The sequence below is a fragment of the Nyctereutes procyonoides genome, unplaced genomic scaffold, assembly GCF_905146905.1.
Source record: "Nyctereutes procyonoides isolate TBG_1078 unplaced genomic scaffold, NYPRO_anot_genome, whole genome shotgun sequence".
In the NCBI taxonomy this organism is placed as follows: Eukaryota; Metazoa; Chordata; class Mammalia; order Carnivora; family Canidae; genus Nyctereutes; species Nyctereutes procyonoides.
The window spans coordinates 12,812,806-13,101,163 of NW_026575037.1; the positions used below are offsets into that span (position 1 = coordinate 12,812,806).

The 288,358-nt window shown below is 36.8% G+C and overlaps 1 protein-coding gene, 1 non-coding gene and 2 pseudogenes across 2 annotated transcripts; 1 reads left to right on the plus strand and 3 right to left on the minus strand.

Moving 5' to 3' along the window:
- Positions 1-2,421: 2,421 nt before the first annotated feature.
- Positions 2,422-230,727, minus strand: XPR1 (xenotropic and polytropic retrovirus receptor 1). Its single transcript, XM_055319354.1, has 15 exons — positions 230,466-230,727; positions 200,749-200,800; positions 93,793-93,894; positions 81,225-81,448; positions 78,856-79,005; positions 78,506-78,589; positions 74,028-74,109; positions 65,150-65,340; positions 64,759-64,938; positions 60,883-61,054; positions 59,542-59,736; positions 26,600-26,766; positions 21,685-21,824; positions 14,583-14,804; positions 2,422-8,326 (listed from the first exon to the last, which is right to left on the minus strand). Exons 1-15 carry the CDS (start codon positions 230,532-230,534, stop codon positions 8,266-8,268), a joined length of 2,091 nt encoding a protein of 696 aa, XP_055175329.1. The 5' UTR covers positions 230,535-230,727; the 3' UTR covers positions 2,422-8,265.
- Positions 135,194-166,141, minus strand: LOC129505769 (cullin-4A-like; annotated as a pseudogene).
- LOC129505770 (60S ribosomal protein L37a-like) lies at positions 214,183-214,452 on the plus strand (annotated as a pseudogene).
- Positions 230,728-270,996: 40,269 nt separating the features above from the next.
- Positions 270,997-271,113, minus strand: LOC129506103 (U5 spliceosomal RNA). Its single transcript, XR_008663696.1, has one exon. It is a non-coding gene; the product is annotated as a U5 spliceosomal RNA (small nuclear RNA).
- Positions 271,114-288,358: the final 17,245 nt, after the last annotated feature.

A 288,358-nucleotide genomic window follows, 5' to 3' on the forward strand; every position in this document is an offset into this window, starting at 1 on the left:
TCAATATAATATCACTGATGTAATAGGTACATGTGATGTTCTATGGATGTCCAGCTGGTACAAATATGTTTGAACTTAGTATGACCTTGGAGCTAAACTGTTAATGTATATTATTTCCATGGAAATATGAATTGTTCATCGTTTTGACTGAAAGAATGCCTTCTCTCAGTCGATGGCTGCATACTATATGCTTGAGGTGGTATTGATTTGGTCTAATGAAGATACCACATCTGGCACTCTGCCTGCAACTAGGGTTATTATCTTGAGATTGTGATTTGGTGTCCCTTCCTATTCCATCTGGTTTCTTCAGGGACCAGAGTGGTCAAATTAAGGATTGAGAGGAGGAGATGAATAGAATATGACAATAAATCTCTATTCTCTTCTCTCCACAATATGACTTTACATTTATTTATACCTGGGGGGGTGGTGGTGTTAATTTGAGACTTCCACTTGGCCTTTCCCAATATGATAGCTCTTATTTTGCAGACCAAGGATGCGGAGTGGGGCTTGGGCCAACTGCCAAATAGGTCATTCCAGTTATATATTGGCAGACTGAGTAACTGGCCACTGAGTAGGTCCATGGATGCTGAGGATCTCTGTAAACTGGACATCAGTCAGGACTACACTTACTATCTGGCCCCCATAGGATCCACTCTAACAAGGGGGCCATGATGATTCAGGCCTTGGGCCATCACTGACAACTCATGCCCTATGTCCAACCATCCTTAAAATATCTGGGTATTCCCTTTCCACTAATGCATAGTTTCCTAATCATTATTGTGTATACTTGCCATGATATTGCAGTGTTTTTCCTCCTATGGACCCAGCCATCTCTTCTGTTAGCAGCTCTGGTACTGAAAACTGGTTCAGGTTCAGAAATTGGCCAAGGGATTGTGACTTAATTGGGGGCAACTGCCCTCAGCTTTGAAGTTGTCCATCGTTGACTTCTACTAGTGTTACAGGCTCAGTAGCACAAGTTGGGTGACTGCCCATCTACTTTGTCTCTAGGGACACCGTTCTAGGAATTATTCTTGTAATTCTGACCTTGCAGTCATGACAGTTAATTGTGACTTCCTGGCTTTGGATGGTTTTGTGCTGCTACCTGGCTCTGTTGTTTCAGAGTCCTACCATCCCTATTGTTATCAGCCAACATTGTTCTGTGGTGGAGTCTTTACAGAAGAGTCACCTCCGAGTTTTTAGTGATGCTAGTGTATTCCTCAGGACCTTTGTCCATAGTGTGTTCTCTTGACCTTCCAGCCCTAAGTATATCCTGCATGCCTCTCCCCCCCTGGGAATTTTTAGCTCCATCCTTCACTGTCTGCAAAAGCAATTCTGGAAATTTAACTGCTTTGCATGGGCCATCACTCTTTCCATGTTTCTAGGAACTGGGCTAGTAGCAAGTTTACACCAACTCCTGGAATCTTTGCTAGGGAGTTAAATTCTGTAACTTGGGGAGCATTTCCAAGTCAAACATTCTTCTCTATTCACCCTCAGGATCTCCAACTCCTATCAGTATCTGTATATTGTCTTATGGCTCTTTTAGTGTATAGTCCTTATCTTCCCTTAGCTGGCTCAGTATGTCCCCAGCTGAGTTAGGAGAATCCTGAGTGATGCATATGTTATCTTGCACAAGGGTCTTTAATGTCTCCCATCATGGAGTAGGGGTGAGAAGTGCTAGTGAGGATTATGGGGAAATAGGTCCATAGACTCAGATTTTTTTCCCAGGGGCTTATGGAGTCAAAATCTTTTTTGGGGGCTGGGGGGTCCAACTAGATGTTACATCTGATGTGTCTGATTTTCCCAATGAGGACCCTGATGTTGCATAACAGACATGCCTTTGTTGTTTAACCATATTTGAAATTCAGCTACACTATTAAGTCCTGGCTTGGCCTTCACTTTCTCTTCTTTCCCTTTGTCTCCCACTGTAGGAAATGAGAATGCTGTATGCAACCAGAGAGGCTGTTTCCACATCTGGCTGCCAATTAATTGCCTGGTACTTGCCCTCAGCTGTTCATTATCCTTCTATAGGCATCAGTGACACTTAGAAAAGCCATCCAATCTCATTGCTCTATAGCTACTGTTTCCTCTCTACATGGATATGCAGTAATAACAGAAGTCCAGCTCTTCAAAATACAACTAAACATATCATTTCACCTAATACTTGAGATTCTGTGTGAGTGGAAAAAAATGAGCTGTTGCATCAATCCATTAGATGCCTAATACTACCTAAAAACAAAAGGCCATTTAAGATTATTTTTTAATTTAGTGAAAAGCTAACAAATTTTCCACCCTTGAAGTATATTTGCCCTAAACTCATACAAGTTAGTCCTAAGAAGAATCATGTCCAGGAAACCAAGAAACCCAAAGAGAAAAACACTCAACCACACAAACCATTTGCCAATGACAAAGGAGTCAGCAAACTGTTGTAAAACAGAGCTTGTAATAATGAAAAAAGGACAGAGTTTGTAACCAATCACTTATTTTCTTAAAAACACATAACCACATTAACTTTTTGCTTTATACAACCATCTAGAAACTATAAAACAGTACCACATTGTGCATTTAACCTACTTATCAAGAAGGGAACTCCACACATTGTAAGAATTCTACCCATATAAGAAGGAAAAAGGAGACAGCTAATAGCATAGTCACAGATACAACATGAGTCCAAGCAAGCATCAATTCTTTGACGTCACCTTTTCCATATACCAGAGTGGAGAGAGTAAGAAAGAAAGCAAGGGAGAAAAAAGAGGGAAAGAAGCACCCACAGAGGACTAATCACATTCCATAGTTACTTTTGACAACTATAGTTCAGGGTTTCATAGAGTAGTATCATTTGACCAACACAATGTGGTAGAGGGTGAAGGAAACATGAGTAGAGGGAGAAGGTTTGAAAAGACAGATACGTTTTACACCCTATTTCCCTCCTAAATAGTCTTCACTGATACAAGCTTCTGTGCTAATCCAGAATATAGCAAGAAATTAAATCTTAACAATGTGATAAAGCTTGAATTCTTCTCTTTTTGCAAATGTGAGTGGCTCACAGTTTTACTTTACAGTTAAAAAGAATAACAGTATCAATGACCAATTACAGGTTTCTTTCAGGATTCCCCGACAATCTTTCTTCCTATTCCCACCATGCTGGTGTTGTTACAGGACAATCAGGGAAGTCTGGGTAGGAACTTCAGGAAGTTTGGGTAGTAAGATGGAATTCTTGCTCTTTTCTTAGAAGTCCACACCTTTCTGGTAGTAAGTCTTCCCTCTGATTTGTGGTGGTACAGAGGAAAGGGCATAGGAAGAACTAAGGTAATATGGTGGGAGTTTAGTCAAGTAACTGGTTTGAAGGTTTACAAGATGAGACTGTAATTAGCAGACACACTGAATCCAAGGCAAACAATTGGTTATTTGATTGTCCTCCTTAGGTTGATGGCACCATAAAAAAACCAAAGGTGGCTTTGAAATACTAATAAAACAAACCAAAGGTCTGCTACAAGGAAACATACTTTAGATGAAAATTAGTATAATGCTTCTTTTCACTTCAGGGGAAACTCTCATCTTGTCCCTCTCACTTCCTCTTCCACCTTAAGTAAGCAAATACATTCTGGAGGGTTATTTTTAAGGAGCAACTCCGTATCAGAGTTTTGCCCATTCATACAAGGCCATTATGAACTATACCAATCAGCAGGCTCATCTCCATTTCCAGGCAAACTTCTCATATTGCTTAAATTAAACTCTTTACAATCAAATGAGATGATTTTACATTTTCATGTGTGGTAGAGTGTAGTTTAATGCCAGCTAAATTACTGGTCTGTAGCACTGACCATTACAAATTTCTTATGCTCTAATATAATCAATTCTACACATTACTTCAGTGCTCTGACATTAAATACATTGAAAATATAATGCAGAAAGTTAGCTTTTAAGATTTACTATCAAGATTGATACTTGAACATAGAAATATATTTAAGTAATTTTTAAAATCTCATTTTAACTCTCCTAATCATAAGAAATAAAATTTAGATGCATCATAAAATGAACTAAGCTGATAAATTTATCCTTCTTCACCTCTTTCTGAAATTCCACAACTTGTATTGTCCTAACCTAGTGACTATAGATCTTGTATGTAATGATGCTGGCTCTTTTCTTAGGTTTGAAAAAACTGTGATTTTGTAGTTGAAAAAGCCATAGATTCAACATGATTTTTTTTTTAATCTGAAAAGCAATCTTAATTTTAAAAATTTAAATATATAGCAAGAAGTCCTTATTTTCGGAGTCAGGCAAATTTCATGCAAATTAAGGAGAATTATATTCTGAAATTGTTTATCAAACACAGTGCAAACACTTCAGAGAATTTTAAGTTTTTGAATAAAGTAATGCCATGGATAGGGTTATTTTCTAAATTAGTTTCCTTAGATTAAGTTTTCCTGGTCATCACTTAGCAAATTGCATTTGGGTATTATTTTCTGAATAATGGAAAGTAATGAAAAATAAAAAGGGAAAATAAAGGCAGGTCTCTACCAACAACATAACCACTGGAAGGAGAGACAGTGAGGCATGACCAATGTCACTGAGTTCACACAATATTTAACTGCCCAGCTTCTTGGTGCCAAAATCCAATACCTTCCCACTCTTCTCTGCTAGCTCCACAATCACTTTATTTTTCTTCAGCTAAATATTTGTTAATCCATACAACTCCATACAACTCTGTAAAAGGTCACTTCCCCCTCCCCCCCTTAACTTGGCTTAGTTCACTTCTTAAGAAAGGGTGAACTGCTTTCTTTAGTTATTATAAATGTACTTTGGTCAAACCATGGCAGAAGAATACCGTACATCAACAATTTAATTCTAGTAAAATCTGTTAAAAGCTTAAAACTTTCATGTTGTAAGTTTGGGGAGTTGCGGATCCTGGAGGCTAGGCCCCATTTTCCTTCTTTAAGGGTACATATAGGTTACTGATGAGTTGACTAGCATTCTCTCACATCATTGCTTCTGACTCTAAAGTGAAGCAGCTTTCTTAAGGGGAAAAATGAGAGATTCTGGAAAAGAAAGTTGCATATCGGTTTCTAATCTTAAAAATTACCATTATAACCTAATTAATGATGACTTAAATTTGATCATTTTATTGTCTCTCTGAATGGTAAGAAATCATCAATGATTCCATTAGATAGTCTTAAGTATAGGTGCATATTTGTGAGTAGAAAATAAACCATTTTTCTTTGTCTTCTGATTTCTTTACACACATCAATGAACTTTATTAGTATTTTCTCTTCATTCATTTGGGGAATATTTAAGCTGATGATATTAACTGATTCTCAAATAAAACTAGAATTTCTAAACCTAAAATTAGATAAAGTTTTACTTTTGGTTAGATTGCTCTCCTTTAAAATGACTCCGTGCTATTAATTTCCTAAAAGTTCTGCAAGTTTTGGTGTACAGATATCTCCAATAAAATATTAGGTAGGACATAGCATTGGCACCTGCTAGGGCATTTAAAACTTAGAAGAGAAAAATGCACATTGCCTTTTTTTTCGAGTTAGAAAATTTAAATGTATACTCTGTCTCCCAAACTGTTTCCTCTTGAGGAAAATCCTCTTTTCTCTTTATAACTTTAGGAGGCACATAGAGCTGTGTGTTTAAATACTTATTTGAGCATCTGTCATCATAAGATGAAAGTTACATAAGCCTTATTCTTGAATAGACTATGCTAACAGGACAAACACATCAGAAAAGGAACAAATTCTAACATTGTATTATCTATGAAAAAATAATACTGATTAGGGCCTAGAATCATAATAGTTGAAAAAAGACCAAATTGGCCGTAGGATACACTGAAATAAAAACACCAGGGAGTTCAAATACCAGAAGTCAACTATATGATTTTATGTGTGTCATTATATAGTGCTATTAATAGAAAATGAAGTTGACAATTCAAATTGCTCTGGATACATATTAGTACCACCAGTTTTATTTGTACAAGAAATGACTGGTCCACTGGACTTATCTAACTCAGTAATAATTACTGCTATTTCTTGACAGACCAGTGATACTTCCCCCATGGTTTAAAAGTACAAAAACAAAATAGTTAGAAAAAAAACCCCAAGTATAAATAATGCAACCTTTAATCTATTAAGGGTTACTAAATTGTTACCACTGATTATTATAAATGATTTAACTTATTTAAACTAAAAAAGAGTAATTAAACTTTTCTTCCTCAGTTTTTGGGCCAAGGAACATGCTTGGCAAAACATAAAAAAACGATAAAAGCCAAAAGTTTGTATGATTTTTTAGGAAAAAAAAAATCTCAATTTGGAAAGAGAAAAAATTTTCGAAGCTTGTCAGAATAAAAATGGAATAAACTCCTTTAAAAATGAACTATTTGTCAGTTAATTGGTAGAATTTTGGTAGTAACAGTAACTTTAATCTACTGGAACCATGACAGGAATGAGTAAAGACTAGCAATACATGGCAGTAGAGTTGCTGACAAAAGGGGAATATTAACGGTCAATAACCACTTATTTTTAAGACTAAGTACGTGATAATACTGCCCTTCCACTCATTTGTCTCTTTATCTAAGATTAAGCTGAAAATGACAGAAGTAATTTACTTTCATGAATACACTGATGTTGATGCTAGAATCCTCATTTGGATCTGGGGGGTTGGGAGGATTAAAACACACTTCATTAAAACACATTAATTTTGTTAGATAATGAAATGCTCAATATAATGCCAAGCACATTCAAGGGAGGTAAAATCCTTTAAGGTTTTAGGGCTTTTTGGATGACTTAGGAACATAGGAAATAAATTAGACAAAGAATTTAAAATGGGCATTGTGCACAGACCACAAGAGTCTGAAATGTCTAAGAAATACACCTTTTGTTTACGACCAAGTTTAGACCCAAAAAAATCTTTTTTTTTTTTTTTTTTTTAGACCCAAAAAATCTTAAAAGCAGGTTTTCTCTCATAGGAGGGCATGAAATCCAATGTTCACCCTTTAAAACTGCTGGGAGAAATGGCTACCAAGGTCTGTTTCATTCATAAAATGTGAAAGAGGAAGGAGAATTTGTTCTTTGCTCTCAAAAATATGGTTTCCCCAAGACAAACTTTTAATTTGATCAAATTCTGGCTAAAGCAAGTGAATCCAAAACAAAAACTACCCAGTAAGGGTGTAGGGACTCTGAAATAGCTTCATCTTCTCATCAGAGTCAGTAAAGGCTATATACTTCAATTACCCTAAATGCTAAAGCTTAATAAGGCATAACTTCAGTTGTTATGGTTGGAGTATGGGCAAATGTATTCCACATCTGTTCCTTAAAAAAAAAAAAAAAAAAAGTATTAGACCTCTGAAAAAATTTTAACCGGTTGTGTGGAAGTATACAGATGCTTTGTTATGAGAGATGCTCAGGATTCTAAAGCAGCAGCAACTTAAAAAAAAAAATCAGCAATAAAACTTTGGCTTAAAATTAAAAAAAAGAAAGAAAGAAAAGAAAAAGTCAAACTGGTGCAAGTTGTCTCATGAAAGAGGTATTGTGGACTAAACCCTCAAATGCTGTCCAACATTAGTTTCCCCTGTCTTCTTTCACTGTTACCACCTTCATTGCACAGGAGTTCTATCATTCTTTTATGGTTAAGTTTCATAAATAATGAGAAAACTATATGCAACAAATACATCATATTTCCCACCCACCCAGCAACCCTCCCCAAAATAAGAAAAGTTACATCAAATTAAAAAGTAGCTTCGTGAATGAAGGTACTGCTCTAAGTTGCACTTTCCCTGCAAGTGCGGCCAGTGCTTTTGCGCTGGGTATGAAGGAAAGGAAAAAATTCTCCACATAAACTGACAAAAAAATTTAAAAATCAATGTCCGGTTTCAACCAGTCAAAACCGGGCCCAGCAGAAGCCGAGGTATCTCAGTACCGTCCCATCAGAGGGTCCTTGCAATGCCTGTTCTTCATCCTGATAGGTATCTGTGTCCTTGTGATTGTAAACAATCCATAAGATACTATGTTTTTGTTCCTTAAAATGTCCTCTGATTGGCAAAATGAAGTAAATATTTGTTTTAAAAATAGAAAATGAAAATTAAACCAGAAGAAAAGAAAAGAAACACAGTGAGCTTGTTTGGAGTCCATAGGATCCGATCTGGAAGAGCTCGGAAAATGTGTTATGTGTCTTCTCCTGTTTTCGGCTGGAAAGGTACTAGAGGTTGCGTTGGTCGAGGAAAGGATTGTAGAGTAGGAAAACCAAAGATGTTAATCTAGACTTGAGGATTCAAGTGTTAGCTTCGTCATCTGTGTCTTCTATCAATACCTTAGTGTCACGAGCCTTGGATCTAGTGGAATAAGAAGAAAAAAAGTACTTAGTCCATTATTAAAATACAAACAGGTCTATGGTATTAGGTACATTTCCCATCTTACCACCATTAAAAATACATTGTAAAAGGCTATTATATATTGCATCAGATGGACTATTCTGGAGTTTCACACTCAATTTCCAGGATTACTAGAAAAACATTAAGAAACTAGAGTGCAACCAGAGGAAGTTAACAAGAAAAATGGCTGGGCATGTGTAAAACAGGGAGAAGTAATCTAGAAGAAGAAGATCTCCATTTGATCAGCCATAAAACATAATGAAATCTTGCCATTTGCAACAATAAGAATGGACTTTGTATAATAATACTAAGTGAAATAAGTTAGAGAAAGACAAATAGCGTATGATTTCACTCACGTGTAGAATTTAAGAAACAAAACAAGTTAACAAACAAAGGGAAAAAAAGACAAACAAGAAAACCAGACACTTATATGCGGTGAACAAACTGCTGATTGCCAGAGGAGCTGTGGGTGGGAGGATGGGGAAACAAATGAAGGGTTTAAGAGTACAATTACTGTGATGCATGTCGAGCAATGCATAGAAATGTTGAATCATTATATTGTACACCTGAAACTAATATAACACTGCATGTTAATTATATTTGAGTAAAAAAAAAAAGGATCTGAGCACTGACTTTGTATGATGTACCTTTCTAAGTGTTAATTTTTATCTCTATAAAGCAGGAATAATAATACGTATTTCACATAATAGTTCTCTTACCTCATGGAGACTGTGTCAATATCAAGTGAGAAAATAGATGTAAAAATCATAAGTATGAAACAAATATACGGAATTATGATGAGCATGACAGAAATACTGCCATTTGAGGTACGCATGAAACTAGATGAGTAAACCAGTAGAAGATAAGACCTAAGACTGTGATGAGCATGAGAGTTGTAAAAAAATTGACAGGGTATGATGTAGAGGACAGTGGAGACTAAGTTATGAAAGCCCAACTAGGACCAACTGGTTAAAGTTACACTGAAGCATATTTCAGTCCAACATAACCTATCTACCACGATAACCATCCAACAATAAAATTAGGTGCCCCATCTTGTTATAAACTTCATTATCACTAATCAGAACGCAGCAGAAGAGATTCCTGTACCAGATGAAAAAATGGGATGTGATAATCTTAAAATACTCTGCAATTCATAAGCCGTATGCAGTACAAGTGGTACTCTGTGAAGTGGGTATTATTATTCCCACTTGATAGAGGTGGAAACCAACATTCAAAAGGTAAAGGATGTGCTAAAGGCTACAGGAGTCACAAAGTCAGTACTAAAATTCACTATTTTAGACTTCTTGCTTTCTCCATTGCACATAACCTGTTTCTTTGTTCTAAACACCTTTCTCTGGTTGCACTCTAGTATCTCAGTGTTTTTCCACTTAACACCTGAAATTGAACATCATAATCTAGTTCAAGAGTTTCTATTTCTGAAGCAGAAATAGTGTATGTTTAGATTGCCCTCTGCTGGTGACTAACGAGGATAAGACATTCAAATTGAGCTTAACGAGAGTGTGAGACAGCCTCCTACAGTCTTCCAGGCCTTTGTGGCACCTGTGGACCTTCTCTCCCACTGGTCGCTTCCTGCTTCTTCAAACTCTGCTTCCTTACCACAATAGTCTCCTGCTTTGTTTTGGTGTTCTTCCCAGTGACCTCCCTGGCCATTCCTTTCCTGTTCCTTTTGTTTATTCCTTTTTTCTCTTTGCCTGTGTTTCCTCAGTCTTAGCTCTCTACTTTTCTGCTTTTCTTTTCTCTACCTTGTCCTTTTAGAGAACTTCCAAATTCTATCAGAAGCTTGGGCAATTTCTATTCTACTCTCCAATATCCATGGGTTACTACTACTACCTCTTATTTTTTACTTCCTTTAAAACATCTCCTTAGGTTGTTTTTTAGTCCTACTGTAAAACATCCTAGCCCAAGTCTTCAATGTCTGATACTTCAGAAAACTGCAGGGGCCTTCCAGTTGCACTTCTGGCCTTTACTGTTCCCTTCCCCAACATATCTTGCACAATGCCATTAAAAACCTATGAAAATACTACTTTCATTCTTCCATGAAAAACATTATTGGACTCCTTCCTGGCTATATGATCAAGGCATTTGTATTATCCAGCCTTTTATAATTATACTTCATCTATTCAGCTAAATTTTTACTAAGGTTCTAGTCACATGGGTTTTCCTTGTACCCCTTAATTCCTGACTGTGCCTCTGACCTAGTCAAGCACTCTCTTATCTTTTAGACAACTGCCTACTTCCACTTAAGTCTCTTCTGCCATTCCGATCCACTGTGAAATCTACTGTTTCTAAATTCCAAATGCAGCTGCAATATATTTATTGTTTCTTTTAGGATCATACAAAGTTAATGATTTATAAAACTACTGTTGTGGGTATTTTGGTAAGAAAACAGAAATAAGGAACGCCTGGGTGGCTCAGGGGCTGAGTGTCTGCCTTCTACTCAGGGCATGATCCTGGGTCTGGGGATGGAGTCTCCCATCAGGCTCCCTGTGAGAAGGGCTCCCTGCTTCTCCTGCTATGTCTCTGCTTCTCGGTCTGTCTCTCTCGTGGATAAATAAATAAAATTTTAAAAAAAGAAAAGAAAAATAATAATAGCTTATATTTATATAAGGTGTTTATATATAAGAACTCTTTCTGTGAGGAAACTAGTCTAAATCCCGTGTCATAACTACTCTATAAGCAGGTGCCATGTTAATTCTAATTTTCAGATGGACAATAAATATAAAGAAATTAGGTAATTTGGTCAAGGTTACACAGAGGCCATGTGGCAGAGCCAGAATTCCTAAAGTTTATAATTTGAAAATTATTTGTATATAAATAATATATACAAATAATATATACAAAACTTAGGGGGGAGGGGCAAGATGGCGGAAGAGCAGGGTCCCCAAATCACCTGTCCCCACCAAATTACCTAGATAACCTTCAAACCATCCTGAAAATTTACGAATTCGGCCTGAGATGTAAAGAGAGACCAGCTGAAATGCTACAGTGAGAAGAGTTCACGCTTCTATCAAGGTAGGAAGACGGGGGAAAAAGAAATAAAGGAACAAAAGGCCTCCGAGGGGGAGGGGCCCCGCGAGGAGCCGGGCTGAGGCCGGGGCGAGTGTCCCCAGGACAGGAGAGCCCCATCCCGGAGAAGGAGGAGCTGCACCAACCTTCCCGGGGGAAAGGGGCCCGCAGGGAGTTGGAGCAGGACCCAGGAGAGCGGGGATGCCCTCGGGCTCCCGGGGACACTAACAGACACCTGCGAGCGCAGGGGAGTGCTCCGAGCTCCCTAAGGGCTGCAGCGCCCACGGCCGGAGCAGCTCGGAGCAGCTCGGAGGGGCTCGGGAGCGGCTCCAGGGAGGGGGCTGCGGGGCGGGAGCGCGAATCCCACAGCGCAGGCCCCGGAGCACAGGGCGCCGGGACACAGCCCAGGATCCGGCCTCCCCCTGGGACAGGCAGAGGCCGGGAGGGCCCAGGACAGCGAGGACGCTCCTGCCCGGAGCTGAGCAGATCAGCGGCCCCGCCCCGGAGCCTCCAGGCCCTGCAGACGGAGAACCGAGAACCCCGAGCCCCGAGCCCCGTAGTTCCTGCGGAGGCTGAATCCAGGCTTCCAGAGTTGCCATAGCAACTGCGGCTGTTCCTCCTGGGGCCCCACGGGGTAAACAACCCCCGCTGAGCCCTGCAGCAGGCAGGGGCAGAGCAGCTCCCCCAAGTGCTAACACCTGAAAATCAGCACAGCAGGCCCCTCCCCCAGAAGACCAGCTAGACGGACCAGTGATACTCCCCCGTGTTCCAATACAACTTGTTTTTGGCCACTCTGCACTGAGCAAAATGACTAGAAGGAAAACCTCACCTCAAAAGAAAGAATCAGAAACAGCCCTCTCTCCCACAGAGTTACAAAATCTGGATTACACTTCAATGTCAGAAAGCCAATTCAGAAGCACTATTCTACAGCTACTGGTGGCTCTAGAAAAAAGCATTAAGGACTCACGAGACTTCATGACTGCAGAATTTAGATCCAATCAGGCAGAAATTAAAAATCAATTGAATGAGATGCAATCCAAACTAGAAGTCCTAACGACGAGGGTTAACGAGGTGGAAGAACGAGTGAGTGACATAGAAGACAAGTTAATGGCAAAGAGGGAAACTGAGGAAAAAAGAGACAATCAATTAAGGGACCATGAAGACAGATTAAGGGAAATAAATGACAACCTAAGGAAGAAAAACCTACACTTAATTGGGGTTCCCGAGGGCGCCGAAAGGGACAGAGGGCCAGAATATGTATTTGAACAAATCCTAGCTGAAAACTTTCCCAATCTGGGAAGGGAAACAGGCATTCAGATCCAGGAAATAGAGAGATCCCCCCCTAAAATCAATAAAAACCGTTCAACACCTCGACATCTAATAGTGAAGCTTGCAAATTCCAAAGATAAAGAGAAGATCCTTAAAGCAGCAAGAGACAAGAAGTCCCTGACTTTCATGGGGAGGAATATTAGGGTGACAGCAGACCTCTCCACAGAGACGTGGCAGGCCAGAAAGGGCTGACAGGATATATTCAGGGTCCTAAATGAGAAGAACATGCAACCAAGAATACTTTATCCAGCAAGGCTCTCATTCAAAATGGAAGGAGAGATAAAGAGCTTCCAAGACAGGCAGGAACTGAAAGAATATGTGACCTCCAAACCAGCTCTGCAAGAAATTTTAAGGGGGACTCTTAAAATCCCCCTTTAAGAAGAAGTTCAGTGGAACAATCCACAAAAACAAGGACTAAATAGATATCATGATGACACTAAACTCATATCTGTCAATAGTAACTCTGAACGTGAATGGGCTTAATGACCCCATCAAAAGGCGCAGGGTTTCAGACTGGATAAAAAAACAGGACCCATCTATTTGCTGTCTACAAGAGACTCATTTTAGACAGAAAGACACCTACAACCTGAAAATAATAGGTTGGAGAACCATTTACCATTCAAATGGTTCTCAAAATATACCCTAAAAACTACAGAACACTTCTGAAAGAAATTGAGGAAGACACAAAGAGATGGAAAAATATTCCATGCTCATGGATTGGCAGCATTAATTAATATTGTGAAAATGTCAATGTTACCCAGGGCAATTTACACGTATAATGCAATCCCTATCAAAATACCATGGACTTTCTTCAGAGACTTAGAACAAGTTATTTTAAGATTTGTGTGGAATCAGAAAAGACCCCAAACAACCAGGGGAATTTTAAAAAAGAAAACCATATCTGGGGGCATCACAATGCCAGATTTCAGGTTGTACTACAAAGCTGTGTTCATCAAGACAGTGTGGTACTGGCACAAAAACAGACATATAGAACAATGGAACAGAACAGAGAACCCAGAAGTGGACCCTGAACTTTATGGTCAACTAATATACGATAAAGGAGGAAAGACGATCCACTGGAAGAAAGACAGTCTCTTCAATAAATGGTGCTGGGAAAATTGGACATCCACATGCAGAAGAATGAAACTGGGCCACTCTCTTGCACCATACACAAAGATAAACTCAAAATAGATGAAAGATCTAAATGTGAGACAAGATTCCATCAAAATCCCAGAGGAGAACTCAGGCAACACCCTTTTTGAACTTGGCCACAGTAACCGGAGAAGGACAAACAGTGTATGTTCTCATTCATTTGGGGAATATGAATAATAGTGAAAGGGAATATAAGGGAAGGGAGAAGAAATGTGTGAGAAATATCAGAAAGGGAGACAGAACATAAAGACTTCTAACTCTGGGAAATGAACTAGGGGTGGTGGAGGGGGAGGAGGGCGGGGGGTGGGGGTGAATGGGTGACGGGCACTGAGGGGTACACTTGACGGGATGAGCACTGGGTGTTATTCTGTATGTTGGTAAATTGAACACCAATAAAATTAATTTATAAAATTAAAAAAAAAACAACAAAACTTACTGAAGAGTCAGTAAATTTTCCCCAGGGTACTTTTAATGTCAAATGAGTAGCATTTATGCATTAAGTAACACATTAATGACATTTTACTCTCTGTGTTAAGACATTCTATGAGTTGGACTATATGAAATTGCTGCTATTGCCATTTTTTGTAGGTGAAAATGGTTGAATGTCAGTGGTTTTGTGTGGTTCAACCTGATACCTTCCTTAGCTTAAATGTTAACCAGTGCTAAAACCTGTAGGAAATTCATCTCTGAAAAGCAGAAGCATACATACTGAGAAGCGAGGCGAGGCCGGCGCAGGGATATGCTCTGACTGTACTTCCATGGCCGGTTCTTCTGGCGGTTTCGTACCCCGTCATCCTGGTCCATCATCTGCTCTAGGAGTGTCTGATCATCTGCATTCAGAGGGGCCACAGAGATGTCCCGCACAGCACGGAATTCACCACAGTTATTCAGATGTTCATTCTCCAGGCGGAAGAAGTTCCACACAAATCGCCTTAGCAAAATGGGGTAAATAGGCAAATTATTTATAAAATCTGAACTTACTATTATAACATCTAACCCCTGCAGTATGTCAAGTTTCTACTCATGAAATAAAAATAAGGACTGAAGGGCTAGAATATTAAAACAGGAAAAGATGGTATAGTGGTGGGAGGGAAACAAGAAGGCCCAAGCAAAGGGGGGAAATTCCAGTGGCTAGATGGACATGCGTCTGCAGTTCAAGGGAGAGTCTAGGGCTAAATAGTTGCACAAAAACAGTTATCTTAAGTCATGGGATTAGGAATAATATAAGTGGAGGAAAGAAGAGAGCAGACGACTAAACCCTAGAACCTACTGACGTTTACAATTTGGGAAAAGGAAAAAGAACCAGTAAATGAGAAAGAATAGCTAGAGAGAGGTAAATGTATAGCTTCTGAGAAATGAAGTGAAAAAGTGCTTTGCTGAGAGGTAAAGTAAGGTAAGTACAGAGAACTGACTGCTGGATTTAGCAAAACAGAGAGGCAGTATGATACAAGAGATTCTGAAAGACTAGTTTCAAATCATAACTCCACCATTTATTAGGTATAATGACTTTTGATGAGTTATTTAATCTATGCTTCAGTTTCATCAGTAAAATGGGATAGTAACTGTATCTACGTCAGATTGTTGTGGGGATTCATAAGTTAATACACCTAAAGTGCTCAGAACAGTGCCAGGCACGCAGTGGGCAATACATAAGTGCTGCTATTACTGTTATTATTGTAGATTATACAAAAAGCAATTTAGTTGAGTACTGAGAAAAAAGACCTGAGTTGAATTAAAAGGTGAATGAGGAGGAATGAGAGAATGGAGATACCAAGTACAGACATCTTTTTAAGAGTTTTGCTGTAGAGGAGACAGAAATGGGCAAGAATTGAAGGAGGAAAGTAGTTTCAAAGGAGGCTTTTTGCTTTTGTTTTAAATGGGTGATAGAACATCTGATTCTACTATTTAGCAAATAATTTTAAAGGTAGAAATAAAATAATCAAGAATTTAAAAGTGAGCTTTATTTTTTACTAGAAAAAACTTTTTTAAAAATTCATAAAGCAGTATCATATGTATGGGAAGAGAAAGAAGTGGGAGTGGAGTAGGTCTTGTAGTGATGGAGAATTTCAGGTCCTAAACCTAGACATCTGGGAAAGTGAAGAGGAAGAGGGTTGACAGGTGGTTTGGAAAGAGGAGTAACAGTGACAAATACACTGTTTCCAGATTCAATCTTTATCTTTCAGGTTTATTTTAATGATTCCAGGTTTTATCTTATTTTATCAGACCATCTCAATAAATGTGCCCATCCTGACTCAGAGGATTGTGATAAACATGTCTGAAAACATCTTTATTTCATTTGTGAAAGATATTTTCAGTGGAGAAAGAGTTCTAGGTAGACAGTTATTTTCTTTCAGCACACTGAAATATTATTTTAATGACTTCTGATTTTCATTGTTACCTTTGAGAAGTCTGCAGTCAACCTAACAGCCATTTCTTTGATAAATAATCCTTTCTTGGGATGCCTGGGTGGCTCAGTGGTTGAGCGTCTGACTTCAGCTCAGGACATGATCCCCGAGTCCCAGGATCGAGTCCCACATCGGGCTACTTGCAGGGAGCCTGCGTCTCCCTTTGCCTGTGTCTCTGCCTCTCTCTGTGTGTCTTTCATAAATAAATAAATAAATAAATAAATAAATAAATAAATAAATAAAATCTTTAAAAAAATAATCCTTTCTTTTAGGCTACTTTCTTTAAAATGAGCATTTTAATGAAAGGATTATGAAGATATATATTAAAAGTGCAAATCATAAGTGTGTAACTTGATTATTAAAAAGTGACAAAAAAAACCCCAAAAATAAATAAATAAAAAGTGACACATTGTGTAATTACCACTCAGAATTTAAAAATATAACATTATCACAGATCCAAAGCTGCCTTTATGGCGCTGTCTTATGTTCTAGAGTTTATTGATATACCTTTCATATTTAGTTCTGCAATCCATGTGGATTTTGTATATAGTATATAGTAAGAGTCAAGATTCATTTTTTTCCCATATGGATATCCAGTTGACTCAATATCATTTATTAAAGAGCCTCTTTTTCTATACTCTTATTTAACCACCTTTGTCATAAATCAGGTAGTGTCAATGTATGTGTGGTTCTGTCTCTGGACTCTCATTCTGTTCCAGTGGACTATTTGTCTATGCTTTCACCAATACCAGACACTGTCTTAATTACTGTAGCTACATAGTAAGTATATTTAGAAGTATAAATCCTTTAACTTTTCTCTTTTCAGCATAATCTTGGCTATTCTACTTTTTTTTCTTTTCTTTTCTTTTTTTTAAGATTTTATTTTGAGAGCGAGAGAGAGAAAGTAGTATGGGGTGGATGGCAAGGGAGAGGGAGAGAGAGACCCAAGCGGACTCCATACTGAGCACAAAGCTTGAGGCGGAGCTTTATCTCACAATCTTAAGATCAAACCAGAGCCAAAACCAAGAGTCAAATGCTCAACTGACTGTGCTACCCAGGTGCCCCTAGTCTTGGCTATTCTTGATTCTGTTTCCATATAAATTATATAACTGGTTTGTCAATTTTTGTACACATAATCATTCATTAAATTTATTCCTAGGTATATGATATATTCTGATGTTATTCAAAATGGTGTTTTTTAAAATTTCATTTTCTAGTTGTTTTGGACTGGTTTTTGGAACATTTTTTATTTATATTGACCTTGTACTCAGGGACACAGTTACATTTCTTTTTTTTTTTTAATTTTTATTTATTTATGATAGTCACACACACACAGAGAGAGAGAGAGAGGCAGAGACATAGGCAGAGGGAGAAGCAGGCTCCATGCACCAGGAGCCCGACGTGGGATTCGATCCCGGGTCTCCAGGATCGCGCCCTGGGCCAAAGTCAGGCGCTAAATCACTGCGCCACCCAGGGATCCCCACAGTTACATTTCTAACTGCTTATTTGTAAATTCTTTGGAATTTTCTACATATGCAATCATATCATGGGTGAATAGTTTTATTTTTTCCCTAATTTTTTTTAAAGATGTATTTATTTATTTGAGAGAGAGAGAGCATTAGGAGCCAGGGGGGAGGGATAGGAGGAAAGGGAGAAAGAATCTCAAGAAGATTTGTGTGCAGAGTGTGGAGCCCAGCACAGGGCTCAATCTCACAACCCTGAGATTGCTACCTGAACTGAAACCAAGAGTTGGAAGCTTAATAGATGGTGCCACCCACATCCCCCTCCTTTCCAAGTCTTAAACTGCCCCCTCCTCACCCTCCACTACACTAGCTATACTTGCAGTATGATGTTAAAATGAAGTGACAACATACATAATAATCTCATTCCTGATCTCAAGGGAGGGCTTACAGTGTTTTACCATTAAATAGGATCTTATTTATATTTTTGTAGATGATCTTTGAATTATTCATGAACAAGTACTGACTTTTCTTGATGGCGTTTTCTATACACACATGAAGGATTTTCCTCCTTTATTCTATTAGTGTGGTGAGTTAACACAGATTAATTTTTAAAAAAGATTTTATTTATTTATTTGAGAGCACAAGCAGGGGGAGGGGCAGAGGGAGAGGGAGAAGCAGATGCCCACTGAGCTGGGAGCCCAATGTGGGGCTCAATCCTGGGACATGAGCCAAAGGCAGATGCTTAACTGACTGAGCCTCCCAGGTACCTCAACACAGATTAATTTTTAAATGTTAAATGATTTTTGAATATTAAATCTCACATTCCTAGAATGAAACTAACTTGGTTGTGATGTATTATCCTTTTTATTATGTTGGATTCATTAGCTAATACTTTCTTTTTTTTTTTTTAATTTTTATTTATTTATGATAGTCGCACAGAGAGAGAGAGAGAGAGAGAGGCAGAGACACAGGCAGAGGGAGAAGCAGGCTCCATGCACCGGGAGCCCGACGTGGGATTCGATCCCGGGTCTCCAGGATCGTGCCCTGGGCAAAAGGCAGGCGCCCAACCGCTGCGCCACCCAGGGATCCCAGCTAATACTTTCTTCAGGAGTTCTGCATTTCTGTACATGTGACAGACTGGTTGGTCATTCTTGAAATGTCCTTGTAGGTTTAGATATCAAAGCCATGTAGGTTGCACAAAACGAACTGGGAAGCGTTCCTTTTATTGCCTCTTTTCTCTGGAAGAGTTTTGTGTACAACTGATTATTTCCTCATATATCTGGAGGAATTCTTTGGGCCTACAGTTTTCCTTGTGAGAAGGATTTTTTAAAAAATATTTATTTATTTGAGGGAAATAAGGAGAGAGAGAGAGAGAGAGAGAGAGAGAGAGAGAGAGAGAGAGAATGGACACACACATGGGAGGGGCAGCGGGAGAGAGAGAATCTCAAGCAGATCTTCACTGAGTGCAGAGCAGATGATGTGAGGCCCCATCTCATGACCCTGAGATTATGACCTGAACTGAAACCACCCAAGCGCCCCTCTTGTGAAAAGGATTTTAATATGAATATAATTTCTGAGAAATCTGGGTGGCTCAGTGGTTGAGCATCTGCCTCGGGCTCATGGTGTAGTTCTGGGGTCCTGGGATCGAGTCCCGTATCAGGCTCCCCACAGGGAGCCTGCTTCTGTCTCTGCTTCTGTGTTTCTCATGAATAAATAAATAAAAATCTTAAAAAGATCAATATTTCAAAATAAATAATTTATTTTTTTTTAAGTTTTTATTTATTTATTCATGACAGAGAGAGAGAGAGAGGCAGAGACAAAGGCAGAGAGAGAAGCAGGCTCCATGCAGGGAGCCCGACCTGGGACTTGATCCTGGGTCTCCAGGATCACACCTTGGGCCAAAGGCGGCGCCAAACCGCTGGGCCACCCGGGCTGCCCAATATTATTTCTTTAATAAATATAAACCTGTCAGAGTTTCTATTTCTTCTTTGTTGATTTTTATTTTTATTTTTTATTTTTTATTTATTTATTTTTTTGTTGATTTTTAAATTTAAATTCAATTAATTAACATATAGTGTATTATCAGTTTCAGAGGCAGAGTTCAGTGATTCATCAGTCTTCTACAATACCCAGTGCTCATTACAACACATGCCCTCCTTAATGTCCATCTCTCTCTCTTTTTAAAGATTTTATTTATTTAATTGAGAGAGAGAGAGAGAGAGAGAGAGAGAGAGCACGAGTAGGGTGAGGGAAAGGGCAGAGGCAGAGGGAGAAGTGACTCCTCGCTGAGCAGGGAGAGCCTGAGGTGGAGACAGATCCCAGGACCGCGAGAGCATGACCTGAGCTGAAGGTAGACACTTAACCTACTGAGCCACCCAGGCGCACCAATGTTCATCTCTTTAGTCGTTTTAATAAATGGTGCTTTTCAAGGAATTCGTCCATTCCACCTAATTTTTAAATTTATTGACATAAAGTTGCTCATAATATCATCAGAATTCTTTTTTTTTTTTTAAGAGAAGGGGGGGAGGCAGAGAAAGAGAGGGAAGAAGAGAGAATCTTAAGCAGGCTCCATGCCCAGTGCGGAGCCAGATGCAGGGCTCAATTTCATGACCCTGAGATCGTGACCTGAGCTGAAATCAGACACTTAACTGAGTCACCCAGGTGCCCCTCATCTTACTCTTTTAAAAAAATATCTTGAGGATTTTTGTTGTGTAATTTGTGCCTTCTTTCCTTTTTTACTCCATCAGTCATATTCAGACATTTTATCATTTTTTTCATCCTTTTAACTAACTTTGGCTTGTTGATTTTCTCTATGTTTTCTATTCCATTAATTTGTTCTTTATATTTCCTTCCTTCTACTTTCATTTGGATTTTATTTGCTGTTTTAAAATTTTCTTGAAGTTGTGTATTTTTCAAATGTATACATTTAAGGCTATATATTGCCTTCTAAGCATGGTTTCAGCTGCATTTTCTTTTGTCACATTATCAGTTTCATTATGTTCAAAATATTTTAAAATTTCCATTACAATTTCAACTTTGACCCGTGGGTTATTTAGGCATGTATTACTTGATTTTGAAACACTTGGGAATTCTCAGTTATCTTTTTGTAATTTTAATCCTCTGAAATTTGTTGAAATTTACTTTATGGCCCAGCATGTGGTTATTTTGGTAATGTTCTACATGTAAATGAAAGAATGTGTATTTAGTTGTTGAATGTAGTATTCCATATATGGCAATTAGGTCAAGTTGGTTAATTGTGGACTATTTGACAAAGTTAGCAATGTCAACTTTTGTTTTACTATTTTTTTTATTTTTTATTATTATTTTATTTTATTTTTTTTGTTTTACTATTTTCAAGCTATGTATTTGGTACAAACAAAGTTGAACTTGCTATCACAACTCAATCTCAAAGTCTCTAGGTTTGGCAACTTTCTTTAGTGCAAAATTAGCTTTAATGCTTTGCTGACCTCCTGGGGTACCTGCTTTTACTTAGATTTTAGACTACCTTATTAGATAACTGATGTTTTTAGGAAGATTTAAAAAACTATTCCTCTAGCATTTTCATTGTTTCCAGTGAAAAAGCTGCCAGAATGTCAAATTGCAAATGATTCTCAAAAGATTTTCTTTTTTTTTTTTTCAAAAGATTTTCATTTCAATTTCTGTTCTAAAACTTTTTACCTCCCAATTTCTACTCATGACCCTTCCAGTGGAGCACAATTCTTAAAAAAAGCTTTTAAGCCATCATTAACATTTTTTTATAACTTTGTAAGAATTAACCTCTTAGACCTTCAAGTAAGATTTTCCAACTCTGAAGCTAATGAGAATTTTGAGAAAAGTTGGAAAATTAAAACCTTTCAAATTTTAATAAATTCTAATTTGTAAGTAGTACTGGGTGTCTTCTAGGGGAAAAAAACTTTGATAGATTTTTTGGTAGTCTGCTTACCGGAAAACCTCAAGGGGAGCAAAGACAGTAGCAATGATGTCCCCAGAATGAGGCAATGATGTCATGGAGGTACTGGAGATTTGGATAGTCCAAGCAAAGCGGAGAATCACATCCTCTATGATGGCACAGTAGTAATAGGCCTAAGGAATAATAAGCAAATTGAGTACACTTACCATTATGTTTCTCACAAATAAGCACACCTATCACAGCAACAAGACTCACCTAAGTCCCATCAACAAGCATAAAGAGCAAAAACAGTTTTATTTTTATTTTATTTTCTATTTTAGGAAGATCTCACCAATTTAGCTTTTTTCTTAAATAGCATAATATTCAAAATGTTTTATTGAATTTCATTAGTCACCTTACAAATATATGCTAAATGAGATCCTTGATGTGACTGAAATTATATATATTAATGTGTATATCATATGCTAATAATGACTCAACAGCAAAAAGATTAGCAGATTAATGTGTTATTTGCACTGTTATTCTCAAATTACCTTATTCTACATTTGAAGGACGTTTTTAACCTTGCTTTTCAAGGTCATTAAATAAAATGAGGCTTCGATATCACAAACATGGATTGAATTAAAGGAATGTTCTATTTTTACAGGGAAAGACAGCATTGAAATTCTTTCAGGTACTAGTACCCAATATTTAGGAGCCCAATTTTAGCTATACAAAAGTTTTAAGTACACAAATTGCCAATAGACTAGACCTGTAATCCATGGATTTGTTTATTATTAATCTCTGGATAATCAGTTCTTTAAATATATGTGTTTAAAGGTTGTGACATCTTATGGAAATTAGAATTGCTACATATTTACATCACAGCATTTATTTTTAAAAAACATTTACAAAGGAATACTAGTCATGTTTAGAAGGCTATTAACAAAAAAAGAGCAGTCCCCTTGCTACCTTCTTTTCATTTTCTAGAGACAATTTCAAATTTCTATCTCTCCTAGTATTTATCCACCATTATTTCTAAATAATGTATGTATGTATATTGCTTTATCTTGATTAATCAACTGGAGTTGTTATCCACTGCTTGATAATGATAAGTTTTATGAAGATTTTAACATATTTACATACCTCCCTGTTCCTTCCCCCATCCATCTAATACAATACAGTGCTAATGCAGTTTTTGGATAAATCCACATCCAGTGAACTCATTATTAGGCTTCAGTGAAGAACTGCAATTTCATGTTACTTTAACAGTCAGTCTTAAATTGATCCAAAATTGAAGGATCAATTTTTGTGGGAGCTGACGTTCCCCAAATTGTGAAAGTCTTGGGAAGAATACACTTAACATGAGATTAAGAGACAGAAAAATTGTTTTAATATGGAGATAACAAACAAACCTCCTGGACCCAGATGTGGTACTCAAAAATATGTACTGTTAATCCCTAGGAACTGATTTTAAGATGCATATAACTGTGTTCTTAATTTTTAAATGAAGCTCCACTGGACTCTACCAATAGTTCCTCTTCCCTTTTCAAGTAGAATGAATTTTTTTTTAAAGATTTTATTTATTTATTCATAGACACAGAGAGAGAGGCAGAGACACAGGCAGAGGGAGAGGGAGACGCAGGCTCCATGCAGGGAGCCCGATGTAGGACTCGATCCTGGGTCTCCAGGATCACACCCCAGGCTGCAGGCGGCGCCAAACCGCTGTGCCACCAGGGCTGCCCAAGTAGAATGAATTTTATTCCAGTTTTTGTCTTCTTAAGATTGAAAGGGATGCGATCCAGAACATTTTTCTTATAAATTTGCAAATTAAAAAAAAATTTGCAAATTACAGTGTAGGAAACCATATACTTTATTCTCTAGGGTCATGAAAATATGCAATAAGGAAACTGAAAAACTCTATTCACTAATTTTATTACAGAGAAGCCATTAAGTTAGAACTACTGAAAAGGAGGCATGAATTAACATTTATATATAAATATGAACAATTCACCTAAGCAGTCAGTATAAGAAGTAAATGTATAATATTGCTCAGTTAGGCAAGAACAATATAGGCATAATAACATTTGGTGAGCACCAAAGGATCATCATTTACCTGAGCTCAAGTTTGCTCTCTGACTTTATTTAATATTGCCGATTTTCTCTTTTTCATTAAAAAATTTTTTTAAGTAATTTCTACACCCAATGTGGGGCTCAAACCTACAACTCCAAGATCAAGAGTCGCATGCTCTACCAACTGAAGTTCTGTGATTTTCTTTTCAAATGAGATGTATAAAGGTATGTCTAGTGCCTTGGTCATATATTCTAAATTTGCATATTGGGATTATTGCTATAGCCTACATTAAAAAAATCATTGTAAATTAATATCCTCCTTTCTGTCTTCATTTGCTTATCTGAAATTACCCTACATATCATTCTTTGTATTCACTCTCCTACCATCTACCTTTAGTCCTCATACTTAAAACAGCCTTCCCCACTCACCAACTGAATATTACATCTTCATACACTTTTCAAAGTACAGTTCTGAAGTACTGGTGACATTCTGATTATAATAGTATAAAGTATTAGTGACCCAATCTATACATCCCTCATCATCACAGAATTTTAGAACTAGGAAAGGGTCAAGAGATAATCTAGTAGAAGAGAAAACACCATATATAGATGCATAAAGTTATGTAGCTAGTTAGTGAGAGACCTGGGATCAGAATTCACTGACCAGGATACCTAGTTCATTGATTAATTTCTTTCATTATCTGAGTAATGATATTCTTGGTCTTTTGACTTTTTAAATTTAGGCTCTCTTATCCTTTTATTCATGTGGAGATAAAATCTTAAAGTAATTCCTAAGGAATTATCCATATATTTTCAGACTAAATTGGTACATTACTTTCATAAAAGCTGGTTGAAATAAGTGAAAAGACAAGCCTTCTTGATGCGCTAAAGGTGAGTCAGGTACTTCCTCTCCTTTGTGCTTTTACAGTACTTGCTTATTCAGTCAAGTATTTATTCAGTCATTCCAAAAATATTAAATCTACTATATGCTAGGAACTATGCTGGGCAGTGAGGGATATGGATACCTAAGCATATTATTATAATACAATGTGATAATTGCTATAATAGAAGTTTGCAGAGGTTTGTAAAATGGGCTTAGGACAAATGGCTAAAATGCTTGGAAAAATAAAGGCTTTTTAGAGAAAGTGACCCTTGAGCTAACTTTTTACTTTTTTTTTTTTTAATTTTTTTTTAAAATTTTTATTTACTTAGGATAGTCACAGAGAGAGAGAGAGAGAGGCAGAGACACAGGCAGAGGGAGAAGCAGGCTCCATGCACTGGGAGCCCGATGTGGGATTCGATCCTGGGTCTCCAGGATCGCGCCCTGGGCCAAAGGCAGGCGCCAAACCGCTGCGCCACCCAGGGATCCCTGAGCTAACTTTTTAAAAGGAGGAACAGGAAAAGATGTGGAAAAAAAGAACCTTTGTGTACTGCTGGTGAGAATGTAATTGGTGTAGCCCCTATGAAAAACCATGTGAAGAAAAAGAAAAAGAAATACCATATTCCAGTAATTCCACTGCTGGTATTTACCCAAAGAAAACACAAAGAGTAATTCGAAAATATACTTTTGTTTTACTGTAGCATTCTTTTACAACAGCCAAGGTATGGAAGCAATCCAAGTGTCCATTGATAGATGTGAATGGATAAAGACGTGTGTGTGTATACACACACACACACATACATCTTCTCTATCTATCTATCTATCTATCTATCTATCTATCTATCTATCTATCTATCTATCTATCTAAAATGGACTACTACTCAGCCATAAAAAAAGGATGAGATACTGTCATTGGCAACAACATGGATGGACCTAGAAGGCACAATGTTAAGTGAAATAAGTCAGAAGAGAAAGACAAATATCATATGATTTCACTTATATGTGGAATCTAAAAAACAATTTAATAAACAAAAAGTAGAAAGAGGCTCATAAATACATAGAACTCATGGTTGTCAGAGGGGTGGGAGGTAAAGGAATGGGCAAAATGAGTGAAAGGAGAGCAGAAAGATACAGGTTTCCAGTTATGGAATAAGTCCCTGGGATGAAAGGTACAGCACAGGGAATACAGTCAATGGTATTCTAATAGTGCCATACGGTGACAGATGGTAGCTATACTTGTGAGTACAGCATAACATATAGAGTGTTGAATCACTATGTTGTACACCTGAAACTAATATAACACTGTGTGTCAACTATACTTCGCTTAAAAATAAATAATTAAGATAAAAAAAGGAAGAACAGGAGTTTGCAAGGCAGACAAAGGGGGGAGAAGACGGCATTTAAGACAGAGTGAACTGCATGTTCAAAATTAGGTCATAAATTATAGTAAGTTATGTATTCCTCTATTCTAGATTTTATCACATTTTAGTGCAATTTGTTTACTTAGCTGTTTAATATAGTTTATGGCCTCTTTGAGAACCAGAACTTTTATTTTTATTTTCTATAGTGCCCAGCATATAGTAAAAACTTGACATTTTTGCTGACTGAATGAATCAGTAGTTTTTGGTAATTAGTTGTGTTGTTTTTTCTAAATATATTAGGTTAGGATTAGGTATGTATCATAATAAGATTTAGCTGGTTAAATAAATAAAAATTAAAAAAAATTTTTTTAAAAATTAGGGATCCCTGGGTGGCGCAGCGGTTTGGCGCCTGCCTTTGGCCCGATTGGCCCGGGGCGCGATCCTGGAGACCCGGGATCGAATCCCACATCGGGCTCCCGGTGCATGGAGCCTGCTTCTCCCTCTGCCTGTGTCTCTGCCTCTCTCCCTCTCTCTGTGACTATCATAAATAAATAAAAATTAAAAAAAAATTTTTTAATAAGATTTAGCTGGTGATACACCGGAGTTGTTGTTTTTTGTTTTTTTTGAAGTAAATACAAGCATTCTTTGTACATACTTTTTGGGGGTATACAATTTCTTCCCGGAGAAAGGTGTTTTCTCCAGCATTCTTATCAAAGAGACCCCAGTCCATCTTCAGATCCCAGATGAGGGTATAGCAGGAACTGATGATACAAAACACAATCCAAAGGTAAAAGAATACCATGGTGTCTGAGTGACCTCGTTCTGAAGAAAAGGGAAAGGTGAAAGAGAAAAATTACTAGATTTAAGTAAAATTATTCATTAAATAAAAGTAACTTAAAAAGCAGATTCTTTACACAGCTCTATAAAGGAAGTAAGATTTTAAACAAATCTCCTAGTAGCGACACTAATAGAAATTAAATAGTAACTCTGATTCTCCTGAAGTACAAAAGAATCATCAAATATTTACCAAATACATAAAATTTGTACCAGTGTGCATTTGGAGTTTTGGAGGCTCTATGCTGAACACATAAAAATCCAAATAACTGCAATGGAGTTTTTAATATTACAAAAGATGTCATTTTAGTTTTTGCCATCAGGTGGCAGATTAGGGTCAAAGATGAAAAAAAAATTATGAAACACCACTAATAAGAAATGTGCTATCGCTTCTCGGCCTTTTGGCTAAGATCAAGTGAAATGTGCTACATTTGCTTCAAAAAATTCTGGGGTTGTTTTTACTTTAGAACCTTTCCTTCATATACTTAGATCATGTCTATGCTTATTGTGAAGGCAATCAGATAATTTTAATTCCAGATAAAATGCCAGAAAGTAAGAGACTGATTATCCCTAAGGACATATATGAAAGCAAATTTCTCTCAAATCACAAAACAAAGCATGATATTTTTGCTTCTTTTAGAGGTTGTTTATAGTTACAAATGTTGAGAGCACTACAGAGTACACTAAATCAGAATAATAAAAATAATTTGCATATATAGTTATATAATTTAGTATTTTTCACTCAAGTGCTTCATATATTCTCTAATGAAATTCTTTGGTAAGTTTGACTTATCATGATATTATTTGTATTCCCTGTTATTGTGTGCAGGATATAGGTACTAATATGGTCCTGAATTATCAGGAAAGGTATGAAACATCTAATTCAAAAAAGTTTAAATTTTGGTTAGTTTCCCAAAGGTATGGAAAATAAAGGATGTATTATGTGTTATTCACAATCCTTCCTATTAAAGTAAATTAAAGTCCTTCCTATTAAAACAAGTGTTTATTAACCATTTTTAGGTATTAAAAGTGTTAAGTACAGTATGATTCAAAGGCGCCCTTTAGAAATTTATAATATATTAAGTGGAAATAGCCATTTGTTATTGATGATAAATTTGAGCTCAAAATGAAGTTTAAACAAAGCACTATGAGAACATCAAGGAGAATGGAAATGTTTCCAACAGAAGGAAATAAGAGGAAGTAGCATTTGAGTTATTTGTAGAAGGATAAATAAATAGTGTCGCAAAAGTCAGGCAGATGAGGCAAGTACATTCAAAGCTTAAGGAAGATAAATGAAAAAGTATGAGGGTGGGAAAGTACAAGATGTGTTTGAGAAGCTGCAAATAATCTAAATCTAGTGTGGGTGAAATATGGATGATGAGTATGATTTAAAACGAGGCTGGAAAAGACATTTTGGGCCTGATCATGGAATACCCTCTTGGTACTTAGGATCAGATCTGTATTTTAGAAAAATAATTAAGCTGGCAGATAGCCTGCATCAGAATTACTTAGTCAATTTAAAAAATATGGCTAAGTTAGAGTTCCAGTATTAATCAGTTTGTACCAGGTCATAAGAACTGACTTACATTTTTAAAAACTAAGCTGTTAAACACAATTATTAAAAATTAAATTATGTAAACTTATGATTAGTTATATTAAAAACACAGGTAAAAAAACCTCAAAATTCATTATTTCCTAATTATTTTACTACATTTTGCTATCACCCGTTTTTTAAGGTTGTGTTTACTGTATCTATATGATGGAAACATTATATAATGCTGTGCTATTATACATCTTTCCCCAACATTCAATATTATCTTAGTAGCTTAAACTGTCCATGGTGGAAGTATTTATACTACTGAAATCAACAAAACCTACTATCAGTACCTACTATCCCTACTGCTACCTAAGAGCTGATTTGTTAAACACCTACCAGCAAACCACTGTTCAGCTTCTTCTGGAAAGTCAGCAGTTGGAAACAAAAACCAGTATTTTTTAAATGGTCCACAAATGATACTAGGGAACAGTCAAGCTTAGATATAAATATATTTTCAGTTTTAAACTATTTTCATTAAAACATTCCTTCACCAAAAGTAAATTGGGTTGACTACTTATACTACAACACTGCATCATATAAATTATCAGCTTAAAAGTCCTAAAAAAATACTATCTAGTTTAGTTGGATGTGTTCTGATGTTTACTTCATTGTATAGATACAGTCTGAGTAGTATTATTCAATAATTAGCATCATGATTGCATTAAATATTATAACTTGTCTACTAAGGTTTGCAAAGAATAAAGCAAATGTAGCACCTTAATAAAATTAATAGTGTTCTCATATTTTCAAAACAAGATCAACACAAAGAGATAAATGTAAGCAATTTAATTGTAAATTATATTTGCAACTCTTTTTTAAAACACTGAATGCTTACTATGAGCCAGGCACTTTATACATATTATCTCATTTGGTTTTTATAACAATAAACCATCATTTTGTTTGCTAGTAAAAGTAATGAAATGAGAATAAAGTAATAGGTACATTCAGCAAGAGGTTAAAAAAATGAAGATTTCGCAAGTAAGTATAGGCAACATCACGTGTTATTACTGAAAGCTGACTTGCTTTTCTAATTACTAAAGAAATCATCAAGTTCAAATTATTATATAAAAGGACATTGTAGGGGGAAAAGTTCAAAAAAAAAGGAATTAATAGGGATGCCTGGGTGGCTCAGCAATTGAGCGTCTGCCTTTGGCTCAGGGCATGATCCTGGAGTTCCGGGATCAAGTTTTCCATCGGGCTCCCTGCATGGCACCTGCTTCTCCCTCTATGTCGCTGCCTCTCTTTCTCTGTCTCTTGTGAATAAATAAATAAAATCTTTTAAAAAATTGGTTTAAGGAAGGAATTAATAAGGAAACAAAAATCAGTGTGCTAGTTTTCTTTAATGTCTTCTAGATTTTAATATAAGTCCTATTCTTAGAGTATAATTCCTAAAATGGTACAATGGGCCAAATGCTTCCTTCCTTTCTAAGCTCATATTATTTCCATGAAATTTCTATGAAACAAATACAACCCCTTACTGACTTTTCAAAAAGCAAGTATGTCAACAGAATATTTTGGAATAAGTAATGAATGTTTTATCATACTTTTGCAAGTAATGATTAGTGTACACCTAGTCTACCTGTGTTATACTTTGGTCTCTCTTTAATTATTACTTATTTGATCTTTCCCATCTCCCAAATGAGGAGTGCTTCTCCCTGAAATCATCTGCCTTTATTGGCATTCAGGGGATGTACTGGAAAGATAATATCACTTTAGGCAAGAAATTACATCTAATTCTCTCTTGGCTACCTCTGGTAGCCCACTTTAGTGATGTTCAGAATCACAGAATATCAAGTCATTATTATTCTACCCTAAGCTTCTATTATATACCTGTCATGTCAGAAGCATAATTCATATTGGAAATATTTATGGTAATGGTATCTACTGAATGTAAAACAAGTAAAAGTTGGCTTCTTAGAGTTTTGTACCCATAGTTACTATAGAAGAGACAAAGCAAAATAATATGCTAGGAAAAGTGCTGAGAGAGAAACTAGAAAAATTTTATATGAAAATCATCCTTGAATCATATGTCAGGGAAGATATTTTAAAAATGAAAAAAAAATGGCATTGTGTAAAGAGAAGGTGAATGGTTTTCTTTTCATCCAAAACCTGACTATTCTGATTTATTTGAGGGAAATCAGTAAACCAGGCTTTGGGGAGGGGTAACAGCCAGGAAAGGCTTCCTCAAGGAGGTACTGCTTCAGCTGAGTCTTTAAAGTTAACAATCTTGAGTAAAACAAGTTATAAGCCAGAGAGAGCCATGTCAAGCAGTGTAGAAATCATCCATCCATCCATCCATCCATCCATCCATCCATCCAATGAATAAGCACCTACTATATGCCAGATGTTCTATGTAGTAAGCACACAGTAGGAACTCTTATTCACTAATAAGCAATTTTCCTGTCCCTGTGAAGCTTATTACTTAGTGGGGGTAGATAATTATCAGATATACAAATAAACAAAATAATTTCCCACCGTGAAAAGTCACATGAAGAAAAAAAGAACGAGACTGGTAGAATTCCTTTAGCGTTTAGACAGAGAAGGTCTGTAAGTTGATTCCTTATAGTGAGTGATGAGGAGCCAGTCATGAAAAGCCAGAAGAGTTACATATGTGATATTACAGTTTCTAGTAAGCATGTTTTAAAAGGTAAAGAGAAATAGGTAAAATCAATTTTTTTTGAGAATGAGTTTGCACATATGCACCAGTAGTGGTGGGAGGGGGAGAGACAGAGAGAAAGAGAATCCTAAGCAGGATTCGCACCCAGCATGGAGTCCAACATGGGGCTTGATCTCACAACCCTGAGATCATGATCCGAGTTGAAATCAAGTTGGATGCTTAACCAACTGAGCTACACAGGAGCCCCTAAGATTAATTTTAATACTGTATCTTATTTATTCTAATATATCTAAAATGTTATTTTAATAATCAAAATGAAATTGTTAATGGGAGCTTTTACACTCTTTTTTTTCAATAAGCCTTCAAAATCCATTTCGTATTTTATAGTAAATGTGCCTAGGCACATTTTAAGTGCTCAATAGCTATATATACCTAGTAGCTGCATTACTGAATTGTGCAATGCTAGGAAGGGGGATGAGTTTGAGGGGTGAAGACTGAAAGTGCTGTACTAATAAGGAGGCTGCTGTAGTAGCCCAATGAGAAATGATGAGGACTAAAACTGAGTGGAAGTACAGGGTATACGGAGGTCAGGCCAAAAATGAAAAATATTTAGGAGCTAATACTGGCAGGAATTGGTGAATTGTGAGGTGAGATAAAGAGTAGAGTCAAGGACAACTCCTAGTTTAACCTCGGTGACTGGGTGGCGCAAGGCCATAAACCAGTAAAATAGAAAACAACATGAGGCTTGAAGGAGGATAAGGGAAAAAACAGTTTTAATCTTGAACATGCTAACTTTAAGGTACCTGTGAGACACCGAGATGGAAAATGCTCAGGAAACAAAAAAATAAAAATAAGCTTAAGATACAGATTTGAGAGTCACATATATATGACAGTGGTTGAACCCATTTTGGAACCACCAAAATAATGTAAGTGCCTTCTGTGAAAAGGGTAAGGAGGCAATCAGAAATAAAGTCTTCTATTTACACTGTATTTAACTAAATTTGGTTGAATTTATCCTGTGTTTCTTTATACCAAAGACCAAGAGGAATAAGAGCATTCTCAAACGTTATAGAGCTTCTCCTTACCTCTTTCAAAATATAAATTCTAATGTTTGTATATATTTCAAGGCTTTAAAATATTTTATATTATTATACAAAGTTACTGGAGCTATAGGAATAGAGACAGTGAGGACAGGCAGGCTACTATTTTGGAGATGTAAGAATGAGAGAAAAAGGAGAGGATCCCAGATGGCTTAATAAAATAAGGGAAGTCTTTGTAAGGTAAGAGATTCTTGAGTATGTACACAGGCTGAAGGAAAGGTGCTAGTAATGATAAAGAGATTGAAGACTTAGAAGAGAAAAAGGATAACTACCAGAGCAAGATCCTGAAAGAGACAGAAAGAAATGAAGTCAGGACTGGGAAAAATACATAGTGAGAATGGATTCCCTTCACTTATGTAGGTAAAAGGCAGGTGAAGGGAAATATCTCCTGATAGGCTCAATTTCTCAAGGTCGTAGTCTCCATGGTGGCCTATAGAGGTAAAGAGAGTAAAACTGAATTGAGGGCTTGAGAAGATCAGTAACAGTTATCATAGACCCCTTTTCAAGTTAATATTTCTGAATAACAATTTAATAATAAAAAAGAAAAAAATTATAATTTAGAAAAGGTAATCTCCCCCCCTTCCTGTGATATTCTTTTCATAAAACACTTTTTGTTTGTGCTTATATTCTTTTATTTTTATGTATACATATCTCTTTTCTCTTTCCTATAAGATTGTACCTTATCTAGCATTTTAAAAGGAATTTAACTTTATACTAGAGTGAATTGTGTATTTGTGTGTGCACCTGTTAGTCTTTTCCATTAAATTATACTGTCTTTTAGGAAAAGTAATCATGTTAGCATTTTTCCAGGGCCTATGTACTATATTCCAAGTGGTAGAAATATTTAATACCTACCAAATTAAACTGAGGGCAATGGCTGTATCTAACTCATTTTTGTATTTTCTGTGTAACACCTTACCTTCCAACAGAGTTTGGGGAAAGTAACATGATTTCTTGGCATACTTCATAGACAACGGGTCCCTGAAAACTTGTAAAAAGCTGAATATGGGGGCACCTGGGTGGCTCAGTCCATTAAGTGTCTGACTCAATTTCTGCTCAGGTCATAGGTTCAGATTGAGCCTGGCATCCGGCTCTAAGCTGAGCATAAAACCTGTTTAGGATTGTCTCTCCTTTTCCCTCCTCCCCTAAAAAAAATGGAAAAAAAAAAGTTGAATATGAAAAGATCAAGTAACAGATGTACATGTTTATGAGGAATTTGTTTCCCAAAGAGCTAAAAATAAAGAAAATAAAGCCCCTATTGTATCTCTTGTTTTTTAGACACAACCTATTTTTTATTTTTTTAAGATTTATTTGAGAGAGTGAGCATACATGAGCAGGGAAAGGGGGAGAGGGAGAGAATCTCAAGCAGACTCCTCACTGAGCACAGAACCCCATGCTGGGCTTAATCTCATGAGGATCCTGAAATCATGAACTGAGCCAAAACCAAGAGTTGGATAACCAACTGAGCCACCCAGGCACCCCAGACATAATTGTTAATGACAGTATTCCTAATATCCTTAGAAACATTCTTTGTTTTTGCCCTTTACAATAGAACACAGATAATGTCTTCAAATCAAATGAGAACTGGCACTGATGCTTAAAAGTTGCTGCTTTCTTTATGGCTAATGTTTTCCATATTTGTTTTAATTATATTAAAATTTCTTTATAATGATATGTACTACTAGAATTCCTACTTATTTTTTTAAGAATAGACAAAATACAATTACAAAGTTTCATAAGATAATTCAGAAAATGTCCAGATTTCAACTGAAAATCACTAGTAATACCAAGAACCAGGAAGATCTCAAACTGAATGAAAAAAGATAATAGATGCCAAAACTGAGATGACAGAGACAGTGGAATTATTTGACAAAGATTTTTAAATCAGCAATGATAAAAATGTTTTAATGAATAATCATAAAATGCTTGAAACAAAAAACAGAAAGCCTCAGCAAAGAAATAAAAGGCCTAAATGATCTGACATATGTCTCATTAGAGCCCAGAGGGAGAGAAGAGGTAAAAAAGTACCTGAAGAAATAATAGCAGAAAACTCCCCCAAATTTGGTAAGAGACATACAGATTTAAGAAGTTAAGCAAAGCTCAATCAGAATAAATGTAAAGAGGGCAGCCCAGGTGGCTCAGCGGTTTAGCGCCGCCTTCAGCCCAGGGTGTGATCCTGGAGTCCCAGGATCGAGTCCCACGTCGGGCTCCCTGCATGGAGGCTGCTTCTCCCTCTGCCTGTGTTTCTGCCTCTCTCTCTCTCTCTCTCTCTCTCTCTCTCTCTCTCTCTGTGTCGCTCATGAATAAATAAAATATTTTTTTAAAAAAAGAATAAATGTAAAGAAAATATCCCAAACACATGATAATCCAACTTCTGAAAATGAAAGGCAAAGATAACCATCTTGAAAGCAGCCAAGAAAAATCTGATAGGTTAGCTGTCAGGGTTAAAACTGTTTATTTTTTTTTATTTTTTATTTTATTTATGATAGTCACAGAGAGAGAGAGAGAGAGAGAGAGAGAGAGAGAGAGAGAGAGAGGCAGAGAAGCAGGCTCCACGCACCGGAAGCCCGACGTGGGATTCGATCCCGGGTCTCCAGGATCGCACCCTGGGCCAAAGGCAGGCGCCAAACTGCTGCGCCACCCAGGGATCCCAGGGTTAAAACTGTTTAAATAACAATAGATTTCTCATCAGAAATCTTCTGGAGGCTAGACGGGAAAAACATAAAATTTATTAACTGCTAAAAAGTGAACTATATACCTACAACCTTATACTCAATCAAACTATCACTCAAGAAATGGAGGAGAAACCAAAACATTCTCAGATAAAAGGAAATTAAGAATTTGTTAGAAGACCTACTCTAAAGGAGTTGCTGAATTCTCTAAAAAGAAAATTATCAATACAAGAAAAATAAACACTTTAGAACTTCAAGAAGGAAGAAAGAACCCAATCAATAAGCAAAAATATAGATAAATAAAATAGGCTTCCTTTTTTCTTTCAAGTTTTACAAATTATGCTTGACAGCTAAAGCAAAAATTATAACACTGATGGATATAGTTCTAAATGTATGTAGAAGAAATATTCAAGACCTTTACATTATAATGGGAGAGGGTAAAGAGATGTAAAAGGAGGTAAAGTTTCTAGAAGTCATTCAAACTGGTAAAATGACAACACTAGAACACTGCAATAACTTATGTACATATCCTGTATGTTAGAACAATCACTAAAAAAGGTATACAAAGAGATACACTAAAAAAAATCCTATAGATAAATCAAAATACAACTTTAAAACTGTTCAAGTAAAAACAGAGAAATAAAGAGCAGAGACAGCAGAAAACCAAAAAAAGAAAACAGCATATTTTGAGTTCTAAAGTATCAGTAATTACATTAAATGTCAACGGTGTAAATATACCAATTAAAAGAGATTAGCTGAGTGGATTAAACACAGTGACCCAATTATATTCTGTCCACAAGAAACTCACCTCAAATATAATGATATAGGTATGTTCAAAGTAAAAAGGTGGAAAAATATGTATTATATAAACAATCAAAGGAAAGCAGGGTGGCTATATTATTATCAAATAAAGTATATCTCAGAGCAAAGAAGACTACTGGAGACAGAGAGGGGTATTATATAATGATAACAGTCAATTCACCAAGAAGATGTAATAATTCTAATCGTATCTATATCAAACAACTAGCGTAGCAAAAACAAACAGAACTGAAAGAAAAAATAGATAAATCCACAATTATAGTTGGAGATGTTAAACCTCCTCAACAACTGATACTACAAAGAGATGAACAAACAAAATAAGTAAGGATATTGAACTCAATATTAACCCATAGGATCTAATAAACAGTCTTCCCAACAATACACATTCTTCTCAAGTGTCCAGTGAACATATATGTAGATTGTCTATAAAAACCAGTAACACAAAAATCTCCAAATCTGTGGAAACTAAATGACACATTACTAAATAATTCATAAATCAAAGAGGAAGTCTCAGGGAAATTTAAAAATACACTGAACTAAACAGAAATGAAAATAAAACAATGAAATTTCTGAGGCACAGCTAAAGCAGTGCTGAGAGGGAAACACATAGCCTTATATATTATACACACAAATGCATACATTGGAAAAAGACAAAAAAAAATCTCAAATCAATAATTAAGCTCCTACCTCAAGAACCTAGAAAAAGAAAATAAATCCAAAGCAGGCAGAAGGAATAATAACGAACAGAAATCAATGAAACAAAGAGCTGGTTCCTGAAAGAGATAGATAGGATTGACAAAACTCTGTACAACTGACAAAGAAAAGATGACACAAATTACCAATATTAGGAATGAAACAGGGGCTATCACTGCCAACCCTAAAGACATCAAAAGAATAATAAGGGAATATGATAACTCTACACTCATAAATTATGACAACTTAGATGAAATGGAACAAATTCCTAAAAAAGATTATTACAACCCTCCGAATATAAAATAATAATCTGAATAGTTTATAACTATTAAGAAAATTGAATTTGTAATTTAAGAACTACCCCCATATAAATCTCTGAACCCAGATGTTTTCATTGGAGAATCCTACCAATCTTTTAAAGAAGAAATCTTCCACAAATTAAAAGATAGAAAACTTCCCAATTCATTTTTGGAAATTAGTTTTATACCTATACCAAAACAAAAAATAGTACCCTTCTCCTCCCCCACAAAATACAGACAAATATCCCTCATAAATATAGACACAAAAATCCTTAACAAGATAATAGCAAATAGAATTCTGCAATGTAGAAAAAGGAATGAAACACCAGGGGGGTTTATTCTAGAGACACAAGGCTGGTCCAATAATCAAGAGTCAATAATGTAATTCACCATATTAAAAATTCACCATATTAATGGGCTACAGCTTACAAGAAAAACCACAGGGTCATATCAAAAGATCTACAGAAATAGAAATAGAGGGGAAACTTCCTTTTTTAAAAATTTTATTTATTTTTTAAAAAGATTTTATTTATTCATGAGAGAGAGAGAGAGAGAGAGAGAGAGAGAGAGAGAGAGAGAGAGAGAGGCAGAGGAAGAAGCAGTCTCCATGCAGGGAGCCTGATGTGGGACTTGATCCCAGGATCCCGGGATCACACCCTGAGCCAAAGGCAGGCACTAAACCGCCATCCAGGAATCCTGAAGGGAAACTTCCTCAATTTGATAAAGCTTCAACAAAAACACTACAGCATTAGCTGAAGAACTTTTGTTTATTATGGAGAAAAACTGAGTACTTTCCTCCTAAGATTAGAAACAAGACAAGAATATCTGCTCTCACCATTCTTACTCAACATAATACTGGAAGCTGAAGTCAAAGCAGTAAAGAAAGAAAACAGAAGGAAGTAAAGGCTTAGAGATTAGAAAGGAAGAAATAAAACTGTCTCTATTTGTAGATGACATAATTGTCTATATAGATAATCACAAGACATTAAAAAAAACCCTCTTAGAATGAATGAGTTCAATATGGTCATAGGCTATAAGATAAATAAACAAAACTCATTTTGTTTTTCTACGCACTAGCAATGACTACAATGGACACCAAAATTTAACAATACAATTTCATCCTTTACAATCACTCAAAAAGTACACATATCAAAGACTTGTACACTGAAAAGTACAAAATACTGATGAAAGCAATAAAAGATTTAAATAAATGTAGAGAGATATTCACAGACTAGAAGACTGAAAAGAGTAAAGATATCATTTCTCCACAAACAGATATATAGGTTTAACATAATTCTTATAAAACAGTAACAAGATTTTTTAAAGATATAGACCATGTTATTTTAAAATTTATATAAAAAGACAAAAGAACTAAAATAGCTCAAATGATTGTGAAAAACAAAATAGGCAAAATCAATCTGCCCAGTTTTAAGATATCATGTAGCAGTAATCAAAACTATGTGGAGTAATAACAGCATCATGGCAGTGGTTGCCTTTTTCTCTTCCCTTTGACTTAAAACTAAGTGGACATCCATAACTGAAAAAAAGCACCTCTGCACAGGGATACCAGCACACCTGACAAGTCCATCCATATATGTATCTGAAATTGGGCTTATTATTCCATGAAAAAGGCAGTGAAGTAAGGGAAATGATAGTGGAACAGGCAGTAGCAGGGAAGGCAGTGGTTGGTCAGGCAGTGAGCTAGCACAAACCTTTTTGGCAGAGAAGGTGGAGGTAAAGGCAAGGAATAGGGTCTGCTTGGCCATTCGTGCTGCAGCTAGAGGAATCAGCTGGTCTTTGATAAAAAAAACATCAGTGGCTGTCTGTGTGTTGGGAAGGAATGGAAAGAAATAAAGTAGGCAGATGAAGAGAACTGAAGGAAAGTATCTTTTGCCTGCCTCAGAAGGCAAGAGGATTACCTATGGACTACTGTGGTCCCCCACCTCCACCCCCTGAGGATACTCTTACCAGGTCAAGGGCACACCAGTCTCAACTGCTAAACACACAACTTCCCCCTAAGCTTGGGTTTTCCTTTTCTTTTCTTCTTTTTTAATGTGCATGATCCTAACCTTAGCTGCAAGTCAGCTCTATTAAGAGAAACCAAAAACTTCTGTTAGGGTCCTAATACCAACTTGTTGAACTGTTAGAATCAAAATTAAACAAAGTAAATAAAACCTTACCTAAATAAGAAATAAGAAAGGTGTTTGTTTGCTACTTCAAATGTAGCAGTAGAGACACTTTTTATCAAACCATAAAAAATCATGGTAATATAGTATCACAGAAAATGTCCATTTTGCAGCAGCTGAATCCAAAGATATGGAATAGTGCAATCTACTGATAATTTAAAATAGCTATAATGAAGAAGTTCAATGAGTTAGAAGAAAACTCAGAAAGATAATATAATGATCTCAGGAATAAAATTAATGAACAGAAGGAGTACTTTACCCAAAGGGACTGAAATTCTAAAAAAGAACCAAATGAATTCTGGATCTGAGGAGCTCAATAAATGAAATGATGAAATAGAACAGATCATATGGAAAAGAGAATTAACAAGCTTGACAATAGAAATACAGAAATAATTCGATTGGAAGAGGAAAGAAAACTAAAATTTTTTAAAAATGAAAAAACCTGTAAGACAACTATCTGAATCCATTAGAAAAGCTATCATATGAATAACGAGTATCCCAGGAGGAGAAAAGAGGAAGAAAGTAGCAGAGAATACACTTAAAAAACAATAGCTGTTAACAACCAAAACATAAATATTCTTCACTAAAAAAATAAAGGAGAAAAACCTCAATATCAATGGATGCAAAAAGAGCAGTTGATAAAACTCAATGACAATTTATGATTAAAAATCTCTTTTCAAAGAGAAGAATAGAAGGGAACATTATCATTCTGATAAAGGTAAACTTTATAGGTGAACAATTAAAGATTTTCCCCTTGAGATAATAAATGAAACAAGGATGCCTGATAATCCTATTTTTTAAGCAACATTTTACAGAAGTGATACTTGATGCAATAAATCAAAAAAATAAAATATCTTTAAGATTTGAAAGAGAACATAAAACGGTCTTTGTTGACAACAGGATTGTGTATACAGAAGATGTAAAATCTAGGTGTCTGGGTGGCTCAGTCTCTTATGCATCTGCCTTTAGCTCAGGTCATGATCCCAGGATTCCCTATTCAGTGGAGAGCTTGCTTCTCCTTTTCCCTCCTCTTCCCCCAACTCTACTCATGTTCTCTCTTGCTCTTTCAAATAAATAAAATTAAAAAAAAAAAGATGTAAAATCTATACATTATCTATCAAAATTGATATTTGAATTTATCAAGGTTACCGGATAGGTCAATATCCCAAACCAATTTTATTTCTATATTCCAGTGACAATCAATAAAATTTTGAAAAGATGTAAAAATAAAAATAAAAAACAAAAAATAATAGCTGAGAACCTCCCAAGCTCAGAGAAGGAACTGGAGATACAAGTCCTTGAAACTAATATAACACTTATTATCTCAACACAAAAAGACTTCTCCAAAACTATTACATCAAAACTATCAAAAGTCAATGATAAAGAATTTGAATGATAGCCAGGGAGAAAAAGAGTAACTACAAAGTTACCTCCACTTGGTTATCAGTAGATTTCCCAGCAGAAACTCTATGGGCCAAGAGACCATGGAACAGCATATTCAAAATATTGAAAGATAAAAATTGCCAGCCAGAAACACTATCTGGCAAAGCTATCATTCAGATATGAAGGAGAAATAAAGGCTCTCTCATATAAACAAAACTGAGGTTGTTCACCACTACTAGACCTGCCTTACAAGAAATGTTGAAAGGAACCCTTAAAGCTGAAACGAAAAGAACACAAAATTGATTAAGGTGACAGAACTGTAATACTGTAACTCTTTTTATGAACAGTATATTAAACTCTTAACTAAAGCATAAAAATTGGGACGCCTGGGTGGCTCAGTGGTTGAGCATCTGCTTTTGGCTCAGGGTGTGATCCTGGGGCCCGGGGGATCGTGTCCCACATCGGGCTGCTCCCTGTGAGGAGCCTGCTTCTCCCTCTGCCTGTGTCTCTGCCTCTCTCTCTCTCTCTCTCTCTCTCTGTATCTCTCATGAATAAATAAATAAAATCTTAAAAAAAAATAAAAAAATAAATCAGAAAGGAAGAAGTTGTTATTTGCTGATGACATACTGAAAATCCAAAGAATGGGTCAAAAACTGTTGGAATTCATCAACAATTTCAGTAAAGTAGCAGGATACAAAATCAATATATAGAAATCACCTGCACTCTTTTACACAAGTGATGAAGAATCTGAAAAAGAAATAAGGAAAACTAACCCATTCACAATAGCATCAAAAAAATAAAATACTAATAAATAAATTTAACCAAGGAAGTGACAATAGACAATAATATACTATAATTATGTAATGTGATAAATAATGCTATATCAGCAATCATGGCAACATATAAATGTATCAAAGTAACACACTGTATACCTTAAACTTACACAGTATCATACATCAAATTTATCCAATTAAAAAATCATTTGTTCAAAGTTAAAAAAAAGACTGTATAGTGAGGGATAGATACACAGATCAACAGAGCAGAACAGGGAGCTCAGGAATAGACTCACAAATATGCCCAACGAAGTTTTGACAAAGGCAAATAAGCAATTTAATACAGGAAAGATATCCCTTTGAACAAAAGGTGCAATTAGATACCCATAGGCAAAAATACGAACTTCAATCTGTCACACACCTTATATAAAATTTTACTCAAAATGGATCATGAATTTGAATATAAGACATAAAACTCTTAGGAAAAAACCACCGAAAACCTATAGGATCTAGGGCTATGCAAGGAATTCTTGGGACTTAAAACTGAAGGCATGATCCATAAAAGGAAAAACTAAGCTTAACTTCACAAAAACTTATTAAAAATTTCTGATTTGTGTAAGACTATGTTAAGAGGATGAAAAAACAAGCAGCAGACCGGGAGAAAATACTTGTAAATATTATCCAACAAGGTGATAGTATCTAAAATATATTTTAAAAACTCTAACAATTCAATAAAGAACTAAACAATCCAATTCAAAAATGGGCAAAGGACATGAAAAGACATTTTACTGAAGCGGATATACAGATGGCAAATAAGCATATGAAGAGATGTTCAACAGAATTAAAACCACAGTAAGGGGAATCCCTGGGTGGCTCAGCGGTTTAGCGCCTGCCTTTGGCCCAGAGCGCGATCCTGGAGACCCAGGATCAAGTCCCACATCGGGCTCCCGGCATGGAGCCTGCTCCTCTCTCTGCCTGTGTGTCTGCCTCTCTCTCTCTCTGTGTGTCTTTCATGAATAAACAAATAAAATCTTAAAAAAAAAAAATAAAACCACAGTAAGATATCACTATGCGCCTATCAGTGGCTGAAATTTTAAAAAGTAACATGATCAAAGGCTGGCAAGAATACAGAGAAACTAGACCATTCATAAACTGCTGGCAAGAATGTAAAATGGTACAACTTCTGTGAAAAAAGTTTGGCAGTTTTTTTGTTTTTTGTTTTTAAAAATACTAAACAGAGGATCCCTGGGTGGCTCAGCGGTTTAACACCTGCCTTCAGCCCAGGGCATGATCCTGGAGTCCCGGGATCGAGTCCCACATCAGGCTCCCTGCATGGAGCCTGTTTTTCCCTCTGCCTGTGTCTCTGCCTCTCTCTCTGTGTCTCTCATAAATAAATAAATAAAATCTTTAAAAATAAATAAAATAATAAATAAATAAAATAAAATAAAAATGCAGCTACCACACTAACCAGCAATTAATTGCACTCCTGAGGATTCAGTGTGGAAATATGACAATTTATGTTCATCAAAAACTTGTATATGAAAGTTTACAGAAGCTATCTTCATAATAGCCTGAACTTGGAAATAACACAAATGTCAATCAGTGGGTGAATGGTTAAACTAAAGTACATCCATGCCATGGAACACTACTTAGCAATAAAAAGGAATAAATCTGATTCATGCAACAACCTGGATCAATCTCCAGAAAATTATGCTAAATGAAAAAAGCAAATCTCAAAAGACTATAGGACTATATGATCCCATCTATATAACATTCTTGACATGACAAACAATTAGATGGAGAACATATAAACGATTGCCAGGGGCTAGGGAAAAAAGCAGGGGCAGGAGAGAAGAGAGTATGACATAAAAAGGTAACATGAGGAATCCTTACAGTGATGGAACTCACCTTATGGTGATACCTTCTGTACTAGACTATATCAATGTCAATATCCTGGCTGTGATACTGCACTATACTTATGTCATACATTACTATTAGAAAAGCTGTGTGAAGGGTATATGGGATCTTCATTACTTCTAACAACTACATGTAAATTTACAATTATCTCAAAATAAAGTTTAATTAAAAAAATAAAACTTGGCTGTTCCTCAAAATCCTCATTGAATTAACTACTCCTCTTCTGAACCACCTCAACACTTTACACAATACTGATAATATAGTATTACCACACTTTTTATGTGCTATTTTGTCATTCTCCCTTATCAAACTGGGAGCTCCAAGAGGGTGTTTTAAAGGCAAGATGTTCATTTATACATCCCTAGCATCAAACACAGAGCAACACACTGTAGGTGTTTTGTAAATGTTTGTTGAATAAAATAGATGTGACAGAGGTAATCAAGAAGGCAATTCAATTACTAAATTGTATTTATATTTGTAAAATTCTTATCTACTGGCTCATCAATAATAAAATGATCTCTTCGGTGATTATTAAAGATTGATTGCTGCCTTTCCCAACTCCTTTATAACCAAATAACAATAATTCTGGAGTGGATAAAATCAAGTATTTTGTGGAATATTACTCAGCCATCAAAAAGAATGAAATCTTGCCATTTGCAATGACATGGATGGAACTAGAGGGTATTATGCTAAGTGAAATAATTCGGTCAGAGAAAGAGAAAAACCATATAATTTCACTCAGATGTGGAATTTAATAAACAAAACAGATGAACACAGGGGAAGAGAAGGAAAAATAAAATAAGATGAAAACAGAGAGGGAGGCAAATCCTTATAAGAGACTCTTAACTACAGGAAATAAACGGAGAATTGCTGGAGGGGAGGTGGGTAGAAGGATGGGTTAACTGACTGACAGGCTTATTAAGAAGGGCTCTTGAAGTAATGAGCACTCAAGTAAGCAACTGATGGATGAATCACTAAATTCTGTCTCTGAAACTACTAATATAGTAAATGTTAAATTTAATTTAAAATTGTTTAAAAATCATGTTTCTGCCTTTCTCCTGCAAAGAGGCAATTTCATTTAACTAAATGGAATGCTATTTGCCATAATCACGTTACAAAGGAATGAAAGAATCCTATAAATTTTTGACAATGTCTCAAGTGCTTATTTTATTAAGCTGTAAGAAAGCTTCAGGTAGTACATTCATATGGGTAGAAACGTTTTTCTTAATTGAACTGAAAAAAAAATTAAGTCATAAACACAAGCTAAAATTATAATCAATTAAAAATGAAAATAAGATTGGGTAAGATTTCAGCAGCCATAATAGTTGGGTACAGTAATTAGAGATGAATAAAAAACAAATATAGATCACAAAAATATAATTCAGAAATATAAAAAATAATAGCAATATATATTCCACATTATGGATAATTAACAGTTTTTAAAGGGAGTGAAAATATATATAATAAGCAAGCAAAGAGAGAAAGAATGCCAAAATCTTTTCCACCATTTTTCACACAACTTGCCAATGTTCTATACTAGTTTAACATATCAGATCTAAAAATGCCTTCTGAAACAATTCTTGGTCTCAGAGTGAAACAGTCCAAGACTATAATGCCTTTGTATAGAAACCTTCATTTGATACCTTACTTTCAAATTGGGTATTAGGAGTAAAACCTGTGTTATTTCAAACTTTACCCGTACTTCTGAAACATCTATTAAAATATTTAATTTAGGAACCATCTCATCAATTGGCATCAATATACTTCGAGATAAAAAGTTTAAATTAGACTTTAGAGATAATTAGAGATAAAAAGCTTAAATCATCTCTAATGACTTGAAGTAGAATAAAAGCTGATAGGGAAAACATAAAACTTGCTGTAGGTAAGGAACCCTTGGTATTTCTTTCTTGAGTGTTTTTTGTTGTTGAAACTTCCACGAGAGTAACATTTTTAGTTAGTGTCTGTCTCTGCCCTGCTTTCTCATTTCTCCCTTAGGAACTTTACACCTATTTCCTTAGAACCTTCTTATGGAGTGCGGACGGTTACTATCAGGGAACATGTCCAAGTGCTATAATTTAAAGCCCATGCTTTCAGTATGTTCTATATCCTCCCCACCATTCATTGCTGTCCAAGATCTAACAAATAGTACAGGAGGAAACAGCAGTATTCAAACTCAGTAGTTTCCATATTTGCTCAACACCATATCCATTTGCAATCTCTACTCCTTACATTCTACCAGTATTTACTTAGTCAGCAGAAGTATCATGAAGCACATGTTGAAAAGGCAAACTTTGAAGTCATCACTCTAATCCTATGAATTAGACTAAAAGTGGGCCCAAGAAGAGTATTTTTAAGTAATAATCCAAGGTGATTCATACACATACTACAGTTTGAGAATCACAGCATCACATCTTGCTGCTTTGGAAATATTTAGAGTGTAAAAAGGAATGGATTCAAAGACTGAGAATTCTGGTTTTGCTACTTACTGCCATGTGATCTGGGGCAGGCAATATAACCTGATAAATAAATATTATATCTATATATGAACAAATATATATGTGTATATATGCATATATACACATATATATTTGTTCTACTCTCTTACAAGGTTGATATCAGATTCAAAATTAAATCATGAGTGCCAAGAACCTATGTACTGGCAAATAGCTCTGTTAGAATAATAGAATATAAGGGGCTAAAAGAGCTTTAGAAATATAGTCTAGGTCAACACCCTTTTAACTTTTTAAATGAAAATATTTTTCCTGTTTATATGAAAATTCCACATTCACCATAAAAATTTCAAAAAAAGGCAAATAAAGTGAAAGCACTGGATAATCATATTATTTATAAATGTTGATATATTTTTATTCATGCTTTTAAAATTTTTAATATTCTTACTTTCTTTTCATTTTCTTACATAAGAGCAAGAGAAGAATGTTAAATAACAGTGATGATGGCACATACCCTTAGATTAGTCCAGATTTTAATGTCTCTAATATTTCACCTTTAGTCATGATAGGTGTGTGTATAAAAATACAGTGCTTGCTGTATTTAAGATGTACCTTTACTTACTTATACATAAACACACACACACATACAGTTTTTTAATTAGTCAATGTCTCTGGCATTTACTAAGATGATCACATGGTTTTTCTCCTCCAGTATAGGATATGGTAAAATATCCCTAAAGTATCTTAGTCACAGTATATTATCCTTTTAACATTCTGGTGGGCTCGAGCTCCTAATGTTTTATTGGAATTTTTCTGGTATATTTATAAGTAAGACTAGGTTACAGTTTTACTGAGGAGTATCTTTCTCTGAATCATGCTGGGTTTTTGTTTTAAAGAATTTGTTTATTTGACAGAGAGAGAGAGAAAGAGCGAGAGCACAAGAGAGGGAGGGGAAGAGGGAGAAGCACTCACTGCTGAGCAGGGAACCCTACTCAGGGCTCCATCCCAGGACCTTAGGACTATGACTTGACCAAAGGCGGATGCTTAACCAACTGAGCCACCCAGGCACCCCTATTCTGGTTTTTTAAAGAGAAAAAAGGATGCAAAAAAAAAAAAAAAAAAGGAAAAAAAGAAAAAGGATGCTTTAAGTTTTGCAAGACTTTAAATGGCACAACTGTCATTGATGGTTTGAAAGTTTTCACTTAATAAAAACATTTTGGCCTGATACTTCAATAAGAACCAAAGGAATAAGGAAAAGTTATCTATCTATAATTTAGATTTTCTGGAACACCTGGGATGGCTCAGCGGTTGAGCATCTGCCTTTGGCTCAGGGCATGATCCTGGTCCTGGTCCCCGGATGGAGTCCCACATCAGGCTCCCTGCGGGAATCCTGCCTCTCCCTTTGTCTGTGTCTCTGCCTCTCTCTCTGTGTCTCATGAATAAATAAATAAAATCTTTTATAATCATATAATTTAGATTTTCTATGTTTTCCTACATTTGATTTACAATTTCATGAAAATAAACTCCATTTTATCCAGATACCTACTCATAATTACTTTGAATTCCTCCAAGCCTGTAGTTAAAACCTCTTTCCTAATATTTTACATGAGAGTTTTTCATACTTTCAGATCATGGAAAGAATACCAATAACCAATTACCATCAGTTATAGTATACTTACACAATTTAATTCTCATAATAAATTTATGAGGTAGGAATTATTATCTCAATTTTACTAACTTCTAACTCAAAGAAGTTGAGTCACTTTCTCAGGGTAACATAATTAGTTAAGTGGCTAAGTTAACCTAGTCTTAAGTATACCTAGCTCCAAAGCCCATGTTCTCTCCCTCAGTCAAAATTATGCCTTTCACTAAAATGGAAATCCTTATTGGCAGAGGACCTGATTAAATTGAGCAGAGATGGATGTATCTCAAGGTGGATTAACTTTCTGTAACAGAAGGTTTAATGAAAGATTTTTAAGAATTGATTTCAAATATCAGTTAAAATTATTTTTTTCAGTTCTTGAGGAAGGAAATATACCTAGTCATACAGATCTTCCTTGATTTATGATGGTTACATCCCAATAAACCCATGCTAAGCTGAAAATACCATGAGTTGAAAATGAATTTAATACACCTCATCTACCATACTCAGAACACTTATGTTAGCCTGCAAAGTTGGGCAAAATCATCTAACACAAAGCCTATTTTATTTTATACAGTGCTGGATATCTCATATAACTGAACACTACACTGAAAGTGACAAACACAATGGTTTGTGTTGGTCATATACCCTTGTGATTGCGTGGCTGATTGGGAGCTGTGGCTGCTGCTACTGCTCAGCATCATGACAGTATCATACTGCATATTGCTAGCCTGGGAAAATATCAAAATTCAGAACATATAGTATGGTTTCTACTGAATGAATATTGCTTTTACATTGTCAGAAAGTTGAAAATCATTAAGTTGAAATATCATAAGTCATGGACTGTTTGTATATTCATAACTGAGAAGGAAGAGGAAGATTATGCAACAGATCCTAGACTTGCAGTTCAACTTTCTTCAGGAATTCTGTCTTCTTTAGTATTTCACTTTGTTTGATGGATATTCATTTCCTTTAAGGAAAGTAGGGATGAAATAGTTGCAAGCAGTACAATTCTGCCTTTAAAAGAAATTTTGCCCAAGGTTATTATTCAGAAGCAACTAAAAAATATTTAGAGGCAGCCCTGAGAATTCCAATGACAGGAAACATAGAAATGCAACACATCCATGTGATATTTAAATAGTAGGTAGATGCTTTATCCTCCTTTAAGTAGCAGTACTATTTTTTTATATGTGAAGAAAATAATGTTTAATATAAGAAAAATTCCTTTAAAAATATCCATAAAAACCATACCTATACCTCATTCAAAGTATCCATAAAATGAGGTATTAGCTAACTCTTTTCTTTTAATATTTTGTTCACTACATTCTAAGAAGCATGCTGGCAACATTCCTTGTTTATTAACCATATATATTAAGAAAATAGCGAGCTTTTTTTTTTAAATATCTATTTTTTTTCTTTTTTCTTTTTTTTTTAAATTTATTTATTTATGACAGTAGAGAGAGAGAGAGAGAGAGAGAGAGAGAGAGAGAGGCAGAGACACAGGCAGAGGGAGAAGCAGGCTCCATGCACCGGGAGCCCGACGTGGGATTCGATCCCGGGTCTCCAGGATTGCGCCCTGGGCCAAAGGCAGGTGCTAAACTGCTGCGCCACCCAGGGATCCCGAAAATAGCGAGCTTTAACAAATACCTAATTGCCTCAGGTATTGCTTAAAAAGTGAATTTTAAGACCCTAACAAATAACACAACTCTAAGTAAATTATTTATGTCAAACCATTTTCCCATCACTTGAAACAACACTAAAATGTTAGTGTTTGCTTCCCTCTAATTAAAGAATGACTTTCAATTTTCTGGGCTGATCCACACTGTTCCTACTAATACAAAGCCTGTGACTATTAATGTGAAATAGTCAATTCTTGGCAATATTTTTGGCTTTCCATGACTGTGGCCATTAGGACCAAAGGATCAGAAAATGAGCCTACCCTCTTAAAAAGAACTGTTTGAATTATTCTCTAACAACATATACCCTTGTGCTTTTTCAAACATAAATTTATTTGGTACACGTAGGAATAGCACACTGTTCTATCTAATCTTTCTGTCTACAACGAATTTAACATTTAACATTAACATTTAACCTCTGGAAAGAGTTCAGAGCATTCTATAAACTGAGAAGGCAGTATGGTAGAATAAAAACAACCCAAGATCTGTATATGGATTCTAGCTTTGCCACCTAATAGCTACTTAGTTTTGGAGCTACACTGTTGGTATTCATAACCTATGTTCTTTCCTTCACTTTACAGATGTATGACTTTGGCAAGTAATTTAACCTTTCAATTTGCTTACCTGTAAAATGAGGATCAAATGCTTACCTCTGACAAAGACTCTCTCCTTACCTAACTCTAATGCTTTCTAGGCCTCAAACTTGGTTGTGTCTGTCTTTGTCAAGCCTATGTCACCCAGATGTAGCAATAATCTTACCAAGTCAGTTTAGAGAGGACCCCTTGCCCTCAATATCTGATCACTCTAGATATCAAATTCTTTATCCTCCATCCCTCATCTAATCATTCTGGTCTTCTTTTAGCAAGAATCCTGCCAAGCCAGTTTAACCAGAATCCTCCCCCTTACCCTTGATGCTTCCTTTTAGTAATTTTCCATCCACTGACCCCCACCCTTCTCCTTGGCTATAAATCCTTATTTGTCTGTTCTATATTCAGAATTGAGCCTTGTTCTCTTTTTCCTCTACTTCAACAGTTCCTGAGTAAAATGTGCTTTTGCCACTTTAATTACTGTCTGTCTAGCTCTGATTCTAATACCTCATAGGTCTGCTGGGAAGATTAAATGAGTTAATACATGGGGATCCCTGGGTGGCGCAGCGGTTTGGCGCCTGCCTTTGGCCCAGGGCGCGATCCTGGAGACCCGGGATCGAATCCCACGTCGGGCTCCTGGTGCATGGAGCCTGCTTCTCCCTCTGCCTGTGTCTCTGCCTCTCTGTCTCTCTCTGTGTGACTATCATGAATAAATAAATAAAATCTTTTAAAAAAAAATAAATGAGTTAATACATGTTAAATGCTTAAGAGTATCTGACCCACAAAAATATTCAGTAAACATTAGCTTTTAATAATATTACTATTCTTCATCTACTATTTGCAGGTGCTTTGTATTACTTTTGACAAGCCACTATATAATATTCCATTTACCATATTATTTTCCAATTGGTGGATATTTATTAGATTATTTCAGCTTTTTACTATATAATACTATAAATATAAGTTCATTTCTTTCTTTTTTAAAATATTTATTTATTTATTTATTCATTCATTCATTCATTCATTCATGAGAGACAGAGAGAGGCAGAGATTTAGGCAGAGGGAGAAGCGGTTCCCTGCAGGAGCCTGACGTGGAACTCGATTCCTGAACTCTGGGATCACGACCTGAACCAAAGGCAGACGCTCAACTGCTGAGCCACCCAGGCATCCCCATAAGTTCATTTCTACCTACTTCTCTCATTATTTTCTTAGAAAAAAGTTATGGAAAGGGTGTTATTAAGTTCAAAAGGTATGAATGATTTTAAGATTCTTGGTAAAATTACCCAACTGCTACCACTTCATTCTCTATCTTTTTTTTTTTAGAAAAAGATTTTATTTATTTATTCATGACAGACACAGAGAGGCAGAGACACAGGCAGAGGGAGAAGCAGGCTCCATGCAGGGAGCCTGACGTGGGACTCGATCCGGGGTCTTCAGGATCGCACCCTAGGCTGAAGGTGGTGCTAAACCGCTGAGCCACCCGGGCTGCCCATTCTCTATCAAGAGAATGAGTGTTCATCTCTCCACATTCTTTATAGAAATAAGCATTATCACTTCTTTGATTAAATATTTTACCTTGTATTTCTTTTGCTGTCAGTGGAGTAGAACATTTTTCTTATGTTTATTAGCCATGTTTAATTGCTCTACAGAATTGTTTATATCCTTTTCCACCTAAAAAAATCAGTTAAAATTGATTTGTTTTGTGGTAGATTAGATTACAGTTTAAAAATATTCACCACCTCCCCATCCCCACCCCCAGCACTCCTCTCTCATGATTCTTACCCCATTGATGGTGGGCCTAATAATTTGCTTTGGCTTTTGGATGGGCAGACTTCCTTTGGGCCTAGACATGTAACTTATGATGAAGCAAGCAGAGGCTTACAATGTATTTATGCAATAGGAATTGTTTCTGGGGACGCCTGGATGGCTCAGCGGTTGAGCATCTGCCTTTGGCTCAGGTCCTGATCCCGGGATCCGGGATTGAGTCCCACGTTGGGCTCTTTGCCAGGGCCTGCTTCTCCCTCTGCCTATGTCTCTGGCTCTCTCTCTCTCTCATCTCTGTCTCTCTCATGAATAAATAAAATCTTAAAAAAAAAAAAAGGAATTGTTTCTGCTAGTAACATGTGAAGAGTTTTCCTTGGGGTTAAATACTACCTCTTTAGCTGCCGCTCCAACAGGAAATACATGGAACAGACCTAAACCAAACCTGCTGGGAAAAGCCAAAAGCCCAGCAGGCACGGTGGCCTAAAACAGTGCTGTCCACTGAGTCTAGCCTAGTTCCACCAATTCCCAGTTGACCTACAGATACATAATGAGAATAAATGACCACCTTAAACTTAATGAGTTTTGGGGATGACTTATTATGTAGCAATAGCTGATTAGTAAACTTATTGAATTATACTATAAAACTCTGAAGAGATTCATATATAATCTACTACCCAAGGAAAAAGCTAGAATTCATACCCAATAATACATTTGCCTACTCATTTTTCTTTTTTTGCTGCTGAGAATACCTAGACACAATAATTTTCATTGATGTTTATACTTTCCACCAATATTCTCATGTAAAATTATATATAATTGAAATGAAAGTTAAAAATTGTTTGCAAGCGTCTTTAAATTCCTTTCCAATTAGATAAAATTGTTCCATAAGTTGAATTTATAATGTTCAACTTCTTATTTTAAACATCACAGTGCCTCTTTCCCAGTTTCTAAGCAATATACAGATTATTTTTAAACTTTAAGCTTTGTGCATGAGTACAACATAATTTGTATAGAAGCAACATAATTTGTATAGAAGTGCTAACAAACTACATGGATCAGTTGTATGAGCACTTTAGAAAACAAAAGTGACTACAGAAAAGACAACAGGGGCACTTGGGTGGCTCAGTGGTTGAATGCCTGTTTTTGGATCAGGCTGTGATCCTGGGGTCCTGGGATCCAGCTCCACATTGTGCTCCTCACAGGGAGCTTCTCCCTCTGCCTCTGTATCTATTATGAATAAATAAATAAAATCTATATGTAAAAAAAAAAAGACAACAAAAATGGTATTACCAAGGTATAAAGATATGTGTTATTTTTAAAGTTTTTTTTAACATGACAAGGAAGATACAAAGGAAATTTAATTTATTCAAAGCTATAATTACTATTTTTAAAGCAATTTAAGGTGAAAAATGAAATTGTTGGTATAACATTTATAAAGCCATTTAAAATTAGTATAATCCCAAGTAGACAAAAGCATCCTGAGAAATATTTGTAAAAGTCAAATTAACAATCAGAAGCAAATTGTATCTCGTATTTAAGGATCAGCAGAATTTAAGCCAATATTGACAAATAACAAATTTTTTAAAAAATCTATTTCTTGTCTGCATTTTTAGGCTAGAGAAATTACAGCAGAATATATCAAATTTCAAAAGGATTAAGGATTTGAGCTACTTTTAATAGTATGCCAAAAAAAGCATTTATCCAAATGAGTTGTTTTTAAAACTTTTGTGTATGTGCTTAAAAAAAAGTTAATGAAACAAAAGTTTCCCTAGAGAATTAAAAAAATTAGTGTTTCTATTATAAAATAATAATAATAAAAATAAGAATAAAAATAATTTGGAAATTCTGGCATAGTAACCTATTATTCTGGGTAGAAAGAGAGTAATATACTGGCCATACCCCAGAGAGGAAGCATTTCAGGACTATGTGTGCTCACTCAAAACAATGAAATGACTATTTGCACTGAAGGCTCTGCACTACTGCTAAGGAGTCCTCATTAGGGGGCACAGCACCCCTTACAGAATGTTAAGAAGGGATCTAGAAGGGATCTGGGCGCTGGAAAACAACCAAGCAAACAAACATAAATGAACTCAGCTTTTAAATGAGCAGAGGATATCTCTTATTTTCTAAGTATTTTTAAAAGTCTAATAGCAAATACTTGTTAGCAAATGCCAATAAAAAGTTTAAAGTAAAATATTAGGTATTTTTAAAATAAAATTTTTTCTATATATTCAGAGAATAGCAAAGAGCAAAACCAACTGAGAATTTATGAATATTTTAGAATGTTGGAAACTGTAAGTGAAAAAACAGAAAATCTAATGAAGTGCTCTCTTTCTTCCCCATTGATGGGTCAGAAATAACACAATGGCTTTTTCTATTATTGTACCTCCCACAGGCTTTTTCTTGCCAAAGCCAAGAAACCTCAAGGACACACAAAAAACATTCAAAACACTTTCCTGTCTCCTCCAATTCTAATTCCAACAAAAAACTTGTAGAAGTTGGCTTCAAATTTAGGCTTGTAATGAAATGTGAATTCTTAAAATATGGAGATTGGCTGCGAGCTAAATTCCTTTGTGTCTAAAATTAATGACGGAAAAGAAAATATACTGAAATGTTTAAAATGTGTTTCCTTCTTACTATAACAAGCAAGGACTAGCTGAAATACTATAATTAGTCTCTCTAAAATGGGTCTAAACCCCTCCCTCACTGTTAAAAAAATGATTCTAGGTACAGAGGTAACCCTTGTTGCCTCCATTTCTATAAATCATGCAGCATAAGATACAACCTTTGAAACAATTTTGAAAATGCCCCCAATAATGCAGTTACTATGGTAACTCTTGTAGGCTAGTTCTCTGAAAAGACTCAGATCCCTGAATCTGAACAAGGTTACCTCACCATCTCCTACACTTTCCTCTCCTCATAAAATTTATCTTTTACCATAACACTTACAAATTCAATAGAAAAAGATCTACCCTATTAAACATACAAAATCTGTTCTTTTGGTTCAAGGATGATTTCTAAAGTGTATGCTTTCTGATACTTTTTCTCTTGGAACACTGTCCACAACAACAACAGAAACCAAATTCTACCGTCACTCAACTGTCCCTGAGAGTTGTCTTTCCAATCCCCCCACCCCTCTGTTTTAGGCTTTTTGGAAAAAATAAATTAATGATATAAATATTTAATATGTATCAACAATACAAAGTGGGTTTTTTTTTAAATCTTACAGATATGATTAAGATATATAACCAATGGTCCCTCTAAAAAATGCTTGCTTTTTAAAAACTTGACTGTGGGACATGAATCAAGTTTAGTGAGTAAACATCTGTATTACATGAACAAAAAGCCAAACACATTCTTAATTGATACTTGTCCAGCATAACGCCCCCACCCAAGGGATTATAAGGGCTTCTCTTAAAAAGATTTTCCATAAAAGAAGACACACATATACCAGCTCTAACAGCAAGGAAAATTCTATTTCATTTACTGATAAATTCCATTTGTGTAGCAAGTTAGAGTTTATAATGTGATTCCACGTACATTACACCTTATTTAATCCTTAAAACAAATTTGGGAAGTAAACAATATATACTATAATTTTTACTTTAAAAGGGTGGTTCTGTCTGATGGGGAGAGGGAGCTGGAAGCCCTAGACTGAAGATCAACAAAAGTGGGAAACAGAAACTCTTCCACCACTCACAAATTACATAGCCTTGGGCAAAGCACATAAGGGGATAACTGAAATTCTCCTTAACATAGACAATAAGATAGCTTAACTACTATCTCTGGAAGTCTCTACTGGGGGCTGGTTTAGGACTTGTTCTATCTGTAGGCTATTTATTATGGTACCCTGCTTACTTCTTTACCCCCTATTCTAATACGTTTTTTTTCGTAGTCAAAAACAAATAGCGTAAAATTTACCATCTTAACCACTTCTAAGCATACAGTTCAGAAGTTTTAAGCATATTGACAACTGCAATTGTTGTGTAACCAATTACTCTCTTTTTACCCATTTCCCCTACTAGATTATAAATTTTTAAGAGTAAGAATAGTATGTTGTTTGTTGCTGCTCTATTTTTAGTGCTGAGCACAACTGATATACAAATATTCTCAGTAATACTGAATGTGTAATTATTCTATCTGCCTATCTATGCACTTACCTACCCATTCATCCATCTACCTTAGAATTAGAATTGAGATGTTTACAAAGGGGTGTATATAAATATGTTAATTTAAGTCAAAACTTTTTCTAATTTGGCTGACTGGTTTTCTAGTTAGGGGATATATATGCAGATATCCTCTATAAAATGGATGAGTGTAATCTGCAATTTCAAGATTTAAAAGAAAAAGAAAAACATTTAAAGATATCATAAGATAAAGCATAAAAGTATCAAAAATACCTTTGATAAAGTATCAAAAAATACTGCACTGGCAAATGCATAATGAAATTAACAATATCTTAATTTTCCTAATTGTTTCCTGAGCACATTGAGTTAAACAAGGAGCATCTCAAATAAAACATCCTATAACTGGTCCTACTCCAGCTTTTTGGTATATTCCCTATAAACAAAGAAAGTGAATGATTCTAGTGACTAGTTAGCTAGTTAAATCCTTTTTTCATTTAGTTTATGTTTAATTCTTTACTTTCTTCAGTTTATTTTCAACTCTTTGCTTCCAATAAGGAAATTTGGGAAGAACAAATAAATTACTGATGATTAACTACAATGCAAATTTTTTAAGTGTATAACTGAGGATTTGCCTAAAATCTGAGTGCCGCAGCAACAATAAAACTTGCATTCTCATGTATATAGCTATTTAACAAGGTTTTTCAGAGTTTACTTATATAAAAACTGAAAAATGGAATAGAATAAGTAATATAGGGCAGTCCCGGTGGCTCAGCAGTTTAGTGCCTCCTTTGGCCCAGGGTGTGATCCTGGAGACGCGGGATCCAGTCTCACGTCAGGCTCCCTGCATGGAGGCTGCTTCTCCCTCTGCCTGTGTCTGTGCCTCTCTCTGTGTCTCTCCATGAATAAATAAATAAAATCTTAAAAAAAAGAATAAGTAATATAAATTTATCTCAATAAGAAATGTTTATGTGATAATTATTAAAATTTGTAATATATTTGTAATGTTACTTTGACCAGCTATAAATGACAATTAGGGTAATGATAGGTAATTTACAACACAGAAAGAAAAGTCTCTTAGTATCTTCTAGTAACAGGAAATTAATAATTTACATACATATGGGTCAAACAAAAGTAATCAAAACATAAAAATACATTTTAAAAAAGTTCAATGGAAAAGAGATGTAAAATTTGACTACTGTAGAGTTGTTTTGTTTTTTTAAAAAGATTTTATTCATTTATTTGAGAGAGAGAACAGGAGAGCGAGAGCAGGGGGAGGAGCAGAAGGACAAGCTGACTCCACCCTAAGCACAGAGTGCAACTTAGGGTTTGATTCCACGACCCTGAGATCACAACCTGAGCTGAAATGAAGAGTCAGACACTCAACCAAATATAGGCACCCCAAGTTGCTTCATTTTTAAAAAAATAAATCATGATGAGTATTGTGCTTTTATATTTAGATTAGTTGGACACACTTAATAGAAATATTTAACAGTTTTTTTTAAAGATTTTTATTTTATTTATTCATGAGAGACACGCAGAGAGAGAGACAGAGAGAGAGAGACAGAGAGAGAGAGAGAGAGAGAGAGAGAGAGAGAGAGAAGGGCAGAGTCACAGGCAGAGGGAGAAGCAGGCTCCATGCAGGGAGCCTGACGTGGGACTCGATCCCGGGTCTCCAGGATCAGGCCCTGGGCTAAAGGCAGCGTTAAGCTGCTGAACCACCCAGGCTGCCCTATTTAGCAGTTTTGTCTTAAAATGTGAATATCTGGGATGCCTGGGTGGCTCATTCAGTTAAGGATGCCCTCAGCTCAGGTCATGATCCCAGGGTCCTGAGACTGAGCCTCGCATAGGGCTCCCTGCTTGCTTCTCCCTCTCCCTCTGCCTCTCCTGACTGTTCACATGATCTCTCACCCTCCCTCTCTCTAATAAATGCATAAAAATTTAAAAACACAAAAAAATGAAATAAAATGTGAATATTTGGGGTGCCTGGGTGGCTCAGTTGGTTAAAAGGTCTGCCTTTGGCTCCCATCATGTTCCTGGAGTCCTGGGATCAAGTCCTCCCCATCAGGTCCCCTGCACAGTGAGGAGTCTACTTCTCCCTCTGCCCCTCCTCCTGCTCATGCTCTCTCTCTCTCTCAAATAAATAAAATCTTTTAAAAATATATCTTTATTGGGATCCCTGGGTGGCACAGTGGTTTGGCGCCTGCCTTTGGCCCAGGGCGCGATCCTGGAGACCCGGGATCGAATCCCACGTCGGGCTCCCGGTGCATGGAGCCTGCTTCTCCCTCTGCCTGTGTCTCTGCCTCTCTCTCTCTCTCTCTGTGACTGTCATAAAAAAAAAAAATTAAAAAAATATATCTTTATTATTTTATTTTATTTTTTAAAAGATTTTATTTATTTATTCATGACAGACACAGAGAGAGAAGCAGGCTCCATGAAGGGAGCCTGATGTGGGACTCGATCCCAGCACTCCAGGACCACTGAGCCACCCAGGTGTCCCATCAAATAAATAAAAAATGTATTTTGAAAGATTTTATTTATTTATTCATGAGAGACACAGAGATAGAGAGGCAGAGAGAGAAGCAGGCTTCATGAAGTGAGCCTGATGTGGGAGTCAATCCCAGGACTCCCAGGATCACGCCCTGGGCTGAAGGCAGGCGCTCAACCACTGAGCCACATAGGCATTCCAAATAAATAAAATCTTAAAAAAGATAATAAAACGTGAATATTTAAGGGGCACCCGGGTGGTTCAGTCAGTTAAGTGTCCAATTCAGTTTTGGCACAGGTTGCGATCTCAGGGTTGTGAGATCCAGCCTTGTCTGGCTCTGTGCTCAGTGCAATTGGCTTGAGACTCACTCTCACTCTCTCTCTCCCCACCTTCTCAAATAAATATAGCCTTTAAAATCTAAAAAATAAAATATTATTTAAATTACACTGTAAACTACATTTAAAAAATTATTTAACCTTAAGATGAAAAATTTCAGATATAAACTTAAAAAATGTCAATGTAAAAAAAAAGTCAATGTAGTTTAAATAATAGTTTAATAAAAGTGGTAAAATAATAATATAGTTTAAAAATTTCTTTGAAGAATACATGATAAAAAAAAAAGGTCTTAAGATCACAATACTATCCAAACCATGCTTCCAGCTTTAGGTTATTAAATATGAAGCTGGATGCAAATTTGAGAAATTCAGATTTTCAGCTTCATAGTGAATAGTATCAGTATGGTTAAAGATAAGTTATATCCTAAAATATTCAACCAAAAAAAAACCACTGTTACTTAAGATGGGAGAAAGGCATAGGGTACCATATATCGAATCAGTTGCCTGACTTATAAATTCTCTAGTAACAACCTTGTGAATCATGATGCAGGCCCAGACTAAAGAATACCTTTCCTTAGCAAGAATTAAAATTATGGGAGCTTTGAGGATGTGTTTCTTTCACTGAGGCACTTAGTTAATTTAAATCACTTAACAAGAGTGCCTACAAAGTGATAAAATTATTGGCTGCATTATCAATATTACTGTAATTGCAGAATCTACTACAAAAAGTGGAAGTTATGTTACAAAGTGTTCTACTGGACCAAACGGCAAACCCCCCAAATACCACAGCCCTAGTCTTTCAAGACCATCACACATACTTTAGACAAGTAATCAAGAGCTACTAGCTAAGGTTCCAAAATTACAGTGTTTCTATTAAAAAAAAAGGTCACTGAAAAAAATTTACTTAAGTATTTAAAAATAATTATAATAATTTCAGTAAGTAACATTACTTTACCACCCACAGACGAAAGTGCAGCCTCTAAGGTGTGGGCTGATACTGAGTTACACAGACAAAGATAGAATGTATTTTAGTAAAAGAAAATGAGATCTTTGATTGACAGTTCTCGGAAAAAGGTTAAAAATTCAAAAGGCCCGACTGCATGTGGCTCAGAACCTAAAAGCTTTTTTCTCCTCCCAACAGAAGAGCAGTCTCAAGTAATAACTGGTTGCTATGGAGATAAGAAACTAGAGAGATCAGAGAACTCAATTTGCAGTTAAATGGGCTGGAAACAATCCTTACTACTTGGTGAAGGAAAGCGATTAAAAATATACATGATTGCCAGAGGGAATCTTTTTCACCTAGCATTTCCCAACCTCATTAATGAACAAGAAGTCTAAAAAACCAAATGAAAGCCTAAGGTGTCTAAGACCAAGCACATTAAACATAATTCAGGATTTCACACATTATCACAAATCCTTCCTATTCTGGATGACTTTTACTCTTTCTAATGGTACTTGTTAGTGAACAGTGGAATGAAACTAAAATTATATTCAAGAACACAGTAGTATAAGTGAGGGGACTAAAACTTCAATGGAAAAAAAGAGCATGACAAATGGAAAAGTAACCAGAGTAAGAAACAGACTTAAGTAGTGGGAAGTCCTTGGGCTTTGAAAATCTCTTCACAGTCAATCATAGAATACCTTTGTGAGTGCTGTAAAGGGCTGCAAATGTCACTGTGAAGAAAGTCGTGGAGTATTTCCCAGCATTAACTAAATGAGGAAAGGCCCTTTTTGTGTCTCGGTATCGGCGCAGGCACTGGATGAAACGAAGCCAAGCAGGAATGCACTGAACAATGGCCCGCACACCATATGAATATTTGTGGCAAATTTCCGGTTCTGTGAAGATTTCAAAGAAGAAAAAATTATAATTAAAAAAAAAAACCGTTCACATTATTTTGTTATATATTATAACCACTACTAAGTCCATCAAAACAAGAAGCCTGGGTTTCAGAATCACTTTCTTCTTTGTAACAATTATATTCTCAAACTTTTTAGTGATAGCTAAGCCAAGGAAAGAAAGTTAATACACAGGGTAAATCTACAGGGAAAATCTGTACAGTCGTATTTCTGACTACTTGTTCTGGAATCACTTTCACTGGAATGTGATAGAACTGGGAAAATTATTGGAGGAGTACACTAATCTAAGGAAAAAGAGTTAGTTTTATAATTTGAAATATCCAGATAACATATAAATATCACTGATGACTCTAGCCAATTTCATGAACTCCAAAACTGCCATAATATATGGCAATGGGTTGTACATGCTCCCCATCTTCACCCTTTTTTAATGAAGAGCAGAGTATGCATTTTTAAATGAGAAGAATGGAGCTGGTAAATCAATTTTTCATCAAATTCTGAGAATGCATTATAGTGCGATCAAGCTACTATACAATTGTGGTCTGCTGGCAATTGATGAAAATGTGTTGTCACTGGCTTCATTAACTTTTTTTAGTCAGAGGTTACATAATCTGTCTAAATTTGGTCTTTGTCAATAAGGCAAAATTCCTTAATAACTTGAACCTTTGGCATACACTAAGAGTGAGAAAAAGAGCCAGAACAGAAAACAAAATCCCTAATAAGAATTAAAAAGAATCTATAATAACTTTCTCAAAGCACCTGATCTAATCCTAAATAATCAGTATTTTTGCTCATTATAAAGCAATACTGTGATGGAAACTGCTGGCACTAAAACATTTGTGATATAACTACCAATGTACTAGAACTTTTTTTTTTTTTTTAAGATTTAGAATTCTTCTAAGTGTAAGTTGCAAATCTCTTGGCAAATGTATGGCTAAAATCATAGCATATAATTTAAGAGCCAAATTATATCAGATAAAGAGACTGCTAAAAGAGTGCCAAGTACATTTAATTAAGTTTGTAATATCATTGGATGAGTTTTCACCATGATCTTAAATTTCTCATTCCCAGTATTTCTTGGTTTACACTGGCAGTTTAGGGTATGGATGCACATTCATACCCTACCTTCTGAATTATTTGGCAACAGGCCCCCACTTTCATCCCATTTGAGCTCAAAACTGTAGAAGCAGATCATATATTCCAGGTCCATCAATATCACTGACAGGCTGTTCAGCTGATCGGCCAGCCAGAAATCAGCAAAGCCTACCTTATGGAAGGGGGCTGTAAATACTCGAAACTGGGAGAAAGAAGAAAAAAAAAAAAAAAAGAAACAAGAAAATTCATATTAAATTTCTCTAATTTGTGTCTGATCATGCAGCATGATTACTTTAGCTGATAAAATGGAAACCAATAAACCAATCACAAACACAGGGCGGGACCTGGCAACAGTGACTAGGTTGAGAATTAGTAGTGAAGGGAATGAGTCGAATAGATAACCAAGAAAGGAAATTAAAGCAGGGTAAAGAAGGCAGAAATAGCTATAGTTAGAAAATAGAAAGCAGAGAGGGTGGGAAGAGTTGAAGCTGAAAGCAGAGGGTGGCAGAAGGTAGAAGCACAGAGAGGATGTCTAGTGTTAGGCTCTAGGGTAAATTTTGCTAGAGACTCATGTGCTATGATAATTTCATCTCCTCCCATCTCACTAACTGAATACAAAGCTTTTGCCTACAAGAGATAGGAAGGGAAGGGTGGTACATCACCTGAGGCATGCCTGCCTCTTCTCTAACCAAAGTCACTGTCATTTCACTAATGCCATGGTAATAATGGTATTTGACTTGAAATTATGCCACAAAGATCAGTCCATATCCCACTGTTATAAAAATGATGTTAAATGAATTCAGACTAAAAGTACTGAGCACTGATCTGTGCTGTATATTTTTCTCATAATGTATTTTTCATAAACCATTTTATGAGCCTGGTACTATTCATATCCCCATTTTACAGAAGACCTACAACAAACTCATCCTGACCTATTCTGTGGAAGACTGTTTTGCACTGCAAAGTGAAATCTGGCATTGCAGAGAGGAAAACTTAGATACTAATGTAATCATCAGAAACAGGCTCCAATTGTGCAGAATGCCTTGAGAGGCCCTGAGGAAAGTGAAGATGGAATGAAGGCGCTTTAATCCTCACCCTGTCAGATCCTTTCTATCTTAAACAGGCAAAAATGAACTCCTAAAACAAAGAATTCTCACTGAGCAGCAGTTTTAAGAAAATAAGTCTAAACCTACAGCTCTCTTGCCACCTAGCTATATTCATTTAACAGACATATTCAGCATGGGAGACTAATGGCTCTTTCCCCTCAGACTTGGCTGATTCTATTTGTTCTGTAAACATTTCTCTTTATTATTTGAGGGAGATAAATGGCTATATTATGAATTCATCCTGGATATCAACTATCTATGAAAGGAATTGGGTTGTGGCTTTGGAAGTTAGACCAGATATCTGCAGGGCATAGTACAGGTTTTGCGGTGTTTTCTGGAGCTGATATATTTTGAGGCCATGGCTCAGTTTCTTGATCATTCTCTTGCTCTTTCAATAAGCCGTGCAATAAGCCAGAGAGAAAAGCTATATCATTAATACAAACAAACTACTAATTTGACATGTAAGTATCAAAAGAAATAAATTTATAATAAATTTTTTAAAGCTTTTTTGGGGGAGGTGTATGGCATGTAAATTACATAAATTTGAATTTAAATATGGATATAAGTGTCATCCAGTGCCTACCACTATGGTCAAGTGATTTGTTCTTTTTCACTAAAAATTAAAGAAAAAAAAGAAGGAAATGTACCTTTACTTTATTTTTTTTTTGTACCTTTACTTTATGATGAAACTTTTTAAAAAGCTGTATCAGAGAAACATAACTAGGGTGGAAATATTTTTGTTAATTCACTAGAAATAAGTCTCAGGTTAACTGTTCTCAGCAAGACCTACTGGTCAATTAATATTAAAATGCTCTATAAGCAACATTTTTCCTGTATACAATTGTTATTACAAATATAACAAACCACAATGCTTCTTTCTGCACTGCACTGCTTCTGATGGTACATTTTACTATTCTCTTGTTCCTTATTATATCATCACTGTCAACCTACTCCATCAGTAAGTCCTCATTTACTAACACATAGCAGATGCATTGATAAATGTCTACTGAATGGGGAATCATTCTGCTAATAAAGCTAACTGGTCATGCATGAATCATAGCTTACTATTTAAACAGAGAAGGATGCATTGGGGAAATGTTCACTTAACACAATGTACACAATGATAATATTCTGTTATTGCAATACAGTCATATTAACATCTGAGTTTTCTGAGTCCTTCAAACTATGTTTCAAAACAACTTTATAGAGATTTCACAATAATGGAAGAGACAATAGGTATTTATAATCTTAAAGTTATTTCCTTGTAACAAGAATACCACATTTTTATTCAAGTTTTAAAACTCCACAAATTCTAGCAATAAAATGACAATCTCAAAATAAAAAGGTAATCTAATATTGTACTAACTGGATATGATTTAGTTTTAAATTAAAAAAAAACTTCAAATTTTTCTTGTGTCTTAAAAAAAAATCCTCTAAAAAGCATGTTTTCTAAATGATGACAAAATGTATAAAAGGTGACTGCATACTTTTTTTTTTCTTCAAAATATTCTTGCACATCTAAGTTCCACATTTAGACCCAAAGTTAGGCTAGTGGTGCTATACTTAATGGAAATGATTTGCTCTTTTATTTATTAATACTTAATGAAATTGGAGGAAAAGAGGGATATTCTCAATTTGTGATAAAAATCCTACTGGAGGAAATAAGAAATACAAATAAATAATAATCAGCTTTGTGGGAAAAAAAAGATCAAAGAAATCTGGGCCATTTTCTTTTCCTGATTGCTATGAATACTTAACCTGTACTAGAACATAAGTGGCTTTTTACTTGCTGTGTGCTTACTGCTTTTTAATAGGAAAGCCATATTACATGTCTTCAGATAAAAATTTAAGCAATGCTAGATACAGAAAATGTATTGCTAAGAACAAAAACATTCTGCTAAACTTAAGGGCCATACAAAAGGAAAAAAGAAATTAAAACTACAGTTTTCATGGTAGTATACTTCCTAAGGTAGAAAAAAAGTAAGATAATAATAGCAAGAATTCTAAAAGTATGTAAAGAGACTAGTCAATTGAATCACTAATCTTTACTTTATTGTTAGTTATAATTCATAACCCAAGAAATAATTACAGAAGAGCATTCAAGATTAATTTTGAAAATAGAGCTGGTTTAATTTAGGAGTAAGCAGAAGTCCCCTCCCCATGCTATCTTACACTATCACAAAAAAATGCAGCTACTATTTTTCCAAGAAATTCTATATCCTAATGCTGAGACTGGAGGATTTTGAGATCATTAAGAAATAGGTAAAGTAGAAGAAATGGAATTTATTATAAATAAATTTATTATTATCCAAGTCAGCTTCTCAAGTTAAAGCTTTCTGGTAAGATTCTTGCTGATTTTAGAGAACTAATCTTTTGTAAAATCAAAATAGCTGACTATCAATTTACAGGAAAAGAACAGTTTCACCACCTCTAAAAAAAAAAAAAACAGAAAAAGAAATTCATAGAGTTCTACATGTTATCATAGCTGGTTAAATAATTTATAAAAAGTATTTAAATTGTTCATGAATTTAATATTAATTTGCAAAATCATTTCACTATTGGACACTTCATATTCCATTTTAGGAGGAAAAAATGCGTATTTTTCCCAGGGCGACTGTACTGTACAATATAGGGTGTACCAATTACACTATATTCTTTGCCCCTGGCTCTAGAGCACCATTCACATAGACTATAACCATGCCTTTTGGAGTTGTGCAATACAGCAGACTTGGTTTCGTCCTGGAAGAAGTCAATGACCAATACACCACTCTAAAAATGACAGACAAATTTCTGGACTTACCAGCAGTTTAAGCAGCCAAAACCGGGACTTATAATAGAAAGTTTTGGTGGGATTGATAAGAAAGAAAACCATAAATCCATAAAGAACAAGTGGATATACATATGTGGGGATGACACTAATTGGAGCAAAGAAGCATGCCAGAAGGCTCAGGCACCACAATATCCCAAGGAATCCAGCAATCTGATAAAGAATGGTAAAGACAAGAAAAGAGAAAAATTGTTATTTTTTTTAACCATTACTCAGAAATATCTTTAATAAAACTAAGGTTAGATAAATGTTTAGATATTATGTCAATAATCTTCAAGGAGAAGATGGATTTCAGTACCCACTAAACCAGCTATATAGCTTATGTGAACTAAATTCATGGGACTTTATGTCTTGCTTTGATTACCTCAAAAAGATGCTGATGAGACAAATTGCTTCTCGGATTAAGTTCAAAGATGAGCACATGATTCACTCCAGCCTGTCTCCAACCATATGTATTGATGCCCAGTAGAAAAAGGAATTCAATCAGAAGAAAGCCACCCCGATAGATTCTTATCAAGGGCCATATACTTCTATCTGTTTCAAGTTTAAATACAGCTGAAAAAGTATCAATTAATTGGTTAGTTAGAAAATTCAAAATGTCTCCTTTAATTGTCTTTACTCTTTAATCCTCAATGACACAGTCCCTGGCATAAAAAGTTTTTATAAATAAAACCTAAGCCTAGATCATTAAAAGAGCATGACAAACTTGCTCCCAGTTTCTTTCTCTTTTTCATTTCATTTTGCAAATTTTCACTAGTAGTTTTCCTAAAACTTGCCTTTTGGCACATTAGTCCATTGTTCCATTAGTTTCTTAGATTACAAAGAATCACAGTGAAATTGTTTAGAACCAAATGATCAGGTCTGTCAGCTAAGGATTTCTACCATGATATAACTTCCTTGGCTTTGTTCTATCATTAAATTGGTTACAATAATACCTACCTTACAGAGTTGATGTGAAAATTAAAAGACACAGTACACATGAAAGCAAGTGAAAATAAAAGTGAAAACTGTAATGTTAATATTTACAGAATACTTACTATATGCTAAGGATTGTTCTCTATTTTTGCATCTAATAATTCATTTAATCCTCAAAATGGTCCTGTGCCTTAAAAGCTACTATCTCCATTTGATTGGTGAGGAAATTAGAGCACAGAGAGGCTGAATAATTTGCTTAGGATTACTAAGCTAGTAGAGGGCAGAGCCACAATTTTAACTTAGACAGTTTTTTGCTCCAAAGCCCACACTCTTAACCATTACATTCTATTGTCCCTATGCCTATATAAATATTCAGTACCACTATTACTTTATAGCTCTTCAATAACTTTAATGTTTAAACACCTTAGCCTTGGAATTCAAGTTCCTCATCATAATATGATGTCCAACTCACTTTCCCCAAACTTATCTCACAATGCTCCTAAACATTAATTCTTACCTCCTGATGAATTTTATCAGCCTTTTCACAAGTTTGCTTTTCACATTTGCTTATGTTGTCACCTGTATCTAAAATGGCCTTGCTCTACCAATTCAAATTCTACTTAATATGTATGAGCCAAATCCTCACCTGTTCATAAATTTATTGAATCAATGTTTCATTTTGAGCCTACTATGTGCCAAACATTTCAATTTGACTGATGATTTCTCAGTTTTCTAAATAACTATAAAATTATTTATTAGACTCATTTGAAATTTATATACTATCTTATATTTAATTTAAATAACTATTTATTAGTTATCTTTGTATTCTCTATAGTACATAGCCTACCTCATAGTTTATTTATTTTTTAAAAATAAATTTATTTATTTATGATAGATGAAATTTATTATTAATTAATTAATTTATTTATTTATTCATGATAGACAGAGAGAGAGAGGCAGACACACAGGAGGAGGGAGAAGCAGGCTCCATGCCAGGAGCCCGACGTGGGACTTGATCCCAGGACTCCAGGATCGTGCCCTGGGCCACCCAGGGATGCCCCCTACTTAATAATTTAAAAATAACAGGGGAGTAAAAGCCTTTGCTTTGGAGTTAAATACTGTAGACCAGACTTCAAATCTACTTACTTTAGGGCAAATTATTTTATTTTTCCACATCTTCATTTCCTTGTTGGTCAATGAGGATGTCTATTCTCATGAATTTGTTAAGAAGATAAATATGATCAACATATATTACATGACTAAGACAATGATGAATATTCAGAGTGTATCAGTTTCTTTTTCCTTTCACTTGAAGAAACCTCGTTTTTTCCATTAATTTGACAAATATTTATTAGATGCCTAATATATCTAACACCACTCAAAGAGCTGGAGATTCAGTAATAAACAACAGAAAAAATACCTGTCTTCTGGAAACTTTTTTCTGTATAATATCAGATAACAAAAGGTGTTTTTGTTTGTTTTAAAGATTTTATTTATTTATTCAGGAGAGACCGAGAGAGAGAGGCAGAGACATAGGCAGGGGAAAAAGCAGGCTCCCTACAGGTACGAGGGATGCGATCCCAGGACCCCAGGATCACACCCTGAGCCAAAGGCAGATGCTCAACCACTGGGCCACCCAGGTGCCCTACAAAAGGGTTTTTAAGGGGGAAAAAAAAAAAAAGGAGGGAAAGGAAATGAATAATGATGATATTAGGTGCTATTTTAGGTATGGTGGTTAAGAAGATTGTCAGAAGATGACATTTGTAGAGATCCTTTTTTAAAAAAAACAAAATCAAAAACATGTAATTATTTATTTTAGAGAGGGAGGGGGACAGAGTGAGGAGAGACAGTCTTAAGCAGGCTCTGTGTTAAGCGCAGAACCCAACATTGGGGTTGATCCCACGACCCTGAGATCAGGACCTGGGGTGAAACCAAGAGGTGGACATTTAATCAACTGCACCACCCAGATGTCCCGACATTTGCAGAGATCCTAAGTAAAAAGAGAATGAATCCTGTGAATATACAGAAAAATATGGCTCCAAATAGATAAGTACAAAAGGCCCTAAGATAGGTATGAGGCCGATGCTCCAGGAACAGAAAGAAGACCAAGGCCACTATAATTGAAATAAATGAGAAGTAAAGTGCTAAAAAGCCATAGGAAAATCAGACAGGATTTTATAGTATTTTGTCAAGACTTAAACATTTACTCCAATGTATAAAGCCAATGAAAGGTTTTACACATAAGTGGCATGACCAAGTAATAACTTTAAAAGGCTATTGCAGCTGTTAAATGAAGAAGAGACCACAAAGGATCAAGTATGATAGCAAGATTAATTAGCAAATTGTAAATAAGAAACTATGTATGGTCTCACATCCTGATTCCTAAGCAAAAACCATAGATATAAAAATCAGGAAACAAAAATAATACGCCTAAGTCCCAAAGAATACACAATAAAACCACTAGAGCTAATAAATTCAGCCAAATTGCAGAGTACAAAATCAACACATGAAATTCAGTTGTCTCTGTATATACCAGCAATGAACACTCTGAAATGAAATTAAGAAAACAATTTCAATTACAATAGCACCTAAAGGAATAAAACACCTAAGAATTAATTTACTTAAGAAAGTGAAAGACTTATTCATTAAAAACTACAAAATATTGCTGAAAGAAATCCCATGTTCATGGATTTACAAGACTTGATATTAAGATGGCAACAAAGTGTTTTTCAAATTTATTACAATCCCTAGCAAAATTCCAATTACCTTTGTTTTGCAGAAATGAAAAATTGATCCTCAAATTCACATGGAATTACAAGAGGCCCCAGACAGCCAAAACATTATTGAAAAAGAGGAACAAAGTTAGAGGTCTCACCTTTTTGTGGTTTCTACATTTAGTATAAAGCAGTGTGGTATTGGCATTAAAACAGACATACAGATAAATGGAATGGAATTGGGAGTTTAGAAATAAATCTATATAACAATGGCTGGTTGGTTTTCAACAAGAATGCCAAGACCATTCAATGGAAAAAAATATTTTCTTCAACAAATGGTCCTGGGACAACTAGATAGCCACATGCAAAAGAATGAAGTTGAATCTCTATCTCACACCAGGTACAAAAATTAGCTCAAAGAAAGAAAAAAAATAGAGAAATCAGGCTTTATCAAAATTATAAACTTGGAATGGCTGGGTGGCTCCTGGTTGAGCATCTGCCTTCAGTTCAGGGCATGATCTCAGGGTCCTGGGATGGAGTCCCAGATCAGGGTCCCCACAGGGAGCTGGCTTCTCCCTCTGCCTATGTCTCTGCCTCTCATGAATAAATAAAATCATTTAAAAAAATTAAAAACTTTTGTGCATCAAAGGATGTAATGAAGAAAGCAAAAAACAATCTATACTATGAGAGAAAATATTTGCAAATCATTTATCTTGGTAAGGGTCTAGTACCCAGAATATATAAAGAACTCTTGTAACTTAACATTAAGAAGACAACTCAAATAACGAGCAAAGGACTTGGACAGCCATTCCAAAGAAAATACACAAATGGCCAATAAGCACATAAAAAGATGCTCAATATCATGAGTCATTAGGGAAATGCAAATGAAAATATTAACAAGATACCACTTCACACCCACTAGGATGGCTATAATTAAAAAGTAAACAAATAAAATGGAAAACCATGAATGTTGGTAAGGGTGTAAAGAAAATGGAGTCCTCATAAATTGCTGATGAAAATGAAAAATTGTATAGCCTCTATGGAAAACAATTTGGTGGTGCCTTCGAAGATTAAACACAGAATTATCACATAACTGAATGATTCCACTCCTAGGTATATATCCAAAAGATCTGAAACCAGGTACCCAAACAAATCCAAGAATATGCATATTCACAGCAGCACAGTACATATTAATGGGTAGAAACAACCCAGTATAGTACATGTTCGGTTTTGGTAGATACAACCAAACCATTCTCCAAAGTCCTATACTCATTCGCTTTAATCTTCATGACATTTCATTGCACTGAGCTAACATCATTTAGTTTTTTAAACAATCCATCCTCAACTGATGGAAATTTGAGTGGTTTCTAAGATTTTGTTACTATAAACAAAATGGCAGTGAATACACTTGTCTCATGTATATCCTTGCACCCATATACAAGTATGTCTGTAAAATAAATTTCTAGAAATAAAACTGCTTAACCAAAGTAGATTGTATTTAAAATTTTATATCCATTGCCAAATTATCCTCCAAAGAGATCAAAACAATTAAAACTTTTACTATTGGGGTATGAGTACCTATTTCACACGTTTTTATGTACTTTAAATGGCCAAATTCATATCTTTAGCAAACCAAAAAATGAAATATAATATATTGTTATTGTATCAAATTGAGTAAAGGTTACTAGAAATCTATAAGAGAACAAGTTTTTAAAAATCTGAATCAGGTAATTTTTCAACTTCAAGAAACTAAATATCTGAAATATGTGAATTTCAGACAAATTATTAAATATCAGGTCATATCCCCTTGAGAAACTACAGCAATTACACACATTATTTTTTTATATGAATGAGAAAAGAATCGTGCTTGTACATGCATTACTACTGCTGTACTTCTCTCTCATCTCTTAACACTGTTATCTTTTAAGTACCCGCTGGGAGATAAATAAAGATAGACAGCTGGCTTTATATTTACCCTGCCTCCTCTCATACACACACAAAGATCAAACGAAGGAAGAGTTCTGAGGTGAGAGAACATAACGCACCACACTAAATGCATAAACCACACACATTAAAAAAAATCAGACTGTCTCACAAAACAGTTTATGTTTACAAAAGAAAACAAAACCTCAATTTGTCCCTGAATTAAAAAAACTTTTCAATGCACTCATAAAAAGAATGGTTATTTTTTCTTATTATTTAGTGATGATAATTATCATCGCATTCATCTTGAAAATAAAAAACTTCATACACAAAGGTTTTTCTTATAAAGAACAACTACTATCACATACATCATATAATTTATATTGATGTAGTGCTTCATAACAATACTTCTACTTACTAACAATTACTTCTACTTCTGTTTTTTAAAAAGATTTGAGAGACAGGGAGAGAAAGAGCATGGGCTTGAGTGAGGGGAGGGGCAGAGGGAGAGGTAGATGGGAGACAGAATTTCCAGCAGACACAATCTCAGAACCCTGAGATCATGACCTGATCCAAAATCAAGAGTCGAACCCTTAACCGACTGATCCACCCAGATATCCCATGTTTACTTATAATTCTTAGCTGATATCCATGAAGTGGTCTCAAACTGTATCATCTAATATTCTCCTTCACACTAGGTGAATTTATCATTTCTCTCCATAACCCATTCCCTCCTCCTATGCCCCACCCTCTTCCCCTATCAACTAAATCTCTGCTTAACTATCTCCTTGTCTTGGAATGCTTTTCATTCCATCAGTGTCCAGCATAAATGTCATTTCTTCCATTAAGTCTTCCCTGATGCATTTAAAAGTAATCACTGGTCCTTTGGCCTGCTTAGAACATTTAACATTTTCTGTCTTGTAGTATATTACGACTGTTTTAATATACATCTTAATCTCCCTTGCATAATAAACTTCATAAGGAAAGGGATTCTCTTATCTAAAGACTTAAAAGTATCAAGCATAATCATCAGATATATCAAATTTACCTGCTGAATGAGTTTCTAAAACAAAACTATAAATCTGAGGTAGTAAACTCACCTAACAAATAAGGAAATTATTTCAGAGAAGTTAAATGATATCCTTAAAGCCAAAACAATTAAACAGTAGACCTGACACTAAAATCCAGGCAAGACCTTTTGAAGACAAGTTAGTGTTCCTTCCCTAACAGCTAGCTTGAAAATCTAGGGCTGGGTTTTTTATTGCAGTATTTCCCTGTAGTTTATATAAATAGATTGCATTCATTTAAAGAAATAGAACTAGATTAAAATATAATAAATTATACCAATATTAAATCATGAGCTTATAGTGGACCATAATTATTAGATACAACTTTTAGTAACTGGGAGGAAAGAGAATTCTAAAAACACAAATGAAAACACACTATCAGTAGGTAAAGTTCATATGTTCTCTATGAGCCATTACAACTTGGGTCATAATTTATAATTGACAATCCTAATTAAGGAGAATGTTAATGAGGAAAAACAAGTTCAGTAAATTTTTTCTTAAACATCTGCTATATGTGTAGCACTGTGTTAGAAACCTGAAATATAAAAATGAAAAATACACAGTCCCTGCAATCGAGAACGGTAAGTACGACAGTAATAGAAACTTCTTTGTTCAGGCACTATTATGATTACTCAACACTGAAGATAGAATATGATGGATATTTATACAATACCATCTGTTTATAAGTCATGTTTCTTTGCAGATTTACTGGAACAGAATTTAATTCTTTATTAATGGTTCACAGTTATTATAAGCCTAAGTACACACACTCTTGAGGTATACCAGGATTATTTGCTCTTGAAGTCCTTGAATGCAGGAACCTTTGAGATTTGTCTTTTTGCTGTTTGTGCTTTCTGTTTATCATTTAATTTTATCTCTGCCCTTCTCTTCCATCCATTCTAGCTTCCACTAATATTTTTTGAACCCTTTCTATGGCCCAGGTGGTATTCTAATTGCTAGAGATACAATGGTGAATAGGAGACAAGAGTCCAGGGATCAAAGAACTTATATTCCAGTGGGAAAACAGAAGAAATATAAATATGTAATATTATATCGTGTACTTAAAAGTGCTCTGAAGAAAACTAATGTAGGCTGAAGGGATAGAACAGACTTTTTTAGAGAAGGATAATTAGGGAAGGCTTTAGTGAAGAAATGGCACTTGAACAGACACTACATGAATATATTCACATAAATATAGTGAAGGAGTAAGCCGCACAGACATCTTGGGGAAAAGCCTCTTATGCAATTGCATGTAATTGTGTGTAAGCGGGGGGCGAGGACGAGAAAGAGGAAGAGACTCTCAAGCAGACTCCACGCTGAGCCCAGAGACCAAAAAAAACACATTTTAAAGATAAAGCCATAGGGATCCCTGGGTGGCGCAGCGGTTTGGCGCCTGCCTTTGGCCCAGGACATGATCCTGGAGACCCAGGATCGAATCCCACATCGGGTTCCCGGTGCATGGAGCCTGCTTCTCCCTCTGCCTGTGTCTCTGCCTCTCTCTCTCTCTCTCTCTGTGTGTGACTATAATAAATAAAAAAAAAAAAAAATTAAAAAAAAAAAAAAGATAAAGCCATAGAATCTGCTGATGGATTGGAGATGAGGTATGAGAGGTTAAAGAGAGGCTCAAGGTTTTGGCCTGAGAATCTGATAAAAGGTGATGATATATAGAAAAGAAAGTATATTTTGGGGTAAAAAAAATTTGTCCATGTAAGTTAGAAATGCCCACTCTAAATCCAAATAGTCAACCAGATATCATTCAGAGGATAGAGTATACATACTTCAGTCATTAGCATACAGATAATAATTATAGACATAGGCTTGAAAAAGATTGCCTAGGTAGGAAATGAGTGTCAACAGAGAAAGAGATTTGAGGATTTAGCCCAGCAGTATTGCCCAACATTTAGATGTCACAAAGAAGAGCTACCAAAGGAGATTGGCAAGAACTGTCAGCAGAATGTGGTTTCCCAGCAAAACCAAGTGAAGAAAGAGTTTCAAGAAGGAATGATCCACAATGTCAAATGCTGCTGAGGGGTATGTCAAATTCTGTTGGGAGTTTTAGTAAGATAATACCTCCCTTGCTGTTATATCATTTCTTGATGCTGGGAGTGCTTTTACTTTCAGCAATTCCTCCTACCTTTAATTCTTAACTTCTATAGAATAGGAAATTATATAAACATGTTTCTTAAAATTATATTCAAAGTAATTGCAAATACATTCTGGAAAGGATATGAGAGAGTCTCCAATAAGCAAAGTGAACGAGCTTTAGTACATGAATTTTTTAATCTTATTTATTCTCAACTGTGATCAAGGAAGCTGAGGTTCTTAATGTCTGAACTTAGAAAAAGTATGAAGAAATTGTACATAAAAAATAGAAAATGATGGGGAATAAAAGTCATAAACTAGTAATGTTTTAAAGGATAACTATATTGAAAAGGAAAAACAAACCACACAAATGACCAAACACCACTCCATCCCTCCCAATCATTTATAAGAACAAAAAACTTAGCCCTGACAAATTTCTCTTTTAGTAGTAGCTTTGTTTTGCTCTAGTTTTGATAGAGGAAAAGAATATAACAAAGGCATATCACTAAGGATAATTTAATTCCAAATTTAAACAACTTACCGGCAAGCACAAGGGTAATATTCAGTACAATGAATATTCCACAAAATAGGCCAACTCTAAAAGTAGTCCATGCTGGTGCGGGCTGTAGATAGAAAAACAGCACACTGAGTACAGGGCAAAATACTGCATATATTTAGTATATGCAACAATAAATTAAGTAGTATGAGTCCCAAAGCTCTACTATGAAAAGAAAAATAATTTATTAACTGAATTTTTATAAATCAGAACCAAGAAACATCCTTTCATTCTCCTATAATAGAAAATAGATTTCCTAGTTATTCGAATATCTTTAGAGAAATCTGAGTTACTAAATAAAAAAGAATTTAATCTTAAAAATCAAATCATATATACACTGAATTTTTCTTATAGAAGAAATCTAAGTGCAACTTCATTTTTACAATGTTTATATCTTTAAATTTTGTATGTCACTATTACTCATATTTGGTACTTATGAACCATGGAGACAATGGCAAAATTAAAAACACTTATTTTCTATATTATACTATTAACACTGGGGTAATTTAAAGTGAATTTTTAAGGTATAATAGAGATTCTCCAGAGACTCAGAATCTCCAGAGTGTGTAGGTAAAAAAAAAAAACTTTTTTTTCTAATAGTAGTTTTATATTTAGAAAATGATAAAAGAAAATCAACCGTTTTCTAATTATATAAGAAAGTGCCCTGATATTTTAAACATAAAGGGATGAGAAACAGGAGAAAGAAAATATTATGAATTTAAATATTTGCTATGTTATAAAGAGCTTCTCTTTTTAAAGGTGGTATTACTTTCAAGACAGTTTAAATGTTTTCTAAAAATCTCTTTCTTTCTTTCTTTCCTTTCTTTCTTTCTTTCTTTCTTTCTTTCTTTCTTTCTTTCTTCTTTCTCTTATTTATTTACTTGAGAGAGAGAGAGAGAGAGAAATGTGGGGCGGGGGAGGGTGCTGAGGGAGAGGGAGAAGCAGGCTCTCCACTGAGCAGAAATACCAACTTGGGGCTCAATCCCAGGACCCTGAGATCATGACCCGAACTGAAGGTAGACACCCAACCAACTGAGCCACCCAGGTGCCCCTCTAAAAACCTTTAAATGAAAAAAAGCATTGAGACTCTCTCTGACTTACACATTCATCAGTAATAGGTACCTGAATTGTTAGCTTAAGAATGAAAGCATCCAAAAAAAAAAAAAAAAAGAATGAAAGCATCCATCCAGAGGGAAGATGGTTATTTGTATTTTCAAAAAAATTTTTTCTTTTTCTAGCTTAAAAAATTGTGTAATTTATCATTTACAGAAGAATACAAATAACATATCTGGACTGTTAGGAATTGAATAATAAAATGTACCTGCACCTATCACCCATCTTCAGAAACAGAACATTTCTATTACCTTTCAAGTCTCTACCCCTGCCAGATCCATAACCTTCCCTCCTCACCAAGGATAACCATTTCCATGTTTTCTTAGCTTTACTACCTCTTCATGCATTCAGAAATACCTGAATTTTTCAAGATTACCTTTCTTATTTGTAATAGTTTTATAAGACATATACTAAACCGCACATATTTAAAGTGTACAATTTGATGTTTTGATATATGTAAACACTTAGGAAATTATCACCATAATCAAGACAATGAACACGCTGATCCCCCTACCCTGAGAGATTCCTTATGCCCTTCTGTAATGCTTTTATTCTCACCACACCCCATCTCACCCCACAACCCCTGATAATCATGGATCTACTTTCTGTCATTATATAGTAGTCTGCATTTTCCAAAATTTTAGGTAAACAGAATCATATAGTATATTCTCTTCTTTGGTCTGGCTTCTTTCATTCAGTGTAATTATTTTAAGATGCACTCATGGTTCTATATATCAATGTTTAATTCCTTCTTATTGCTGAGTAGTATGCCATTGTATGGATATACCATACTTGTTTATCCATTTCCCTATTGATATGTATTTGAGTTGTTTCCAGTTTTAGGCTATTATGAATAAAGTTGCTTCAAAACACTTGTGAAACTTTGTGTGCATGTGTGTGAAACATTTTTTAAAGGATTTTATTTAGTAATTTAAAGAAAGCTCTACACCCAACATGGGGTTCAAACTCAGAACCCTGATCAAGAACTGAATGCTCTACTGAGCCAGCTAGGTGCCCCTTTTGTATACATCTTTATATGAATATGCTTGCATTTGTCTTGGGGTTAACACCTATGAGTATAATGGCCAGATTATAAGGTAGGTGAAGGTTCAATTTTTAAGAAACTGCCAAATTGTTTTCCAATATGCTTGCATCATTTTACTTTCCACTAGCAGCATATGAAATCTCAGAGCTTTGTTCCTCCAACAATTAGTGTCAATGTTTTTAGTCATTCTAATAGGTGTATGTTACCTCCCTATAGTTTTAATTTGCATTTCCTTACGACTAATGATACTGAACAACTATTCATGTTTACTTGCTACTCATACATCTTTGATTATTCAGATCTCTTGCCCATTTCTAAGCTGGTCTGTTTGTTTTCTTATTTTTGAGTACTGGAGTTCTTTATATATTTTGAATGCAAGTCTTTTATCTACTGTATTTTTTACTAGTCTGTTGCTTTTCTTTTCATTCTCTTAACACTGTCTTCTGAAAGCAGAAGTTTTAATTTTTAATGATGTGCTTTTGGTTTTATTTCTTAGAAATCTTTGCATAAACCAGTCATCAGGACTTGTTCCTATATTTTCTTCAAAAATGTGTAGTTTCAGTTTCCATTTAAGTCTATGGTATACTTAAAATTAATTTTTGTGTATAGTATAAAAGATGTGTGGAAGTTCATTTTTTTTTTCACTTGGAAGCCAATTGCTTCAGCACCATTTGTTGAAAAGATTTTCCTTTTTCCACTTACCTGTCTTTACATCTTTATTGAAAATCAGTTGTCCATGTATTTATTGATCTAATTTTGGATTTTTATTGTTTCATTCATTGATTTACTGATTTTGACATTAATACCACATTGTCTTGATTACTGTAGTTTTAGTAAGTTTGATATGAGGTAGTATCGATCTTTCAACTAAGTTGTTCCAAAATTGTTTTGGTTGTTCTTGGTCCTCTGTATTGCCATATAAATTTTTTAATTTGCTAACCAGTTTTATATATATATATAATAAATATAAAGGACTATTGAGATCTTGAGCTGGAATGTGTTGCATTATTGATCAATTTAGAAAGAAATGATAACTTAGGTTTTCTAATCCATGAACATGATATATCTCTCATGCATTTGTCTTTTTTAATTTCTCTCAGCAAAGTTTTATAGTTTTCAATGTAAAGGTCTTACACTCAATTGTCAGATTTATCCCCACATAATTCAATTACAAATAACATTTAAACATTTTTTATTTCAAATTGTTCTTGATGGTATATAAAAACATAATTTATTTTATATATTGATCTTATAGTCTACAACCATGCTAAATTCATTTATTAGTTCTAGTAGCTATTCTAATGATTCACAAGATTTTTCTACATAGGTTACCATGTCATCAGCAAAAAACCCCACCAATTTTAGTTCTTTGTTTCTAATCTGAATGCCTCTTCCTTTTTCCTATCCTACTATACTGGCTAGACTCCCTAGTACAATGTTAAATGAAAGTAGTTAGACTGAATATCCTTTTTTGTTACTAGAGGGAAGGTACTCAGTGTTTCACCATTTAGTATGATATTGATTAGAGGTTTTTAGGTAAATGCCTTTTACTAGGATGGGGAAGCTCTTTTTATTATTGATTTCCATTCCATTGTGGTCAGAGAATACTTTATGATTTAAATCCTTTTAAGTTTATTGAGATTTATTTTATGAAACAGAATAGGTTACCTAAATATTTTTGGTATAATTACTGTGTAAATGTCATTAAATAATTTTTTTTTATGTAACTATGGCACTTTGGATGAAGTTATGTTGTAGCCCAGCATAACTGAATCTTCCCACCCAGTATCATTAAATATCTAATATTAAACATCTAGTGACCATATCATCAAATAAATCTCTCAGTAATTTGGGGAGGCCAAGAAGTTAGCATGTTGATAAGAATAAATAAGAGAAGGAATAATACAGCATAAGAAGAGAAGAGTGGGAAGACGTTACAATTCATCATGAATTAAGATCTGGTACTTCATTTTTTAAAACAAAATAACAAAAGTAACAACTATTAAAATTTGGTCAACTTTTTTTTTTTTTTTTTTTTTAAAGAGAGAGTAGCATTGAGGGGCAGAGGGAGAGGGAGTGAGAGAATCTTAAACAGGCTCCACACCCAGTGCAGAGCCTGATATGGGACTCAATCTCAGGACTCTGAGATCATGACCTAAGCTGAATTGACTGAATCATTCAGATGTCCTTGACATATTTTTTTAAAGTAGTGAAACTAGAATATTTTATCAACTAAACAAATTGTGTTGATTACTAACTAAATAGGCAAAACTAACCAACCAAACAACTGGAAGTAAATACTAACCTGAGCAGCTCCCAAAGGGGGGACACGTAATCGTTTCATAGCTTTTTGTCGGTCACCATCTTCAAGTTCATTAGTCACTACAGCCTAGAAAGACACATTCAATTTTGACACAGGTTCTACTAATCTTAAGTGATACATAAATAATTGTGAATCATTTATGTACATGGTATTCTGAAAACCTCTTGGTGAATGTATGCTGATAAAGCAAAAGAAAAAAATCATCAGTAAGAATATTTTATTCAAAGCTAGCAACTAATTACAAAAGGAGAATAGAGATGAGGAATTAATTCATTAAAAATAAGACATTAATGCTCTTGAAAATATGTGGTACATAAGTGAGATTACTGTACCTCAGTTTCAGAGATGAGCTGGTTGATTTTCTTGCATGTATAAAATGGGGCCACTTCAACATGAGCCACTCGCCAATCTGCTCCACGAGAAGTTTCCAGGATTTTGTCATGCTTTTTGAGGATTTTTCGAAACCCTGTAAAATTCAGATTCTAAAGAAAGAAATGGGAAAAACTACTATAATTTCCACCACCACAAAAGAAGAAAAATAATAAGCACTACACATTGATGAGTTGACTTTAGAGTGAGTACTGAAGGAAATAACAATGCTTTCATATAAGCATTTACTACTAAAAGATAAGATTCTTCTTTCTCGAGGTGCCTGGGTGGCATAGCTGGTTAAGCGATTGACTCTTGATTTTGGCTCAGGTTGTGATCTCAAGGTAGTGAGATAGAGCCCCACATGAAGCTCCATGCTCAGTGAGGAGTCTGTTTGAGACTCTCCCCCTCTCCTTCTATCCTTCCCCACCATGTGCTCTCTCTCTCTCATAAATAAATCTTTAAAAAAAAAAAAGAGTCTTCTTTCTTATTCCATCCATTTATTTCAAGGTAGTATGCTATCAGTAATAAAAGTACCCTTGAACTATGAATCCTATTATTTCTATATCAAGTAAATTAATGGAAGTCTTAAACTCAAAACATTTTTTTAAAACATTTTTATTTCCATTTTCTCAAGTACAAAAAGGCTAATTTATATTATTTTGCTTCATGATCAAAAGAATATTATTAGAAAATATTTTGGATTTATCATACACTGAATACATTTATTAGTTCTTTGTTTTTGAAGGACTGGTATAGGTATGTATTTTCCCTCTACTATGAGAGTATGTATGAAACAGCATAGAAAAGGGAAGATGATCTATTTCTTTTTTTTTTTAAGATTTTTATTTATTTATTCATGAGAGACATAGAGAGAGAGGCAGAGGGAGAAGCAGGCTCCCTGTGGGGAGCCTGATGTGGGACTTGATCCCAGGACTCCGGGATCACGCCCTGAACCAAAGGTAGACACTCAATCACTGAGCCACCCAGGTGCCCCAATTATCTTTTTCTTTTCTTTTTTTCTTCTTTTTTATTTATTTTTTATTTATGATAGTCACACACACAGAGAGAGGCAGAGACACAGGCAGAGGGAGAAGCAGGCTCCATGCACCGGGAGCCTCACATGGGATTCGATCCCGGGTCTCCAGGATCGTGCCCTGGGCCAAAGGCAGGCGCCAAACCACTGCGCCACCCAGGGATCCCTTATCTTTTTCTTTTAACTTTCATTTTGCTTCCATCGATTCTCAGTTTGGGGATGGAGTGCGAAAAGAGTCAGAAGCAGTGATCATACATACAGGGTTTTGTTGATAATGAGTAGGAGCTTGCACTTCTCCATTTCTGTAATATCAAAATACTACAGTTTTCTTCTTCTTTTTTTTAATACTACAGTTTTCTACATTCTCAAATTGCTGTTCTTTGATACATGCAAAAAAAAAAAAGCAGGAAACTGAATTTGCATAGTTTTTTAAACCAAGGTTTCCCAAATTTGCTGATCACATATCCCTATCAGTAAAAAAACTGAGCACTCCCTCTGAATGAGACTTTGCTTGCTTCAAATTGCTGTTCTTTGATACATGCAAAAAAAAAAAAGCAGGAAACTGAATTTGCATAGTTTTTTAAACCAAGGTTTCCCAAATTTGCTGATCACATATCCCTATCAGTAAAAAAACTGAGCACTCCCTCTGAATGAGACTTTGCTTGCTTGCTAGTTTGCTTATAATTTTTGTCTCATACTTTAACACATGATCTTAAACACTCTTAGGTGCATACACCTTGATTTAGAGATTGCCTTCAATTAAGTTTCCTTTCTCCTCACTCTCAATATATTCTTACAGAATAGCCAGCTTTAAGGAATAGCGAATAGAACAAAACTTTTATAATTAATAATTATATTATTAGTGTTAGTTTCAAGAACTTAACTGTCTAATTGCCTTTGTGAAATTTTGCTATAGGCTTGGAACAATGTAAAGCTCTTACATAGCCAGCAGCAGCTGGATAGACATATATAATTTCTTATTTCTACTTACCACTACACCAAAGATGCCTCTAAAAATAGGAAGCAAACCATGAATCAAGGGTTACTTGTGCACACTGTACAGAAGGTTTTAGAAACTAATCTTCAAAAACAGAAGTCTTATTAACATTATTTTGTCACCTTTAATACATGTTTTTTAGCCTATTAAAACATGAAATCACATTAAGAACCTAAAAAATAATGACATGCAAAATAAAGAGTTCCCTTTTTGGATTGGCACATTAGTATAGTTGAAGGTGGATTCCAAATTTCCCAATTATTTGAAAGTTCCATTCTCCAGAATAAGAATCTAAGTACCTGATAGTTCTGCAGCAGGATAAGACTGAGGTAGAACTCGCTGAAGGCCAGTTTAAGGTCTTTAATATTCCTATGTTGGACACGTTCCTCATGGGACAAGTGGAAGACTGGCTTCCTGCGCTGTCGCAGTGTAGTAACACCAGTGCTCTCTTTCTGGGCATCCAGTGATGACTGAAGCTCATTCTGAAGTGTAGCAAACCTGCGCTGAGCCTCTGCAAGCTTTTCTATAAAAAACAAAAGAACCCCAAAACCCAAAAAACAAAATTTCAAATTAAGATAAAAAAGCTGGTAAAGTTCTCACTGACTTGATTTTTTTTTTTACTGTTTATTTTGTTCTGCTTCCCTAAAACTTTTAGGAAAAAAATGTAACATGTAGTATTTAGAACTGGATACGAAAAAAAGTGTTTTTGGTATAACGTCTCATCCTACCATTCTATCCCACATTTCCCTCCCTTGCAAAACCTCAAGTGTACCTTTTTTTTTTTTTACAGATGAAGATATAGAATCTAAAAAGCCACTAAAAGTGAGAATGCAAAGTGGTACAGCCACATTATAATTTGGAAAACCATTTGTCAATTCTCAAAAAGTTAAACACAGAGTTAGTTACCTTAAGATCCAGCAATTTCACTCCTAGGTATATACACAAGAGAACTGAAAATATATGTTCACACAAAAACGTGTACATATACGTAAATTTGTATTCACAATAGTCAAAAAGTGGAAACAACCTACATGTCCATTCACTGATGAAAGGATAAGTGAAACATGGCATGCATAATATAGATATAATGGAATATTCACTCATAAAAAAGAATGAAGTACTAATACATACCATAACATGAATGTATCTTAAAGAAATCATGGTAAGTCAAAGAAGCCAGACATAAAATGCCACATATTGTTTTATTATTATCCATTTATATGAAATGTCCAGAGTAGGCATCCAGAGACAGAATGTAGATTAGTGGTTGCCAGGTTCTAGGGGGCAGGAAGAATTAGGAGTGACAGCTAATGGGTATGGGTTTTTTTGGAGGCAATGAAAATGTTCTGGAATTATACAATAGTGATGGTTGTACAACCTTGTGAATACTTATGATTTGAATCTCTCTCCTCAGGACAGATATTCTGTCTCTTTTAAGGGCTTATGTGAGTAGGTCAGGTTCACTCAGGATAATCACTCATTCTTAAAATCAATTGGTTTGGGACTTTAATTACAGCTGCAGAATTCTTTCATAGCAACACCTAGGTAGATGTTTGATTAAATAATTGGGAGAAGGTAGAGAATACACTAGAAGTAAGGGATCTTGGATTCCACCTTAGAATTATGCCATGTATTTCTGAACTGATACAAATTTCTGGAGATTCCAAATGCCACTTGGTCCAGCAGTCAAATGGAAATTTATAGTGTTCAGGTGACAGATGAAATACTAACCAAGGTTTAACTCATTATGGATCCACTTGGTCCACACACTCACATTATGATTCTTTCTCCATTCTAGAACGTATAATTGGATTAGAAACATCAGGGCACTTGTTGACATCTCCACGTTGACTATGACCCAGGCATTAAGAGCCACTATTGTAGGAAGGACTAATGGAAGTTCCTAAAACTTCTTCCTATCACAATAATAACCAAGAGGCAAAAACACATCCCTAGGTTGTGCCACCACCAGGGACTTGAAAGACACAGGGATGTTGGTATCTATGATATCCTCATTTAATTCATCTATTTAGTCTGTGCAGAAGTTGAATGGATCTTGAAGAATGACTGTGGATTAGAGTAAACTTAAGTGGTCACTCTGGCAGCTATTATTTAGATGTGGTATCATAACTGGAGCAAATCAACAGAGCCTATAGCACTTAGTATGAAGCTATGCACCTAATTATGCAGCTTCTTATCTGGCAACAGACACCTGCATGGTCTTAGCCCTAGAAATGACACCATTCCCCATAAATACTGCTTAGCCACCTAGTAGCAGGTTGGATGCATTGGATGCATTGGATGCAGGGGGCAGAGATTTGTCCTCTCTGGAATAAATGTGTTCTTGATATGGTTGTGCCTTTCTTGCTCATTAATGTTTCTGGTTAGCACTACCATCAACTGGAATGCCTTATCCATTTTCACGGTATTCTCCACAGCTTTGTTTCTGATCAAGAAACTCAATTAACAGCAAAGGTAGTAAAGCAATAAGCATATCCATGGAATAAAATGATCTTACTACATATCCAGAAATTGCTGACCTAAAGAGAGACACTCCAAAGTGAGCTGGGAGACAAATCTCAGTAATAATTGGGTTCTGTCTTATAGGATGCAGTATTAAGACTATTATACTTATTGATGCTTTCACCAACATAGCCAAAACACAGAGTCTAAGAATCAAGGGATGGAAATGGGAGTGGCTCATCTCACTACTATGCTAAAAATTCATTCAATTTTACCTTACCAATCTGTAACTTGAGCTCTGCCTATTGGTTAATTCTCAAAAGAAAATGTTTCTTTCAGAGGAATGCAACAATGGTTCTACTAAATTAGAAGATGACACTGCCACCTGGACATTTTGGACCCAGCAGGCAAAGAAGTTGTTTACTGGTTAGTGACTCATCTTGATTACCAAGGTGAAAATGAGTTGCACAATAAGAGTAAGGAGGATTGTGTCCATAACCCAGGAAACTGTCTCAAACACATCCTAGTATTTCCATGACAAGTAATAAAAGTAGGGGAAAACTATAGAAATTAAAGTCAAAAATTGAGGATTCAGACCCTTCAGGAATTTCAGTTTGGGTCATTCCATTCAGTAAAGAACCCCAGCCAGATGAGCTTCTGGCTGAGGGCACAAGAAATATGGATTGGTTTGTGGAAAAAGCAAATCATAGATATCAACTATGGCCTCTTGACCTTCTTGCTCTTTTACATAGCTTATATTTTCCTCTCTATCTCTTTCTGTTGTATTCTGGGTAACTACTTCAGCTCTATGTACAAGTGAATAAATTTTGTCTTCATTTTTACCTAATTCACAGGCTTAACTGGCTAAGATATTAATTTCAGTGATTATATTTTCATTTGAAAAAGTTCTGGTTTTAAGATTTTATTCATTTGAGAGAAAGCAAGAGAGCACTGTCATGTACATGAGAGGGGAAGGGGCAGAGGGAGAGGTAGAAGCAGACGCCCTGCTGAGCAAAGTGCAGAATGCAAGCCTATCCCAGGACCCTCGAGACCATGACCTGAGCAGACACTTAACCAACTAAGCCACCCAGGCACCTCTCTAACTGGTTATCTTAAAAAGTCAGTTTTTTTTTTAAGTCAGTTTTGATAGTTTCTTTTTTGTGCATGGTTTTGATATTCTCTTGATAGTCTCTTTTCAGTCTTTAGCCATATTAAGCATGTATTTTATTTTGTATCTAATAATTTTGCATATTTTATGCAGCATTTTACTGTTTTATATTGAGAGGTTTTCAGAATTTCTTCCTAGTCTTCCATATTATGAGAAAGAGAACTGTTCACCTAATTTTCAAATCTCATACTGAAAAGGCAAAATGAATCTCAAGGTTCTTTTTATAGAAGTCAAGCATTTCTATTGCAAAATTGTTCATCTTATTATCCTTCTGATCAAAAACAATATAGAACTTTTTGGTTTTCTTAGTTCACTGTATACTTAGTTATTCAGTATTTTTTTCATGATACTCTTAGATTAAAAGATACATCTGTCTAAAAAAAAGATATATCTAACACTTCTGTTTTTTATTTTTTTTTAAGATTTTATTTATTTATTCATGAGAGACAGAGAGAGAGAGAGAGAGAGGCAGAGACACAGGCAGAGGAAGAAGCAGGCTCCATGCAGGGAGCCCGACGTGGGACTGGATCCTGGATCTCCAGGATCACGCCCTTGGCTGAAGGCGGCGCTAAACCCTGGGCCACCCGCTAAACCCTGGGCCACCCAGGCTGTTCTCTAACACTTCTGTTTTATTAACAACTTAAGTCCTTATGTCCTAACCACTTAAAAGCCATTTGAAAAAAACAGCATACACAAATACAAACACTCCCATAATGAAAGAATGTGAGCATTTATCCAAGGTCAACTACAAATTAGTTGGCTGATTAAAAACTTTAGGTAATTAGTGAGACCTAAAATCCAGAAAATCATAAGTAATATGAACGATAAACCTTTTATAAAAAAAGATTTTATTTATTTATTCATGAGAGACACAGAGAGAGCCAGAGACGGAGAGAAGCAGGCTCCTTGCAGGGAGCCCAATTCAGGACTGATCCCAGGACATTGGATCACACCCTGAGCCAAAGGCAAAGGCTCCCTCAACTGTTGAGCCACCCGGGCCTCCCGAACAATAAACTTTCATTGTTGGGAAATTAACATATGAACTTGCATTTGTTTACCTTCCTTAGCCAGGGTTGTCAGTATATAAATTTTGTAATTATTTACATCTTTTATTGCTTAGATACTAAAAATGAAAGAAGTCCAAAAACTGGAAAGAAAGAGGAACGATTACTTCCTGCGTGCCAGCAGCAAGTCAAGAAACAAATCCTGCACCATCTGGTAAACTCCTTACTCATTTTACAAGGCTGATCTCAAATATCATTTTCTATCTATAGTCCTTCTTACCTAAAAACTCTCAGGCACAACTTGAAACTCCCTTCTCATGAGGTCACAAATACACATACAAAGCACACTGAACATAATTCTTTATGTTTGTTCACGGACTGCGTGCTCTCTAAGCCAATGCTTCTGAGGCAAAACAAAACAAAACAAAAAAAAAACTTCATTTTTTAATGGTGAGAAATTTTTTAATAGCTTTTTCGGATATACTTTGCATAGCATTGCATTCATCTGCGGTAAACATAGTTTGTCAATTTTTAGTAAATTTCTAGAGTTGTAATCATCAACATAATTTTAGAACATTTCTAACATCCCATATACTTCTGTTATGGCCACTGGCTGTCAATCCTCACTCCTACCCCTAGCCTCATGTAACTACTGATCTCCTTTCTGTTTCTACTCATTTACCTTTTCTGGACACTTTTATAAATAAGGAATCATACAATATGTTGTCTTTTATATCTGTCTGGCTTCTTGGCATGATTTTGAGGTTCATCCATTTTGTATCATGTATTAGTAGTTTGTTCCTTTCTGTTGAATCATACTATGTTGAGTGGATATACCACATTTCGTTTAAATATTCATCAGTTAACAGACATTTGGATTGTTTCTAATTTTTTTTACTATATAAATTATGCTATTAACATTCACATTTAAATTTTTGTCTGGACTATCATCACCATCTTTGTATTGTAAGAGCCTGCATACAGTAGGCTGAATCCATCTTTGCTGACTGACTGAATGTATAGGAAAAACTTCTCTCTAATAATCCAAGTTCCCATATAGAAATAGAGGAGAAATAAATACCAGGGGTATTTTGCTACTTTTTTGAACTATTGTCTTCCTTAAGGGCAAGACTATCTAGAATAGCATAGGAGGGAGAATCCCTGGTTGGGCATAGGGGAGTATAAAGCATATGTAATTTGAAAAAAAAAATCATAAAAAAAAGAAAAAAGTCATTATTACTATAATTATTGGTGTGAGATTTTTATACTTAGCAGAAGAGTTTAATACTTATCAACAGGTTTAAAAAGGATGAAAAACACTACTTTTGATACCAAGTGTCCAAACCTATGTTTCAATGACACTTCAGTTTCCTAGAGTCAGATCTTCTAAAATCTCAAACATCTAAGGCAGCACAGAATCTGGAAAAAGGTAGATGTGTACATAAAAACGTACTTTGGCCTGTGAATTAAAGTCTAAAAATATACTTAAAAAATAAAAACAAATATTTCTAGGTAATTTTATAAATGCTGATGAAAATAGCCTATATTGGCAATAAATTCCAATTTCTACTCATGCCAATATATCAAGAATGAAAGCAGATTATTACTTTAATATGTTTAATGCCATAGCTCTCAGATAATAAAATATTTGATAAAAATTTCTAAGAACCATTCAAAAACTTTCAAAGCACCTATATGTTCCTCAAAGAGCTGCTGGGTTTACAAGATTTTTCTTAGTTTTCACCAGATTTATACATATTTTATTTTTAGAAAAGTGATTTCAGAATTATAACCTATTCTGAAGATATGCTATTATACTCTTATGCAAATAAAGAATAATTCTTGATAAAATTAGTGTTTTAGAATATATTTATTTATATATTTTATTATTATTATTATTATTATTATTTTAAAGATTTTATTTATTTATTCATAGAGACAGAGAGAGAGAGAGAGAGAGAGAGAGAGAGAGAGAGAGAGAGGCAGAGACACAGGCAGAGGGAGAAGCAGGCTCCATGCAGGGAGCCCGACAAGGGACTCGATCCCGGGTCTCCAGGATCACACCCCGGGTTGCAGGCGGCGCTAAACCGCTGCGCCACTGGGGCTGCCCTATTTATTTATTTTAAATTTTATTTATTTATTTATTCATGAGAGACACAGGCAGAGGGAGAAGCAGGCTCCATGCAGGGAGCCCGATGCGGGACTCGATCCCGGGACTCCAGGATCACACCCTGGGCCAAAGGCAGGCATTAAACCGCTGAACCACCCAGGAATCCCCAAGAATATATTTATTTTTTTATACTTATTTTGCAATGCTATAAGCTTGCTAATTCAATTTATGGATCTCAGTGTTATTTGAAATAAAAAATAAGTTTGTAAGAAGGGTGAACCATATTAGATGATTCAGGATAATTTTATTATATTATGTGAAATTTTTGTTCTGCATTTATCTGGAATTTTTTTTTCAATAAAATATTTTATTTATTCATGAGAGAGAGAGAGAGAGAGGCAGAGAGATAGAGGGCGAAGCAGGCTCCATGCAGGAAGCCTGATGTGGGACTTGATCCTGGGACTCTGGGATCACGCCCTGAGCCAAAGGCAGATGCTCAACCGCTGAGCCACCCAGGCGTCCCTTATCTGGAATTATTACCTGAATCATTACACCTCAAAATACTGAATTCTAAAATCTCCATGTATGACTAGAACATAGTATTCTTTAATTTTTTCTATAATAATAATTGGATCCTTATTCTCTTACAACTCCAGCTTCAGTAGACTATTTGTTATCCTCCTCAACCCCAAATATGTCATGTATTTTGATGTCACAATGAATTGTATCTGGATAGGTGTTTCCTTGGAAAACTGCACTCCACGTCCTCTCCCACTGTTTATCCCCAATATGCTCCTCCAAGAGCATGTGGAAATGCCTCTGCATTTTCAAAGATCCAATTTAAACTTTATTTCTTCTGGAGGCTTTTCCACAATCCCTCTCTTTTGCTCCAAGTAAAGTCAATGCTTCTTCCTGTCAGTTTCCACTGTACTTTGCAAAATTCTAAAACATCAGGTTATTATAGTATACATAAACTTAAAAGAAATAGATACAACTGGTAAATAAACACATTAGATATAATCAGGTATTTTTTATTCTACTATATTCTATTCATACATATGTTTTTAATGCTTGTGATGACCCCAGGTATTTTCATTTCCTGACCTATGTATTCGGTCATAACCTACAGTTTAAAAACATTAATTTAGATGATAGTCAGCTTTTTTTATGAAGATGCCATCCTGCAACTGGGTTACTCCATAACCAGGGACATTCCCCAACTTACAGTTTTAGAAAGAAAAAAAAAAAAGATAAAATAGGAGGAAATGATAGTGGATAGTACATAAATAATTGTAATTTTAATTTTCATCAGGTATGTTAATAAGAAAGCAAGCCAGTGTGGTTGCTTTAATTCACATCCCCTACTTCTCCCCTGACCTTAACCTTCCCTCCAAACCCCATTTTTTAAAAGCTCTTAAGTAATGGATTCTGTTGTAATAAACTTAAGAGAATCATGATGTAGGGCAAAATAGTAAAACAATGGGAATTTTAAACCATATAACAGACCTATGATCAACCTGATTAATATATACTAATCCATGTCTTTAGACACATAGAGCAAAGAGCTAAACCAGCCATTAAGTCATAATTTAGCTATGTGGGTACTAGACACATATAATCACTTGTAAACTGAATATTATTTCAGTGAAAGAGATGCTTATGTTTTATTACACTCAGTGGCATAACAATATAAAATGCCTCAAACTCGATAATAAAGAACAAACACATAACAGGATTATAGTTATAACTGTAACAGAAATAGTTCTAATATACAGTTGGTCTTGCATATATATGAACCCTGAAAATATTTTACAGCCAAGAAATAAATGTTTCTATTGCCATAATTTTCATACTTACAAATAACACTACTGCAATTTCTTTCCTTTCCTTCTTCCTTCCCCCTTCTGTTTTTTGGTACAGTTTTTACTATAAGCTTGTAACACTGTTCTGAATTCATAGTAACTGAAGCCAAAAGATTAGGACAGGTAAGAAAAAACTGAGATTGTTTAGAAACAAAGGAAAAAGACTATTTAAAACATTCCAACCAAAAATAAATAAATAAATAAATAAGGCCTTGCCTGTTTTAATTGTGGAATATTAAAAGCAACAGATATATTCTAAGATTTTGTTTTTATTTAAGTACATAAAAACACTGCTTCGAAGCTAAGTATTTTGAATGGAGAAAGCAAACTGGTTCTAGCAAAGACAAAAATGTTGTAATATAAAGTGATTAATATTACCCATGGAAAAGGACATTACTGATCACCACAAAAAAGATTTCTAACACTACAGCTTTCAGGATTGACACCATTTTTAGTACTATAAGAGATCTAGGAGACTTTAGTGACTAGTAATGTTATCACCAAAAAGGAGTCTTCCTTTAAAAAACTTCCCTTTCCTCCCATGGTCTTCAAATATTAAAAGATTTTATCTGTTGGGGCACTTGGGTGGCTCAGTTGGTTAAGCTTCCAACTATTGGTTTTGGCTCAACCAGTGATTTCATAGGTCCTGGGATCAAGCCCTGTGCCAGGTTCCGTGCTCAGTGTGGGGTTTGCTTGAGGATTTTTTCCCTCTACCCTCTCCTCACCTGAGTACTCTCTTTCCCTCTCTAAGATAAATAATTTTTTTAAATTAAAAAATATTTCATCTATTAATATAAATGTTCATATTATATTAACCAAAGTTATGTAATAAAACATAAAGAGTAATAAAATGACTTCATGAGGTTTTGTGAAATACTGACAAATAGCTCTGATTCCTCACAGGTGGAACCCAAGAGGGCTGGGAATCAATTTGCTCATTTTACTAGCAAGTACATGGAAGCCTAGAAAGGTTAAATGGTAAACTTCTTCTAAAAAAAATAGTAATAAGGTTAAAAAATCCAAAATGTAACTGGTAGGTAATAGAACTGATATGAAAATAAGTATCTACATTTTAGTAGTATTCACTGTTTTGTTTGGCTTTTATAGCATTTTGTTTGGGGTATTTAAAAGTTTCACTCAAGACTACATCTCATTTAAAAGTGACCATTTTGAGCAGCCTGGGTGGCTCAGCGGTTTAGGGCTGCCTTTGGCCCAGGGCCTGATCCTGGAGATCCGGGATCGAGTCCCATGTCAGGGTCCCTGCATGTAGCCTGCTTCTCTCTCTGCCTGTGTCTCTGCATCTGTCTCTCTCCCTCTCTGTGTCTCATAAATAAATGAAATCTTTAAAAAAAAAAAAAGTGACTGTTTTTAGCTAACAATTAAATAATTGGTGAGATACAAGTGGTTGGAGGTAGGTTTATAGGCTGAACTCATCCTGTATTATTTATAGGTTTTCTGTGCCCTAGTGTCTGAGAATTGCAGTCTATGAGACAAACTGCCATGGAGAAGGTGGCTAAATAAGGAGAAAAATAATATTGTCTAGGACAAGTGCCAAATTCTATTTCTGTCAATCATGTCTTCATATTACCCATCACTTCCTGACATGGCAAAAAGTCAGTCTGAAGACTATCAATTTGTACCTACTCTGTGGTGACATCAAGTGGCATGCCCTAGTGGCCCTGCCAATACACAGAGAAAAAGGAAGTCATTTAATAATCATAGCCTCCAAATTTTTAATTGTAGAAAGCCTAAAATTATTTCTGACAACAATCAAATCAAAGATACCATTTTTCAAACTAGGGTTGTAAGACCAATATGGGGTCATTAAAAGCAATTGTGTGGATCCTAAGTCAGCATTTTATAAGTCAAATAGAAATAAATATAGAAAATAGAATATATTACACATAGAAAGGATATTACTCTATGAAAAGAATTTTAATTGTTTAAATATATTGCATATATACACATATATAGATGCATACAAACATACATAAAACACATATCTGACTAGGTGTAATGGGTCACAATTTATATACAGTTTTTACTATAACTTAACATATAAAAAATATGTAACTATTGTTAACAGTAGAGATTTCTTTTGCTGTATCTACCAAGAAGTATTATTTACTCTTTCTAAACTAAATTACCCAAGTAGAGTGGGGCTCAGAGATCCTTCCCCAAATCATAGCAAAAGAAAAATGCTAATAAACTTGACCTTGTATATCTTTCATTTACAGCCTTAGGTCATATACTACAGGCTTTTCTCAGTCTAAACACTCTTTCCCCTGCAAGTGCCTTCCTCTTTTAGCTTCCTCTTCCTCATTCTTCATTACATGGCTGACCTCTCCTTCTCTGTCTATACTGCTGGTTCCTCTTTTCCTCCTACCTCCTAACTGCAGAAATTATCTTTGTTCTTGCACACTGCCATTTCACTGTACATTTTTCCCTTGCTGAAAATCTATTCATCGCAGTTTCAAAAAATATTTCTACTTTGTCTCTGCATTCTAGGTGCTTACAATGTAGTGAAAAGGACATGCATGTATACTGTGCCCTTTCATGGCTCTGTGTCTCTGCACCTCTGCATGAACTGTTCTCTTTGCCTAGGAGTCCAGCCATAAGTAAAAGATGAGGAGAAAAACATAGAATTAAGCATTTGTTTCCTTTTCTGTTTCTTTTTTGCTAGACTTGCTAAGACTAAACCAGTAAAAAGGGAAGTCAATGATGCATTTATTTACTAATTCTTAGAAGAAATAGTTATTGGAGCAAAGTCTTAAGGAGCTAAAATTTAGTCAGTAGTTGTACAGATTTGCCACGGATTGAAGAGAGATATCTTTTCTAAAAAGATTGGAAGAAAATAAATAAGGGTAAGAATGTCAACAAGTATTTAGGGGGAAGGGTGGCATAGATATGCATACTATATCATACACCAACAGGAGCTAAAAGTCTTTATTTAAAAAAAATTTTTTTAAAGATTTATGGAGAAAGAAACTCAAGATTATGCTGAGTTCAGAGTCTGACACAGGACTTGATCCCATGACCCTGAGGAGCAGGACCTGCCTGAGTCAAAACCAAGTCGGACACTTAACCAACTGCACCACTCAGGCACCCCTGAAGTACTTTATTTTTATTTGTAGAGTAGGAGGTATAATGAGCATGATGGAGAAGATGGTAGGGTCAGAGAATTCAAGAGAATGGTGTTGGGTTTATAAAAACATTTTGGAGGAGTGCCTGGGTGGCTTTAGTCAGTTGAGCATCTGACTCTTCATCTCAGCTCAGGTCTTGATCTTGAGGTCATGGGTTTGTGGGTTTGGACCCTGTGCTGGGCTCCATGCTGGGTGTGAAACCTGCTTAAAAGTAAACAAAACAAACCCACTTTGGAGCATGGAAAAGGGCACTGATTAGGACCCATGGGCAGCTTTGAGGACATAGTTAAGAATGTAATAATGAATTTATACTAGTTCAAATTTGTTCTACTGTGATTTCTGCCCCCCTGACTATCCTAAGCAACCTGTGCATAAGCATAAAGACAGTAAAAAAAAGCTGCACTGGTCCACAGCTGGAATTTCACTAGGCAGAAGCATATAAGGCAATGAAGGTGAGGACATTAAAAAGCACAAGGGACAAGGTGCTTAACATAATTGATGGAGAAGGAAGTAACCCTGGGAGGGGCCTTATCTACTGGAATAGATGAGGGAGTCAAGAAACTTGAGCTTTGTGAGATGAAAAGAGATATTAAAGGAATAGGGTGGTATATGAATATATATAACAGAATTTTAAAGGGTCAGATAGAAATAAATGGAAGTTCTAGTATTTTCTGCTCAACTTCAATAGCATCTTATAGAGGACACTATAGAGACAATGCTCTAGAGAGACAGAAATGAATATTCAATACAATGGAAAGGCAAAGTGATGTAATTACAAAGGAACTGTGGGATTCAGCTCTGAAATAATAAAATCAAACATCTGACTCTTTACAGCTTCAGACTGGACTTTAGTGAAGATCTATCAAAGTACTGGTTCATAATGAGGTCCCCAAATCTTTGCAAATGCAAAAGAATCTAGGCATTGACCATATTAGGCTTAAATACTGAGGTGCTAGATGTATTACTACCCCCAGCTAAAGAAAATATCTCTAAGTGCAGTACAGGAGAAAAACAAGCCCTAGTTTAAAAATGATGATCAAAAAGTTAAACATGGCAGTGTTGCTCTTTCCTTAGCAGCAGAAATTGTCTCCTGTATATTGTACCAAAAACTACTCACCTGAATAAAATGTGTTGATTTTGGCAAGTTCCTTTTCACAGGTTTGGAAGAATTTTTCTTCAAACTTGGCAAAATACCTCTTTACTGTGTCTTCATCTGTAACTGAAGGCAAGGAAAAATTTAAATATAATATCCAATGGCTAATAAAGAAAACTAAGGAAATAAAATCTAAAGGTACTACTTTCTTAGTCTTCAAAATGACAACAATGAACTGTGAACCATATTAAGAAAAGAGTACTGAAAGGCCTCTTAATAAGAACACAGTTATTTTTTAATTAAGACTCGCTAAGTCTCTATTATAATAAACTTATAGTGGTAAAAAAAAAGTGTTCTAAAACTTCAGGAGAGGAAGACACTACTGTGGATAAAGGTGATCAAGAAAGACTTAAAGTGTTGGGAGTTGAAATGAGTAGGATTTAGCAAGAGTAAATATTTTAGGGAATAAATAAACAGAAAATGAAGACATGAATATATAATATGTTACAGGAAAAAATGAGTTGATTGTTTCTACTATATTATATTGCTTTCTACTCATTTTCACTTAGCTGCACCAAATACAGGAAAAAAATTATAGACTGATGGTTATAAATTACATATTCTTTTTTTTTTTAAGATTTTATTTATTCACAAGAGTCACACACAGAGAGAGGCAGAGACACACATAGAGAGAGAAGCAGGCTCCATGCAGGGAGCCCGATGTGGGACTTGATCCTGGGTCTCCAGGATCACACCCTGGGCTGAAGGTGGCGCTAAACCGCTGAGCTACCAGGGCTACCCTAAATTACATATTCTAAGACTACAGTTGCTGGGTAGGAAGATAAGTGAGTTGACCAAATGGAATATTGTACAAATATGGTGATAAACAGCAAATGACACCTTCGGGATAAGTAGTATGGATTCTGGCAAGTGAGAGCAGATGTACATCTAGTTAGTTGCTGCCCTGTGGTGACAGGGGGTTAAAGTTGTCAGATCTTCCAATTTTCAGAAGTCATAAAATCTAGATATTTTAAAAACACAGTGTAGACTAATCAATATATGTCTCTGGAGGCTTGATCCACTTTGTGAGTTCTGTTACGTAGCTGTCAATTTACTGAATACCGTAAGTATCGATATCTGTAGCCTCAGGAACCCCCAAACCTAAATGGGTACGTTTCTTGTCCAAGTGAGATCTGCCTAGACTCCAGATAGTAATCATAATTTAAAACTATCCTATTTCTGGATCTCTGGGGCAATCTAAGCTTCAAATGTGTAGAAAAATATAGGTCCTTTTATGTTCCCCCGATCTTAGAGCAATCCCAAAAACTCTTAAACAAATCATCTGTCCAGGAGGAAGAGAAACAGTATTTCCCTGAGTAATATGCAGTACATACATATACATACTAATTCTTTGTACCAGAGATAGTTTAAGAAAAAACAAAAGCTTAAAATGAAGTTCTAAAAAGCATGTCAAATCTATTCACTTATTTTCAGTAACACAAATTAAAAAAAAAAAAAAACTACACTACACAAAACCTTGAAATATTTATATATCTACTTCTATACTTCTTATGTTTTAGAACTTAACAGATAACAAAGGATTGTATTGATTTTAAGTAAAGAAAGGGTGGCCACTTTAAGTTCTTCATGTAAGCTCCATAATTTAGGTATAATAAAGGCTATAGCTGCCCAAGGTCATGGAGAATTATTTTTTCAAAGCAAAAAGCAGGTCAAAGCTTTCTTTTAAGGTGACCTTGAGTTAGAGATGAACCATGGTAACAGATGCTGCTCTTGTAATAGCATTTAGCTATAGCTGATTTAAAATAAAAGTAGTATCTCATTCTACTTTATTACCCATTTTTAAAATTTTTACTTTATTGGGTTGTTAGAGGAAAAAAGAACCCAAAAGCAAAATAAAGGCTTAGCCGTATTTACTTTGTTTCCTTATAAAAAGAACAAAGTTGTTCACCAAAGCAATTTAAATATAGCTTCTTTTAAAAATAATTTTAAGATATTAATATTTACACACAGGTTGCATATTCAGCAACATCAACTATTTAAAAGATTACTGAGGGCAGCCCTGGTGGCGCAGCGGTTTAGCGCCGCCTGCAGCCCAGGGTGTGATCCTGGAGACCAGGGATTGAGTCCCACATCGGGTTCCCTGCATGGAGCCTGCTTCTCCCTCTGCCTGTGTCTCTGCCTCTCTCTCTCTCTCTCTCTCTCTCTCTCTCTCTCTCTCTCTCTCTCTCTGTGTGTCTCTATGAATAAATAAATAAAAATATGTATAAAAAAATAAAAATAAATAAAAGCGTGGGATTTACTTTAAAAAAAAAGGAATTACTGAGCCTAGAAACCAAAAAAATCAAAGTAAGCCTCTAATAAACTAAAACACATAAGTTTGATGTATTAAAGCATGAATATTCTACCTATTAATCAATCACATATGAATCCTTCATTTCCTAGATTAAAGATTGTTTTATCTAAAATATTAGTAGTCTCTTATGTAGATTTCTGGTTCACATATAACTTAATAGTCACAAATCAGAAGAGGGTAGAGTAAGGTTACAGCAATACTAAAAAGTATAGCAAAAGAAAAGAGGAAAGAACAATACATAAAAATAGATCTGCATATACAGGTACCCCCCTTTTTTGAAAGTTCAAGTTACACCACTTTGCTTTTACAAAAGACATGAGGTTTTTTGGGGTTTTTTTTTGTTTTGTTTTTTTGCTAACTAAAAAGAAATCTGTAGAGGATTTTTGCTTTTACCCTCTCCCCCAAAAAATAGTTTCCAGCATTTGTTTTGCAGCAAGCATCAAGCACCCTGGCAGTACGAGTGGCACCCGCAAGCTCCTTCCCTGGGAATTGCACTTAGCATCTCAACACCAAGTCGCCAGAGCTTTGGACTGTGTCTGTGAGCACATCTATGCTTTATCTCGATTTATTTTGTGCATTTGTTACCAAAGTATGTCCTAAGGTATCAGAAAAGCCTAAGATAGGATATTTTTTGGTTCTGGGAACAATAAATTAATGTTTCTACATAAATTAATGTTAACTGCGTCTTCATATCATTTTTTTAAGATTTTATTTATTTATTCATGAGAGAGACAGAGAGAGACAGAGACACAGGCAGAGGGAGAAGCAGTCTCCACACAGGAGCCCGATGTGTAACTCGATGCTGGGAGTCCAGGATCATGCCCCAGGCCAAAGGCAGGCACCAAACTGCTGAGCCACCCAGAGGTCCCCTTCATATCATTTTGGCTTACAAAAGGTTTCATAGGAACAGTCTACTTTGGGGAAAACATGTACACAGGGATTTAAGATTAAGAAAAAGGGTGCTTCAAATCAGTGAGAAAAGAATGGACCATATAAAAAATAGGGTTGAGCTATTCATTTAAATAAACTCCAAATGGAGTTAAAGAAACAATGTCATAAAACACAAGAAAAATAAATAACTCCAATGAGGAAAGTTTTCCTAAACATTACACAAAATAGGCCATAAAGGGAAGGACCAACATCTCCCAAAATGAAAAATCTCCACTCCACAAAATACCATAAGCAAACTTAAAAGACAAGCAATAGACAGGGAAAACATAACTGCAACATTTAAATTAAGGATTTACATGCAAAACAGACTTCAAAATGTCTTACAAATCAATATATTTAAAAGATATTTCATAAGAAAAATGAAATTTTTAGATAACTTAAAGCAATTCATAGAAAAATACAAATGGCTAATGAACAAAGAAAAATGCTCAATATCCCGGGTATCAGTTATATGTGACTTTAAAATAATGAAATATAATTTTTAAACCATCAGACTGAAATAAACTTTAAAATATTATTTCAGCAATGGTAAAGAAGGTAAATGAACTCTCACTCCCTATTGGTGGGAATGTAAATGTGTAAAGCCATTTAGGAAGGCAATCAGAGAGTAGCCATCAAAACATTCAACGTGTTTAATCCCACATGTAAGAAATATATTCTAAAGGAATATCTCGGCACAAAAAGATGTGTATGCAAGGATGTTCATGAAACACTGTTTTTAATAGCGATAAAGAAAACAAAGTAACATCCAACAAAAGGGGAACAGTTAATCAAATTATAGTAACATCATATAACACACTGCAGCCATTTAAAAAAAAAACACATATATCCCAGTATGTATGAAAATCCCAAGACACACTACTGATGAAAAATTTAAATAAAAGCATATATACAGCATGACCTCATTTATGAAAAGATATGTGCATAAAACAATATTCATATGTACATTCAGAGAGAAGATTGGAAGGATGCATGCCAAACTGTTAGTTGTGGTTATCTCATTTGAAAGAGTAGGTATGAGAGGGAGTCTCTCATTTTGCTATCTATATTTACTGTATTGCTTGAATCCATTGCGATGAAATGTATGCACAAATGATAAACAAATTGCATTGTGCAAAGAGTATTATTAACTGGAAGAAGAAAAGAAACATGTTACATCCAAATCTTTAAATTATACATAGTAAAACCTAACCAGCATAGCTAGTTGAAAAGACTTAACTAAGAATTTATTATTATTATTATATTATTATTATTTTTTAAAGATTTTATTTATTTATTCATGAGAGAGAAAGAAGAGGCAGAGACACAGGCAGAGGGAGAAGCAGACTCACTCTGTTATGAGAAGTTGGGAGAATGCTGATTTTACAAAACATCAATCTCTATAATATATATATAGGAATGCTTCCTATAACTATAACCTGTATAAGGACTGCTTCCTATAACTATAACCTATCTGCTGGATAATGTTAGAAATCAATAACTCTAAATCGGAGAAACAGAATTTTAGTGTTCAGAAATCAACTAGCCAATTTTCCTTGTTTTAGAGGTAAGAAAATACAGGTGAAGAGAACCTAGATAAAAAAGAGGGTTTTTTCCCCTCTCCAGTAACAATTTAAGATTTATAGAAACTCACTATATTTTATTATAAAATAATGAATATAAAAGTGTCTACTATGTGTTACTTAACTGTGCAGCCACCACCTCCCAAAATTTGTATGTTGAATCCCTAATCCCCAATGTGACAGGGCCTTTGAGGAGGTAATTAAGATTAAATGGGGTCATAAGGATTGGGCCTTATTCCAATAGGACTGGTGTCCTTATAAAAAGAGGAAAAGACATCAGAGATAGCCTCAGTGGACACTGAGAAAAGGCATGTGAAAAACATCCAGAAGACCCTCTGCAAAGAAGGAAGAGAGGCCTTATGGAAAGCAGGCACCTGACCTTGCATTTCAGTCCTGAGGATTTGTGAGAACAAAAGGTTCTATTGATTAAGCCACACATCTATGGTATTCTGCAATGGAAGCCCATGTACACTAATACAATGAATTTAACATGTTCTGAATTCAATAATTAGTCTCAAAAGACTAAGTCTACTTTTTAAAAAGGTAGCAAACATATAACAAGATATATCAACAATTACAAGATTAGCATCAACAGGGAAAAAAAAAAAAAAGCAGACAAAGGGGAGAAAAGTCCAGAATTAGTGAAGAATGACTCAGAGAACCTTGCTATAGAGAATCTTTCACTGTGAGCTAAATAAATATTAATTCAGTCAGTTATACTAAAGAGAGAGAGAGAATATGATGGGGAGATTTCTTTGTCACTTCTATTATGATCAAAATTTCATCTCAAATTTATAGATGACAGAAAATTTCTTTCTCATCCACCCCGCAAATTAGTAAGTTAATAGAAAATGACTCTAAAAGTACTATTCAAGGTAAAACATTCCTATTGCATAGCAACCACCACCAAGTGCTTTTTATAGCAATTGTCAGGAATATTTTAATTTTAATTTTTAAAAAAGATTTATTTATTTATTTATTTATTTATTTATTTATTTATTTATTTATTTGAGAGAGAAGAGAGAGCATGCAACCTCATGCAACAGAAGGGGAAGAGGGAGAGAAACTCAAGCAGACTCTCTGCTGAGTGAGGAGCCTGATGTGGGGCTCAATCTCACCACCCTGAGATCATGACCTGGTATGACCAAGAGGTGGACACTCAACCAATTGAGCCACCCAACTGCCCCAGGAATATTTTTATTTTTATACCAAAAGTGTCATCTTACTTTCACATGCATTCTCTCAAAAACCAATTTCTTAAAACCATTATTAATTTTTTCACATAACTCATATGTTCCACTCAACTTTTTATTACAATTTTCAATGTTCTTTATTTCTAGATCTTTAAGATATTGAAGAACAGGGATTTTTAAAATCTTTTTAGATCCTATGCCTAAAATAATGTCTGGGAGACAGTATGTGCTTCCTACTTTTTTTTTTTAATGGCACGTGTTAAAACAATGTTAATCATTTTTTAATCATTATGATGTATTAATAAAGTTTTAAAAAATGAAATTTCAACAACTGGATATTCATGCACAAAGGATTTAATTGTACCCAACCTCATACCATCCATGATTCTAAATAGATCAAAGACCTAAATGCAAAAGTTAAAACTATAAAACTCTCAAAAGAGGCATAAATCTTCCAGACTGTAGCTGAGGCAATGGTTTCTTAGATATGACACAAAAAAGCAGAAGAAATGAAAGAAAAAGTTGATATATTGGACTTCATCAAAATTAAAAAATTTGTTTTTTATGAAAAATTTGTTACTATGAAGAAAGTAAAAGAACTACCATAGAATGGGAGAAAACCATTTACAAACCATATATCAGATAAGGTTTAGTATCCAGAATATATAAAGAACCCTTAGGATTCAACAATAAAAAGACAAATCATCCAATTAAAAAATGGGCAAAGGATCACCAATCATTAGGGAAATGCAAGTCAAAACCACAATTCTACTTCATATCCACTAGGATGGTTATGACTTAAAAAGAGACAGACAGACAATAACAAATGTTGACATAATGAGAAGAAACTGGGACCTCATACAATGCTGGTAAGAATGTAAAAATAGAGCAAGCATGTTGGAAAACAGTTTGGTAGTTCTTCAAAAAATTAAATATAGAGTAACCATACAATCTAGCAATTCCACTTCTAGGTATATACCCAAGAGAAGTAGAAACATGTTTACACAAAAACTTATAGACAAATGTCTATAGCAGCATTATTTTTAACAATTGAAAAGTGAAAACAATCTAAGTGTCTATCAACTAATGAATGGATAAACAAAATATGGCTTATCAATATAATGGAATATTATTCAGCCAAAAGAATGGATGAAGTACTATTACATGCCATAGCATGGATAAATGTTGAAAACATTATGTAAAGGGAAAGAAGCCAGGCACTAAAAACCACATATTCCATTTATATGAATTGTCCAGAACAAATTCACAGAGGCAAAAAGTAGATTAGTAGTTGGCAGGGTCAGAGAGGGGGGAATGGGGAGTGATGAAAATGTTCTGGAATTAGGTAGTGGGGACAGTTATAGAAATTTGTGAATGTATAAGAAGCCACTAAAGCATATACCTTCAAATGGTAAATTTTATAGTATCTGAATTATATCTCAATAAAATATATTTTAGCTCCAAGTTTAATCCTATAACAGAAACATAATGATAAACTAAAACATATTCATTTATTTATTCAACAAATAATTATTGTGCCTATTAGATGTTAGGCTCTGTGCTAAATGATGGGGATAGATGATAGATAGATAGATAGATAGATAGATAGATAGATATAGATAGATAGATAGACAGACAAGATAGATGTGGCTCCTGTCCCCTACAGAGTTTGCATTCCAGTGATTGAGACAGAAACTCACACAAATAAACAAAAGAATTACAAACTGAAAAATGTTGGTAAGACAACAGGGTATGAGACAGAAGGTAGGTACTAGTATGGACAGCTATCCTTTTGGCATGGTAAGAGATGATCAGAAAAGACTTCATAGGAGATGGAGTTTAATCAGAAACCTGAACCTAAAGGATGACAAACAACAGGGGCAAAATGATTCCTAAGAGTGGGAATAACATATTAGGAAAGGAATTGGGTGCTTGAGGACCTGAAAGGCAAGTTACAATGGAAGTTAATGGAAGGTAGTGATAGGAGGTAAGATTAGGGCGGTAGGCAAAGACCATGTTAAAGAGTCTAAATTTTATTCTAAGTGCAATGAAAAATACTAAAGGGTTTTAAGCAGGAACCTAAAAGTAGAATTTTTTACTTTCACTATGCGATCATTTAAAATAGCATTTTCCAGGACATCAGGTATGTAAATGAAGAGAAGAATGAGAAGGAGAAATCCAAGGAATTCAAATAAGTTTGGGAAATAGTGTAAACAGAGGTCAGCTGATCTCTTTAAGGTAGCAGTTCTCAGGGCACCTAGGTGGCTCAGTTGGTTAAGTTCTGACTTCAGCTCAGGTCATGATCTCAGGGTCCTGGGATCCAGCGTTTGGCAGGCCTCCTTGCTCAGCTGGGTGTCTGCTTGTCTACCCTTCTCTGCCTTGCTTATGCAGGTGCTCTGTCTCTGTCTCTGTCTCTCTAATAAATAATCTTAAACAACAACAACAACAACTAGAGTTCTCAATTGGGGATGGATTTTGCCTCTCAGGAATTATTTGACAATGTCTGGAGAAATTTTTGGTTGTCATAACAGAAAGCGTGTTACTGGCATTGAATGGATAGAGGACAAGGATGTTGCTATACATCCTACAAGGTCAGGGACATCATCCTGTCTCACCCCTCCCTCTCAATAAAGTATTACCTAATAGTCCAAAATGTCAACAGTACCAACGCTGAAAAATTGCTTAAAGGCAAAAGAAGCTTTACTATGCTAATATACATTGTTATTATTCTATGAGAAGGAGATATACTATATTATGCTTCCCAAAGTTATTTATAAAAATACAATCTTCCGGGGATCCCTGGGTGGCGCAGCGGTTTGGCGCCTGCCTTTGGCCCAGGGCGTGTTCCTGGAGACCCGGGATCGAGTTCTGCGTCGGGCTCCCGGTGCATGGAGCCTGCTTCTCCCTCTGCCTGTGTCTCTGCCTCTCTCTTTCTGTGTGTGTGACTATCATAAATAAATAAAAATTAAAAAAATCTTTAAAAAAAATACAATCTTCCTTTGGGGTAGAGGGTGAATGGCAGGGAAAAGATGGAAAAGGTGGAGAATATCTAGTAAAATTTCCAAGAACATTATTCTGTGGAACATTGTTTGAAAGGCACTAATTTTAATATTACCACCATCTCTTTTGCATTTTTATATTCCATATCCAATTGTTTCTATGACTTCTTAGCTTCTCAAAAACTACTCATAAATGAAAGAGCTGATGAATAAAAATTAACATGTGACCGACTTCCATCAAAAATAAGGAAGAATATTTAGCACTACTGATTTTACGTTTTTAAGAAAAAAGGTGTTTTTTTAAAGTGTGACTTACAAATTAGGAATAAATAACTTGAAATTCTATTTTTTCTCAAATGCTACTTCATCAACAGATGGGTGAATTATATAAAGCATATGGCTAAGATTTCAAAAATAAAAATGTTACTCTAAAATCATTGGTGTAGTAGAAATAGAACTAACTGGGAGTCATTCATTCAACAAGTATTAAGTCCCTTCTATGTACCAGGCAATGGGGCAGACACTAGAGATACAATGATAAGTGAAATACATGTAAACTTGACCCTCAGAGATTACACTCTACCCAAGGAAACAGACTTTAATTAAATCATCACACAAATACATAAAATGTAATATGGATTTTGAAAAAAATATAAAGATGAGAAAAAATAGCAGTGGGATCTATCTAGTCTGCAAGGACTTGGGGGGAACGGAGATGTGGGATTTTAAGTGTTATCTAAGATGAAATCTGAAGTTTAGGCATTTAGACAGAGCATAAGTGCTCTAAGCATATATATGCAAGAATAGCATATAGATGCTGTAGAAATGGGCATGTGTATTTGAGAAACTGAAGAGGTCTGTGTGACTGGAATCCAGGGAGGAAAGGGGACAAAGGTGGCAGGTAAAGGCAAGCAGGGGTCTGATCACTGACAGCTTTGCAGAATAAAGGACTAATCTTTTTCCTATGACCAAGGTTACATTTTTGAAGGATTTTAAGCAGAAGAATAATTGTGATCAAATATATATGCTTTTGTAAATGAAGAGATGTGGGGAGACTACTCAGATGTAGTACAGTAGATATCAAATGAGAGATCATGACAGCCATACCTAGGGTGAGGGATAGAGAGAGAGATAAGTGGAGAAAACTCAAGAGACAGTCTGGAGGTAAAATCAACAGGTTTTAGTGACAGATTGGATACGGTTCTATTGTCAATTACCTGTATTCGCTTGAGTAAGGGACCCTCCAACTCCCCCCGCAGCTCCAAATTTCCTATTCCATAATTAAAGGTGCTAATTTCTGCAAAATCCAACTAGGCTAAAGTGGTCTTAAACAAAATTTTCTGACCTATCTTGAGGTTTCATATCAAGTTTAACTAAATGTGCTTTTAAACTCGTGGCAGAACAACAAAAAATTCTTTTAATTCACATAGTGACATATAACTGAGATGAAATTAATCTCACTGGCACTAGCTCTGATAACAATCAAAACTGTTTATCATTCCAATGATTATTTTACCTAATGTCTGCTAGGCAAAAAACACCATAAATGAAATAGCGATAAATAATTCTAACATGAGCATAACTCAGTAGTAAAGCAAATATAAATCAGTGTTTTCAAATGTTTTTTACCCTTGTAACCTCCAAAAGAATTTTGGAAAACTCTCCTACATATATTTTTTTAGGACAAAAGATTTTGTTCACACTTAAATAGTTTAAATGTAATCTCTGGCTCATTGTAATTATTTGTATTTTAAAATAAAATGACATTGTTTTAAACGTGGGTAATAGAATGCAAATGCCATAGCAATATGGTAACTACCATCATTCATTATTGAACATAAACACAAGCTCTTCTCTAACAGTTGGAAATTTTATTATCATTTTGGTGTTTTTTTCCATTTTGTTTTCTTGAATTTGTATTTCCACTCTACTTATATTACAGAATTTATGCTAATATATCTTTAGAGTTGAATGTCATTTATTGATGATCCTATCACACTTCCTAGCCATTAAATGTATATAAATTAAAATTTAAATACTAACACTTTCCTAACCATAAAACTCTAAATATTAAAATTTCTTCTGGATTGGGCTATCATTTCAATTACTGAAGTACAGTACATCAACACAACATAAATATGTAATAAACTTTAATATTAAACATAAAAAGTAAAATCCTATTAGGACTTTGAAAATTAATTTAATTTTAAAATTTAACTAGATAGAACTTTTTCTCCCAGTTAGTTCATGTGCCCATTGATGAATGTTACATTATTGTTGGAATGGTGAATATCACATCTGGTACAATATGACAAATATTGTAGAATCAGACAATTAAGAAGTACTGATATCACTATTTCTCATCTTAAGATGTTAAGTGCTGAGAAATCCCTTCACATAAGTAAACCAATCAGAATGAAAGTCTGTTGTAGTAATGTCAATTCTCTGAACTCCTTCCAAGTGTCTTCCAAAAATGCTCAGAAATCTGTTGTAAGAAATTAGTTTTAACATATATAAGCTGTCAATTAAGTCTTCCTTCAATTCACTGAAAATAAACAATGAACGCAATTTGATTTCAAAAGAACTGGTTACCCTGTTAAACTTAGTTTCTCAGCATCTATACCAACAACTTGAGTATTTCAGACTATTTCTTTGTGGGGGGGTGGGGGGTTCCAGAAGTAAAGCATTGTAACAAAAATCAGACTTAGCAAAAGATAAAGCTTTCATTTGTAAAATCAGGGAAAGGGTATTTGAAAAGGAACTACCTGACTGCTGGCAATTACTAAGACAAATCAATTTCAGGATTTATTATATATATATATTTTATGATAGTCACACAGAGAGAGAGAGAGGCAGAGACACAGGCAGAGGGAGAAGCAGGCTCCATGCACTGGGAGCCCAACGTGGGATTCGATCTCAGGTCTCCAGGATCATGCCCTGGGCCAAAGGCAGGCGCCAAACTGCTGCGCCACCCAGGGATCCTAATTTCAGGATTTAATATAAATGGAAGATCTGGAAATGGATTCCCTTGAAGGAAATTGTTAAAGGACAATAAAGAAAGAACTTTTTTGAGGCACTGTTCTTCATTGAATCAACATGACAAAATACAAATTTGTATACACATGGTATTTTCAATAGAATGATCTTCTTTACTGAAGGATTTCCATTTGCTAATTCTGACAGCCTAATTAATTACTTCATATAATTGGAAAGTGAATGCCATTACACAAAGCCACTTAATTCAATTTATCTAGTTAAATCCACCGTTAGCTGAATTATTACTAATCAGAGTTCTTTACTTCTGCAAAGCAACAGGTCATATATATTATTAAGACTTGAGTTATTATAAACAAAGCAAATAGAAAATATCTAACTAGACAAGATTAATAATAGTATTAGTTTAGCTGAATCTTCAAGGTTTTTTAAAAATTTTTATTTTTTTGTACCACTCTGGTTAGTTGTTCCAGGAATAAAGCTTTCAAAGAACTACAGTTATGTAACTATCTCATTTCTCTCTGGAGTGCCAGGCCCCTATCTAAAAATAGAATGCATTTATGATGACTAGAACATCAATGGTTCAATTAGACATAAAAAGTGAAACACAGGTTTCTAACAAAAAAGTACTGAAAAATTAAGGTATGTTTTACTTTTTGTTAATTCCCTAAGATCTTTAAACCACATCTTTGTTGAAACATTTCCCCAATGTTCCCAAATTTTATTCTGATTTCATAGCAATATACCCACTAAAACATTTAAATTCTTAGCTCAAATTCCCTCAAAGCCAGGATCTTCTACGCTTTCCTCCTCCTCCTCCATATTCTGGGACTATTCAGTATTCTTCAAATTAGGGCAGAAAAGCAACAACCTATGAAGAGACTCTTCCAAAGATTAACAGAAAATTATCAAAACACATCCCAGAATCACACTGAGAAAGATGAGAGCAAAGGAAAAGTATATAAAACAATGAAATTAAGGAAATAACAACTGGCTACTAAAATGCTTAGTGATTTTATATATTTAAATAGAAGATTTGGACAGGTGGTAAAGTTCTATTTTCTTGAGGAAAAAAAGAACACATTCACTTCAATTACAAAAAAACTTAGCTAATTTCTCATCTCAAAATCACCTTTTGGGTTAATTACATATAAACAAATTTATCATCTAAGCAACTGAAGCATACTTTCCAGCTGCATCTCTCTTAAAACAAAATACGGATTGGTGGTTTAGTTCAAGATGGTAACATAGGAGGCTCCTGAATTCACCTCCTCCCAGGGGCACACTGAATCTACAGCTACTTACAGAGTAATTCCCTCTGCAAAAAAAAAATCCAGAAACTAGCTCAGTGACTCTTACATATCAGGCAAATGAGAAAATGCTCACACTATTCTTCCTGAAATGATCAGGAAAGACTGGGACATACTCTTGCCAAAAACCTCATTCCCCTAGCAAAGTGCCAGACAATCCGAAGGGAATTCCCAACTCCCAGCTAATCCTAGAGTAGAGCGGTGGTTGATTCCCACATCTAAGGGAGAAATAGGAAGAAACACAGTAACAGGAGACTTGAGTAACCCAGTTTCAACAATATACAGATAATCCAGACAGAATATCAGTAAGCAAACATTGTACTTAAACGACAAGTTAGACCAGATGAACCTAAAAGGCATTTACAGAACATTACATCTAACAATAGCAGAATATACATTCTTCTCAAACACACATGGAACATTCTCCAGGACATGTCATGTGTTAAATCAGTAAATAAGTCTGAATAAATTTAAGAAGGCTGAAATCATAACAAGCATCTTTTCCACCCGCAATGGAATGAAACTACAAATTCTTTTTTTTTTTTTTGAAACTACATATTCTAGGTCTCAATCTGTACAGCTATCCTGAACTGTATTCACTTTCCTGAGTCAGCTGTACTTTTCTTACCTTTTAATCTTAACACATGCTGGTCTTTTGCCTGAACACTTTCTTCCTCAGGATGCCAAAACCATCTCTTCCCCTAACCCCAACATTCCTATTCAGATTATCTCCCTTGTTTCCCGGACACTTCACTTCTTAAATAATCTTTCTCAGAAACATTATTAACCATAACAACCCTGAGCAGACTTAACACATTATATTGACTCTAAGTAGTCTATAACTCTTGGGACAAGGAGTATCAGGTAAATTTCAGGCAGAGAACAGAACGAGTACTAGGGAACTGTGCCTTGGGGACCTAAAAACAAAGAAGAGTTACGATGAACTTTATATATTGGAGTGGAATCAGAAGTATCAAAATAAATTCCCAGTTGTTAAATATATATAAATAAATAGACATAGAAATAGTTATGTGTATATGCAAGGGTTAACACATACACCCCTGACTCTATCCACTGTCAGAATGTAGGAGAAATAATACTTTAACAATGAACATATCTAGTTCTTAGATACTGATTTCTAAATAGTATTATCTAATAAAAGGAGTCAGGTCCCTTAGGAAAAGAGGTTGATTCCAGTGCTGGTGCAGGGAAAATACAAGATGAACTTGGAATGTCTTATGATACCAGAAAATAAATTCTCACAAAAGGATGGGGGCATGTCAAAATGACACAAGAGCAAGGATGAAGAAGCTTTGAAAGTTTAAAGCAATAAAACAAATGATATTACTATATTATGATCTATAGAATAAAAAAAACTATCCACAGGTCCATATTGATATAAATATAACTGAATAAGTAAATAAATGTGGGGAAAAGGATAGCTCTCCCCTACAAAAGAATTCTAATTAATAAAAGTAGAAGGAATGAGAAGAATGCAAAATCACCATTAAGCAAACCACCACAGTATTAAACTGATGCAGGTAAGATAAACCTATGGATGCTTAAATCAGTGGGCAAGTTTGAGGAGCACTAAGATATTTATCAATACAATAAGGAAAGTAGTAACTTCACAGTGCAGAATCTAGGCAGACACCCTTTAAGCAAGTAATCAAAGTAAACATCACCCAGAAAATAAGACATATCAACATCATATACTCCCTTAAATAATGCACTGTGAAGGGTATATCATTTCTGCAGTATTCTTGACAAAAACGCATAACCTGAATCTACTAATGAAAAAAATCAGACAAAAATAAACTTGTAGATATTATACAAAATAATTCATAAAAGTCTAGTATTCATCAAAGTATCAAAGTCATAAATAAGGAACTGTCACAGATGTAGAAGAAGAAACAGACAACTCAATGGACTAGGGGATCCTTATACTGGATTCTTGGAAAGAAAAACACATGAGGAGAAAATCTGATAAAATTCTAATTAGGTCTATCATTTAGTGAATAGTACTGTACCAACATGTTATTAAGTTCCTGGTTTTGATAACTGTACCATGGTTAAGGAAGCTGTCTACATTGAGGAAAACTGGATGCAGAGGATACATAAATTGTATTATTCTTGCAACATTTTAAGATTTGAGAGAGAGGAAGAGAAAGGGAGAGGGAGAGAGAGAGAAAGAGCACGCGAGCACAGGAGCAGCAAACAGGGTGGGGGAGGGACAGAGGGAAAGGGACAACTGACTCCCCACTGAGCACGGACGCCTTCCCAGAACATGGGACTTGATCCCAGGACCCTTAGATCATATAACTGAATGAGTCACCCAGGCACCCCTATTCTTGCATCTTTTAAGTTTAAAATTATTTCAAAATATAAAAGATTAAATTGTCTAGGGTTTGAAGGCAAAACAAATTAAAAAATAAAAAATTTAAACATAGATAAGAGAATGACTTAATTATAATATTCCCCATACTACTTAAATAATAGAGTCTAATAAAAAATCTTAAATATCAATGTTACATATTCAACAGCAAATATTTTTAAAATGCCAACTATTTGCCAGGGACTGTGCTATTGACGAGGAATGCAGTGATCAAAAATCTAACAGTCACTGCCTTTTTTTTACAGATTTATTTATTTATTTATTTATTTGAGACACACACACACACACACACACACACACACACACACAGGAGGAGGGAGAAGCAGGCTCTATGCCGGGAGCCCGACGCGGGACTCGATCCTGGGACTCCAGGATCGCGCCTTGGGCCGAAGGCAGGCGCCAAACCACTGAGCCACCCGGGGATCCCCAGTCACTGCCTTTTGAGAGAAAACAGATCATTAAAAAAGTAATTGTAAGAGCAATGTATATAATAAAAAAGAAAGCACAGGATGCTGGGGGAGCATAACAACAGGAACTAAGCCAGTGTAACATGATCACGCAAATCTCCCTGACGAAATGACACTTAAATTGAGATATCAAGAAAGAACTGAGGGATATGGGGCAAGAAAAAGTATGTGAGTGTTGAGACTGCTGGCTTACTTGATAAAAATATCTAGTACTGCAGGACCATACCAAGTGAAAGTAATCTAAAATAAAGCTAAAGAGAGGTATGGGGCAGATGAAGGAGCTATGTAAGATTTGTAAAAGTAATCAGAGTAATAGTATGATCTGATAAACTTTCACCAAGATTATTTTGACTTGAGGATGAAGAGATTAAGACTTCCATTTCTGGAAACAAAGCAGACTGAGAAATCTTCATGGTACAGAACACCTAAAAATGTTGGATAAAACCGAAAAACCATCTCAAGTCTTTAAATGCAAAGCTAAAAGAAAGAGGCACTTTCAGAGGCCAAAAACCTAGAGAAAACACAAATCCAAGAAAGAACTGAGCACTGAAGCAAAGGGCTACACCAAAGACGTGCAAACATATGCTGGCTAATGAAGTAATAAGCTATGAAAATCAAATGGCATTTACATATAAACATAGCAGTAAGTTCAAAACCAAAATAACTATTTAAAAGAAAGAAAACTGAATTGATAAAAGAACAGATATAGATGTCCTTCACCACAATTTAACAGACCTGTTCGAAAAGTTTAAATGCACAGGCCCTACTGCAGGGAGCACCAAAGTTTACCTGTTTTTTTCTTTGTTATTCTACTATTGATCTGGTTATTCTATTATTTCAAGTCTATGTACTACCATAATGTCCTTCAATAAATCCTTATTTTAGGGGCACATGGGTGGCTCAGTTGGTTCAGCCTCTGACTCTTGATTTAGGCTCCTATTGTCTTCTCAGTGTTGTGAGATTGAGCCCCGCATGTTGGGCTCCATGCTCAGTGCAAGGTATGCTTGTTTCTCTCCCTCTGCTCTTTCTCTCTCAAATAAATAAATAAAATCTTTTTAAAAATCCCCATTTTAGTTATTCAACTTCAATTGCTTGCAATGCAAGAACTCACTTGATAATCATTTCTGCACTTAAAATAGAACATATCACACATCCATGTACGTGACTCATTTCTACCTACATTTAGGATATCTGTCACCAGGTGAAGCATAGCACATGTTTAGGGGAGTAAAAAAGTATGAGCTTAAATTCTACATGTAGGCAACTTTATTACACAATTAAGATCTTAAAACAAATGCATATACTCCTTAGGAAAAGTGCAAGTCTCTTCAGACGACTTAGCTATTAATAAACTCGATTCATCTAAATATCTTTCAGCTCTTTTTTTAAAAGATTTTATTTTTTCATTTGAGAAAGCATGAGCAGGGTGGAGGGGGAAGAGGGAGAAGTTGATTCCCTGCTGAGTAGGAAGTCCGATAGTGGGGCTTGATCTCAGAACCCTGAGCCCAAAGCAGACACTTAGTTAACCATCTGAGGGGACGCCTGGGTGGTTCAGTGTTTGAGCACCTGCCTTCAGCCCAGGGTGTGATCCTGGAGTCCCGGGATCGAGTCCCACATGGGCTCCCTACATGGAGCCTGTTTTTCCTATGTCTCTGCCTCTCTCTGTGTGTCGCTCGTGAATAAATAAATAAAATCTTAAAAAAAAAATTCCATCTGAGCCACCCAGGTACCCCTCAGCTTGCTTTTGTGTTATGCCAAAGTCACCAAACTTTGTACAAGCCTTGGCTCCTGTATTTCTCCCAGGGGCCTGATGTAAGCAATACATTTGTTACTGAGTACTAGGAGAGATCATCATTGTTCCAATAAAGATTTCACTTAATTTGACAGTAAGAAGTATTTAATACTACCTTTGCTTTGTCAGCTTCAGAGTAATGATGTGCTCCTTTGTTAAACAGGAAGATATGCTCTGTGTTACAGGGCTGCAATTCCATATCCTCTCTGTTTAACTCTGAACATGCACCAGTACCTCACTGACTCTTAAAAAAAAAAATCACCTTTAAACCTTTTGTTTAACATTTAAAAAGCATCAAATTAAGGGGAAAAGTTTTAAAATATAAATAATACCATATATCTAGGAAGCAATAGGGTGGGAATTCTCCTTTAGAAAAGGACAAACACTATTCAGAGAGTTCCTACAACATAAAAATAGGCACAAAAGAAAATCAAAGATACCCTTAAAACTGGATTTGTAAGTAGAAGCTCACAGATCAACTATAAGGAATTCCTTCTGAAACTAGATATAAAATCCTAGGAGACATCTGTATTTTTCTTAAAATACTTAAGATGATTTATTTCCCTTACAGAAAATTAAGACCTACTGCTTCAGAATGCTAAAATTTCTCAAGGGAAGGGGACACAACAGCAAGTCTTTCGTGTTCCAGGATGCCTGGAACAAATTAGTGCAAGCAGACTGCAGTTGACTGAACTTACTGAATGTAAGCCAGTGAAAAGCATTGCTTTTTTCTGAACTTATTGAAATCTTTAGTGGTAGAATTTTTACTCACATAAAGAGAACTCCTTTTATTTGGGCAAGATGCTGAGAAACATTATAAACAACAACTTAGAGCTTAAGGACATTGATAAATGTATTTAGTTACTAAAGGAAGGAATCTGAAATACCTGAATAGGCTGGAATATATTCAGTGGAATAAGAAACCTTTAATTCTCTCTTTTTTTAAGATTTTATTTATTTATTCATGAGAGATACAGAAAGAGAGGCAGATACACAGGCAGAGGGAGAAGCAGGCTCCATGAAGGGAGCCCGATGTGGGACTCAATCCCAGGACTCCCAGGATCACGCCTTGGGCTGAAGGCAGGTGTAAACCACTGAGCCACACAGGGATCCTGAAATCTTTAATTCTTATACCAAAGTTTATGTGCTCCTTAGACTCACATTTAATATTTTCTATTTAACTTGGTTAAAGGGTAGTGTGCATAAATCCTGCAGAGTAAAATACCTGATGATTATGATTTCATTGTACAAAAGTCCTCTGCATGTTCTATCCTTCTCAAAGTCATAAAGAACTACATAAATGTAATCTTACTTATGCCTTCAATCCTTTTTTTTTTTTTAAAGATTTTACTTATTTATTCATGAGAGATACACACACAGAGAGAGGCAGAGACACAGGCAGAGGGAGAAGCAGGCTCTATGCAGGGAGCCCAACATGGGACTCGATCCTGGGTCTTCAGGATCAGGCCCTGGGCTGAAGGCGGCGCCAAACTGCTGAGCCACCTGGGCTGCCCTGTCTTTAATCTTAATTCACGTGCATTCCCCCCCAAAAAAGGTTTAATAGAATTATGGGACTTGGGAGTTTCATACAGAAGCAATAATTCTGACCACTTATTTCTGGCAAAAAAAAAAGTCCAGAAACAGACCTATGAATCTTCTATGAATGAAGCAGATCTCCCTAGAACACTATCTATGAACAGGACATGATCACATGAACACAGTATCCAGTGTTTACACAGTACTCAAACTAAATAAACTCCATAGCAAAACTTAGTTTTAGACCAAACCTCTAATCACCAGGTTTCAACAGAATTTTTTTTTTTAAAGTTCCCTGTGGGTAAGAGTAATTAGCCTTTGTTATGAAAACTCATCAGTACTCCTATCATGCATAACAATCTCAGCCACTATTTTGTCATATTTTCTCCATGAACTGATATGTATGTGTACGTGCTGTATAGAATTGGGATCATTATCTACGAGTTAAGTAGTTTTTTTTTTTAAGTAGTTTAAATCTTATGTAACATTATGTTAAGAGTACTTTCCTATGTTATTATGTATCCTTTTAACACCATGATTTTAATAGCTCCATAGTATTCTTTCATGTGAATGTTCTGGAGTTTATTTTGTTTTTGTACTATTTGGAATTTACATTATTCCTTTCAAAATTTTGCTACTTTAAGCCATCCTAGAATAATTTTATCCTCGTATGTTTTTGTTCATAAATCTCTTTTTAAAAGATTTTTTTTTAAATGTATTTATTTGAGAGAGCAGAGTGAGAGAGAACATGATGGGGGCAGAGAGATAGGGAGCAGCAGCAGCTCTGCAAGCAGAGAGCCCTGTACAGGGCTGATTCGAGGACCCCAGGATCATGATGAGAGCCAAAGACAGACTTGCTTACCCAACTCTGCCACCCAGATGCCCCTAATAAGTCTAACTCTTAAGATAAAGTCAAAGAATATAAGAACATTTAGTTTTAAGAGGGAGCCTTAAGAAATGTTTAAAAGAATACAATTACAGCTAGCAACTATTGAATATATACTATTTTCTATACTATTTTCTGGTAAATTGTGTGGATTACCTCTCTTAACATATACAACCAGAGGGCAGGTAATACTTTTATTCCCAGTTTTAAAATGGAAAAATAAGCCTAAAGATGTTAGGAAATTTGTCCATGGACAAAAAGGTAGCCAGTGGCAGAGCTAGGAGTACAGCTTAGGTCTTGGGCCCAAACTTTTAACTGCTATAAGAACCTGTTTCTCAGTGTTCAAACAGTTGATGAATGTAGAAGTACCATTAAGAAGTAAGAAATTAACCCAAATCAAGTTTTATCATAACCCAAATGCCTATGTATCCTGAAAAGAATTGGAGAAATATAACTATGCCAGACACATAACAATTCTTCTAATTCCCTATCTCCTAACACTATTTGGAAATTATTACATTAAAAGATCACCAAATACTAGTTTTTAAAAATAATATATACAATGAGAGGCCACAGGCAACTTTTACCTAATTAATATTCTATAGGAATCTGCAACAAAGAGAAATGCACTGAAAATTACCATTTAACATATTTTTAGAATTCTTACACTATCAAAACGATTAAATAGATCCATCTTTTAACAGTTCATTGTGTCTTGAAAACAATTCCCATTACCATTCAAATGAACAAAATCTCAATTATTTTCTAAGCAGTCATCCCTACGATAGCTAAATTCAACTTCCTACTGAATTTGAATAAGAGTGAAGGGAGTAGGTGGGAGCTTTTCCTTCTTATTAATATTTTTCTACTTAAACTGCTTTAAAACTGTCAGCAATTCAATTTTTTAATGCTGTATTTCAAAGCTTATCACAAAAATTTCTTTTTGAAAAATAACAAAGAGAAATTGTGTGTTTGGAACTCAATTAGTAAGATTTTCTTCTTCCTCTTAAATCCAAAAACTGATTTGTAGGGTTTTTTTTTTTTTCCTTAAGATTTATTTGAGAGAGCACCCGTGAGCTAGGGGAGGGGCAGAGGGATAGGTAGAGAATCTTAAGCAGACTCCCAACTGAGTACAGATCTGAGGGATCTGTGAGATCTGCCCAATCTCACAACCCTGAGATGATGATCTGGGCCAAAATCAAGAGTTGGATCCTTAACTACTAAGCTATCCAGGTGCACCTAATTTGTTGGTTCTAACTTGAATTTGGTCAAATGATGAACAGAAGGAGAAAGAAAAGGAACAAGAGAACTTGTTTTTTAAATTTGCTTCCCCCCCCCCCTTTTAAGCATCTGTAGCTTCAGCATCAGAAACTATATATATAGCATCATGGCTCTTTGGTCACCATTAATGGGGGAAAATTTATTTGATAACACATAAAATCTATATTAAACAAGGTTATGAAAAAATTCTGTTAAAGTAAGTTATGAAACAATAAATTTGTAGTTCATTGCTCACTGGTTCATTTTTTTCACCTCAGCATAAGAGGTAAAGGGCAAAAGATATACACGTGTTAATGTAGGAAACAAAATGAAAAACTACTGTTGATTTTTTTTTTTGCCCCTGAAATCACTTCTTCCCTTTTTTAGCTTCAAGCCACTGTAAGCTTTATCTACCACAATTTATTTTCAAATTACAATTTCACTAAAAGTTTAAAAAAAAAAAACAGCTAGAAATACTTAGTGATTCACTTATAAGTACAATGACAATTTCTTTAAAATTTTTCTGAAATTATATCCCATTCTTTTAAGTTCACATCTCAAACCTGAGCCAGAAACAATAAAGTTTATCTCTTACCTAGAATTGTATTTGACAATGAAACATACCCAACAAATGCCTACTGCGTGTCTGTTATGCATCAGTGTTCCTTTCCTTAGTGATATTATACTATGATGTGTACATCAGAAAAGTAATACAATTTACCAAAAACTATCCTCATTCCTCCTAATTTTAATTTTATTCCTTTCCATTGGCTCCAAGTTGTACAGAAAACATCTGTTATGTACCTCTATACTGTTTTTTTTGGAAAGTCATTTTTACCTCATTGATCTCACAGCATTAGGATATGTTTACAGCACCAATAAGTGCAATCTTCCTAGATATTAAGATAACATATATTAAACTGTAACCTACTAAATACTGGGAAGCAGAAAGGCATGATGAAAAAGATCATGGACCAGTAGACAGAAAATTTTACATTTTATTCTCAATTATATTAATGATACAGCTATATAACCACAGTGAGTTAAACTCTCTGTATCACAGGGGCCTTATGTTCTTTCTTTTTTTTCTACTTTCTTTTGGATTTCAAGGGTTTATTATCTCCTTGAAGACTATAAGTTAATGCCATAAAAAACCCAAAAATGATGAAATGGTAAAATCTGTAATACTATTAACATATTAAAAGTTCAGAAAAGGGGGCATATATTTGAAAGCAGTATCAGATGGAACTTGATCTGGATTTCTGAAGATTAGGAAAAATCTAGAAGTCAGAGAGAATAGAAGAAATATAAACAAATAAAGGAAATCGTTTGCATAAGGACCTGAATACTGAAATCAGCACAGTGTATATAAGATTAGACTAGCTGAAGCTGATGTAAATGTAAAGATCATTTAGAATTTGATGGACTATACTGTAACTGCAAAAAATAGTTCTGGAGGCCAGACTGTCTAGGTTCAAATCCTAGCTCTGCCACTTACCAGCTGAGTGCTTGTACAAGGTCTAATTCTTTCCACTATTCCTAGACAGAAGCAATATAGCAGTAGAAAGAGAACTGAACCAATGCAGTGGATCTATTTATCGATTATCCTGAGTAGGTGTGGTATCCAGTTATATGCATGTAATCTCTCTGCACATCCTTTGGCTAGTTAAAATCTAGCCATCCTTGAAAGTTCTTTCTCTACAAAGCATTCTGATACCACTGAAATAATTTTAGAGTTCAAAATACCTAAGATATTCCCAGATATGAAATTCATTTTAGAGATGTATATGCTAAAAAGCTACAATAGGAACATGACCAATGTCATGTTAATGCCACCTGATTGCCATTACAGCACTTATATAAAGAAAGAGTCACTCATAAAGATGATTTATTTTTAAAAAAGCACATTTATGCTAAATAACAAAAACAAAAAACACACACAAAACCCTGGCTCTTTCATTCAAGTCCACATTGAGATCAATAGGTGCCTTAGTAAGTGGGCTTGTGGACCATTTTATAAAATGTCGAATCACTCTCACAAAATGCATAAGCAAATTAAAAGCATTCTTAAAACCATTTCAATCAAATAAGGTAAGTTACCATATGAGGAAAAAAAAAAGTTGGATCTCTCTCTCTCACACCTTACACCAAAATAAATTCTGAATAGATCAAAGAGTAACCATAAAAAGTGAAATTACAGAAGCACTAGTAGGAAATACAAAAAAAAAAAAAAAAAGTTTTCCCTGTCTCAAATCCTAAGAAAAGTTTTATAAATTTGACTGCTTAAAAATAAAATCATTTTCTGGATGACATAAGAATCACCACAAGTCAAAACCTTAACCACAAATTGGGCAAAAAGCATATATAACTCATATAACAAAGACCTGCGTCTCTTAATAGACGAAGAGTGTCTCTGATAATTTTTAAAAAGCAACAATCCATCAGAAAAAAAATGGGTAGTAGTTATAAAAAGGCAATTCAGAGTAAAAAAAATGTGCAGGTATTAAAGATATGAGGATTATTCAGTTTTGCTCACAAGAAGAGAAAGCAAATTAAAACGCAGTGACCCATTTTTTATGTATCTATTGAACAAAGATAAAGTCTGATAATATAACATGTTAATAAAAGTGTGAGGGAAAGCAGCACCCATACATTCCTGATAAGAGCATAAAAAACTTCTATGGGGATGCCTAGGTGGCTCAGTCAGTTGAGCATCCAACTCTTGGTTCTAGCTAACCAAGGTCATGATCTCAGGGTGCTGGGATCAAACCCTGTGTTGAGCTAAGTACTCAGCTGGGAATCCGCTTATCCTCTTGCTCTCCCCTCTGCCTCTCCTCCTCTCATATACACACTCTCTCAAATCAATCAATCAATCTTAAAAAGCCCAACTTGTATGGATAGCAATTTAGCAATTTTAATTTCTAGAAAATTATCCTACAGACATACTTACCAAATATAAAATAACATATGTAAAATAGTCATTATAGCATTGTAATATCAAAAGACTGAAAAGAACCTAAATGTCTAAAAGATTAACACTAAATAAACAAAAGAAATTTTTACAATATAATACAATGCAGCATTTTTAACAAGGGAGTTGGTCCCTATATTTACAGAAAAGTCTCTAAAAATATATTAAATAGAAAAAATAGGAAGCAAAATATTGTGTAAAACAAAAGAAAAATTTTAAGAAATTTCTAGTAGTGATGCTTTGGAGAGAACCTCATAGCTAGGGAAAAGCAATGGAAGGAGGACTTAATTTCACTATACACATTTCTGTGTATTTTGCATTTGTATACAACCTATATATGTCTATTTAAGAAACTGAAATATCAAAAAAGTACTGCAAAAAAATAAAGCCAAGCCATGGATAGACTATCTTAATAATGTAAGCACAAGCAAACAACATAAAAGGAGTAGAGCCAGCACTTTCATTCCCAATATAATATCATAATCAGTCACACTTTATAGTAAAATTAGAAATGATCTAATCTAGACCTGACAAATTTGACTAATGAAATTCAAAAATAGCAATAAGGCTATTCTGAAATATGGGTTTACATCCATTATTATCAAGAACAAACTCTGTCCTAATTATTTATTGTGATGTGTACTTTCTAGCTAATGAAAGTATGAAGCTAGGGGTGCCTGGGTGGCTCAGTCAGTTGAGCATCTTACTCTTGATTTTGGCTCAGGTCAGGATCTCAGCGTTGTGGGACTGAGCCCAAAGTCAGGCTCCAGCCTCAGCATGGAGTCTGCTTATGTCTCTCCCTCTGCCTCTACTCCTCCCTTCCTTCATTCATGTGCCCTTTCAAATAAATAAATAAATAAATAAATAAATAAATAAATAAATAAATAAATAAATAAATCTTTTTTTAAAAAGCTATCAAGATACAGAGGCATTTAACAACTAAGTACACAAACACAGAGATAAGGCTTTATAAATTTGTCAGCAAGGACTTAAAGTCATAAGATACTCAAAGTATTTGATAACATTTTAGAAAGCATATTAAAAAAATGTTTAGAAGCTGCTTTTGTAACTTCTTCACAGTTACAAAAAGGCACATACCAGTGAGGAAATGGATTCCTCCTGCCATGGAAAGAAAAATGCTAAAACATTGCACAGAAAATATATGGAAACAGAAACACATTTGCTTTTCATTATATTCTACTGAAAAACACATAAAAAACATGGCTGACGGCTTGAAGAAATAAGAATAAATTATACAATGTTGCCTATGTGGTTGAATAAATAAAACAGATTTTCTAATATGTCTCAGCTTATGAAATTGCTATATTTTATTTAATGGTGAAATACAAGAACAATTTCTTTGGTGATACATGAAGGAAAGATATATTGGAGAAGATATATTCTTAATAGCAAATAACCTCAATAAAAGCAATGTTTCAAGAAAAAGCATTTATAAATAGATGAATCAACTTCTTTAGACTTGAAACAAAAAGAATTACAGGATTAAGGTGAGCAAAAGAGGAAGAACAGAATTTGTAAAAATATTCCACTGTAGCATTCATAAGCAAGCTATTGCAATAAAGATATGGAAGTCAGAAGTACCCAAAAGCTACACAAACTCATTGAGGTCAATAATTATTTTTAAAAAGCAATACGTTTAAAATGTAGTAGAGAAAGTGTAATGAAATCCCTATCGTAGTTTGTAATAAAATAGGTTAACAACAAAAATCATTTGTACAGGCACCTGGGTGATTATCGGTTAAGCATCCAACTCCTGATTTCAGCTCAGATCATGATCTCAGGGTCATGACATCAAGCCCCATGTGGGGCTCTATGCTCAGCTGGGAGTCTGCTTAAGATTCTCTCTGTCCCTCTGCCCCCTCCCGACTTATACACAAGCACATACGAGTGTGCTCTTTCTCAAATAAACAAATCTTAAAAAAAAAAAAAAAAAATCATGGGGATCCCTGGGTGGCGCAGCGGTTTGGCGCCTGCCTTTGGCCCGGGGCGCGATCCTGGAGACCCGGGATCGAGTCCCACGTCGGGCTCCCGGTGCATGGAGCCTGCTTCTCCCTCTGCCTGTGTCTCTGCCTCTCTCTCTGTGACTATCATAAATAAATAAAAAATTAAAAAAAAAAATCATTCATTGAATACAAAAGTGTGTTGGTCATCTCATGTAAAAGTACTTTTTAAAAACTGTTGAGCATAAAACCAGAAAAAGTTTCATATTTGCATTTGCTGACCTTTTCTATAACAAGTGACTGTCAGTAGTATAGCAGATTATTAAAATTTAAAAACAAACAAAAAAAACATTGTATCTTCTAAAGTAAAGATAACATTTCAACAATCAGGAAAAAAGCATGTGCTTTACAAAAGTGGTTTGTACTAATGGAGACAGCTTTTTGAAAAAGGATATTTAGAAATGAGATTTTTAAATTGTTATTCCTCACACACACACACACAAACATACACACACACACCCTCCTGTCTGCACACTAAAAAATTTGTAAATAATTTTATAGACCTACAGAGAGAACCATCCAAATGGAGGATATTTTGAACTCATCTGAAAAAACTAAAGATAGAACCAATCCTACTGGTTTGTAACAGCAACTAGCAGATATCAAAAGAAGATGGAAATTTAGTAGGCAAGTTTAAAATTCTTTAAATTACTGGACAGAGTTTAAAAATAAATAATTTGAATTAGTTTACACCATAAACTACTTCCATCGAAATCTACTTTTCTTTGCGAGATATCTTTTTCAAATATGATGGCCAGGAAAACAAAATATCAAAAGAAGCTAAACTTACAAAAAGTATTTTCAATATTCATATTAAAAACTAAGTGTATTCCAAATGAAATTAATAAATCGATTCCACTAACAAAAGCATCCTAAGAATAAAATATTTAGGAATAAATTTAACAAAAGAAGTGTAAAACTTTTACTCTAAAAATTACAAAACACTACTTGGAAGAAATTAAAGACCATCCAAATAAATAGAACTGTAATGTCTATTACATGTTCATGGATCAGAAGACTCAATACTGTATGAAAATACTTTCCAAATTGGTCTGCAGATTCAAAATAATCCTTATCAAAATCCCAGCCAGTTTCCTTACTAAAATAGACAAACTGATCCTAAAATTCTTACAGAAATACAAGGAACTTAGAATAGCCAAAATATTCTTGAAAAAGAAGAGTAAAGTTGAGAACTCACACTCCTGATTTCAAAACTTACTACAAAGCTACAATAATTAAAGATACAGAATACTGAATAACAAGACACATATAGATGCAGTGGAATACAACAGACAGCATAGAAATAAATCCTCACATTAATGGTTAACTGACTTTCAACAAAGGTGCCAAGACAATTCAATGCAGGAAAAGAGCAATCTTTTAAACAAATGGTGAAGGGGACAACTGATTATCCACATGCGGAAGAATGGTGTAAGAGTCCTTCTTTATATCATATGCAAAATTTAACTCAAAATGGATTAAGGATCTTATTCATTTGGCAGAGTTCCATTCCACTGATAGGTGTTAAAGATAACATTACACTGCTCTTAGGAAAAAAACAAAAAAATCTCTGTGAGCATGGACTAGGCAGAGTCCTCTTAAATATGGCACTGAAAGCACAATGAACAATGAAAGAAGAAAATTGATAAATTAAGACTTTATTAAAATTAAACCTTCTCTGATTCAAACGACATAAAAAAATAACCACAAAAATGGGAGAAAATGCTATGATTGATGAGTCTTGTATTCAGAATACGTAAAGAACTCTAAATCTCAATAATAAAAAGAGAACCAAATTTAAAAATTAGCAAAGGATCTGATAAACATTACCCTCGAAAAGACATAAATGTTGGGGTGTCTGGGTGGCTAAGTCGGTTAAATGTCCTGACTCTTGATTTCAGATCAAGTCATGATCTCAGGGTCCTGGGATTGAGCCCCCTGCATCAGGTCTCTGCTCAGTGGGGAGTCTGCTTGAGATTCTTTCTCTCCGTTTCTCTCCCACTCTTGTCTCTCCTTCCCCTCCCCCTACACCTATTGCTGGCTCATGCACTCTCTAAAATAAATAAATCTATTTTTTTAAAAAAAATATAAATGGCTAATAAGCACATGGAAAGAGGTTCAGGAGAAGAGAAATTCAAATTAAAACCACATGGCAAACTATTTGATGTCCACTGGATGCCTATAATGTGAAAATAACAAGTGGCAAGGATAGAGAAAATGGAACCCTCATGTATGGCTGAGAGAATGTAAATTAATACAGATGTTTAAACACAGAGCTACCATGTGACCCAGAATTTCACATCTAGCTATATAGAAAAGTAAACACAAGGGCACATAAAAACTTGTATGTAAATGTTAATGTCAGTATTATTTATAATGGCCAAAAAATTCTCAATGTGTCTATCAACTGATACATAGCTAAGTAAAATATGGATATTTATATAATAGAATATTATATGGCAATTAAAAGGAATCAAAACTGATATGTTATAACATGAATGAACTATGAAAACATTATAAGTGAAAGAAGACAGTCACAAAAAAACACATATTATGATTGCACTTACAGTATGAAATGTCCAGAATAGGTGAATCCATAGAAACAGAAAATAGATTAGTGGTTGTCTACAACTGGGGGAAATGAAAAGGAGGAAAGAATAGTTGCTGATGGGTACAGAGATTTGAGGGGGAGGCGCTGGTAATGAGCATGTTCCGAAATTGACTGTGATACTGGCTATATAACTCTGTGAAGATACTAAGAAGCACTGAACTATACACTTTAAATAGGTGAACTATATGGTCTATGAATTAAACTTCAATTGAAAAATGAAGCATATTCCATCACATTGTTCTGATTTTTAAAAAATGGTTTTGTACTGATAAAGTTATTTCATATGCTGGGACCACTCTAGTGGCCCTGCCCACATCATCAATCTAAACTTAAGTCAGCCTGCATTTATGGGAAATGCCTATCAAGGAAACCTAACAAACACCAATCACAATCCTCCAACTCAGTTTTAGCTAGCTTACCTTACCCTAGAAAATTCGACCTAGTAGCTTTATCAGAAAAGCCCCACCCTTCTAACCAATCACACCTTGTTTCTGAGTTGCCCCTTCTAAGGCTCTATAAAACCTGCTCTTATCCAAAATCCCTTGGGAAGAATGCTCCACTGCTTGTGAAGCACTGTGACTCCTCTAATCCATGGATCTTTCCCTTGAATAAAGAACATCAAACTCATTACTAAATTGTATTATTTTTGTCATTTCAAAATACTATTAATAAACATAAAATAAATTATTTTAAAACACACTGAAGGGGTGACTGGGTGGCTCTGTCAACTAAGCGCCGGACTCTTGATTTTGGCTCAGGTCATGATCTCAGGGTTGTAAGACTGTGCCTTGTATCTGGCTTCATGCTGGGTGTGGAGCCTGCTTAAGATTCTCTCTCTCCATACCCAAAATAAATAAAAATAAAGAAATAAAATATATTGCTAATTTTACCTCTCATCTTTATCTTAAAATTCCTGCTCTTGTATACTTTATAATGAACACAGCATTCATATTATAAGAATAAATAAAAGTTTTATTAAAGGTACCTGTACACAAGAAATCTTTTAATTGATGGGGTACTCAATCTTTTAAAAAGCTCAGCAATACAGGTTTTATAATTAAAGATAATGATTCAGGGGATCCCTGGGTGGCTCAGCAGTTTAGCACCTGCCTTCAGCCCAGGGCGTCATCCTGGAGACCCGGGATAGAGTCCCACATCAGGTTCCCTGCATGAAGCCTGCTTCTCCCTCTGCCTGTGTCTCTGCCTCTCTCTGCCTCTCTCTCTCTCTCATGAATAAATAAATAAAATCTTTAAAAAAAAGATAATAATTCAGCAGTTACTCATTTACTTCCTTAGCACAATTCTTTTATATATTAGATTACTTAAATCATTTTTTTAAAAGATTATTTATTTATTCATGAGAGACAGAGAGAGAGAGAGAGAGAGACAGAAGAGAGAGGCAGAGACACAGGCAGAGGGAGAAGCAGACTCCATGCAGGGAGCGTGACCCGGAACTCGATCCCAGGTTTCCAGATCAGGCCCCGGGCCGAAGGCGGAGCCAAACCACCGAGCCTCCCGGGGTGCCCACTCAAATCATTTCCTTAAATCAATGTTATCTCACCAGATGTTTATATCTTAGTTTCCAATCTTAACGGTAAGCTCATTTGTTTATTGGAATTTAGGAATTCCCTCTTTTGTCTAGAATTTGCTGATTTCATTTTTAAATTTTAAAAGGACAGAATACCTTTAAAAACGTTTTCTTTTAAAACAATCTCAACTTACAGATAAGGTGCTAAATAGTGCGGTATAATTAAAAATATACATTGGGTCTTCCCAGGTGCCTTAGCATAGTTGTTCATAAAAGCTGCTGGAATTTCCTGTGTGATCAGAATGTCTTTTGTTATTCAAAACAAGGCCCCTTAGGACTTATCTGAGTTTAAGCTAATGAGGTTATGAAAGGTAGGCCCCCTAGATAACTTCAAGATTACCAAGTCAGTGATTAGAGGGTTAGAATTTTCAGCCCAACTCCCCAACCTTCTTTGAAGAGAAAGGGGTTACAGGCTGAGTTTTAATCACAAAAGGCCAGTGATTTAATCAATTATACCTATATAATGAAACTTCCATAAAAATCCCTAATCAATTGGGTTTAGATAGTTTCTGGGTTGGTGAATATATTAACGTGCGTGCTTGGAGAGAGCATGGAAGTTCTGCACCAACCACCCCACCCCTCAATATCTTGCTCTATGCATTTCTTCTATTTGGCTGTTCCAGAGCTGCATCCTTCATAATAAACCAGTATATTTAGTACTTTCCTGAGTTCTGCGAGTCATTCTATTAAATTATTGAACCTGGAGAGGGAATGGGTCATGGGAACCCCCAGAACTGCAGCTGGTCAGGCTGGGGACTCTACTTACAGCTAGCACCTAAAGTGGTGCCAGGCCTGTGGTCTAATACTATGTGCCTAGAATTAGCCATCAGATCCCATCTAAACTTGTAGGATCTGATGGCTAATTCTAGGTACACAATATCAGAATTTAACTGAATTAAATTCTGTGGACACCCACTGTGAGTCAGAGTTGACTGTCAATGTGGAAAAACGATACAAAAATCATACAAGTAGAAATAAGCTTTTCATTTTCTTAAAACATCTAAAAGTAAGTTGTAAATGATGGCATCACCCTCAAATAATTTAGGGTATATTTCTACAAACAATGCCATTTCATCCATAATTACAATGTAACCAAAAAACCAAAAAAGTAATACTGATACATAGTATCATTTAATCTTCAGACTCCAAGTTTCTCCAAAAGTTACAATAGTATGCTTTATACTAAAAGGATCCAGTCCAGGGTTGCCTCTTAACATCTAGCAATCATGCCTTTTTAAGACTCTTCAATCTTTCCTGAATCTTTAGTTTTCTTAAGCTTTTAGGACCTTTATACATTAAAAGACAACAAGCAATTGTTTTATAAAATACCCTTCCATTTGGGTTTGTCTGATAATTCCTCATGATTAGATTCAAGTTATGCATCTTTAGCAGGAATTTCACAGAAGTGCTGCTGTATTCTTATTGCATTTGATCAAACGGCACATGATTTAGATTTGCCCAATTAATGGTAATATTAATTCATTATTTGATTAAGATTGTACCTTAAAGTGGTAGCTTTTCCATTATAAATTAATTCTTTTCCCTCTTTGTAATTAATAAGCATTTTGTGAAACAGGTATTTGCAATAATATGAATATTATTTTTTTTTAATTTTTATTTATTTAGGATAGTCACAGAGAGAGAGAGAGGCAGAGACACAGGCAGAGGGAGAAGCAGGCTCCATGCACCGAGAGCCTGACGTGGGGATTCGATCCCGGGTCTCCAGGATCACGCCCTGGGCCAAAAGCAGGCACTAAACCGATGTGCCACCCAGGGATCCCCTAATATGAATATTCTAATCCCAATCAAATTTTAAATTTACTCATTTATTTTCATTTCTCTCTTTTGTAATTAAGTATTTTGTGGAGAAGTAGTTTGAAGCCATGTAAATCCTATTCCTCATCAGAATTAAATGTACTCATTTTAAAATTTAAATCAGTATAGACTTACAGATCTCTATTTGTTACCATCATTATTCACTTTGATACTTAAAATGTCCTAGATTTGGCCAGTGAAAGCCAGAACTCTTTAAGGCTTCTCTGCCACTATTGATATGTCCTCACTATTCTTCAATCATTTCCTTTCTCTCTGGCACAACAACATATTTCAACGTATGCTACTTTTACCACTGCTGCCATCAGCCACTTCTTCAAAGAATTCTGGTTTCTTTAGTGAAGAAAGGTTCAGTCAGTTCTATAGAGTGACATACACGTTTGTTCCTCAAAATCACTGCAACTATGTAAAGTCATTCAGTAAAAATCGCACGGCTTATGGGTAAAGCAGTTAGGAGCACAAACTCAAAATCTTTATCAGGGCCATTAAAAAAAAGGAATCTAATAAAAATAGCAACAGTTTTATATATGTTAAATGGCTAAGAAATACATAAATGCCACAATAAACATGGCCTTTTACCTTCAAAAAGATCTAAAAATTAGCTTGTGGAAGTAGTTGTCTAAAGGCTTGTAGTTGTGACTTACTGTGATTCACAAAGGGCTAGCTGTATAAAATCAGGGAAAGTTTAAACCAGATTTGGATGGGTGCGGTACATAACACAAATAGTAAAAATATGGTAACTGGTAAATGTTTGAGGTGTGCACATGTGTGCATTTTGTGTCTTTCTACAGAGGCTGTTTTAGCTGAGTATAATATTCGGAGTTCACCTAATGTTTCTTAAGGGCAAAACCACACATAAATAAACACAAAATTCATGCTGTGTTCTAATCTGTTCCCCAATACAGTAATTGTATTGGAGCAAACTCACATGTTCAAAATATGTGTTAAAGTAGAATTATATTTAGAAACTAACATCTGAATGCTTAGTGTGCTCATTGTTATTGGGGTGTTGATTCCCAGTCCCTCTTAGGACACAGAATTAATGCATCTATGTATAGATACCCACATACCACATCTACCTATATATGTTGAAAATGATGAGCTCATCGTAATACCAGCAGTGCCAGTCGAACACCATAAGGTTCATTCTAGTGTTATACTCCATATCTGTGATTTCCTTCTCCAAAAGAAACCTGGCTCCTATTAATTCAACATATTTACTTATTTGATCAATCCTCTGTGTGTAACCAATATTCCATGGCTGCAGTGACTCACTGCCACCCATACAGGTGCTTTCCTCATTCTATTCGGGTCCAATACTGTGCATTTGGGCTTTTGGACTAAATTATTGGGGGTAAGGGAGTAATGGGGAGAGGGAGGGGGAGGGGAGAAGAGAAAACAAAAAAGGAGACATGAAAAACTTTGAGGGCTAAGAGCCCACTGTTACAAAGTTATTTAAGATTTTATTTATTTATTTGACAGAGAGAGAGTGTGTGTGCACAAGCAAGGGGAGTGGCAGAGGAAGAGGGAGAAGCAGGCTCCCCACTTATCAGGGAGCCTGATGTGGGGCTCCATTCCAGGACCCTGGGATCATGACCTGAGCCAAAAGTACACACTTAACCAACTGAGCCACCCAGGTGCCCCACAAAGTTATTTTAAAATATAAAAAAGGAGAAGAATACAGGGCAAACTTGGGTTCCATAACATTAAGCACTTTTCTGTAATATAAATCAACTTTTTCCTTTATAAAACACCATACTGTGGAAAATTTCAAACATATACAAAACTAGAGAGAAGAGAAATGAGCTCTTATATACATGTCAACAGAAATAAAACAAACACTGGACACAAGCAAAGACACTATTAGTCAAAATAAATGATGTTAACTATTCCACAAGGGGGCATTTATGTAGTAGAAGAAACACTAGGGCCCAGGGCCCTACTCTTACGGAACCCATATTTTGGAGGAAGGATAAACAAATAAATAAATTAAGATACTTTCAGATTGTTATAATTGCTATGAAGAAAATGAAACCAGATAGTATGATACTGTAACAGGGCCAGGGGGAGTAACTTTAGAATGGAAGTCAGAGAACATACTCTGTAAAGAGGTGGCATTTGAATTGAGATGTGAATGACAAGAAGGAGCTAGCCTGGCAAAAATCTAAGGACAAAGGGAATATAAAATACAAAAGCTCTAACAAAAGCTTTCCATGTTTGAGGACAAATGGGTTTTAGTGGTAGGAAACAGTACTGTAGAACTGTAAGAACAACAGTTATGAGAGTTGAAGAAATAAAAGTGCAACCTAAAATACATATTCACCAATTTGTTAACCATATATAGGAATGTATGTTTAGCCCTGTGCTAGGACTATACTAAAAGTGGAAGACATTTCCTTTCCTCAGCCAAAATACAGCATGTTAATTATACAAACATATGTCAAACTGGTAACAATATAAGAGGATATGTAAGTGATAAAATAAAGATTATATTACTGCCAAAAAAGAGGAAAATTTGTCTTCCTCTTAGATTATCTATTAGCAATGCAACTGAAGTGATAGTTCTAATATTTTCAGCACAGCCTCTTTAAAGATAATTACCTTAACAAGCACTTCCTAATTGTTTTACTTTTTTTCAAAAGAGATATAATTATGATTTGTTGAGTGTCTACATTATGCCAGTCCTGGGCTAGGGCCTGCACACACGAATCTTGAATTGTTAGAATGCCAATTACCACTTGGTACAGAGCAAAGTTAGGTCAAAGTTATCTGCTAAAAGTCAACTAAGTGGTACAGTTAGGATTCAAATTCAGATTCCACTGCTAACACAATGGTCTTTCTACATAACTGCTTTGGGCTTTTGTTTTTAAATAATTAAAAGGGACATTAAAAGGGACATCTGATACTTCTTTATTACATGGTATTTATATTAACTTCTAAGGCTTAATGTTTTGATATATAATAAGATAATTATTTTTTAATTCTACAATTTGATGTGTCTATCTAAAATCATTATCAGTAACCTTACCGTTATTTGAGTATTCTTTAAAAATACATTGATACTGTTTATGATGAGAGTTAGTGACAAGCCAGAAAACGTGTGATTTGGACATTGCTTTATTTCTAAAATATATAACAGAATGCTCAATTTTACTGCACAATCAAGGCATATCAGAGGCACAGTCTATGAAAGATCATAGACTAGAATCTGTTAATCCTTAATAAAAAATTACAGTCAATCAAGCCTCTTCACCACAATCAAGTTGTTTAACCAAGGTGTATGGTACAGCAATGAGGAAATGCCTAAAAATCTCCAAAGAAATATGACAGGAATAGTTACATATAGAGGCTGAAAGTAAGGCAAATTCCACATGCCAAAAATCAAGTATATAAGACTTTTGGTAAAAAGGTGCTATTAGTGAAGCTCTCAGAAAATACAAAAAATAGGAACATACTGATATTGTCTAATGTTTTATGGTAAATTTTCATATCCAAATCATTTTAACATCTACGATGAAACTATAACAAAAGAACAAATTTAGCCATATAATTTAAAAGAGAGAGAATACATAATCCTTTAAAAAATTTAGTTATCTAAGCTAACTACTATGTTTTATTTTATCACATTTCTTCTATTTTTATTTATAACCAAAATTCCTTTTCCATCCCTGTGCACCTTCTGCCAACCAAGGTTAGTATTCAAGTCTGCAAGGAAATTTTAATTATTAATACAATAAACATTGAACTTTCACTTGGAGCTTCAATCTTATTTTCTCTATACTCATACTATCTCCTTCCTCTTTTTCCATTACTAAGTGTCATAGATGATGCTATCATTATATTGCTTTCTATATTTATAAGGGTCCAAGCTCATATCCCCAGACTTATGGGCGACATGTTTATTCCCCTTAGACATTAACTCTTCCTTTCTCCTTCCTCCTTGATGGAAACAAATTTCAACAGTCTATATGAAAGATGAGCTCAACATCCCTTATACATTTAAAATTATACACATGCTGATGAGACTTATTTCAATGATTATTGCCATCTGCTCTATTTTACAGGAAAGAGGGTCTGCACTGCAAACTAAACTATTGGTTCATTTCAATTATTCTACCTTTGAGAGTGACCTACATTTAATTTCCCAGGAAATGTATACAGTAGTAATGCATTGTGACAACTATAATATTATGGAAGAACACACAAAATTTTAAAATACTATCAGCAGATTTGGCTGTTTTAAAAGTAAATCATACCTGGCTCACAAAGTAAATATGCTAATATAAAATGTCTTAAATTTTTAAACAGTAGCATATAAAAGACATAACTTTAAAAAAGTTTCAAAGACATAGCTTTAGTTTTCTGTAAAAAATTAGAAACTTACAGTTTCTAATACATTCATTCCAAGTATTATTTATTATGTATTGATATGAAAGGCATGTTTTGAAGGACTGGCCATATTAGAAAAGCGAAACCAAAGAGTTCCTCTATTAATAGTAAGAAAATTTGGTCATTATGATCTCAAATTAAGGAAGTTATTAAGGATTAGACAAAAAAATACGTAATTGAATAAGAAACGCCCTGTAGCTTGTGGATTAACAATTATAAAAATATGGGCATATGAGTCAGAAATGAAAAAAATTTTTATTCACAAACATAATGGGTATGTACCATATCCTCAGAAACCTATAAACACACTACAAGAGCTAATAAGTGAACTTAACTAGGAAATTCAATTGTTTCTACATTCTAAGCAACAAATGATTAGAAAATAAAATTTATAAATATTATCATCTATGATAACATAAAAAATATGAAATACTTAGGAATAAACTGAGCAAAATATGTGGAAGGTATGTACATAAAAGTGTGGAGAAAAAAAGTGTAGAGAACTAAAAATACTTGGAAAACTAAAAATGTTGCAAAGACAAAGTAAGCAAGACTTAAGTGGAGAAATACATCATGTTCGTGGATTACAATGTTCGACATTGTTAACATGGTAATTCTCATCATATGTGACAGATTCAATGCAATCCCAATCAAAATCCCAGCAGGCTTTTTTACAAAACTTGAGAAGATTTAAAAAATTTATCTGGAAATGCAATAAACCTAGAATAGCCAAACAATTTTGAAAATGAAAAAGGCTGGAAGATTTAGACTGTCCAATTTCAAGACTTACTATAAAGCTATAGTAATGAAGACAAGAATTATACTGGTGGAAGGATAAACCCTGTGGAATACAACAGAGCGCTCAGAAACAGACCCACGTATGTACGGTCACTTGGTTTTCTACAAAGATGCCGACATAATTCAATCCTTCCTATATATATTTGCAAACATACGTGAGGAGGAAACACTATTACTCTATATTAGTCTTCTGGAAGTAATAGGATTAAAACGTGTAAAGGCTTACTTTTCCCTGATTAGTAACTATTAATCCACACAGAAAGGTATCTCAGTGTTTCAGCTTCTCTATGTTTAGCAATTAGTTCGTCCTCCTATGGGAGCTGGAAAGCAATCAGCTATGCACTACAGAAATGCAGCTGCTTTTATTTAAAATAGATGAAGGTGGGAAGTGAGAAGACTGACTATATGACCCCTACAATATACTCTTAATGTGCAAGAAAAGAAAACCTGTCAAACAGGAGCTTTAAAAAAAATTTTTTTTATTCCATACTAAAAATGGGAAGAAAAGTCATCATAATGACAGAAAACTTAAGGTTGTCAAAGAATCTATAATATATCTTTGGAGTGAAAGAAAATCAGTCTGTGGCTATAACCACTATTAAAATGTTTTTTTTTTTAAATAAAATCATTTCCTTATTAAACCGGAAGGGGGACAGAAGGGTGAAAAAGAACAAAAAGTTTCGAAATAAAAGCAAAAATTTTAATTACTCTTGGGAAAACATTTCCAAGAAAATGTTGACATGTGCTATGATTCACCGTTGCTTTTCAATAGTCAATAAATACTATATTCTTTATGCTTCTAATGTCGCTCTTTGAAATACAATTGAATATTGGTATTTTTAACCAAAAGCTCCCAGCAATAGAATTCAAAAGAAAACCATACTCCCTCAAATCTTCATTTGTCCTTTTAACTAATATATGTTTTTAATACTGGTGAAAGTGACAATACTAAAGAATAACATAACCTTGAAGTTAAAGCCAGTGTTATTTTTATTTTCATCAACTCTGATTACACAAAGTATGGCCGATATTTTTATTCTGTTTGAAAAAGCCAAAGGGGAGGAAAGGAGAGGAGAAAGCAGTATTTAATGAATGCCTGTCCTGTGCCAGACACAGTGGTGTGCTGATAAATGTTTAACAATCAGCCCTCGAGGGTGTGTGTGTGTGTATGAAGTGTATGTTTATTATAAATTTTGAAGGCTGTAGGATATCATTTAAAATTTTTAAGAAAATATACAATACTCTTTATTGTAAACTTCTCAGAGCCAACTAATTCTCACAGAATGTTCTACTGATTTTGCCAAACTCCTGAGAAGCCAACCTAGAGTTGCAAGAGATAAATGTAATTCTAATCTTAATGTTATTTAATATTTTCACTTACATTAAACAATAAAAGCAAAATGAAATAACAATGATATATGTCATAGCCTCGTTTGTTCATCAACTGATATAAGCAACCTCTTTGCTGAATTAGATAATACATGTACATCTTGGAGATATTGAGGGTTCTGTTTCAGACCACTGCAATAAAATGAATATTGCAAAAAAGCAAGTCAAATAAATGTTTTGGTCCCAGTGCATATAAAAGTTATGTTTATAGTATACTGTAGTCTGTTAAGTGTAACAGCATAACACCTTAAAAAACTAATGTATGATGGTTAATTAACATATTTTATATGCTAAAAAAATTTAAACATCAGCTGAGCTTTCAGCAAGTGGTATCTTTTTGCTGTTAGAAGATCTTAACCTCAATGTTGATGGCTGCTGACTGATGAGGGTGGTAGGTGGTGAAGGCTGGGTGGCTCAGGCAATTCTATTTTTTTAAGGTCAATTAAATTAACTTTATTCAGAGTAAGTTTACATTAAATTACAATATTAACAATCCCTAGAGTTAGTGAACATAAAATTTTTTTTAATTTTATTTTTATTTTATGATAGTCACAGAGAGAGAGAGAGAGGCAGAGACACAGGCAGAGGGAGAAGCAGGCTCCATGCACCGGGAGCCCGATATGGGACTCGATCCGGGGTCTCCAGGATTGCGCCCCGGGCCAAAGGCAGGCACCAAACCACTGCGCCACCCAGGGATCCCGTGAACATAAAATTTAAGTAGAAATCCATTTGGTCAATTTATAGGCCACATATTATAGAACTCACAAATATAAATTTACAAACATAAAAATAATGACAATACTTAAATTAGGAGGATTTTCACATGGAAACCCCCAAAATGACCTATTTTAAGTACACGTTTCTAAAAGGGAGAAACTTTTTAGTAATTCAGCACAAAATCAAATTAAATAAACTTGGAATATCCCAGAAAATGCTGCTTTAAACATTTATACCATGAATAAAATTCCTTTGGTAGCTTTTAATCAAAATGAAGCACACTACTATGAAAAATATAAAGTACTTTTACATGTTACTTAGAAAAGTATCTTTGTTACAGTGATGGTACTAATATTATTGTCCTCTGCTCAACCTCACCTGTATATACACAAAACATGAAACCAGGTGGCAACAGAATCCTTTTAATCTTTTAACAAAAATAACCTCTGCTTCACGATATCAAGACTTTAACTCTTCTATAAAACTCTTTACAGTGGTTATAGCACAAAGAACAATGGTATGTCTATAAAAACAACCAAACTTTATTAGAGCAATGGTACAAATACTGCAACGAAAAGAAATTAAACAGCAGATACCCCAATGCCAAAAACAGGGGCTACTAGGATCACTCTTAGAAGAGTAAACACAAGCACACTATCCCCAAAACTCCTAACCAGAAAATCCAGACAACTCAGCAGAAATAGAACAAAGATGCTCATGGGTTCACCACAGCAAGCACACCAAACCTGGTGTCGTCTTGGCACACATGAGAGGTCTCACTGAGAAATCTTGCTCTAAAAAGTTAGTCATCACAGTTTAAAATGTATGGAACATAAAGGAAACAAACAGATGCCAATATTTACGTTTCATAATTGATTCGCCAGCTCCTGACACTGTTTCTTCCTAAGGCTTGCCAACAAAGGGATCTTGTTTCTAAATCAAATGTCCATCAACTAAGAGTGCCTGCCTTCAGGAATACACCAGTCATCTCTGCAGCCCATGAAGGCAGCAGGAAGGGTCATCTTAACTATGCACTCGTTGAGCACACACAGACACCAAACCAAACGTTCAGCTTTCTGCCAAAGAGCAACACCTTACAAAGGAACCTCTTTTAACCAATATCTTCTTGTCCAATCTCAAAGTCATTCTGCACAGAGCAACAAAATTCAAACAACAAGAAGAACAAGAGGAAGAACTGGGGGGAAAGACACATATGCCATTTGCAAACCCTTAAGCTTTGTGGAGGGTGATCCAAGAATCCTCGCTTTTTCTTTCTAATCCAAGTCTGTGCTGGCTCAATCTCAGAAGTCTTGGAAACAGCAGAGAAATGCTTAAGTGATCTGAAGATACATTCTAGTGTTTCATTGAGAGAAAGCAGCTAGCCAATAATCAGGCCATGTAGTAGTGGTGATAGTCTTTGTCTCTCTCCATATACTGTCTATAAGAAATTCAATTCTCTTTTTCAAATCTCCAAGTTTTACTGGAAATTTCACTGGCTATACAATTCAGAAACTAGAAGATTATGGCAGTTTTTCTCATCTTCATTATTCTGACAATAACAGGGTCAATCTGGTATTGTCTTTCCTGAAACATTCTATCAGTGGTGCTGACCTGTTCTTCGCCGGTTTCCTTCACTTCATCTGGATCTGGCTGTTATTTGAAACAACTTGTGTTTGAATTCCCTGAACATGAACATGTCCCCATCTTCCACCTCCTTCCCTTTAGGACTTCTAACCAGAACTCGTGCTTTGCCACAGGCCAGAGACTGTAATGTTCTTTGCAGTTCACTGTCCTTTATTCCTATGCCCATTTTTATTTCTTCAAAGCTGAACCTACCCCCTTCTTTGAGAAGCACCAGCATCTGGAAGTGGGACATCTGGAAATCCTTTCCTTCCTTAAACTCAGCTTTTAAAACAGCATTCTCCAATGTAGTTTGCCATTGAAGTTTTCTACCATTGTGCTTTTTCTGAGATAAAATGTCTCAAATAATTCCTGAAGCTTAACATTTTTAGAGTTAAAGGCATTTCCATAGGTGTGTATGTTGGCTAGTATCCCATCATAAGTCTTATTCACTGTTAGATCTATAGAGCCTGGGTCACTATGATTTTTCATATACTGCTTGAAATGAACGATGATGTCCTTGGAGAGCTCCATGTCCTTGAACATGCTTGCTGGTGAAAGCAGCACCACACTCATGCTCTAGTTTTATTTTTTTTTTTGATTTTTATTTTTTTAAAAAGATTTTATTTATCTATTCATGAGAGACACAGAAAGGCAGAGGCATAGGCACAGGGAGTAGCAGGCTCGCTGTGAAGTGCCCAATGCAGGACTTGATCCCAGGACCCTGGGATCACGACCTGAGCCAAAGGCAGATGGTCAACTACTGAGCCACCCAGGCACCCCACTCAAGCTTTATTTTAAAGACTTTTATTCATTTACTTGACAGAGAGAGAGAGAGAGAGAGAGAGAGAGAACAAGCAGGGGAGCAGGAGAGGGAGAAGCAGAATCCCCACTGATCAGGGAGCCAGAGGTGGAGCTGGATCCCAAGACCCTAGGATCAGAACCTGAACCAAAGGCAGATGCTTAATCAACTGAGCCACCCAGGTACCCCTCTCTCCTGCTTTAGTTGTGACAACATAGATTTTTCAGCATCTACTGAGGTGCTTTTTCCAGCAAAGAGTCTTTTTGCAAAATCCTTTTTATAAAAGGCTTCAAAGAAATCTTTACCCCGAATGAACCTGAATATTATCATGACCATGTGAGAATCCTCTTCAGCTTTTCGTCTGTTGCTTCTTTATTACTTTTCTTGATTTTGAATTAACATGCTTTGCTATCAATTCTGTGGGTTTATTTGGCCTCTTCTTGATAACTGCTTCAAAGGATTCCTTCACTAAGTTGATAAACTTTTTGTTCCTCTGAAAGCACATTTCTATCACATGATGCACCAGATCTTTAAAATCTACCAAGTCCTGTACCATAGCTTTGTCTTTTTCAAAACAGATAACAGTTGCTGTCCCAAAAGTCTTGATGTACTTGCTCCAGTGCTGTAGCAGAATCTGCTGCCTGTGCTTCATATGGCTGAACAGCTGGTATATCTGAGTGAGGTCAGGCACTCTGTTCTCATCAAGAAGGTGGTCAAGCCCTTTCTACAGAATTGCTGTTCAATGTTCTCCTAATAGCTGTTTCTCCACATAAGCAATCAGTGGTGTGTGTGTGCTGTGGTCTAAATAAACGATTACTCAGTTTCCCTTCTTCTTTAAATGCTTACTCACATGGTTAAGATATTCTGGAACCTCTCTTTCTTACATTAATCTCTGGCCTTCTGCAGCATATAAACAATTAGTTTCTTCCAAAAATTACACTTCAAATAAATTCTGTATACCTGAAGGTCTGGGAGCATACTCAGCAGACTCTTGAATAAGCTTCAATCCACTGCTTTGCCACTTCTTTCTTGTTCAGTCAATAGAATTCCATCAATTCTTTTACTCTGAACCATTTCATCACTAATGATTTGGTTTCTAAAAAGTTCCAATCCCATATCCTAGATAAAAAGAAGCATGGAATTCTGAATTCAAGAATAGAAAAAATATATATTCAGGAAAATATTTCAGATCTTTTGTCTGCAATGCTCTTGCCAGCATTTGTTAATCTTCTTTAAAAATAAAACACTAACTGGTGAGTCTTCTCTAAACTGAAGGATCTGTGTTTAGACATGATCGTCACAGACCTGGCACAGCTATTTGTAGAGTGTTGAGGAAACTCAACAGATTTTCAACATCTTAATAGTTCTTCCAGGTTGTATTTGATGAAGATACTACTTGTATGGCTTTCACTGCCAGGTGTCTTGAGTGTAGTTATCAGGCAAGTTAGGCCCATCTCAGAAATTCTTCATCACTAATTTCTTGGAGGCACTGCCACCCCCGGTTTGGAGGTGATGGCCGCTTCTTGAGGGACACGGACGTGGTAAGGCCAATAGTGAGCACAAGTGCCAAGAGGTGGCCTTCCTGGGAGTTTGTCATTGTTGCTGCCAGGAAAAGTGGGGGACTGCCCTGATCCACCCTGACTGGCCACCCAATCACCAATGCCCAATAGCTCAGGCAATTCTTAACATAAGACAATGAAGTTTGCCACACTGACTGACTTCCTTTCACAAATGATTTCTCTGTGGCATGTGATGCTATTTGACAGTATTTTGCCTGTAGAAGAATGTCTTCCAAATTGGAGTCAATCCTCCCAAACTCTGCCACAGTTTTATCAACTATGTTTATGTAATATTCTGAATCTTTTGTTGTCATTTCAACAGTCTTCAAAGCGTCTTCACCAGTAGATTCCATCTCAAGAAACTACCATCTCTACTCATCCATTCAAAGCAACTCCTCATCCATTAAAGTTTTATTACAAAACTGTAGCAATTAAAATATAATAATAATGAAAAGGTTTGAAATATCACAAGAATTATCAAAATGTGACACAAAAACATGAAATGAGCAAACACTGTTGAACAAAGTAGTGCCAATAAACTTGCTCAATGGAGGGCTGCCACAAATTTTCAATATGTAAAAAATGCAGTATCTGTGAAGCTCAATAAAGTGCAATAGAAGTTTAGACTACTTCCTCCATTTTTGTGTTACTAGCAATAACAGGCAATAGACACGACAAACCTTTTTTTTGTTTAAGATTTTATTTATTTATTCATGAGAGACAGTGAAAGAGAGAGAGGCAGAGACACAGGCACAGGGAGAAGCAGGTTCCTCACAAGGAGACTCGATTCCTTGTGGGACTCGATTCCTGAACCGGGATCAGGCCCTGAGCCAAAGGCAGATGTGTCCCATGACAAACTTTATTTTAAAAAAAAGATATATTCATTTGAGAGAGAGAGAGAACATGCACACACTCGCACATGTTCATGCATGGAAGGAGAAGGAGAGAGAATCCCAAACAGACCCCACGCTGAGCAGGGAACCCCTGCTTCATTCCAAGACCCCAAGATCACAACATGGGCTGAAACCAAGAGTCAGAGGCTTAACTGTGCCATACAGGCACCCCCCAGACACAACAAACTTCTAAATTTAACCTGCTTTATTGCTAGTTTCTCCATCACTTTCTTAAATGCAGACATCCAACAAAATAATAAATCAAGTTCCAGTCTACGGTATTTACCAATTTCTATGGTATGAATACTATCATGATAGATTTCAAGCTACCAATATGAACACACTGAACACAGAGTAGGGAAGAGATACGCAACAGCACATCATTATATGGTATTTCCCCACACAGATGTAAGAGACATAAATAATGTACAATGTACAAACTATGTACAATGTAGCAAAATAACTATAAAGTGATGAGTTTTTAGCATTTATTATCATTGCTTTTATTTTTAAGAATTTATTTATTTTAGAGAGAGCACATGAGCAAGGGGAGGCACGAGGTGGGGGGATCTCAGACTCCACACTAAGCATGGAGCCCCACGTAGAGCTCAATCTCACAATCCTAAGATCATGACCTGAACTGAAACCAAGAATCACTTTTAACATAATTTAATTATAAAATTTGTGTAACTTAATTTTTAATGATGGCTATGTTTAACAATCACCTCATAAGATACCTAAAATTTTAACAATCAGCTTTTATGCAGGGGTACAAGCCGGCTCCAGTGTACTATTGGCTGGAGATTACATAAATGTTTCACAAACAAAGGAACTAAAACTTAGCAGTGAATCGTTTAGGATCACATGGTTGGTAAATGGTAACACTGATTCAAGCTGGAGTATGACAGCCTCTAAATCTGTGTTGTATCATACCTGGTTATCAAAGATATAATTTATACCAAACTTTAATATTAAAAGTCATTAAGGATGTTTTTCTATGTAAATATTTAAGTGTATACTTGCTTTTGTTGTCTTTTTTATTTCAAAGAACACTCTAACCACTCTAAATAAGGAATAGTTTGCTACATGGACTTAGAGTTTTGATCGGAAAGATAGGGGCCTACTCAAAGAAATATTAATAGAGGTATGCTTCTTGGGAAGTGGTAAGCTATCACAACTAAGGGACTGGCCAGTCTTCTTATGTGTAATTATTTTTAAAATCTCTATTTTTCTGTACACATGTGTTTACTCCCTCTATATATCTATATTATCTCATTGTTTCTGCCTCACAGATTTCAATTAAAGTCAGAATAATATCTCTGCAAGGACTAATATTTAACTAGTGACAGAGCCTTCCCTATTAGCTTATTTAAAAAAAACACTTCACTATCCAAATTTCAGATCTATTGAACAACAGTAAGTACTAAAGAAACAACAAATAATCCCTTATAATTAAGAACACTAAAAATCTAACAAGACTGGGAACCCTGGGTGGCGCAGCGGTTTGGCGCCTGCCTTTGGCCCAGGGCGCGATCCTGGAGACCTGGGATCAAATCCCACGTCGGGCTCCCGGTGCATGGAGCCTTGCTTCTCCCTCTGCCTGTGTCTCTGCCTCTCTCTCTCTCTCCCTGTGTGACTATCATAAATAAATAAAATTAAAAAAAAATCTAACAAGACAAATTACAAATTAAATAATAGACTGATTTGTGAACTACTATGGGCTAAAAAGTACAAATAAACAATACATTACCAAATGAATGAATAAGAGCTCTGAACAATAATACAGTTTTACCCCATACTTTTAACATCTTCTAAAAGCCAGTGCCTATCCTGATAATCAGTGAAGATAAAAACTGAGATAAAAGTTGTTTACAGGCAGCTACAATAACCCACTGAGGGAAAACTGTTAATGATTACTAGTATTCTTAAAACAAACAAAAAAAAAGTATACCAATTTCTAAGTTTTCGATTCAGGCAATGAAATAGATTCCTTGATCTACTATATACTAAACAGGGTGTGAGTGAAGACATAGCTGTTGCAAATATTAAAACACAATTCACTGATTACTCATAATTAAAAACAAAAGACCACTTGTCATAAAAATAATATAATTAGTAGATTTCAATTTGAAAAGTGAACTGTAAAAATCATGAAGCTGATTTCAATCATGCTACATAAAATAAATGTAACTTAATCCCATTAGATAGATAGGCATTTTATACACAGAGCAACACATTTTTAAGTAATTCTTATACTCATGTCCCCTACCATGCACCCCCCAAAATCCCCCCCTTTCAGAGGTTTATTCACTGCTGTGGAAGATTACCGCTGAGCCATCCAGGCATCCCCCTAAGAAAATGTTTTAAAGAATAACTAGGTTCTAGCAAGATCGGTTTTTTTTGTTTAGAGAGGAAGAAGGTTTTTTTTTTAAATGTCCTATTAAAAAAACAAATAAGCAATCAAGGTTTTGGTATTGAGTAAGATGTAGTAATAAGCACATGCCATCTGTCTCTCCCACTTAATTCTTCTATAAAACCTACATAGAATGCATGCGGCAAGCAGTTATTTGAGGGCTCTGAAAAGTAAATAAGAGTAAATAGTTTGGGGGAAAAGACCAGAATTTAAAGTAACAGCAAAGCAGCCACGGATTAGCAATTTTTTTTTTTTCCATTTTGATATCCAGTGGCCTGGACTCAGTGTAGTCCCAAAACACAAAAGTAGGCATCAGTGCAGACAAATTGAGCGCAAAACCTCTTGTAAAAATCTGACAGGAGGAAAAGAAAGGGATCTCTTAACACTCAGTGGAGGAAATTTCTACTTTTCTTTTATCCATTTTTTCTTCACCCTACCACCCAAGAAACTCCTTGGTAGTGGTGGTAGTAACAACAATGGTAATAGGGACTACAGAACATTGACAGAGGGCAGCCCCGGTGGCACAGCGGTTTAGCGCCGCCTATAGCCTGGGGTGTGATCCTGGAGACCCTGGATTGAGACCCTGGATCAAGTCCCACGTCAGGCTTCCTGTATGGAGTCTGCTTCTCCCTCTGCTTGTGTCTCTGCCCCCCTCTCTCTGTCTCTATGAATATATAAAATCTTTAAATAAAAAATAAAACATTAAAAAAAAAAACACGAAGGAGGGAAGGACCCCTGTTTCTCTCTCTGAACTTCCACTGCTTGGCCTCAGACACTGGCAAGACCCAGGAATTGCTCAGCAAAGTGGGATAAAAAAGCCTTAGTTACCTGGCTAGAGGAACAAAAAGAGGAACTCCAGAGAACTAGAGTACTAAGGACAATGTACAGAGAAAAGACCTTGGGAAAGCAAGCCCAGAAAGTTATTTATGATCTCCTGGGATTACCTGTAAGCTGCATATGTGAAAATCTGAGTCTAAACATCACACCATAGGCATTGAGAAGTGTACAGATACCAGGCTGACATTGGTTGACAATACACGAGGTATTGACATGACATACCTGAGGTAGCACAACAAAGGCTTTGAAAAAGGCACTCATGTAAAAATATCACAAACCATAGAAGGTGAAGTTCAGACTTGTGTCAACCTGAACAAATCAATCATCCGTATAGAAGAACATTCTACAACATATAAGCAAGACCTTAGATCTCATAACATAATATTCTAAATATCCACGGCATTATCCAAAACTACCTGGCACACAAATACCCAGGAAAAGGTCAACATGCATGGGAAAGACAACAGACACCAACTCCAAGATGACATTGATGTTGGAATTATATTACAAAAACTATTATAAAAACGTTTCATCAAATAAGAGCAAATATTCTTGAGGAAACGAAGGACAGAAAGCTCCAGCTAACAAACAGAAGATAAAAGAAGAAGAATCAAATGCAAAATTTAGAAGAGAAAAACAGCAACAGAAATAAAAATTCAATGAAAGGATCCAACAAAAGAATAGAGATGACAGAGGAAAGAGTCAATACACTTAAAGATAGATCAACACGAATTATCCAATCTGAACCACAGAGAAAAATAAAATAGGAGGAAGGGTGAAAGAGCTTCCTACTCTTAAGCTCCATGGAGGGGAGAGAGGCTAATATTACTTATAATATTTAATCAACCATACCTTCATAATGGAACCTCCACAAAAATCTCAAGTGAAAGGGTTCCAATAGCTTCAGGTTGGTGAATGCATACATAAGCCAGGAGAGTCGTGCACTCCAACACCATGGTAACAGAAGCTCTTGTGCTTGGGATGCTTCTTGCTCTTTGTACCTCCTGGCTCTTGTGCTTGGGATGCTTCTTGCTCTTTGTACCTCTCTATCTGGCTGTTCACTATTCATATGTATCCTTTATAATATCTTTTCAAATTAACTGGTAATAAATACTGTATTTTCCTAAGTTTTGTGACCTGTTGCAGCAAACTACCGAACCTGAGAAGGGGATTGTGGGAATCCTAATTTGTAGCTAAGTCGGACAGAAGTATGGGTAACCTGGGGACGTACTATTTGCTATTGCCATCTTCACTTGAAGGCAGTCTTATAGGATTAAGACCTTAACCTGTGGTTTTTTGTTTGTTTTTTTTTTTTTGCTAACCCTAGGTAGAGTCATAAGTGCATTAAATTGTAGAAAACCAATTGGTATCCACTGAGAATTAGAGAATTGCTTGGTGTGGAAAACCCAAATATGTAGTGTCAGAAGTGTTTTGAGCAGAGAAAATCACTTTCTTTTAACTTCAAATGAGATCAATCTGAATACATGTTCAGACAGATCATAATCAAAGTGTAAAAAACTACAACTAAAATTAAACTCTTGAAAGTAGCCAGAGAAAAACAACTCATTAGTTACTACAGAACAATGATTTGAGTAACTGTGGATTTCTTACCAGAAGTCAAGGAGGCTAGTCACAGAGGTTGATTCATATTTTTAAGAACACTAAAAAAATAACTACCAACCCAGAATACATATCCAATGAATACATCCTTATGGAATGAAGGTGAAACAAAGGTAATATCAATGGAAGAAAATCCAAGAGCATTTGTTACCAGCAGACTACTCTTAAAAAAAAAAAAATGCTAAAGGAAGTTTTTCAGGCAGAAGAGGAATAATACCAATAGAAACCAAGAACCTCAGCAATGAAGAGAAAGCAACAGAAGTGATACATATTTAGGTATAGGTAATGAACTATTCTTCCATGAGTTCTTTTTTTTTTTTTAAAGATTTTATTTATTTATTCATAGAGACACACAGAGAGAGAGGCAGAGACACAGGCAGAGGGAGAAGCAGGGTCCATGCAGGGAACCTGACATGGGACTCAATCCTGGGTCTCCAGGATCACACCCCGGGCTGCAGGTGGCAATAAACTGCTGCGCCACTAGGGCTGCCCCCATGAGTTCTTTAAAATGTTTGACAGGTGGGGTGCCTGGGGCTCAGCTGGTTAAGTGTCTGCCTTCAGTTCAGGTCATGACCCAAGAGTCCTAGAATAGAGCCCCACTTACTACTGCTCAGCAAGGAGTCTTTTTTTTTCTCTCTCTCTCTCTTCTGCCCCTCTCCACTGCTCATTCTTTCTCTCTCTCTCTCTCTCTCTGTCTCTCTAATAAAGTCTTTTTTAAAAAATAAAATGTTTGACAGTTGAAAAAATTAGAACCTTTTCTAGTGGGGCTTTCAATATATGCTGATATAATATATAAGACAACTACAGCATAAAGGGGAAAAGGAAAAGAGACCTATTTGGTGTTAAGGTTTCTACATTTCAAATAAAATTGTAAAATATTAACTTTAAGTAAATTGTGAAAGGTAAGGTAAACATGTATTGTAATCCTTAGTGCAACCATTTTTTTTAAAAACCAAAACTACAGAAATACATATGTAAAAATATAATAAATTAAAACAATTCTAAATATATTCAAATAACTTGCCTCCTCAAAAACAAGAGAAAAATAGATTTAAAAATGGAGAAAAATTTAAAAATCAAATAATAAAGGGATATATAATTTCAAACAATTACATTAAATGTAAATGACCTATCACATCAATTAAAAGACAGATTGTTATAATGAGTTTTAAAAAATTATCCAACTATATTCTGTCTACAAGAAACTCACCTATACATAACGATATAAATAGTTTTCAAGTAAAAGGATAGAAAAACACATACCATGCAAACACTAATCAAAAGAAAAATTAAGGGGCTATATTAGTATCAAAGTAGACTTCAGACTCAAGAAAATTATCAGGTATGAAATTCACCATATAATGAAAAGAAGCCAATTCATCAAGAATTTACAAATTCCTAAATGTGTATGTACCTAACAATAAGTTTCAAAATACATGAAGCAAAAATTTACAGAACTGAAAGGAGAGATAAACAAATCCACAATTATAGTTGGAGGTTTCAACATATCTCCTTCAATAATCAGTAAAATGAACACACAGAAAATTAACAAGAACACAGAGGAACTGAACAATAGCATCAACCAACTGGATCTGGCATTTAAAGAACACTCCACCCAACAACATCAGAATATGTTTATTCTTTTCAAAATGTACATGGAACATTTACCAAGATAGACCCTATCCTGTGTCATAAAATAAGCTTTAGCAAATTTAAAAGAATTAAAATTATATAAAGTATGTTCCTCTAAACCATAAAAGAATTAGTAATTAATAATAAAAAGATAGGAGCAAAATCTCTAAACACACTGAAATCAAGACCACTTCTAGATAACCCATGAATATAAAAGGAATCAAGGGAAATAAAATATTTTGAATTGAATGAATATGAAAAGACAACACATCAAAATTCGAGAAACAGAGCAAAGGAGTGCCTAGAGAGAAACTTCCGGAATAAAAAAAATTTTTTTTTAAGATTTTATTTATTTATTCATGAGAGACAGAGAGGGGCAGAGACATAGGCAGAGGGAGAAGCAGGCTCCCTGTGGGGAGCCTGATGTGGGACTTGATCTCAGGACCCCAGGATCACGCCCTGAGCCAAAGGCAGATGCTCAACCACTGAGCCACCCAGGTGTCCCAATAAAATGTTTATATGAGAAAAGAAGAAAGGTCTCAATCAATCTAAACGTCCACATTAAGAAATTTTTAAAAAATGAACAAAATAAACCCAATGCACTCAAAATAAAAGAAAAGGAAAATAATAGAAATTGCTGAATTTGAAAACAAAAAACTCCATAATCAGTGAAATCAAAGGCTAGTTCTCTATAAACAAAAAAAACCGATTCGAAAAATGTCAAGCAAAACTAACAGAAAAAAAGAAGACACAAATTACCAGCATTTAATATAAAACGGGATATAACTACAGACCCTAGACATTAAAAAGATAATAGAAAAATAGTACAAACAATTCTAAGCACATAAATTCAACAACTTAGATGAAATGGACCAATTCCTTGAAAACCACAAAATACCGAAATTCACACCAAATGAAACAGATAACCTAAGAAGTCTTATAACTGCTAAAGAAATTGGATAATGACAAAAACAATTCTCTTCCAAAAAACAAAATCTGTAGACCCAGACAGTTTCAATGGTGGATTCTACACAACATTTAATGAGGAATACCAAACTTCCAAAAAACAGAAAATACTTCCCAACCCAGATTCTGATGTTAACGTGATACCAAAACCACACAAAGACAGTACAGGAAAAGAAAACTACAGACCCATATACTTCTTGGATAGAAATTTTTAAAATCCTCAAAAACTATGAGATAATTTAATCCAGCAATATATAGAAGCAATAATATACCACAACTAAGTGGGGTATATCCCGAGAATATAAAACTAGCTCAATATTTGAAAATCAATGGGCAGCCTGGTGGCTCAGCAGTTTAGCACTATCTTCAGCCCAGGGTGTGATCCTGGAGACCCAGGATCAAGTCCCACATGAGGCTTCCTGCATGGAGCCTGCTTCTCCCTCTGCCTGTGTCTGTGCCCCTCTCTCTCTGTTGTCTCTCATGAAAAAATAAAATCTTTAAAAAAATGTTTGAAAATCAAGCAATGTAGTACACCCTATTAACAGTATAAAAATATAAAACCCATGATCCTATCATTTGATGAAGAAAACACATCTGATAAAATCCCATGTCCTTCAACAGTAAAAAAAACTTTAGCAAACTAGGAATAGAAGGAAATTTCCACAGTCTGATGAAAAAGCATTTATAAGGGTAAAACATCAGCTAGCAATATATTTAATGGTGAAGACTAAGATGGGAATAAGGAAAAAGAATGGCCATTCTTACCACACCTATACAACATCATACTGGAAGTGCTGGTCAGTGTAATAATTTAAGAAAAAGATAAGGCATACAGACTGGAAAGGAAGACATAAAACTTCCCCTGTTCTCAGATAACATAACTGTTTATATAGACAATCCAAAGGAATCTACCTAGAACCCCTAAAACTCATAAGTGAGTTTTCAATCACAGGATTCAAAGTCAATACATTAAAAAGAAGTCAATCATATCTTTATATAACACTGATGGACAGCTGGCAAATTAAATTTAAAAGCCAACATCAGGGGCATGTGGGTGGCTCAGTCAGTTGAGTGTCCAACTATTGATTTCGGCTGAGATCATGATCTCAGGGTCATGAGATCAAGCCCTGTGTCAGACTCTGCTTGACAGTCTCTCCCTCATCTTCTCCCTCTCCCCTTACCTATCTCCCTGTTCTTTTTTTTTTTTTTTTTTTTTAAACTAAGGACAGCTGAGTGGCTCAGCGGTTGAGTGGCTGCCTTTGGCTCATGGCGTGATCCCGGGGTCGGGGATCAAGTCCCACATCAGTCTCCTTGCAGGGAGCCTGCTTCTTCCTCTGCCTGTGTCTCTGCCTCTGTTTGTGTGTGTCTCTTATGAGTAAATACACCAAATCTTTAAGAAAAAAAAATGTAAACCACTGATGAAATACATAAAAGAAGACCTAAATGGAGAGGCTTACCACAAGTTATGAACTAGAAGACTAAACCATAAAGAAGTCAACTCTCCCTAAATTGATCCATAGACTTAACATACTTCCAATCAATATGCCAAGATTTTTTTCTACATCCAAAATTCATATTGAAAGGCAAAAGAATTAGAAAAATCATTAAATTTCTGAAGAAGAGCAATAAAGTCAGAGAAATCACAGTATCTGACTGTAATACATAATCAAGACAATGTTCATACTATGGTACTGGCAAAAGGATGGACAGAAACATACAGCAATGAAACAGAGTCCATAAATAGACCTCCGAAAATAAAGCAAATTAGTTCCTAACAAAGGTGCAAAGGCAATCCAAAAGAGAAAGGAGACTCTTCCCAGCAAATCACATGAGAACAAGTGAACATCTATCTACATGTAAGAAAATGAACTGGCCTAAACCTCACATCTTCTATAAAAATTAACTAAGATGAGATGACAGAACTAAATGTAAAACTATAAAACTTTTAGAAGAAAATAAAGGAGAAAATCTTTGTGACCAGAAGTTAGGCAAAGAGATGTTAAGGATGACACCAAAATGAAAAAACTGAAAAGTAGGACTTCATCAAAATTAAAAACTTTTGCTGTACAAAGGATATTGTTAAAAGAATGAAAAATAAGCTACAGACTGGGAGAAAACATTCACAGTACACATAATCAACAAAGGACTTGTATCCAGAATACGTAAGAAACTTTCAACACTGGATAGGAAGAATATGGGCAACACAAATAAAAAATGGACAAGACTAGGAAACAGATGACAAGTGAAAGACATTCAACACCATTAGACACTAGAGAAATGCAAAAGAAAACCACAGTAAAAACGTTCTAAACCTAAGACTGTAGTGATGCTGAATATACTAAAAACATCTAAATTGCACACACTTTAAATGATTTTACGTTCTGTAAATTATAAGAAAGACTCTAAAAAATCGAACTACAATGAGGTACTACCATTTATATACATATTAGAATGGCTAAAATAAAAAATACTGTATCAAGTGTTGGTGAGGATGCAGAACAACTGGAACTCTTATGTTGCTAATGGGAATGCAAAATGAAACAGACACTCCAGAAAACATTTTGGCAGTTCCTTACAAAGTTAAACACAGACTTACCAAATGACGCAGCAATGCCATTTCTGAGTATCTAGAGAAATAAAAAACTTATATTCACACAAAAACCTGTAATAAAAGGAATGGATTACTGATATAAGTAACAACTTGCATAAATCTCAAAGGACTTATACTGTATGAAAGAAGCCAGTATCAAAGCTATATACATATTATTCAATTTATATGACCCTCTCAAAAAGACAAAGCTATAGTGATGGGAAATGGGGGTTATGTGTAGGAGGAGAGTGTGACTGTACAGGGATAGCTCAAGGATTTGAGGGTGACAGAACTATTCTGTACCCTGATTATGGTAGTGATCACACAGATTTTACATATGTTAAAATTCATAGAACTGTATACCCATAAAAAGTAAACCTTAGGGGATCCCTGGGTGGCTCAGCAGTTTAGCGCCTGCCTTTGGCCCAGGGCACGATCCTGGAGTCCCAGGATTGAGTCCCACGTCAGGCTTCCGGCATGGAGCCTGCTTCTCCCTCCTCCTGTGTCTCTGCCTCTCTCTCTCTCTCTCTCTCTCTCTCTCTCTCTGTCTAAAATAAATAAATAAATAAATAAATAAACAAACAAACAAACAAACAAACTTTTTTTAAAAAAAGTAAACCTTACTGTTAGTGTAAAAAATAAAATTTAAAATGTCAAGCAATCAAATAACTGTATCAATTTATACTATCACTACTGCAAGAGGCCATTTCCCAGCAAGGAGAGACACCAAACAAAAAGGAAGAAAATAATTTTTGTCAAATCATTTGTTTTAAAAAATACCATTTCAGATATATATAACCTGTATTTTCTCCAGTTTTACCAGCCTCGAGGAGTATTAGTGATAACTCCAATGTTTACAACCTGTTGCCCTTACTTGCTTATCTCCTATCTCCTTTTGGTCTCCACTCCCCCACCTCTAACCCAGTTATTTGTGAGAGGTGGTCTTAGGTTCTTCACATTCTGTCCGAATTTAGTTATGTTCAATCCTTAAAAAGCCACTTCACCATTGCTAATGCTGAGCTTCCAAATCTGTAAGTCCTTAAAAGGTTCCTTTAGCCCTCAATATATAAAAGACATGCTAAAAAAAAAAATAAAATAAAATAAAAATAAAAGACATCCTAAATTTCCTACAGAGATGAGGAGAACACCTTCTCACTGTAATTGTTTCAGGTTCCTTGAATGTGCCATGCTCATCTCTAGATTCTGGTACACACTCTTTCTTCAACTTGAAAAACTTCCCCACCTTTTTCCTAGCCAATTCATCCTCCAAGTGTCAGGTAAAACATTAATATCTTAAGACAACATTCTCTGACCCTTCCAGATTATGTTATAAATTCTCTTGTCATATTATTCTACAGCACTTTGTATCTCTTCTTCACAATACTTAAATTCTTTCAATTACTTATTTAAAATCATTGCTGGGGGGGCACCTGGGTGGCTTAGTCAGTTACTTGTCTGCCTTTGGTTCAGGTCGTGACCCCAGAGTTCTGGGATTAAGCTCCAGCATGGGGCTCCCTGCTCAGCTGGGAGCCTATTTCTCTCTCTCCCTCTGCCTGTCTCTCCCCCTGCTTGTGCTGTCAAATAAATAAAATCTTCAAAAAAATAAAAAACAGGGGCATCTGGGTGGCTCAGCGGGTGAGCATCTGCCTTTGGCTCTTGTGATCCTGGGGTCCTGGAATCGAGTCCCACATCAGGCTTCCCATGGGGAGCCTGCTTCTCCCTCTGCCTATGTCTCTGCCTCTCTCTCTGTTTCTAATGAATAAATATATAAAATCTTTTTTAAAATAATAAATAAGTAATTAATAAAATAAAATCACTGCTGGGTTACATAGACCCCAAAAGGACAGGACAAGTATCTATTTCATTTATTGTCATGACTAGTATATGGAAGACACACAAGACTGACTGGCTGCTATATACCTTGAGAGGTAATGATCTCTCTATCCCCAGAGGTGTGAAAAGAGGACTGTGCGACCATCTCAATAATAATGTAAAAAAGATTCATGCAATGGATGGGGTCTAAAGCTAGAAGATCTTCAAAATCCTCTGAAACACCTTATTATAGTGTGAATTACAAAATGTCATGTAATTAGAATACAAGGGAACACATACTAAAACTATTCTGAACATAATTTATTCTTTACTATCTTATTTATAAGTCAATTTTTAAAACCAGTGCCTCAGTTATTAAGAGTGAAAATAATTAATATAAATCAAGGTAATTATCATATTGTAGATGAAAGAAATCATTAAGAGGTAGTTCAAATTAAGAGAATGTCAGCTGACATGTTCTCACCCTTTGATCAATCAATTAAAATATTTAATGACTATACAAATCAAAATCTGGTGAGACACAGTATTAGTACTAAATGCACCTAAAAGATGTTTGAAATAAAAATTCTGAACAATATTTAAAAATTTAAAGGACCAAGCTCAATCTTGTCCTCCCACTGAATTAACAGATGTTGCCTGTTTTTGTTTGGAATACATATCTTCTAACAGAATTAATTATTTAGCTAATATTTTCTTTCTTATGAAATCTGGTGTTAATTAGAAATCAATTTTTCTTAAGTCTAAACAAGTTAAATGTTTAGAGAGAGCCATAATGTAATACTCAAATCTGTTTAAAATCATTTAAAAAGACACTATTTGACCAATTTTCAAATAGACTTGGACTATCAAAGACAGACATTCTGTCTGACAATATGTATTTCTGAATTCAAATGGATTTTTGCAATACAACAGGCATTATTCAATGAAGTCACATTAAAAACATATTAAAGATCAAATCTCCCTTATGAGTACTAAAGGGAACTAAATTACATCTCTGTCATTCCTCACTGTCACATTACAAAGATCTCAAGATCCTTAACTAATTACATCTGCAAAGACCACATAAATAAATAAATAAATAAAAAGTTACAAATTTTCAAAGAAGGTCACATTCTAAGGTTAATCTTTTTGTGCTTCAACTTCCCTTCTAATATAGAGAGGGAGTGCTGATTAAAATACTTCTTTTTGCAAGTCACCAACGGCATCCTTATTGCTGCTAAGACAGACCCTTTTCAATCCGTATCTTCTGAGACCCCTCTGCCTCATATCACAATACTGACCATTCACAGTTCTTGACACTCTATCTCTCATCTTGGTTTCCAACATACTAATCTTTAGGGTTGGTTCTTACTAAAGTCTACCACCTACTGGGGAAGACATCAAAATCTTTATCTCTGGCTCATATTACCACTTACTGAGATCTATAGGACATGCTGAGCATCTGCTATTGGCTGTCCCACAGACATCTTAAATTCAACTAATCCAAAATTGAATTTATCAGGCAGCCCAGGTAGTTCAGCTCCGCCTTCAGCCCAGGGCCTGATCCTGGAGACCAGGGATCAAGTCCCATGTCAGGCTCCCTGCATGGAGCCCTGCTTCTCCCTCTGCCTGTGTCTCCGCCTCTTTCTCTCTCTGTGTCTCTCATGAATGCATAAATAAAATATTTAAAAACAACAACAACAACAACAACAAAATTGAATTCATCAACTTGGAAGTGTACAGGTTAGGAGCAAAACCTCTGGAATCAAGATTACTCTACTTAAAATCCTGGCCCTGCCTCTTTCTTATAAAGTGTCCAACCAGGGAAAAGATCCTCTGACTCTTTCTTTGACTCCTTCTCTTTTCTATAAAATAGAAATAATAACCAACCTACACCTGACAGATTATAGTTTATAATGGTGAATAAAATCAAGGTCTGAAATGGTCAATCCTTATTTCACCATGGAGGTTTATTCTACGCTAAGATGTGAGTTATATGGCAATGGATTTGTAGAACCAAAAACTACAGTGCTTCTAAGAATCAAAGATGTATTTCCCATACCACCGTGTTTTAACAGCATTTCTGTTATCAATAAAGTATACATCTTATAATTTTTTTCTGAAAAGCTGATATTAAATTATGATAACTGAGGAAATATTAAAGTTGATACTGCCTCTCAACATAATGATTTTTCCATATCAGGTAGTGTTTTAGTTAAGTAGTGTTTATTTCTCTAGTTATCATAGCACTTCAACCAGCAGCGGCATGTGTAAGAGAAACCATATTTATTTAAGTTCCTTAAAGTGAATCTGTGATTTAATTATAAACTTTTTTCCAATCCCAGTTCCTAGCATCCACAAACCCTTCCTTATCCTTAAGGCATGCTGCATTATAACTTTTGCAAGTCCCAGGCATTTGTCCCTTGGTAAACTGCTAGTCCTATTGCATAAAATATTGAAAATTATATTTTACAACTGCACTATTATAAAGATGAATATAATCCAGGTTGGATTCATTATTCTAATATTCATTTTCTTCTGATTTTAAAATAAACTAAAAACTTTTTTGCAGGCTCCCAAGAGAGATATGGGCCCTAAATACTGTGCTTATGTTAATTACAGTGCCTAATGGATAAGTGCCTGTTTCAAGACTGTGCTAAAAAGTCAACTCTATTCAATATTCATTGATCTCTTCCCAAACATTCTCAAAGCCAAATGTTATCTTCTAACTCTCACAGCACTTGGTTCTCTTTTTCCTTGTAACATTTATCTCATTGAGTTAGATAGTTAACAGTCTACTCCCTTCTAAGGACCATGGTTTACTTATTTTTTTGACCACCTCTCACCTCTAGGATTTGGCACATGATTCTGTTTTTTTATTAAGCTATGTGTTAATGTATTCAGGAGAGAACCCAGTCTTCTTTCCATCTGTTTGTAGAAGGAAGGGTAACAAGAACCATTAGAGCAGAAAAGACTAATAAATACAAATGGTCACACACAATATGCACATAGAAAAACTATGTGATGTAAGATCACGAAATAGCCAAATGTCTCAAGACAAGCTAACTACTACTCCTAGTAGATAAGACAGAGAAGACAGCTATCTATCTTCTTACTAGAGAAGATAGCTATCACATATAGGTTGTCTGAAAGAATTTGGTGCCTTTTGTGGCAAAATGGCACTAGCATAATAACTGGAATATTGACTCTTAGGTTACTTACATAATTAAAGCAATAGTTTTAGAGCTAAAAAATATGTGTACACGCTAAACTTCAGGAGTTTTTTTAAGTTATAATTTTTTGTTATGTAGTATTGCCAACAGTCACTTTATGACTTTATCACCATTTTGGAGTTATATAATATAAAAAGCTTCAATAATTTATGAATGCTTTAGGTACTTACAGGGTATGACTCCCTAAAATCTCCTGTCAAATATAAAGCAGAAACTAAAAAAGGGGAGAGATGTTTTTCATTTGTTGGTCTTTAAGAAAATACAAAAAAAGCCTTTAACATTTTTCAGTGACAACGCTATATGGTTTACCAGGAACTATCATTCCAAAACTGTGGGAAAATAACTAATATACAGAGGACATCTGCTGTATTAAATATAAAATTAAAGAGAATGTTCTCCATCTACCCAACATAATTATTTTATTCTTTAAAATACAGAGTGATGATAAAATGCAATGTATTTACATTAGAGGTCTTGGGGACATTTGATAATTCCACTGACCTGTGTAAATACACCACCTGTCCAAAACACACTAGTCTATAAATAATCATAGCTCTTCGCATCCCCAAAATGGAAACATCATTTCAGGAGGAAAGCAAAGCAAGAGAGACAACTGTGTCAGGTTGAAAAACAGTCTGAACTCTATTTTGGGACCACTGTTCTGATAGTTAAGCATTTAACTTTCTTAGGCAAGATTTTTCAAAAGAATTGTCAAATCACAGGTTAATAACCATAAATTAACTTATCAGTTAAAAACAAAGTAAAACTACATTTTCATTCAACTAGGTTACATTATATATCAGATCATTTTATACCATAGGCCAATTTGTCAACTAATTTCTTCAGTTTCATTTAGTCCTTTCTTAAAATGAGAGTTCTAAATAAAATTAAAATGTATTACTGAATGTATAAATTAAAGTAACATTTTAAGGTCTAACTCTCTCCTTTACACATTTTTTTAAAGATTTTATTTATTTATCCATGAGAGACAGAGAGAGAGAGGCAGAGACATAGGCAGAGGGAAAAGCAGACTCCCCGTAGGGAGCCCAATGTGGGACTCCATCTTGGGACTCCAGGATCACACCCTGAGGCAAAGGGAGATGCTCAACTGCTGAGGCACCCAGGCGTCCTTACACATTTCTGTTTAAATGATCATTGTATGTAACAAAAATCTAAATTCTAATACTGTGCCTTAGAAGGACATATTTTACCTATATTCGGACAATGACATTCAAACTATGACCCACATAACCAGTGGCAAAACGACACTTCCAGTTCCTGCTCAAACCCAAGACAGGCACAACTTGTTTCCTCACCTCTCTCAAAGACCTACTTTGATACTACCCCAAGTGCACTGCAAACCAACTACTAACAAGTACCTAAGTTTACTTGTCAGTCTGTCAAATTCAACACTCTCAAACTTGTTGGCTTAATGTCAACAAATAGTATCAAAAAGAAAAAACGGGAAGATAAATTTATCTAAACACAGAAATCTTACATTCTTATTTTCTCCAGAGTCAGCACAGAATGGAGGAATCTCCTTATAAATGCTAGTGACATCTCACTACCCCATGCTCTGATCTTACTCTCTGATAAATTCTACCTTTTCCACATTCTGATATAGATAGTATAACACTGATTAAGGCACTCTATATGGGCAAAACTCCTCAATTTTACTGGCTGATACAAAAAGAGACAATAACATTCTAACTCTATGGTTTTTAAACTTTAGAATCCCTTGAAGAGTTTGTTAAAACACAGCTGGCCAAGCCCTTCCCTTGATTTAGTAGGTCCAAGGTGAGGTCCAAAAATTTACATATCTAAGATTTATTTATTTATATTGAGAAAGAGCTTGCACAGGAGCAAGGGGAGGGGCAGAGAGAGAGAGAATCTCCAACAGACAGAGATCCATCTCTGACTCCAATATCATGACCTGAACAGAAACCAAGAGCTCAAATGACTGAGCCACCCTAAAATTTACACCCCCTAAAATTTACACCCCCTAAAATTTACACCCCCTAAAATTTACATTTCTAACAAGTACCTAGGTGATACTGATGCTATTGGTCCAGAGGAACACATTCTGAAAATCATTAGTTTAATAATCTGAAATTGTAATATTCATTTTCGTGTTCTACACACAAAATCACACCTCAGATTGCTCTAAACCCACCAATTTATAAATGTTACTTTATACTAACAGTTTTCAAATTTCTCTTACTGGATGATAGATAATTACAATATGTATTTTCTCCAGTCTTATATGCCGTATCTACTTAAAAAAAAAAAAGATTCCAGGGTTCCAGAAGAGGCTGTCACATTACCTACTGTTTTAAAACAATGGAACTTCAAAGTCTTCAGTAATTCTATCATGTCACTATATAATTATTTGCCATTCCTCATTAATGAAATTTATTCTCTAAGACACTATGCTTAGGTTTGGTTTAGATAACTAAGTTTTCCTTTAAATATTTCTTGAAAGATAAACTAATAAACATTATCATTAAGGCAGCTCCTCTCCTATCTCCTAGTACTTTCTGCTCTCTTTTCTTCTGTCAGAACCACTTATCTTTTCATAAACCACACTTTGGCTCTATTGATCTCTAAGAAATAAAATGTTAGAAAGATGCTTAAACACATCAATATTTATTAAACATCAAATTCAAACATTTTGATCCAGCAGAAAAAACACTAACATACCTCTCCAATCTTCTTTCAGATTCTCTTATACAATATGATCCCTTTTCTTGCAAGTCTATCTGCTAACTGTCCATTAGATTTCATTCCCCTCAAGTGAAAAGTTTTATGTGCTCATTTCAATTAATATCATGCTTAAAATAAGCTTGAAAGAAAAAAAAAAAGCTTGAAAGTATTAACTCACTTTTACCTGACTGCATTCAATTCCAATAATTTTTACCTGCTAACACATATTACATATGAACTATATTGTTTTATACCTTCAAAAACTGCTTTTATCAGGCATTCACTGTGTATTTTCATGTTCAAAAAAAAATTGTGAGGTTCTTTGATTTTTTTTTTATTCCTTCATTTAAAGAAAACTATTTCATACAAGACAGCGTGTAATAAATACTTACTGAATACCACAACTTTGACAAATAAACAAGTTTACTAAATATCAGTGTGGAAAAGAATGTCAGTGCTTACCAATGTAATTGTAACTCCTCTTCTGCTTGGCACACAAATAAACAATACTTTCCAGTTCCTCTGCAATTAGGTGGGGCCACATAACAGAGTTCTGGCTAGCAGAATGCAGATGTGAGTGATATATTCCACTTCTGAGCCTCGGCAATTAAAACCTCCCACACAATATCCAACCCACTTTCCATTTCTGTGGTGACCTTAGAGGTCACATATTGAAAATGACAGAAATATAGGAGAGAAGAAGGCTGAACCCTTAAATCACTTTTTGGAAGGAATATATCTAGGAAAATGTCCTAATCAGGCATATCCATACTAAACTTTGTGTGAATGAGAATTAAACCTTCATTAGGGGGATCCCTGGGTGGCGCAGCGGTTTGGCGCCTGCCTTTGGCCCAGGGCGCGATCCTGGAGACCCGAGATCGAATCCCACGTCGGGCTCCCGGTGCATGGAGCCTGCTTCTCCCTCTGCCTGTGTCTCTGCCTCTCTCTCTCTCTCTGTGACTATCATAAATAAATAAAAATTTATAAAAAAAAATAAACCTTCATTAGGTTAAGCCACAGAAACTTGGATTGATCTGTTACAAAACTGGCATTACTGATTATCAATACAGCCAATAGTGTTCAGGAAATTAAAGAAATCCCCCCCTTTTTCTTTTTGCAATTTCCCAGAGATTTAACTTAACTGTGCATTGTCCTGAGTACAGTCTTAGAGTATTAATAGTCTTTTTCACTCAGAAATCAGCATTACTATATTATTAAAATACATTGTATAGTACAATGAAGTAGATGACATAGTCTGGCACTTAAAATGTATTTCAAAATGATCTCTAAAAAAAAAAAGGAAAGAAAATGATTTTTTTTTAATTTTTATTTATTTATGATAGTCACACAGAGAGAAAGGGGCAGAGACATAGGCAGAGGGAGAAGCAGGCTCCATGCACCGGGAGCCCGACGTGGGATTCGATCCCGGGTCTCCAGGATCGCGCCCTGGGCCAAAGGCAGGTGCCAAACCACTGCGCCACCCAGGGATCCCCAAGAAAATGATTTCTTACACAGTATTTGTTATGAGAGCACTTATAATATTTTATTCATATTGGAAATAAGACTACACTATATCTGAATCCCTTATAAGGGCTCCTTATTTCTAAGACCTATGCAAAGTAAATTTTCAAATAAAAAGAGAAAAACAACTAATACTGCGACCAGAATAGGTTGATTCCATTTAGTAGGGAACAAGTATTAATGTTTAAGCCACAATACCTACATCATGTTCTGTCATACTGTCCTGATTCAAAATAAAGTAATAGTAAACACATTTTAATAGTAAGACCATTCACTGTCTTGAAAATTATGTTGCGCACACACTCACACAAACCATTTGCTACAAACAACAAAAAAATGAAGTAGGAACAATTCCAATTATGTATTCCTTTTTTTCTTTTTTTAAGATTTTATTTATTTAAAAGAGAGAGACAGAGATAGCCACCAAGATAGCACAAGCAGGGAGGAGAGGGAGAAGTAGCAGGGAGCCAGATGCAGAGCTCAATCCCAGGACCCTGAAATCAGGGAGCTGGAGCCAAAGGCAGATGCTTAACTGACTAATCCACCCAGGTGCCCCCCAATTGTGTATTCTGATTCAAACTATCAAAATCATTTAATTTCTTGGTTTAAAAAAAAAAAACTTTCCTCAAAGGGAAAATAATTTTAAGTGTACCCACCACATGAAGTTAAAAAATTAAAATACGATTTAAGATTTCTAAGAATCAGCAAGGATACCAGAAAGATTTCCTAATAGACAATCTCACATAAAGACCAAATTATGCTGACTAGTGTTATTTTCTATTCAGTAAGTGCACCTAGCCTTTAATTGAAAAGGAAAAAAAGATGTTGACCCTAATTTTCTGACTCTTGTTTTATGACAGTCCTCAGTTTTACTGGCTGGCTTCCTGGCTTTATAACTGATATTACCAAGATAAAATGTTCCTAACAAAAACATGTCTTTCTAAAGGCAAAGAAATTAAGAACTAACAGATTATCCCCCCACTACTAGAGGAAACTATAAAACTCTATTAAATGTATAGAGCATGTCTCAAATGGCAGTCACCTCCCAAACCTTAATAATCTATCACAAAGTAGTTACTTAATAAGTTAAAAATTTTAATGAAAACCATTACAGTAGTATTGGTGAAGAAATCCAGAATGTATTCAGGAAACTTTTTATGTCCCACCATCCACTGACTAACCACAACCTAAGAAGCAGCCTTCTTAGGCTCTTATTGTTAAAAATTTCATTTCTGATACAAGGTTAAGCTGTTCCCCCTAGTCCATATACAAACACTGTATGTTACTCAAAAAGGAAAAAGTATAACTAAATCATATTAGTGAAGAATTAAACGTAAAAAACAAATTCTAATATGTCAGTGAATACACTATGCACCATGAGGAAAGTGTTACAGACATGGAGCTGGGCGGGGTGGGGGGGGTCTGTCCTATTTGATTTTTAGTAAATTTGCAATGAGTCTTAGTGAGCAAAATACTTGAAAAAGAATAAAACTATGAGAAATACACCTTTTTTTTTCCTTCTTATACATAATATCCCTTCAGTTTCTCTGCTCTATACAAAAGGGATAATAATGACAATCATTTGTAAATGAAGGGTAATGTTTGTTTCTTGTTTGTGTTATTTCATCAATGCATTTAGCCTTTTAAAGTGTCTGATGTGCTTAGTTAGCTAAGGAAATATGATAATCATATATGCTTATTTCTGTACCATAATTTTAGCTTCATTATGTCAAAAGAGGATAAACCAGCTTAAAAGTATTAGTAATTTCTAGAACATATTTGTAAGAAAAAAAAATACAACTCCTGGTGAAATCATGATGTGCTAGTATTATTTTTTCTACTGCACATTAAGATAACAGAAATATTAGAGAGAAAATGTTTATTAAGTGTACTTCTTAAAATAATCCTATCCGTTGGATACATTTTACATTTTAGGAACCACGTAAGTTAGACTATGTGACAGGAAAAACTCAAAGCCACGTACCTAGACGGATAATGTTAAACTCATGACTTAAGAGGTTAAAAACAAGAAAAAAAAGAATAAACACCATATAAACCTTGAAATTATTTACCAGACTTGAGGAAGACCCTTTTATAGTAGCATAATTCATATACGGTAATAATCTTCATAAAGTAAATGTTTGTTGGGCACGTATACAAGCAGAAGGTACTGGGAAGAAGAGGTATAAACCTATAAATAAAACGTATACACAGATAACTACAATACAAATTAGAATCTAGTCAGTGCCATGAGGGAAAAAGAAAGAGCTAGGAGTATTAGGAAAATATTACTTTCTCAAAAAAAAAAAAAGGAAAATATTACTTTGAAGAACATTACAGAAGGCTTTAGGGGGAAAAATGACATTTAAATGAATCTATAAACTCAGACAAAATTCCTCTTGGTAGATATAGGAAGACAGTTGCATTCCTCCTAGGAAGGTACAGCATAAGCAAAAATCAACTCACTAAAAAAATGCTGAATTTTCAAGAAACAGCAACTAATTGAGTTTAACCTTAGAAAATACTGAGAAGCATGCTAGAAAGTTAGATGAGATAAACGCATCTGCAAACCAAGTAAACAAGTATTATCTGATAGACAATAAAAAGTTTTGAACAGGAAAGTAACAAGATTAAATTTTGGAAGCATAATATGGTAGAGTTAGAAAATCCAATTAGGATACTACATTACAGTACCCAACCCAGTGCTTATTAAACAGTTGGGTCTGGGACACCAAATTATCGATGACCCCAAAGCATTGTTTATACAGATTATATCTATGGATATAAACCATACTAAAAATTAATGCAAACATTTATAATAATTAGTTACTAATTCAGTTTAAAATGGTGATAGCTGTTGACTAAATTTAATGTGGTAATCATTCCCCAATATATATATCAAATCATTATGTTAGATACCTAAAACTAATATAAAATTACATGTCAATTATATCTCAATTAAAACAAGAAAAAATACACCCATTAATGTGTTGGCATAAGTAACATGTTTTAAGAGAAATAATTATACTCTCCAAAACAAAAGAAATGTAGTGAGAAGATTAGCACTGTTCTTCATTTTTTCACATCTCTTAAATGCCTGGCTTACAGGAGACAAATGTATCCTGTGGTCTCCTATCTGCTTCTGCATATAGTCTGTTTCACTATGTTGTGATTGAAGAAAACAAAGCCTCACACAGGGTGCCTGGGTGTCTCAGTGGCTAAGCAGTTGCCTTCGGCTCAGGTTGTGCTCCTGGGGCTTGGGATCCAGTTCTGCATGAGGCTCCCCACAAGAAGCCTGCTTCTCCCTCCACCTCTCTCTTTCTGTGTCTCAAATAAATAAATAAATAAATAAATAAATAAATAAATAAATAAATAAATAAATAAATAAATAAAATCTTTAAAAAAAAAGCCTCACACATACATAGCTGGAAAAGGGAAATATATCTTAATATTCTTTACAGATAACTGTAGATATTCTTTTTGACACCATACCAAAACTCAACAATTGGTAGCTTCTTAAACTTAGTTGCAATGCATAGGATCTTTTTTCACACTGTTAACATTAAAATCCTTTGTCTATCCTATACTTTGAATGGATCTTGCATCCATTCATTATTTTGTAAAATCATGCACTAGTCATTTGGAAAATATCAGTTCTCTGGATTATTCAGAGTTCCAAAAATTGATACATTTCATTCTAACATGTAAAATTTTAAAAGGGCCTTAGTTATTAACACTACTTCTGGTCTCAAAAGAAGTGTTAAGTATTAGGAAGCTGTCAAGCTTACAGTGGCAGATAAAGGTTTTTTTCAAAATTCTAATTTTCATTTAAAATCTCAAATTTCTTATTGGCAACAAATACTGTCAGTTGTTTTTCTTGAAGTGCTACTTACTGGACAAGCAACTGTAGAAGAGTAAACAGCTCTTTTGTAAAATGTCTTATGTTACTTTGGCTGCTTTTACTACCTAGGTCACCTCCGCTATCAGTAAACAAAATTTCCTTCAATATGTATTCTGCATCTGGAGCAAAAAAAGTGACTGATATTTTCAGAATAAAGGTCAAAATTATTCCTTATAAGGAGAAATGGTTCAGCTAAATCATATTATATATGGGAAATAAGTCTATATTTTATTAAATGGCTCTTACAACTGCATCCTGTTAATTTTAAAAAAATGCTTACAGATTTGTACTTTCAGGAAGAATGAAGTAGGTCAAAGCAAACACACTGCAACAACTAGAAAGGGCTGAATAAATTTTAAAACCTTGTTTGTATAAGTATCAGAGCACCATGGGACCACAAAGACTTAGAGACAGAGGAGAACTATTCAGAGTAGAACTAATCATCACCAATTGCTTTTCTGTGTCCAGACTAAGACCGTTTCTGATTCAAGGCATGGGCTAAACACTGGGCTTAGCCTAGCCAGGGAATCTCTGATCTGGGGATGGGGGGGGCGGGGGGGGTGGGGGGGTGGAAGGGGAATGCACTAGTTTTTTAGTGGTTGCATGGGATCACAAACTCGAGCATACAGAAAATCCTGGCAGAAAGAGGCCCTGCCTCAAGTATACAACTAATCAGTATGCTTGCTCCTCAAAATATTTACCAAGTTGTAAAGTACATAGGGCAGAGGCTAGAGAGTGGGCTGAGAACCACTGAAAAGCAAAGCTGATTTCATATAGCATTTCAGGACTGAGGAGACAGATCTGCCAGGCTCTTAACCAAAGCACCTGAAAGCCAGGACTTAGGAACAAGGGCAACCAGAATTTTAATAAAACTTCTAAAATTGTAGTGAAGCCCAAACCCAGCTCAATCTCTGACTGGACTGAAGTACTCAGCCACTGACCTATCAGCCTAACATGGAAAAGAAAATCATCTCTAGTCAAAGATGTTATTCATCTGAAAACTCTTAAGCTTTTTTTACACATGGTGTTCTACATAGAATGAAAATAGGCAAGAAAACACGCTAACCAAGAGGAAAAAAGCCAGACAACAGAGGAGACTCAAAGATCATTCAGATATAGGATTTAAAAGTCAAAGACTTTAGGGGTGCTGGTGGTTCAGCTGGTTAAGCATCCGACTCTTGATTTCAGCTCAGGTCATGATCTCAGGGTTGTGAGATCAAACCTCACACTGGTATCCACGTGGGCCTAGAACCTGCTTAAGATTCTCTCTTTCCCTCTGCCCCTTTCCACCCTGCTCATGCTAAAAAACAACAACAACTCAGGGACTTTACAATATCTATGATTAATATTTCAAGAACATATTGGGAGAAATGTACATACTAGGTGAAAAGATAAAATCATCAGAAAAACAAAACATACAGAAACAAATGAAATGGATATATTATCCAACTGAAATATACAATATATGAAATTAAGAATTCAGTAGGTTGATTTAACAGCAGACTAGAAAAGGCAGAATCTAAGACTGGTATCCTGGAAGACAGTTCAACTGATAACATCAAATATGTTAAGAAGAGAGAATGGAAAAAACAGAAAAGAGTGTTGGAGACATGTGAGGGATGTGGACAGGCTAGCAGACATGAAGAAGACAGAGAGAATGGAGTGAAGCAATATTTGAATAGATAATGGCTGAGGAAGCTGCCCAAACTTAAAAAAAAATCCACAGATTCAAGAAGTTCAGCAAACTCCAAGGTGAATAAACACATACAAAACCAAATCTAGGCTCATTACATACAGTACAATTGCTGGAAATCAAAAACAGGAAAAAAATTTTTAGAGCATCCATAGGGAAAGAGGCATATTATCTTCAAAAAGCAACAGTAAGACAGGCAACTGCCTTTCCATCAGAAAATACTGAAGCCAAAACCAATGGAATGGAATTTTTAATGTGCTGAAAGAAAAACTGTCAACCTGGAATTATACTCCCAGTGAAAACATCCATGAAAAAGGATGGTGAAATGAAGCTTTTTGACAAACAAAGCCCAGCAGAATTTTCTGCCAGTAGATGTGCAGTAAAATAAATATTACCCACCATTATAAAATCATAAATTATATAACTTAAAATTACATAATTATTTAATTATGACACATAATGCATAATCTCAAAGCCAAAATAATTATTGATGTGAATCTGTAAAAATTTTTAAAAGTGACAGTAAAATTCTCTAAGAAATCTTTTATGCTCATAGAAATACTTCAGGTATAAAACTAAAAAGGGGGCTATAAATACAACACAGATATGCGCAGGCTAACAGCCATAAAGGGAAATTACGTCAGTTGGCAGAATCACCTGAAGAAAGACAGTCTAACAATATAATCAAGAAGACAGAAGATGTTAAGACATACTTATTCCATACTCACACAGGAACTAGGCATCTCTAAATTTGGGTCTGATTAGAGATGATCCAAGGAGACCTACACCTCATGGTTTGTATACCAGGACATCTACTGGGGGAAAGTAGCTGTAAATTTGTGGGCAGAGAATGTAATAAGTCACATAGACAACCCCAAAGAGATGTACGCTAAGAACCAAGAGTGATTAGAGTGACAGAATTATTAAAGTTCTACTCTAAGTCAATAGGAAAATTTTAAGATGATACATTTAGGGAGCTGGGAAATAAGAGAAAAAAATACATGTTTCAGTGTCTGTCCCCAGATCTTGGAACAAAACTCTGAGTTCCTAAAACCCTTGTAATCTCCTAAGCAGTAAGAGCACTAGGAAGATCTTTTATTCTATTTTTCGGTCTCTGACCCTACTCCTGACACAGAACTCCTAAACCCCATGTAGTTTCCTGGGTGATAGGATCATCTTTTGTTCTAATAAGGAAATGTTTAGTGGGCTTCTTAGATGGGGGCTGGACACCAAAAAGACCAAGCCATGAATAGGAACTCGGAACTTCCAGCCCTTTCTCCTACCCTCCAGGAAGAGAAGAGGGGCCAAAAAGCCAGAAATTGAGTTAATGATCGATCACACTTATGTGATGAAGCTTCCATAAAAATCCCAAGGTACAAGGTTCAGGGAGCTTCTGGGTTGCTGAGAGAATAATGTGCCCCAAGAGGGCATAGCATCTCTACAGCCTTTCCCACATACTTTGTCCCATGTATATCTTCCTTCCGTCTGGATAGTCATCTGTATTCTTTATCATATTCTTTTGTAATAAACCATTAAATTAGGTAAGCATTTACCTGTGTTATGTGCACCATTCTAGCAAATTTCTGAACCCAAAAAACAGGTCAAGAGAACTCTGATTTATAGCCAGTCAGTCGGAAATACAGGTTACAACCTGGAACTTGTGATTGGCATCTCAAGTGGGACTTGAGCCCCTAACTTGTGGGATCTAAGACTAACTCCAGATAAATAGTGCCAAAATTGAAAGGAATTATGGGACACTGACAGTGTCACAAAGGACTACCTGGTGGGGGGGGGGGGGACCTACACACTTGGTGACCAGAAGAGTCAGAAATGAAGTTTTCCCTCACACCACCTCAACCCAGCGTAATAAGGATTGTAGTGATGTGGGAAACAAAGACAAAAGAAAAAAAATTAAATTTCCTTACTACTTATAGTTCCACTGACAAGTCCTTGAAATGGGTAGAGTGTTTACTACTCGGTGTGAGTAGTAAAGGAGAGACATACAGGGGAAGTGAGTTTTTCCCATTCTGGAACTATATTCAGAAATTATACTCACTTCTAAATTGAAGTGCCCCCTACACAAGGAATTTATGCTTTTACCAAGTTCACCATTATAACTGTTAAGTAGAAGATATGATCAGGGAAGAAATACCTCGAGGTAGAGTCTCAAGTCCTCGAACAGAAGTGATAGAGACCTGAGCTGGAGGCAAGGATGAGGATTTAAAAAAAAAAAAAAAAAAAAAAAAGCTACATTATAAACCCAGGAGGTTAACATTTTGATCTGTGGCTTCCATGACTTTGGGCCAGACAGATCAAGAGCCACACGTACAGAATGGCAGCTCTGCCCCCAGAGTTGCCCCTAGACTCATTATAATGCATTTGAATTACACGCACAGCACTCCTCCCCCACCACCACCTCACTCCACCCCAACCCGCCAGGAAGGCTGCCAGGATAGTTCTGTTACAAACCTCAAAACTTACCCCTCCCAACCTGTGGGAGGAGTTTCCCAAAAGACTGGAAGCAGCCTCCATTAGAGACCATTTCGCTGTACATCACAGCATCTCCCAGCCTCGAAACACCCAGTAACAGCCAATTTGAGACAACTTAGAGGCCAGTTCTATCTTGAGGAATCTGCCGGCTTTCCCACTTAGAGAGTGTACTTTCACTTTAATAAACTGCTTTGTCCTTGTTACTTTCCTTCTGCCTATTTGAGCACAGATCCCCAAGAAAATCTTGTCACGGGGAATCCAAGGACCAAGACCTCCATTTGGACAATGCAGACTTCCTCTTACCTCTTAACATAACCATGGGTCACATAATATACCTCAGTTTGTATCCTCTTTGGAAACAGAGTTTCAGAATCCCCCTGAATCACACCACAATTTGTCCTAGTAATTTTTTCATGGTGACTCTAGGCCAAAAGAAATACCTAATACTTCCATTTACTAAATAGTTAGATCTAAATAACTTAAGTATTTAGGTCGTGTTGGGCACCATGTAACTTCTCAAACACAGAAATCACATTGGACACCACCATGGTCAATGCCTGATTTCAGGGGTTTTCATGCAGTACTTACATGTTATCTCAAAACCACTGAAAAATCCATCTTCACAAATACATAAAATCAAAAGGAATATAGAGAAATTGTGAACTATCTAGAATTAGTAGTTTGACCACTTATATTTCCTTCAAAAATGTAAATTCTGTTGCTATTCCTATGGCACCCCAGAGCATCTCTGTGCACAGTGTGGGTACCTCAGGTATAGTAGACATCAGCAATGACTCTATTCTGTGAAAGAATGGGTAAAAGATTAGTAACAGAGGCTGAACACATAACACATAATGAGCAAGGGAGATAAAGGGGTATGGGGGGACAGAAAGAAGGTATGGGAAAGCAAGAATGAACAACAAAAAGAGCTGTAACAGAACACAGCCTAGAAAACAAGACAAAGACAGGAAGAGACAGAGACAGATGCAGGTGCTCAGGGAGAGAAAGACATACCAAGAGAGGCAGAAAGACAAACAGAAAGAGACAAAATGAAGAGGGAGACAAGTGGACAGAGAAAAACCAAAAGGGGTGGAGGGACACAGGCTGACTGGCAGTCAAGATCATGGAAACAGTGAAGTGTGGGGAGAGAGAAAAAGAAACAGATAAGCAAATGCAAGAAAACACCAGAGAGGATCAGACAGGGTGAGACACTATGTAGAAAGACAGCGAGATAGAAAAAGGGAAAGAGTAAGTCAGAGACACAAGAAGAAACTGTCAGGGAGAAAAAGACAGGCAAAGACAGACACAGCTACCAGGAAAGGGAAGGAACAATGAAAGAGGAAAACATTAAGAGAGAGAGAGGCAGTGAGCATACATGAGAAGAAGAAAGGAAAGCAGGCAGGAAGAAAAAAAGGAACTCAGGGAGATAAAAGCAAATGAAAAAGAAGCTTCCCCTCACATCACCTCTACCCAGCATAAGGATTGTACTGATGTGGGAAAATAAAGGCAAAAGAAAAAAAATTAAAAGTCCTTACTACTTAGAGTTCACTGACAAGTCCTTGAAACAGGTAGAGTGACCTTCCTTCTGGGAGCTCAGCTGCCTCAGTGTTAATACTTTGCTAAGAACAAAAGGCAATCCTAGCTCAACATTATCCCAGCCCTGCAGGATCTTGTGAGTCTACTTTAAGATACAAAAATTCCTTTGGAAAAAAAAAAACTTCCTTTGGAAACTTCCTTGATCTCTACCCCCCAAGATACATGTTGGCAATCATCCTTCAAGCATATGGCCCACTGATACATCAGAAGGGTCTCATGAGGGATCCCTGGGTGGCGCAGTGGTTTGGCGCCTGCCTTTGGCCCAGGGCGCGATCCCGGAGACCCGGGATCGAATCCCACGTCGGGCTCCCGGTGCATGGAGCCCGCTTCTCCCTCTGCCTGTGTCTCTGCCTCTCTCCTCTCCCTCTCTCTCTCTCTCTCTCTCTCTCTGTGTGTGTGTCTGTGTGTGTGACTATCATAAATAAATAAAAATTAAAAAAAAAGAAGGGTCTCATGACTAGGGTCTTACTAGACTGTAATAAATTATCTTTTCCTAATAATAGCTAGTCCCTAAAGTTCTGGAAATCTTGCTTCCAAAATTCCTTAGAGACTTACGCTATCCCCAATCCCCTCCCAACATGAAAGTATATAATCAGTCATTCCTCATGACCCAATGCAGCTCTTTCTGCATACACGTCACAGGTCATGTCTCCATGCTATAATAAAACCATCCTTTTGCACAGAAGATACCTCAAGAATTCTTTCCTGGCCATCAGCTCCAAACCCCCAACATTTCCTATATTACCATCTATTCATTACTTAAAGGCATGATCCCTATAGTTAAACAGTGCATGAAAAAGAACCGGGAATTAGCATAACCATTATTATGATGCTGAGCTCTGAACACCAACAGTTTTCTGGCCATAGGGGAAACTGTCTCACTCAGCATATTATTAGCAAATATAATCTACACTCTCTTACTTAGGAATATTAATATCCTCATTGACAGAATTTTGTAGAGCTTTGTGAACTTCCAAGGGTATCTGCTCCAAGCATCCAATATAATTTACCAATAATTTGTTTTTCCTAGAAAGACTACATTCATATAAAATAAAGAACCAATTATAAAAGAGGCAAATAGGGGCACCTGGTGGCTCAGAGGTTGAGTGTGTCTGTCTGGCTCAGGGCATGATCCCAGCATATTGGGATGGAGTTCCACAGGGGCTTCTTGTGGGGAGTCTGCTTCTCCTTCTGCCTATGTCTCTGCCTCTTTCTGTGTCTCTCATGAATAAATATATAAAATCTTTAAAAAATAATAAAAGTAAAAATAAGAGGCAAATATTACATTATAATTCATTACATTTTGAGGACACACCAGCAACACATTGTTTTTTCAATGTATTAAGACTAGATTTAGCTGAGGGTTTTTTTAGCTGTTTATTGACATTTCAAAATTAATAAAGCAGTAAATAGAATAGTAAGTCCCAATGTGTGCAATGTCCAGCTTCAACAATTATTAACACTTTGCCATTATCATTGTCACATTTTAACCATAAGAAATAAAATTCTAAATATATTCATAACTTTTTAATTGAATTTTGGAACTTGGGCATCTGTATATTTTAAAGCCTTCAGCTTATTATACTGTGCAGCCGAGTGTGAGAATCACTGGATTAGATAAACTCTAATGTATTTTCCAGCTTAATTTTACAAACATAATACTGATCACTGGATGGTAACACTTTGTTTCCTGAAACAGATTTTCAATAATCTGCATTTGTAAAACACTTAGAAAACCTGGGATGTTTAAGTACCAAGGAAATGCACAGACACTGATTTATTGAATCTAAGAACAGAGGTTCTACTTCTGGAAACCCAAATTAAATATTTGTATGATAATCTCATAATGACTAGCAGTAAAATAACTGATTTAAAGACCAATTATGTTTAACTCAAATGCATTAAAAATTAAGAAACTAAAGTTATGAATATATTCAGAATTTTACTTCTTATGGTCAAAATGTAACGATCTTTAGAATCCTATTTTGAAAATGGGTTTTCCAGAACATCCTACCCTGAATATTCTGATGCAGTAGTATACAGACTGGAATCCAAGCATTTGTATATAGTTAACAATCTCTAGGTGGTTCTGAGAGATACACCCAGGTAAAATATCATTGTTTTAACTCATGAAGACTTTTTTATGTGTCTGCAATGAAGGGAAACAAATTTTTAATTGATTCATGAAACAATTTTAAACCATGTCTAAGGGATCCCTAGGTGGCTCAGTGGTTTAGTGCCTGTCTTCGGCCCAGGGTGAGATCCTGGAGTCCCAGGATCATGTCCCACATCAGGCTCCCTGCATGGAGCCCGCTTCTCCCTTTGCCTGTGTCTCTGCCTCTCTCTCTCTCTTTCTGTGTCTTTCATGAATAAATAAATAAAATCTTTAAAAAAATAAAAAAAAACCATCTCTAGTTTTCATTAAAACAATTACTAAGAATATTAAATTGAAACCTTCCCTTTTAGCTAGCACAAATCTGTCAATAGAAGTTTAATCAGCCATAAATCCCCCTAACTATATTATCAGCCATCTCACATTTTTTCATCCTGTCCACAAACATGGCATGACAAGTTAAAAAACTGTGTTCCCGAAATTTTTTGCTTATGTCATTCTCCTATCCAATTAGGAAAACCAACTTCAAAAGAAAATAGGTGAGTTCAGCATGACTTCCTTTTGTGAACCAATACGGACTCCCAGAAGATGAGCAAATTACCGAACACTCAAAAATAAATGTTAAGTACACACATGCTAAACAACTAGATACTGAATAATAAACATAAGTAATCTGTATTAAAGTAGCAAATAGGGGGTGCCTGGGTGGCTCAGTCTGTTAAGCGTCAGCCTTCAGCTCAGGTCATGATTCCAGGGAGCCTGCTTCTCCCTCTCCCTTGACGTGCCACTTCCCCTGCTTGTGTGCACTTACTTGCTTGCCCTCTCTCTGTCAAATAAATAAATAAAATCTTAAAAAAAAAAAAAAAAAAACTAGCAAATAGATGGTGAAAGAACAAAAATAGAGGTAAAAGACCCAATTCCAGAGACGGAAGAACCTTAAGAGAGGTGAGTTGACCTTCTGTATCTGCCAAGACTTGCCCATTGGCCTATTTGATGCTCTGGCATGAAACCAACAACGTGGACTTTGTCTATACAAAGGATTACAGCTGGGAACCAAAGAAAGCAACAACTTTTTGACAGAGAAACAAGCTTATATTTTAAGAAACTATGAAAAAAGAGGAGTAAGTTAACCCAGAGAGGGAAAAAGAAGGAAATAAAAATAATTTTTTAAAAAGCAGAAATCAGTAAAATATAAATCAAGATAAACAATAAAGAAAAATAATGAAACCAAAACGTGGTATTTTGAAGAGAGCAATAAAACTGATTAACCTTTATATATACCAATCAGAAAGAAAGATAATATACAAATTTCCTATATCAAAATGAAAGACAAGTTGTTATATTACAGACCCTGGAAATATCAAAAAGATAATAAGGGAATATTACAAATGCCTTTTGCAAATAAATCTAACAATTTAGAGGTAATGGTCAAATTCCTTCACAGAAGCAAACTACCAAAGCTCACTCAAGAAATATCTATGATACCTATTCAAGAAATTAAACTTCTAGTAAAAAAAAAAAAAAACCTCTCATAAAGAAAACCACAGGGATAGATAATTTTGCTGGTAAATTTTATCAAACATTTAAGAAAAACAATAATACTACAAATTCTTCTAAAACATAAAAATGGGGAAAACAAGTTTCAACTCATCCTATGAGACCAACATTATATTTAAACTATTCCAATATGCTCCATGAACAAAGACACAAAACCCTTCCCTAAATTTTAGCTAATCTAATTCAGGAATATATAAAATAATAAAAGCAATAATAATAATAATAATAATAATAATAATAATAATAATAATGTCATGACCAAGTAAGATTTATCCCAGGAATACAAGGTTGGGTGTAACATACAAAAATGAATCCATGTAATTTACAACATTAACAAAACAAAGTAGAAAAAATAAGCAATTACCTCAATATATGCAGAAAAAACTTGAAAAACACCAACATTCATTGCTGATAAAATCCCTCATTAAATAGATATAGAAAAGGCAACTTTCTCAATGTGACAGTGTATCAACAAACACCTACAACTACTCATTCCACCAGTGTCTCCATACTCACTTCTAGGATTTTATTGAAAAGAATTACTGCTTCAGTGTGATATTCAGAAGGTCTACAACAGATCTAAAAAACAGAAGTAAAAGCAATAGTAGTAACTCTAACAATAAATTAGAATTGTACTATTCTTTGCAAACTGCATCCTTCTCATTTGTGGAGAATGCTCATTACCTAATGACCAGTAAGTCTCCTTATAGATTTCTTCTTTCACTCTTTATTGTCTTACAGCTCTTTTTGAAGACATTCTGAATTTCTGGAACTAAACTGATTCTACTTTTCTGATTCTACTTTTCACAAAAAATTTGAGAGGCCAAGCGTTAATTATTTGCCTCTGAATGAAAGGTCTTCTAAATCCATCAGGGTTTTTTTTTTTTTTTCTCATCAACAAAATTAATTAGTTGATATTTATTAAATCCCCAAAGCAAAACAAAGGAGGCATAATGAAGTTTAAGTTGAACTGCTATCAGATTCAATGAGCCAGCAATCTATTTGGGGAGAAAAACATTAATAAAAATGAGATTTTTTAAACTTTAAACTATTTTATTTTTTTTCAAGTAAGCTGTACACCAATGAAGGGCTTGAACTTGACTCTGAGCTCAAGAATCACATGTTCCATCAACTGAGCCAGCCAGGTACCCGAAACTGTTTTAAACTTTATTTTTGGGGATCCCTGGGTGGCGCAGCGGTTTGGCGCCTGCCTTTGGCCCAGGGCGCGATCCTGGAGACCCGGGATCGAATCCCACGTCGGGCTCCCGGTGCATGGAGCCTGCTTCTCTCTCTCTGCCTGTGTCTCTGCCTTTCTCTCTCTCTCTGTGACTATCATAAATACATTAAAAAAAAAAAAAACTTTATTTTTTTGTTTTGTTTTGTTTTGTTTTAAACTTTAAACAAAAAATAAAGAACTATCAAAAGTTCAATCTAATCAGTTGTATGCATGTTACACAAAGCCAAATTTATTATTTCGCTTTTCCCAAAACTGGCTCATTCTCTTTATTTCTATTTTTTAGACAAAATTATTATATCGCTTATTTCACTTGGTGCCTCCTTCTTCCTACTCTCTCATCTATCAGTCTATCTCCATACTATTATTTTGTCCTTCCATAATGTTCATTATATATATAAATTATGTGCACTGACATCTGCTCAAATGTCCCCAACATCTTCCACTATAATGTTGGTCCACCATCTGCTAACCATTCACATCTTCCTTTCCAAGTTTAAGGGCATACGTGTAAGTATATCTCACTCAGGATTCTTCTCTGAAAGAATCTAATTCAAAAATTCAGGTAATGATTTACAGTTCTCCAGGTTTTATCATGTTATTAAAGAATTAACCTATTGGTTCAATGAAACCAGGTCAACTGCCCAACAGTACCCTGCAATTTTATTCAAACTTTTTTTTCTATTGCAACAGCACTTTATGAAGACACATGGTAGCTACACTTGGGATGATCACAGCATAATGTATATAGTTTTTTAATCACTATTCTGTATATCTGAAACTAATATAACATTGTGTGCCAACAATACTTCAATGAAAAAGAGGCACTGAGATTATTATCATTAATTTTCATAACATCAGAGATAGAAAAGTGATAACAGTGATAGAGGGACAGAGAGCCTGACAAATTAGGAGAAAATTCATATTCACTGGAACAGGAAACAGAATGACATCTGACTTGTCAGCAGGAAAATTCTGAGGGGAAAATTAACTTCCAAAAAAGAATTTAATGCCTCATCAAACCAGCCAAACTAAGAGGAGTGAACTAAAGATATTTCAGACATTTGAAGTCTTCTTTTTTAAATTTTTTTAATTTTTTTTAATTTTTTTTAATTTTTATTTATTTATGATAGTCACACAGAGAGAGAGAGAGGCAGAGACACAGGCAGAGGGAGAAGCAGGCTCCATGCACCGGGAGCCTGACGTGGGATTCGATCCCGGGTCTCCAGGATCGCGCCCTGGGCCAAAGGCAGGCGCCAAACCGCTGCGCCCCCCAGGGATCCCACATTTGAAGTCTTTAAAAGGTCACTATTCACACAACCTTTCTAGGCCTCAGCCCTGCAAGATGCATTATACATTACTGCCTATTGCCTTAAACTTAAAACCATCTTTTGGTGAGTAGTGGCATGGTAATTAGACAAGCTTGTGCTTACTCTGGTAGACAGCATTCTGAGTTGTCACTGTCATATAGCTGTGTGTATCACACAGCTCCTTCTAGTTGCTGAAACAAACAGAAAAGATATTCCAGTCTCACATGATGATTTCAAACATTCACGTATTAGAGGACTGCATATACTAGATGGTCACTATTAGGGGCTGGAACCAGATCTATTAATTTCAGCAAGCTTAGCTCTGTCTCTGGAATTGTCCATGGTGTAAATTCAGCTAAAACAATACAAAATAACCACTTAATACATTACAGCAAGATACTTACAGCAAAAATCAAAATTCCTTCTTTCCCTCTCAGTCCTCTCCTGCTCCATAACTATTATGATCAGAAGTAGGAAGACACCAGTTTAGCACCTACCTAGTTTGTTAAAATGTATTTAATAACTAGCTGTTGACTGGTCAACTGCTGAACTCAACTGCTAAGGCTGTATGATTTATCCAAAGGAATGAAAGATGGTTCATTTCTTTTCTAGTTCAAAAAGATATATACATCTCTATGTATACTGAAGCATTATTTATAAGAGCCAAGATATGGAAGCAACCCAAGTGTTCATTAGTAGATGAACAATAAAGAAAATGTGGTGTATATTTAAAAAAAAGGGCAGCAGCAGCTGTGTCTACACACACACACACGAATACTACTCAGCCATAAAAAAGATCTTCCCATTTGCAAAAACATGGATGGACCTATCCAGGTATATGCTAAGTGAAATAAGTCAGATTATGAAGACAGAAACCACATGATTTCACTTGAAATAGCATATAATTTCACTTATATGTAGAATTTTTTAAAAAAGGAAATAGAAGAGTTGCATGATTATTTTTCCTGATTCTACAGTCTTAGAGCAGTATGGGAAATACCCACAGTAACCCATCACAAAAACCTCCCTAATCAGCAATCAAATCAAAGTACATAATTGGATAAAAGTGTCTAGAGGGATCAAAGACCAAACTCTGACCTTATAAATGACCAAGTTGTACTTTACATATACCAAATGAAGTATGTCCTAGAGGAGATATAACTCCTAGATAAAATCTGAAATGTCACTGTTACTTCTTTTAAACTCTGTGGTGTCTTGTGTTAAAATATAAATTACATTTAAGTCATTTGTACCTCAGTGTGAATGAGTTTCAGGTCCATTTACAAGACAGGATATAAGAGTACAAAGCATAGTGAAGACGGGTAAAAGGGCATGCAAACAAGAGCCAAGAAAGTAAGAGATCAGCTTCATTTCTGTGAGGGAGCAGCTCCATGGACCTCCATGGTATCAAGCTTCCCTTACATGATTGAGGACCACCAAGTGATTCAAAGCAACAGTAAATTTTCATCTTTAAAATCAGTTTATAAAAATTCAAGATGTATGTGATCTGTGTAATCTTGATATCAAAACCTTCTGGTAGCTACTTGTATATAATACTTGATTATTGGAGGTGAACAATCTAACAGTCAAGAAAAAAGCCACCAACAGTCTTGTTTATTTCCAAAATGCATTTTTAATCCAACCACTTAATGTGGTCTCCACTTGTATACTGACATACTATTTAAAACCAGTGTTTTGAAAGAAGTTTTGCTTTTTTTTTAATAAATTAATTTTTATTGGTGTTCAATTTACCAACATACAGAATAACACCCAGTGCTCATCCCGTCAAGTGTCCCCCTCAGTGCCCGTCACCCATTCACCCCCACCCCCCGCCCTCCTCCCCCTCCATCACCCCTAGTTCATTTCCCAGAATTAGAAGTCTTTATGTTCTGTCTCCCTTTCTGATATTTCCCACACATTTCTTCTCCCTTCCCTTATATTCCCTTTCACTATTATTCATATTCCCCAAATGAATGAGAACATACACTGTTTGTCCTTCTCTGAAAGAAGTTTTGCACCAAATTGTAGTTTGAACTTGTTTTGAATAACCTATTTTGATGAAACTGTTTTGAAGTTTGATATTAGAACTTTCTCATCAAACTCTGATACATGCAAGGCTAGGCCTCTGGTTCCCTTTCAGCTACAGTCCTTCCAGCCAGGAAGCTGGTACAGGGCACCCTGATGGGCTACTGTTTATAAGGCTTGTCTTGGCAGCCACAGATGAGTAGATCTCTGTCTCAAACATTTTCTATAATAATCTATTTACTGGGCACTGGAACACATATTATGAAGCAATATAAAATTGAATAAAATAAAACCCTAACTTTAAGAAATTTATGGATGATTAAAAGAAAACTCCAAGAGATGCCTGGGTGGCTCTGCAGTTGACCGTCTGCCTTCCGCTCGGGAGCAATCCCAGTATCCAGGATCAAGTCCCACATCGGGCTTCCTGCATGGAGCCTGCTTCTCCCTGTGCCTGTGTCTCTGCCTCTCTCTCTCTGTGTCTCTCATGAATAAATAAATAAAAACTTAAAAAAAAAAAAAAGAAAACTTCAAGTAAAATAATTCTATTGGACAACCTAGAAAAAATGGATACATTCCTAGAAACATACAATCCTCCAAAACTGAATCAGGAATAGAAAACCTGTACAGACCAATTACTAGATAACGAGTATATGAGACTCTTGATCTCAGAGTGTAAGTCTGAACCCCATGCTGGATGTAGAGATTATTTTTAATTTTTTTAATTAAAAAATTACTATTATATGATCAGTACTATAAAAAATTATACATAAAAGTACGACAAGACAACTTAAAAATGAGAAAAAGACATGACATTTAGCTGGGTGAAGAAGTTTGCTGATTACATTTCAAGACAAAAGGCATTCTAGAACCACAGAACAAAAAAAAAACCAAAAAGATAAAAGTAACTGATTTATCCAGAGATCAGCATCCCTATTCCTATCTCTGAAAATAAGTTTATGACAAAGAAATATGTCTCAGGAAATGTCTTCATTCTGACATTTGTTAGGTCAGAATGAAGCTGTTTCAGATAAAATGTTTTTAGCTGCAAATAACATAAGTCCTAAATAAAAATGGCTTAAACAAGATAGAAATTGATTATCTCACATAACAAGAAGTTTGGATATAGGGCAATTCCAGGGTTCATTAATTTTGGATCAACATCATTATCAAAGATTCACAGACTCTCCACCGTTTTTACTTAGCCACCCTCACTCAGCATGCCAGCTGTCCCCCTCAGAGTCAGAAGATGGCTGCAGCAGTTTCAGGCATACTATCACCACACAACAAATGTCTAAGCAGGAAAAGATTTATTTCTTCTCTTGTGTCAATTCTTACAAAAGCAAGGACATCTACAAAGACATCTATACTGCAGAAAACTCACCTCAGGTTTTGACAAAACAGTCAAATGCTCAATGCTAAACCAAACAATGGCTTAGACCAGTAATTTTAAAACTTTTTATCTCATGACTTCTTACACACTCTTAAAAAGTATTAAATATACCTCAAAAAGCTTAGTTTATACAAATAATATATATCATTTATCATAATAGAAATAAAGTTCAGGAAATGTTTATGATATGTATTTATCAATTCTCTTAAAATAACAATAACATATTAATTAAAAATAACTTCCAAAAAGAAAAAAATAATTAAATAAATGGTACTGTTTTATAATTTCACAAATCTAACATCTGGCTTCTCCTGTCTGTTGGGTATCTCACATCATACAGGAATCTGGAAAAACTCCAATGTCTCAAAGACCCACTAGGGTCCACCTTTTAAGAACCCCTGGCTTAGACCAAATGCAATTCATTCCCTGAGGCTGGGAAGGGTTCAACTTCTCCCAAACAAAGTAGCTCAAAACCTGAAAAAAACTGGAATTCAATTAACAAGTAAAAAAAAGTAGAAGAAAGGGCATGGCTATTTAAAAATCAAACTACAGCAACAAGAGAAATGTAAAGGTGAGAAGGTAGAGTTTAAGTCTTAGAAACTACAAAAAAAAAAAAAAAAAAATAGGGCAGCCTGGGTGGCTCAGCGGTTTAGCGCCACCTTCAGCCCAGGGCGTGATCCTGGAGACCCGGGATCGAGTCCCAAGTCAGGCCCCCTGCATGGGGCCTCCTTCTCCCTCTGCCAGTGTCTTGCCTTTCTCTCTCTCTCTCTCTCTCTCTCTCTCTCTTTATTCTCTCATGAATAAATAAATTAAATCTTAAAAAAAAATAAAAGTCTTAGAAACTAAAAACTGTCATAAAATCAGTGCTATAGGAAAAAATGAGGTTTAATTTGAAAAAATATTAAGAAATCACTTATAACAGAAAATTTGTGCTACACAAAATATTTACCCCAATCTTACAACCGCTATGAAACATTTATGCAAGTAAATAAATAATCTGTATTTTTACTCTATAATACTGAGATGTTAACTCCATTCACAGTATACATGACAGAAGAAATGCAAGGGTTAAGGTAACTAAGCTAAAGTACAATTACTCTTATATAAACAGAAACATGTTAATAAGGCAAAAGAATCACTATATTGTACATCTGAAACGAATATTATCCTGTATGTTAACTGGAATTTAAATAAAAACTTAAAAAACAAAAACAAAACAAACAGTAAAAACTTTCCAAAAAACCCACAAGGTATAAAATATAAAAGCATAACTGACAAGTTCATTTGTAAGGTAACTAAGTTGCATTATGCAAAAAGTTGCAAATTCACTTAATTAACTTTATCAATAGAGAACTTTTATTAGGACTAATGGAACTTTACTTTTTTTAAAGTATGTATTTTAAAGAAGAGTGAGGGAACAAGTAGGGAGGAGGAGGAGAGGGAGAGGGACAAGCACACTCCACCCTGAGAGCAGAGCCCTTACTTGGGATTTGATCCCACAACCCTAATATAGCAACTGGAGCAAAAAACAAAACCAGAAGTTAGATGCTTAACCGACTGAGCCACCCTAAGCACCCTAAGTGCTTTACTCTTTAATTGTAGCACCCATAGTGCTAGCAATACTGCCTCAGAATCTAAATTAATTTTAACTCATTTTCTTCCAAACACTGGTTCCCTATCCAAAAAATAACCTATGAATTTGATGCTCTTCATTGAACTGCCTAACTAATATTTACTATTACTTAAATTCTGACACAAATCAAGCCATTTAGTGCCTGGAGATCAAAGATACCAAGAAACAACTCCTACAGAGCAACACCCAATATACCTCAAATTTTAATTATTTGTCAAAGACTTAATTATAGTAAAAAGTAACTACAATATGCATTTGAACCCACACAGTGTTACACACTTACAAAGTTGGAACTATGTCTTAAGGAGACATTTTTTTTCACCATTAAGTTAAAACTAAATAAGTGAAATTGAGAATACCCAGAAATAAAAATTGTTCTAATACTGCATACTGAAAATATTTCTACATACATTAGTATTAGTATCTTAGCAATGCAAAGTACATTTTATTTCATGTTTCTCAATGCAAATGGCAAGGAGAAAAACTAGCCTCCTAAGGTCACTAACTTTAAATAGGGCTATATTCATATCAAAAAGGTCAACCTCCACTCCAACCTTAACTCCTCAAAACAATCCATGGTCCCAAATTCTTCATAGTCTTACTTACCTTAGCAATCAACCAAAACTTCCATAGTTAGCCTATATTGGATGTCAGAATGACAGCAACCTTAGAGTCAAACTTTCTATTGTTAGAAGCTAAAGAAAATAAAAATTATTCTCACCCATTTTAAGATTTCTACAATTCTCAGGACATTTTTTAATAATTATATAATGGAGTATGCCTTTGAAGAATACAATGTATTTAGGTTTCAACCAACAAAAATGGAAGCTTAATTCCAAGAGGAAAAAAATAATTTAAGAAGCCACATAAAACCACAATTTCAAATATCTTAATTATATAAAAGGAAGACAGAGGATTGACAAAAGAGCAAGAGTTGGATGAGGGGAAAGAGTAGGTAAGAGGTAAGGAAAAAGAATAAATGAATGAGAAACATATAAAATATAAATAGAAGGTATATTACCTTTTACTTGCAAGAGGCCCAAAACTGATTAGAACTGTGATTAACTCAATCACTAACTAGTGACTCTGTGGAATTTGGTTCACCTCTCTAGGTTTCAGTTACCTCATCTTCTAAATTAAGGGGAAAAGACAAGGTCAGTCTTTCCCCAAGTGCTTTAAAGAACTTTAATTCCTAAAAAGAAAAAAGGGTTCCATAGTCAAATTTGGGAAACATTAAATACTGTATCTCCTTTGAGATTCACAATATAATATATATTAAATAGGAAGGCCCTGAAATGCCCCAGAATTAATAATGACAATAATCATAAAATTAATAAACAATAGTAGAAAATCCTATTTTGTTTTCCTAAATTTTCCCAAACTTATTTGGCCATAGAATGCTTACTCATAAATCCTTCCACATACCAGAAAACACCCTTTATGAAACATGAACCAAATAATCTCTGAAATGTCTTATTACTTACATCTGTAAGTCTAAGTTATATTTCTCATTAAAAATTCTCATTTCATCACAAAATATGTATAAAGAACAATGAAATTCCAGTTCCAACTTGGAAAACAAGACTGAGAATGCTTCTGAGAAGAAATGCTTTAGAGGGACGACGTCATCTTCTAAACAAAGTAGAGAAAAAGCCTATTTCTTCTTATAAAACTAGAATCAGGGAATCGTCCCAAAGATCCTGCCTGACATCCAGAAGGAAAAAAAAAAGAGAGAAGAGAATGGCTCTAATGTGGACAGAAAAAGATATTTCTGCCTTAGAACTGCAAAGAGTGCATTTTACAAGTCACCCCTGGGAATTATAAACTGGTGGCAGTAATACTTAGTACTGGGAAAATTCGAGCAGCATGAATGCTCCAGAATTCTAGTTATTCTTTTCAATTTATGAAGTATTTGATTCTGATAGCATACTACTATCAGCATTCTCAACAAAGACACTGATTAAAATGGATAATGGGGGAGCCTGGGTGGCTCAGTTGATTAAGTGTCTGCCTTTGGCTCAGTCCATGATTTCAGGGTCCTGAGATTGAGCCCCATGTCAGGCTCCCTGCTAAGCAGGGAGCCTGCTTCTTCCCTCTCCCACACCCCCAACTGTGCTCTCTCATTCGATCTTCCTCTGTCAAAAAAATGAATAGCATCTTTAAAAACAAAACAAAAAAAAAGGATGACCAACAGAAAAAGGGTAATATTGAAAATAAAGCTTACACTCAAAAAACTAAAAAAGAAGAGCAACTAAACTCCAAGTAAGCAGAAAAAAAGATGTAATAATGGTTAGAGAGGAAATCGATTAAATAGCAAACAGAAAGTAAAAGGAGAGAAAAATCAATGAAACCAAATGCTGGTTGAGGAGAACAATAAAACTGATAAACCTCTAGGCAAGACTGATCAGGAAACAAAATGAAGACAGAGAATTGTAAGTGTCAGTAATGAATGAGGTAACATAGTACAGCTAGTAAAAGAATAATACAAGAATATTATAAGCAACCTTATGTCAATAAATTCAACAATTTAGATTAAGTGCACTAATTACTTGAAAGAGATCAGCTACCGAAGTTTAATTAAGAAGAAATGGATAATCTAAATACTCCTATTAAAACCTTCCTACAAAAAAGCTTTAGACCTATACGCTTTCATTGCTGAATTCTATCAAACATTTAAGGAAGAACAATACCAATTCAATACAGACTCTTCCAGAAAATTGAAGAGGAATGAAATTCTCCCAACTCATTCTATAAAGCCAGCCACTACCATGAGGTCAAACTAAGACAGAAAAAAACACCTGCAGACAAATACAGATCTAAAAATTTTAATGAGGGATCCCTGGGTGGCGCAGCGGTTTGGCGCCTGCCTTTGGCCCAGGGCGCAATCCTGGAGACCCGGGATCGAATCCCACGTCGGGCTCCCGATGCATGGAGCCTGCTTCTCCCTCTGCCTGTGTCTCTGCCTCTCTGTCTCTGTGACTATCATACATTAAAATAAAAATAAAAATTAAAAAAATAAAATAAAATAAAAATTTTAATGAAATGTTAGCAAATCTAATTCAGCACTATATTAAAAAGGTATGCAATAACAAAGAAGACTGCTATATATTCAGTATTCGTATCCTCCAAAAATTGATATGGATCTTAATGATCAATGAGATGGTAGTAAAAGATGAGGCCTTTGGGAGGTTGCTTAGGTTCTGAGAATTGAGCCCTGGTGAATGAGATTAGTGCTCTTACAAGAGACCCTAAAAAGATTCCCTCACTCCTCCCACCATGTTAAGGTTATAGTGAAAATATGGCTATTAGTGAAGAAGTGAGCCATTGACAGACACCAAATCTGCCACCAGTTCATTGATCTTGGACTTCACAGTCTCCAGAATTGTGAGAAATAAATATCTATTGCTTATAAGCCACTCAAGTTTATAGTACATTGGTAGAGGAGTGCAAACTAAGAAATGGCATTTATCCCAAAAATACAGAGTTGATTTAACATTTAAAAAACAATCAAAAAAAAAAAAAAAAAAACAATCAATGGGGACATCTGGGAGGCTCAGTGGTTAAGCATCTGCCTTTGGCTCAGGGCATGATCCCAGAGTCCCGGAATCAAGTCCCACATCAGGCTTCCTGCATGGAGCCTGCTTCCCCCTCTGCCTGTGTCTCTGCCTCTCTCATGAATAAATACATTTAAAAAAATAAAAAACAATCAATGTAATTCACCATATTAACAAACTAAAAAACAGAAACTGTATGATCATCTCAACAGATGTGGAGAAAGTACCCAACAAAGTCTAACACTACTTACTCTTGATAAAAACTCTCAGGAAATTAAGAATAGAAGAGATGTCCACTCTTACTACTTCTATCCAGCATTCTATTAGAGATTCTGTCCAGTGAAATCAGGCAAGAAAAAGAAATCCAGATTGGAAAGGTAAAGGTAAAACTGTTTTTATTAGAAGATGACATGATGGGGGTACTTGGGTGGCATAATCAGTTGAGCATCTGACTCTTCGCTTTGGCTCAGGTGGTGGTCTCAGGGTTGTGGGATCAAGCCCCATGTTGGGTTCCATGCTCAGTGTAGAGTATGCATGGGACTTCTCTCCCTTTCCCTCGGCCCCTTGCCCCACTTGCATGTGCATGCATGCTCTCTCTGTCAAATGAATAAATCTTAAAAAAAAAAAAAAAAGATGATGACATGATGGTATGCATAGAAAATCTACAAAAAAGCTACCAGAACTAACAAGTGAGTTTAGCAAAGTTGCAGAACACAAGATCAATATACAAAAACCAACTGTACTTCTATATACTAACAGTGAATAACAAGAAACTGAAACGGAAAAGCAAATACTATTATGATAGCATCAAAAAACGTTAAATACTTGGGAATAAATCTGACTAAAGATGTGAAAAACAGTCTTTTGTGAAAAAGGCCTCAATAAAGCTGTTAAAAATATATATTAACCAGGAAAAAGACAGAAAAATGCTTGTCACTTTACATGCTTGTAAGACTACACCTACTCAAAGATTATCTTTTATAAAACATGAAACAGACTTCATTTTATTTTGGGGAAAATTTTTTTTATAAAAACAAAATGCAAAAAAAAACACAAAATGCTTAATTTTACAACATAGAAAAATGTTATCTTTATGAAACAGTATATAATTTTTAATCCCATGATAAATACATTTATAAAAACATTTAAGTAAATTCATAACCAGATTCCATTTAACTGTTCTTCTGAATACTTAGGGCTAAAAGTAGAAGCCAGTTATGCTAGAATTAAAAATCACCCTGTAGGAACACCTGGGTGGCTGTGGTTGAGCATCTGTCTTCAGCTCAGGGGATGATCCTGGGGTCCTGGAATGGTCCTGGGACAGAGTCCCTGGGCTCCCTCTGCCTATGTCTCTGCCTCTCTCTCTGTGACTCTCATGAATGGATAGATAAAATCTTTCAAAAAAAAATCACCCTGTAAAAAAATCTCAACTAAAAAATTTCATAACTACAAAGAAACCATTCCAGAAATATATATTTACTGATTAGATTTTCTTCCCTTTTTTATAGTAGTAAAATTATATAACATAAAATGTACCACTTTATTTTTAAATGTACAACACAATGTTGTACAACCACTACCACTATTTTCAAACTTTCTGATTACCTCAAATGTATATACTCCTGTAGTAGATAATGACAAGAATGTTTATTAAGTGAAGGAACAGCAGGAAATTAAAGTTACTTCTTTAGAACCAGTCTTATAAGTCACAGATGATGTATAAGTCCACTAGAATGGCAGGCAGAAATTACTGGCTAGTGATTAAATCCAACTGATAATTCAGAAAATTTATATTTGTAATATATGTTCAATTACACTGCATTTTTACTTATTAATCTAAAAACAGTATCATACTGATTGAATATAGTGACCTTAAATCATCTACTTATGGGGGCCCGTGGGTGGCTCAGTGGTTGAACGCCTGCCTTCGGCCCAGGGTGTGATCCTGGAGTCCTGGGATCAAGTCCCACATCAGGCTCCCTGCACGGAGCCTGCTTCTCCCTCTGCCTGTGTCTCTCCCTCTCTCTGTGTCTCTCGTGAAAAATAAATAAAATATTTTTTAAATCATCTACTTATCTTTTCTAATTAATTTGACCTAATTGTTTTATTCTAATTTCTCACTAGTGGTTCTTAAGGACCTAAATAAGAAACAGTAATTGGAAATACCACTGCCATTTTCGTATTACTACCTCAACACCAACATCAACACCTCCACAGAGAACAAAGAGATTACAGAAAAAGTTAGTACACAGATTGAAGATATCCACAAGCAAAAGCAGAATCCCTTTGAAAGATCTCTTCTTACTAAGAAATAAAAGCTAAAATCCTTCTAAGATATTTTGCACACATGCTCAGAATTTATGTTTATAATAATCAACACTTTGGGATGTCTGGGTGGCTGGTGGTTGAGCGTCTGCCTTTGTTTGGCTCAGGTCCTGATCTCCGGGTCCCAGGATCGAGTCCCACATGTGTCTCCCCACAGGGAGCCTGCTTCTCCCTCTGCCTATGTTCCTACCTCTCTGTCTCTCGTGAATAAACAAATAAAATCTTTTTTAAAAAACCCACAATAATCAACACTTTTCTTCTACTGGAATACTACAAATAAACATTGTGTAGATATTTTGAAGAGAAGGGGTAAAAATAAGAAAAAGAAAATGAAGATCATGAAGCATAACCTTTACTCTTCTAGGTCTGTAACACACAGTCTATAATAAAAATAGAAGAGGGATCCCTGGGTGGCCCAGCGGTTTAGCGCCTGCCTTTGGCCCGGGGCGCGATCCTGGAGACCTGGGATCGAATCCCACGTCGGGCTCCTGGTGCATGGAGCCTGCTTCTCCCTCTGCCTATGTCTCTGCCTCTCTCTCTCTCTCTCTCTCTGTGACTATCATAAATAAATAAAAATTAAAAAAAAAAATAGAAGAGAATCAGGTCCTCCTATATTCCACAGCCCTGAAAGACAATGTTGTGTAGGCATGCTAAAAATTAAGAATCCAAATCCAAATGCCACCATGGACAGTTCTAATTTAAAAAACAATTTTTCCAATAAATAAATTAAACTATTTTATTCTATTCAAAAGTGAACCAAAAAAAAAAATCAATTCAGGTTTTCACTTTGTTGCTTATTTTTTCAACTATCATCAAAACAAGAAAAATCTCATTCTGACAGTGTTTTTCTGAATCCCCCAAATTATAAGCTTAAATATGAATGCAAGAAGCTTCAAAAAAAATAATTCTACAAGTGATACAAACTGAGAAATGAGCAAGCAAAATCAGGTCAAAAATTACTTGATAGTTAATCTTGTTTTCTGTTTGAGCAAATTCCATTTACAGAATGCTCTGTGTCCTGGGGCACCTGACTGGCAAAGTCGGAAGAGCATGAGACACTCGATCTCGGGGTTATAAGTTCAAATCCCATGTTAGGTGTACATATTTTACTAAAACAAAACAAAACAAAAACAAGCTTTGGGGGGAAAAAAGAATGCTCTGTGTCTTGATAAAGGTAATGGCAGTACAAAAATCAATGTATTAAAAATGCCACTGAATCTCAGTACATTTAAAACCATTAATTTTATGTTATGTTTGTTAGCTTCACACACACACAAAAAAGACTGCTTCTGTGCATATTCTGGGTCACATAGCTAACTAAAAATTATGAGTCTGCTTTTCCCAATACTCTTGAAGAAGCAAGCATGTGGCCCTAATTGTTAATGGCAGACAGCTGGAGGACCCACAACATGAAAGAGATACAACTATAAAAAAACATAAAAATTGCAGAACTGGGAACTGGATGGTACCATAACCAAAGCCTGCATTCCTCTGGATTTCTAAATTGGGAAATCCATTCAAAACAGCACCAAGGCTATTTTTGGATGCTGCTGAAGTAGAACAAAGAACTCCCGATGATATCTCTTAATTCTAACCTGATTAGATTAATAGCCCAAATGCTGGAGTAGACTGGTCTACCAAATACAGTCCAAGTTTTAAAAAATGTAAGCCCATTGGAAATTTGGCCTCATCCTTACAGCTCACTATTCACCTGTAATAACCCTCCACTTCATTTAAAGTGCTCTACTGAATCTTCCCTGAATGTCTTGCACCTCCGGTTTTGTCCTGTTGCTTCTCTCTGCTAGAAAGCCCTCTCCTACAACTGTAACTATGCTTTAAGGCCCAATTCAAATCTCACCTCTTTCATTTATCATTTTCTTACTACTTGATTTATGAAAATTTTTTATGGCCATTGTGGATAAACTGCTCTTAATATCTACCCAGTATACTGTGTTATTCTTATATTGTTAAAAACTCCTCTCGCTGTAAATACCCTAATTTATTTACTGTGTCATTAGTGAACAGTATCACGGTTTTCCTTAAGTAGAAGGACAAATTTTTGTAGTCTTTTAAAAAGGTAACAATCCATCTGTCTACCAAAATGATGGACATCCCGTTCAGAAAAAATAAGAGTACAAAAATAATAAATCTTACAATATAAATCACCTTATTTTGTTCCATCCTTTCTAAAAGGAATACACAAATTTAGCTATTTCATCTTCTCATTATAGCAATCAAAAGATTCCTTTGTGAAGAGCTTAATAAGAATGTATTTTGGAACTGCACAGCAACTGTCAAGCTATAGAAACTCTTAAATATACTTAATCACACTAGGTTTGCAATGCCTGATTCAAAGTGTAGATATTTCAAACTCAAGATTCATGTGCCTGAGGTATATGCAAAATTAATTGCATATGATAACACACCAATATAAATTCAATTTCCCTTTCTAATCTCACTGATTGCACCTCTTGTAACAAGCACATAACTGATCAATTTCTCATCAAGAACCACAAATTGGTACTCCATCTCACAGGTGATAAACTATATTTCACCTCTCAACCTTCGATGAAAAAAAAAAATGAAAATTTAATCCCTACCCCCAACACTCGAATCCCAAAAATCTGTGTATGTGGTTATATGCCCAAAAGTATTACTCAATCTTAAAATTTATCACATTTCATCTTTTCACCTAGAATAGATACTTTCAAGTCCAAAGTATACTAAAAATCTAAGTTTTAAAGAACAAGTATTTTATCTTTTAAATATATATATAATTTTGTTTTTTATCTTAAGTGTGTATGTGTGCATGCATGTGTGAGTATATATTTCTTTCTGCTAAAAAAGAAAGCCTGAAACAATGAATAACTCAGTAGCACTGATACTTTGAAAGAAGTGCCCAGTATATGGCTTCTAAAGAAATGAGAATCATTGGTTATCACTAAAAGAACTAAGACTCCTTTGCAAAATAGCTAATCCCAGGACCAACCTTGGAAATACATGAATGTGAAAAAATTCTATCATATCAGATAGAAAAGAAGCTATATAAAAGTTATGAGAGCCATATCAAAACAAATGAGGAAACTACCTGAAGAGGATCCTATTGGGCCACAGTTGAAAATTTTATCCATAATAAGGATAAAAAATATACTGGGCCAAAACATACCAAGTATGTTTAAATATAATAATTCATTAATACACTTTAAAAAATTTCACTAGTCATCTTCAGAAAATGTTAGAGAACCAATATTATTTTGAAAATTAGAAAATAAAGGATAAGAATTAGGCAATTACCCTACCTTTCCTATATCTGTAGCGAAAGATAACCAGTTTACGAAGGGAGTTTTTCTTTATAAAATTCTGGCTAATAAACACAGGAATGCTGGAATATTACCATTCTATAAACCTCAATGAAGTCATGGATCTAGGGCTAGCCACTGATCATCAGTAGCTACTAACATTACAAAGACAGACACAATCTGGTATTACATATCCCTCTCCTAATAGAAGTATACACCAGCACCTATAAAATGTTCTTAGGGAAAAAAATATATATATGCCTAACAGTTAATCTGAATTAGATTAAGCCTCTGGATTTAAGTACAAATTTACAGGAGATAACAGAAACCACATTAAGGTACACCACAAGATGTAATCAGTAAATTCCAGACTCTGAGACAAAACCAAACTACCCAGTTTGCTGTTCCACCAAAAAGCAATAAAAATAAATTTTAAAAAGGAAAACAGAAAAAGCAAAATAAATAAAAGAGGTAGAAGAGAAACTCTGGTCAGATCAACTCTGACCAAGAGTACTTTTCTCAGTGAAAGAAATATTCTGTGCTGTTCAATAAGGTTGCCCCTAACCTCATGTGGCTACTGAGCACTTGATGGTGGTAGTATGATTAAGGATTAAAATATTCCATTTTAATTATTCTAAGTTTAAATAGCTACATGTGGCTACTGTATTGGATGGTGCTGCTATAAGTCACTGGAGAACTAAGGGACTTAGTCAATCTGCTATTTATCATACAATGGATCTTATTTTGATCTCTACTCAAATAAATAGATCCTTTTAAAGAGTATAAAACAATTAGGGAAATGTAAAGCCTGACAGTTACTTAATAATATTAAGAAATTACTATTAATATTTTATGTGTAATAACTTTATTTTGGTAATGAGGCCAGAGACTATCCTTTAAAAATATTTACATATAAAATGATATAATTTCTGGAATTTGCTTCAAACTAATGAGGAGGGGAATGAAAGATCAGGCATAGTATTGATAATGACTGAAGCTAGGTGATGGGTAACTAGGACCCTGTATACATTCTCTATATTTGCATGTCTCAAAATTCCCATTATAGAAATTCTGGAGGGGAGAGGGGACATTTAGCTGTATGCTAGGAAAAGATTTGGGTTTTTTGTTTGTTTGTTTGTTTGTTTCCCCCAGGAAGGATATTAGACATACAAAGTATAAAAGAAATTCTTAGGAGGGATGTTTTGGAATACTTTGCAGGTAACTCTGGCTACAAGCCAATAAACTCTCATTTATTTTTTAAAATCGTTTAAAAGATTTTATTTATTTATTTGAAAGAAAGAGAGAACGCATGCATGAGGAGGGAGAGGGACAGATGGGGAGGGAGAGGGAAAGGGAGAAAATCTCAAGCAGACTCCATTCTGTGCTCAGTATGGAGTACAACATGGGGCTCCATCCCAACCCTGAGATGAGCCAAAACCGAGTCAGACCATAAACCAACTGAGTTACCCAGATGCCCCAAATTGTCGTTTATTTTATAAACTCAAGCCTGACTATCTATTGGCCAAATCTTCACTTTCTGGGTATTATACCTGAATTTTTCTTTGACCTCATTTGATGGTTCCTCTCAAAGTGGTTAGATTACAATGTAAAAGCAAATGCCTCATTGGACCTATAGATGTGGTTCACAATTTAAGGTAAGAATATTACAATGTATTTTTTTTTCAATTTAGATTTAGAGATACCGTAGGACAAAAATACACCCCTACCCCTAACCAAAAGATACACATGTCAAATCCCTGGAACCTGTAATGTTATCTTATTTGGGCAAAGGATTTTTAAGATGTAATTAATGATCCCAAAATGAAATCATTCTCCTATCAAGGTGGCCTTACATGGATGGACAGGAACAAACAAAGAAGGCGGCAAAGTGAAGAGGCAGAGATTGGAATAAAGTAGTCACAAGCCAGGGAAGCTCACAAGCACTAGAGGCTGGAAGAGGCAGATTCTCCCTCCAAAATTCCATAAGTGTAGCTCTGCCAACACCTTGATTTCAGACTCTGGCCTCCAGAACTGTGAGAGAATAAATTTCTCTCATTTTTAAGCCACTAAGTTTGTGGTAAATTGTTAAAACAGCCACCGAAAACTAATACAAAGAATTATCTACTCTTTCAAATATTGACTACCTATTCCTTCCTCATGTTGGCTCAATAACTAGAAGTTATTGTGAATCTAAATAATATTTTGAGCATCTTTTCCATTTTAAGGGCAGGAATTGTTGTTTCTTGTATTCAATGATGTATGTCTCCTGCTGGAAACTATTTACGGATCATAACTTTTTATGTTTCTTTCTACCTTTCTCGGTGGCATTCTTTCATTAAACAGCTAAAGTGGCCCTGCCGAAAGAAAATAAAAAGTGCATAAAGAAAAACTTACCTTATTTTAAAACTCTGCCATCTTGAAACTTTAACAATTGTTAATTTGGGAAACTCTAACTGAAATCATCAGGTTCATTCTTTTGGTTTATTATCTTTTCCTCTACCATGTATATACCAATAATTCCCAGAGCTTTTTTGTTTTGTGATTTAATGTTTTGTAATAATCTCCTCTTTACTTCATGACCTTTCCTCAAATTTACCACAAAATAACCAGCAGTGTGATAACTGACAGTATCTTTATATGTTATGGATTTTTACAAGAGAAGGAAAAATTGAAACACTGAAAACACTTTATTCTGTGGTGTGCAAAAAAAAGGATTATAAGCCTGTGTTCCAAGCATTTCTTTCATCTACCTTCTTACGTTACTCAAAGTTGATAAGCTTTTTTGTCACATAATTTTACTACCTACTTATATCTTTATCTCATGTTTTAGCAATGAGCATCCAATTACATTTAATTCTTTTTTTGAGAAAAGAAAGGAATTTTGTTAACTTGAAGAGTAATACTATACTATTCAGAAGCACACCTTTCCTATTAGTGAACTAGCTTGAGGTTAGTGGCCTTTGAAGAATATGCAGATTATCTTTTCAAGTAATAATACTACTTAGAAGTGGCCATTTTCACAATATAAATGAATATGCAATCCAACTCCACTGTAAACATGAAATAATACCTTTCAGAAACAACTTCAGTATACACCTGAAATTAATGTAGTGTGTGTTAACAATACTTCAATTTTTTTTTAAGGAAGGAAGGAAGGAAGGAAGGAAGGAAGGAAGGAAGGAAGGAAGGAAGGAAGGAAGGAAGGAAAATTTCACTACATGGCTTGAATATCAATCTGATTTTTTTTACCCTTTCTTAAAGTTAATGGAGGATTAAAACGTCCATCTTCTTACAGAGATGATAATTAACTTGTTGGCTTGGCTCTTGTCTCAACTTTCACTTCTAGCCATCTGTAGTTCTAAATGGCTTTCAAAACAAGGTTGCAATGATTAAAAATGAATCTAATATTTCATTTTTTGGGTTAAACTCTCTGCTAGTCGCTGGTATATAGCCTTCTCATGTAATATTAACCCATTACAAGCAGAAAGATTTTTGAAAATCGATAATAAGTGACTAAACAACACTAACAGATAAGTGGAACTTAGAAAAGGCAGCCTCCTGCCACTGATCACCTGAATATGTAGCAAATTAGATCTAGCTCTCCCTATTATAAGTATAAAACAGTTTTATTTCCAGTTCAGCAGAGTCACGGAAATAATTTTTTAAGGAGATAATGATACAGGATAACAAAATGGAATACTGAGGAGAGGGGAGATACAAGATTATAAATAACATGAGTAAAGTAACATTATGAATGCATAGATTTGACAGTAAACATATACATGAAAGAACTACTTCATGAAATTTAAAAATGCAATTCAGTCTTCCATCCTCTGGAACTAAAAAGCAAGCTCAAGCTCACATCTGTTAAAACAACAAAGACCTGGGAACAGAGGTGAGGTAGAAGAAGATGCCTGAAGTGGACTCTGTCCATTCAAGCGTATAATCGGAATGAATAATTTACAAGCATACTTTCATCTTCAATGCCACTAAGAGTTGAATTCTAAGGAGCTTAGGGAGACTATAACACATCTGCTAACCAAGATGAAGAAGCAGAGGGAACCTAAGCAAAAACGATCCAACAAAACCTGTACTCAAGATTGGGGAGGGGGTGGGGGAACTAAAGGTGAGGCAGACTAGCAGAGCCTAGGGTGGAAGTCAATGACTGTGTCCTTCACTGTATCTAGTCATTTCACTTCAGAAAATCAGACAGCTGTATTACGCCAACTGAATCACAGAGCTGTATTAGGCTATATTAGCTATATATATATATATATACACATACACACACACTCATCAAAAAGAATACCTTAAAAAAAATAAAATAAATAAAATAAAAATTAAAAAAAAAGAATACCTTATAACAAGAGGTGGATAACAATCGAAGCATCAGTAGGTCTTTCCCTTTTAGTTCAAATAATCTAAAAATCATATTCCACTGTGCAGACATACATGAAAAAAATTGTTTCCAATAATTCATATGATTTTATTTCATGAACCTTTGAAAGAAAGCATATCAAACATGTAAAAACACAAAAAGAAGTAGGTTAATGTCTTACAAAAAATAGTCAACTCAATAGCTTATAAAATATGATTTCTCAGCAGCCAAATGAAACTCTATGCTTGGCATCAAAACAACGTCACAAAAATACAAAATCTTTAAATGAAGCTCTCATGTCATCTGCTTTCCTACTGGTTTTTAAGAAATGCTACCTGTCACCTCAGACTATACCTTATAAAATTACAATGTTAGTATTATACAATAACAACTATGCTTAGCCATCCAACCGGCAAGTAAAATTCTGCATCTAGGGAAGCCCGGGTGGCTGAGCGGTTTAGCACCGCCTTTGGCTCTTGGCATGGTCCAGGAGACCCGGGATCGAGTCCCACATCGGGCTCCCTGCATGGAGCCTGCTTCTCTCTCTGCCTGTGTCTCTCTGCCTCTCTCTCTCTCTCTCCCCTTGTGTGTGTCTCATGAATAAATAAATAAAATATTTAAAAAATAAATAAAATAAAATTCTGCATCTAAAGAGCAAGTTAAAAAATTTAAAAACAAAAATAAAAACAAGAAGCAAGCTAAGTTAATTTACTCCCTTTTTTCCCACAAATAGTATTTTGGCTTCAAGGAAGATTGAGGAAAATGATTTGTTTGTATTACTACTCATTGCTGTGCTCAATAAATATGTAAGGTATTTTAGATAATTGGTATAAAACAGAAAAAAAGACAAAAATATCTGATGTGAAGGGACTTTTACTGGTCTCAAGAAAACTAATAAATCAATGAGAAAAATAAACACATAAGATACCAGAAAATGACAAATACTATGCAAAGTAATAAATAAAATGGGGTGACACAATTTAAAGTGACTGAGTAGCTATGCAGATTGGATATTCAGAAGGCCCTTTAAAGGACACAGCCACAGAATGATCAAATGATTCTCCTCAGGCAAGAACTAAAAAGGCCTTATTTCTAAGAGCAAGCTTGGCCAGATTTAAGTCCAGAAAGAAAGGCAATGTGACTAGAGCCTAGTAAACAAGGGGGAAAATGGTACAAGGTAAGGTCATGACCACAGGACCAGATTATTTAGGGCTTATTATTATCACGGGAATCCCTGGGTGGCTCAGTGGTTTGGCGCCTGCCTTTGGCCCAGGGCGCGATCCTGGAGTCCCGGGATCAAGTCCCACATTGGGCTCCCGGCATGGAGCCTGCTTTTCCCTCTCCAGAGGGAGTGTCTCTGCCTCTCTCTCTCTCTCTCTCTATCATGAATAAATAAATAAAATCTTTTAAAAAAAAGGGGGGGGAATACTATTCACCACACCAAATACTCTTCATGAAGGTCCAAAGGAAGAATTTCTCTCAAATCTCATATTCAGTAACAATTGAACTTTTTCTGAGAAATTGAGATAAATTTACTTTATGTGAAATCTGAAACTAATCATGCTCTCATCTATCCCCTAAACCCCAGAAAACTAAGCTGAATGTACAATTCGCTTCTAGCAATTATATAAAACCTTATGGCATCTATTTTGTTTTTTTGGCATCTATTTTTTTAAATAAATGTTTTCTTTTAGAATAGTTTTAGATTTACAAAAGTTACAAATATAATCCAGACAGTTGCCATATGTTTCCCCGTTCATTAACCTCTTATGTAAATATCGTACATTTGTCACAAATAATGAACCAAAACTGAAACAGTATTCAAACTCAAGTCTATAATTTACTCAAGATTTCTTTAATTTTTACTTGATGATCTTTTTCTGTTCCAGGTTCTTTACAATATCTAGTCTATATACTAAACTTACTGGAACTTTATCTCGCTATTTATCTTAATTTCCCCCATATTCTAACCTCTATAACTACTGATACCTAATATATTTTATCTAATTCTATAAATGTTCCCCAATACTTCTGGAAACCATGTGGAGTAACAACAACAAAAATGAGCAGAGAGAGATTTCTTGAAAGATACAATTAGCTTTTCCCAATAAGTCATATAGTTCATGATTATTAAAAGTTAACACTTCACAAGTCTTTTGAAAATACAGAGACTTGAAAAAATATCCACTTACAAATGTTATTCAAATATATCACTTAGATAAAAATGCAAAGTCAGTATTAAAAAGTCTGTTTTATGTTTCAATATTAGTTTTATCTCTGGAATTCTCCTTTTATTGGCACATATAGTATTAGCAATCCTGATTGTCCTTATTGAGCCATACAGCCTTAGCATGGTCTCAGATCACACAAATCTAAAATGAGGGTGAGGCAAAAATGATCTTTTAAAGTCCCTTCAGTTAGAAGGTCAATGATCTCTTAATTCTGTGACCTAAATTGACTCACATTCTTATATTTTGCCATCAAAAGAGCAGAAAACATTAATGCTTCTAAACAAAAGACAGTACATTTTATTTTTTTAAGATAGTACATTTTAAAAAAAGAATGCCAAAGCCTGAAACTTTACTTGAATTCAGAAAAATAAAAAGATTAATATGGTGTATAAATTATATGTGTAAGTGTACAAATTTATATGTATATAAATTATATAAATCAAAAGTACCCTAAGGAAAGGGAAGTTCCCCCCAAATAAGGTATAAATATTTATCCAAGTAGATTAATTCCATAAAGTGACTGAGATACCAAATGGGAAAGGAATAAAAAAGTATGAGAGAAAAAAAATACATCAATTCATCATTTATATTTACCACTAGTTGTCAATCATTGAAAATTTAACTGTGTCAAATGGGTATTGGAATTAAGAGATCTGTTTTCACATCTATACTAAATTATTTGGTCTCAAAACACTCCTATTAAAATGTCACCGATTCACTGTTGGGGAACCATTAGCTGACAGTCTCATTTAATCCTTCCCAAATACCCAATACCTCACTGGCAGCAGGAACTGTAAAAACACAATAGAATTTAAGGGTTTTTAGCATCATTTTCCAAAAATTCCTTAACACATTATTCCTTAAAACACTGTTCCTCAAAACACTAAAGATTGACTCCAAGGGATACCACCTCACACCAGTGAGAATGGTGAAAATTAACAAGACAGAAAACAAAAAATGTTGGGGAGGATGCAGAATAGGGGAAACTCTCTTGCACTGTTGGTGGGAATGCAAATTGAAGCAGCCACTCTAGAAAACAGTATGGAGGTTCCTCAAAGAGTTAAAAATAGAGCTACCCTACAACCCAGCAATTGCACTACTGAGTACCCCAAAAGATACAGATGTAGTGAAACACCGGGACACCTGCACCCCAATATTTATAGCAGCAGTGCCCACAATAGCCAAACTGTGGAAGGAGCCATGATATCCTTTGACAGATGAATGGATAAAGAAGATGTGGTCTATATATACAATGGAGTATTGTTCAGCCATCAGAAAGGACAAATACCCACCGTTTGCTTCGATGTGGATGGAACTGGAGGGTATTATGCCAAGTGAAGTAAGTCAATGGGAGAAAGACAATCATCATATGGTTTCACTCATAGAGGAAATATAAGAAATAGTGAAAGGGAAAAAAAGGGGGGGGGGGCAGCCCGGGTGGCTCAGCGGTTTAGCACCGCCTTCAGCCCAGGGCATGATCCTGGAAACCCGGGATCAAGTCCCATGTCAGGCTCCCTGCATGGAGCCTGCTTCTCCCTCTGCCTGTGTATCTGCCTCTCTCTCTCTCTCTCTTTCTCTATTTCTCATGAATGAATAAATAAATAAAATCTTAAAAAAAAAAAAAGAAATAGTGAAAGGGATTAAAAGGGAAAAAAGGGGAACTGCGGGGGAAGAATTTGAGAGGGAGATAAACCATGAGAGACTCCTAACTCTGGGGAAAAAAACCAAAGGGTTGTGAACAAACCATGAGAGACTCCTAACTCTGGGAAACGAACAAAGGATGGGGGATTGGGGTAACTGGGTGACAGGCACTGAGGAGGGCACTTGATGGGACTGAGCACTGGATGTTATAGTATATGTTGGCAAACCAAACTTCAATTAAAAAAAAAAAAAAAGACTGACTCCAAGGATACTGTGTATCTGTTCTCTGCAATTAAAAAAAAAGGGGGGGGGGGATCCCTGGGTGGCTCAGAGGTTTAGCGCCTGCCTTCAGCCCAGGGTGTGATCCTGGAGACCTGGGATCCAGTCCCATGTCAGGCTCCTTGCATGGAGCCTGCTTCTCCCTCTGCCTGTGTCTCTGCCTCTCTCCCTTTCTCTGTGTCTCTGTCTCTCATGAATAAATAAAATCTTAAAAAAAAAATCTACAATTCTAGTCACTTTAATACTCTCATTCTACTTTCATGGTATGCTACTCTAAGTCTTACTGCAGAAAAAAAATTCCAATTTAAATATTAAAATGTTTAATTATTTATGCCATTACCTAAAAATTAATAAATTTAAACTTTAACATAGAATTTTAGGTCACCTCAGTCATAATAATATTTTCAAATGTAAACAGTTAACAAAAAAAAAAAACAGAGATTATACAGAAGACTAGGTAATAATATATATCAAAAGAGATTAAATATGAATTGATAAGGAATGCCCAAGAATAAGTCCTTAAGCTTTCTTATGTATATTATTTTCAGATATGAGCACTGCAGAATTACAATTATAATACATCTATTTTGGGACGCCTGGGTGGCTCAGTGGTTGAGCATCTGCCTTTGGCTCAGGGCATGATCCCAGGTTCGGGGATCGAGTCCCGAGGAGCCTGCTTCTCCCTCTGCCTATGTCTCTGCCTCTCTCTCTGTCTCTGTCTCTCATGAATAAATAAATAAAAATCATTTTTTAAAAAGGCATCTATTTTAAATAAAAAGGGACTCTATTTTTCATGAATCAATGTATAAATGAGTGATTAACAAAGTTCACTCTCAAAGAATGAATGAAGCAAAATACCATAAATCTGAATATTTGACTAAAAAAAAAAGGCAGCTTGAAGTGAACATGTCTTAATTTCTTAATGCACTGAGATTATGCTTGGTTGGTTTATGTTTAAATGAGGAAAAAGCTCATTTTATGAATGAAGAGTAAAGTCACTACCTTGAAATTTCTTACAAAGTTGCAAGAAAATAATTCACCAGTAAAAAAAACTGTGTCTGTGGTCAACTTATCAACAAATGCTTTCAAATACTATGCCTTTTATCCAATAAATCACTTCACTCTTACAGAATCCATTTCACTGACTTTCACTTATGATTATGAATCCATTCCATCTTAAACAATAGGAAATGTGAGGCAGCTGCTTATTTTACTGTAACTCATCTAAAGTCAGCATGTTTTTTAAAGATTTTTATTTATTTATTTGAAAGAGAGCAAGTGAACATGGGGTACAGGGAAGGAGAAGCAGGCTCTACACTCCCCACCAAGCAGGGAGCCTGATGTGGGACTCGATCCCAGGACCCTGAGATCATAATCTGAGCCAAAAGCAGATCTTAACCAACTGAGCCACCCAAGCACCCCAGCAAAAATGTTTTTTAACTTTAATAATGATTATTAAGTTATAACCATTCAACATGTAATTAATCAATACAGCTATTACTTAGATTCAATACAATAAACATTTTAAAAAATATAAATGTCCTCTAGACACTATAAACAAACAAATACTCCTGTATTCTAATAGAATAATCAAACTATCAATGAACTTAAGCCTATAAGCCTACTGGCTAATTACTGTCTAAAAGAAGTTAGCAATAATCATATTAATCTAAAATTATTTAAGATTTATGACAGGGGTTCTGGACTTCGGCTATTTAGTAGAATTACCTGGAGAGTGTAAAACTACCAGTGCCTGGGCTACACTCCCAGATCCTATTTTAATTGGTCTGAGATGGTAATCAGGCATCAGTATTTGTAGAAAACAAACAAAACTAATACAGGTAAACTGAATTAAACATATAGCAGAGTTGAGAACTACTAATTCAGGACATACTTCAGTTTTAAGATTAAAAAAAAAACTTGTTCACTGGCATCAAAAGTTTTAAGTCTACTAAAAACTTAAGATGTAGGGAAAAAAAGACAGTGAAGAGAAAAAAGACAATATTCAAAAAATAACAGGTCTAGCAAACATTTTTGCCTTTAAAAATGTTCAAAGTTGAAATCCTCATCTTAGACTTTGTTGACAAATCTACTTATGCTGCATTATAGATAACAGCTAAATAAAAGCCTAGTAACGCAAACTTGATACTAAGAATGAATGACAGAAATGATTATCATTCAAATTTAATACTATAGAAAGATAGTAAGATAATATATCACAACCAAATGAGACAAAATTATAGTCACTTTAATAACATTTTCTAACCTCAATACTACACAGAATAGTGTTTTTTTAAACCACTTTCCAATGCCTTCAATTCTCAAGTACGTCAGAAGAATTGATTTTAAAAAGATAAAAGTTACAGACACAGTTTTAATCTGAGAGAAGGAAAACAAACAAGTCTTGAATATTTCCTTGTGAAAACAGCATACACATCTGCATGATCAGCCCACAAAATACTTTCTTTACAACAGGGTCCAAAGAAGTTAATGTCTTTAGGCAATGAGATTAAAAAAGTTCTTAACTATAAGCATTTGTCTTTCATTAGCATATTTTCACAGAATTCAGTTTTTTTCTAATAACAGCTAAAAGTGCATGAAAAATACCAGCAACATGAGCCAGTATGAAGGGATGAATGAGGATCACCAAAACACATCAGAATGTTTGCTACAAATTGTATGGTAAAACTTTAAAGAAAAACCAAAGATAAGTAGTTCAACCTTGAGAATAAAATTAAAAGAACCAATAAATAAAGCAACTTACAAAGGTTGAGGGAACCAGTTAAAACTTTCATGTAATTTCATTTTCCTTAAAATGAAATTTTAAGAAAATTATTTATAAAAAATTTTGAGGTACTCTTTAAGACACATAAGAAATAATAACCTAATAAAGAACTACTCATTTTTCTTAAGTGCTTTCAAACATTAGAAAATTAAAATATATTATAATCTAAAATTCAGTGATATATTATAAAACTAATACTTAAGTACCAAATCCTGGTAAAGATTTCAAGATGTTAAAGGAAGCACATTTTGAATTCAGAATGGTTAGAGATAAAAGATATACATTTCTATGTCACTAAAGAAATGAGTTTTTGTTTTGTTTGTTTTTTGGTTTCAGGAGAATTCAGTGATTCATCAAAGAAATGAAATTTTTAATTATAGATCTACATTTTTGTTGAACAACATCAGCATCTGTTACATGTCATAAAAATAAGCCTCCAAAAGCTTGTCACTAGAATGACTTCATAAAATTACAGTTTGGTATCTCATAAATATATTAATCTGTACACACTATCTAGATTATTCTTGGCATATACTTTACATTCATTTCTCCTGAAAAAAAAATTTATGAGAAAATTTTAAAAGATTACCCAGCCTCAGAGGAAACACTTCCTCAAGAAATAACTGTTGAATTAGCTCCATTATTTAATGACACAAGAACTCACACAACTATGAACTACAACTCTCCAAACCTATCAAAGGTTAAACCCATAAAGAACGAGCTAGTGAGTAGAAGCTGAGGTAACAGAAAAGATCAATAAAGATTATTGGAGAGATGACTACTGTCCTTCGATTAATGATTTTACAACTGCCTAACTGTGCACATGCAAATATATACCTGCCTAAACACACATACACATAGTAAATGTGATTCACTGTTTTTTTTTACTAAACCCAATCTAAAGACATTACATAAATAGAACGGAAAAACTAGATTAATTGCCCAGATTAATTATGGACTAAGGATTCACTAAAGTATGGATGAATGGATAGATGGATGGGAGGAAAGATAGATGGAGAGATGGTATGAAAATATATTGGGGGGAGGGAAGATAAGAACTTTGACTCTAAACCAGTTATCTGTGATTCACAATGCTAAGATGATTCAAGGACATAATAAGAGATCCATCATAGGGTAAATGTGAGCTTAACATACAGAAAGTTTGATTAAAATATAATCAATATATATTTTAAAAAGCATAAAAGAGTTATATAATAGAGCAAGATATTTTAGTTTTATATTATGCAGTTTAAAACATCTTCCCTTAAAGGGGTTTTATGTGACTCAATTAGGGATTAATGCATCTTACCTTCCACAGAAGGTGCCTGATCCTGAGCTGAATACAGCATATCCTTGAAAGCCTATTAAAAAAAAGTGCATGAAATCATGAGTAATCTTTACACTAAAAGCATTTGAAGCTAAACAATTATTTCTTTTTCAGTATCCAATGACATGATTCCCTAAAATGAGAATTTAGTAAAATATTCAATTAACTTTAATAAGCTTAAACCCAAATGCTATACTTCTCTATAAATCCAGCACTGTCCAATCTTTAAGAAAATGGCTAATAGTTACACTTTAAAAATTAAAGGGCATTTGGAAAAGAATGAAAAATCTCCTGAGATCATAAATTCTCTCGACTAAAAGAAGACAAGAACAGAAACTGAGAACAATGGTCCTAGAGAAATCATGGAACACTATTTAAGAAAATATGAAACACTAGATACAATTTTTTAATTGTAGTAATACAAATATAAAATTCACCATCTCAACCATTTTCAAGTTAACAATTAAGTAGTGTCAAGTACATTCACATTGCTGTGTAGACAATCTCCAGAATTCTTTTTATCTTGGACACAAATACTCTTCAATGAAGGTCTGGAAAGTCCTCCATAAGAGTTCAGGACTATAAATACATTTACAGGTTTTATTGTTTTTCCAAATCAGTGAATTAACTATCAGTAATATTTAGGTACTTGGAATGGCTGCAGTTTGTCTCCTAATAAGTGTTTTCAGGACAAGAATGAAAAGCATATCCCCATACCTATCAATATGGTAGAATCAACTGAGCCTTGATAAGGCTCCATTGCTGAAGAGCTGGTTATAAACAGGTAGCTTTACCCAGTCCCATAGCTTTAAGGCTTCAAATACCATTTAACCATGGGTGATTCCCAAAGTGGCCTCCAGACTCCCTCAACAACTGACATTTAGAGTCAGACAATTCTTTGGGGGAAGTAGGGGGGCTGTTCTGTGTATAATAAGATTTTTAGTACCATTCCTCACATCTAGCAACCCACTAGCCCCATCTAGATACCAGTAGGAACACCTCCACCAAAACTGTGACAACCAAAAGTCTCCAGACACTGCCAAGTGTCCTGTGGAGGACACAAAAATCAACACATATCCCATGCCCAGAACCACTGCCCTAAATTCACTCAAGTTGAAACCCAAAAAAAAGGAAATAAAACTCCAGAGTAACTCATTCTATATTCAAGTCTAGTAAATTATATTCTTCCCAAGTAAATTTACCATTTGCTTTACACCAGTGACTAATGAAATGAAATTTTTAATAACACAGAAACTCACAGAAATCTCTGAAAACTTTTGGATTTTACTCTTTTTTATATACTAATGAGACAGCTGGGACAGGGAATAGCTTCAAGATGGAGGTTGGTCCCCAGAAAAACCACTGCCTGCCTAATGTGATCAGTGGGTTAAAACTTTCAGCCCCACTCTCAGATCTCTGAGGAAAAGAGAATGGCTGGGGATTTAGTTCAATCACCAATAGCCAAAGATTTGTAGTCACCTAAGCAGAAGTATGGGTATCCTGTGTAGCCCGTTGATAGCTGGCATCCCAAGGGAGAACAGTAGGACTAAGCCCTTACCCATGAGGCCTATGCTAACTCTGGATAGTTAGTGTCAGAATTAAACTGAATTAATTATTAGACACCTAGTTGGTGTCAGTGAAATGGTTACTTTATCAGAAAAAAGAACTGGTCAGAAGTGGTGACAGAAAACACACAAACAGAAATCTTTTCTACAAAACCTTCATTATTGGGCCACAACTTTTCTAAAATCACCTTTGAAACTCAGCCTCATGTTTACTGACCATTAATAATTAAAGTGAGTATGACAAAGGTATGGAACTTCTTTTAAGAACAAAACATATACATTCACTATTTTCTTTACAATTTCAGCTACCTAGGGGACCAATAACTTCTGGTCTAGAAAAAAAAATTAATCCAGAAGATTTTATTAAACAGCAGAATTTTTGCCAGTTTGGATTAGAATTTTATATTGAAGTCCTACACAAGTACAGAATGGTATTTACAGTCTTGCATTATGTATTTTAAGAGAGTAAATGAAGATTGCTTAGAGCAAAGTAAATCTCTAGATAGAAAAATATAAGAAGGAACACATAAACCCAACTAGAGAATACTTATGGAAATTATTATGGAAAGAGGTAATATCGGAGACTCAAATATCTAAATAAAGTCTTTCTACTTTGGAAATATAAAAAACAGGTGTACCAAAATTAAATGATACTATTAGGAACCAAATAAACCATTAAGGACTAGCAGAGCGGCTTCTACATAGTAGAAGCTCAATAAATAGTTCTTGAATTCAAAAGCCTTTCTTCTTTGGAGAAAATTAAAGATGAACAAAGCACACTGAAAAAGCATACTAAGCAGTACCTCAGTGACATATAATGAAAATAAATTAAATTTGCAAAAGGGAAGCTTGTTACCAAATTAAGTTAAGAAAAAAAATGATTAAGGGATCCCTGGGTGACGCAGCAGTTTGGCGCCTGCCTTTGGCCCAGGGCGCAATCCTGGAGACCCGGGATCGAGTCCCAAGTCGGGGTCCCGGTGCATGGAGCCTGCTTCTCCCTCTGCCTATGTCTCTGCTTCTCTCTCTCTCTCTCTGTGACTACCATAAATTTTAAAAAAAAATGATTAAAATTTTATAAAGAGAAAAACGATGAGTCTTCATTTTTATTATAAAACTGAATCATAATTTCATTTCAATCTAGACAACTCTCAATAAAATCAGGGACAATTCTTTCTGCTTCTTACTACTTGTTTTCCTCTGAATAACAGTCCCTCTAAGTGTTTTATTGTAATAAGTGTCTAGAGATCTCCATAACAGGATACCATTCTATTCCTGTGACAGGAGAACAACCCTCAATTAGGAATTAGTAGGGGAAAAAAAGTCTACAAAGTAATGCCTACATTAGTACCTACAGATTGTTACCTATAACAGGGCACTTGCCTGGGTTAAGGGCAGTATATCCAAATACACAAAACAAAACAACAGCAACAACAAAACAAATACACAAAACAACACATTAAAGATTTTCCTTAAAAAAAAAAAAAAAAGATTTTCCTCAATTGATGCTGTTTTCCTTTAAGGAAATCCAGTACTTTTCATAAAACTCTAAATTTGGGGGCGCCTGGGTGGCCTCAGTCCGTTAAGTGTCCAACTCGGATTTTGGTTCAAGTCATGACCTTAGGGTTGGAAGATCAAGTACCATGTTGGACTCTGCCCTGGCATGGAGCCTGATTAGGATTCTCTTTCCCTCTCCCCCTCCCCCTTCTAAAACTAAAACAAAAACAAAATCTCTGAATTTGTGTAATAAAATCAATATACATTCATGTGCATTACAATAGATTTCTTTTTTTTTTTTTACAATAGATTTCTTAAAGACTTATTTACTTTGATAGTAAGTGTGCAGGGAAAGGGGGAGGGAGAGAGAATCTCAAGCAGACTCTCCTGAGGGCACAGAGCCCGACAGGGGGCTCAGTCTCACCACCCTGACATCATGACCTGGGCTGAAATCAAGAACCAGACACTTAACTGACTGAGCCACCCACGTACCCCAAAATAGATTTCTTTGATTTTCAAAGGATTCAAAGTAATCTTTTATATCAGCATCTCTACTATAAGTGTTAAATTATTTTTGTTATGCTAATGAAATAAATATAGGTATACTAAGACAAAAGTCCTTAGTACTTATAATAACTCATATAACAGTAAGACCTTCCAAATTAAATCCAAACACAACCACAAAACCAATACTATTCAACCAATAACATTAACATGACAGGAAAAAGATATTTGCTGAAACCTCAACTGGCAAAATGAATACAATACTGTAATTATATCCGTTCTGAATTTGGAATACTTATATGACTATCAGTTGTGATAGAAATACTCCTAGTATGTCTCCCTACTATGAAGTAGTATAGCACAGTGGGTAGGAGCAACGGAGTCAGACAATGAGTATGCAAAATGACTCCACCACTTAATAGCTATGTAAGCTTGTGAAAATTAACTTTTCTGTATATCAATGCCCTCAACTATAAAACAGAAGTGATCACACATATCTCACAGGTCTGTTATGAGAATTAAAAACTCTTAAGACACAAATCCTTATATTAATTATAATTCATGATTATACATGAAGAGTACTTAGAACATGAAAGAGACTCAAAGAATGTTAGCTAACCCAATATGAACTATCAAAAAACTTGTATCATACGTGGATTGTGGCATCATTTGGCAATCTACTATTGGACATGAATACATCATTTATGTTTTATTTGGTTTTTTTTAAAGATTTTATTTATTTATTCATGAGACACACAGAGAGAGACAGAGACACAGGCAGAGGGAGAAGCAGGCTCCATGCTGGGAGCTCCTTGCAGGACTCAATCCCAGGATTCCAGGATCACTCCCTGAGCTGAAGGCGGACACCCAACTGCTGAGCCACCCAAGTGTCCCTCATTTATGTTTTAGATATGCCTCAGTCCTTATTAAATTTCATAAAGTAGTATAATACTGCCTGGAGCCAACATGACCAAACAAGCATAAACACAGTCACTGCAATCTCCTCATACTTAGTAGTTTATAAGGCAGTCATCTAGATGATCTAGATAGAATATGCTATGATATTTTCAGAAAATCACTGTCATGGACATACTATATTCTTAATTCTTATAGGAAATCTACAGACTCCTAAGAAAATACATGCAAATCCCAGTTTGCATATGCTTTAAATAACAAGGTCTCCTAATTATATTATTTAAACTTTCAAATACACACACACACACACACCTATTGTATGAAATAGGATATAGTTCAAACCTAACATGTATGTTCAATAATACTACCATTACAAGTTTCTTATGTAGTTATTTTTTTATTACACATTATAGATCATTAATCTATTTCCAAAAGCACAGGCCATTTCACAGGCCTTTTCACAAACTAAGATCAGAAGCTAGAAAAATTCCTACTTCCATGTGGTACATACAATGGAATATTGCCCAACAAAAAGAATGAATACTTGCCATTCACAACAACATGGATAGAACTAAAATGTATTATGCTAACTAAAATGTATTATGCTAAGCAAAATAAGTCAGTCAGAGAATGACACATACCATAGGATTTCACTCATATGGAATTTGAGAGACAAAATAGATGAACATATGGGAGAGGAAAAAAAAGTAAAAGAGGGAAACAAACCATAAGAGACAACAACAGAGAACAAAAGGGCTGACAAATGGAGGTGGGTAGGGGATGGGCTAGATGGGCGGTGGGTATTAAGACGGGCACTTGAGGGCAGCCCCGATGGCACAGCAGATTAGTGCCGCCTTCAGCCTGGGGTATGATCCTGGAGACCCGGAATCGAGTCCCATGTCGGGCTCCCTGCATGGAGCCTGCTTCTCCCTCTACCTGTGTCTCTGCCTCTCTCTCTGTGTCTGTCATGAATAAATAAATAAAATTTTTTTAAAAAAAGAAAAAAAAAAAAAGAAGGGCACTTGATATGATGAGCACTGGGTATTCTATAGAAGTGATGTATCACTGAATTCTACTCCTAAAACCAACATTGCAATGTATGTTAACTAGAATTTAAATAAAAATCTGAAAAAAGAAAAAAAAAACCTTATCAATTTACCATCAGCCTTATATATATCATACTATATATATTAACACCCCCCTCAATAAAATATCTAACCTATGTTGCTCTCATTGGCTTCAATATTCATTCAAAGCACACTAGAATCTAATTATTGATTTAAGCAGTAAAACAAACAAGGCATTTAAAGAGGAAGGAGAGGGATATGTCATAAACCTTTAAAATAGTCATAATCTCTATTAATGGTGCTTAATAGTTAGATAAAGTTTATATTAGACTTTTTTAATCTGAAAACTTTTCTAAATGGAACTCCTAAATAACAAAATTTTGACATATTTTTCAAAATATGTACATTATAAACTTATTTACAGCACCCTAAAGACATTCTCCAATTATTTCTTTTTCAGCTTCTACTTTCTCTTTTTGCATTCACTTTTTAATTTTTTTCACCAAAAATACTGGGTAGTCTGTGAATGTGTAAGTCGGTTACATGTGACCTAGTTTTTGACTCATCATCTAGAAATCAGTCATGTTTTCATGATACTGAAATGTTAAGGGCAGTTCTGTAAATCAAATTATAAACCTCAAAAGAAGGCAGCTAGCATTCTCATGTGTCCTGTACAAAGAATCACCAACTAATTAATGTTATTTGTATCCCCAAATAAACTAACTTAGCTCTGTTTCTGATGACAGAAATAATCTGTAAAATAAAAACTCTTACACAAATTCTTATAATCGAATACATTAAAGTTTAAAAGTAATGTACTCTTGTGCATACTTAATCCAAAGCCTATAGAATATTAGGATTATACATGACTCAATTTTTATGGAATTTAAAAGCACCCCATCAGCAAGAGGCAATTCAATATGCAAAAGTTGTTGTAACATTAAATTATAATTGAAATTATTAAATGTATAAACCATATATAATAGGAAGAACTAATTTGGAATATGCCATGTTATATTCACATTTATAAATGTCTACAGTAATATATTCTGACATTCACTGACATGGCATTTACTATATCTATGTGGATATCTCCCAAAACTATATCCTCAGCCACATGTGTGCTAATACAAACTCAGAATGTCCAAAATTCAATTCATTTCTTTCCAAAATCTGCTCATGCTCTGTATTTCTTTTAATGTTATTGCCAGTATCCAAACCACACAGATTCACAATCTCAGTTATCACTTCTTCAACAAACATTTATTAGGTATCTGCTGTGTGCCAGGCACTGCTCTAGACACCTGGAATACATCATGAGGAAAATAAAAATCCCTGTCCTAGCAGTGTTAACATTCTTACATTCTCCTTTCTACCTATGAGTTTAGTGATCTGGTTCAGTGAATGCCACTATCACAACCTCACTTACATTCATTCTCTTATTCTTTTACCTACACTATTTCAGTAAACTCTTCACTGGTTTACCAACCTATAGGTTTTCATCTCTCTAAAACTAAAACATCTTACAAACTGCTGCCATATTAACCTTCCCAAAGCACCAGTCTGATTCTCCTCCTTAAACTTATAAGGATTCCTCAATGGTCACAAAAAAAAAAAAATCATAATCCTCTGCTGATCTCCAAGGTACCCAGAATGGTCCAAACTATCTTTTTAGGCTTATCTTCCAAATTGAAGAAAATAACTTTCATTTTCATAACCTGATCCTCAAGTCAAAATGAATTATTATTATAATTATTCATTTTAGGGACCTCAATATTTCTTGCATCTTTACTTTTGTTTACAACTACTGCCTCTACTAAAATCCCCTACCCTACCCAGATCCTTAAAATCTAATTTCCAAATCTTAACCATTCTTCAAGGTCTATAACAAATTTAACCTCTTTTATGCTTTGTCTGAGATACTCCAGCTGGAAATCATCACTCCCTCCCCTGAAATCCTTTAGTAGTCTATTTGAAACCATTTATAGCACTTAATATCTCTACTTTATGTTTTAGTTATCCATATCACTTGTTTCACATATGAATGTAAAGTCAGGATTTTGGACACCTTGCTTGTACTTGTATTAAAAAGGCACACCACAGATATTTCTAGATTACTAATCTCATCATTAAGGAAATTACCAAGCTTTATTTACTCAGTAACACCCCTAGATGTCTACCCTATATACTATGCCAGGCTCTAAAGAAATGATAACTCAAACAAGGCAAAGTCACATAAATAGGTAAATTAGAATATGACATGTTAAATACTTTTAAAAAAATAAACAAAGCATATTCAAAGTCTAAAGCAGTAGGAATAGGAAAAAAAAGTGAAATATGGGAAAGAAGGGGATACCAAGAAGAAAAAACAACTAAACATGCATTAAGGGAATACCAAAAGCAAAAACAACTAAACATGAACTAAGGGAATTAAAGATCTCCAATATTCTGAGCCCAGATAAAAAGAAGGATGATTCCAGATACTATTAACTGACCTGAAAAAAACACCAAAGAAAAAAATTGAGCAAAAAAAAAAAGATAGGAGTTTGGGTGACAAATCATTTTAGGTTTCCACAGGATAATTGAGGTTGTTAGTGGACAGATGAAAATAGAGACTTACAATTTAAAAGATAGCTCAGAGTTAAGTTACGAGTTGGAAATTATCTGCATATAAAGATGATTTGAAACGACATAAGTTCTAGGTAAATGAAATTTTCAGAAAGTGAGAAGTGGGCCAAGGACATAAATTTTTGGAATACAAAGCAGCAGAGATGACAATGAGGAAAAAATCAGATATATATACACAGGACCATAAAAATTAATATATAGTGTTGTATGGTAACAGATCATTGATGTGCATGTGTGAGCATAGCACAATGTGCAAAGTTATGGAATCACTATGTTATATACCTGAAACTAATGTAACACTGAAAAAAGAAATAAGTGATTTAAAAACTACCAAAACTGCTTAGAAAAGACATCTCTGCACCCCTAAGTTCAGTGCAGCATTTTTTCACAATATCCAAGACATGGAAACAACTTAAGTGTTAACAGATGGATCAATAAAGATGATGTGGTATACAATGGAAAATATTATTCAGCTACAAGAAAGAAGGAAATCTTGCCATTTGCAACAACGTGGATAATGACAGCGTTATGTTAAGTTAAATAAGTTAGAGAAAAACAAATACCATATGATATAACTTACATGTGGCACCTGAAAAAGACAAGCTCAGAAAAACAGAATAGAGTGGTGGTTACCACACATGTGTACTGGCGTGGGGACAGGGAATATTCATTAAAGGGTACAAACTGCCAGTTACAAGATTAGTAAGTTCTGAGGACCTAACGTTCATCATGATGATAACACCTAATAACACTGTGTTATAGACTTGAAAGTTGTAGAAAGAGCAGATCTTAAATGTTCTCACCACAAAAAAGAAATTGTAATTATGTGATGGGATGGAAGTGTTAGTTAATACTACAATAGTAATCATTTTACAATATATCAATGTATTAAACCAGTATGTTGTACATCTTACATTTACACAGTGTTATATGTCAATTACATCTCAAGAAAGTTGGAAAAATAATTTAAAAATTAAACTGAAAACATCTGAGTTAAATAAAACAATCTAGGAAGGGTTCATTATACTAATAATTCTTCTGTTTCTTCAGCTGCATGGTGAATACAGGTGTCTATTCTGTCTATCTAATTGGAATACTATCTCCCTATCTAACTGGAAGGCTGCAACTGAATTATAAATAAAAACAGCTAACATTAGAAGGCCTACACTCTTTACTCTCTACTTTAGAGCCTGTAATTTAAATTATCCATATGTAAGATTTAAAACATATAACCTTAATGGAAAGAAAAATAAAAAGCTGCTTAGAGATTAAAAAGAAAGAGAGAAGGTGAAGTTATTAGATCTGAGGATCAGGAACTCATCTGTAACCATCAATAAATGGTTTCAGAAGAGTGATCAGGCTTAGATTAGATGGGAATGAGTATACATGAGAGCTGAGGAAATGATGGCCACAAATACTGATCAATAAAAAAATCAATCAGTTACATTTATTGAATATCTACTATTAGATTGTTTTGAGTATTTTGAACATATAGCTTTAACTCTTTAAAGCATTAACTCTTAAAACACAGAGCCTTAACTCTTGAATGTAACTGTGCTTCTCATTTTACCACTGAAGATCTGAGACTCAGATTATTAAAGTAGCCTGCCCAAGTATTACACATTCTATAATTCATGCTTAAGAAAAAGACATATAGGCCACTATTTCAAATGAAACCTTATTTTCTAAGACTTACCTCTATTTTCTAAGACTTACCTCAACTCAATTTTTTTATATCCTTCCTTTTATTTCCAAAACTTTTCCTAACCATTAGATTTTTTATCAGGTGTAGCAACTAGCCTCTGAACTGACTCCCAAAGATTCCTTCCTGGTAATAATGTTTTTGTGTAATCCCTCCCACACAAAATAGAGCTGACCTGTATAATCAATAGAATATACATAAATGACAGAGTACTACTTCCGAGGCTAGGTCATAAAAGACACTGTGGTTTGCATTTTGCTCTCTCTTGGATCACCCTTTCTGAGAGAAGCCAGCCATGAAAAAAGAGAGTTCTGAGTGGTAAAGAACCGAGGACTCCTGAAAAACGAAAAAACAAAACAAAACAAAACCCCACATGGATCCTCAGGCCCAGTCAAGCCTTGAAATGACTGCAATTCCAGCTGACATCTTAACTACAACCTCACGTAATACTCTGAGCCAGAACACCCAGTTAAGCTCCATCCAAACTCCAGACACATAGAAACAGCATGAGATAAATGTTTATTATTGTTTTAAACTACTAAGTTTTGAGGTAACTTGTAATATAGCAATAGACAGTTAATAGATGAGGTAGATTTGAAAAACATCTTTATATCACAGAATGTACATGTTATTAGATAATCACCTACATCTACTGCTTGTCTTGATCAAAGTAGCTAATATTTTTATTCCCACAAATATACAAAATTATGTTAAGGAAATTATGACAATTTTAAGTAAGTGATTTATTTAACACTAATAAACAAAATTGCATTCCCATATGTCAAAGCCACCACCATTATAACTTAACTTACACAGAATGCCCTTGGGAAGTCATGCAGCCACGCTTCTAAGCTGGAGAAGGTCTGACAGATAAATCAGCATCTTCCTTGTCTAAGGGCACTATTCTGATTATAAAATAACGCTGACAATAAATACTCTCTTCTAATTAAATCTATATGGCTCATTCTTACATATTATAGTAACAGCTATAAATTCTGAAGGCAAAGAGCAATCTCACTTCAATTTTTATATGCCAGTGTCTAGCACAGTACAAATTTAAAATGGATTGGTAAATTTCACAGACTTTATCACACAAAACCTAGATAGATGTCCAATATCAGCACATCAGTTAATTTTTTAAAGTGCTAGCTACTATTATTTTTATTAAATTCTTTTATAGCAGATCCAGTTTCATAAAGTATCAAAACACGAAGTCCTTTCTTATTTTTCCCAATTTCTATTACCTTTTATTTCTACACAAAAATCAAACCATTTTCATTTACTAGTTAAAAGAAAAGCTCTTAATGCTTTTGGCTTCCAGCTCTCTTTAACATATAAGTTTTATACAGGTTGGTAAAACATGTTGGATTTTGCCCAAAAATAATAGTTATCACAACATAAAATTCTCACTTTTGCTCTTAGTAACAGTTTGCCAGTTTATCTGAACAAAAACAAAAAGGAATCCAAAAGCTTTGCAATGGTGTTTCCTATATGTCTATACAAATGGTTTCTTTTTTTTTTTTAAGTAATCTCTACACCCAACATGGGGCTCAAACTCACGACCCCAAGATCAAGAGTCACGTGCTCTTCCAAATGAGCTAATCAGGTGCCCAAAAAAATGGTTTCTAACCTAGGGGTGTGAAACCACTTCACAGCTCTAACTTCAATATCACAAAACCTTAATAGACAAGGTTGAATAATGTTTCCCACAAAAATACCACTTGTCAAAATACACGAAGATATTTGTATTTAATAAAATACTACTGTATTTCATTGACTCTAAGACATCATCAATTGTCAAGGCACACCATTATTTTATGAATCATTAAGAAAGAAAAACACTTCCAATTACACTATGCCATCTGTAAGACAAATCCCAATTTCAAAGGTGTTGGATTGTGGAAGAGGGATGTGTACATCCTAGAATCTATGAAATACAATATTTCATCTTGTCAAAAGGTAGTTCCTCAAGCAATGGATTTTTTTAAGACTTTGTTTATTTTGACAGAGAGAGAGAGAGAAAAAGCACAAGCAGGGGGAGCAGCAGGGAGAGGGAGAGGGAGAAGCCGGCTCCTCAGAGAGCAGGGAGCCTAACAAGGGGCTCAATCCCAGGATCCTGGCAAGACTTGAGCTGAAGGCAGATACCAAACGAACTGAGCCACCCAAGCACCCATCAAGCAATGGATTCTAAAAGTCCAGCTATATCATTTGCTTTCCAAGAAATTTCATAAGATTGAAAGAGAGTCTTATTAGATTAAGTACTAATACTCTAAAATGACTGTTGAATAAATGAATAAGTTACTCCAATGGCTAATTTTTAATAATGACAAATTAATAGCTATACTTTACTGATGAGCATCTTCTATAGTTTAGGCCATTGCTGACACTTTCATATATTATATCTAATTCTCACAATAGTCCTGAAAGCTAAATAGTACCCCCATTTAACACACAAGAAAACTGAGGTTCAGAGATATAATTTTGTGAATATCTCACAGCGAATAACTGAGGGAAATGTAATTAAATCCAAAAATTTAGATAAAATTAAAGCCACTTTCTCCACTGCCTTCATATATGAACAGATCTCATATATCCTCAAAGAACCTTTTGCTTTATTCTACTTGTTCCTAAAGGTTCTATCCTATTTTCCTCACTCTGTTAAGAGCCACATTTCTCGGGCAGCCCCGGTGGCGCAGTGGTTTAGTGCAGCCTGCAGCCCAGGGCGTGATCCTGGAGAACCTGGATGGAGTCCCACATCAGGCTCTCTGTATGATGCCTGCTTCTCCCTCTGCCTGGGTCTCTGCCTCTCTCTCTCTCTCTCTCTCTCTGTCTCTATGAATAAATGACATCTTTGGAAAAAAAAAAAAGAGTCACATTTCTCAACTGAAAATTTTTTAAGACTTTATTTTTATTTTTTATTTTTATTTATGATAGTCACAGAGAGAGAGAGAAGAGAGAGAGAGAGAGAGAGGCAGAGACACAGGCAGAGGGAGAAGCAGGCTCCATGCACCGGGAGCCCGACATGGGATTCGATCCCGGGTCTCCAGGATCGTGCCCTGGGCCAAAGGCAGGCGCTAAACCGCTGCGCCACCCAGGGATCCCTCTCAACTGAAAATTACACACATGTTGCTCAATGACTTTAACCTCTTAAAACCTGGAAGACAGGGCAGCCCCGGTGGCCCAGAAGTTTAGCACCGCCTTCAGCCCGGGTGTGATCCTGGAGACCTGGGATCGAGTCCCACGTCAGGCTCCCTGCACGGAGCCTGCTTCTCCCTCTGCCTGTCTCTGTCTCTGTCTCTGTCTCTGTGTGTCTCTCTCTCTGTCATGAGTGAATAAATAAAATCTTAAAAAAAAAAAAAAAACTGGAAGACAGTTTGTAAAAGACAATTTTTGTTCAGAATCTACCAATAAGCTTTTTTTGTCATATTCAAGGCCTATCCTTAATTCTCATTCTCACTGACCTATATACAGAGCATGTCACTGCTAATAATCCACTTATCTTTACAACTCTTGACTGTTGTGGGACCTAGTTTGCAGCAACATGGCTAAACGCATCAAGAAGGTCAGAATCGTGGGTAAATACGGGACCCGTTATGGTGCCTCCCTCCAGAAAATGGTGAAGCAGACTTAAATTAGCCAGCCCGCCAAGTACACTTGCTCTTTCCTTGGCAAAACCAACATGAAAAGATGAGCTGTGGGCATCTGGCGTTGTGGCTCCTGCATGAAAACCGTAGCTGGTGGCGCCTGGACCTATACTACCACTTCTGCTGTCACAGTAAAGTCTGCCGTCAGAAGACTGAAGACAAGTTGAAAGACCAGTAGAAGCTCCATTTGAAACACTGCTAGCCTATAATAAATCAGTTAATTTATGTAAAAAAAAAAAAAAACCTCTTGACTCTTGTGACAATATATGTTCCAAGACTTCCTCTATTTGCATCTCTACTTTTCTGCCTAAATATTTTCCCTGAAATGAGTTAATTCTCCATTACTATCTCAATTATGATAATCTTATCTGTTGACACGATTTTTAAAATCCTAGCTCCTTCTTTACACATAGACATTTCACACATAAAATCAAGCCTATTTAAGTTCTAATTTCATGAGTTTGCCATCCCCCAAATAACTATTCTTTACCAGTTTCCCTAGATTTAAACCTTTACAGTGAATTCTTCCTTCCTTCACCCCTATAAAATGTATAAACACTGAAGCACCGACAAAATAAATCACTGTGCTAAGTACTAGAAAGTGATGCATTCAAAAATGTTTAATAGCGAGTGCCTGGGTGGCTCAGTAGGTAAAGTGTCCAACTCTTAATTTCAGCTCAAGTCATAGTCTCAGGGTGTGAGGCCTGCTTGGGATTCTCTCTCACCCTTTGTCCCTCCTCCTTCCTCTCTAAAAAAAAGTGTAATAGTATTACTTTATCTTTACCAATGATAGCTTTATTTTTTAAAAAAAAGATTTTATTTATTTATTCATGGGAGACACAGAGAGAAAGAGCAAGGCAGAGACACAGGCAGAGGGAGAAGCAGGCTCCACGCAGGGAGCCCGATGCAGGACTTGATCCCAGGTCTCCAGGATCACGCCCAGGGCCGAAGGCGGTGCTAAACCTCCGAGCCACCTGAGCTGCCCAATGATAGCTTTATTTAATTTCAAATATTAATGATAATAAAATGATCCAACTACTATAATATTGTGTATATACATTTGGAAGGAAGATACTAACCTTAATAGAATATTCTGTGTTTAACAGGGCAGATTCACAAAATATGCATGAAATTATTATTAATAATTTTTGATACAGGGTTAAAAATTTTAAATCATTGTAATTAAAGTTGGTAAAACAATGGCTTATATTAAGTGCTCCCTACATAAAACCCACCATATTAAATAATGTTATCCCTAAAATGAAAGAAAAGTCAAGGGAGAATTTCAAAATTTTACATTTAATAATTTCTTTCCCTGAAATATTTTTTTTCTCTAATACTGTATGTTTATCGGTCTATTCTACTAAGACTTCACAACAAAAATGTGGAAAAAAGGAAAAAGTTCTTCCCAATTTTTCATCTGTCTCAAAAACGAAAGAAACTTTCAAAAATATATAAATTAATCTTTTAATTTCATTAATAAAAATAAATAGGTAGTAACTAAACTTTATGTTCTGTGAAATACCAGGCTTTTTTAAAAAGGTAAAATTCTTTCAGCTTCCATCTGTCCAATAATTTAATGACTAGTATCTAAGGTATTTTCTTCCTAGAGTTTCCCTGATTCCCCTCCTCAAGTTGTCTCAAGAATAAATAAATCAACTAGCACCGTGTTCATCTGTTGGCTTCAAACCATGCGTATGTAATATGCATGGGATAGATATGTAATAATGGCTAATACATATACAACACTACACATAGTATTTTTTTAAATTTTTTTTTTTTTTATTTACTTATGATAGTCACAGAGAGAGAGAGAGAGGCAGAGACACAGGCAGAGGGAGAAGCAGGCTCCATGCACCGGAAGCCCGATGTGGGATTCGATCCCGGGTCTCCAGGATCGCGCCCTGGGCCAAAGGCAGGCGCTAAACCGCTGCGCCACCCAGTGATCCCAACACTACACATAGTATTATTAATTACTATACATACTTATTATCTTAAGTACTTTCCAATTATGAATTCATTTCACATGATCCTCTAAAGTAGGCATTATTATAATACCTAATTTAAGGATGAGAAAATTCTAACACAGAAAGGCCAAATGACTTGCTCAAGCTTAAAGGGTTATTATAACTTTAATTTCAGTAGTCTCTAAATCAATGTATTTTCTAATTCTGCTACCTATCAAGAACTGAACTTTTCAAAGTCTATGATACTAAGCAAATTCTAGAGAAAACATTTTGCAGCCCTTTCTAGCAAATATCTAATGGCAATATAATTTGAGATACTTATATTTCAATATTCATATTTCCAGAAGCATATTTGAGTCAAAAATAAAGGTTTAGGGATCCCTGGGTGCTTCGGCAGTTTAGTGCCTGCCTTCAGCCAGGGGCGTAATCCTGGGGACCCGGGATCAGGTCCCGCGTCAGGCTCCCTGCGTGGACTCTGCTTCTCCCTCTACCTGTGTCTCTGCCTCTCTCTCTGTCTCTCATAAATGAATGAATAAAATCTGAAAGAAAGAAAGAAAGAAAGAAAGAAAGAAAGAAAGAAAGAAAGAAAGAAAGAAAGAAAGAAAGAAAGAAAGAAAGAAAGAAAGAAAGAAAGAAAGAAAGGTTTATCAGAAGATGTACGAACTCTGTGATAGAAGTGGTATCTCACCTGCTTATAAACACCTTTGCTACCTATTATAAAAACATTTGAAAAGCAAGGGAAAGACTGCATCTCAATTTCATTATCCGTGATTGCATTTGAGTTTATTACATAAAAGGGCTAAATCTGCACTCACTGACTAAACAAAACAAGAAAACTCTAAACTGATACCAAAATAATTTCTTTCTAGAGCTCTAGCCAATTTCTGTAAGGACAAACATGAACTTTTCTTATTTTCTCCATTCACTCTTCAACCATACTCTTATGAATCTCTTTTTCAACCCTTAACGACATCTCAGGGGGACCCAGGCCTTTTGGTCAGTTTCTGTTATTTCAAAAAAAAGTTGCTAAATATGGCAGACACTGCCAGATGCTGGATGCTGGCAGGTATCTACTACTCTGCGTGACATAGACACAGTAAGCATTAAGTAAATACTATACATTATTACTATCAAATTTAATCAAATCTAAAATGTCACTAAGAGTAACATACATCATTATTTTTTGTGCTTCTAAATAAGAAAAACATGTCTGCCAATTAATCTATGACGCAGCATTAATTATAAGATGTACCTGACTTCAGTGTTAAAATATGACAAAAATACACACTAAAATTGATTAAATAAGCTATTGATCCAAGCCCTCAATATGTTTGGCCATACTGTCTGGTTTTCCTGCCTCTGGGTCTTTGGTTTTGTTCTCTCCAAGCCATCCTCCAAGAACTAAATTATATCTCTTACTATGTACTAATTCCTCCCCACTAACCTGTCCTATAAAATTCTAGATGGTTCACACCCAGGAAGTGTTTAAACTCAGCAAGATACTCATCCCTTCACCCCCTGATCCCTTCTAGTCCCCCCTTTCCAACCTTACCCCATCAGTTCTCCAACATATCTACTAAACCAGAGTTCATCAATATACTTATTTTCACCTATTTATGCCTTTGTTCAATATTATTCTATCTGCCTAGATTGCCCCCAGTGCCCTTTTTCCTCTTCACTATGTGATCAAACCTTACTCAATCTCTGGTACCCAGTTCAAATATCACCTCTGTGAGAATTTCAAAGATATCCAGAGCAAAATCAATTGGTATTCTTCTGTAACACAATCACAGTATACTATGATGAGGAAACCCACTCAAGTTATGAGCTCCTCAAGGGCAGGCTCTTATCTTTACTTCTCTAGCTCCTTGCATGATGCTGACAATGTAATACCATATTTAAAAATCCAGGCTCTGAAATAAGACATACCTGTGTTTGAATTCTGGCTTTTATCACTCACTAGGTGATACTCAAAGACTCAGTGTCTTCTTAAAACAAGGATAACATGGGGCGCCTGGGTGGCTCAATGGTTGAGCGTCTGCCTTCAGCTCAGGGCATGATCCCGGGGTCCTGGGATCAAGTCCCACATCAGGCTCCCCAGAGGGAGCCTGCTTCTCCCTGACTGTATCTCTGCCTCTCTCTGTGTCTCTCATGAATAAGAAACAAAATCTTAACAAAAAAAAAAAAAAAAATGATAACAAAACCCACCTTAGAGTTAGAGGATAAGGATTAAATGTAAAATGCCTGGGGCAGCCCCGGTGGCTCAGTGGTTTAGCGCCGCCTTCGGCCCAGGGCCTGATCCTGGAGACCCAGGATTGAGTCCCACATCGGGCTCCCTGCATGGAGCCTGCTTCTCCCTCTGCCTGTGTCTCTACCTCTCTCTCTCTCTCTCTCTCTCTTTGTGTCTCATGAGTAAATAAATAAAATCATAAATAAATAAATAAATAAATAAATAAATAAATAAATAAATAAATAAATAAATAAAAATTTTAAAAAAATGTAAAATGCCTGACATCAGAAACAGTCAACATTAGCTGGTAGTATTATCATTATCTCTTTATTATTAAAAATAAAAAAAAGGAAGCAGTCATTAATGAATACTTTGTGAACTGATTTAATACATATTCTAGGGCAGCCCCGGTGGCGCAGTGGCTTAGCACCACCTGCAGCCCAGGGCATGATCCTGGAGACCCTGGATCGAGTCCCACGTCAGGCTCTCTGCATGGAGCCTGCTTCTCCCTCTGCCTGTGTCTCTGCCTCTGTGTGTGTGTGTGTCTCTATGAATAAATAAATAAAATCTTTTAAAAAAATACATATTCTAATCTTCTCTAGTCATATATGTCCGGATTTGGCTTGGTAACAAGTAGTAAGAGGTCTTAATGGGGAGGGAGGGTTACTCCTCATGTACAGATAACAAATAAACCTAAGTTAATGTTCAAACACAGATATATTACAGAGGAATGGCCAAATGATTTTTCAACTTTCCTGAACCTTGCTCTCATTCCTACCTAACCTCTCAAGCTTTACCATAATTTCTCAGTCCTGTCTCCTCAACTAAGATAGGTTTCTACCGAGACAGGAAAATGGCTAATTTTCTGTAGTTGAGTAAACAATAGTATTCTTAAGGTTTAAGTCTCTTAATTTACTCAGTCTTTTAACTGATACACACAAGATTATCTTGGGTTGAAAATGTGATCTAATGGATTAGTCAGATAAATGTATTAATACAGAGTATTTGAATAATCATTAGAACATTTAAATTCATACTGACTCTTACAAAGAAAATTAATTCTGAAAATTTAAAACCAAAAAAAAAAAATTATACAGCAGTGACAAGCATCAGCAAGGTACAGCAGTGAGCAAGAGGCCAATATTCTTATTCCATGCTCTCCTATCAACTACTTTTAAGACTCTGACCACATAATCTTGGCCTCTCTACTCTCAATTTATTCATCTGTAAAATAGAGGGGTTGATGGGATGCCTGGGTGGCTCAGCAATTGAGTGTCTCCCTTCAGCTCAGGACATGATCCCAGAGTCCTGGGATTGAGTCTCATATCGGGCTCCCTACAAGGAGCCTGCTTCTCCCTCTGCCTATGTCTCTGCCTCTCCCTGTCTCCTCATGAATAATTAAGTAAAATCTTAAAAAAAAAAATAGAGGGGTTGAAAAGACTTTCTCAACTCTAAACCCAATTCTAGTATTAGAAATTAAATTTTCGGGCAGCCTGGGTAGCTCAGCAGTTTAGCGCCGCCTTCACCCCAGGGTGGGATCCTGGAGACCGCAGATCGAGTCCCGTGTCAAGCTCCCTGCATGGAATAGAGCCTGGTTCTCCCTTTGCCTGTGTCTCTGCCCCTCTCTCTCTCTCTCTCTCTCTCTCTCTCTGTCTCTCATGAATAAATAAATTCTTTATTTTTTTTGTTTTTTTTTAATTGGGGTAAAATTCATACATGTATTCTTAAGTATGACCAAATAGCTTAAGTGAGCTTGAGTTTTTAGTTCAATTTTCTAATGAAAATTTAATTTTTTTAAAAAGATTTAATTTATTTATTCATGAGAGACACACACAGAGAGAGAGGCAGAGACACAGACAGAGAGAGAAGCAGGCTCCATGCAGGGAGCCCGATGTGGGACTCAATCCCAGGTCTCCAGGATCACGCCCTGGGCCAAAGGCGGGCGCTCAACCACTGAGCCACCCAGGCGTCCCATAAATTAAATCTTTAAAAAAAAAAAAGAAATTAAATTTTCGTTAGAAAATTGAACTAAAAACTCAAGCTCACTTAAGCTATTTGGTCATACTTAAGAATACATGTATGAATTTTACCCCAATTAAAAAAAACAAAAACAAAAATAACAGAGAGGGTCTATAATTTAAATAAATAAGATCTAAGTTACAAGCAACCATGGATTTTCAAAACTACATAATTGTTCCCGACTGATTTTCTTACTATATATAAAAAAGGTTAAGGACAATTTATTAATAAAAGTATCACAGATAACAGGAGTAATAGTTAAAATCAATAAAGACATTTTCCAAGAAAACCTGAACTGGATAACCATAAAGTGACAAGCTTTAAGGCTTAGTCTCCCTTCCAAAATTACTGTTAAACCAACATTATTTAATACCATTGAGCTTTGATGGAGAAATAATTTTAATAGTAAATATATAGGGACACCCAGGCGGCTCAGCAGTTGAAAGTCTGCCTTTGGCTCAGGGTGTGATCCCAGGATCCAGGACAGAGTCCCACATTGGGCTCCCTGCATTTGATAGGCATTGTTCTATGGACTTTCCATATTTTAATTCCTTTAATCCTCACAAAGTCCTATAAAAGCTATTAGTATCCCTATTTTACAGATAAGGAAACTGAAGCAGAGAGAGGTTAAATGACTTGCCTGAGGTCTCTAAGCTAATTGTGGAGCTGGAATATTAGGCAGTCTGGCTTCAGAGTTTGTTTTCTATGTGCATTATGAACATACTAGCATATAAGGCAAAATAATAAGCAATAAAATGAATCAGAGTAATTGTGTTAACTCAGCCACTAACCATACCATGTAACTTTGAATCACTTAACCCCTCTAAACCTCATTTCCCATTTAGGTAAAAAAGGGAATTGGGCTAATCTCTGAAATTCCTCAAAAAGTCTAATTAATTCTATGATCTATGATCTAGAAGCCAAACACCACAACTTGGCATAGCAATAGTTATGCCCATTTTTCTTTATCTTCCTCTTTTCACTCTTATCACTAATATCTTATCGTTTTCTTATGGCCTCATCTTCATAAGGTCCTCTATTTATCAGTTGCCTATCTAATAATAGTTACACAGAAAACCTTGAGGAAAATAATAAATTAACTCTGACCTCCAGACCCCTCCACTACCTCGAAATCATGCAGACTGAGACAGGACTAAAAACAGACCAGTCACTACTTCAGCAGGTGCTCAAGAACAGATCAGACCACATCTAACTGTATGTATGTATGTACGTACGTATAAATGAATGAATTTATTGATTTATTTTTCATAAGGCAATATGATGTAGGAATTAAGAGAAGCCTACCCACAATTAGCATATTATTTCCTCAGTAGACCTAAGACTCAGTTTCCCCAGTCTATAAGCAGAACCTACCTAAATAGCTTGCTATAAAGAGAAAATATTTTTAGGGTGCCTGGGTTGCTCAGTAGTGGAGTGTCTGCCTTTGGCTTAGAACCTGATCCCAGAGTCCTGGGATGGAATCCCACATCAGGCTCCCCACAGGGAGCCTGCTTCTCCCTCTGTCTATGTTCTCTCTCTCTCTCTCTCTCTCTCTCTCTCTGTGTGTGTGTGTGTCTCATGAATAAATAAAATCTTAAAAAAAGAGAGCGAGAGAGATAATGTTTTTAAAACTTACCACAGTGCCTAACACTATAAGCACTCAAAAAAAATCACAGCTGGGGATCCCTGGGTGACTCAGTGGTTTAGCACCTGCCTTTGGCCCAGTGCATGATCTTGGGAGTCCCAAGATCAAGTCCCACATCCGGCTCCCTGCATGGAGCCTGCTTCTCCCTCTGCCTGTGTCTCTGCCTCTCTCTCTGTGTCTCTCATGAATAAATAAATAAAATCTTAAAAAAAAAATCACAGCTGAAAAAAAAAAATCACAGCTGTTGTTACTGCCCCTGCTATCACCACTGTTATTATTTACAATTCTTATATAAATGCAAGAGCTCCAAAGTATGACAGATCCAATTTCAAATTCTGGCTCTACTACTTACTAGGTGTGTAGCCATGAACAAATTGATTAATCTCTCTAAAATGAAAGTAATAAATCATCTATCTTATGAAGACTAAATGAGATTAACCTATGGAAAGCAGCTGACATTGGGTTCCTAACTGCTCAATAAATATTAATTCCGTTCTCCTTAATGACAAGCTGACCACATACCTACTAAATTCAGTTCAATTCAAAGAAAAGAGAATGGAATTGGGAATCCCAAGGAAGCCGCCTTCACTTTTCCCAAAAATAACATCCTTTGTAGTAGGGGAAATACCAGAGAATTCTGACCCAAGAGATTCCCTTATACCCCTTATGTGCTTCCTAAAACTAGAGAACTCTCTCAGGCCATCTCTGAACTTTCTGAAAGGAGTTCTATGGTCTACGGCAGCAACTCTCAGAAACCCTTTCAAGGAGGGGTCCTGCCTGGCTCAGTTGGAAGAACATGCAACTCTTGATCTTGGGTTGTGAGACTGAACGCTACATTAGGTGTACAGATTAAATAAACTTAAAAAAATAGAAACCCGGGCAGCCCTGGTGGCTCAGTGGTTTAGCCCAGGGTGTGATCCTGGAAACCTGGGATCCAGTCCCACATCAGGCTCCCCGTGTAGAGCCTGCTGCTCCCTTTGCCTGTGTCTCTGCCTCTCTCTGTGTGTGTCTCTCATGAATAAACAAATTAAATCTTTAGAAAATAAAAAAAATAGAAACCCTTTCAGGGAGCCCAAAAAATCCAAATTTTCTTTAATAATACTACAAAACTTCATTTTTTTCACTCATTCTTTCACAAATAAACAGTGCTTTCCAGAGGCTGCATGAAGTGAGAGAACATGTCTCTAATAGGTGTGCTACTCCTGTGTTTTAAGCATTTCTCAGTTTTAATTTGTAATACAGCATATATCAGGAGACATCGGAATCCTCAACAATTTTCAAGTTTCAAATGGTCCCAAGACCAAAAAGTTTAAGAACCACTGTTCTAAGGTACAGAAAAAGCCAAGAAAGCACATGGATTACTCTAAATTACAACTTTACCAATTTAACCTAAATTTAAGTCATAGAATAATCTAAAAACTTCCCACTTTCCTGAATGATTACATTTCAGCCCTTCAATCTTCAAAAAAATCACTTGTTCACCAATTCTTTATGAACAGTCAGTGACAGAAGCAGGTCTAAGGACTTATCTTCTCATTCTTAATCTATGGTCTTTCTAAATACTACAGGTCATCCTCAACAAGTATTGACAATAATAAGCGCATTGTCCTCTTGTTACAGAAAATATACAGGTTTAAGTTATGCTTACAGCAGGTTAATTATCCTTTCCTCTGGCCTCTAATAAATGAACAATTTTTTAAAAATTTTCTGATCACTCCCTATAGACAAATCACACCTGCATGGTGATGGGAAGAAATCTACTCCTAAAACAAGTTAGATTTAAGTGCGCCTAGGTGGCTCAGTCAGTTAAGTATACAACTTTTGATTTCGGCTCAGGCCCTGATTTCAGGGTTGTGAGATCAAACCTCGCCCAGAGTTGGACTCCCTGCTCAGCAAGGAGTTTTGCCTGAGATTCTCTCCCTCTGCCCCTCCCCTTCCTTTCTCTGTCTCCCTAAAAATAAATAAATATTTTAAAAATAAAAACAAATTAGATTTAAAGGTGTATAACATAAAAAGTTTGAAAAGCTAAGGAGAAATCTTCCATATCATTTACAAAGTGATCCAAATTTATAACAATGCTCCAAGTCCCCCATCTGCAATCTTCCCTTTCTACACCATTTTTAATTCTAAAAACATTGCATTGACTGAAATATAAAACCCAAAACCAAAAACTGGTTTGTTTTTTTTTGGTTTTTAAGATAATGAGAGAGCTAGAATTTCAGGACAAATCTATCAGCCTACAGCAAATAGAACCCCCATAAATATTTGTTGGAATGAATGGATAATTTAAGTCATTTATTCATGAGCTTTGTCATCTTAGCTTCTTTCAGCATTTACTAGGTAACAGGAATATGTGAAAAGGCAAATCATAACCTAGTGAATTCTGACATTCTCTCAATCCCTAAAGCCAGTTCAGTACCAGGCAACCCACTAACCAGCTTAGGTTAATAAGCTGCACAACTTGAGCAAAGTCTTCCAAACCCTTTTTTATATCATATCCCTATCAAATACAAAAACAAAAGCTTATTATATACCTCCAGTATATGTATATTTATTGATACATTATAGCCTTCTACAACTGTGTCTCTTATAAAACATTTTTTTAAGTTTTTATTTATTTTGAGAGAGAAAGTGCGTACGAGTGGAGGCAGAGTAAGAGAGAGAATCTCAAGCAGACTGCATGCTGAGTACAGAGCCCAAAGTGGGGCTTGATCCAAGAACTGAGATCATGAACTGAACTGAAACCGAGTCAGACGCTTAACCAACTGAGCCACCTAGATACTCCTAAAACAGAATTTTTTAAAGTTTCTAAAAGTTGAGACAATGATAAAATAATTAATTTTTATGTTTCACTTATATTAAAAAATATTTTTAATCTCAGAAATTACCATCAATAACAATATTTCAGAGAACAACATAACTGAAAAGCTTTATTATTTTTAAAAGCTGAGTTTAATATTTTGTGATAAAGTATTTCGAAGCTCTACTTCAAACTTCAGGAATTAGTTGATTGTGAAACTTAATGGTTATAAACTGAAAAACAGACTTCACAAAGGCAGGATACTCAATGCATAATATGTGCTTAGGGTGAAGTTCATTGTGGATGACAGTGGATGTAAAATCTTATTTCAAAGGATTATCTTAAGGAATCCTTCTCTCTTTTTCTCAGAAGACCTCCTAACAAGGTCATCAAATTGATCCATTTACTAAATATTAGTAAAATTCTATTTCCTCCTTGTCTTATGAATAAAAATGAATATAACTAGAATAAAAACGAATATAATGAATAGCTCAACTATTATCTTTCTCTTACTCCATGGGAGTTTGGGGTACTCTCCTTTGGGGGCTATGACCCAAATATACTTAAAAACCCTAATCAGGGGATCCCTGGGTGGCGCAGCGGTTTGGCGCCTGCCTTTGGCCCAGGGCGCGATCCTGGAGACCCGGGATCGAATCCCACGTCGGGCTCCCGGTGCATGGAGCCTGCTTCTCCCTCTGCCTGTGTCTCTGCCTCTCTCTCTTCTCTCTCTGTGACTATCATAAATAAATAAAAATTAAAAAAAAATTAAAAAAAAAAAAAAAACCCTAATCAGCACAACTCAACAGTCTCTCAAATGCTTTCCAGATTAGGACTGGATTTGAAGCCAGGACTAATTTTCCATGGTCACCCCTGGTCAAATAAGATTCTTAGGTTCTTATGATCTGGGCCTTCACCCAAAAGCTGATCCAAAACCAACCTTCAGGGATGGATGGACAAGTATAATCTTTCCAGGATACTCACCCTAACATACATTATTATACGAAGATAATAAGGAATAGTAATAGGTTCCTGCCTTATACAACATCCATTTACTCATTTAAGAAACATCGGTAAATGCCAAGCATCTTATTTACAAGTGTTATCTTAAATATGATATACTGTACTTTCATTTGCAGAAGTGCCTGAAAGAAAAAGTGGTTTGTGCCCCATCGGGTGGCCAAACTGGAAATTTCAAACAAGTTCTAGCAAGACAACTTAACCCTAACGAATCAACATAATACCTTTGGGAAATTGAAGCCTGCAACACAAGTGTTCTCATGGGATAGTTCTATAAATGAAAATCACAATAATGTCAGGGCAATGTTTCCTTACACTTGAGAAAAAGAGATGTATAGCTTGTACAGAATCGCTCCTTTTCCAAATCCTGCAACAAAAAAATTAATCCAGGACTATCACTTTTTATTTATTTAAGTTAAATAAAAGTTTCACTGGGTCAGCTTTCCTTTCACAGATTAAAATCTCCTCAAAATTTTCTGAAAGAACCTTAACCTGAAAAATACGCTATTAATAATAGTCCTAGAAAACAGAGAGGAAGGCAAATCATAAGAGATTCTTAACTACAGGGAACAAACTGAGGGTTGCCATAGGGGAGATTGGTGGGGGGATAGGATAACTGGGTGATGGGCATCAAGGAGAGCACTTGAATTAATAAGCACTAGGTGCTATATGGAATTGATGAATCACTGAATTCTGCCTCTGAAATTAAAAATACAGTATATGTTAATTAAAGTGAATTCCAATTTTTAAAAAATTTAGTAATAGTCCTAAGTTTAAGTCTTCTTCATACATCAAACATAATTAAACCATAAAAACATACAGAAATTTAAAGCTAGATGGGTCCTTAGAAAATACAGCCCTGTGAGTTTAGAAACCATCAAGTCCAGTTCTCTCACTTTACAAATGAAGAACCTAAAGCGCAGAAAGAGGAAGTAATTTCATCAGGGTCACACAGCTAGGGCAGCCTGACTCCCAATGCTTACACATCTACGCTCAAGAGACTATCTATCTATAAATGATCCTGGACAAACAACTTAACCTCTTTGGGCCTTTGTTTCCCTGTCTGAAAAAAACAAGGAGGCAGCTAATATTTAAATTCCTTTTAAACTCTAAAATCCTGAAATTTAGAGACCTCATTATTCTAGTATCTTACAAAACTACAGTATACACTGAGAAAACCATCTCTAATTCCTCAGAAATCAAAGCAGCACAGGACCCTAGGGATGAAAACACAAGTCAGCAGCCTAAAGCACCAAATATATTTGCTTCTTTTGCTAATATTCTGTAAAATATTAACACAGTCCTACTAGTCTGTGTGGTTGAAACTGGTCTGTTAATTTTGATTAATCAATTACAAAGCTCTAAAATTGCAATCAGTGATTCTAAATTTTTTTTAAGTGCTCTCATAAAGATTTATTGATGTTTTATTTTCTCTGCCAAGATTTACACTCAAATAGATTACTGGAAACAGGGATGGTCTCTGTTCATTTGTGTTTATTCTCTGTAAAAGCTATTCACAAATGTATCAAATATATTTTCTTTGTATGGTTTCTTCCTGTTGCTCTCTTGTGATTAATTATTCTGCCTATGAAAACTGAGTTTATGAACTCCACAATTTATTGTGGAGAAACTCTAATAATTATTAGGGTATTAATGAGTCACATTAATAATTTTTAACATTCCAAAAAACAAAAACCACCAAAAGTTAAACCGAAAAGCTATGAACCACAATGGACCTTGGAAAGCTCTGGCCCTATATTCTTATCTCATGAAAAAAAGGAAACAGCCCTGAATAGATTGTCCCCAGGGTCTCATGGCTAACATATACAAGAACTAGCATTTGTTGTGTGACCATGTATACACAATAATACAAATAATTATAGAGTTAAAACAAAATTTTCAGTTTCTCTCTAATGCTCTTATTTCAAATAAAATTTAGTATAGTGAAATGACATAAAAACCAAAGAGGCTGAACAGTTTGTAGTGCACAGCACTAGAAAGCACCATAGGCTACACATCAGGGGTAATACTCCAAAATTTCACCATCAGAGCCTGAAAAACAAATTCAACTCTGTTCTACTAGCCGTGTTTCAGGGCATGATCTTCATACATGAGCAACTACATGTTACTGCATTATAAGAAGGTTCTTTCCTCTAGCAACAGCTAAGCTCTTTTAAGATGTCATTTTTCCCCAAGTTTTTAAGTTGCCAAAATGCCTGGACTCGGAAAACTCCTATTTATCGCCCTTTAAGTATTTTTAAAGGAATAGCACCAGCTCTTGAGAAACAATATACAACACAGACCCCAACCCTTTAAGATGTCTTTAACGGCTTCAATTCACAAAGAAAAGTCCTCCTTGTTTATTTTTGCCTACCAAACAATGAGTTTATCTGGGACAGGAGTCATGTAGCAGGGACTCTGCAGAATAAAATTTCAATCATCCGTAATAAATGAATTTTTTAAAAAAAACAATTTATAATTGCCCCAGGAAAGATAATGCAGTCACATTCCCTCTGTAACCAACCTAACCAATTAGTGTTAGTGTCCAAACGGAGTGAATGAGGAGTCCCAGAATTACTGTGGTTACTCCAGCCAGAAAGCTGACATTACAAATCAAGAGGTAACTGCATTTTCAAACTAAACCTGATGCTTCCCCTTCCAGCTTCAGATATTCCAAATTAATATAATTCTATGAAACGTTAAGTGCTGTAATACTTAAAATGAATCACAGCATACAATCAGCCACTATTACTTTTCCCCAAATCAAGCATTCCATACTATATAACAAGTATAAGATGTTGCTTCAGCATGCTGTGTCCTACGCCTCTATGAAGAACTGGCAGTGGTGCTGAAAATTACTACTACAAGATGAAAAACCAATACCCTCCTTTCAATAAAAACCATCATCTGGACTGTAGCCAAGGTTTTAAAACTGACCGAATGTTATTAGAAACAATAAATCAAAAACTCCACAGGCTGAGAAGCTAGTGCCTTATTTCATTCTTACAAAATGTAGCCACAAAAGGCTGTAAGAAAATTAACTGACAAGAAAGCATTAATAATTCTGGGCTTTTCATTTCTAGCAATAATTAAATACTGCATTTTACAAGGTGAATTTATTTTACAATCTTCAAGGTTCTGTTTACCTACACACACACACACACACACACACACACACACCCCTTTCCCTGTCTTCTTCAATTATTACAACTCTATATGAAAAATAAACTTGTTATTGCCTAAACATCCTTATCACTGAACTTAAATAGAAATTAAAAAGAGAACTAAAATATTTCAACTCACAAAATGTAGCTAACATATCTGTGTTCATATTGATTTTACACTCTTTGTTCCTGCACACACATAGATGTGAATTCCTGGAGGTTACAGATAAGTCTTTCTTTCTCTATCCAGGAGCTGAATTGCCAGCTGCTGAGAATAACCTATTGCAGTTCTTGAAGCTCTTCGGGTATCCTGCCTTCTGAACATATAAAAGGGTTCATTACCTTTACTTTTCCCTATATTAATGTAAGGTTCCTTATCACTGTCTATGGAATACTCTCCTGGAGCTGTTATTGCAGAAATTGGGGGACAGGGGACGGGGGTGGGGGGGGGGGGGCGCGGGGAGGGCATATCTGTAATACACAGATATGTTTAAAAGTAATTGTTTACAACAGTTTCCTCCCAAGCTAACAAAAATTTCAGGAGAGAAAAATCTGAAATTTTCAATTATCTTCTTCTCTTCCCTGCTTCCTCTCCCCCCCCCCTCACTCCATTCCAAAACAAGGGGAGAGTCAAAACGAGAGATGTGATTACTTTGTATACTTCACGCAATCAGTAGAAAGACCAGTCACCGTCTGAACCAAAACAGAATAGATGGTTACAAGACGTTTGCCCACGGGAACCACTGCAAAGGTGGTACGTACGTTTAAGTCAAGTTTCAACCCTTGTTACGAAGCCTTTGTCAACAGTGGACAAGTGAGGAAGAGCGGAAGGGCTCTGTGGAAAGGGAGAGAATCACTAAAGGCGCTCATCTCCGAAGAGAAGGATCCGTTGGCGAGAGGTGAGCCGAGGAAACAAAACCTAACCTTGGCGAGGGGGCGCTCGCCCAGGGCGGGGACGCGAGGTCAGAGCGGGCGGGGAGGCGGGGATTAGCGCCGAGCCGCCGCGACCCCGGCCTGCCCTCCCGCCGCGACCCCCCCACCTGCGGCTCGCCCTCCCACCACGGTTCCGCAGCCCCGGCCGAGCCGTGCCCTCCTGCCGGCCCGCCGCCCGCATATCCGTTACCCCGGCGGCAGCGGGGCTGCGGGGGAGGGGAAGGTCAGCGGGGCCCACAGGGGGCCGGCCGCGGCGGGGATGCCGCAGTGGCTCCCCGCGGCGCCGGGGCAAAGTCCGCCCGGGCGCCGAGAGGCAGCCGCGGGAGCGGAAGGCGGCAGCGGAGGTCGGGACTGGCGAGATGGTGGCCCCTCCGAGTCCTCCCACACCCCGGCGGCCGCCGGTACCTCATACTGGATGTATTGCTTCCTCCACTCCGGAGTGATGTGCGCGGAGAGGTGCTCGGCGAACTTCATCCTGCCGTTTCCCCCTCACTCCCGCTCGGGTCCAGCAGTCGCAGGCGGCGGCGGCGGCGGCGGCGGCGGCGGCGGCGGCGGCGGCGGCGGCAACAGCGACTCCGACTCCTCCCCACATGGGCCCCGGCGCGGCACGGCGCTGCGCTTCTCTCCTCCTCCGCCGCCGCCGAGGTCTCCTCAGAGCCGCCCTCCCGCCATCTTCCTCCTCCTCTCCATAGCCCCGCCCCGCCCCGCCCTCTAGACGTCATCCCCATGGTAACCGCCTACGCCGCACCGACGAAAGGGGCGGGGCAAGGGGTTGGGTCGGGGCGCATTCCTCGAGGCCCCGCCCCTTCTGGGCCGGACGCGCTGAGGCGCCTCCCCTGACCTCTTCCGTCTGACTCGCGTTGGCCTTCCCGCTGCTCTCTACCGCCTGCCTGGGAAGCGGCCGTGCTGTTATTGCAATTAATATTAATACCGCAGCGAGGATAAGTCGTACAAGACGTTTTATGTTTGCAAAGAACTGTGCAGACAGTTTCTCATTTTGATATTTGTTCTTCATAAAACTCTTGAGGAGTGGATCAACTTTAATCCAAACTGAGCGAGTAAAAACAGGCTAAATAGTTAAGGGTCAAACGTACTTAAAGGAATTGTGTTGTACACAATTTGTTGAGCGCTAGGTGCTCAATAAATGCTTGTTGGACTTAATTAAAGACGTCAGTGCCAAAAGTTGCATGCTGTTTCTGAATTTCAATGTAATTATCTAGTCCCAGGGCTACCAGAAAGGTCAATAACAACACCTGCACCCAAATCACTACTGGGAGGGGGCACTCTGGGGGAAAGTTAACAAATGGGCCTATGCTGAGCTTCCTGGGGATTCCGGGTGAGGTTGAGAGGGAAACCAATACTGGGAGGAAAGAGAATCCCCTAGGGATACCGTGGCAACCCCACCCCCTAGGGAGACCAGAAATGCATCTGGTGTCCAGACTGAACTGTCCAAGGGAAGCATAGGGAATAGCTAACTCACATAGTTTGGAGCTGCTTTTGAGCGTGGGAATGATTGTCCTAGAGGACCTGATTTGGGACGGAAACCCAGACCCTTCCCTAAGTGAAGGAGCCCTGGATAATAACAGCGAACATTCATTAAGTACTCAGTGTGTACATTCCAAACATTATTCTAAACCCCTTACACGTACTTTGTCCTTTAATTCTAACAATTTTGATGAAACCCAAAGAGACCAGGGGACTACTGTGACCAGGACAGTATTCTGAGGTATCAATCTTTGCTGTTGACTTTTTTTTCTCTCTCTCTCTCTCTCTTCATGTATTTTTCCCCTTTCCCTTCCTCTTAAGTCATGCCAGTAGGGGTTCTGCAATCATTTCCTCTGGAGAGGGATGAGGCATGATGGAAAATAGGCATAGGCTATGAGGCTTTCTGACTCAAAAGCTTCAATGCTGGTGAAAGGGTAGCCACAGTAAGAAGAAGAACAGAAGTGAGGACTCCTCTCACCTCAAGTCCATAACTCCTCTCCCCACCATAACAATCCCCTCTCTATTGGAGGTAAACATTCCTAGTAAGGAAACACAATCACAGAGAGGAAATGACAGGATGGTGCACCTAAAATGATGGAACCAGGGATCCCTGGGTGGCGCGGCGGTTTGGCGCCTGCCTCTGGCCCAGGGCGCGATCCTGGAGACCCGGGATCGAATCCCACGTCGGGCTCCCGGTGCATGGAGCCTGCTTCTCCCTCTGCCTGTGTCTCTGCCTCTCTCTCTCTCTCTCTGTGACTATCATAAATAAAAATAAAAATAAAATAAAAAAAAAAATAAAATGATGGAACCAGAAGCAGGTGCAAAAGAGTTTGCTGGGCCTTTAGCCAGGTATGGACTAGAATGCCACATTCTTGGCAGCAACTCCTGCTGACCAAGCATCCTGCTCCCAACAGCCATACCTTACTGTCTTAACTGTGCACAAGATTCTGGATACATGGCCTTGACCCAGGGAAGGAAGGAAATCCTCAATACTAGCTCTATAGCCAACAATTCTTAATTTTTTTCATGCCTGATCCAGAGCCCCGATACTCAGTTAGACATGAAAATCTTCATGTATCTACAGAAGTAGATCTAATGTTTCCTTATTCCTAACATTACTTCAGATAATTCACTGACAGAAACATCAAATACTTAGTATTTATTAAACACCTACTCTCTGCAGAGCACTGTGCTAGATACTATAAAAAATAGTCCGAATAGCTTTACTGTGAATCAGAAAAGCCCCTTGCCTTACACTTTCTTTTGTAAATAGGCAAATAACTGTTAATTTAACAAAATTATACTGAGTATTATAATATGCTCGTCATGCCACTTTGGGAATGAAGGACAGTTCAAAAATAAGTTAAGACTCTGCCTACCTGCCCCCCTCCCCCGCCCGCCCTGAGGACATCACAGCTTTGTTAGAGAGAAAGGCAGATAGACCAATAGCTAGACTACAGTGGCACAGGTTGAATGTGTGGTATATTTAAGGAAACAAACATCCAACAGACTGGGAAAGAAAGGATGGAATTCAAGAAAAGGTGGCTTGAAATATAGTCTTAAACAACAATCTAATGGAGAGAAAAACACCTCAAAAATCTCAAAGGCAAAAAGCAAGAAGTCAGGATTGTTAAAGAATGGCAAGAAGTTGTCTGACTGAAATATCCTTTAAGGCAGCTAAATGTCCCTTCCTCAGAGAAACTCTCCCTGGTCACATCCCTCCTTTCCCCTGTCTGGCTCCCACTTTGCCCTGGTGCAATCCCCTCACTGTATAGTCAGTGGTACTTTGTGTCACACTATGAGCTCCTTGAAGACAAATTGTTTGTTTCTCTTGTTTTCTCCAGTTTAGCATGGTACCTGGCGTTCAGTAAATGTTGAAGAACAAAGAAACAAAAGAAAGAATGTGGCAAGGGGGAGGGGGAGGAAGGAAAGGGCAGCTTGCATGGAGAGGAGTTACAAGAAATAAGTTGGAACACGACTCTGAAGAAATATATCATGACAGCATGGGCAGTATGGGGTCTCTGAAGATGGTTAAGCAGTAAGTGACTAACTCACATTTGGGAAAACAGTGTAGTGGAGATTCCTGGTTTTGAGCGCTAGCTCAGGGATTAAACAGACCTGAATCAAAATCCCAACTCTGGCATTGTTACCCTCTGTGATCTTGGGCAAAGTATATTGGCTTTTTTTTTTCTTTAGGATTTTTTTCATTTATTTATTTTGAGAGAGAGAGAGCGAGCACATGAGCAAGGAAAGAGCAGAGGGGGAAGGAGAAGAAGGGACAAAGAATCTCAAGCAGACTCTGCAGTGTACATGAAGCCCAACATGGGGCTCCATCTCACAACCCTGAGATCGTAACCTGAGTCAAAAGCAAGAGTCAGATACCTAACCAACTAAGCCATTCAGGCACCCCAAAGTACAATAGCTTTTAACGCCTCAGTTTTTTCATCCCTCAAAAGGGGATAATAACACCCTCCTAGCAGGTTGTTATGAGGATTAAACGAAATTCTGCTTATAAAGCCCTTACCACAATGACTGGTTGACCTCTCAATAATTAGCAGCCCCTTGAAAACATCTGTAAGCAGTGTGGAAGATGGACTAGAATGAGGACAAATCGGAGACCACTTTATGAGAAAATACCTATATAGCACTTATTCTGTGCCAGATGCTGTTCTTAGTGCTTTATAAATGCAAACACATTTAATCCTCACAAGGACCCCAGGAGGTAGCTACTGTCATTATTCTCATTTTACAGATGAGTAAACTAAGACAGAGTACCTAAGACTCTTGCTTAAGATTCTTGGTGGCTCAATCAGTTAAGCATCTGCCTTCAGCTCAGGTCATGATCCCAGGGTCCTGAGATAGAGCCCCTCATTGGGCTCCCTGCTCAGCAGGGAATCCGCTTTTCCCTCTCTCTCCGCCCCTCCCCCCTGCTCATGCTCTCTTTTTCTCTCTCAAATAAATAAATAAAATCTTATCTTAAAAAAAAAAAAAAAGAAAGAAAAGATGAGACAAGGAAGGAGGCTAGGGTATGGCCAGAGGGGGTAACAACACAATTAGGAGACAGTAGTATAAAAGAAGCCATAAAAAGATGAAAGTTTCATAAGGGAAACAGTGATCAACAGTGTCAGATGTTACGAGAAGTTGAGTAGAATGACTTCTAGGCCATTGAGCTTAGCAATTAAAGAGTCACTGGTAACCTCAGAGAAAGTGGCTTTGATGACATGAAGGGCTGCAGAAGGCTGAGCAGTGAATGGCATTTTGTTTTCAAATATCTTAAGTTGCATTTATTCTGTGTATCAAGTTGTAGAATAACCAAGAGTGAGAACTTAATAGTATACTCAGCAATCTATCTAGAAATTCATAAGTGCTGAGTCTGAACACTTTATATTTATCACATCTAATTCTAAGTTTGGGAACAGGTATACTTACCACAAAGTAACTGTTCTAAAGCTTAAAATTATGTGTGATAAATATAAAGTCAAACTGTTATTGCTTGAGCAAATGAAACTGGTGATCATGCTGAAGGGTAAGGGCCTGCAGAGAGATCAAATCTTGAACTACGCCTCCCATTGAGGCTGAACGAGCAGGGGTGTCACAGGAGTAAAGGCCATGCTCTCCATACATCCCAGACTCTAAATTATGGGGCCCAGTTCAGCTTTAAAATATGATAAATTTATAGGGGATCCCTGGGTGGCTCAGTGGTTTAGCGCCTACCTTTGGCCCAGGGCGTGATCCTGGGGTCCCAGGATCGAGTCCCACATCAGGCTTCCTGCATGGAGCCTGCTTCTCCCTCTGCCTGTGTCTCTGCCTCTCTCTGTCTCTCTCTCTCTCGGTGTCTCTCATGAATAAATAAATAAAAGTCTTTAAAAAAATAAAATATGATAGACTTATAGACTGACTAGAGGTTTGATAGATGGAATTCAGATGGCTTATGACCCCCATAAAATCACATGTAAAACTTTGTGTGTTATTTGAATGTCTTTCTGGAGAAAGGATCCACATAATTTCCCAAAAGTTTCCACACCCCAAAAATATTTAGAAAACAGCACCAAGGCACTAAACACCCCTCTCAAGAAACAACCCCTCCAAAAAAAAACTAACATAAAGAATTTACAAATGAAGTTTCAAATGATTCAATTCAGTAATTTCTAGAAATACCTTTATTTGGATACAATTTTGATTAAATAGAACATGAGTGCTTTTTTAAGGAGCAAAGAGGGCATTTTGCAAATTACAAAAGAGCATTTAAAGTATTCATTCATTAATTTAACAAATATTTATTGAGCAGTTACTACTTACCAGGCATTGTTCTAAGGACTGTTTTAGATAGAGTAGTGAATAAAACAAAGTCCTTGATCTAATGGAATTTGCTTTCAAATGGGAGGATACAGACAACAAACAAAGCAACTGGTATACAATAGGTTAGATGAGGACAAATTTATGGAGAAAAATAAAACAGAATAAGGTACGGAAATATTGTCATATAATTTTACATAGGGTAGTCAGGAAGGGCCTTACTAATAAGATGATTTTTAATCAGAGACCTGAAGGAAGGGAAGGAGAGAACTATGTAGATATGGGTTGAAAATGGAAGTCAAGTTGGGGAGTAAGATTCAATGCAGAGGAATCAGCAAGTGCAAAGGCCCTGAGACTAGAATTTGTTGAGTGTGTTGGAGAAACAGCAAGGATGCAGGATGGTGAAGGAATGTTTCAGGAAGCAAGATCAAATCAGACAGGTAGTTGGGAGCCAAATCACTTAAGGCCTGGCCAAGGTAAAGACTTAGACTCTGAGTGAATTGAACCTTTGGAGATTTTAAGTTTTTTAGTTTTTTGGAGTTTTTTTTTTTCCCCTTCACACGCAGCAATAACTACCTTTTTTTTCTATGCATTTCTAACAATTGTAGTAAAACATACAGAACTCAAAATTTTTTATATTAATCGTGTTTTAAGGGTACAACTCAGTGGCATTAAGTACATTCACAATGTGGTACAGTCATCATCACTATGTATCTCTAGAACTTTTTCGTAATCCCAAATAGAAATTCTATGCCCATTAAATAATAATTTCCCATTCCTTCCTCTCCCCCAACCCCCGATAACCTCTATTCTACTTCCTGTCTTTATGAATTTGTCTATTCTAGGTACCTCATATATGTGGAATCACAATATTTGTCCTTCTGTGTTTGGTTTAAGTCTGAATAGTATTTTACTCTAACCATTTATTAGAGATAAATATACTATTTGTTAGTGGTGAACAATATTCATTTATGCCATTTGTTAGTGATAAAATAAACTGCATTTGTTTATCCATTCATCTGTTGATGGACATTTGGGTTGTTTCCACCTTTTGGTTATTGCACATCATGCTACTATGAACATGGCTGTGCAAGTATCTGATGGAGTCCCAGCCTTAAATTCTCTGAGACATATATCTAGCAGTGGAATTGCTAGGTCATATGGTAATTCTGCATTTAACTTTTTTGAGTGACATCATCAATCAGATAAATCATATATACATGATTATATATATGTATAATTATATACATATATTTAAAACATATATATAATTCTATATAATACCATTATATATATATAATTTTTTTCTGTATGGAAAGTAATCTTCAGAGGGGAAAAAGAAAAAGCAAGGTGAATTAGTTTCCTAGCATTTTCATAACAAATAACCACAAACTGGGTAACTTACACAACAGAAATGTATTCTCTCACAGTTTTAGAAGCTAGAAGTCCAAAATCAAGAGTTCAACAGGTTTATGTTCTCTCAAAGTCTCCAGCAAACAATCTGTTCCATGCCTTTCTCTTGACTTCTATTGTGACTGGCAATCCTTTGCATTCCTTGGCTTGCAGCTACATGACCCCAATCTCTGCCTCTATCATTAAATGATATTCTTCCTGTATGTCTCTGAATCTTTGCAGGGCTGCTCTCCCTCCCTACGTGCCCGTCTGTTTTTTCTTCTTATATGGGCAAAAGTCTTATTGGATTAGGACTCACCCTAATTGAGTATGACCTCATCATAACTAGATTACATCTACAAAGACCCTATTTCCAAATAAGATCACATTCACATGTACTCGGGACTAGAATTGAAACATCTTTTTGTTTTTGGAGGGGGGAATACAAGCCAGCCCACAATATAGGAGCACTAGTATTGGAATAATCCAAGGGAGAAATAATGGTGGTTTGGATCAGAAAAATTGGAAATTGGCTTCTATTTGAAGATAGAGTCAATAGGCTTTACTGGGGTTTAGATGTGGCATGTGAACAAAAGAGAGGCCTCAAGGATGACTTTGAGCTCTTTTGCCTGAGTAATTATAAGAATGAGATTGGGGAATGTTACAGAAGGAGCAGGTTTGAGGTGTAGGGTATAACTCAAGGGTGTAATTTGAGTGTGTTATGTTGAAGATGCCTGTCAGACATGCAGGTGGAAATGTCCAACGGGCAATTTAGAGTTTGGAGGTCATCAGGGAGGCACTGGATGGAGATATAAATTTGTGAGTCAACAGAATCAAGATGATATTTAAAGCTGTGAGATTTCATGGGATTGCCCAGGACGTGAGTATAGATAGAAAAGAGGTGTGAAGACAGATCCCTGGAGTACTCAGTGCTTAAAGATTCAGAAGATGAGGAATCCACAAAGGAGACCAAGAAGAAGAGATTAGGATGAGAGGAGGCCAATGCAGTGAGAAATGATCATTTTTTTCAGTAAATATCTCTGTAAAGGGGAATGGAGTAATGAGGTAATAGTTAAATTGGAATGTGAAAATAGAGGGGATTTTTTTTTTTAAGATTGGAGAAATAACAGTATGTATATATTCTGGTAGAAATGATTCAGTGTAGAAAGAAAAAAATTGATTATACAGGAAAGAAAGGGGACATAAATTTTCTCTGTGTAAAACTAGACATAAATCCACCTGTGTTTGAATAGTGAGACAGGATCAAGAAGGATGTTTGCAATGGTTACCTCTGGGCTAGAGATATCAAGGGATTTTTACTCCTTGTATTTTTCTGTGCTTTCACTTTTACAAAGTACATTTGTCAAATTTGCAAAAACAGTAAGTGTTCTATTTAGACAATCCTAGAATCAGTAATGTCCAAGGAGTGTGAAAAGTTGTCTCTGCAGCATTTGATACTGCCTGCCTAAGGGAAGATACCAGTGGGCAAGGTAACCCAGAAAATCCAGGGGACAGAGGCTCAAGCAAGGGCCCAGAGGAGGAAAAAGAATGCAGACCAAAAATCAGCCCTTAAAAGGAAGAGAGACTCGATATCAGTTGAGACTTGGGGTTAGAGGTGGTAGTAATTATTGGGACAGGAACACATAAGTTTGTAGATGAAAAGGAGGGAATTTGAGAAATCCCTCCTACCTCTCTCTAAAGGAGACGAATTCATCCATTTTGCTTGGGAAAAAGAGAGCAGAGTGGGACAAGAGGTATGCAAGTAGAACTGAGGGCCCCTTGAGTTTGGAAACTATTTACTTGTGATAGAATCAACTGGGAAGTTTATATCAATTTTTCCAGCAGTACTTAGCAGTCTAGGAGCAGGAGCTAAGGGAAAAGATAGGTGAAGTGATCCAAGGTTAGGAATTGCAGAAATTGCCTCAGGACAAGGAGATAAAGACATTGAGATACTAGTGGAAACAAAATAATAACAACTAAGATTTATTGCATTTCACATGTATTATTTAATTTAATCCTCATAGCAATGGAAAAGGATAAAAAGTATATTAGGTTAAAATATCATAGCAAGGGATAAAAATTAAAAAAGGATATTTCTACTGGTGAGTAAACTAAAACTTTGGGGGGTAGGGTAGATGTTTGTCAGGTTTGAGGGCTATTTTTCTAGACGGCAGGATCCCCCGTCACTTAGGTCTTGATGGGAGGCGAGACCTCAGCTCCCAGGAAGCCTAAAGTGGGCAGATAATCCCCATGCCAACTCCTTGGCAAGAAGCCTGAGGGCCCAGAATTGGCCAGTATGATGTTTCTGCCAGGAATTTTGTCTCATGTGGACATTCTCAAAGATGTGGCAACAGAAAAAGCATATTCTCAGAGGCTGCAGCACATTTGAAAATCCAGTGGTGACAATGGCAGGGAGCATCCAAAGTTGGACTGTCAAAAGCAGAGTCATAACCCGATTGTTTTCTGGCATGACCTCTGCTCTGTTCTTGGCTGTGACTTTTTCTTGACTTCTGCCTTTTTCTTAGATTTGTTCACCAGCCTTCACAGTGATACTGTAAGCAACCCAAAGACATACAATAAAATCTATTTCTGTTTAAGTTAACAAGAGTCAGCTTTTTCATACAGCCAAGAACTCTGAATGCATGATAGAGATTAAGAATTTTCCTACAGTTGTTTTCTGGGGGTACTCAATAATCAGATATACATAATGATTTTTATGAATGTCAGTCAGCCTCTCTTCCCATCCACCCTGGGGCTTGGTCAATGGGCTCATGGATCAAATGTAGCAGTGATAGGAGATATACAAGGGCTCCAAAATATGGCCTTCCCCACACCAAGGCTGATCTACCAACTGCTGATTTTTTAACCTGCCAGAAGAGACCAATACTGAATCTCTAATTTAAAGCCATATTTGGGGTGGGGGTAGACCAGTCAGATACCTGGTGGCAGATCGATTACATTGATCCCTATCCATCATGGGAGTTGGAGAGAGAGAAAGGAACTTATTCTCACCGCAATAGGTAATTATTCTAGATATGGATTGGCCTTTTTTGCCAGCTATCTTTTTTTTTTTTTTTTTTGCCAGCAATACCATCTGTGAACATCTTTATTTACCATTACAGTGCCCCATTTAATATGGTTCCTACCAAAGAACTGAAAGAAAGGGACGATACCTATGGATTTCACTGGTTTCACCATGTATCCCGTCATCTATAAGCATGTGCCCTTACAAGATAGTATTAAAACTTTTGAAGACTCAGTTATGGTATCAGCTAAGGGACACCACTCTGAGTAGTTGGAGGGCTATGCTATAGGAAATAATGCTCTAGCCAATAGCCAATACACGCTGCTGCTGCTTCTTGTCAGATGACATGAGTCTGGAAGCCCAAGAGTGGAATAGTAGCATCACCTTTTATTATTATATATAAGAACACTATCATCAAGGTTTGTTTGTCTGTTTTTTTCTGCTTCTTGTAATGCTTGCTCTCTGCCGAGTTAGAAGTCTTCACCTATAGAAAAATTGCTTCCATCTGAACACCAAACAATGGTTCCATTAAAGGGGAAGTTGAGAAGCTGTTGCCAATCTGGGCTTTTTGTGATGTTAAATCAACAAGCAAAAGGGGGTTCTTGTATTATTGGAGTGAACAGTTCTAATTTTCAAAGAAAACAGAATTTCTCCTCCAAACAGAATGGATGGGTAGGAGTGGATCTAAAACCAAGGGGAACCTCCAGGGCACTCCTTTGTGCTGCTCTGTTCAGGGGTAAAAAGTTCATTGAAGATGGCCCACCCCAATACAGGCAGAATCACCAAAGGTTCAGACCCCTTCAAATGAAAATTTGAATTACCCCATCAGTTAAAGTAGCATGACTAGCTGATGATCTGCCTGAAGGTAAAAACAAACAAAATAGGGCAGCCCCGGTGGCGCAGCGGGTTTAGCACCACCTGCAGCCCAGGGTGTGATCCTGGAGACCCCGGGTGGAGTACCATGTCGGACTCCCTGCATGGAGCCTACTTCTCCCTCTGTGTCTCTGCCTCTCTCTGTGTGTCTCTCATGAATAAATAAATAAATAAAAACAAATTAGAAACAAACAAACAAAACAAAATAAAGCAGAACCAGAAATAGGAGTGGAAAAAAGTTATAAACACCAACTATGGGCCTTTGGGACCAAATACAGAAATAAGGCCTGTACTAGGTGCCCCCATTTTCTTCCTAGCTTTGTTATGCAAATAGAAATAAACTTCCTTTGCTTACCCTTCCGTTTTTTTCTCTAGTATTTCATTTTACTGAATTGGAGGTGGTGTGCTTTATAAGTTAGACCTTAGGTTACAGGAAATGAAGGTGGTACTGTGACCAAACCAGAAGAGGGATGAACATCCCCAAGAAGCCAGGAGTTCCTCTTGCTGCTTCAGACAGCAGCCCATTCCTCCAGCCTTTCCAATGTTTTGTAAGCACCTAATTCCCTGTGTTCAGTCTTTCCTGCTTAAAATTACTATAGTGGTTTTCTGTTATCTGTGCTTAAGCCTTGACCAAAAAGCAAAACAAAGACAGTACTGCAAAGACTGAAAAAATATAAATATGTTTATTTTGTTATTAAATCAAAATGGTTGGGGAAGAGTGGTTTAGATTATTTGTTTTCATTACTTAAAAGAGTTTTTGCTTATTATTCAGGCTATAAAAATTGCTGTAGGCCATTATGTAGCTCACTTTGACACGGCTTTGTCTTTATAAAGTCTCACAGATGTCTTGATCAAAGGATGAGATTTGCTGTTTTCTGCCAACACTTACATCTTTAAAGTTGGAGAAATAACCTTTCCCAAATTACAGCTAGCTCCTTAGGGACAGGAACCATCCATATCCTATTCACTCTTAACAGCACTTAACAGAGTAGATTCCACATGGTAATATAAATAGGTTCTTTAACATATGCTTTTTTCCATCCCCAGTAGTAAAAAGCATGACAGTTTTTGGATCCAAGAAGATCCATTCTTGTTATTACAACATGTTGTTAGAATCTAAGCTCTTTCCCCAATACTTGGGGCTAGAAACTGAAGCCGGAGTTGGAGACTCATAAGCAAAGGGTAATATAGACTATCCAGAAAATCAAGAAGTCTGAAGCATTCAAGGAATGGGGGTCTTCTTATCAAATGTATCTAAAGTCCTACTGGGATATATGAGAGCCTTTTGTTATTCTGTTCAGTTGTAAGTACATCCAATCAAAAAAAATCCCAATCTTAAGGCAGTTTGATTTTAATTTTAGGTTTTTTTCTTAATGATCAAATGATCTGTACATGTTAATTGTACAGAATTTAGAAAGCACAGAAAAGTGTAGGGAAGCAGAAAAATAGACACCCCCATCTCATCACCCAAGAGAAACTACTATCAACATTTGGGCATATTACTTTTGTCTTTTTAAGTGAACACTTGAGAGGTTAGTGAAAGTGAGAGGTTGGAACAGAAATGTATCCTTCTCAGGACGCCTGGGTGGCTCAGCAATTGAGCTGAGCCTTCGGCTCAGGGTGTGGATCCTGGTTCCAGGGATGGAGTCCCACGTCGGGCTCCCTGCATGGAGCCTGCTTCTCCCTCTGTCTGTGTCTCTGCCTCTCTTTCTGTGTCTCTCATGAATAAATAAATAAAATCTTAAAAAAAAAAAAAAAGAAAAGAAATGTGTCCTTCTCTTGTATGTCCTTAATGTTCCAGACATCAGGGCTCTGGGCTCTAAGGTAAGATCCCCCTCTTCATAGGACACCCCCACAAGCTACCAGAAACCTCTGACTTGGCCATCACAACAAAGAAATGTTTGTCTTGACTCCGACTGAAGGAGTTCCTCTTTTTTGCATGACAGTCTGATATTAAGAAAAACCAGTTAGGGAAGCCCAGCATGTCCTTCCCACCAGGTTACAGTGCATTCCACCTCATGTCTTTCCAGCTGTCTCTGAGAGCCAGGATCTGGGTAGAAGGAGGGGAAAAGAGGGCCACAAGAGGAACCAATTCGATCTGGGGAGATAGGATGAAGGGTGTGTCTGTAGAAAATGGAATATGCCCGTGTGACTGGGAGGGTGTGAGGAATGCAGATTGGGTGTATTGGGCAGGTGCATTTCAAAGATAATTCCCACGGGCTCTTGTTGGTGAATGTCGCAGAAAAAGCAAAGAATGGGGGAGGAGACTTAGTAGGCAGGAGACTGTCTACTTAATTAAGAAAAACACTCATCATTTCCTGCTCCTGCTCTCTGTATATCTCTGAAAGCTGGTTTCTGATGACAACCTTAAAAAAAAAAAAAGTTTATTTGTTCACTTCCTGAAATCCTGAGACGGACCACACAGCCCCAGACAAAGCATGCTCTAAAACAAAAGTCAATTTTTCTCTCTGCGCTTGAATTGGAGGTTTGGGTCTTGGCTGAATGGCATATCCCCTGCAATGCATCAGGACAGACTCTCAGATTCCAGTGCTAACCAGGTGATTAACGTCCACATTATTTGGACTAGGACCTAAATAATTCAGTGATCGATATCGGTGGATGCTTTCTTTCCATACCGCCTAGAAAGAAACTTGTTGACTCCATCTCCAAATTATCTCTTGACTCTGTTCACTTCTTCCTGTCTCCATATCACCAGTCACCATAGTCTCTCACCTGAACTATAATAAGAGCTTCCCAGCTGGTTTCCCCCTTCTGGCCCTACTCCACTGTCCACACCACAGTCAGAGCAATCTTTTAAAACATAAGTCCCATCATGCCTTTCCCTTGCTCAAAATCGTTCAATGCCTCCCATGGCACATACGGTAGAATCCAGAATCCTTACCATGGCCATATAGCATCTGTCCTTGCCCTTCCTCTCCTTCATCTGATCTCAACTTCCTCCTAATTTCCTGTGCTCCAGCTTCACTAGTCTTTTTTCAGTTTCTTGGAGGCACCAAGGCTCTACCTCAGAGCCTTTCCATGTGCTATTCTTCTGCATGAGCTATTTTACTTCTCCCTTCTCACTCATCCTTTGAATTTCAGCTTAAATATCTTTGACTATCCATGCCCAATCTAACTTAGACTCTTCCTCTTATACATAGCACCCTATATATTTCTTTCACGGATCTTATTAACATTTGTGAATATGTATTTGTTTGTGAGATTGTTAAGGTCTAGGTCCCCCAACAGAAGGAATAATCTAAGAAGATAGAGGTTATGTCTGACTTTGCTTTTGCTGTATCACTTAGTGCCTAGCATGGTACCTGACACAAAGTAGGTGCTCAGTACTACTTCTTGAATGGATGATTTAAAGAGTATAAAATAATAATTACCAAAAAGGTAATTTCCTTATGTCTGTTTTCTGCGGATGCAGGGCACATAAGAAACACTCAACAAATATTTGTTGATTGATTAATTAAGTAACTAGCTTTATTTTTTAAAAAGATTTTGTTTATTTATTCATGAGAGACACAGAGAGAGAGGCAGAGACACAGGCAGAGGGAGTAGCAGGCTCCATGCAGGGAGCCCAACACAGGACTCCATTCCAGGACCCCAGGATCACGCCCTAAGCCAAGGTCAAGCGCTCAACCACTGAGCCACCCAGGTGCCCTGAGTAACTAACTTTAGGTTGATATTTTGATTAGAAGAAAGGTATCACACCTGGAGGTAGACACATCAAAGACACCCAGGTATGATTACAGTCAACCCTTTTCCTACTGTAGTGAAAGTGCAAACTATCAGTGAGGATTAGGTACAAACATAATTACTTTAATGATAGAGCCTCTTGCAAGAAAAAGAAATCAGGGTATGCTATAGCTGAGTGTGACTGGGTATGACTGTGGTATCTGCAGTAAGAGGCTATGATTGGTTAGAAGGGACTGGACTTAAACCCTTCACTGGATTCAGTAGGCTCAAAAAGCGGAAGAGAATAGAAACGTAATATGAAGTGCATGGAGAAAGCCCCTCTTTTTAAAAAAATATTTTATTTATTTATTTGACAGAAAGAGAGAGAGCACAAGCAGGGAGAGTGGTAGGCAGAGGCAGAGGGAGAAGCAGGCTCCATGCACCGGGAGCCCGATGTGGGATTCGATCCCGGGTCTCTAGGATCGCGCCCTGGGCCAAAGGCAGGCGCCAAACCGCTGCGCCACCCAGGGATCCCCAGCAGATAACTTTTTGTATAAAACAAATTTAAATATATATCATAGGAAGCTGTAATCATGGCCTGAGAGCTACGCTGCATTCACCCTAAGATTCCTCTTGATATTTCTAAGCATGTCTGGTATAGCAGAGGTTTTGTTTATACCAAAAAGCATCATAACAGCCATCAGACCAGGGCAACAGAGAGGCAAAGCTCACAAATTTGGTTCAAGGATTCTGGTTCAGGGTCAGTTTCATGACAGGGATGAATAAGTCTCAAACAGCATCTGTCACTGGTTGTCTCAACCCAGATGAGCTTAGGGAGCAGGACCTACACAGGAGAGGGGATGAAAACAAAGCATAAGGTAGTAGTCTACAAACCATGTGTGAGGGGGTGTAGAAACACGGCATCAGGTCACACGTGGGACATGTGAGGACTCGGTGGACACACAGAGAAGGCATAGAAAGGGTCACCAGGCTGCAGTAGCACCATGGAGGCACTGGCACCTTCAGTGAGCATTGTCCCTCTGGTGCTTCTTTGAAGGCTTGGAAGCATTTGTGGCAGTATGTTGACCTTGGTGGCCCTGTGAGAAGCACCACTGTAGTCAAACTGTTTTAGTTTACAGGAGAGGAGAGAAGTGTGTGGATACAAAAGAGTTCATGCCCACCTAGGGGTGCTCCTGGGCACTTTCAGAACTACTCAGAAAGAATTTGTTATGGGTTGAACTGTGTCCTCCAGAAAAGTATGTTGGATTACTAACCCTGGTACTTCAGAATATGACCGTATGGGAAATAGATCATTGCAGATGCAATCAAATTAAGATATGTTTCTGAAATCCAATTCCCAGTGTCCTTATAAGGAAAGGGAAATGCTGAAGACAGAAACACACCAGGAGAAAGGCAAGTGATGACAGAAGTAGAGACCGCAGGCCAAGAAATGCCAAGGACTGGCAGCTGCTCACCAGCAGGAACCAGAAAGAGGCCAGGAAGGACTCCCTTCTGCAGGTGTCAGAGCACCCTGGTCCTGCCAGCACCTTGATTTTAGACTTCTAGACTCTGGGAATATGAGGCAATACATTTTTGTTGTTTGAAGCCACTCCATTCATGGTACTTTATTACAGTAGCCCTAGGAAACGAAGTAGAATTTGAGGGAAGGAGTTTTTCAGAGTAAATAGGGCAAAGCCAAAGAGACATTTTTTCATTGCTGTTGCTTTCCCCTAAATGTGTGAGGCCAGAGAAACACAATTTGTACACAACAATCATATAAATAAGATGCCAAACAGGGGATCCCTGGGTGGCGCAGCGGTTTAGCGCCTGCCTTTGGCCCGGGGCGCGGTCCTGGAGACCCGGGATCAGATCCCACGTCAGGCTCCCGGTGCATGGAGCCTGCTTCTGTCTCTGCCTCTCTCTCTCTCTCTCTCTCTGTGCACGACTATCATAAATAAAAAAAAAAAAAATAAGATGCCAAACAGCTAAGCTTTTATTTGCTGACTCAAATTAAGTCAGTTAATGTGCTGCTATCTGGTATCTTTCATACAACTTTAAGACCTGCCTGCATTGAATCAAATGAGATAATACATGAAAAGCTCTTCCAACAGCCACCCGGCACCTGGCAAACCTTCATAAATGTTGAATCAGATCATTGTTACCATCGTCTAACTATCCTGATCCTGGAGCTCTCAGCTGCTCATGTCGCCGCATCCCAGAGCTGCAGGAAACTTCACACCAAGGCCGTTAGGTGCCACTTGAAATCAAATATCACCAAACTCACCAGAGTCCCTTACCCTGCCTTAGTTTCCTAGTGAATGCTCTCTCCCATTCTCTACAAACCATATTTCATACCATGCTTCCTCAAATCTCTACCATCCTTCATTTCTCCTCCAGTTTCTCCACCAAACCCATCAGCTCATGTACATCCACAGCTACCTGGCACTTCTCCCTGTTATTTGAACATAAAGGATAACCTACCTGGCTTCTTTCTTGTCCATGTAGCCATTCTTCATCTTTCTGATTCACACTTTCAATTCATAACTAAGTGTTATTAATTCTAGCCCCTAGATACCTTGCCAATCCAGTCACTTTGGTTTATCTCCACGCCCACCAGCTTGGCTCAGGTAAACCAATTGTGTCACTGTCCTGCTTAAATCCTTGAATGATGGGACGCCTGGGTGGCTCAGCGGTTGGCCCCCTGCCTTCGGATCAGGTCGTGATCCCATGGTCCCAGAATCGAGTCCGCATCAGGCTCCCTGTGGGGAGCCTGCTTCTCCCTCTGCCTGTGTCTCTGCCTCTGTCTCTCTCTCTCTCAGCCTGTCTTTCATGAATAAATAAATAAATCTTTTTTCTTTTAGATTTTATTTATTTATTCATGAGAGACACAGAAAGAGAGAGGCAGAGACACAGGCAGAGGGAGAAGCAGTCTCCATGCAGGGAGCCTGACATGGGACTCGATTCCGGATCTCCAGGATCATACCCTGAGCTGAAGGCGGCGCTAAAAAAAAAAATCCTTGAATGACTTTCCACTGTTCTACAGATCAAGAAAGTCATTCAGCCCCCTGTCCCCCAGTCCCTCTAAATCCAAGCTCTATTGGTTTTTCTAATCTCACCCCTTTTCTTCCTATGCTCTAGAGAGTAACTCAGAATACCTTCACTTTCTTATTAAAATAATTAACACTTCTATAATGCTTACTATGGGGATCCCTGGGTGGCACAGCGGTTTGGCGCCTGCCTTTGGCCCAGGGCGCGATCCTGGAGACTCGGGATCGAATCCCACATCAGGCTCCCAGTGCATGGAGCCTGCTTCTCCTTCTGTCTGTGTCTCTGCCTCTCTCTCTCTCTCTCTCTCTCTCTCTCTGTGACTATCATAAATAAATAATAAAAATTTAAAAAAAATTTATAATGCTTACTATGTTCTGGACACATACTAACTCATTTGTCAGGGCAGCAAGTCCATCATCTTAGTATTATTACTATCCCCGTTCAAAGAGTAGCATATAGAGGTACAGAAGGTAAGTAACTTGCCTAAAGTCACTGGTAAAGTCAGTGGTAAGCCAGGATTTGAACCAGAAATATCGGCTGTGCAGTCCACACTACTGTTCTATTTACCATTCTCTGACCTTGTTCTCACTCCCTCAGACTCTTTCCTCAGGTCCAGTATTCAGACGCACTGTCTTAATTTGGCTGATTCCTATAATTCCTTTGTTTCTTAGGGTGAGCATTCCTTCCTCAGCATTAGACCTCCCTGCTCTATGTCCCCATGTCTTCCTCTCTTTGTCTTACTGTCATTATTTGACATTTATCTCCTTTGCTAGACTGTTAACTCTATGAAGACTGCTTTGTTCACAGCCATATTTGTATTGCTTAGGATATCCCTGCCATATAGTAGATGCTCATTAGGTTTCTTGGTTGGATGAAAGAATAGACAATTACTAATCACCTTGAAGAGTTTATGCGTGTATAGAAGACATAATGGGGTACCTGTCACAATGCATGGACTTGACAAATGTTTGATATTTTGTCTAGGAAATTGCAAAGTGTCCGGTTTGACGAGTGTCAAAGGTGTGAAGAGAGGTTTTGGCATATGGCCTAAGTCTGTTTAGTAAAGCAAGGGAGGAGAGAAATGCACGATGAAAGGGGTTATCAGCAGTATATAATCTTGCAGAGGCAAATATTAGCCTTTCAAACTCCCTGCTTCCCAGTCCAAAATAGTTTTAGATTCTTCTTTTAACCACATTCTCCAACTTTCTTATAGCTGACTTCAGCAAAGTGTAATTGGTGTGCTCAGGAGACCTTGGCACACATGATCAGCAGCATGCACTAATGACCCAGGTGAAAACAAAGATCTACTGTGGATGTGTTCTATGTAACACAAATAGCTACCTCCTCCCTACTGGAAAAAAGGTCGGACTAAAATTCTAATCTCTATGAGCACAATTGAAGATTTCCTATTCCTATCTCCCTTGGACAAAGTAAATAATTTATTACCCTCAAAAGGCTTCCTGGAACACTAAGTTAATTCCTTTAAAAGGATACATCTGGTCACCCTAACTTCATTACAATTCTAGGCTTGAATGGTACCAGGTATATTTTTTTCTTCCCCAAACCGAGTGGTGCCAGTGAGTCTAGAGACAGCAGTCAGCAAGCCAGGTTCAAATCATTGTTTCTTGGAGGCTGTGTTTTGGCAGCCACAGCAACAGTGGGCTGAGCCTTCAAGGAGCAGTAAACTTCTTGTCACCCTTGAGTGACCCTCAACGGGAAAAGGAAAGAGAAGAGCATGACTTCCAGGGAAAACAGCTGATCCACCACCTGTACAAACATGCACCTAACTGGCCTGACAGGAGAGTCTTCAGGGAAGGGCTTTGGTAAACTGGAGAAATTGCCAACATGTGGAGTCAAGCCTCCATACTCAGCGCATGCCAGCACCACTAAAGGTTGTGTTATCTGTCAGAAACCACCAGTGTTACAAAGCTGCTTTATTCCAAACCATTTTGTTAAATCAAATTCCCACCAACTACAGGGTAGTGATTGTATAGGACTCTTAGGACACTCATAGGATCAGCGTCTTTGGCTCTATTTTCACACCACAGGAGATAGCTATCCTTTTACAACATTCTAATCTATGGCTTGCTCTTAATTATATTTGCTGCCAAGAACCAGTTAATGAAGGGATATTTCGTGGCCTTCATCAAAAACCACAGACTCAGCAACCAAGGACCTGAAAGCCCTGACCTCAAGGCAATCTCCACACCAGCCTCCTGCCTGATGCATATTTCAAAGGTTTCCAGGTTTTAAAGCATGGATTACCTTTGCAAATGAAAAATTGAACAAGCAAAAGCATTTAGTGGCATGTTATTACAGTTCCAATGATTCTGAAAAGGCTGCTTGGTTTAACCAGAGGCAGAGTTTCGAATGAACAAAGAAATAAATAACGATTTTTTTTATTATTTCCTGTTTATTCTCCAGGATTTAAAATATAATGTATTTTGATCCCCACCTCGATTTCTTACAATTATGACACACATAGATCAACCTACTAAAAATTATGCATATTGATAAAATATTTAATAGTTTCAGGGGCATTCAGCATCCAGACACCCCCAAAATAGGTTGTTTATCTAAATAGAATCTTGCATGGTAATGCAATTTTAAACTCCACTCGAAAGCAGTCTTATTTTTTCAAATATTTCAAACCTTTCATTTGTGAGAAAAATGATTAAAATAAAGCAAAAGAAATCAGTGTTGTCTTCACCTCTAGATATAGTTTAGTCATTATCTGTCAAGTATGACCTTTAAATAGATGCCATTCATTGTATACATACTATGTACCAAGTACCTCCCAAAATGAAAAGATTACAGAGTCTTGTCCCTCAGACGTTCAACTCTAGGGGAAACAGATAATTACAACATAATATGGTAGATACGGGAGTACAATACGTGTTAGCTGTACTAGTTATATAGATTCATAAATGAAGGATTTAATAAAGGAGCGAATTAGCATGATTATTTGCAGAATATCATAAATTCAGCATGGGAATCAGGTAATAAATGTAGTATTATTAATTATGTAGTATTCAGCAAAAATGGAGCATGAAATATATATTTTTAAAGATTTTATTTATTTTAGAATGAGAGAGAGAGGGAGTAGGGGGGAGGTGTGGGACAAGCAGAATCCATGGTGAGCTGAGCACAGAGACTGATGTGGGGCTGGCTTCCACCTCTGTGAGATTGAGATCTGAGCCAAAATCAAAAGCCGGTCACTCAACTGACTGAGCCACCCAGGTGCCCTTAGAGTATGAAATATTTTAAGTGAAGGTGATTTCAAAAGGGTTTTGAAGATGAAAGATTTTAGCTGTAGGGTTACAAAAGAAATGAGAAGTCCTATATTCAATTTATTAACATGTTGGTAAAACCTGACTTAAAAACTAAACACACGACAGTAAAGAGCTAACCTGCGTAGAAAAGTAAGAGATGGAGGGGAATACCTGGGTGACTCAGAGGTTGAGCATCTGCCTATGGCTCAGGGGGTGATCCTGGGGTCCTGGGATGGAATCCCGCATCAGGCTCCCTGCATGGAGCCTGCTTCTCTCTCTGCCTATGTCTCTGCCTCTCTCTCCTCTCTCTCTCATTCTGTGTGTGTGTCTCATGAATAAGTAAATAAAATCTTTAAGAAAAAAAAAGAAAGAAAAGTAAGACATGGAAATCAAAAGGTTACATAATGGTATGATTACTCAAACTTTTATTTTGGGTTTATGAATGTCCATATCCAATTATCATGACATACCTATGCTAACTTATCCATTGTTACTGCAATTAATCAAAGTCAGTATATAAGTCATTCCAAGGGAAGATACTAGAAAGTGGTAGAAGGAAAATTGGGCCAGTTCTCCCTCTTTGGGCCTTCAGAGTTCAACATAATTTCCATTTTCACTGCAAAGTGAACAAAATTCTGGTTTGTCCCTCCCTTGGAAGAAAGATTAAAATGTTACACATTAAACAAAACTGTTCAAGGACTTCTATGGACTCACACTCAATCCCAGGAAAAAGTAAAAAAAGGAAGGTGTGTGTGTCCAAAAATATGGCAAGTTTTTGGTCTAAGGAGGCAATATGTTGTAACAGATTTGATGTTGAAGAAATGTGTTCCAACTTTATAATTATTTTGCTATATGACTTTGGTTGTCATTGCTTCATCAATAAAATAGATAATAATGCATTCTCTGATAACAATGCATGCTTCTTTTCAAGATTTTTAAAGAATATTTTATTTATTTACTTGAGAGAGAGAGCAGGAGCTGGGGAGTTGTGTGAGGGGCAGAGAGGGAGAAGCAGACTCCCCGCTGAGCAGGGAGCCTGATGCTGGGCTTGATCTCAGGATCCTGGGATCATGACCTGAGTTGAAGGCATACACTTAACCAACCGACTGAGCCACTCAGGCACCCCCAAGATTTTACTTTTAAGCAATCTTTACACCCAACATGAGGCTCAAACTCACAACCCCGAGATCAAAAGTTGCACACTCTACCAACTGAGCCAGCCAGGCATCCCAACAATGCATGCTTCTTAAATAAAATAACATATATGAAGTGTTTGAAAAAAATGTGAAAATATAAAAATCCTGTATTAGATTTGTTGCACATTTGAATGATAGAATTCCAATAGGATATTTTTCATCTATAAAGGATGAGGTACCCTTTATATAGGGAAATAAAAGCATATTACAACATACAACATCTCCTCTAACAATCTATGCAATAATAGGAATGAAATAATAGAAATATTACAATTTCTTTATTTCAGGAGCATCTATTTCTGGTTCCAGGGCATAGTTTGTGTCTGCTTGCTTGCTTGCTTGTTTGTTTGCTTTCTTTTATCCTTGTTATTCCTTTCATTGGATCTTCATAAAAATTTCTAAGGCTATTTATTTGCTTTTCTTTTAATACTGTTTTTGTCACATCTTAATTGAAAACCTGAAGGCAAAAGATCATAAACCTGTTCTTTCCTCTAACAAAGTGTAGCCTCGCTTCTGCCAAGAACATCTAGATGTTGTTAAAAATAGCACGTTTCTTTATTTGGACTCAATTGACTTATACTTCTGTGGACCTGTCGAAATGTTAAATAATAAATTGTTATCTCTGAATAGATTCTTCCTTGCCCAAGATACAGTCGAAAACGTGTTTTAGATGAGTCATTTAACCGGAATAATTTCCCTTTGGATTACTAGAGTCATTAGGGGAAAAAAATATGAAAACTTGTGAGTAATTTTCCATGTATCTAGGGTTCAATATCTGAAATGTTTCATAGGCCTTCTGCATCACAAGGCAGTTTATTTAAAAACACAGGCACATCCTCCTCTCTGCTTCTGTATGTCCCTTCCTCTTTCACAGCTGAAGGCAGGCTCATCAACGATGAACAGAGGGTCAGCCAATAACCCTTGTGCTTGTGTGTCATCATTCTGAGCTAGGAATGAGTATGTCTGGAAAAGTCAGGCAGAGACACCGTCCATCTCCTTCCCATCATCACCCTGACCTTTTAACAAGAACAGCAACAGTAATAACAGACCTTATTAACAACAATCAAAACAGCATGTGCACAATGCAAAGGTACAACTTCTGTAGCTACATAGAGCCTCAGCCAAATGGCCACCCACACATTTGCTGCTGTTACTGGAGAAAAAAAGGAATGTTGCTTTGGCTCAAAGTAGGGGGAGGAAGGGGTAGAGGCAAAGGAGAGGAGGAGAGAGAACCCTGTGTTTGACAGGAGTGTTCCAACTGAGAAAATCATTTCTCACCCTCGGTAAGGAGCCCGTGAACTACAGGAGCAGATAGGAGAGCCCATTGTTTGTTACCCTTGTCAGAAATTGCATGATTAGGGCACACATCAGGAGAGGCAGTGCCCTGCATGAAGATCTCAAGCTTTGATTTTTTTTTTTTTTTTTTTTTTTTTTTGTGGAAGGAGACATTTCCAAAAAATGTAGAGCCAACGTTCCTACCATTAGCCTCTCGTTCCATTGCATATTACACGGATGCTCTGCTAGGGAAATTTGATCAATATATTAGATTTCTGGCAGAAAGATGCTATCAGACAATGCATGTATGCCTTGACATAGCTCAATTTCCATCTGTCCAAGAGGTATTGATTTTTCCCTCACGGAAGTGCACACACACATACTAAGAGAGCTTACAGAGGATGGGGGTTGGGCAGACATTTATTCAAGAACAGACAGCTCTACCACTCCCCAAATGCGTTCAAAAATACCCTCTGGCTTGGTGACTTAATATTTGGATAATCTATACAAGCCCTTCACATAAGGATTAAGTCAAAGGCTAATAAGCAAACACAGTATTCCAATGCTCACTCTTTGAACACTAAGAACTCTATCTCCTCAGCTTCTTGAGAAAATGTGTCCCTCTTGGAATCATATGGCACGTTTACTTTGTATGAAGTCACATCTTCCTAACTCCACTGGAATTAATTTTCTGCCACTTGATTACAGTTTTCTCGGCTAATATCTGGAGACGTGCTAACCCTTTACCACTCTATTGTTCTTCCCTTGCTTCTATTGGTCTCTTTCTGATTTAGACCATTGTGGCAGTTATTCAGGATGCTCACTGAATATTTCCAGTTCTTCACCTTCTGGGCGTGGGCGTATACTTCTGGTCCCTCTGTGAGTAGGTGGGGCTGTGTGACCGGTTGCTCAATGAGTTGTGAGTACAAGTAATCTGTGTCATCTCCAGTTTGATCTTTCAGTTGTCTATGGAGAGCTTCCAGCGGGAAGTATTGCTCTTTTAGGCTTTATAAAAATTAAGAATTCAATAGGACAAAAGACATCAATAATGAAATTAAAAAGTAAGAACCAAACTGAAATAAAAATATTTTCAAGGTATGTAACAAAAGGATAATAACCATTTGCAAAGAGAGTATACAAATCAATAGAAAAGTGTGCCTCAGGTATAAACAGGCATTTCACAGTAGGGGAAATGTAAGTAGCCAATAAGCATATTAAAGGATACATAGACTCAGTTGTAATTAGGGAAATGCAAATTAGAGCAACAATATGCCATTCTTATCTATGAGATGCACAAAATTAAAACTGAAACTCAAAAAGCTTAAGATTTTCCAGAATTGGCAAAAGTGTGGAGATATAGGCATTTTCATTTCTGCTGATGTAACCTTTTAAAAGGGCAATTAGCAATATCTTACCCCCAAAAAAATTTTTTTTATAAACTTTTTTTTTTAAATTTTTATTTATGATAGTCACACACACAGAGAGAGAGAGGCAGAGACACAGGCAGAGGGAGAAGCAGGCTCCATGCACCGGGAGCCCGATGTGGGATTCGATCCCAGGTCTCCAGGATCGCGCCCTGGGCCAAAGGCAGGCGCCAAACCGCTGCACCATCCAGGGATCCCCAAAAAAATTTTTTTGAGAGAGAATGCACACCATGAAATCATGACCTGACCCGAAATCAAGAGTCAGACACTTAACTGACAGACACCCCGAAGCCCCTTTCAAAAATTTTTAAATGAATATTTGACCTAAAAATTCTATTTCTAGGAACCTAACATATAGAAATATTTGCATATTAACATTTATAGAACACATGCCATGTGTCAAGCCCTAACTCCTTTATTTATACTAATTGTTTACCCTGTGAGGTAAGCTCTACCCTTATCCCATTTCATAAAGAAACAAAGGCACAGTGAGCCTAAGCCACTTGCCACAACTAGTAATACTCTCTCTTGGGTGAGATCGTAGACACTGTGCTATCTCTCTCAAAAAGGTATACATAGGGATATTTACTGCAGCATTATTTGAAATAGAAAAAATGAGTAAAATATAAATGTCCATCAACAGACGATATGGTTACATGGTAAATTCAAATAATAGAATACTATGCGATAATTCAAAAGAATGCATCCAAGAGATTTGAGAACATATAGTCATACAGAAATGTGTAGAATATTCATGGCAGCATTACTCATGGTAGCTGAAAACTGGAAACAACCCAAATGTCCATCAACTGATGAATGGATAAATAAAGTGTGGCTGACTTCTCAATAAACTATTATTCAGCCATAAACAGGAATGAAATCCCGACACATGCTATAACATGGATGAACCTTGAAGACATTATGCCAAGTGGAGAAGCCAGACATGAAAGACCACATATTGTATGATCCCATTTCTATGAAATGTCCAAAATAAGCAAATCCAGAGGGACAGAAATAGATTAGTGATGGCCTGGGGACTGGCGGGACTTGAGAATTAGGACCAGCTGCTCATAGTTATAGGGCTTCTTTTTGAGTGACAAAATGTTCTGTAATTAAATAGTGGTGTGGTTGCACAACATGGTGAGTATATTAAAAACCATTGAATTGTATACTTTGAAATGATCAACTTTATGTTATATAAATTGTATCTCAATTTCTAAAAAAGAATGAGGTAGATATCTTCAGGAAAATGTTAAATGAAAAAAGCCAACCTCAAAAACAATATGAATGGTTTATTTCCATTTATAAGAAAAGATATGATAGACATATTTGTAACTGCATAGGAAAAAGTCACACCAGTCCATTAACAAGAGGTTTCTGCCAGAGAAAAAATGTATTTGGAGTGAGCAGTGGAAGAGAGAGTCACTTTTAGCTCTATAGACTTCAGTTTTGAGTTTCTTAACAAAAAGATGTATTACTTTTATAATTTTAAAAACAAAAATGGAGGGGTGACTCAGTCAGTGAAGCATCTGCCTTTGCCAGCCCCACACTGGGCTCCCTGCTTAGTGGGGAGCCTGCTTCTCCTTTCTCTGACTCTTTTTCTCTGTCTCTCCTGAATAAATAAATAAAATCTTTTAAAAAATGGAAACAAAAACACTTTTTTTTTAAGATTTTATTTATTTGTTTGAGAGAGAGAATATGCAAGTGAGGGGAGGAGCCGAAGGGGTGGGAGAGGGATAAGCAGACTCCATGCTAAGCATGGAGCCCAACATGGGGCTCGATCCCATGACCCTAAGATCACGACCTGAGTAGAAATCAAGAGTTGGATGCCTAACTGACTGAGCCACCCAGGCGCCCCCAAAAACCGCTTAAACATAAATAAGCAAGTAAACAAAAATAACCTCCAGAAATAAGCCACAGGCAAAATAACAGTATGTACAGGGAAAGCCTTGAACTCACAGTCAGAAGACAAAGGTTCCTGGCTCAACCCTGCCTTAATTATGTGGGTGTCTTTAGAAAATTCATGTAGCATCTCTGAACTTCAGTCTCCTTGTTTGTCAGACAAAGGGACTTGATGAAATGCCCACCATGAAACTTTCAGCTCTGGAATCTTTGGATTCCACACGAGGCCATCCTCCCCCTTCTTGCTCTGTTGCCAAGGTTCTTTGCAGCTCCAGCCTTTCAGACCATGTTTAAGACAAGGCATCAAAGACAGTTATGAATTTACAAATAATCCAAGATCACAGCCTTATGGGGAAAAACCATCAACCTCATTGCCCAGCTTCCACTTAATTATGACCTTTTTTGTTTTATTTGATAGCAGCTAGCTACAGGGACCTATGGCTGAATTAAGTAATAAAATAATTCTTGGATAAACAAAGTAATTGGCCAGACAGGTCATTTTTGGTTTGTTTGTTTAATACGTTGAAATTTCTTTTCAGAAAACATGCTACTCTGAAATGATTTATTTTCCTTTCATCATGTGCATAACCTCTCAGTTGTCTTTTCATTAAATTTTCTTTCCCTAGACAAAGAGAAGGCTAAAAAAAAGAGGAAGGAGTGCAATTGTTCTGGGAACTCAGGGGTGCAGAGGAAGAAGGGTCAATTAAATACTGTCATGAATGAACAAATAAATGAATGTATCAGAGAATGAGAGACACTTTTGTTCCCATCTCCACCAGCATTCTAGCTCCTCTGTGTGGGGCCAGACTGCTACAGTGAATAGTGGAGATTATATACACATGTGGAGGGCCTGGAAGAGGATCCTCCAGAAGCAGCTCATCCTCAAAGAGCTGGACCGATTCCACCGAGCACCAAGCTAGCACGGTAGTAGATTCTCCAAAAGGCCTGGCATTCCACCCATTCCTATCTTCCATGGAAGACATGAAAGTTAAAGAGAAAGAACCCAGACTTTGGAGCCTGTAAGTTCTGGGTCTACACCCTATCTCTGCCCCTATCGGTGTGACGTTGGACAACTGTTAAAATCACAGGATTGTCATGAGGTGTTTTTTTTTTTTTTTAAAGATTTTATTTATTTATTCATGAGAGACACACACACAGAGAGGCAGAGACACAGGCAGAGGGAGAGGCAGGCTCCATGCAGGGAGCCTGATGTGGAACTCCATCCGGAGACCCCAGGATCACACCCTGAGTTGAAGGCAGACGCTCAACCTCTGAGCCAACCAAGCGTCCCAGGATTGTCATGAAAGTTAAACAAGATGACACCGCATGTAGTAAGTAGTTAATGGGAAGCATAATGGTTTTTCAGCTTTTAATTCCTAAAAGATCCAGGCCTTTAGTTTCGTCCAAACCAGACCTTCAAGGCTTCAACAGAAATAATAGTACAGCCCCACTTAAAAAAAAAATTAGTACTTTTAATTCCATTTCCCCCATTTTTTTTTAAAGATTTTATTTATTTATTCACGAGAGACACAGAGAGAAAGAGAGAGGCAGAGACCCAGGCAGAAGGAGAAGCAGGCTCCACGCAAGGACCCTGACGTGGGACTCAATCCCGGGACTCCAGGATTAAGTCCTGGGCAGAAGGCAGGTGCTAAACTGCTGTGCCATCCAGGGATCCCCGTTTCCCCCATTTTGAACAAGGGGTCCCACATTTGCATTTTGCATTGGGCGCCCCAAATTAGTAAGCTAACCACGAGGCTATGTCAAACTCGCTAAGTCTTCCCTGAAGCCTTTGTCTTTGGCCTGAGGTGAGAAGGAAACCCCTCCTCCCCATTCCTTGTGGATGAGGCAGGATGCACAGCATACCCCCACCATCTTCTTCCTCTTCACTCTTTTGTGGGGTAGAGATAGGTGATGGCTAGACCAGCAGGTTCTGCAAAGGTGGTCTAGCATTTTGCTTTGGAATGTGTGGGTGCTTGACACTTATTTTTTTTTATCCTTTACGTTTGGAATCCTAAGACTGTGATTATAAGATCCTGGGCAACAAGGGAGCTTTGGCTCCCCGTAACAACAGGGATGCCAGAACGTTCTCAGGAAGGTAGATGGACTGGCAAGGAAAGGAGAGGAGATCCCTACAGTCCCGGCAGTCTTCCTGCCAGCTGAGGGAAGGGAACATATCATTTCTTGATGGTGGAGGTTGGGTTCCCGGGGCACAGCACCCTTGTGCAGAGTTGTTCATTCCGGAGAACAGCAGCGGCTATGTTTTTAACCCCTGAGCATTCTCAGTTCATCATGGAGGGTCCAGCCAGGCTGTTGGAAATGACATCCCTAGAGCAGTGCTGTCCCAGGCAGGTCGTGGGCCAGGATCCAGAGCCCTGCTGCGAAGTGGTCTGCAAGATGGCAACACTGTCGGAGTTTGCAAATGGCCCAAGTGGCACTCTCTCCCTGGATCAAACTTCATACATGAAACTTGACCTGTTTCAGAATCTTTCATTGTTTTTACCCAGAATATTTCCCTGTCTTGTGTGGCAAAGAGACCAGGAAAGCCACACACTGAGCCTCCACTGGAAAATGGGCAACAAAGGTCATGAGAATTTCCAAATGTAGCAGGAAACCTGGCAAACAGGCTGCCTCTACATCAGGGCTTGATCAGGGCAGGGCCAGGGTGCAGCAAGTGAGAGACTGGCTTTGATCATGGAAAATGATCATGTCTCCATGTGGTCAACTACTCTCCTGTCAAATCAATGTATGTGGGTGTGTAGGGCATTCCCGTCCCTTCATAGAGCCAAGAGATGAGTTGAAGGGATGTTAAGTTTCTTCTATTCTGATGTCTCCAGTGTCCAAGGGATGATGCATCTGACCCTCAGGCTGAGCCAAGGCTGGTCTGCTGGCTTTAATCACCAGAACTTGTGGTCAGCCTGGCTCGCAGAGGTGGTCTTCCTGGGCTAGAGAACTTCTGGAGAAAATGACTTACATGCTCTGGGTCTCCAGCTTCTACTGGTCTCATTGTGTTACTCCAAGCGCTGTTTGCTTATTTCACTCTCCCCTTCCCCTAGTTGACCATCCAAACCTTCAAAAGCTTGAGTCTCCTACCAAACCTCCACACCCCTCACTCCCAGCAGAATCCTCATCTCCTACAAATTCAACTGTGCCCATCTTCATTGTTATCTCCTTCTGTCTTATTTCAGAGCCTGCAAGCCTCTGGTCAAGGCCTCCACCTATACCCTTAACGCCTTCTCTACTCACTCAAGAAATTTGCTTCTCTACTGATTCTTTCCCTTTAACCAGTCCCTCTGAGAGTGAAACCAGCTGACACTTCCTTCCTTGACTGTATCGTCCTCCATCCTGTGTCCCAATCTCTTTCATTCTGAACCAGTTCTGCTCCAGACTGGGCAAGCCTCCTCAGGGAGGCCAGGAGCTGGGGTATGGGTGTCCTGTTGAGAAGGAGCTGAAGTAGAGCCCTAGGGTGGGGAACAGAGAGGGGACTAAGATAGTGCTGCAGGTGATACGGGATGAGAACGACAGTGACGGTCAAACGTGATATCAATCCAAAACATACTTGGCAGAGAGGAGAAAAATGATGGGAGTTAAAGGATCTGTAACTGGGGATGGGAAGAATGAGCCAAAAGTTTCAGGAAACTGGATGGGAACCAGAGCAGGAAGATTTCTCAGAATATGGATACCTAGAGTCTAGCTTCCGTTTACAGGATGCCTATAGCCTTGCGCATGGGTGAGGAGGGAACAATTAAGGATGCCAAGCCTGTCTGGACACTTTTCCTTCTGTGCCATTCTCCTTGGGAGGATTATCAGTGATCACTGCTCTACTTCCCTAGTCTAGCTTCATCTTAAAATTCATTTGTAGTCTGAATTCCTTCTGTACCTTGCTACCAAAATCTCTTTGGAAAAGGCGACTGATGGGCAGCCCCGGTGGCCCAGCTGTTTAGTGCTGCCTTCAGCCCCGGGGTGTGAGATCCTGGAGACCAGGGATCGAGTCCCACGTCAGGCTCCCGGTGCATGGAGCCTGCTTCTCCCTCTGCCTGTGTCTCTGCCTCTCTCTCTCTCTCTCTCTCTGTGACTATCATAAATGAAAAAAAAAAAATAAAAATAAAAAAAAAGAAAGAAAAGATGACCGATGATCTTGGCATTGGTCTCCTCCTGGAGTACTTCTTGAGCTCCTCTTCCTCCACTGCCTACTGCCTAGCATGTATATCTATCAGCTTTGTTTTAGGCTCTTCTAACCACATTCATGATCATCAGTCATTTTCCCCCTACTCTAGTGGATTTTAAATCAATAGTTTTGCGGTTAACTTCAAATTTAGAACTCTAGTTCCTATCTCTTTCCTGGCCATCAGACTCACCTCTAAACTATTTGGCTTTGAAGTCCCTGAAATGTTAGTTGTGTCTACATGGCTGGGCACGAGTGTCATGCGGACAATGCCAGGGCTGCAGGATAAGGGAAGAACCTGTAATGGAGGGCCGGTTAACCACAAGCTGTCAGATCAAGTTCTTTCTAAAAGAACAGGAGTTTGGGAGCACTGGGTGGCTCAGTGGTTGAGCATCTGCCTTCGGCTTAGGGCGTGGTCCCGGGGTCCTGGGCTTGAGTCTCACATCAGGCTCCCCACAGGGAGGCTGCTTCTCCCTCTGCTTATGTCTCTGCCTCTCTCTGTGTGTCTCTCGTGAATAAATAAATTAAAATCTTTTTTAAAATAATAAATAAATAAAACAGGAGTTTTAAACTTCTTGATGAGGTGCTTCCATACTCCCAAACAACCTGTGTAGGAGGATTAAAATATCCTTGAGTATATGCTTGACTTTACCTTTTGCCTAACTGTGGGCCCAAGAGCAGACTGGGTTATAGAGCTATCACTATGGGTATTATCACGAAGGGAACTCACATTGTAAGGGGACTCCTCTCTCCAACTGGAGAGTTGTTTTGTTTCTATTAGTTTTAATTCCTCTGAAAGGGAATCTCATTAGCACAGCTAATCTTTTCGTGCCTGGCCTTCATGGGGAGGGAGTTCCTGCCTTTGCCTGGAAAATCAGGAATCGCCCTTGTGATGGCGTTGAAGGATGACAGGAGCTGTATGAAATGTGTGTGTGGCAATTTCAGAATGTTGTGGTATTATTCTAAATCTAGGGACTTCGTTCAACCATTGCTACTTTTTGCTTTTTCTTAATCATAACGGTCACTTTCATTCTTTGAAAATTCCACACCTTAAGAAGCTAAAATGAGTTTCTCTCTGTCTCTCTCTCCTCTCTTTGCCTTCCTCCCTTCTTCCATCTTCCCCTCTTCCCCTCTTTTCTCTATTTCATTTCAGTATGGACACTTAACAAACTCTAGAATAATACTGTGTCATTTATTCCCTCAGTATTCAGTACTAGAGGATTTTACAGGTTGCAAAACACATTTTACAGATAATTTTTTAAGCCTTATACCCACCCTATGCAGTATTGCTACAAAATGCACTTAATTTAGAAAGCTGAGGCTCTGTGAGGTTAAGTAACTTATTCAAGATCAGATTGCAAGTATAGGGAGAGAGGGGAGAGTTGAATCCGGGTTGAATCTTCAAGACCTATGTAATTTCCCCTACACCACCCTGGATGACTCAAAATAGTAGGTTAGAGCTGAGATAATTGAACTACGTATCAATAATTTGCCATCAGGCACTTCTACCTAACATCTGACATATTCTCGTTGAACATTTTCTTAAATGAGATTATATAACCAAAATGATGCTTTTCTAAAATAATTCTGTGAGTTTGAAAAAGTTCTCTAAGCGGATTAAAAAACGACTTTATTTTTAAAACAAGTTTATTTTTAATGAGTAATACCTGGAAAATTCTGTCTCTCTGGCACTTGTCCTTTCCTCTGCCCTGAGTAGTGTACCTATACTATTTATTAATATATCACAGTGCTACCTTCTGCCTCACAGACCGTTCGTTCATTTCCCACTGCTAAGCTCCTTATGTTTGCTTTTGGTTAGCTCAGCTCATTTGATTGTAGGACTAAGAAATCAGTTCAATCCTTCTTAGTAACTTTATTTTTGCATCTCCTTCCTCTTTCGGGTTGGAAAAGTAACAGATGCTTATTGTATAAAAAGCAAATCATCCAGATGTCTTAGGAAGTAAAAAGCCCTGGCAATCCCACCCTTAGATCTAACAACTATTAATAATGTGGTACACATTTCGGTCTTTTAAATTTCCTCTATCCATATACGAACACATATTATATTTATACATATTTTTACATAAATGAGATCTGCCATACATACTGTTTGGCAATTTTTGTTTGTTTTTGACAAACAAACATCTCAGCTATCTTCGTTGGTATCTATAGATTGATCTCAGCTTTTGGATAGCTTTTGACAAAGGCAAACATCAGTTTCACAGAAACAAAATGAATCTCAAATGTTTTGCCAAATGTAGGCCTAATCCAAACAAAGTTTACGTGAGAAGGTGGGAATAGTGATGTACATTGAAAAAAAAAATTAAAGTAGGTTAATAATTGCTCTTACTAAGCATTACCTTATTGAAATAACTCAGCTTTAAAAAAAAATTAGGTCATTACATCCACTTTTTGAATTAGCAACTGAGGGACAAAAGGTGAAATGAGAAACGTTTTGGAAAATACCCTCTGGTGGAGTTGCTTCAGGTGGTGGATTGTAGGGCTCTGAGGCATTTTCAACAGCTTGCCATTAGCTAGAAACATACTTCTCAACACCTCAGCACTGATCTGTTAAAGCCTCTCATTTAGTGAGAAACACAAGACAGATGATTCAGTGTGCTGGGCGATTCATTAACCCATCAAGGGCTTTCTTCCTGAGCCTGGATAACAGGCAGAAAAAGGAATGTAATCCTTAATGAAGAACAAAGGGCGGGGCTGGAGCTACGGGAACACACACACACACACACACACACACACACACACACACACACACACAAGGCATGTGATGGGCTCTCCTCCATCTGGAACAACAAGTCCTCTCTTGAACCTACACAGATTTTCACCATAGATTGATCCTGCCTGGGAGCAAGATAAGTTTTTGTCCCCAGTCTTGGAAAGGGGAAGTGACACATGCGACTGACCACACTCTCAGAAAGCCACGTGTCTAGTATCCCAGGTCATGGATTGTCCATAATGAACCAAAAAATAGTCTGAGCCCCACTGGCACTTTACAGGGCATCAAAGAGAAATATACTCTCAGGATGAGCCATAAAAATCAACATTAGTTCAGAGATTGCCTGAAACTTAGCCTGCTGAGACCCAAGTCATAGGCCTCAGAAAAACACATAAGCTATGCTCTTTCCCCAGCTTTTCCATATCTCTTGGGTTTATCAGGCAATGCTGAGGCTAGATTTACAGGAAGCAAATGTTATTACAATTTTCCAAAACATTTTTTTTCTTTTTTCCATATGATTTCTTTATTCCACGAGATATTTTGATATCCAGCTATGATTCCAAGTTTGGGAATCTTCCTTTCTCAGATGAAAAGTTTAATGGTACCAAATATTTAAAAGTAAATTCTTCCTTCTTTTCCCTAAACCTTTAGTTTGCTGTCATTAAGACAAGATCTGACAAGTAGGTTGCTGGAAGATTTGTGTACTCGCTCACTGAATGCTGTGTGAGCGACAACATTAAGTTTAGGAAGGAGAAAAGGATAGTTGAAATTTCTTAAGTTATTTGCAGAGGTTTCTTAAACTGTCAGCAATACGATTCTTATTAATACTGTTTGTGTTAATAATTATTAGGGTGACCAGATGTCTCCATTTCCCCATGATAGTTCTGGCCAATTCCTGTGGTCCTAGTATAATAATTAATAGCATCCACCTCCTCTTTCAAAAGTGTTCTGTCTTGGACACTAGATTATACAGTCATTCTATTTATTAATCATGTAAGTATTGCCAACATCATGGTAGTAGGGCCACGTAACAGCTCTTTATTGAACTGTATATTAACTATATATTAAAGGATGACAGTTTTCTGTCAAAATTTTAAGTGTATATATCTTTCACCCTAGAAAATTCTTTTTTTTTTAAGATTTTATTTATTTATCCATGGGAGACACACAGAGAGAGGCAGGGACACAGGCAGAGGGAGAAGCAGGCTCCCCATGGGGAGCCGATGCAGGACTCAGTCCCCAGGGCCTGTGATCACAATCTGAGCCAAGGCAGATGCTCAACCACTGAGCCACCCAGGCATCCCTAGAAAGTTCCTTTCTATGAATCTATCTTTTTTAAAAAGATTTTATTCATGTATTCATGAGAGACACAGAGAAAGAGGCAGAGACATAGGCAGAGGGAGAAGCAGGCTCCCTGTGGGGGCCTGATGTGGGACTCCATCCCAGGACCTGAGCCAAAGGCAGACCCTCAACCACTGAGCCACCCAGGTGCCCCCTCTATGAATCTATTCTATAGAAATTCTTAGTTACGAGCAGAAGATTTTTATACACATATATACAATGTATATACACATAGATGCACATAAGTATGAGAGAATGCTTAATGAAAGGTTTAAAAAGTCTAAATATTTACCAATAGTCTAGTTAGGTACAATGCAGTCCTATTAGCTATTATAAAAGAAGGTGGTGGATCTATATATGTTGATTTGGTGAAATGTTCAAGACATATTTTTATTTATTTATTTATGTATTTATGTATTTATTTATTTATTTAGACAGAGTTCGCAAGCAGGATTGGGGCAGAAGGAGAGGAGACACACAATCTCAAGCAGGCTCCACACCGAGCACAGAGCTTGACAAGGGACTCAATCTCATGACCCTGATATCATGACCTGAGCCAAAAGTAAGAGCTGGACACCCAAGCTACTGAACCAACCAGGCACCACCAAGATATATATATATATATTTTTTTAAAGATTTATTTATTTTATTTATGATAGATACACAGAGAGAGAGAGAGAAGCAGAGACACAGGCAGAGGGAGAAGCAGGCTCCATGCCGGGAGCCTGACATGGGACTCGATCCCGGGACTCCAGGATCGCGCCCTGGCCAAAGGCAGGCGCCAAACCGCTGAGCCACCCAGGGATCCCCACCAAGATATATTTTTAAATAAAGAAGCAAGTTGTGGGAACATGGACACGTACAGCTTGCCATGGCCAGTTCAGAGAAGCCTCTAAATTCTCCCATAACCTCCTCCAGTTCCCACCCCACAAACCATGGCAAATCAACATCAACTCAAATGCTAATGGCTGACTCTGCAAAAGAAGCTTCTATCCCAGCCTTCACATCCAACTGGATGGCCCCATCCTAAGCCTCTCTAATGTAGAAATTCTGGAGATGCCATTACCTACAATATAATCCCGTTGTTGTAATACATATACTCACAAAGCTATTGACTGTGATTATTTCTGATGACTGACCGTTCTGTCTATACTTTTAAACCACAAGCATATATTGCTTATAATTTAAAAGATTAGTTTTAAAGGAAAAGATATTTAGTCAGTTTGCCATATAAGAGTATATACTTTAGGTTTATCTAGAGCATCTGGAAACCCTTTATTTAGAGAGAAAGAAAGGGAGACAGACCTCTGGCATTTTTCCTGTAAATATACTTTGGAGTGGATGTGGCATATTCTGTAGTTATCTCCCAATTATCAGGTAATTGAGGAAATAAAGTCAAAATGTAGCTTTTCGTTTCCAACTTTTTCTCAATCATTTTAACTGAATCAGTTAAACAGAAACATTAGTTGCTTCCTCCGAATGTCTTTGGGAATAGATTATAAAATATAAACCAACTACTTAAAAAGGATGGACTTTCACTTTTCTTTTTCTTTCTTTCTTTTTTTTTCTATTTATATTTATCTGATCCATCTTCTAGGACACGTGTGAATCCAAAAGGCTCACAGCAGAGAAAGGAAGAGTTGAAGGAGCTTAACTGTGTGAAATGAACAGATCAGATTGCACCCTTTCAATTTGCAAGGGTTACAGAATGATTCTGCTTACCTTTAATTTTAGAGTTAAACAAGAAACAAAGGAAAAAGACGCTGCTCTAAAAATCTAGGGTTGGAACTGTCTTTCATCAATGAACAGGTTCTAATCTTTTTCAGCTCTCTGTCCTCTGCTGGACCTCACATATCCACTTGGTTGACTAACTATCCTTGGAGTGAAGACTTTCCTCCAGACCCTTTCCTGCCTTTCAGCCTCCTTCCCACCCCCGACCCCCCATTCTCACCTCTATCTGTCTCCTGGCATGAGGACTAAGCACGTCCTCATCTCTGTCCTTCAATACCCTTCTTAAGGGCCAATCATCTATTTTATTTCCATCTGTTTCATCATTTGCCCCAATCCCCACTGCCATTCCCCAACTAGACTGTCACTTCTTTGGGAACACAGACTGAGCCATATTCATATTTGAATCATCAGTGCCTGGCACAGTACTCGGCACATAGTAGGTAGTTACAAATACTTGTTTAATAAATGAAACCTTAACAGAAAAACAAAACAAGATCCTCACCTCTCCTCCACAGAAAGCAGCCACAGAAAACCCTTCAAACCATTGAAAGGCCGCCCCAGGGAAGGAATTCTCTTGGGCAGAGACAGCTTTGTTTTGAATCAGCCCACTGGCTAGAGTTCAGAAGCTTGTCTGCATTTCTTCCTCCAGTGGGTATTGGTTTGAAGTGCTTTTTGTAACTGCCACATTCTGCAGTTGCCCTAACCTTTTTTTCTGGGATATCGGAGTTCAAAACTTGGAACTAATGGGGTGAGACAACATGCATTCTGCATACACTGACTGTTATTGGAGGGGGGGCTTCCCTGTGCACAACACTCTGTAAGAGCTGGCTCAGGAGACACATGACTCGTGTCATTTTCCCTGTAACCAGGGGTGACCTAGAGCACTTCAGGCCAGGAGGAAATTAGTTTCTTGCACTCTAGCCCTGTAGTTCCGACTGTAGATGAGTCTGGGCACCATCTCGGCATCCATCAACATGACCAAATTAGCTCCTGCTCTCTGATGGTAATGGCGATGGCGCCTGGCTACAGGAAACCTTCCTGCTTGGCTAAAAGAGGTTGTGACCTCCTTGCACATGGGTTTAATGGAAGCGTGAAAATCTGCATTTAACTGAAGCTTTAGTATCACCAATTAGAGATGCAAGAACATTAACTGGACAAACCCAGTGACTCTTTTAAAACCCAGTGACTATGAAGCCATTAGCTATTGAAATGCGGTGAATTAGTTTAATGTGTTCACTGTTACTAACATCTCACTGAGATCTACCTGGAAAGTAGGCACTTGGTAGAGGGTGGGGAATAGGAGAATACAGCAGGTGAGAGAGAGAGAGAGAGGAGAGAAGTGGTTCAGGAGCACAGACATGGGTTACTAAAAACCACATACCTGACACCGTAGAGGGGACCAGCAGGGACCCAGAGGCTGTCCTGAACATTTGGAGAATGGGGTGAGTGTAAGAGAAAGTTTAGAATTCTGGAAGGAAGACTAAGAAGGTCCCTATATGCTGTGCGGGAAATAGTTCCTTATTGTATTTGTAATCTCCTCATTTGTAAAATGAAGAATAGTATGTTGATCTAAGGTAGAACCTGCAGGCACTACTAGTACTGAAATATATGGGCTGGTGGATGAAATTGTGAGGGCCCATGGTTTGGGCTCGGGTCATAATCTCAGGGCGGTGAGATGGAGCCTTGTGTCATGCCTCTCTCAGCGAGGAGCCTACTTCAGATTTTCTCTCTCCCTTTCCATCTCCTCCCCCTCCTCAAAATAAAGAAAATAAAAATCTTTTTTAAAAAACCCAGTAATTCTATGTCCTAAAAAGAACAACCTTACCATTTTTGGCTCATATGCTTCTGGTCTTTTGTTTCTGCACATATTCACACATGCAGATCTTTTTTAGAATGTAAGCTATACCTTATTGCACATACTGTTCTACAGTCTGGGCCTGGTGTTTCTTGAAACATGTCAGTGTGGTGGCTGTGAACAATTTTTCTTTATTTTTCTGTTCTTCTGTACGCGTTCCTCTCACCCACCTCCCTGCCCTGTTGCAGGGAGGGTGACCTCAGACCCTGTTTGCTATCGACGGACCCTGCTTGCCCAGGGCCCACTCTGTTCCCAGACAAGGCACAAGGGCTCAGCTGAAAAAGATGCCAAGGCTCTGCTGATTTGTACATTACTTTGCATATATTTTCTTTCTAAGTGGAAGAGGCTTTTAAGTAAGCATGTAAGATAAAACAAAATGGATTGATTAATGTAATCTACAGCCTAACCTTCAGGGCCTCCCGTTTGTGGAACTAAACCGTGTAATCACAGCCTGGGGTAAGAAAGCCGAGTCTGCACACACAGGAAAACGCTGAGATCTGCCAAAGGAGACCTGCATTCATATATAGGGAGGTCCCTGCCCTACTGTTCTTCTCCTGTCTCCTATGCTTTACCCTCTTGACACGGGCCATGGGGCATAGTGTTGAGCGTGTTTCTCAGTTGCCGCCCCCCTTCCTCCAAACACTGCCTTAATTTAGTCCTCCTATCTCATGTGGACTCCTGCAAAAGCCTCATACCTTGCCTTCCTGCCCCTAATCGTGCCCCTTTCTACTCCATCCTTACCCCGATAACATGAATATCTCTGTCTGTTCCTGTTACCAATCACCGTGCGACGAGCCATCCCAAAACGTAATGTTGTAAGACAATGACCGTTTTATTATGCTCAAGGATTCTGTGGGTCAGGAATTGAGGCAGACCATAGCAGGATTGGTTTTCCTCTGCCCAGTGATAGCTACAGCAGGCATGACTGTGTGGCTAAGACTGGAGTTGGAAAACGTACTCCTACGATGCGTCTTTACTCTCATGTCTGCTGCCTGGGCTGCAATGCTGAATGACAGGTTCAGCTAGGACCCCTGACCAAGGAACCCCTGTGTGGCCTCCTCGGTATCACAGCTCGGGGGAGTCAGATTCCCTTCATGGTGGCTCAGTGTTTCAAGTGCTAATGTCTCTTGGGACCAAGATGGAAGCCTCATGGCCCTTCATGACCTAGCCACAGAAGTCACATAGCTGGGGATCCCTGGGTGGCGCAGCGGTTTGGCGTCTGCCTTTGGCCCAAGGCGCAATCCTGGAGACCCCGGATCGAATCCCACATCGGGCTCCCGGTGCATGGAGCCTGCTTCTCCCTCTGCCTGTGTCTCTGCCTCTCTCTCTCTCTCTGTGTGTGACTATCATAAATAAATAAAAATTAAAAAAAAAAAAAAGAAGTCACATAGCTGCTTTTCCACTGTTATTCCATTGGTCCAAGGGATCAGAGCCTGCCTCTCAATTCAAGGGAAGGGAACATAAATTCCATCTCTAGATGAGAGCAATATCAAACATTTTGTGGCTATGTTTTGTTTTGTTTTGTTTTGTTTTTTATAGAGCAAGGTACACCAACTCCTAGTACCAGCTTATAGAAAGAACCAATTTTTAAAAAAAGATTTTATTTATTTATTCACGAGATAACACACACACACACACACACACACACACACACACAGAAGCAGAGACACAGGCAGAGGGAGAAGCAGGCTCCATGCAGGGAGCCCGACGTGGGACTCGATCCTGGGATCATGTCCTGAGCTGAAGGCAGAGGCTTAATCGCTGAACCACCCAAGCGTACCAGAAAGAACAAAGTATTAGTATTAGTATTATTTTTAAAGATTTTATTTACTTATTCATGAGAGACACACACAGAGAGAGAGGCAGAGACATAGGCAGAGGGAGAAGCAGGCTCCATGCAGGGAGCCCAATGTGGGATTTGATCCCAGGACCCCAGGATCACAACCTGAGCCAAAGGCAGATGCTCAACCGCTGAACCACCCAGTCTTCCCAAGAACAAATTATTTAAAAAGATTTTCACTTCAGTAACTAGCCAAAGTGAAAATAACGAAGTACAGAACTTAGCACTAAGCACATTAATTGTGAGTAGAAACCATAACACTTAAAACACACAAAGCTAAAAATGTTCCTATTGCAGTTAGCTCACTAGTTTCCTTAGTCATCTTGTGATGATAGGCCACCTACTGCCTTAACGGAAGACAGAGATGGACTTCCAAACATCTTTCTTTATACTTTATAGATAGTCCTGTTTAAAACAGGGCCTCAAAAAATTGAGTTAAGACTCAGAAGTGTTCCTTTCCACAAAAATCTTTAGTAAAAGGTGAAAGATTTATACGATCTGAAGAGAAACCAGAGTATGTGTGGCTATGTTTTTAAATTATCATCTATCTATCTATCTATCTATCTATCTATCTATCTATCTATCATCTATCTATCTTCTAGATTTGTATAAACATAAAAGATAACTTAAAAAGATACACACCAGGGGCACTTGGGAGGCTCAGTTGGTTAAGTACGTGACTCTTGATTTCGGCTCAGGTCATGATCTCAGTGTCATGACATTGAGCCCCAAGACCGGCTCTGTGCTGAGTCTGCTTCAGATTCTTTCTCTCTTCCCTTTCCCTCCCCTTCTACTTCCCTTGCCTGTGCTTGATGGTGCTTGCACACACTCTTTCTGTCTAAAATAAATAAATAAAATCTTAAAAAGATACACACCAAATTTTTTTTTTTTTTTTTTGATACACACCAAATTGTTACAGACAAGAGGAGGGAAGGAGACTTCTCTACACTTCCAAAGGAGGAAAAAGCTAGTGGGATTACAGGTTTTTATTTTGTACAGAAAGTTGCTGCTCCTATCATCTCAAGCCTGCAAAGGCTAGGAATACTATGGTAGGTCCTAGTTGGCACATTCTAAAAGGAAGTGCTACACTCCCTAGCTATGAAGGGCACACAAAGATATTGTGAAATGGCTGCCAGTATCAGCCCATGACCCACCTTCAGGCTATGCAAGAGAGGCCAGAAACATTCTTTAGGAGGTTTAAGAGGCCAGAGCAAGGGTTTCTTTCCAGAGATGGTCTGACTGCTGTGTTACAAAATCTATCCCATCTCCATCAATGGAAGTGCAGTGCCCTGCCAGTGAGCCTTGGCTCTTCATTCTGCTGCAAGGCAGCCCCTCCAATCAGATTCCCACCTTTAGGCTTCTTGTGGTGAAAGTCAGTCACTAGTGCCTGTGTCCTTCAAATTCCAGAAGACACAGGTCAGGATTTCCAAATATTTCTTGTGAAGCCCTCTCACTTAGTTTAAGATGAGAGCAAATTTCTCATGGCAGAATGGAGATGGGATAGATTTTGTAACACAGCAGTCAGACCATTTCTGGAAAGAAACCCTTGCTTTGGCCTCTTAAACCTCCTAAAGAATACCAGGGAAGGCTTTGGGAGGAAGATGACTCCCTAGTGTTTTTTTTTTTTTTTTTTTTAAAGATTTTGTTTATTTACTCATGAGAAACAGAGAGAGAGAGAGAGGCAGAGACACAGGCAGAGGGAGAAGCAGGCTCCATGCAGGGAGCCTGATGTGGGACTCGATCCCGTGAACCCCAGGATCATGACCTGAGCCAAAGGCAGATGATCAACCGCTGAGCCACCCAGGCGTCCCGACTCCCTAGTGTTGATGGAGCTTATCCTCTGCCCCATTGCAGGCCTGGCCACCAATTTGCCCCAACAGTGATCACTTTTACCAGCACTAGATCTTGAAATCTGAAAGGTCTGTCCTTGGTGTCACCTGTTGCTCCAATTTGGTCTTGGTGAAATTACTCTATAGGTTTCTGACTTGTGGGTCTTTCTTCTGAGCCCTGCTCCCTGCTAAGGGGTTTGATGATATGTGAGGTGACAAGTGTGAGGTGATGAGGATTGAGTGGAAACTTTTGGATGAGAGTAAAAGACCTAGAAGTCACATGTGCTGAGAAAGTTGGATCATGCAGTTTTGGTTACTGCCAATTTGCCTCAGAACTTGGTGCCATGCTTCTCTATGCTCCTTTTGCATTTCAATCTAATGAAACACATTTCTGATTTTGGTTTTGCTTTTTGTTTGTTTGTTTTGTTTTGCAGCAAGCCATTACTGTTATTAAGCAGCCATTACTTAGTCCAGAATCAGCTGCTAAAGTTGCAGGCTTTATTTCTAACTTGATTGGGATTCGTCTGCCTCTTGGTTCTCTTGGCAGTTAGTATGAATACAAAGCCATGGAGTTCTCAGATCCTTGGACTGGAAGGATTATAATACTTCACATTTATGGAATGCAGATATTCTGGAATTTTAAAATACATCATATCATCTGAATTTCATAAAAGCCTATAAAGGAAGCATCATCATCATTTTAAAGATTTTACAGATGAAGAAAGTGAGTACCAGCAAGTTAAGGTGATTTGTCTGAAGTTATGGAGTTAATGAGTGCCACATACAGGACTCTACTAACTCTACATTGAGCGTTTCATCCTGTAGTGTACACATGGTTTTCTCTATCTTGGTTAGTTCATGGCCCTGTGTCAATATGATAAGACGATTAATAACTGACATTATAGCCACTTGTGGTTAAAAGTTCAGAACAAAATCAATAATGACCGTACCTCCTGGATGACTATTGCAAAATCCTTCTAGGAGGTAGCTGGGCCCATCTGAAGTGTCTAGGAAAGAAAAAATTATATCAAGAATTCACTTAACATGTTGATTTTCTTAAAGCTAGTGAAGTTTTCAGTTCAAATCGTTTTGATGGTGGTATCAGAAGCAAGTCTGTTTAATAAATCGCCACACTCCCTTCCTTTCCTTTCGCAGCAGAACTTGGCCAAGGGCATATTGAAAAGAGAGTTATGCCTTCTTAGAGGGCTTCTAGGCTGTTGTCTGGGATACATTTGTAGGGCAAGTTAGGGATGATTTTCATTATGGAAAATGTGACATTAATTCTTTTACTGTAGTTATACAGTCTTGTTTTTATTTATTTAAAGAGCAAACATTTCCTTTGAATAAATGGAAAAGCAAGTATGGCTAGTTAAATATGACAGGATTCAAGTCTCTGCTCTGCCAATTACTTAGCAGTGATCTTGGGCAAGTTACTTAAACCCCAAGCCTCAGTTTCCTCATCTATTTAACTGGAATACCAATACTCACAAGGGTTTTGGAAAATGTCTTGGTGCGTTAGAGTTACAGAGTAACTCTTTCCCCAATATCCATTTGGGGATCCTCTTCTCCTATTCTATATCGCTCTGGCCTGATTGGGGGCTCCATCACCTCACTCCAAGAATGCAGAATGTGATCTAGGAGAGACTCTCTGAGGCCCCTGGCCCTGAGGCCAGTTCTGGGATGAGCATGTGATCCCATCTAATTAGAATGCATCTGAGCACCCAGGAGGAAGCTCTTGATTTCCCACTGAGAACAAACACTGGAAGACCATCTGGCTGGAGCAGCAGCAGTCACCTGCCCCCACCTACATTCTAAGAACAAAGGCAACAGGCAAAGGAAGGTGGAGCCAGTCCAGGAGATGGAGGGAGACAAGGTTCTGATAACATTGTTAGAATTCAGTCCTGTCTGAAGTCAGCCCTATGCCTGTCTCGTGAGCCCATAAATGCCCTTTGGCCTTATACCTGATTGGTTCAGGTAAATCAAGAGGATCTTACATGATACCACCTACGTTTGAGAAGAAAATAACATACAGGTTTCTTCTACTCTCTGAGAGTAGAGTACTCATATGAAAACTTTCATAAGCGGAGATGACCTAAAGCAAAGAAGCAATGACCATTTTGCAAAAACAAAAATTTTCTTTGAATTTCTTTCTGTTAATTAAAAAGAGGTACTGACGTGGGTCTTTTGCAAAAGTGAAATGGCATAAAGTGAACTTTCAGATAGTAGGGGAAGTGTGTATTATAAAGTGCTTAGCAGGGCACCTGGGTGGCTCAGTTGGTTAGGCATCTACCTTCAGCTCAGGTCGTGATCGCAGGGTCCTGGGATAGACCCCTGCATTGGGCTCCCTGCTCAGAGGAGAGTCTGCTTCTCCTTCTCCCTCTACCCCTCCTCCTGCTTCTGCTCTCTCTGCTTCTCTCTAATAGATAAATAAAATTTTTAAAAAATATATAAAAATTAAAAAAAAGTGCTTAGCAAAATACCTGGTCATGGGAAGTCCTCAGTAGAGGTTTGCTTGAGGGCACCTGGGTAGCTTAGTCCATGAAGTGTCTGTCTGCCTTTGGCTCAGGTCATGATCCCAGGGTCCCGGAATTAAGTCCTGTATCCGGCTCCCTGCTCAAGGGGAAGTCTGCTTCTCCCTCTCCCTCTACACCTCCCTCCTGCTTGTGCTCTCTTTCCCTTTCAAATAAATAAATAATTTTTTTTAAAAAAGGTTATCTTGATTGTGCTTCATATGAAATTTAGTTCAGAAAAGAGGAGACTTCATACTTACTTTGAATATCAAACATATTTTGCTGGGCGTGGTAAAGAGCCAGTCTTAATGAGAGGTTAAATCTTATGAGGTATGATAGAGTTATCAAGAAGGCTTTTCTGTCCTCTAAAAGATCTCTCTTTCCTTGGTTCTGAGAGCTCTAAACATAAAAAATCATCGTTAATCCCTTTAAGACCTTTAGAGAGAAGTTTCTTATTTAGCCATAGCAGCTGTGTGAAAGAGTTCATTCATTCTGTTGCAGAGGGCGGATTTTATGGGCCATAGAGATAGTGGAGGCCACTGTGTTCCCTGGTGGGGGAGTAAAAGGAACACAGCTGCACCCAAAGGACTACAGGACGGAGTATCCAACCATCTTCCCGTAGGGCAGGTGCTCTCTGGTGGTCCTTGGTAGCTACCCCAAGAAGGTTCAGTCTAGTTTAGAAGGCATGTACTTTTTCTGAATTTAAAGGAGGATATTGGGATCCCTGTGTGGCTCAGAGGTTTAGTGCCGCCTTCAGCCCAGGGCGTGATCCTGGAGACCCAGGATCGAGTCCCACCTCAGGCTCCCTGTGTGGTACCTGCTTCTCCCTCTGCCTGTGTCTCTGCCTCTCTCTCTCTCTCTCTCTCTCTCTCTATGTCTATCATGAATAAATAAAAAATTAAAAAATTAATAAATAAAGGAGGATATTTGGCTGAAATGAAACAGAAAGCACTGCATGTGACCACATTCCCTTCTTCGGAGCACACAGCACTCCCAACCCTTACCCTCAGCTACAGATGTTCCAAGGGGACCAAGGACAACAGGACAGTGGCAGCTAAAAAAGACAGTGGAAAAGAGCCTAAGGTTGGGGAAGGGGCTGAGCAGTGATGACAGTGACAGGTGTGCACAAAACCGGTACCTAGGTCATCCATGCTTCTTGCCTTGAAAGGAGATAGATAACTAGATACAGAGAGTGGAGAAGCCACTTGGGCTGAGTACGAGGTAAACAGTTTAAAGTTCTGTCAGAACAAGGACAGACATGCCCCTGGGTAAGGACAGACAGGCACCTGAGTCACAGTTCAAAGAAATTAGGCAGAGATTCCTGGAAGCAACTTCAGTCCAACCAATTTACATGTCCTATTTACCCCTCAAGGTTTCAACTCCCATCTCCCCTCTTCATTCTTCCTTCCTTTCCTTCTTTATCTTTCTTTCCATCTTCCCTTCCTTTCTTCTTTTCTTCTCTTCTTTAATTTAGGGCCTTTGTTTTCCTCCCTTTAAGCATACATGTCCTCCCCAAGGTCTCATGCTGTTGATACGAGTAGTTTCCTCCTTAAAGTCTGGTTCTGTGGCTGCATAGACATTCCTTGCTTCCCTTTCTTCACGAGCCAGTACCTGCCAGCAGCAGAACACCAGAGATTTGCCCCACCTGCTTTGCTGGAATGGCCCTAAGCCACTGTCACGTAGGTCAGAGCACAGAGCTCCCAGGAAGATGGAATGTCACTTCCTAAGCCTGGTTACTTATGGAAGTACACCGTTTACAAGAATGGAGAGAGCATTCAAAAGGGAATAAGATTCTTGTACATTCATGTTACTTATGGCTGAGCACCTGTACCACCTGACATTATTGTGAATTTGTTTCCCACGCCCTGGGCTCAATTCCACTCTAACATTTTATCACTTTCTACTTCATTTTCACTCATCCCTTCACCCTTTATCTCACTGGTGCATTTCTGTAATTTTTCCGCACACACACCCCCATCTAGTATTTGCCCCAATACACATGAGACTTTCTAAGTGTCCCTATCTCTGCATGACATGCATAAGATAATTTCTCCAGTGCAAAAAGAGGTATGCAAGATACACAGGAGTGAAAGAGAATTCTTTATCATAGACACCATTAAATAGAATATGATGAATAATAATATTCTCATATTATGAATAATAGAAGACCACGCATCAAGTTAGGATATTTTAGCTTCCTTAAAATCACATTCCCTCTCAGCAACTTGATCCCACCATTTAGAAACATTTTTCTATACTACAGAATTTAACTGTCTTCTATCAGACAGAGTTCTCCAGAAACACAGAACAGATAGACAGGTAAGACAGATAAACAAGGGATTGGCTTCCACAATTCTGAAGGCTGAGAAGTCCCAAGTCTGCCAGCTGTAAACTGGAGACGCAGGAAAGCTGGGCGTGTAGTTCCAGTGCAAACCTGAAGGCCTGAGAACCAGGAGAGTTGATGATGTCTCAGTCCAAGTGCAGGAGAAAGCCAGTGCCCCAGCTCAAGTAGTCAGGCTAAGGGTGAATTCTTCCTTTCTCTGCATGTTTGTTCTAGTCAAGTGCTTGACAGATTGGATAAAGCCCACCTACATTGGGGAGGGCAATCCGCTTTACTCCGCCTACTGATGCAAATGTTAATCTCATCCAGAAACAACATTTAACCAAATATCTGGGCACCCTGTGTACTGATCAAGTTGATACATAAAATTAATCATCACATGGCTCTATGATGAAAGTAATGATATTAATTGAAATGTAAGCAGTGGTAATAACTTGAGAGCTCAAAATGGCAGCACACTTGCAAGATGTAAAGATTCTCAACAAATATTTATTGAGCAACTACAATGTACCAGACACCATCTGGACCAGGAAAGGTCAAGGGTGACTGATCCTGTTTTGAAGGATCAGGAAAGATTTTTACAAAGCCAGTAACATTTCAGTTGCATTTTCCAAAAAGAATGAGTATCATAAGATTATCAAGGGGAAAAGATTATCTCAGGCAGGGGGAAGAGGACCATTCTGGGAAGTATGAGTGGTTCCATATGGCTGGAGTAAAAGGTCATTATAAAAGTGTCAGAAAATGTACAAGGGTAGGTACAGAAAATGTACAAGGGCCTTGTAGATTGGGGTACACACTGTAGGTTGCCATCCTATGAGCCATTTCTCCTTCTTGCAAACAGAACTTTGGTTTTGTTCAGGTGGTAAAGTTCCCGATTCAGGACATAAATCACAATTGGCCTAAGCCAATCTAGACAGTTCCCTTTACCTTTGATGAAAATGCTTGGTCCAAGGCTGTGTATGGCACTTGTTCTGGCTAGAAAAATAGAAGAAGTCTGGTGGAGGGATGACATTGAGGAAAGAGTTTCATCTTTGACTAAAAAAACAGCAACAACAACAAAAGGAATTGTGTGCCAGGAGTTCTCCTTTTCCTCCCTTCCTTCCTTTGTGATTTAGAGGATGTGATATCTAGAGTTACAATAGCCATCTTGTGACCCTAATGAAAGCCTGAGGATGAAAGCCACCCAGTGAGGATAGAAGAGAAAGGACAGAAAGTTTTGGAGTCTCCAAAAACATCCCAGAGCCACCAAACCAATTGTAAGACTGCCTGTTTTAGGAATATCCTATGGTTAAAGCCACCATTAATTTTGCCTGCAGTCCACTTTGTCATAATGTTGTCGATGCCAAGGATGACATTTGTACCTATGGCTAAGGAGTTTGACCCTGATCGTGAAAAGGAATGGAAGCAGTGGAAAGGTTTATGCAGGCGGATGAGTTGCCAAATTTGTGCTCAAAAACCATGACTGGCTGCTGTGTGCAGAATGGGCTGTCGATGGAAGAAAGTGAGGCAGAGAGACCAGTTATAAAGCTATTGCAACTGGACAGTAGGTGGAACCTAAGCGAAAGAAGTAGCACCCATAACTGAGGAGAGGGGGACAAGTCTGAGAGCTGTTTTTAAGTAAAAATAACTTAATGACTAAGTGGATGTAGGAGGTGGGGAAGACAGGAGAATCAAGCAGAGCGCTGGGGGGTTCTGGCTCGTTTGACTTGAGAGACGAGACATCTGACTCTAATTCTGGCTCTGCCCCAAGCTAGTCGAATGACTCTAGGCTAGTTTCTTCTCATTTCAAGAGGGTCAGATTAAAAATATGATAGCAGACAAATGTCCCTCTCCTGACATTCCACCTCCCAGGAGCACTTTTTGCTGAAAGGACTCAAAGGCGCTGGGAGCATCACCCTGGGGAAGGAAGGACCTCTCTCCCTCTACTGGATCCTCAGGTTGGGTTGTGTGGAGCTGGATGGCGGGTGGACTCCGAGCTTTTCTCTGCTTCTTCAGCTTAGATCGACAGCAATTCGAGGAGTGGGGCAGAGGGCATCATGATGCCTCGGTGATGTCAGGGCATGTAAAGTAAAACCAGCCACACATCATTTCCCATATAACCCTGAACACTTAGCCTTTATTAAACTTCGCATAGAAAGCTTGTCCAGACCCCCTAGGATTCACTACTGAGCACGGAGGTCTTTCACCTCTGCAGTGTCTTTACCATCCAGATCTTCCAGCCTGCAAAGGGCAAAGATTTGGACTCAGAAAAAACAGTCACTCCTTTTTGCATGGGGGCCAAAAACAATGGAACAGGTAACAAAGATGCCTTTACCCCCAGGGGGTGGGGGGAGGGGATGATGCAAACCGGGGATAAAGCCCAGGGACTGTTGCCGGGATACGTGGCTGCTGGGTTGCAGAGGTCACAGAACCAAGGAAAGGGTTTCACAAGTGACTAATTAGTTTTGTTTTATTTCTCCTTATAGAGGGGTTGCCTCAGGCTCACCAAGACTTACTACAGTTCCAATACTTCATCTTTCTCACTCCTATACCTCACTTTATATTAGTTTCACACTTCGTCTCATCAGATAGGGAGGAATGGTTGAGAAACAACACAGTCCAGACCCTTTCTTCTGTTCAGGGCAATTCCGTAAAGGCCGTGGCTGCTCCAGAGCTCCCCGTGGGATCAGCGGGAGGCCTCTGTCGTACCTGCATCATAATTCAACATCCCTCCCTGCCAATCCTGTTTCACGCCCTCTCTTAGAGAGATTGTTCCCAGTAGCACGCCCCAATAAAATTCCTCCATCTGTCAAAGAAAAACCGGAGCTGGACAGTAGGTAAAGCAGTAAAAACATTTCATTCAGGAACTACTGAGATAGAAGAAAAGAGGTCTCAGTATAGAGCTGGGCTCAATTCCAAATTCAACAAGGACAAGTCGTGGGGATTTATAGCCAAGGAACAGGGTAGGGGTCAGTGGATGGAAAATTACTAAGAGGAAACATCGGGGGTGAGGGAGGATTCTGACGAAAACATCTTGGCAAGATTCTTCCTGGTGGCAGCCCAGGGTGATGGGTATCTCCTGGGGGATGCTAGGGGATGAAGGATCTCATTGGGTCTAGAAGGTGATCAGATATCCAGGGCAGGAGGTTCTCTGTAAACTGGTTTAGGATTTTTGCTAAAACCGAGGGATGCAGACCTGACAAGGACAGACACTGAAGCCCAAGGTCAAAGCCTAGTGGAGAAGAAGGCTTAGGAGACTGAGTAGAGTTTGGTCAAGGAGACAGATTTCTTTACAATGTTCTTTTTTTTTTAATTTTTATTTATTTATGATAGTCACAGAGAGAGAGAGAGAGAGAGAGAGAGAGGCAGAGACACAGGCAGAGGGAGAAGCAGGCTCCATGCACTGGGAGCCCGACGTGGGATTTGATCCCGGGTCTTCAGGATGGTGCCCTGGGCCAAAGGCAGGCGCCAAACTGCTGCGCCACCCAGGGATCCCAAGGAGACAGATTTCACATGCAAATTTCTGACTGTTTCCTGGGGAACTGACCTATGACACCAACATAGAATCATCAATCAACTCTATTTTTCTGAGCAAGCACATGTGAACACACACACACACACACACACACACACACTTCTATCTATTCTTATTATCATTTTATTATTTTTGAAAAGAGAATTTAATTCCAACAAAGAAAGCCGCATAGACTTAGAATTAAAAATGCTTTGAATTAAATAAGTTTAGTTTAATTAAAAAACAAAACTCCTAGTAAAGGTATTTTAGGGCACAAAAAGCCTGAACCATGAAAGAAACAATTGGTGGATTAGACTTCATCAAAATTTAAAACTCTGCCTTTAAATGCCACTAAAAGACAAGTACAGATTAGGAGAAAATATTTGCCAAAAACATATCTGTAAAGGACTCACTTCCAGAAACATTCTCAAAGTAATAAGAGCACAAACAACTCAGTTTTTAATATGGGCAAAAGCTCTCTTAATGAAAAGAGAGAGAGAGAGAGAGAGAGAGAGAGATGGCAAATAAGCCCATGAAAAGATACTCAACATCATTATCAGGGAAATGCAAAGTAAAACCACAATGAAATATCACTGCACACCCATTAGAATGGCAGAAGCAAGCAAGCAAAGAAACCAAAAAACAAACCCTAATAATACCAAATATTGACAAGAATGTCAAGTAACTTGAACTCTCATACTTTGTTGGTAGGAATGCAAAATGGTATAATCATTTTGGAAGACAGTGTGGCAGTTTTTCATGAAGTTAAATATACATATACCATATGGCCCAGCAATCCTACTCCTAGATATTTACCCAAGAGAAATAAAAACACATGCTCACACAAAGACCTACATACAAATGTTTATGGCAGCTTGTTCATAATTATCAAAAATGGAAAATATCTCCATGTTCATCAACTGAGAAATGGGTAAACAAATTATGATACCATCATACAATGGAATACTACTCAGCTATTAAAAGGGTGAACTAATGAAACACACAATAACATGAATGAATCTCAGAATGATTACGCTAAGTGAAAGAAGGCAGACATGAAAGGCTACATGTGCATGATCCCATCTATATGACATTCTGGAAAAGAAAACTATGGGAATAGAAGTTAGATCAGTGTTTACCAGGTCCTAGGGGAAAGTTTTGGGGTTGATAAATAAATACCTTATTTTGACTACGGTGGTAGCTTCACAACTGTTTATATTGCTCAGTATTCATAGAACTAGGCATGTGAAAATGGTGAATTTTGCTGTATTAAATTGTACCTCAAGGGATGCCTGGGTGGGTCACTTGGTTAAGCAGCTGACTCTTGATTTTGGCTCTAGTCATAATACCAGGGTCCTGGGTTCGAGGCCTGAGTCAGGCTCCCTGCTCAGCGGAGAGTCTGTTTCTTCCTCTCCCTCTGCCCCTTTCTCTGCTCTCTCTCAAATAAATAAATAAATCTTTTAAATTGTACCTTCATAAGCCTAACAACACAAAACCTCACTGAATTATTCTTATTATTACTGTTGTTTCTGTTTTGCCACAGACTAGTGTAGGCTTTGTCACCTACCAACACTGACTTGTTGACACGAAGGGAAGCAGGTTTTTCTAGACAGGTGGAATCTGGAGCATGTGTATCGGTTGAGGGAAGCAGTTAGTTTTGAGGAAAAAGACCAAAGTTCCTGGATCGAGGAATGAGCTAAAGGATAGAGAAAGAAGACTAATCAGAATTCTTAATGGCAAACAACAGCAACCAAATTCAAACAATCTTCAGCAAAAAGAAAAGTTTTTGGCTCACATAACTGAAACATCCAAAAATTTAAAAACAATATTGCCAGTACTTATCTTAGCTCAGGCTGCTGTAACAAAATATCATAGTCTGGATGGCTTAAACAACAGACCCTTATTTCTCACTGTTCTGGAGGCTGAGGAGTCTGAGATCCGGATTCCAGCATGGTCACGTTCTGGTGAGAGCTCTCTTCCTGGCTTGCAGATGGTCCCCTTCTTGCTGTACCCTCACATAGCAGGGGTAGAGGGCAGGCACTCTGGTCTCTTCATACAAGGCATTAATCCCATCACAAAGACCTTACCCTCATGAACTCATCTAAACTTAATTACCAACCCCCACCCAGGTCCCATCTCCAAATACCATCACATAGGGGTTAGGGCTTTACCATACGAATCTGAGGGGAGGGGTGGCAGGGACACAAACATTCAGTCCCTAACTACTCGAACCCTATTTCTTGGCATCTTTTGCCACTCTTCAGCCTTGTTCTTTGGCAGGCTCACTCTGTGTAACGTGGTTGGGCTTATGCTCATCTAATGGCTGGCAGTCCCAGAGAAAAGAATGCAACTGTCCTCCAGCGCCCTTATCCATCCTTGAAACAGGCTCCAAATGGCCTTATTTGGGTCATGGGCCCACTTTGTGCTAGGGAAAGCCACAGTCCCATTATTAACAGCCTAAAGCACGTGGAAAGGGAAGGAGAATTAGAGAAGGAAGGAATGCAGGGCAGACAGAAAAACACCATGGAAGATGGTTATCATCGATCCGTATACTTGGGAAGGGATAGAATTCGTAAGACAAATGGAGAAGTCATTCTGCTATGGGATTCCTTCCTGTGAGACGATGGAAATGAAGTAGGGGTGTATGAAGTGTAGAAAGGGTGGGTGGTTTTACTGGGGAGAGGGACATGTGGTCAGGAAAATAAAGTCACTCATAGCTGTTCAGGAGCCTACCTGAGAAGAAGGCTAAGCAGAAGCAAAGGAAGGCAAGAAATACAAAGCTAGACTATTGTCACAGTTTGAATGTTTGAATGCCCCCACCCCAAGCCCTAAACTCCGATGTGACAGTATTTAGAGGCAGGGCCTTTGAGAGGGAATTAAGTGTAGATGAACTCATGAGGGTAGGATCCTTATGATGGTGTTAGTGACCATCTAAGAAGAGACCAGAGAGCTTACTCTTTCTCTCTGCCTCTGTCTCTTTCTCCTTCCTGCTGTATGAAGTAAGAAGTGAGGTCCTTCGCCGAGAGTGAGTAAGTGGGGGAGTGGAGGTAGAGGACTTAAGAAGAGTGGCAAAAGGTTTGGAAGTACTGCTAGAGCCGTGGGCCAGGGCATTCATAGGGACAAACTCAGGATCGCCAGATGTCACTGAGGTTGGAAAGAAACAGCTCTACCCATCCCGCGAGGCCTGGTTAAAACACGTCCTCTGTGAAATCATATCCCCGTTGGAAGGTATCTCGCACTCCTCCAAGCCTCACGGCATTCAGGGCCACATCCTCCGGGTTCTTGAGTCTGGAGGCTGACAACTTGGATGCTGAGTTCAGATACCGATTACCTGAGGCTCTTGAGTTTTGGTAAGGGAGTAGTAAATTTTGGTTAGGGATGGGTTTATTTAAAACTGTATCTGGATCTACTTAGTTTCTGAATTTGGGTAGCAAAAGTTCTGATAGTTTGAATGGTGAGGCTTATACAGATTGTGCATACGTGTGTGCGTGCGCGCATGAGTGCACGTCTGTGTGCATTTGTGCATATGTGTGTGCGTGCCTGTTAACTCTCTTGAATCCTGCGTGACTAATTTTCATGTTTCTGCAGGTCCTCATGCGATGAGTGCTCCATATTTGTTAAGTCGATAGATAAAAACTCCCAGTTTGCTTTCCTGGTTTTTCCTTTGTTCCTACAAAACTTTACTGCCCCATTAAGATAATTTAAGGTGAATCCAAAGGAAGAACTTTAAAGAACTGCTCTTGTGATTGGGACTGCTTCCAACTGCAATTATATGCACGTGCCTTCCTCTTTCTTTCACCCCACCCCCCATCAGACAAAACCAGAATCAATTTCAGGAGATGGATCTGTGCTGCTTGTGTGAAATTTTCTGGCTTCTGGTCAAATGGACATTGCAGGAATATGTAAAACTGGCTTTGTTCTCTGCGCAAATGAATTCATTTAAGCAGCACACAGTTTCGATTTCTTATTACCTTTTGGGAGGGTAAAGCATTAGGGAATTTTAAGGTGTCATTATGGTCTGAAAGTGCTGAATAAGGAATACCTGTGTGGTAAACAACTCGCTGAACCGCCTTAATGCATCTGAGATAAGGGAGCACATTGTTTATTGTGCCTGAAACCTGTTTCCAATACAAGGATTGTACAAGCCTCGGTTAAGGAGGAACAATAATAACATGTAACCTTGAACATACAGTACAGCTCTGCTGCTTGTTCTTCATTTGTAACTGTATCTTTAGATAAGGAGAAATCTCAGAGACTCCAACAAAGAGATGAAAAGATTCTGATAATAGCTGAAACGTCTTTGTTTCTGCATGTTCCTGTGAATGAGGCTAGCATCAACACAGAGTTGGCATTTAATAAATATTCATCGAAGGAGGGGATGAGTAAAGAAACACAGACTGCTCACAGCTTTATAAAGGCATTTCCCCAGGAGAAGACAAAAAAAAACAAGGTGCCTAGACTATGTTTTGTAAGGATCCTAGAACTGTGTTTAGGGACTCGGGAATTTGAGGAAAGAGAAAAAACACGTTTCTGATGGTGGACTCAGGACAGAGCTTAACCAACACCAAAATGAGTGCATATTTCAATTCATAGCAGCCACAAATGCCATTTTTCTAAATAGGAGCAAACAGGGAGGCACGACATTGGATTTTATTTCCATCTGCGCTTCTAACTAGCACTGTGGCCTCTGACATGTACAATTCTTCTGAGCCTCAGTTTTCCTATTTGTAAAATGGACATAGCTAATGGGGGTTTATGGGAATCAAATACTATATATAAACATGTGTAAGATTGAGCCTGCCATATTTATGCACTCAAGAAATATTTATGTGCCAGGCAGTAGGGATGTAAAGGCAAAAAGGCAAGATCTCATCCCCTGAAGAGCTTTTAGTCTTGTGGGCAAGCTACACAAATAAACAAGTATTGAGATCATTACGGATGGTGCTCTGTGGGAGCAAGAAGACTGTCTAAATCAGATTGGGGAATGCAGGAACACTTCCTGGGGTGTCAATGCTTGAGCTGAGTTTTGAAGAAGTAGGAGTTACACAGATGAAAATGAGAAGGTCATTCCACACAGAGTGGGTAGCATGTGCAAAAGCAGAGTGGCATGAAAGTACTGAAAGTTTAGGGAACTACAGATAGTTCAGTACAACTGGAGCAAAGGGTGGGGGGGGCAGGCAGCAGATGGGGTGAGAGAGGCAGGCCGAAGTCCAGATCATGAAGAGCCGTGGGCGTCATGCTTAGAGAAAGTGAACTTTACTACCAAAAAGATGTCAACCACTGCAAAATTTTGTGTAGAAATGAATCAAAACTAGGTTTGTGTTTAGGTATAGTATGGGGAAAGGATGGTAGAAGTCCAGCCTGGAGGCAGTGGGGTCCATTTGAGATTCCTAGAGTAATCCAGACCAGAGAAAAATGAGAGTCTGAGCTAGAGTAATGGAATGAAGAGGAGGTGGATATAAGAGCCATTTAGGGGGGATCCCTGGGTGGCTCAGCGGTTTAGTGCCTGCCTTTGGCCCAGGGCATGATCCTGGAGTCCTGGGATCAAGTCTCACATCAGGCTCCCTGAATGGAGCCTGCTTCTCCTCAGCCTGTGTCTCTGCCTCTCTCTCTCTCTCTGTGTCTCTCATGAATAAATAAATAAAATCTTAAAAAAAAAAAAAAAAGAGCCATTTAGGAGGTAGAGCTTGCAGGGTGGCAGTAGAGGGTAGGCAGTAAAAGGAAATGGTACTCTAAGAAGATTCCCATCCCAATAGGTAAATAACTCTGCCATTCATTGCAATGGAGAACAGGAGAAGATGCAGGTTATGGATGGGAGTTGAGTGGGTAAACGTGATGCCTTTCATGCAGGACATGTTCAGTCTTATTGTCTGTGATTTATCTCAGTAGAGATGTCCAGGAGACAGGTGAATATATGGATCCGGATTATAAATATGGACTGGAAAGAATGACCAAGACTACTAGTTGTTCTCCAAGATTTATTGCCTCTTATTCTTTGGTACTAGAATTCCTTCCCCCTCTTTTAGATGGCCAAGTACATGGACACTTAGAATAAAAGCTATGTTTCCCAGCTTCTTTTGCAACTGAGTATGGTCATAGGACTAAGATCTTGACAATGAAATGTAAGGGAGGGCAGCCCCGGTGGTGCAGCGGTTTAGCACTGCCTGCAGCCCAGGGCATGATCCTGGAGACTCTGGATCAAGTCCCACCTCAGGCAGGAGCCTGCTTCTCCCTCTGCCTGTGTCTCTGCCTCTCTCTCTCTCTCTCTCTCTCTCTCTCTCTGTGTGTGTCTCTATGAATAAATAATTAAAATCTTAAAAAAAAAGAAGAAATGTAAGGGAAATGTCATATAAGAAGTTCTGAAAACCTTACTTTAGACTCAGTCCATATACACCCTGGCCCTCTCCTTTTGCACCTGTCCCTTCTTCTGTTTTGCTGCCTGGAAGATAAATGTTGCCACCCTAGGCAATAAGGTTAACACTTAAAGGAGAACAACAAGAGAGAAGGATCCTGGGCCACGCCATCACTTTGCACTACTCTAGAAGAGATCAATCACGCTGTATGTGTGGATAACACGTCCTGGAGTTGCACAGTGTGCAGCCTGTGCAAATGGTGCCCCAGAGCCTGGGTCCCTGATACCCTGGAGCTTCATAACATCTCTGGGATATTTACTTAGGTTTTTATGTGAGGAAGAAAAACTCCAGAACTTCTCTTTCGTTTAAGTGTTTAAACTAGTAGTATTTTAGTTTTCTCTTAGTTGCTGAAAAATCTAATCCTAAATCACACAAGGAGTCCCCAGCCCCTGGGAGAGAGCTGAAGCCATGGATATGGATCCAGTCACCTAGGGGGGCTGGGTACAGAGCGAGAGGAGCAGAGGACAGCCACAGGGCCTGGAAAGCTGGAGCTGGAGGCATCCCTCACATCCTTTCCTCCATCTGCTCTAAAACATCCTTTACTGTTTATCCTTTTCCTTCCCACCCTGCCTCAGGGATGAGAACGTGTCTTCTCTACTCATCCAGCACCTTCTGTCACAGGTGTCCTGCTCTAACCATGAAGTCCCATGGGGATAGGACATGAGGAGTGCAGCAGCAGCGATTGGAGCTGCTTTATTGAGATATAATTCACGTACCACCTCATTCAGCCCTCGCAGTTGAAAGGTTTTGTACTGTTTTCATGGGGTTAGTGGCCATCAGCACCATTTTAATTTTCAGATGTTTTTATGCCACAAAAAGAAATGGGATTAGGTGTCCTTTAGCAGCTGCTCCCCATTCCATGGCAATGATTTCTAACTGTGTCACTGGTGGTCCCTTTTAAAACTGAAGTGGTGAGAGCAACGCCTTAGGCATAGAAAGGCAGAGAATGATAACGCTGAGGCCACTGAGGGGCAGAGAGGCTGTTACCTGCACAAGGGGACATAGACAGTGGCAGAACCAGGTCTTCTGCTTTCCCTCCAGTGCCCTTTCACTTTTCTGAAAAATGCGGTAAGCATTCCGTAAAGACTCTTTGAATCGAGTGATAAGGTACCATGAAAGAATAATGACCTTTCTTTTCTCTAGAAATAATTTCAAGCTTACAAAAATGTTGTAAGAA

Coding starts and splice junctions, on each gene's coding strand:
- XPR1 (XM_055319354.1), bottom strand. CDS start 230,534: ATGAAGTTCGCCGAGCACCTCTCCGCGCACATCACTCCGGAGTGGAGG. Junction 74,110..78,505: donor CCCCTTTGGGAGCTGCTCAG/GTTAGTATTTAC, acceptor TTCTATCTACAG/CCCGCACCAGCATGGACTAC. Junction 59,737..60,882: donor GTTGCCAAATAATTCAGAAG/GTAGGGTATGAA, acceptor AAATCTTCACAG/AACCGGAAATTTGCCACAAA.